The sequence below is a fragment of the Marmota monax genome, unplaced genomic scaffold (assembly GCF_021218885.2).
Source record: "Marmota monax isolate L192 unplaced genomic scaffold, Marmota_monax_Labrador192_F-V1.1 WCK01_AAM20220418_F8-fsc00044, whole genome shotgun sequence".
NCBI classification, from domain to species: domain Eukaryota; kingdom Metazoa; phylum Chordata; class Mammalia; order Rodentia; family Sciuridae; genus Marmota; species Marmota monax.
In genome coordinates, this window is record NW_026695198.1 from 15,520,149 (window position 1) to 15,763,894 (window position 243,746).

Genomic DNA, 243,746 nt, shown 5'->3' on the forward strand with positions numbered 1-243,746 from the left:
GGTATGAAGAGATTTGCGGGTGAGGAGATCATGTTGCAAATATTGAGTTCATGGGCTCAAGCAATCTTTCTGCCTCATCTTCCTGAGCAGCTGGAACTATAGGCTTGAGCCACTGCAATGAATTCTACATTAATAAATAGTATGAGGGGCTGGGATGTGGCTCAAGCGGTAGCGCGCTCGCCTGGCATGCGTGCGGCCCGGGTTCGATCCTCAGCACCACATACAAACAAAGATGTTGTGTCCGCCAAATACTAAAAAATAAATATTAAAAAATTCTCTCTCTCTCTACCTCTATCTCTCTCACTCTCTCTTAAAAAAAAAAAAAGATGTAGGTTCTCTACTCGCCTCATAGATTGTTTCTTTTGCTGAGAAGAAACTTTAAAAAAAAAAAAATAAATAAATAAATAGTATGAATACATCATGATACACTTAGATTATTCTAGTTGTTTCTAGTGCTAACCACATTGCAACAAGTACCCTTAATATGTATCTTCCCACATATGTTCAACTGTATCAGTAGGATAAATTCTTAGAAGTCAAATTGGAGAGCTTGGGAAAGGTTCTAGGCATAAGTGTATTTTTAATTCAATATAATTCCAAATATAGTATTATCTGGAAATACAAAGTACTTGTGAAATGGTTGCTTTCAGGGCAGGAAATTTGGCAAATGGATAATCTATGTAATATTCTTTTAAAAAAATAAGTGTATAAATTTTATTTAAAGAAAGAAGGGATTAAAATGGAAACATATACAGTGTGTAGAATTAAAAACTTGAAACATTAAGTAAAAAAATTTTAAGAAGTTTGTACAATGGGCTGGGGATGCAGCTCAGTGTTTGAGTACTTGACAGCATAAGCAAAGCCCTGGTTTCAATCCCCAGCACACAAACACACACACACAATATGTAAAGTACATAATAGGCAACTATAAATTTAAAACACTGGAATTCCAGGAGAAGGAAGTGTAGCTCACCAGAAGAGCACTTGCTTAGCATGTGCAAAGCCCTGGGTTTGCTCCCCAGCACAGCAAAAACAATCAATCAACAAAAAGCTGGAAGCTCAAGTGAAGAAGTAGACATTTTATTTAATTGAATATAGCCAAAATATTATCATTTTAACATTCAATCTTTATGGAAAAATCATTAATGAGATAGTAGAATTTTTTTTAAAGAAAGTTTTAATGAAAAGACTTTTTTTTTGGCTCATGAAAAAATTTTTACGCTATTTTGAAAACCTGATGTGTGTTTTTCAATGAGAACACATTTCAATTTATACTAGTCATAGTTCAAAAGCTCAACAGCTTTGTACGTCTCTAATGGCTATCATATTGTGGAGTAAAATTCTAGAGATTCTTCAGCCTGCCAAATTTCTCCATTGGCGCCTAGATTTTTGCACTTGACATTCTCAGTGCCAGCATCATTCCCAAAGTCAAGTTAGAGGACTGTATTTCATTGAACCCTCACAATGAGTAGCAATTGCTTATAGAATTGAATGTCTGCCCTGCAAAATGCTGTGTGCTCTATTCGGTATGGAAATCTCCATGTCCTGCACAGTGTTGGGCAGAATACTTGGTGATTTTATCTTGACTAAATAATAGCAACTATTTGTCTATAATTTGTGGGTGAGGGATGCCTACAGACAGACTTCTTTCCTTTTCCCCTTCAGGCTTTCCAACAATATCAGGATTAATGAAGACATACCTACAACATCCTCTAGGGAATCCAGTTGAACTTGAACAAGGTGCTGGCGTTCAGAGGATCTGCTTAACAGAAACTAACTGAACAGGCCCTTGCTCAAGCCATTGTCACTTCCCTGTTGTTCTCTATGCCCGTTGTTCTTTCATTCTTCACTTCTTTGACAAGAACCCATAAATTAAAACACCTAACAAAAGCATCCATGTTAAAAAAAAAAAAAAAAAGTCAAGAAAGGTAGAATTGATGGCAACAATGAGTGACATACCAAAAATAAAAAAGAAGAAGGGTTGGGTGTGACTTTAGGCTTCCTGAGCACACTCAAATTCTGATCTTAGAACTGGGACTGGGGGTGGTGAATAGGTCCCTGAAAAACTGCAGTGGGTACTGCTTGGTCTCCTTCTGAAGTGTTTGCTGGTGATGGCTTCTTGGTCTTGACAAATGTTTGAACTATATAGGAACATTTTTTTTTTTTTGAGAAAAGACAAAACTGGACAAAAATGTTTATGAAATAATGGAAACTTCCATTTTCCAGTTACAAAATAATTTTAATTTTGTACTTTTGTTTGTGAATAATGTTAAACATATGCAGGAGTGGAAAATCTAATACAATGAACTCTTACGCACCCACCACTTAGCTTTAACAATGTGATCAACTCATGGCCAATTTTTTTTCCCACCTTTCCCTCCATCCACTCCCATCTGATTTTAATTTGAAACCAGTGCCAAACATCAAATGGTTTCATCTGCGAATATTTGAGTGCATATCTGAAAAAGTTATTTTTATTTCTTTAACCTAGAATGATTTTTTTGCTTCATTACCTTTTTTTTTTTTTTTGAGGTGATCAGAACTGCAAGGCAGATCTCCAGGCTCAAGGTTATGGTAAACTCCCAGGTATTTAAATGGATAACTTAGGATGACTTGTTAATGACATGAGCAACCAGAGTTGCTATTGGCCTTTGATTTATGAAGCTGCATGTTCAGCTTGTATGATGGATGTCATTAACATCAGGCATGACGGGCTCATTCATCTGTCTCTGCCCAGTGCTCTTCAGTCATGAATGCACTCAACAGATGGGGAATTTCATGGCCGCAAATGGAATTGTTTATCCTCTCATTGTTCCCATGTCAGCAATCAAACTAAATCCATTACCCACCAATAAAAAGATCAGCCTGCTGCCAGTTCAGCTGTGGAAGGAGCTGAAGCTATGTTGAAGGGATTTAGAGTTTTAGAAGGGATAAAAAAGTAATAAGAAGCCACATAAAAATTAAGATCCCAGAGAAGAATTTGAGTCTCATTTGAAGGCTGAAGGTTTTAAGGGATTTGAAAGGGAAGGCCTAGTAATTCAATATTTTCTTTAACATAAAATATACTCTAGAGATGCCTGATTATAAATGTTGCTTAGCTTTTACTGTGTGTTGATGGCTTTATTATTTTATTTGAAAAAGATCACAAGCACTCAAATTGGGCTTTGAAGAAGGAGGAAATGTCAGATTCATAATAGAAAAACTGCCAAGATGTTAATGGTGTTATTTCTGTTAGGACCAGTTTCTTTGGTGTGGATAAATAGTTGTCTATTCTTTATAAAGTTGTTCCTTCTTGGCTTAGCGCACAAGTTCTCTGTACACTGATCTGTAAGGGGAGAAGATCCCCCAGGCTGCCCCCAGCATTCTCTTGGGCCTTGGACCAGGACTTTAAAAAGTGAATTCTTGCTGAGAGCCACAGCCAAGTCGGAATGGCCCCTGGCATTTTGCCAGAAGTAATGGTTGAGAGGTGAGCCATTAAGATGATGATATTAAGTTAAGCTGTCTATAATTGCTGTGACTGGATGATGCTGGATTGAAACAGGCTGTGTAATCAATTGTATATTAGACCTTTACTGTCCGCCTCAGTTGCCCGCTACTTTGGAGTTCCCATTGAGTTCTTGCGAGGTTCCGAGAGTGAGTGTGCACGCAGCCCAGTGGAGGGAGTTCCGGTTGGTATGTGGTGTGTTCCTGGAGGAGCCGCGTGGGGCGTGGGTGGCATTTGGGAGAGTTCCTGGGGAGTGTGTGCGTGGAGTGCTGGTGGAGTTTGTGCAATAACGTTTCCTGTTTGAAGATACAGGTGCTTTGTGGTGACTCGTGATTTGTGCCCAGCCAGACTGTGGCAAATTCTAAAACACTACTTGCTTTTTGCCAGGTTGTTTCGATATCAGGATATTACAGGCAAGAGATGATGGTTCAGCCATTCATTTGTGATTGCTGAGGATCTGGGGAACACGGACTTTATATTTACTCATTCAGAAAGATTGAGACTTTGGTCAATGAAAAGTTATCTGAGTGAGAAAAATTAGACTGGTTGTTTCATTCTTTCTTTTCCATTCTATTCTTCAAACACATATTGATGACTTACTACTGTATAGACCAGTTTTTATGCTAGATTATAAGAATGTGCTGTGATTGAGACAAGGCCTTTTACTCCACGTCAACAGATTAGAAGGGGAGATGAACAAGAAAATAAACGATTGCACATAGGTTAAGTGGGGTCACACTGAGGGTGTTACAGGAGTGCAGAGGAAACCTCCAATTAAAGTTCCTTGGTTTCCCCAGGGAAAAGAAAGGTGAGGATATGATAGGGCTAAGAGAAGAATATTTGCAAAAGAATAAGCTCAGTGTTGGGAGGTCTTATGAGATGGTAGGAGTCTGGGGTACAGAAAGGTCGCAGATACTCAAACAGCAAACCTTGCCCTGGTTGGTAGATGTGGCTGAACCTTAAAATTCCATGGTGCTGTGGGGGAAGATTTGCTCATTCTTATGGATGACTAGCTCTGACATCTTTTTTTTTATATTTATTTTTTAGTTATAGTTGGACACAACACCTTTATTTCACTTGTTTATTTTTGTATGTGGTGCTGAGGATCGAACCCAGGGTCTCGCACGTGCAAGGTGAGTGCTCTACCACTGAGCCACAACCCCAGCCCATCTGACATCTTTTTTTATCTTGGTGTTCCATATGTGATAGTCCCCTCCTGTTATGGTTTGGACAGGACGTGTCCCCCCCAAAGCTCCTGTGTTAATGCAGGAATATTCAGAGGTGAAATGATTAACTTGCGAGAGCTGTAACCTAATCCTGTCACCCTAGTTTGAACAGACTAAGTGGATGGTAACTATAGGCAGGTGTGGTATGGCTGGAGAGACGGGTCACTGAGGCTGTGCTTGTTAGGGTTTCTCTCCCTTGAAGCTCCTTTCTCCATCTTCTCCCTGTTTCCTGGTCACCATGCATACAACAGTGTTCCTCTGCTACACTCTTTAACCATAATGTTCTGCCTCATCTTGGGTCCGAACAGTGAAGTGAGCCAAACATGGACTGAACCTCTGAAACCACAAGCCAAAATAGATTTTTACTTCTCTAAGCTGTACTTGTCAGGTATTTTTGTCAAAGCGACAAAAAAAGTTGACTAATACACTTCCTTTATATTTGGTAGGTGTCAGGCATCATTGCCCAGCATAAGTGTGCCAACTGATCAGGATGTCCCGAGGCAGGTGGATGATTGGTTTAGGGAACTCATGCTACTTTTAGAAAATAGAAAGTACTTTCTATAAGAAGAAACTCACTTCTACATAAGGTAAGACAAACATTAGATTTGTCCCAGGAATCAGGGTAATGGGTTCTTCCCTTCCTATCTCCTTTCCTTCCATTTAACCATCAGCTTATCAACTGAGGCTGCTGCTTCTTCAGAAATCAAATTGGGACTGTGCAGACTGTTTCTTCTGATGGATTGTGAGCTCTTTAAGAGGACAGATTGTGCCTTATTCATCTTCATAGTCCCAGAACCTGCAAGTGGGTTGTCACGGGCAAGATCGAATCAATTGCTACTATTTGCTAGCAGTGTGACCATGGTCAAGTTATATCAACTAAGACTTGGCTTTATATTTCACAAAATGGGGGTAATAGTAATATCTGCCTCATTAGGCTGTTTTGAGAATTAAATAACATAAATGTAAAATACTTATAGTGTCTAGCACATAAGGGCTCACACAGACTATTGACATTAGGTTTATAATAAATGTTATCGAACTAGCATCTTAGGACCTAGTCTGACAAAGCCGATTTTGGGGTAAATTTGAGCAATGGATTTTACCTTTGGGACTCTCTATTTAAAAAGTTTATCGTCAAACATAAATACCTGCATGGGCACCTAAACAGAATTTTAATGGAAATATCCCTTGATTACAAAAATAACCTATCTCTAGTAAATTATCTAAGCATAAGTATCAGAGAGTAATAAAAGCTACTGTGTTTTAACATTTTAAAAAGATGATATAAATTCCTCAACTTGGTAAAAAGCATCTACAAAAGACTTACAGTTAGAATCAGACTTAATGTGAAAGACTGAATACTTTCCCTTAGGATTGGGAACAAAACAAGGATGTCTACTCTTACCCCTCTTACTCAACATTATGCTAGGGCAAAGGCAAAAAAAGGCATATGAACTGGAAATGAGAGAATAAAAGTTGTCCCTATTCATGGGTGATGTGATTATCTGTGTAGACAATCCCAAGGAATCATCAATAAAACTTCTAGAATTAATAATAGAGTGCCTCAAGGTTGTGGGATACAAGATCAACATACAAAAATGAATAACATTTCATAACACTAACATGAACTTGCGGGAACAAAAATTTAAACGACAATACAATTCACTGTTGGTCCTAAGAAAATGAAATACTTAGGTATAAATATAATAAAACATATAGGAACTCTATCTTAAAAATTGAAAGAAGCTGATGAAATCAGTTAAAGTAGACCTAAATGGAGAGATATACTGTGTTGTGAATCAGCAGACTCAACATATTAAAAATGTCAGTTCTTCCCAAATTATCAACAGGTTCAATTTCTATTGAATCCCAGAAAGGCTTTTTTTTTTTTCTCACATAGGTAAGCTTATTCTAAAATTTATATTGAAAGGTGCAGGATCTAGAACAGTTACAACAAGTTTAAAAAATAAGTAGAAGGACTTAATATTAAGGCTTACTATATAGCTATAGTGATCAAAACAGTATAGTTTTGGCAGAGAGACAGACACTTGGATTGATAGAAAAGAACAGAAAATCTGGAAGTAGATCTACACAAACATGCCCAACTGATTTTTTTAAAGTGTCCTTTTTTTTTTTTTTTAGTTATAGATGGACACAATAACTTTATTTTATTCATTTATTTTTATGTGGTGTTGAGGATGGAACCCTGTGCTAGGCTAATGCCACACTCCAGTCCCTGCCCAACTGATTTTTACAAAGTTGAAAAAAAATTCAGTGGGAGGAAAGGTTGTCTTTTCAACAAATGAACAAATGGTGCTGGAATGATCCATAGATGCACTTCCATACAATGACCTTTTGCAAAAATGAACTAAAAATGGATTACATGTGGAACTAAAATAAGAAAAAACTTAAAGAGAATATTTTAGAGATCTACAGCTAAGGAAAATTCTTTGACTTGACACTAAAGGTATGATGCATAAAAAAAAAAAAAGAAATAAAGTGCCTCATCAAATTAAGAACTTTTGCTCTGTGGAAGCCCCTATTAGAGAATCTATGAAGCATCTTTAAAACTTAACAGTTAAAAAACAAACCAATTAGAAAATCAGTGAAAAACATGAACAGATATTTCACTGAAAAGCATATACAAATGGCAAATCATATGAAAAGATGTTCAACGTCACACATTATTACAGAAATATGAATTAAATACACAAAAAAGAGCTCACAAACCTAACAGAATGACTAAAATAAAAAAAAAATAGTGGTTTGCCTTACTAACATTGTTTTCTTATATTCAAGGCATGGTATAAAGCTCTTACTGGTCTCCAGAAAATGTTGTCAGAGCTATCATGAGGCCTATGTGCAAAACTGCAAAGCTACCAGAGGTTTCTGATGAGAGGAGTGACTTATACTGTTGGAAGGTTGGTTTCTTGGTCTTCCTCCCTCTCTCACAATGCAGGCCTAGAGGGTTTATGAGAAAGAACATTTTTTAAAAAGGAGAACATTTATTTGTTGGTCCCCTTTTTTCTTGGCCTGCAAAGTCAAATACTATGAATGTACAGGCCTATAGGCTTAGGGACTCACAGAGGGTTCAAGAACTTATAAAAAAAAAAAAAAAGGCAAACTTAGTGATTTATAATTTGCTTTAAGAGATAATGATATAACACCAAAATAAACTCGCAAGTTTACATAAAAATTTTAATCTGTCCATATGAACTGTTAAGTTACAGAGTTGTCTCTCTGTATCGGTGCATTCTGTATCTGTGAATTCAGCCAGCTGCAGATCAAAAATCTTCAGGAGGGAAAAAAATTGTGTCCAACACATGTGTGCAGCCTGTCTCACCATGTAGTACCCGGTTTCTCCTTGGAACTCTGGCAACAAGAAGGCTATTACCAGATACAGCCCCTAGATTGTGCATCCCCAGAACTCTGCTGCAGCCATCTTTAGCACCAGTGCCACCCCCAGCTCACTGAATGCCAGGCTACCAGCAACGGGGGTGGTAGGGAAGAAATGTTTTATACCATGGCTCATTCCAGGCTGTCTATCTGCAAATCAAACCAGCTTGTGAAGAAACCTTACACAGCTCTGGTAGTGTGACACTCTTTGAAATCAGACATTGTCAGAAGTCCACGGAATTATTAATTTTCAAATGCTTCCTTCACTATCCAGTGTGAGAAATTGTGTAGGACTGTAACACATTTTTTAGATTCCAGAGTGCAGCTATTGGTGATTTGCAGTGTTTTCTGGACATTTTTTTTCTTGTCATCATTTCCTAAACAATATAGTATAACAACTATTTACGTAGTATTTACACTGTCTTGAGTATTACAAGTAATCTAAAGACGATTTAAACTATATGGGAGGATACACATAGGTTATGTGAAAATGATTATGCCATTTTATATAAGGAACTTTAGCATCCTGTTTAACTGCACTACAAAAGGAAAACCATAGTTGACCTTTGTGGGTCAGCACATGTAGTCTAGCCTGGTCTGTTCATGTGAATGAACTTTGTCTCATTTCTTGTCACTCTGCTCTAGTGTTTATATAGAAGATAAATAAGATTGAAAGACAGGAGAAGCAACACTTAAAACAATGGTGAAGTACTGCATAATAATTTGAAAATATGAATCAAGACCCATAAGAATATAAAAATTCAATTCAGGGAGAATTAAACAATTTCAGTTTAAAATATGAAAATGTCACGTATACATTATTCATTTATTCAATGCTATGCTATGGTGGGAGTAAAAATTTGGAAGCAATCTTGATTGTGTATAATAAGAATAAATTATTAAGATCTATTCTATTAATTCTCATGTACCTTTTAAAATAATGATTATGAAGATTATGTGGCAACGTGGAACATGCTTAAAATGTCCTGCCTTTCGAGAAAAAAAGCTAAAGACTATCCCATCCAAATGGAAAAAAACAGAAAGAAAATCTATCAAATGTTAACAGCTGTGTTTGGGTAATGGGATGATGAGTAGTTTTTTTTCTTTCTTTTCTCTCATGATTATTTTAATCATTGTAAATTGAAAAGCAATTTAGAGCACCCAAATTAAAAAGCAAATATGTAAAGCCAGAAAGAATGAAATGGGTTACTTTCAAGTTAACTGTCCTGAATGTAGTTTCACAAGGGAGTTCACACAGTTATTGCAGTAGCAGGGGATGGGATGGGGTGGTGGTGGGGTTGCATTTATGCTGAGAGTGATTGGGGTAGTTGGAAAAACAGTGGAATAATAGCAGGAGAAAGGAGACCCTCCCATCTCCAGCTGCCAGCAATTCAACCTAGGGCCTCAAGAACTGATTTCTGTCCATTCATTGTGGCGTGGCTCTGGAGACTGCCTCCCCCAGGCCATTGTGATGGTGATGGCCTTAGTCCCCCAATAGCTCCCAAGAGGAGCGGGCACTTAATGGTGGAGCCATAGCAGCTGTCTGGCTTGGGGTTGTTGGTCATCAGAGACTGGCAGCCTGTGCAGTGTTGACCCCGGGGGTGAACAGTCCTCTTTCTCATACTCACTCCCAAGAGGCAATAGTGCCTCATTAGGGTACAGTTTCTAATCCAAACAACCATTAATCTTTCTCAGGGTTAAAAGGCCAGAAAAGCAATTTTTTGTGCGCGTGCGCTCTATTTTGATACTGTACTTGTCTGTCTTTTACAAGAGCAGCCTTACTTCATTGACCACTTGAAAATACCCCACAGCTGTGTCCACAGCTACTCAAATAATGCCAAGTCCAACACAGCCCTTTCTATGCAGGGAGAAGAGACAGGAGGGCAAAATAATGTGACAGCTATTTATTGTGACACTTGACAATAAATCATAGAAACATGGCCTACTTGGAACAAATTAGTGTTTTATATCACAAAATAAATCAGGGATGTATGTGTGTATATATTTGGTCTTGCTAAGTCACTGAGTTGCTGAGGCTGGCTTCAAACTTGTGTTCTTCCTGGCTCAGCCTCCTGAGTTGCTGGGATTACAGGCATTGCCACCACATCTGGCTGAATGTGTACACATTTTAAGTGAAAATGCTGCCACGTATGATAGTTCTATGAAAGTAGTATCATAAAACTCTTGAATATAATTTTAAAAATTTTTCTTGCCTTGAATTAATTCATATAAGTGGAGTTGTGGCTTGTTAAGAATGTTTTTTAAAAAGGAAAGGTAGAGTACTTGCCTAGCATGTGTGAGGGGCTGGGTTTGATTCTTAGCATGACATAAAAATAAATAAGTAAAATAAAGGTATTGTGTCCAACTACAACTAAAAAAGAAGTATTTTTTTAAAAAAGGAAATCAGTAGAAAAACGGGATTTGAAACTAGGAAGATGCACTTAATTGTTGTCTGTGCAATATGAAAATGTTTGGTTTACATAAATAGGCCTAGTAGCCTATCTCACCCTAAAAATAAATGGTAAATCACAAAGCACATTTTTCATATTTTTAAATTATAGGCTGAGGATATAGCTCAGTGGTAAAGTGCCTGCCTAGCATGTGCAAAGCTCTGGGTTCAATCTCCAGTACCACACAAAAAGAAAAGAACAAATATTTTCAAACTATAAGGACCAAAATGATGGGTATCAAGAGAAAAAAAAACATTAAGGCCTCTTAAATCTGTTTCTTCATGCTTGACCTTTAAATTCTTCCTCTACAGAGTCATCGTCAATATGAATACCAAACACTCCTTTTGGTGAGTCACATTTAGACATCTGGCAAATGTTAGGAAACGAATCAAACATTCAGTGAGACATAGAATTCATTTCTACATCTCGAATTATTTTACATTAAATTCCCTCAATTCAAAATCTCACCTTTAGGAATAGGTACTCTAGAAGATCTAGTCATAGTATTTTCAAGCTGGGAGAAGCTTTGGTTGAATAAAGTAAGACTCAGATAAGACTGGGGCAAAACTCAAGGCCATTGACCCCTAGTCTAATATTTTCCTAATGATGTCATATCACGTTGCAGAATATACAGTCAGCTCTCTTTTTCTGGGGGTTCCACATCCATAATTCGACCAACTGCAGATTGAAAACATTGAGGGGAAATATTTCAGAAAATTATAAAGAGAAAAACTTGAATTTGCTGCACACTGAACCATACACTGAATTTAGTGAATGGTATGTAGACACACCCTTCTGTAGCCTCCTTCTGGTTCATAGATCCTCAGTCTCTCTCCTGCACTAGTTGTTGGAATTTTTTCTGATTCTTGTTTGTGTACTATGAAGTTAGGCCTATAATGATTGTGCTGAACATCGATACACATAATCCCCTTGTCATTATTCCCTGAACAATACAGTAGATCAAGCACTTACATAGCATTTACATTGTGTTAGGTGTATGGGAGGATGTGCATAGGATATATGCAAGTACTGTGTCATTTTATATAAGGGACTTGAGTATTTACAGAGTTTGCTATCTGTGTGGAGTTCTGGAACCAATCTTTTAAGGATATAGTGGGATAACTGTATTTTAGGAATTCTTTAATTTATCTGGATCCTTTTTTTTTGGCGGGGGAGGGAAAAACATGTAAATATCTATGTATATATAAAGTTATATATGTGTATATGTATATAATATGCACTATACATATACATACATATATTTTTGCTATGCCACATATATTTTGAGACATTCATTAACAACCTTTACTAAAGTTTCCTAAGGATCTCAGATTAGCAAAGAGTTTTCTATTTTCTGCCTCATTCACATACAACTTCTCATATCATACTCAATGATTTTTCTTGAAAAGCTAGAAAGAACTTTAGCTAGATTTATTCTGCAAGGTGTAGATGAAATTTGTTGGTAAAGTCTTATGCTTACCTTGGGCACTACCATCGAGTTACACCTCTATCCCTTCTTTCTCCTTTTTTAAAAATTAGAAAATCTCCTGTTTTAACAAATCCAAGCAATATAGATGCTTATAAAATATAAACATTTTCTCTATACTCCAAATTTTTCCAATGATAACTTTTAATATTTTCATGTGCATCTTTTCTACATGTAGACATGTGTTTACATATAGTTGAAAAAGTACAAATCACATTATACCAAAGTTTAATTTTTCTACAACTTGTTTTTTTCCAACATTCGTTATATAATAGACATATTTCCAACAGATTTATTTCATTCTTATAATAATACCATAATACTCCACTGCTTAAATACATTATGGTTTATTCATCTGTATACTATTAATGATTTATTGGTTGATCATATATATATGATTAATGATTTATTAATCTATATACTATTAATTATCTCTCATTTTCTAAACCAATTTAGTGATTTGCTTGATTTTTTAAAAAATGTTGTGAGTCAAGTCAGCAAAGACAGCCTGCACTTCCTGTGGCTATTTATACTTCCTTAGTGGTCTGTTATCCTTCTGGGGTAGGGGATTAGAAGATGTGATGACTACCATGTAGCTTAATGAATATATAGATTATTTCGGTTTTTGTTACTCAAAAAAAATCTTTCCAGGGGCTGGGGCTGTAGCTCAGTGGTAGAGCGCCTGCCTCACGTGTGAGGAACTAGGTTCGATCCTCAGCACCATGTAAAAATAAATTAATATATTTTAAAAAATCTTTCCAGAAACACCTCATCATATTTCATATTTTTTTAAATACTTGTGCTAGTATTTAAAAAAAATTTTATAGTTGTAAATGGACAGAATGCCTTTATTTTATTTATTTTTATGTGGTGCTAAGGATTGAACCTAGTGCTTCACATATACTAGGCAAGTGCTCTACCACTGAGCTATAGACCCTGCCCCTTGTGCTAGTCTTTCTATAGGATAAACTTCTAGGCATGCAGGTACTGTGCACAGCATAAGTACATTTACATATTTTTAAAATACTGAGTTTTTGCCCATTTGACACATGGAATAGAGGCAGAGTATTCTGTGGAGTTGGCACAAGAACACTAACACCTGAAGTCTGGCCCACGGGTCTGACATAGTGAGCATTTGTCTAGCTTATTTTATGGAAATAGCTTGAACATCAGGGAATCTCCTAGGATAAATTTATATCTATTACATTCAAACTGTAGCAAGTAAGTTATGTGTGGAGATGAAAAGACAATTCTCTAGCCAGGTCAACTTCTGTTCTCAGAACTACAGTGGATGCTGGCAATTCTTTCAATTAAAATGGCAACTAGTACAGTTTCATTGATGCTTCAAACAGAGCAGATAGATCCTCTTCTGACTGGGGACGGGGTGCAAGCTTGGTGACCCTTTCCTGAAACAGTAAATAAAAGGAGTTACTCAGGGCTTGCAAAAGACTGTAAAAGTTACTTGTTATGTACATTAACGTAGTCTTAAGAAAGAATGATTTGATAATAGTCATATCTTTAAAACCATTTCTTTTATGCTGTGTATTAGCTAATTACCAACTCAGAGGCTTATCAAGTCATGCCTCTTTCCCAAGGAGCTTTCAAAAGCTATTGCCCCTTGCCTTCTGCCCTGGACAAATGTATAAAATCAAACCAGTCATACAGAAAACACCTTCTCTAACAACCAAACCGGGTCTGTCAACAACCTCTGCCAATTCTCCAAGGGCAGAGAGTCCTGTCCCAGGCACAGAGAGTGCTGCTAAAGAAAACAAAACTATTTGTCCTTGACTTCTAAGACCATATATTTTGCAACATGGACTTAAGGTATATTCAAAAGAAATTCTGTAGGACATGAGCCATCAGGCTGTGTGCAACAAGCGATTTCTTTATTCCTATAAACTAACGTTTTACCTCTCCTTTCCCAAACTAGTTTAGTGATTTTCCCAGTTTTTCAATGATTATTATGAGTCAAGTCAGCAAACAGCCTGCACATCCTATGGCTATTTTTACTCCTTCAGTGGTATTTATCCCTCTGGGATAGGGGACTAGAAGGTATGATGACTACTATGTGGTCTAAATGAGTAAGGGGCTCCCACTTTCACGGGAGCATACCTGGTAAACAGGGAGGCTCATTATGGGGAGAGCTCAGTTGTGTTCACTGCTCTACACCCTAGTGGTGACCAGAACACTTGACACACAGAAAGTAGATGCTCAAGAGTTACTTGTTGAGTTAATGAAGATGGTGGGGAGGGGAGATATTGACATCTCAAAGGTTATATGTACAAGACCAGAGTCGGCCTACCCCTCCCATTTTTCAACTCAGAAATGACACCCAGTAGCTCAGATGAAAACTTAGGAGCTAGCTGTGAGTTCTCTTTTCCTTGCTCTGCAGGTTCAACCCATCAGCAAATCTGTTTGACCTATGTCCGAAATGAATCCCCAATCTAGAGCACTTCTCACCTCCTGTTGCAGACACCATTATGCGCCTGTGCTGCCTGACAGCCTTTTCCACTTTTGCTCCACTATCGCCCCCTAGAGGTAATTTTCTCCAAAGCGGCCCTAACGATGCCCCCCTCCCCCTTTTAAATCTTATCACACCATCCCAGTGCTTAAAACTCTTGGATAATCTCCTTGTTGTGATTAGAGCAACATTATAATCTCTGATGCTGCCCTAGCCTGGTCTTGCTTCTCACCCCAGCTCTCTCCTCTCCCATTGTCTCATCTCACTTGGTCCCACTGTTCCTTTTAAATGTTTGGCTTTCCCCTCTGCCTGCAGAGCTTCATGTAGCTGCCACCAAGCAGAGGACTTCTCACAAAAGACTTCATTACCTTGCTGGGGTTCCCACCACATCATCCCTGCAAGGTTACTCTCTGTCTCATCATCCAGGTTTTTCCTTCACATCATTAATCACTATCTGAAATTATTTTGTTTATATCTTATTTATAGATGTTCATTGTCTGTCTCCCCCCTCACTAGAACATAAGATCCAGGAAGGAAGAAAGGGACTTTATTTTCCTCTTTGCTGTATCCCAAACAATGCATGATATATGGTAGATATCAAAGAGTATTTTTCAGTTAAAAGAAAGATGAGGGGCTGTGGCTGTGGCTCAGCGGTAGAGCGCTCGCCTAGCATGTGTGAGGTGCTGGGTTCTATCCTCAGCACCACATAAAAATAAATAAATAGAATAAAGGTATTGTGTCCAACTACAACTAAAAAATATTTAAAAAAAGAAAAGAAAGATAAAAAGAAAGAAGGAGGGCTGGGGCTACAGCTCAGTGGTAAAGTACTTGCCTCGAATGTGTGGGACACTGGGTTCCATCCTCAGCTCCACATAAAAATAAATAAAGATATTGTGTGTCCATCTACAACTAAAAAAATTTAAAAAAAAGAAAAAGAAAGAAGGAAACGTTAAAAAATCAACTCAGGGCTGGGGTTGTGACTCAGTGGTAGGATGCTTGCTTAAAGTGTGTGAGGCACTGGGTTTGATCTGAGTATTACCACATAAAAATAAATAAATAAAATAAAGGTATTATGTCCCTCTGCAACTAAAAAAAATTTTTTAAAATATCAACTCCAAATGGGTCTAAACCCCCAGAAATAAGAGCACAAACCTTAAAACTCAAAAAAGAAGAATACAAAGGGGGAGAACTTCATGACCTTGGAATTGGCAAAGATATTTTGGATATGAGATGAAAAACACAGGCAATAAGGGAAAAACCAGATAATCTGGACTAGATAAAAATTTAAAACTTTTGTGCACCAAGATACTAACAAGAGGGATAAAGATAACTCACAAAACAGGAGAAAATATTTGCAATCATATATCTGATCAGGGATAAATGTCCAGAATTTAAAAATGATTTCTACAATTCAACAACAGTAACAACAACAAAACCCTAAACCACTCAATTCAAAAATGAGCAAATAACTTGAATAAATATTTCTCCAAAGAAAATAAATAGCCAGTAAATGCATGACAACATGCTCAGTATTATTAATCATCAGGGAAACACAAATCAAAGCCTTAACTAGATACCACTTCACACCTATTGAGATGAACTATTATAAAATGGAAAATAAGGAGTGTTGATGGAGAGGTGGAGAAATTGGAACTGCATGAATTGTTAATGAAAATATAAAATGATTCAGCCACTATGGAAAACAGTTTATCAATTCCTCAAAAAGTCAAACGTAGAATTACTATATGGTCTAATTCTACTCCTAGGTTTATACTCAAAAGAAAGCAGGGACTCAAATAGACAACTACACATCAATGTTCATAGCATTATTCATAAAGGCCAAAAGATGGACACAACCCATGTCCCATCAACATGTGAATGGATAAACAAAATGGGATGTGCCTATACAATGAAATATTATTCAGACATGAGCAGGAATGAAATTCTGACACATGCTATAACATGCATGAACAGTGAAGACATTATGATAAATGAAATAAGTCAGTCACAAAAGGAAAAATATTGTGAAATTCTACTTAAATGAGGTACCTAGAATAGGCAAATTCAGAGATAGAAGGTAGAATAGAAGTTACCAAAGGCTGGGAGAAGGGGGAATTGTTGTTTAAGGGATGTATGGCTATTTGGGATGATAAAAGAAAGTTCTGGAAATGTTTGGCTGTATAACACTGAATATACTTAATAGCACTGAGTTATATGTGTAAAATTAATTAGAATGGTAAATTTTATGTTTTATGTACATGTGTCCACAATTAAAAATAATTGAAAATAAAAAGGATGGATGAATGGATGGATATTTGGAAAAAGGTGAGGGGCAATATTGATGAATATGAGTGAGGCAAAAGCAAAATTTTACATCCCAGCAGATCCTCCAGAGACCCTAAGGAATTTTGAAAATCCACAGCAAGGCAAAGGCTTGTTCATGGTTCTTCTATCTATCATCTATCTATGTTTACAGCAGGGTTGAGAGCAGAAGTTCAGCATTTTCTATGGCCACATATGATGATCTCCACATTACTCTGTTATAATGAGTCTTATCTGATAAGCTCAAAGTCCCTTTACACAATCTGGGTTTATCTTTAGTCACACAGTTCAGGACTCTCAGAAGGACCTGGGGCCATGCCTAAGCAGAATTGCTCTTTCATATCTCTAGCCCCCAGAGAGTGGTTAAATGCGGGCAAAGACAAAGTTTGTGATGTCTCGCTAGACAAATCAGCTCTGCCATATGAAAGCTAAACTCAGAATGAAGACGTGTTAAGCAACGTGCGGTTATTTATAGACATGTAAGACCAAGAACAACTGATTAACATGGGCACCGAAGTAAATTCAGACTTCTACTTTTAGCACATTCATAAAATAACAACATTTCAGCTGCCCTGTCTACCAGGGAGTGGAAGTGCTCATTCGGGTAGGCAGCTCTCCTCAGTAATGAAATGTTTTGATTTGAAATGTAAATGTTTCTTTCCAGGGGTTTCAGAAATTCATCTTGGAAGATTAATTTATTTTTGCCTGCTCTCCTTGCAGCCTAGCTACGGCAGTTGGAAGCCTCTGTACACAGGGCCACTATTTGCTGCCACCAGTAAGGGCTGTGGTGTTTGGTCAAGAATACAGGCCTGGTTGTTCCTTCCAGAGAAAACTGGTCCCTGGTTGCTGAACATAAAAGAACCTTTATCAAACATCGACTCTATGAAATAAACTCTCTGGCAATGTCCTTTAAGGGACTAGTCTATCCTCCTCCCTGCCTTAAATCCCATAGACACTAAAAAGTGAAGATCGATTTACTAGGCGTGTAAAATTCTGAAGTTGCAATAACCTCTCTGTAAAATGTTCACTGCTGCCAAAATGCAAAATAAAACAAAACCCCACAGTCATTCTTCATCTGCAGAATAGACAAGCTCATTTCTAAGATCCCCTTTAAAGTCCTAGGAGTCTATGAATATGTGCATATATCTATCCCATTGACTCCAAAATGGAACCAGTGCTAGTTAATTAACTTCAACTGTTTCTCCTAATCATGCAAACATGATCAAAGGGGGAAAGGCAGTATACACCTTGGGGCTGCTTTATGAAAACAGATCAAGGGAAATCTGGCTTCCTACTTTGTGACATGACTTACATTCAAAAGACTGCATTTACCTCCCATCTTTTGTGAAACTAAGAAATTCATTTTGTCTAATTAAGGTTTTGCTTCTATGATTTCTCTCTATGACATGTACATGAAGGCATCCAGAATAATACCTAATTAACTTACTATTTTAGTGGATGGTCTCCAATGTTTCCAGACTAAATGTTATAGTCTGGAATAGCTCTTGAAAGTGAAGGTCTGAGCACAGTAGAATTAGAACAGTGAAAACTTGCCAATGTGTGTTGATGGAGGGGAAGTGCACTGTCACCAGCTATTAAATGGCTAAGAATACTATACAGTTTCATCTAAAAATCATAGATACCATTCTTGGAAGCAGACAAACACACATTTTTGAATACTGTCCTGGGTTAAACAAGCATAACTTTATAGAGGGCCCTTGCAGAATAGATAGTGTTACTGAGACTGTGCTATTAAAATCAGGAAGACCACTCAGTCTGTGGTGTCCCTGGACAGGCCTTCATGGTACCCCTGACTTTGGCTGAGTCCTAGTTAGTCAATCTGAGGAAACATCTCAAAAAGTTACTACCACCTAGCCACTTAGCTCATCTGGACAGAGGCTGTAAGAGGAAGGGTCTGCAGGTATGTGTTTATTTAGCATGTTTTTTAGGTTGTGCTAGGAGCTAAAGTCCTGCCCTCATGGAACTTATAGTCTAGTAAGTTTGGATAAAGTAATTGTGATGGCCTCACAAGGTCTTATCTTTTGGCTATTTTGTCTCTTGGACTTATGAGTTAGAACTAAGAATTCGTAGGATGGCTCAGGGCTGCGCTACACTTTTTTTTTTACATTCAATTATATTTTATTTTTATTTTTTTCATTATTTTAAACTATTTTTTAGTTGTTGATGGATATTTATCTTTTTAAATTTATATTCGGTGCTGAGAATCAAACCCAGTGCCCCACACATGTGAGGCAAGCACTCTGCCACTGAGCCACAACCGCAGCCCATCATTTATATTTTTAGATACAACTGGATTCACTGGACTTTAATCTAAATCTGGGAAACTGGTGGCTCATGGTCTATGATTCATTTGTACATAGGGAAACCAGGGCAAACTCAGTAGGAACATCTGGATTGCTTATTTTTCTTGAAATTGGAAGTTCTACCAATAGAAGGACCTGAATTTCTGCTTGGTGATAAGAATTGCAGAATAGCTGTTCACCCAATTAGATGAGTCACATGCTTTCCAGTTTACCAAAGTCCCCACTACTTCCTGTTGTATTAAATGACTTTGTTGATTGCCTACATGGCTCCTGGTGGAAATATGAGCCAGTGAGCCAGATCTATACAAATATCTTACGTGAGTGGTGAGACTGTCAACATTCTACACACTGATACATGGGGATGAAGCAGTTAGTTCAAAGTCTTTACTACCTGGAGTAAGAGGGAAAAGAGCACTGCTACTTATAGTATGCAGGATGCCATGCAGGATATTCCAGATTTAGCTTTGTTTCAAGGTCAGGGAGAGGCCCACAAATGCCTTAACTTTGGACAGAAGAGCCCCACAATATTAAAATGATCCCTGTCTTGCCATATAATTCCAGGCATGGTGAACACCGTGTGGCCCACCAACCAAGCTCTCATGGCTCTGAGCTCTCTACTTGGTGATGAATTGCAATGAACAGAGTCTTGGCCCATTAGCATCTGATGTATCAGCTTGAGAGTTCCAACAAAGGATCAACTCTCTTCATGAGATTCTTGGGAGAGGGAAGTTAATACATCTATATGATTCTGCCAAATAAAGAACTGCAGCTCACTTGATATTCTTTAGCAAAGTTTAAGTAAATGAAATAAGACCCAGAGAAAATAACATTTGTATAAAATATACAATCTTCCAAATTCATTCCAAAGCAATTTCGTAATAGTTTCAACTTAAATGGCGTGCTCATTTGTCACAAAATAGTAGGAATTTGTCACTCTTTATAATGGAAAATAACATCAGCAGTCCTTTTGAACAGCTTTGTGCTATTTTACAGGGGAATCTTAAAAGAACAGAAATAGGGAAATTTTGCCTTCGTTCAGGGTTGATTTGGGTTGTTTTCCCCTCAAATTTCCATAAAGAATCCTTTCAGTTTTACCATAAAATCCTCACCTAAACCACACTTCTATGGAATAACATAAAGGCAAAGGAGCCTGGGCCCCTTCCCAATGGGGAACTGCTGTGGAGGAAACCTGAGACCAGCTGCAGAACCCTATGTCTCTATCTCCCCCTAACCCACCCCAAATGAAACATATTTTTCTGGAAGCTCTGTGCTTCTTAGCAGGAGTGAGGACCATGCTGTGCCTCTTACCTGGGGCAACGTTCCTTTCACTAATGCAGGGATGTCGGCCTTGGAGTAACCAATGGCAGCGAGGCCATCATCAACATTTAAATCAAATAAGAATTTCCGGAGTGCATCTGCCAATACAGGCCCAGCATCTTGGATCTTGGCAGTGCGAATGTCCGCTCCTAGAAGACACAAAATGCACACTGGGGAGAGAGGGTGTAGGCGGAGAGGAAGGCACAAGATCAGTCAGATACAACATGTGTACTCTTATCCATTTCCAAATGCCAAGGATGAGGGCATCACTGTGCCTCCCTCAAGGTGGCTCAATGGTCAATGATCAACCCCACAGAAAACGTGTTGGCAAGGCAAGACTGAGAAGCCCAGGGCCTCTGCAAGAAAAAAAAAAGTCTGCCAGGGCTCTTAAATTGACTCTCACATTTCTAAGGAACTGTCAATTCCTACCTGCTCAGCCTTTGGGTGGTGGGAAAGAGGTACAGAAGCAATAAAGAAAGCTACAGAAAGGAAACCAGAAAAGAAGTCTGGTACTTGGGGAGGAGGAAGGAGCATTTGTAGGTGAAACACAGCTTATGTGATTTTCAAGGCTTGGAATTTGCTGACATCTAGAGGTGTGCATGTTTCATGTCTTTTCTCATGCAACATCTTAAAAAAAGTCAAGACCTGGAACTGGGGATGTGGCTCAATGGTTGAGCACTTGCCTAGCATGTGCAGGGCCCTGGGTTAAATCTCTAGTAACACACACACACACACACACACACACACATACCATGGGGTGGGGGGAGTACAAAGAGGGGGGAAGAGGGAGGAGGAGAAGGAGGAGGAAGGGACCCTTCGTAAAAGCCTTGTGAGACAAGGATATAAAAGTACCAAAACTCCCACATTAATTGCCAAAAAGGAAGAAAATAGTATAACAAAAATGTGTAACAGTGACCAGGGAGGGAAATATTTCCTTTTTATAGCTAGAAACTTTCTTCTTATTTTTGTCTTTGTTGCCAAAGGGCAGGGAAGTTTCCTTTTAATAAATATTACAGTACCAACTGGGCAGAAGCAAGAACATGAAGCCTCTCAGAAAACCCTGCTTCATGTATAGGTATTAATGATAACAGTGAAGAGGTAAGAAGGTTGCCAAGGTTTGGAGATTTGTAAGGACAAAGTTTTTACATAATTAATAATTAATACTTATAATCCTAGAGATGTAAGTCTGGAAGAGCCATGGGGTTCTGTCCACCTGGAGGGTGAAAATTCCCAGAGGAAGCACCTGCCTTGTTCCCCATCTTTTGAATGGACACCTTCACTGCCAAGAAGCAAAGCACTCTGTGAACAGAAGGCAGCACTGCATGAAGTTTATCCAAAGTGCCTCTGAAGGAGACTAGAACGTTCTGTTCACCTACATGTTGGAGCATATTATTAAATCAGTTTAAGCTTTCCTTTCTATGAAGTGAGAACAGTTTTATTAATCTAGGGAATGGGGTAAATTGAACCAGGAGAGCAGCAGCTAAAACATGGATTAGGGAGAGGTGACATTCAATGCAGGGTTTGTGATTTTTTTTAAAAAAATATTTTTAAGTTGTAGATGGACACAATACCTTTATTTTATTTTTTATGTGGTGCTGAGGAACAAACCCAGTGCCTCACATGTGCAAAGCGTACGCTCTACCACTGAGCCACAACCCCAGCCCCATCCCATTTGTGATGTTTTTATGTTCTAGGATGGCTGCCATAAAACACACCATCAAAATCTCTGGGTTTTCCTATGAAGTGTTTTTAGGAAAAAGAGAGAGGCGAGAAAGAGGTGGGGGGGAGGCAAAGGGGGGTAAGAAAGATAATCCATTGTCCTAAACCTAAGAAAATCTGAGATTACATAGAAAATCAAAATATTTAATGGCCAAATATGGGACTAATATGAAAATTTCCTGTGTAAGGAGGAGAAAAACCCATGGGTTCTTCTAGCCTGGATCTTGTCTAACAGAGGAAGGGCTTTCTCAGTAATGTTGGTGGTTGTGTGGAATGTGCACTTTAAGTTCTCTAATATTTTTCCCATTTTTCCATGAATGCAATCTGTGATTTGCTCCCTTATTTCAACCATTTGTACTGTTTGCATATTTACAAAGGCAACTGTGTCCCAGCCTGAGGCTGAAGGACATCTCCCTTCTAAAAGGGAAAGGGGACACAAGATCTTCATAAAGTTGGTGGCATGTTCTCACAGCATATGCTGGAAATCAAGCCTGGGGCTGGCTCTGGGTCCTAGGAGGCAGACATTAATATGCTCAGCACAGCCCCTGGAACTCTGAGCACAAATGGGTAAGTGTGTGAGGGGAGTGAAGGGGAGGCCGAGCTTGCAGAGGATGTCTGCGGTCATTCCCACCTCCTTGGAAACAGTCTCTCTCCAACGGCTGGAGCTCCAGCAGCATAATGAAGTTTTCTTTTTAGCCTTTCCTTCCCCACCCTAAACCTGAGCAGGGGAATAAGGTGGTTTGCAAATTAATCAAATACTCGAGTCTGCTTAAAAGAGTTCTCATGTCAGAAAAACACCAACATTTTCCTTTCTACTACAGCTATCGGAATATAATTTTTATTTCTGGTAAGATTAAGAAGGGACTGTGAATGTCTTATAATAGATCTGATTTATTCTAAAGTATGGCGAACGGTTCATTCGGGATCTTTTTAATAAAGTTTCTCATTCAGATTCACTGTGATTGGGAATTTATTCTTGCTTCCAGATTTAGATTCATTTTACTATCAATTCCACTTGGCAAAAACCAACTATAAATTAATAGTAGGTACAGAGTTAAACTTTCCTTGAGCATGAAAGCAGAGAAAATAATATTACTACAAATTTAAAATAATCAATATTTGGTTCTGTTTCATTCTTATCAGACTCTTAGAAACAAAAAAATTATGGTATTTTAGTGCTTACATAGGGCTTTGAACAAGTCACTGATATTTTTTTAAGCCACTCCAAAGCAACATATTTTGGCATTATTCTTTATGGTTACCTTCAGAAGCAATCCTAGGAAATGCTCCACCTATGTGGGTCACAGATTTATGAGTAATGGTTCATACCCAATATTTCTGCTGTCTCCAGGTGCCGCTCTGGAAACATCTGGGCTGTGAACGTGAACACTGCTGGGGATGTGAGAACCACAGAAAGGCCATGGGGCTGTGGAGAGACAGTAAAACCGTTCTTCCTCCTGCATTCTCCAGGTATTACTTTAACCTATATTCCATGCAGTCAAGAATTGACAAATATGGGTTGGGAGGTATAGCTCAGTGATAGAGATCTCAGGGGTTGCATGCATGATGCTCTGGATTCAACCTCCAGGAAATTGTGAGGAATATAAGATTTAATAAAATAATTTTTATTAATTATTTTTACCACCAGTGGGTGATCCACATTGTAATCTTTTGCTTTATATGTCTTCACTAAACCTGAAATTGGGTAGGACATTCCATGGCTAGAAAAGAAAAAAAAAAAAAGATGCCTAAGTTGACATACAAATATCAGAATTCGTATCAATTACACAAAGACACTCTTATGGGGGGGGCCCTTCACACAGAGATATATATTCTTTTTTTCTTGGATGTAAGGACCACTGTGATTCACTCCAAGTTCAGTGTATTCATTAATAAAACTTGTGAAATGTTCAAATTCGACAATCAAATTCAAATTCTACGATCGTAGAATTGTAGGCCATTCAACAACACGCAAGCTGGACTACCAGGGATTCATCCTTCCAGTAACTGATAGATCCTTTCAATGCCATTCCTTTCCAAGGGCATTGAATCATAATGTGTTAGTCTAGTCTGAGAGGTTGTTAGTTCAACTGATTTGTCTTGCTTACATTCTAACTTAAGGATTTGTTTAGACTTAGTTTGTCATCAAGAAAAACCATCATAGTTTTTGTTTTTACTGAAAATCTTTATATCCTCTTGGATTCTTAGTGAACAAATAGGAAGATGTTATAGTATACTAAATGATTCAGAAGATAAATATTGTGACAAGTTAGTATATTTACAATTAATTTGGTAAAAATGAAATGTTTTCATGAGTAAAATGATCTGTAGTTTTTTTTTTTTAATGGATTATTGGGGGCTGGGTTGTGGCTCAGCGGTAGAATGCTCGCCTCGGATGTATGAGACCCTGGGTTCCATCCTCAGCACCACATAAAAATAAGTGAATAAAATAAAGATATTGTGTCCAACTACAAATAAAAAATAAATATTTTTTAAAAAATGGATTATTGGATGACTTTTCGCTTATTTACATTTCACGGCAAGAATTATTTTGGTGAACTATACGAATATTTATGAAAGGGAAAAGAGTGCTCCTAGCCCATCCTTCATGAAACAAACCGGAAGTTATTGATTATCTGAGTTGTTGGTACTTTGAAATGTGTTTTACCTGTCGTAGGCTTAGAAAATGATTGCCTGGTGTGTTTTTGTGATATAATAGGATTCATGTAGGTCTCAAAGGTAACTTTTTATCAATATACAAAATGTTGCTTTTATTTTAACAGTTGCCTATGTTCTTTGTAGAAGACAAAAACTATTGGTAGTCCTATGTAGTCCTATTTCCTTCTAGTCATTTTATGCATGTTTAATTATAATTTTATTGTGCACATAGTTTTATGCATTGCTTTTGCTACTTAATAGTCTTTTTAAACATTTCCCATATAAATATGTTCAAAAACATTATTTTTAATGGCTTTATTTTTTTCTTTCTTTCTTTCTTTTTTTGGGCCTGATTTTATTCTTAAAGTATTATAGTTTAGTTAACCATTAATTATTGGAATTAGGTTGCACTAAAAATTTTCAATTATAAATAACACAATATCCTTTCTGTATCCATAAGCAATTGTTATGAAATTTATTATACAGCAGATGTGAAATTAAAAAAAATAACACCTAGGTGAACATTCTTACAAAGAAATTTGTGGCTCATATCATGGATATTTCTTTAGGCTAGATTCCTAGTAGTGATTTAGTTGGTTAAGAGGTATAAATATTTTTCTGGCTCTGGGTACAAAAGTTCACTTGATTTTTGAAAAGGTTTGAACCAAGTTATGGTTACACCAAGATTATGTTCTCATTAGCAGCAGAGTTTGATGATGACTATTTCCTTACATTTACCCTAGCAAAGGTCCATTTTTTTGTTCTCAGTGTTCACTGTTTTTCAATTTTAAAGCAACATATCAATAAAGTTCCTATAAAACAGATCATTTCTGGGCTATTGACAAGATTCTGATCTCTCTCTCTCTCTCTCTTTTTTTAAATAAGTGATTAGGGGAAGCATCCTGCATTTGAGATTTTAAGAATCTATGACACATGGCAAGGCTATGGAGAAATCAGAACCCTGATCCACTTTTGGTGGGGATGTAAAACAGTGCAGTCTGGAAGTTTCTCATAAATTGAAACACAGAATTACCATACGATCCCACAATTGCATTCCCATGTATAAAATAAGAGAAATGAAAATATGTATACACAAAAACTGGTACAGGAATGCTCACAGCAACATTATTTATCATAGCCCCAAATCATAACAATCCAAACTCCATCAGCTGGTGAATGGATAAATAAAATGTGGTATATCTGCCAAACGGAATGTTATTTGGCAATAAAAAGAATGAAATGCTGATACACGGCTGAACCTTGGAATATTATGCTAATTAAAACAAGCTGGGATACAAAAGACCATATAAATTAAATCATACAGAATAGAGAAATCTATAGATATAGAAAGTAGAATCATATTGAATAGAGAATAGGTAAATCTCTATATAGAAAAAGTAGATCAGTATCCTCTTAATAGTAGGGAGGTAGGGGGATTGTTGGGTGACAGCTGAGGGGTCTGGGATTTCTTTTGGGACAAGATGTTCTAAAATTGATGGTTGCAGAACTCTGTTTATATACTAAAAATCATTGAATTGTACACTCTAAATGGATGAATTGTATGATGTATCTGTTATATCTTTAAAAACTGTTATTAAAAAAAAACTGTGACCCAATAAAATTGATTTCAAATGAAGAGACTACTTAGGGACTTTAAATTAAATTTTTTCATTCTACAGCATATTTAAATTTTACCAGTAGTCCTAAATTATAAATATTTGTTTTTAGAAGAAATGGTTTGAGTAAAGAAATACAACCTCATATTCACTCACCACAGATGAACACCGGCATTTCCAAAGCCAATGCCAGCAAAAGTGCTTGCCAAGTGCATATTAGACCTTGCTTCAAGATCATCAGGATTTCTGACAGCCCTGTGAATTATATAAATATTGAACAACAACACATCAACATTGGCATTTCCTACTGAATAAAGAGCTGCCTTAGGAAAAGATGGAGGTGGGGGCTAGAAATGCTACTTGGTAGGAAGAAAAATTAGGAAAGTTATTCAAACGACATCTCGTCTTTTAAAGGAAAACCAAAGGGAAACATATTTTCTCATCAATGGTTTTACCAAAAGCATAATAAATATGCTGTCAGCTGCTCATGTGATATAAAAGTGCCAAGGGATATCAAGCCCTGATACTTGGACTGTGAGAGTTGCTCTAGGAAAGTGCCCTAAGACTCATTCTTCTTCTTCATTTGTCAATGACCTTGACAGCAGCCCTGAATGAATTCTCAGAATGCACCTTGAGCCTGTCGCCCTGGGCTGCCTGCAGTCCAACCCCAGCCCACCCAGTCATCCTTCTTCTTGTGACACCGACCCAAGTTGGACCCACTGGGGACCTCTTTTGGTACCTGTGGAAACTGCTCATCAACCCTCATATTGTTATTGTGGATGTGGGATATTATTGTAGGCCAAGCCTTTGCTTGCTCTGGGTATCCCTGGTGCCATTATGGAAAAGCAAATTCTCAAAGACCCGTTGGGATTCAGCTCAGCCTTCCTGCACACATTGCTTGGAAACCCTGCCCGAGGGAGGAAGCCGGAAGACTGGCAAGTGAACCACTTCTACTTGGTGTTTCTCAATTTTGCCTTAAGTGAGGGTTCCTGTTATAACAAAAAAAGTGCCAGTCTTTCTTTTCTCCTTTTATTTGGAATAGTTGGGTACTTGTGCCTCCTTCCCCAAACCCAGTGTAACTTCCTTATTTTCCAAACAACAAGGTGAAGTAGCTGATGATGGGGCTTTCAGCCTTTCCTCTGTCCATCTGTGACCCTGTTGACCCTTCAGTCCCTGTCAAACAAACTGGCTCTCTAGCTATCTACCTAGACCAATGCTGCTGTGCTTCTCTGTAGTTCTCTCATGAGCCTGAAACAGCTCCATGTCCCTCCCTGCATCTGGGGTGGGGGCTCTACTACAAAATGTATTCCAAAGCCTGTAATCCCAGTGACTGAGGAGGATGAGGCAGAAGGACTGCAAGTTCAAAGCTAGCCTCCGCAACTTAGCAAGACCCTGTCTTAAAATAAAAAATAAAAAGGGCTAAGGATGTGGCTTAGTGATTAAGTGACCCTGGGTTCAACTCCTATTACCAAAAAAAAAAAAAAAAAAAGTCGCCATTTTTTCTAAGTGGAGCTTCTAAGATCAAGGCCAGAGGGGCACCACATCTATATCTAGGCCTTACCTGCCTGTTTCCTTACCCACCATTATGTGTTAAGTACAAAAATGAGTGTGACTTTGCATATCTTAATGTCTCAGTTACAATTTTTCATTTTTTAAGTACAGTCAGTCTTCTGTGGGTTCCACATTCATAGATTCAACCAAACATTCATTGAAAATACTGAGAAAAAAAACAACGGCATCTGAACTGAACTCACATGGATTTTTTCCTTGTTACTCCCTAAGCAATACAGTATGATAACTATTTACATAGTATTTACATTATATCAGGTATCTTGAGTAATAGAGAAAGAGTTAAAGTATATTTGGGGTTGTGTGTCAGTTCTATGCAAATACTAAGCCATTTTATAAAAGGAAGTTGACCATCTGAAGATTTTGGTGTTCCAGAAGGTCCTGAAACCAATGCCCCAAGGGCTCAGAGGGATGACCATAGATCTATGCTCTCTCAGGAGCCTTTTGCTATTTGTTCTCTCATAGATTATGACTATAAATGCTTTTGTATTCTTTAAAAAATTTTTTTAATATTTATTTTTTAGTTTTTTTAGGTGGACACAATATCTTTATTCCATTTTTATGTGGTGCTGAGAATTGAACCCAGTGCCTCACGCATGCTAGGCGAGCACGCTACCACTTGAGCCACATCCCCAGCCCTCTTTAAAATTTTTGAATTAATTTTTTTTTTAAGAGATGGGGTGTCTCTGTCTTGCTTAGGCTGGCCTTGAACTCCTGGGCTCAGGTGATCCTTCTGCTTCAGTTTCCACAATAATTGGGCCTACAAGTGTATGCCACTGCACTGGACTATATTTGTATTCTTAAATCTTGCAAAAAATTTTTAGGAATCCTTTTATATTTTTAACCTTTTATATCTCCTGGATCAGCAATCGCTAAATATATATTTCTTAAATTTAGTTTATGAGAGTTTACTCAATGGGTAGTTTCAGCCCTGGATTTGGGCTCAGCCAACATCTACCTGCAGGCTCTCATTTCTGTCTGAAGAGCCAAATTTCAAGAACATCTCCCCTCATTCTAATTTCAGTTTTGAGGCTTTGAAGAATAAACCTCCATTTATTCTATCTGCATCTTCATAAATTAGGGGCTTCCATTCGTCCCCTGGCAACCTTTGCCTTTTCAGATTGAAGCATCCAGTTTTCACCTGCCATCACCTGGATTTCTTCAGAGGTCACTGGTGTCTGTGCTTCTCCACGTCTATAGGCTGAAATGGTGAACAGATAAGCTCTGGATATTTCAATATCTGGTACCCCATGTTTCATGTGAAGGTGGAGTGTATTTTTATGCTCCATCTCTATTCCTTCAGGGTGACATACCTTTTCAGGTACTTAGCAACGATTCTCAGTGCATGGACTGCCCAAATGTCACTGACTGGGTTGCTGCCCTGGTACGCTGGCCGCGTGATGGGATTGGAAGGGCAGGGGCTCCGCATGTGGTAGGGAAGGGCAGTGTATGACTCCAGTGCGTGGCTAAAGAGAAATATTTAAAATACACAAAATGAACACATTATCTTTCTTCCTTCTTTCCCACATTCAATCGCAAACCAGCACTCTCTCCATTGTGGATATGTTCATTAGCACTGAGATCACAACATATTCCACCAGTTAGCCTCCTGTCCATGACAGTCAATGCACAGCACAGAAATTAATATAGACAGATTTGCATTGGCAGCCCTACATGTTTTTGACCAGTACATATAAGGTTGATTGATCAATGGGTACTAAATTGCAGTGAGGAGTAAGAGGGAGTAAGAAGTTTTTGTGTGCTATTGCACAGTAGGGTGACTATAGATAGTAATTGTGTACTATACATCTCAAAAAGCTAGAAGAAAGAATTTTGAACATTTTTTTTTGCCATTAAAAATTGATAAATGCTTGAGGAGCTAGATATGTTTAACCTAATTACACAGTATGTACATGTAACAAAACATGATATGGTACTCCATTAATATGTGCAATTTTTGTGTTTCAATTACAAATAAACTCAGAATGAAATTGACTAAATTATGTTATTTCATATATAAATATGTAACAATGAAACTAATATGTACAAATATAATGCACCAATAAAATATCTAAAAATTATAAATTTAATTTAAAAAAATTACATAACTCTTTTCCAATATAAATATATCTTTATGGTGTTAAATTATTGAATAATTGAGTCATTAAAAAAACACTGAATCTAAAAAATGACTTCTTCATAGAAGATAGTCAGCATCTTATACCTAGCATAGGTCAAGTATCATATTACCAAAGGAGGGTCATAGTTATACAGACTTCATTAGGAGTGCAATGCAGCCAGGTGTGGTGGTGGTGCTCACCTTTAATTCCAGGAACTCAAGAGGCTGAGGCAGGAGGATTGCCTCAGCAGTTTAGTAAGACATGTCTCAAAATAAAAATAAGTAAATAACAAGGGCTGGGGATTAGCTCAGTGGTAAAAGTATTTCTGAGTTCAATCTCTAGTACCAGAAAAAAAATTACAGTATAATACCTGGGTATGGTGGCACACGCCTACAGCTAGCAACTTGGGAGGCTGAGAGGAAGGAGGACTGCAAGTTCAAAGCTAGTCTGGGCAATTTAGCAAGACCCAATGTTGAAATAAAAAATAAGAAGGGCGAGGAATGTAGCTCAACTGGGTTCAATCCCCAGTACACCACCACCATAAAGAGAAAGAGAGAGAGAGAGAGAGAGAGAGAGAGAGAGAGAGAGAGAGAGAGAGAGAGAGAGAATGAGAATAAAGAGTACAGTGTAGTAGGGTTTGGGTCAGCGGTGCAGCTGTAAATCCTGGCACCAGATCTTCCCGCTATAGACCAGGTGTGAGGCACTACCCTTCCTGTGACATGGATAAATAATAGTACCGCTTCACAGGGCAGCTGTGAAAACTAAATGAGTTGACCTTTATAAAGCCCTTAGAATAGGCCTGGAATATTCTGAAACTTATTATTAACTATTATTATTAATTGCTGGTTTGAAAAATCTGATTATTTTTTCTTATGTGTTTCAAACTCAGGATTGGCTATTTTAAGAACTAGACTTCAGAACTACTTTACCTGCTGGCTTGCCCTGAAGTCTAGCTCCTTATTGCAGAAGAGGACACTAGACAAAGCCATCTAGATCAATGATGCTGGGATACCATGTAACATGAACTATGTTTTCCATGAATGATAGTTTCAGTGTTATGAGGGTTTACTCTTTTTTTAATGTGAGAAGCAGAGAACACTTTTGAATAAAGTGCTAGAAATTAAAAAAAAAAATTCAGTGACTAGATGGATGTCATGTGATTCTAAGTAGGGGATGTGTGAGAAATGCAAGAATGACATATACCCATGGGTTAGTGGTGAGTCCACCAGGGCCCGAACTCTAACAGGGACCTCACAGCATGCCTCACTTGCATTTAGATTCTGAATCCAAGAATCTGAATCCCTGTTTCTCAGGAGCAGATTCCCTAACCAAGCCAAACTCCCAGAAACTTTGTGTGAAACCTGGAAGTCACATTACTGATTCACAATGAGAAATGGCACTTCTGAAGGGGACAGACATCTGAGTCTCCTACCCCTTCTTTCCCTTTAGACAAGCCTTGTGATGGTTGATTTATGATCAGAGGCCCCACAAGTCCTCTCAAGGGGTATTATCCTCAAGGTTTAATGCATAGCTGTATCCCCGGGGTCTTAGGGGAAGATTCCTTGGGCCAAATGTTTCTTGTTCAGATGAGCAGCATTATGGTTTGGATCTCTAATGTTCCTCAGTGGCCCGTGTATTGAAGACTTGGTCTCCAGCTTTTGGCCTTATTGAAAGGTGGTAGAATCTTTAAGAGATGGGGCTTATTGGAAGGGAGTTAAATCATTAGGGGCATGCCCTTGAAGGAGATTGGGATCTCATCTACTTCCTCTCTTTGCTTCCTGGCTGCCATTTGGAGAACAAGCCTTCTCTGTTGTGCACTACCACCATCACGTACTGTGTAGCCACAGGCCCAAAGCAACAGGACCAAGTGATTATGGACTAAAATCTTGGAATTGGTAAGCCAAAATAAACCTTATCTCTTTTAAAATTGACTATCTCAAGCACTTTGTTATAGTGACAGATGACTGACTAACACAAGCAACTACCCTCATTCTCCTTCCTTCTATCCTGCTTTCTGCATTGGTTCATAGTGAAGTCTTTGGGCCTGTGAGTTATTCCTTTAAAGCTGACTGCTTTGGGCCATGATGTATTTATTATGCATTTCATAGTTAAGGAAAACAATCTTATTTCCCTTATTCCTAAGTAAATAGGAGACACCTCATCAAAGTTCTGACAATATTGACTAGAATAGAATTGGATACAATTTCTTATAGTCTCTTGGTAGGCAGCAGAATATAGTGGGAAAAGCAGACTAGGGACATGGATAGACCTAGCATGGATCCTAACAATGTTTTGTGTAATTGTCATTTAACAGCAAACAATTTAATACCTGTCATGTAATCATCACTGTGCCCTGGGAATACCTAGAGAAGAGAGTAAGATGGCCCTGTCCTCACCAAACTCACAATACAGTGTGGATACAGGCAAGTGAAGAGATGGTATCTCAGAAGCAATGAACCGGCCACCCAGGGGAGCAGTAAAGGATGAGTGGCCAGTTGTAATTGAGAGAAGAGGAAAGGGCCAGCAAGGGCTCCAAACGGTGCTCATGTGTAATTAAAAAACAAGCTCTCCAAGCAGACAAACAGCTGATAACTGGGGACAGCAGATTTGTAGCTCACACCAGCACACCTAGTGATCACCTTTACCATCAATACTGTCATCTAGGAAAGGGGATAATGATAGCCAATGCAAGAGGCATCTGCAAATGGGCACTTAGGCAATAAAATACTGTCTACAGACCTGGGACTAGGAAAGTCCCCTAGAGGAGGAGAGGGAAAGGAAATGATAATAGCCAAATTATATGGTCATACTGTGTGCATGTATGCATATGGAACAACAAATCCCATCACTGTGTACAACTGTAATACATCAATAAAAGTATGGTGGGAAAAAAAAAATGTCCCTGCAGGTGGCACCAGTACCTACCAGAGCACATCGAAGCCACTGTTGGCGACCACCTGGCTGGGCATGTGGAGGGTGTGCAGAGGGTCAATGAGTCCCAGTGTGGGTTTGATGGCTCGTGAAGCAATGCCTAAAATAGGATTTTTAATTAAGATGAAAGGCTTGGGCACCATTTAAAAAAAAAAAAAACTAAATAACTTTAGGATGATACATTCTCTAAAAACAGTATGAGAAAAGGTTCATTCTCATGTAGGGAGATAGCAAGGAGCAGTAGAAATATTTGGTAGAAATATTTGGAATCAGAAACTTTTTTTTTTTTTTTTCAATAATGGGGTAGCACTGCTCCTACTGTGTTCCAGGAGCCAAGTGCACACACCTCATCCCAGTTCCTGGAAGAGTGACATCACTGGCCGGGCTAGAAATATTTACATCACTGAAATTGGTTAACACTACAAATCATGTTTTATTTGTTTATTGTTAAATTGCAGAGAACTGGTTTACTAGCAGACCAATGATGTTTGCTTTACAACTCTGTGTCTTTGGGCAAGTTACTTAACCTTTCTTAGTTCTCTATACAATGAGACTAAAATAACATAGACCTCTATCCCTCTCAGAGCTCTTGCAGAGATCAAATGGGATAATATAATGTAAATTTCAGAACTAAGTGTTGGCAATTATTGTTATCTTTAACAATGTCAAAGGGTAAGTTACCCTAAGTTTGCAATTGAATGTCAACTTATTTTGCTGCAAAGGCCTGGAAGCAGGATACTGAACCAGATTCAAGGAGAGAGGCACTCCTAACACATTAGCCCAGAGTCAAGGACAAATTAAGAAGATGGGATGAAAATCATTAAGACAAAAACAGAGCAGAGGTGACTTGGAAACAGGGTAGGAGGGACAAGCCACAAAGGACCTGAGGCAACTTTCTGGAGTAATGACAATGTCTAATATCTTGATCAGGGTTGTGGTGGGTAACATGGCATGTATATTTGTCAAAACTCACCAAGCCAGAAACATAAATGTGTGGACTGTATTATATAAAAATTGCATTGCAATAAAATTGATTTAAAATGTAAAAAAAAAAAAAAAAGATAACAGAAAGGGAACACCCACTTATTATTGAAACATAGTCACTAACATGAGCAGATAAAAGGTCAAGTAAGACCCAGGGCATCTCAATATGCTTTTGTAGGTAATTCTCAAAAAACAAATTTATTTTTTATATGTACTTAGAAAAAAAATGTGTATATGCATATATTCTTTCCTTAACTCCACAACTCCTTGGTTTCTAAATAGTGGGATGAAAGAAAAGGAACTGGGGCTTAAAGAGAGAATTCATTAAAAGAATTATGGTCAAAATTCTTACCAGTTTTTACTTTCAAGCATTCATAGTCAAAAATGGCAACCCCAGTAGTTTCACTCCCGGTTCCTGAGGTAGTTGGAACTTGAACAAAATAATATTATTTTTAATAAAGCACCTAAATAAAGATCAGTGGAAATATTTAATTCAGCCTTAGAAATAAAGAAGCAAGTTAGAGAAGGAAGCTTTGCTGACACTGCTGCTTGCTTGATATCTGTATTTATATAACATGTATGTCAGCTTAATATGCATGATGTCTGTGCCTGCATTGACAGGCACGTATGGGGTGTGTATCTGTACTGTATATGTTTAACAAGTATGTTGCTGTCTGTATTACTGCACATACATGTTTAACATGTATCATGTCTGTGCCTGCTGCATGAGTGTGTGTTTAAAGCAAGTGTCTGTGTCTGTATTAACATGCATGTTAATATGCATGTTTTAGAAACATAAACCCTAAAATTACTAACATGTGTATCTAATATGCTTGTGTGACCTCTGTGTTTGTGTGAATATACAGACATGATGTATATTATGCATTTCATGCATTAAAATGCATGTATGGGGGCTAGAGTTGTGGCTCAGCAGTGAAGTGCTTGCCTAGCATGTGCGAGGCTCTGGGTTTGATCGTCAGCACCACATAAAAATAAAATAAAGGTATTATGTTCAACTACAACTAAAAAATAAAAATAAAAAATGCATGTATGGTTAGCCCGCATGAATGTTTAATATGTATCCTGTCTATATCTGTACAAACAGGAGTACTTAATATATATGGTGTCTGCCTGCAGTGACATGCATGAGTGTTTCTGTGTATCTGTGCATGCATGATGATGTCTTTGTCTGCACTAACATGCATGTGTGCTAATCATTTGTGTGTGATGTCTGTCTGTATTAACAGCGATCCGCCCTGGGAACCTTGGGTTCCTCCAGCACCAGTTCCTCAAGCAGCTGCAGCTGGGTATTCAAATGCAGGCTGCACTGTACCTCTGTAAGAACACTCATATTTGCTGTCTCTAAAAGACATCTTTATTCCCTGTTGGCAGCAAGCACAGGAACGCTCTGCCTTTGCTGGGCTTCATGGTTTTGTAGTTCTGTCAAGTTTCTAAACTTTACTAATCACCCCTATGTGTGATGCTGACACAGTTCACTAGAGGGTTCCATTTGCCAGACCCCAATTATGCTGCTCCCTGCTGGTTCCTCATTCCTATCAATGCAGTTCATCTGCCACTGACTCCCTCGTGTCCCATCACAGGGACTGTTCACAATAGGGTCAGGAGAGGGAGAGAACAGAGGACAAAACTTGAACTGAGGACATTTCTCAGTTACCAGTTAGTGCATTTAGCTATAAAACTTTAAATAGTAATATGCCAACAGCCATAAAGATGGGAGGGAAGAAAAGACTGGAAAATCTCAAGGTCTTCTGTGGAACACACACTTTTTTTTTGCTTCAGATTTGTGTGTTTGTGCCCTGAGAAGCCATGGAGCAGATGTCATCCAGAATGATGTGGACATGCTGGCCACATGTCCCTGGGAAGAGACAAAGCCTGAGGTCAGCTGAAGAGCCATTATGTGGAAGAAAGGATTGAGTCACTGAAAAAACATAACAGCAAATGTTCTTCTTAAACTCCACGGTGGCTGGCAAAATGGGACAAAACAGATGGGTTTAGAGGACAAGCCTGCCAACAGAGGGATCTAATCAAATGTCAATGAAGACCTTTCCCCTCCTCCGCATAGTGACTTCATAGCCTAAATCTGCAAACTTCCTCCCACTGACCCAAATTGTCTCTATCTGTGCAATAATGAAGATCAGAATTTTCAAAATGAATGAACTGCCATCTGTTTTTTAATTTTTTGTCCAAATGAAGCATTGATTTGAAAGGAACAGATCAGAAACTTTTAGAAACATAAACCCTAAAATTACTAGCTGGCATCTTTTCTAAGTCCTTTTGCCAATTGTAAAAATGAAGCAAACTAGCCAACATTTTTACCTGCAATCAGAGGCTTAAGAGGCTCAGACACCGGCTTTCCTTTCCCAATAGGGGTGTTGACATAATCAAGGAACTCTGAGTGAGGGCTGGAGGCATATAGATTGGCAGCTTTGCAGGTGTCTATGGTGGAGCCACCACCCACAGCGACATAGGCATCAAATGATCCCTTTCTGGCAAACTCAATTGCATCCTTGAAGCTTGGAGAAGTGGAAACAGAAATCACTGTTATATTTTTTTTTTTTGAAAATCATTCTCATGCCATTAAATAAGGCCTTGGGCAAGTTTTCACCAACAGTGATGGCTTATGTGTAAAGTAAGTAAATAACAACAACTCTACAAATTTACCTTGTATCTGTTGGTTCCACCCTCACATCCTCATAAACCTTAAAGTTGATGCCATTCTTCACTAAGGAATCCATAACTACTTGTACTGGAGGGAGCCGGGAGAGGTTTTTGTCTGTCATCAGGCAAACATTTTTAGCTCCCATGTTCTGCAGATCCTACAGTTAAAAAAAAAAAAAAAAGTTAGGTTTGATTGCACTGTAACTATAATAGGCTCTTTGGGCAAACTTAACATTGTACATCTTTAAACATAAAGGACATGTTTGTCCATTAGCCCTTGTTTTACAAGATATGTAACATTTACCGTAAAAGATTATAGGTATCCCAAATACTTGCCATGCCTACTTCTTTTGTAACTCCTGCTCCGTATCTAATATTGGAAACAGCCATCTAAAACAAAGAAAAAAAGATTTTGGCTGTAGATTATAACAGAGAGTTGGCCACTCTATTTCTGAAAACCTGAAATGTTCCTCCTTACTTATCGAATGAAGTATATATTTCTTAGTATGTACTCCTAGGTCATATGGCCTCACACTTCTTTAAGGGAACCTTGGCTCCAAACAAATTGTAATTATATATTTGAGTTTTCCCAAGATCATCATAAACTCGCAATTTTTCCTTCAGCTTCAAATGTCTGCCTTCCCCAACCTCCACATCTAAATTAACACTCTAATTTCTTACTTTCCCATTTAAATATTAACTCCTGTGTATATTTTTTTGCTCCTTCATCCATCTATCCATTCTTCCATCCACTCTTCTATGCACACATATATCTGTATGTATCCAACTATCTTCCCACTCAACCAGCATTATTGTGTGCTATGTTCCAGGCACTGTGCTAGGTTCATGTAACACAACTATGAGTAAGAGAAACATGGTCTCAAAGTTTACAGGTAATAAAAGAGTGTTCATACTAATGAATAATGGGTCATTTTTGGCCCAAAGATGTTTTATTTGATCCATGTTATATTTAAATTTTTTCTTCTCTTTCTTTTTAAAAATTGGCTAATAATTGTTAAAATCAGTATTAAAAAGATCCAATTTGACCACCTCAGTTTCTATCTCTCTTGAATAATCTGGTAACACTGGAGCTATATCCTCAGGGGGCAGAAAACTTGTTGGGTTGAGTGGAGACCTTTTCATAGGGTTTGTGCTCTGTGAGCATCTGGTGATATTTCAATTTATGACTTCTGCATTAGGAGGAGGGAGGGACTAAACAAAAACTTACAAGTAATTATGTACAATGTGATAAAAATGCACTCAAGTTAATCATTCCTTTATTCTTGCTTCAACAAATTACTTTGACTTCTTTGAGGATTATTATAACTACAAAAGATTTAACAGATAGTATATATGATTCAGAGAATGTGTAGAATGGGGAGTATTTATTTTTTTATTTATGTGGTCTGGGGATCAAACCCAGGGCCTGATGCACTAGGCAAGTGCTCCACCACTGAGCTAATTCCCAACCCTTATTCTATTTTAATGGCTATATAGAAGACAGAATTTCAGACATTACTATGTCTCAGAAGAATTATATTCGGTTATCCTTACAAGGTGCTTTGCTAAATAGGGCTTGATCAAATAGTGATTATGGAACATCAATTAATAAGAGATTTCAAATGAAATGCTAATATGTTAACAAAACACTACAGTTGTATTTTTTCCAGGTCATTCATAAAAGAAAGAATGGGTTGATAAAATCTACCTCAAAGGCATAATCTGTTGTTTTCTCAGAAGATGAAAATCCAGGAGCTGAAAATATAGAAATAGGTATCAGAGTAGGCCTCAAAAATAAAGCATAAATATTTTTTGACAGAATAACCTAGCAGTGAACATTAGCATCTTCCTTGAAGTCTTGCCTACAATATATCAGGTTTCATGTTTGCATATCAAATTAAATTAATATCTATATATTAAGATAGAATTTAATGTTAACTTGATGCTGATTGTGTGAAAATAAAGAGAGTTAAAATTTCCTCACTGAAATTTAAAAAAATATTTGAAAACATAGTATATAAAAAAAATTCTCTGAGAACAACTATAAGTAAGTCTATTACAGTCATTGTAATAATTTGTTTGAATTATAATTTTTTTCACAAATATAACATCAAAGTAATATATGTCTTAAGCTTATTTATATTAAAATTTTCTAGTTTCCTTGATAAAATTTAATTAAAAAATTATAAACTGATATTTATTTGCTAACATCAAGTTTTCATTAAAGCAAATACAAATTTTTCTGTGATATTGGAACAACAGGAGAGTCCCATCAAGCCTCATCATGAGTTTTATCTTTATTTGTTTATATCAGTCCTGGTCAATAAATAAAAGTTTACACAATAATTTTCACTTTTTTTTTTTAAAGACCCCAGAACCAGATAACAATCTTAATATTGCCTCCCTTAGGGCAAAGACACCCTTATCAAAATTTAAATATCTTTGCTCCTTATAGACTTTAAAGAAATTATTATTACTATTATTCCTGTTACTAAAGTTTAGGTAAAACAATAATTTGGGTCCTAGATAACTGTTGAGATTATTTTTCTCTAAGTTATTGATTTTATTCCTAAAATAGCAAATGACTAATTCTTTGTTAAAACCAAGGATTAGAGCAAACAGCTTGAAGCCAAAGTCTGCCTAAGCTCCCAAAGGCCTCATAGACTAGCATGCCTCTGCCTCACAGGGGCCTCATGGTATTAGAAGGCCTGGTGGCTGAAAGGTAAGCCATGCCTCAGGCAGGAAAAAAGGCCTTGGTCTGTCCTAACCTCCCCACCCCACCCTCAGTTGTTTAGATTTGACCTTTTCTTCCAAGAGGCAAAATTAGTTTTTGTGTCAGTAATTCATGTGACACTCTGAGGACAGGCTGAAACTATGGTCAGCTTCCTGCTGCTCTGTGGACATGGAGTTTGGTAAGGATTAAGACATTGGTGGGAACTGAAAACTTTTGTCATTATTTTTAATTTTTAAGAAGTAGAATGTCATTTTTAAATGGATATAAATAAGATTTTTCCTTCTAGGAACCACCTTATTTTTTAGGCTTCTTCTTTTAGAGATGTCTTACAACCTTACCAAGGCTTCATCTTGATTTATTCTGTTTGATGACTCGACGTTCTTTTCAAAATTTTCAGTGCTAGGGATCCAATCCAGGGTCTAGTGTATGCTAGGCAAGCAACTCCACCACCGTGCCTGATCCCCAGCCCAAACCTAGACATTCTTAAAATCCTATCAGTGAATTTTTAGCACTGACAAATATTTTATCTATTTAAATATCATCGAACCTATATTCAGGCCAATATCATCATCAGTAGCATACAATCAGCTCCTCTCCATAGCTGGAGATATATGTTAAATAGAGAAATGGTTTTTTTTATCAGCTTTCTTCTCTCACACACTCCTTGATTTCCTGTCTTTATACGTGGCCCAAATGTACTATAAATGCCAAAACTGTAGAAACTAAAGTTGTGGCTAGTGTAAAAACACAAAATGTATTACCTTGGGAGTAAGTATGAGAATGTGCTGGACACTTGCATCTAGGGAAAAGAAAAACAGTAACTTGAAAACCAACAAATAAGAATACTTAAAGTAATTCTCACATTGCATTATAATCCTAAGAGATAATCAGGCTGGTAATTATTGGCAGGTATTTTACAATAGGAAACAAACAATCCAGTGATCAGGATGCACAGTCAATCCAGAGTCTTTCTAGAGTTGGAAGATTCTCAGCACATATTTTATTTTTACATTATATATATATATGTAAAAGATTTTTTTTTTTAAATTTAGCTATTCTAGCAGCCTACAAGCAGCTGAGATAAGCATTCTGGGAGTATGCGAGGTCTAAAGTGGGGTCCTCAGTTTCCCTTCAAGCTCTCAGCTCATATAAGTTTGGAGCTTTGATAAAATCCATCTAGGGTTCATGTGCTCCTCTTCTTGCTCCCCCCACCACCCACCGGCCACGATGGAACTTTCCTGTCTTCAAGCTGTTTAAAGTTTTTCTTCAAACAGGCCCTGGACCCGTGCCAACTCTTTGCTCTCCCAGGACCCACAGGCGTCCTTGTCACCTCTTGGTGTCCCCACTCTTTGCCCAGTTGCAGCTTCAGGTTCTATGCATTTGTCTGGGTCTTGGGTGCGTTGTGCTCCCCTAAACCCATCATCTCTTCTCACTCTTCAGTCGGCTTCTCTGCAGATTTTCCATGTCCTCCTTTTTGGAAACTTTCCCTCCTTTCCCTGTCTTGCACGGTTCCTTCTCTGGCTTCTTTCTCCTGCTGGGTTTTGTTTATTTTTATAGCCCGTGGGACAGGGTTATAGTGAGCTCCCAGTAGATACCTGGGTGCATGACCTCTTCCTCCTCCTCCCACCCCGCCAAAATTCAAATTTGGAATTAAAACATCCGAGAGGAAAAACGATGGAGGAAGGGAAAGGTTGGATTTCAATGGTCCTCAGGCTCTCAAAACTTCCTGAGAATTGTGAAGTCAGAATAGACACTGGAAGCGAGTTAGACATCTTTAGTCAAGGCTGCCACCTAGCGGGGGATAGGAAAGCAGGCCAGGCCGAGGACCGCTCTGACAGTTGGGTTTTACTTTTCAGAACATGTCATGCGTTAAACCCTTCAAAGACAAGAACAGCAAAAGAAAGGGAAGAAAAATATCCACACCCAGAGCTTTCCAACGCGACAGCTCCCGGGACCACGCGCTTCCTCTCTCCTATCCCCTTTTCTTTCAAGCTCGACAATATCTCGATTTATTGTTTCTACTCCTTACTTGAGGTTCCTGTCCTGTCCCCTCTTTCCTTCTGGGAACTTCCATCTGTTGTGTATTGTATTTCCCGGTGCTCCCAGCCTCACTGGGTTCTTATCATCATACTTAAAGAGTTTCATGCCTGAAACTCTCAGGCTTGCTCACCCTCTGGCTCTCCCCGACTGGCTTACATTTGCTGGCTCCATTTTCTTGGCTCTAGCACATTCCTTGGCTCCAGAAATCAGGCTGCTGCAGGAGCAAGTCCTGGCTTTTAGACTAGATCCTCAGACCTCCTAGCATCTGTGCTAGCATCACTGAATGCTGTGAGCCACCCCAGCTCTCCTTGGGTAGGTGAAACTCTTTCCTTGGCTTCCAGGACCCCCTTCTCACCTGGGTTTCTTCTCATTGTGTTTTCTCTGGCTCCTTCTCCACTCTACCCATTCCTTCAATGCTGGGTTGGATCCTAGGCTGCCTTCAGCCATTCTGACCCTTCCTTCTCCCTTACTCTATCTATATAGACTACCTGTCACACATCAAGGCCTCAAATATCAATATCTCCACCTGAATCCACCCACTTTTCTCAGGGTCCTTACCATTCTGGTTGGGTTGTCATGTCTCATCCATATTTCTACTAACTTCCTAACTGGCTTCTCATAGCTGCATCTTTGTCACCTTTGTTTCCCACGATGTGGTCAGTCAGGGACACATTTTTAATGTCACTCTCTTGTTTAAAGCTACTTCCATGGCAGGTGAAGTTCAGACCTGGTCTACTTGAATGGCCCCATTGACCTCTTCAGCTTAGAACCTCATCTTTCTCTACCTCTGGGTTTTAGCTTCTGGAAAATTAACTTCATTCTTTTCCTTGAATGAACCACATCTCTTTCTCTGTTCCCCTTCCAGAACGTTGCCCTTTTAATTTCCCTGCCTGGAACATAACTTTCCTCTTTCTGGATAACTTTTGTACTTTTTCATCAGTCTCATCTTTCTGTAAGGCTCCAGGTTTCAGGTAAACTCCCTTTCTATGTGAGCTGCAGTACTGAGCCTTCTTCCCTATTAGAGTTCTTGTCAAATCTCAGTACACACCTTGTCTTCCCTTTCCACTGCACACTGCCACCAGAATATGCTGACATGATTCTACTCATGCCACACTCCTTTCTCATGCAACCACTCCAAAAACATATTCTGCATGACACTGGTTCCAAGGGGTATGAATGGTGTGTGATAAAAGAGTTGCATGATGATATAGATTTAGAACAAAGAATTTTAACACAGCTAAACACCACCTCCCTTGCTTCTTACAGGATTTCTCAGAGCCCTTTACATACTAATGTATATTCTGAGTCTCCAAGAGGGCAAACAGCAGTCAGTGGTTTTTCCAGTCTTACTTGGTCATGGAATTCTTTTACCATGGGGCATCTCAAGGTATTAATATTTCAGGGTTAGAAATATTGTTTTAGTGGCTGTTATCTACAGAACACAATTTGTATTCTTTTGCATAGGCCTGAGAATAAGGCCCTATGAAACCATAACATCTGGATTCAAATTAGCTCTGTGACACTGGACAAATTATTAGTCTTCATGCCTTTATTTCTTTGTCTACAGTAGAGGCTAATAATACAGTATGCCATAGGGTTGTTTTAAGGGTTAGAGTTACTGCTATTAATAGTACATGCAAAGTTTGTGGACAGTGCCTTGCCCCAATGGTAAGGGCCCAGTGTCAGCTATTTTTTTTTGGTGGTATTTCACCATCTGTTTTCTTCATTCTCACTTCTTCCTACAAGGGTATGACCAGACTTTACTTCTGGATCCTGGAACTGCATCTCTTGGTCTCTGGTGTTGCCCTTCCATCTGCCTGAAATTCCTCTCTAGTCTGTCTCCTTTCCCCTCCATTTATCTCTACTTGTTAGTTCAAACTTCTCATGTTCTCCCAGGCCCAGAGGTGCACTTGTATGTTCAACACTATTTATCAAGCAACTATTATATACCTGGCATTTCTGGACTGGGAGTCAGACTTGTCATAACATTTATCACCCAGACTCCCTGTATATGCTAGGAAGTGTAACTCCGTGTGGTTTCTTCCCTTGTACACCCTTTCTGCTGTGATCTGTGGTAGGCCAGTTCTCAGTCTGTCCTCTCTCCCAGTATCTGTACCCTTATGGGCCCCACTAGACTTTAAATTGCCCCATTGTCTATTCCTAGAACCTAAATATACATAGATGTAACATACACCCAATTAATAAGTTATCAATTTGGCATATGAATTTATCGTGGTCACTGTGACCCCTGCCACTACGCATTGCCTGCTACAATGTGGGACGAGGCCTTATTTTCCCTGAGCCTCAGTTTTCTTATTGGTAGATAAACTGAGTAAAACCTGCCACATTGCATGGTGCAAGATTGCATGTGCAATGCAGTTGTGCCCCGGAGCACCGCGGTACCTGCTTCCCTACATTCTTGAAAGCAACTGGAAAAACACTGCGAGAGCCCAGGCAGATCTTAGGCCGGAAACTGCACGGCATCCTCAGGCCCCTGCCCGCCCGCTCGGCGGCCTTGCACTCACGCTGCGCGCTGCAGTTGCCTCAGCAAGTGCGCGACCCGGGCCCGGGAAGCGGCGGCCATGGCTGCTAGAACGTCTTCTTGGTTCCCCAGCGCCGCTCCGCCCCAGCTGCCTGCCAATCCGGGTCGTGGTCTTCCTCCCGCCCGCCCACTCGGCCCACCGGCCCTGCAAAGTCACCTGGCCAAGCTTCAGCCTGCAGTGGCCTGGGACCGTTTTCCTGCGGGTTGTCAGAATCTGGACCGTGAAAGCTCCAGCCCTTAGTCTCACCATTCACCTTTGAAACTGCCCAACGCCACAACTGCTAGCCAGGGTCTGGAGTCCCGATTTAAGTTTCTCCTCTCCAAAGGCTTTCTCACATGTTGGGGACTGGGCGAAAGGGAGAGGACTGGGTCTTTTCCCACTCTGAATTCTTTAAAATTATCTGGATTTCAAGTTTGAATCTTGCAAGTAAGCCCGAGGGTCTTTTCCCCCCTTAAATTACAGGGGCCAGTGCCATACCCTACTGCTAAATCAAGAAAGCTTTAAAAACAAATTCCCAAATAAGCAACAAAATCCCATAATTTTAAAGTTAAAACTAAAAAGAGCAATTGTACCTTTTAGCTTTTGCAGCCAAAATGCCCCTGATTCTGGATCTACTGTCATTTTCAGGAGATTTTCAGAGATGAGTTTACTAAGATCAGAATAAAACTGGAGATAATGACCCTGGACAGCTTTAACTATTTCACCTCCCAATCAAACCAGCACAGGCCAACTTCACAAATGAATCAAAAGATAGTAATGTTCCAAATATAGATTTTGTGGGTCATTTTTTTCTCTTTCCTAGACTCTACTTGAATTCAAGCTTAAAAAAAAATTGGAGTTATCAATGTTGAGGAAGGCAAGTATTTTCTGGATTAACAAGGTTAATTATTTGTAGGGTACCCCAAGTTTATCATGTATAGATGTCAATGTGTTCTGGTTGACAAATATCAAGCAATCCTTACAAAGAGACATCCATCAGTTATCATACTTTTGCTACTATATTTTATACCAAAATAAGTTTTGAGTTTTTTGATAAAAGTAGCTTTGCTGAAACTAGTATAATATAACTGCTTTTATGTTTTTATAGAAAGTAAACAATAATCTGTACTGGACATCTAGGTCACTGTCTTCAAGTATATCTTCTACTAATAATCAAAAAGTTTAAAGCAATGCTAGATAGACACATTTATTAAATTACCTTCACAACAGTTTATTTATTTTTATGTGGTGCTGAGGATTGAACCCAGTGCCTCCTGTGTGCTAGGTGAGCGCTCTACCACTGAGCTACAGCCCCAGCCCTACAACAGTTTCTTTAAATCAACTTAGGAAAATGTCATCTTTCCTCTCCCCTCCCAGATCTGATGAGCATAATAGAAGCTTGTTACAAAAATAACAAATGCTGAAATATATAAATTAATCTACCATAAGTCTCTGAAATGTCACCAACTCTCCTTCACCCCAAAACCCAAAAGTAAAATGCCCAAATTATTTTTCTAACCCTTGTGTCCTCAAATATACCCTTCATCACTAGCTAAGGTCTCGTTTGTGGGAAAGACTTTGATCTGTACAGTCGAACACTTACATACTTTCTTGAGGGGAGGACAATTTTGTCCTTTCAACCTCAAACTCAATGAAGACAGTGGTCCCGCCCTGCGACAGTACTAAAAACTTAACATTTAGCATACAGTTCGTTCTTTACAGAACAGGTCCAAGGGTGAATGAAGTGTTACTTCCTCCTCTTTCCTCCTTGGTGCTGTCCACCTTTTCTCTTGCCACCCAAGCCAGGTGGCCCGGAATGCATCTTGCCTCCCAAATTTCCTTTTCTCTTTCCCTTCTGGCTGGGCGGGCCGCCTTTCCTCTTGCCTCCAGGACCCTGCCGGTTCCCTTTTCTCTTGCCCTTCTGGCTCATTTTTCTCCTCTTGGCGGCCTCCTCCTGGTCCTCTTCTCTCATCTGCTTGTTGGTGGCTCTCGTCACATCCAGCTGAGGCTTTTTGCTGTTCATGACTCGAAGGAGCTCCAACTGGTTCTTTTTCTCGGCTGCGAAGTCCCCAAAAAGGGGCTGAAACTTCCTCTTCTTGCCTGAACCCCGAGGAGCCTTCTCCTTGGGGAGGCGCTCCTGGAAGCGCCCCACAGAGGCGGTGGAGATCTTGGCCACTTGCATAGCGCGGCCCAGCTCCTCCTTACTCTGGTGTCCGGTAGGGTGCAAGCCGGCCGCGCTGGGCAGCTGCATCTTGTGCGCACGGGCCAGATTACGCAGCCGGTTCAGCTCGTTCTTGGCCACGCGTTCCTTCTTGGCCTGAATCCGCTTGGCGAACTGGTCTTCTAGGGGGTCGGCGCTACCGGGAACCTCGATCAGCCATTCCTTGGTGTCATCCCGGGCGCGCTTGTAGCCCCAGCGCCGCCGCCACTGGCCGCTCACCTCGTCCCACACTAGATTGGTTTTCTTCTTGGGACGGATGCCCTTAAGGCGCGCGAACTGCTGCCAGCGTGTAAGCGGCCGCGGCCGTGGGAGCGGCTTCTCACGCGGCAGGCGCGTGGTGGGCTCTGGCAGCCGGGCCACCAGCGCCTCTTCCACTCGCTCCGTGGGCAGCTGCCACAGCTGGTTGATGAGCAGCTGCGTATTGTCCCGTGCCAAGGCCCGCAGCTCGGCCTCCGGCGTGGGTCCCGCCTGCCGCAGCACAGTCGGGGGGTTGCGGTCGGAAGCCAGCAGGTTACCCAGGTCAAATTCCAGCTCCAGCTCCTTGTGCACTGTGATGCGTTGCAACTTCTCTGCCTCTTCCTGCTCCGCCTTTGCCAGCAGCGCCTCCACGCTCTGGCCCTCCATGGCTCCGGATCGGTCCCTTAGCTTTGGGGTTAATAGTTGAAGTCACTTCTCAAGACCAGGGCCCGGGGTCCCCGCAACTCAACCACGTGCGGAAGCCCGGAAGCTCAACCCGGAAGACAAAGGTTCGCTTCCGGGTTATGGGCTTGTGATCCCGGCGACCCAAGGCCGGCAGAGGGCGGTGTTGGAGAGCTGATAGGATTAGAAGCGTGACATTTTGGCTCGGACCCAGATGTAGGCGGAACTGGCGCGATCCCGGACTACAAGTTCCGGGAACTGGTTGGGACTGCGACTCCCAGGATGCCGAGGCAGGAGGCGGTCCCCGGGGGCGGTCGGAGTGGGACGCGGGCCGGTCAAATTTCTGGGGCTGCATAAGGTGTGTTACTGGTCCGCTGAGTGTTAAAGTATTTACATTTCAATCAAAGATGTGTAGTTAATCACCCCTTCTTGGGCGGGACAAATCATTGCACCATAGTTATAACCCGTTTTCGGGGTCCTGGATGTGAGCAGAGACACATCCCACAGATATACATAAAGGTTGTTTTGCCAGTGAGCGGGGCTGGTAGTTACGCCGCCCTGAACTGGTGCAGGTGTGCACCGACCCCAGCGGGTAGACCTGTCCGGAGGGGGCAAAATTGCGACTGTATGCAGTGGAGGGGAGAAATAAAGAATGTCCTCCTGCTTCTGCCCCTTTCAATGCTTTATTCACTCAAATTACTCAATACAATTTCACTCTATAGGTTCTTAATCAAGAAAACACAATTCTTAATGCTAGGCATTGCAATAGACATAATTCACAGCAAACAATTCTAGATTAATTAATTCTAAGCGCTGCAAAACACACTTAATCATGACAGGCTAATGACAGACATTCCCTCTGCATGCTAAGTTTAAGTCGTAAGCCTTAGGCTTTCAGTCCAGCAGATGCACACTCACTCAGACCACGGTGATCAGGTCTGGAACCAAGGCAGGCTTTTCCTGGTGAGGAGTGGACAACTGATTGAGGAGAGGGTCTTAGGGAGAAGTTGCGCTCTCACTAAGGTCCAGATGAGATGGTAGAGTTTGAGAGCGGTGAGGATCACGCAGAGGCTCAGGAAACGATGAAAAGTGATGGGATGTCAGGTCCTCATCAGGCTCTCCAGCTCCAGTGCATCCTTGTTTCAGCTGGCCGAATCCCTCTTCATTGGCTCTATTATTTATACTAAAATTTGGGGCTTTTGACCCGTCTTTCAGTCCTTATCAGCTACCACTGGATTTCTCAGTGACATCATTTACTGCGGGATCAGAAACATCTGGGGTCTGGTGGTCTCCACGCTGATCTTATTGCCTTTCCCTCTCATCAGGTGAGGACAGCCTGCCAGGGGCTTCACTCTGTTTATCAGGGCGAGGGGAAATAACTTGTTTGAGGCCATGCTGGAGGGCTCTGTGGGTGTGCCTGGTGAGACTGCAGGTTTCAAACTGGAGTTTTTAAAATGGAGTTGGTTCGGCTCAGGCCTAAGGGCATCCTCATAAGACCCCTGAGTTGACTCAGAGCTCCGAGAGGGTCTGTTGCTTTCCTGGCAAAAGAGCACCCGGCTCTGCAGTTACTCTGCTTGGTTCCAGTTCCTGGCTGTGAGAATGTTTGACCTTGGGCTAGGCTATTTAACTTGGTTAGGCCTTTTAAAAAACCTTTAATATAGGAATATTAGCCACATCAATGTTTATAGCAGCTTACCTCACAATAGCTAAACTATGGACTCAACCTAGGTACACAATAGAATATTACTCAGCCTTTAAGAAGAACAAAATATGGCATTTGCAGGTAAATGGATGGAGCTGGAGAATATCATGTTAAGGGAAATAAGCCAATCCCAAAGATACAAAGGCTGAATGTTTTCTCTGATATGGAGATGCTAATTCACAATAACGGAGGCGAGCTAGGAAAGAATAGAGATACTTTGGCTTAGACAGAGGGAGGAGATGGGTACGGAGGTAGGAAGGATAGTAGAATGAACTGGACATTATTACCCTTTGTGCATATATGACAACATGACTGGTGTAATTCTACATCATGTACAACCAGAAGAATAAGAAGTTATACTTCATTTATGTATGATGTGTCAAATGCTTTCTACTGTCATATATAACTAATTAAAACAACAACAAAAATAGATGGGGCTACTAATGGTAATCACATCCTAGGGCTATTAGGAAGATAAATAGGTAAATACACCCCAAGGGAGGCTTAGACTAGGGTCTGGAATATAAATAATCAATAAAAGTTAGCTAAATATTAATTATTATTTAATCTTCATCATGGCCAGTGAACAATGCAGTGTCATATAGTGTTTAAAAATTAGGTTTCTTGGGTTAATCCAACTCAGTTTACCATTTACTAGTTCTCCTTGGACAGGTTGTTTAACCTAAGCCCTATTCATAAGTATGACATGTTAGTTCTTGGTACATGGTGAGAACTCAATAAACATTAACTATATATTGTTACTAACTCTTGTTATTTCCACTGATGAAAAAGGAAGGCTTAAGGAGTGAGTTGACTTATGTAATACAACTAGGACATGTGGGAGCAGGATCTTCACTCTGGCTTTAAGACTACATACATATCTTCTGCAATGCCATCCAAGCTTTTGATACTAAAAAAGTGTGGTCCACTGACCAGAAAAATAGCATTACCTGGAAGCTTGTTTGAATGTGGAATCTCAAGCCTCCTCCTAACTGTAATTTATCAGAACCTTCATCAATCTAGGTGATTAGTATGTAATTTCAAGTTTTGGAGACACTACAGATTGTGTGGTTTGCAAGGTTCATTTTCCTTTTAAGAGGGGATTATGTTGGAGAACCGTAGCAGTTATTACATTAACTACTTTCAACCTTAAAACTTTGGGAATTTGCCTAGGAGACAGTAAAGATATTGCTACTTTGGGCTTTGATTTGCCTCTGATTTATTATTTCACCCAGTGAACATTTAATTGAATGGAATGGCAATCATGTGCCAGGCACTAGATATAAAAGTAATTGAGACCTTTTGAAACATGGGAAAAAAATATAGGTACAGAGAAATTTACTATATAGTGTGATTGAACTTTTAATAGAAAGTACAGCTGTTAGGATTAGCTCCTCTTTCAGTTTTCTGAATTACGAAAAAAGAGCAGGGTTTGTTTCTTTCTTAATGGATGCAATGCTGTTTGGTCTGGATCATACAGATCACCTCTTAATTGAATTTTAATAGTTTTTTGTTCACTAGTTTTTTAGAGCCCAAATAGATTTTAATTTCCTTGAAGGCTGGAGACTAACTTTCACTTCCATATAGCACTGGGCATATAACAGTATTCAATATATTACTATTGAAAAACTAAATATTATAGGCTTTCTAATTAAAATAATGTTAATGTTCATTCTGTTAGATTTGAGTGGAGTAAAAGTAGTAAGACTGAGATGTGGAAGTCTCAAAAATATCTTACTGAGACAAGTGGGTGGGTGGTGGTCTTTAGCTTGCATTTTTGTCATACTTATTTTAGGCAAGACTATATAGTGTCAAGAAAAAGAAAGCCTACCAGAGATGTATAAATACATGTGAATATATTTTAATAGTATGGAAAATGTTGGTACACATTGTCTTTTCTCTCTATTTCTCTTCTTCATTTAGTCCTATAAATTCAGAGAGACCCCAAGTGTGGTCATCAGATCTTACTTCTTTTCTCTCTATACCTGCTCTCTATGCCATTTCATCCATTCATATGGTCTCAGCTGACACTTTTGTGCATATAGTTTTTTTTTTTGTGTGTGTGTATGTGGGTACATAGTTCTTAAAAGTATATTTTTATTGCTTTCCTTTTCAAAGGTTTAGGCTGAAATTTCCAACACTTGCCAGACTGTTTCACCATACTCTAAACTCAGTATGTATAAAACTATATAACACATAATTTCCCCTCAAATTAACTTCTTCTATCTCCATCCATTCATCGTTCCCTCCCCCCCCCCAACAAATGTTGATAGAAGGCCTTTGATGCTTGAGGAATACAATGAGAATATGATTGTTAGTAAAAACAGTTTCAATTGATATTATCATCATTCTGTTCAACTAATTTGGGCTTGAAATGATGAAGTCAGCCTTGACATCTCCTGTTTCCAAATCCAATCTGTTCAAAGTCCTGTGAGGTTTGTCTCTATATTGTACCCTTTCCAGCCCCACTGCCATGACCAATTGGTTAGCACTTTGTCACTGTCACCAAAATACCTGACATAAACAACTTAAAGGAGGAAAGATTTATTTTGGCTTCATGGTTTAGACATTTTAGTCCATAGTTGGATGCTTCTTTGGCTCTGAGGTGAGGCAGAACATTATGAAAGAAGATCTTGTTAGAGGGCTGGGGATACAGCTCAGTGGTAGACCAATAGAAAGCTTGTCTAGTCTATATGAGGCCCTAGGTTCAATTCCAGTACTGCCAAAAGGGGGAAAAAAAAGGCATGCTAGAAAAATGCTATTCACCTTAAGACACTCAGGAAACAAAGAGAAAGAGAGAGGCTGGGAACAAGATAGATAAGTCCCAAGAGCATACTACCAAGGACCCACTCCTTTCAACTTCCTCTAGTAATTCCAACAGTTATTTGGAATATATAATGATCCTCCTGCATTTCCTGCCACCTTTCAATAATTTATTCAACTAAAATGTCTAAACCATGAATTCCTCAGTGGATTAATTAATTGATCAGTTTAAAGCCCTCATGATCCAATCACTTCCTCAAAGCCTACCTCTGAACATTGCTGCATTGGGGACCAAGTCTTCAACATGAGTCTTTGGGGAACATTTAGTATCCAAGCCATAATAGTGACCTTACCAGTGTCCTATACTGTATCTCTTCCATCTGCTTCTCCAGATCCTCTTTTCACTCTGCTTGCTGCGCTTGGCTTCCAGTTGAGTTTGACCAGCTGGAAGCAGTGACAGATCAGAAGGTGCAAAGAGAGCTAGGTCAGTACACATATGCCCTCAGTCCTCTGCAGATTGCCATCAGAAGGCCATCAAAAAGCTTTTGTGGCATCAATAGGCCGCAGTTCCTATCAGGTAACCTAGGGTTATTTTGGTTCTCTGCCATTGTAGCATCACAGTTCTTTATGGGTTTCCTTACATTGGGTTTGCATCTTTGTAAATATTTCCTTGGTTTGTCTTTCTTGAAATATCTAGCTTGATTTTTACCTGTTTGCTGCCAGGTCCTTGATTGATATCTTGGGAACGATCCTAGGAGCATATTAACAGTTTCCTGCATCTTTTATGGACATTCCTGAAGATTTATCTTTCATTCATCTGTCCAAATCGAACTCTCCTCTCTACTTAACAGAGTAAAATTATTTTTGGCTTTGGATGTTCATGATCTGGCCCCAAATAACTTTTTTTAAAAAAATACATGTCATAATAATCCTTCTTCTGCTTGTTTTCCCAGTATTTCTAATCCCACTCTTATTTTTCATTTTAGCTGTTTCTCCACAGCTTTAAGGTGTTCTCATCAGAAATAAAAACTTGAGATGCAGAGCAAAAAGTCAGCAACTATATTTTGGTAGCAAATATTGTGAAATTTTTCATTAACAAAAGTGAACCTGTAGAGAGAGTTTCCCCTTTCCTCCACAACAAGGGTATGAAAGTTAAAGACATTAAAGTAATATCTTTAATTTTCCTTTAGTATGTAGTTACTTTGGTCAGTGAAACTTCTTCTTCTTCTTTTTCTTAAGCAGTTTGTTCATTCTTTGTTAGCATATTAACTTGGATTTATTATCTAGATGTTTCTTAGTTGTCTCCTTGTGACAATGGAAATTGTTAAGGATGAGTCAGCCATTCTTTAATCCTGCAGGATTTTCTCTTATTTTTTGGAGTATTTTTGTCTAGGAAATTCAATGTGCCAGTAATTTGATAAAATAGCAGAAAAGGGCCCTTAACACTCTTACTGATCTTCACATTGTTCAATTTTACTGATTTGTAATTTTATTTTGGAAGTACTTTAAAGAAAAATTTAATTTAGAAAAATTCTTAATCATGGAGAAAATTTGTGTTCAAGTGCCTCAGTTTTAGTCAGAAATCTATACTAAAAATTCATTATTTGATTTTCAAAAGGAACAAAGAAAATAAAGATTTTGTATAATTAGTGTAGAAGTGGATAAGATAACTACCAAACACTGTACCTTTGCCTATGAAGAACTTTGGAATTTTACGTAGTAAAAATTATGTTACCTTAGTGGCAAGTAGGTGTCACTGTATCCATGTCAGCATCTGAGAATGCACTGCAAATCTTATCCAGCTCATTGAGCTCACTTGGTGATACAGAAGACCTGGTGACTATGGAGTGTGTCCTTTCCCCCAAGACCTGAATAGGACTTTTTATCTGGAATGTATAAATAATGATCTTGGCATTTCTCAATATTTATTTCTCTTGCCTCATTATTTAAGATAGTATAAATTTTCAGCTCCGAAAACTGACTCCTTGTGATAGGTCCTGCCTTTCCTTCTCTGGAGAGCCTGTGGGTTACAATGGAAATATTTTATGTCTCAGACTGTAGCTTATTCATCTGAAAAATGAAGGGTTTTGTTTTCCATAGATAACTTTTAGAATTCCATTTGTTAAAAGCCTATGTTCTTCAAGTACCCCAATATTATTTTTTTAACAGAGTGTGTTCTTTCTGCATTAAAGTTTTTGATGAGTATTCCCTTTTTAATGAACCTCTTCTTAAGTTGTCATACAAACATTTCTCCTGAGGTGTGAGGTGATCTGTGAATCTCCATTTAGAAACCTTGGCTATTTTTCTAGGCTAGAGAGTGCATGTTTGACATGGAAGAACCTGAGGAACTTCACTGAATGTTTCAGACTTTTTCTTATGAGCTTCCTCATTGCCTGTATCCTTCAAATTATTAATGAAGCCTGATACTGTATAAGATTCCTGGTTAATGGAAATTTAATTTGAAAATTAGCTCTTGTGTGTTAACGCACTGTCTGAAGAAGGTACCACCCTCATCACATTATTTTATTGTCTTTATAACATTTATTTATTTTTCATTGTCTGTCCTCTGACACTTTTTTAATTTTATTTATTTTATTTTTTTGTCCTCTGACACTTTTTGAAAGTAAACTCTTTGAGAATACCAACTTTGTCATGTTCATGCAGTCACTGTAGTGCCTAGAACATTTTAGAATAGTGTCAGAATGGTTCTTGACTGATGCTCAATAAATGGCCTTTTAAGTGAATAAGATACAGTCCTTACCCTCAAGGAATTTTTGGTCTAGTATAGAAATCAAACGAAGTACATAGCATTCAGGAAAAAAATATGAGCAACCAACTACCATAAAGCAGTAGAGTAGAGTGGTTATGAGTTTAGGCTCTGAAGTTGCAGACTTTGGTTCAAGTCCTCATTTTGAACTAACTTTTATGGGCTGTATTGTGTCTCCCCATCCTTCCACTCATATGTTGAAGTCCTATTCCCGAGTATATTAGAATGTGACTATTTGTATAGGGTTGTTACGAAGATAATTCCTTTATAGGGTCATTGGTGTGGTCCCTAACCCAATTTGACTGGTGCTGTTGTAAGAGGAACTTTACACATACACGAAGAGGAAAGATGTTATGAAGGCATAGAGAAGACTTCATCTATAAGCCAAGGAGAAAAGCCTGATTCTTCCCTCACAGTCCTCATAAAGAACCAACACTACTGACACCTTGATTTTGGGCATTTAGATTTCAGAATTATGAGAAAATAAATTTTTGTTGTTTAAGCCATCCAGTTTGTGGTACTTTGTTGTGGTAGCCCTAGAAAACTACTTACACTGACTCTATATACTTAAATTATTTTTTTATTTATTAAAATTTTTATTACTTCATTTTAGTTATATAATAATATTAGTGTTCATTATGACATAATTATACAAGCATAGCATATAATTTGCTTAATTCAGTCCCCAGTACTTCTCTTTCCTTCCTTTCTTCTCTCTCCTGTTTTCTTACCTCTACTTTATTGATCTTTTTTCTATTTATGGTTTTGTTTTAAAAGAATTAGTACCTTGTAGATGTATATGAAGGTGAGATTCACTGTGGAACATTCATATGTGTTCCTTGGAAAGTTTGGTCAGATCCCTTCCACTGTTCTTTTCTTTTCCTATCCTTATACTTAACTTCTGTAGACTTTAATTTTCTCACCTGTAAAATGAAGGAAAATTACATCATCTTTCTCATCATTATATGAAGATTAAGTATGATAGTGTATGTACAGTGTCTGCTGACTAGAACATATTTGGTGCATGTTTATTACTAGTATTGAACACAGTATTCATTGTGTTTGCTACATCTTTTAAATAGAAGATTGGTTTATTTTTTACTATTTTGGAAGTGTCTTCAGGCATTCACATTTCCTTTCATTTGAAGATACCAAAATCTGAGCTTAATAGAACTAGAGTTGTTTTTTTTTCTTTCTTATTATGGTTCAAATTATTCTCTAAAAATATATGTAAGTGATTACAACAACGGTGTGGTTTTTAAATATAGTAAAAGTTTATTATCTTAGCTCCATGGAAGTCCACATACAGAAGAAGATCTGAAGTCAAATATGACTTATATTCTAAATATTAAAGAAGGAACTTAAAAGAGGCAAAAGTGGTTGTAAATGATTCACATGTAATACATAAGTAAATTGCAAATATCACGTACTATATTAATTTTAAGGCAAAATATTGAACTTGCTTAGTCATATACCTTTTAGAGATAAAAAGTCATCTCCATTTACTTTGTACAAATCTTTCTTTGAAGTAGTTGATAATGTCATAGACTTTTTAATGTATAAAAGTGTAGCAAAATATAGTAGAAAAACCTAGTGAAAAAGTATTTTAGAATAAATTGTTAAAAGGATCAGTGGGAATAATTAGCTTCTCCAAAAATGAATGCATTTGGAAAGAGTCACATTCTCCTTTCCCCAGTTTATTCTAACTGTGCCAGATATCCTTCAGTAGAGGTCTTATTAGACTTTTTTTTAAATCATGAAAGTTGGAGGTTAGACTAGATGACTCGTTTCTGGTAGTGTTCTGATAGTGTGTTCTTAACACAACAAAATTGGATTCTCTCAGTCTAATTAATTTGTTGATCTCAGGCATTGTCAGAAGAGTGATACAAACCATAAATTTGCTGTAAGGTAACAATACTAATGTGTTGTTTCCCTTTCTAATGTTGTTTATATTAGAGAGCTTTCCTCTTAATCAGGAGCCCTTCCACTCTCTTTTGAGGAAGGGAGGAGAGGTAGAAAGGAGGTGTCAGTGGGGTTGATACATGTGAAATGTTAGAAGATTTGTAATAAATCCTAGATTATGTTTAAGAAACAATCTGATTTTTTCCTTAAAACATTTAATTGCACAAGTGATACATGAATATATGCTTTTGAAAAACTCAAGCAATAAAAAGTGTAGGATCCCTCATCTTCCTCTCCTCTTCCTGAGATTCTTATGTCCCCTTCTCAAGATAAAAATTTACTCTTGATAAATTTACATTCTATATATAAACACACACACATAATTAAAAAAATTTATAGGAGAATACTCTGAAGTTTTGATTTGCCTTTGTTTTCCTATTTCTTTTTTTTTGGGGGGGGCAGGTACTAGGGATTGAACTCAGGGGTACTTGACTACTGAGCCAGATCCCCAGCCCTATTTTGTATTTTATTTAGAGACTGGGTCTCACTGAGTTGCTTAGCACCTTACTTTTTGCTGAGGCTGGCTTTGAACTTGCTTTTGTAAGACAGATGAGCCTAGACACCAAGGAAGTAGCAGAAAGCAGATTTATTGGCTGTAGCCAGGTTCAGAAGGGAAAAGCTTTCATTACAATCAATCAGTCCCCCTGAACGCCAAGTTCTTTATACCAAGTGTATAGGGGGAGGGGCTCAGAAGTTCACAGTCTGCAGAAGTCCATGTAACAGTAGGTTTTCTTCTACTCTTTTCGGCTCCCAACTCAGGCCAGGTTTTACAAAAATAACCTCCAGGGAAGCTCTCTGTAAAAATCAGTGCCTGGGAAAGAGAGTTTTCCTTCCCTTTCCACCAGCTGGCTTTCAAGGGCCTAACTTTGAAATGTAAACGTCTCTGTGAAGACCTTGGGTTAGTCTTTCTTATCACACTCTGCTTCTGCAGACATATCCCCCGCCTGAAAATTCTTTTGCAGAATTTTTGCTGAGAGTCTAAGAACAATTATTGTAGTGGAGAGAGGTGATGTCACTACATTGCAATCCTTCTATCTCAGCCTTCTGAGCCGCTGGGATTATAGGTGTCTACCACTGTGCATGGCTGTTTTCCTATTATGATGATACATATTAATTAGGATTGGCTAGGTTGTACCAGAGTAACAAATTGATGCCATAATTCCAGTGGCTTACATATACAAAAGTGTATTTTTCATACTTATTTCATGTGTTGGTAGAATCTCTTATGCAGGGACTTATGCTATAAATTGTTAAAAGGATCAGTGGGAATAATCAGCTTCTCCAAAAATGAATGCATTTGAAGGTTTCACATCTTACAACTGCACCATCCTTTGTTGTTTTCATAGAAGTGCAAGAAGAGAGAAGAACATGAGCTTTTTGCTCTCCCAGCCCAAACATGACACGTCACTTTCACTTCAAGTCCATTGGCCAGAACTAATCCCATGGCCTCATTTAACTGTAAGGGATATTAGAAATAGGAGTATATATAATATAAGGTGAGTATTACAATCTCTGATAATGTCTTATAGCTAGTTCAGTATAAGTAGATAAAAATCTATCAAGTTTTCAATAACTGCATAGCATTTCATAATGTGAATGCATTCCTATAGATAGACATTAGAATCATTCTCATCCTTACACAGTTGCAATGAGCATATTTACATATATTTCTTTGTACACATGTGGGATAGATTCTGAGTAATAAAACACCTGGATCAAAGGGTACTTGTATATTTAGTTTTGATGCACATTCCAAAATTATTTATCCCAAAGGATTGTACCAATAATATCAATCTTTTTATTTCTTGCCAGTGCTGTGGCCAAAAAACAAAAACAAAAAGAAAAACAAAAACAAAACAAAAAACAAAAAACAAACAAGCAATCTCAAATCTCATTTGTTTTTACTTTTTTTTTGTTCACTAGTGAAATCAATGTCCTTTATCTTTCTATCTATATTGACTCTATGTTTCCTTCTTTTTCCTATTCATTTATAGGAGGTTTTTATGAATATGTAGGTATGTGTGTTTATGTACATATATAGCACATATATGTACATATATGTGTTTGTGCATAATTTTATTTTAAAATTTTTATTTGCCATGTATAAAATGATTTGTAAATAATGTTTTCTTTTTGTTTCTTCCTTTCGAAACTTAATACCTTTTAATTTTCTTATTTTACTGCACTTGTTAGGCCCTGCGTATAATGTTGAATGGATGGGTACTTGTAAGTGTCCTTGTCTTATTTCTGACATTTAGAGGAATCCTTTTTTGGTTTGTTTTGTTTTGTGGTTCTGGGAATTGAATCCAGGGCCTTGATTATACTAGGAAAGTGCTCTATCACTGAATTACATCCCAAGTCCCAGAGGAAATCTTCTATAATGCCTCACCATAGAAAATAATGTTTTCTGTAGGTTTGTGGTAGATGCCCTGTATGAGGTGAGAAAAATTTACTCAAATCCTAATTTTCAGAGATTTTAAAAATAATATGTTAGGGTAAAATACTATTAAATCTGTTTCACATAAATTATAATTATTATATAGTTTTAAAAAATCTGTTGATATGATAAATTATACATTTCATAGAGTATGCATTCTGGGATAAATCCAGCTTGCTCATGAAGTATTTGATTTGGCTTGCTTACATTTTGTTTGTATTTTTGCATTTCCTGTTCATGGGTATGTAGGCTTATAATTTTTCTTTTTTGTACTATCCTTGTGCAGTTTGGATATCAATTCTGCAGTAATATCATTGGGTAAATAGGGGAGTGTTCTTTTTCTTCTGATCTCTGGTGGAGTATTTATAAGATTGGAATATGTGATTGTTTGAAAATTTGGTAAGATTCACCTGTAAAATCTTTTGGGCTTGATATTTACTTTGTGAAGAGATTACAGTTTTGTTCTTATTTTAAAAAATGATGTCTTTGACTTCATTTTGATAATTCAATTTTAATAATTCTCAATAAGATTTTTTTCCTATAAAATCTTACAATTCTGTTTCCTATAATTTCTACAAATTCTATTTCTTCTAATTTTCAAGTTTATTGGCATAAAATTTTTATCCATTCTCCTCTTCAACTGTAGTTATGTCTGTTATTTCAGTGCTAATATTATTAGACATTTCTATTTATTTCTTGATCAGTTTTATCAAAGGATATTCTATCTTATTAGTTTTTGCAAAGATCCATTTTTCTGGGTTAGTTGGTACCCTCTTGAAAATAAATTTCTAACTTATTAATTTATGTTCTTATTAATTTTTCTTTCAACTTAAATTTTTAAATTCTTTTTAAAAGAATGTGTGCGTGCTCAACTTAAGTTCACTAATTTTCTGATTTTGTTTTTTTAATACATAAAAATTCCTTCTCTCTTTCAAGACTTCTCAAATATTTTAATATGGTATTTTGATTTTCACTCAGTTCTCTGTATTTTCTTGGAAAAAATATTCACACATACATATACGTGTGTGTGTGTATGTGTATATATACATATATATATATATATATGTATATATATATATATATATATATATATATATTTTTTTTTTTTTTTTTTTTGCCTTTAAAGTCAACTCTCAATATCCTCCTGCCTCAGCCTCCTGAGTCATTGGGATTACAGGCATGCACCATTGTGCCTGACCCATGGTATTTTATAAATTCTGAATTTTTATTGTTTCCTGAACACATGATATATTATTTCATTTCTGTATTTTCTATCAGAAAGTGGAAGAAATCAGAACAAGAGTATTAGAAGAGTAGACCCAGGTTAACACCTTAGAATCTGTCCACCAACTATAATTTTTAAAGGAAACTTAGTTTTATTTACTATCAGTTAGTTATAATTATCATTAGCATGTGATGTAATATAAATCTTAAACAGAAAGAAAGAGACTAGAATTGTGGGAATGGGGAATTCATTCCAGTGAGATGTAGGAATAGAGAAAGTACTTCAGGAGAATTGTTAGTTCATTTGTTCATTTATCATTCATTCTTTTTTTGGGTATAGGGATTGAATTTGCGGACCCTTGACCACTGAGTCATAACACTAGCCCTATTTTATTTAGAGACAGAGTCTCACTGAGTTGCTTAGGGCATCACTTTTTGCTGAGGCTGGCTTTGAACTCACAATCCTCCTGCCTCAGCCTTCTGAGCATGCGCCACCATACCCAGCCATCATTCATTCTTGAAATGTGTATGAGTCTGAACTTCACAAGATGATTTGGGAGGTGACAGAATAAAAATTGATGAGGAATATTTTAATTTATTATTATTTTTTTTTGCAGTGCTAGGAATCAAGCCTGGACCTTGTGCATGCTTAGACAAGAACTACCACTGGGCCACATCCCTATCCCTTTCATCATGGGTGAGGAGTATTTATTTTTTTTAATTTTTGTTGTTGTTGTAGATGGATACAATATCTATCTTATTTATTTACCTTTATGTGGTGCTGAGGATCCTACCCAGGGCCTCACGCATGCTAGGCAAGCACTCTACCACTGAGCTACAACCCCTGCCCAGGTGAAGAGTATTTTAAACAGAAAGTATCCTCATCAAAGATCAGAAATGTGAAAGTGTGTCATGTGTTTGGAACTCACAGTAATTCAGAACTTCTGAATCATTTGAAGGGACAGCAGGAAATGAGGCTACAAAAAGTAGGTGGGGCCAGATTGTGAAAGGGTGTGCATGCCATGCTTTGCTCTATATTTATTCTACAACATTTATTGAGAATCTATTGTGTGCTAGTACTCTGTGCTGGGCACTGGGGATGCAGGAATGAGAAAGGCAGTGTTCCTGATCTCCTGGAGCTACAGGCTTTGATAATAGAATGAGGTAATTTAAGCGTATAAATTGTTGAAAAGTTTACTCTTGTAGCAGTCAGTAGGATGTCCAGATAGGAGACAGCTGCCTTAGTTAAGGGAGTAATGATGCAAGCCTGGACTATGGAGAGGGATGGCAGCTGGCAGAGCAGATATAATAGACATGTGTGGGATGGGAGAAGATTGAGGTGACTGGACCTAGAGAGGAAGGAGAGCCAGTCACCTCTAGTTGCATTCTTCATAGTCTGGCCTAAAGACAAAGGTTATAATGTTGCACTGCAGCTCTTATTTGTGCTTCTTGTGGGTTCTTGGAGACACACATACGCGCACACACACACATATACACACACACAGTGCCAACTTGTTTCCCATGGCTTGCAGCGTCACATCAATATTTCCTGAAATCAGGTGTGGCAGGAGGCTGTTGTCCTCTGTTCAGCCAGGTTATGATTTATCATAATTGACTAACTGGAAATGCTCTTGTAGAAGAGTTAAATTATTTTCTAGGTTTTTATTAAAACAGATCATTTGAGGCAATACAGTAAATTATCTCATATAGCTGTTGTAAAAAATTACTGAATAAGATAATATTGTATCCTTGAATTAAAAAAATGTAGCTTGAAATAGTTAGAGACTATTTGTTTTTGTTGCCGTCATTGTATTTCAATAGCTATAGAAATAAAAGGGAAATGGCAACTACAGTTTTAACAAAGATATTTTAACAAATAACTTTTCTTATGTCTTGATAACATGTTTAAAGCTATTTTCTTACAATATTCAACAAAAGGATCTATTCCCTTGATAATATATTTAATAACAGACAATTTAGCAGATACTACCAATACCTTCCAAATCTCAATTTCTCCATTTTTCTAAGCAAATAACTGTTAAGAACATTTTTTACATTTCATAATTTTTCTCCCTGTTTATAGCTCCCAGATTAGCCATATATGTAAACTTCATGGTACAGCTTTTCTACTAAGCCTCTCCATGACAGCATCTTGTGCTATTTGCAGTCTTGAAAATGGACATATAATAGGTTATCTTTGTTTTTTTTTCTTGTATCAGTCACGAGCCAACAAATACTTGGTGAATGTCTTATGCAACAGAATATCACGTTCGGGGCCCTTACCTTCACATGCCAAGAGAAATAAGACACCTGCATTGTAGGGACTGTTAATATAATTGAAAATAAAATGCCACCACGGGAAGGCATCTATTATGAAAAGTTTGGCAGAGCATCACAGACACTGTAATATACTTTGGCGTATTTAATCCCTACCCATCATACCCCAACATACCCCAATGATTGTTATTGTCAATGTATGGCCCACACATCATGTGTAAAACAAGAAGGGCAATCATCATAAAGAGATTTATGTAGTTCACAGTTTTGGAGGTTCAAGAGCATTGTTCTGACATCTTCTTGGCTCTTATAAAGATCCCCTAGCTGTGTCACATCATGGCAGGTGGCATCATGGCAGTAGCATGTATAAGAAGAGATCGAATGGTGAGACAGGCGGTGTCCCACTGACCCAATCACTAGGCTTCACCTATTCAAGGTCCAATATACTTTCAACATTGCCACTTTAGGGACCATACTTCTAACACCTGAACTCTTTGGGGTCACCCTCAAAGCACATCCAAATCATAGCAATTTACAAATTTGTTGCTTACCAAGAAAGAGTCTTAAGCTTAAGAGTTTAGCAGATGTTAATGTCTCCTCATTTGATGATGCTGTGGCCTTCTTTTTTGCATACAGTAGAATTGATGGGCCTCTTTTTGGAAATTATGCCTTCCAATTACAGTGGCTGGCTGGGACCTGGACTGTATTCTCTTTCTACCAATACCAGAGACAAGGCCAGAATGGGGCCTGGAATGTTCCCAGAAAGGGGTCAGAGTTGGCACTTTATAACTCCACAATCTGCCCTTCCTCCACATGGGTTCTTTTCTCTTTAGGTTATGAAAGTCAAGTCTGAGCCCATTTTGATGATGCTCTGAGCCAGTGATTGCAGATTCCCTTAAAACCACTTAATCACAGTTCCTTATGATCTCTTATTTCTGTTTTGGACTCTGAGTCCTTGTGCACTCTTGCTGAATTTAGGTGCAACCTATAAATCAAACATACTAATGTTTTGTATGACTAAATTATAAAAATGTAATGTATTATTTTAGGATTTGAGACAAATGAAAAGTGACCACTATAATTAAAAATGTAAATCTGTTCAGTAGAGCTAAAGTCAGAAATACTTAGTATTTTGGAAAACAGCCCTAGAGATTCCAGAAGTTTAGGCTTTATGATTTAAAAATTATAGAGATTTTTTTCTAAGTGTCCTTTAACACTAGATTCTCCCTGGCATAGCATACCCGGTCAGGTGACTTTTCTTTTGTGATCTAGTAAATTGAAAGTGTTGTTTCACAGTATTAGATCAGTGAAATGTTTAATTTCTGTAAGAATGATAACTCCAATATCAAAAGGGCCAGGCAGGAAATGTGCATGAACAAAGTCTGATGAGCCACAGCCAACAGGAATGTTCAGGAGACTCCACTCAGCACAATTGGTTCCTGCCACACTGGAATGCCAACTCTTAGGTACCTCAAGTTTTGTTTGTAGTAGTCTTTGGGTTTATGGCTTCCCTGGTCTGGAAAATTTGGAAACTCTAGTTAGTAACTATTGTTTAACCTGGGCCTTAAATATTTATCGGAGGAAATTGTTAATATGTTTGCACACAACCTCCTGGAACTAGCTGCAAGGGAACTTGAGAATCCTTCCAAGTATCTGGTGTTTTTTTTTTTTTTTAAGTAACCAAAATAATGTACTGAGCAACCAAAAAAATAGTAAAAGAAAAAAAATCAAGGTTATACAGAACTAGAAAGCTTTTTTTTTTGTTTCTAAATGTTGACAGCAGAGAATTAAATATGACTACAGAAGAACTGCAGTGTATTTCTGAAACATCATGCTCATCCAAACCAAACTTGTTACAATTCAGAGCAAGAGAGATCCATTTTAAAGACAAATAATAAGGGTTGTTAAGGAGCTAATGCAGGATATGGATCAAAAGGTTGCCCAGAAATTATTTCTTTGAATATTAATAAATTCCATTCACATGTATCAGTCTGTGGATATTATTAGATAACTTGGTTATCAGGGATTCCTAGTGATCTTGTCCTTAGCGTGTGCTCATCATTTTTGATCCACACTTAATTGCCATGATAGGTATAAACATTGGAACTTCCAAACACTATTCTATGCCCTAGAGTTCTACACACAGAGTGTGTGGTTTTCAGATCTGCATATGCATGAAATTACCTCAGGTGCTTGTTACAAAAGGTAGCCTTAATTCTGATTCAGAGGGTCTGTAGGCCACATTTGAAGAGACATTACTTTAAAAACAAAATAATGGGAAGCATCAGAGAGTAAGGTTTTGACTTGTTACCTTGAAAAATGACTTTGTTCACACTCTTTGGAAGCCATTCCTTCAGCTACAAAATGTTAGGATTACTTGAAGAAAAGAAAACATGTTTTATCATTGCTTAGAGTCTATATTCATCTTTTCATAATTCTAAAGTTTGTACTTTTAACCTAAAACTTCTTTTTGGGCTCCAAGTGTGTATGTCCAGGTGCCTGCTGGACACTTTTGTTGGAATGTCTAATAGATGTCTCCTACTTCACATAGCCACACTGAAATCCTCCCTTTGAGCCTGCAGTTTTCTCTATTTCAGTTAATGGCATGACTGTTACTCCAGCTGCTTAGGCCAAAACACTTGGTGTCATCCTTGATTCTTTCTTTTTCTTGCCTAATATCCAAATGACCAGTAAATTCCTTTGCTTCTAGAATCTGATCATTTCCCCCCACCTTTTGCTACATCCTGATCCTAGCTTTAATTCTCTCTTACCAAGATTATTGCAGTTATTCTAGTGTGTCTCTCTATTTCCATTCTTGTCCCTTTATAATATGTTACCAACACAGCAGCTAGAGTGTCTTTCTAAAGTTAAAACCACAATCTGACCCTCTCTGCTCCAAGTCCTGCAGTGATTCTTCATATCACTCAGAGTCATAGCTAAAGATGTACAAGGTTCAAGATTTCTCTGACCTCTTCTTATATCTTTCTCCCACCTGCTCACTCTCTCTAGGCCTAGTGTCCTTCTCTCTATTCCTTGAAGTCACAGAGCCTTTATAGTAGCTGCTCCCTTCTTGTACTGGCTGCCTGGAGTGCTCTTTCCAGGGATTTCTGAATAGCTCCCTCCCTTACCACCTTTGAGTCTTTCTTAAACATTGCTTTCTCTAAGGGAAGCCTTTACTCCTTTTTATAAATATGACCCCCTTCCCTTCCTACCCTTCTCTACTGTGATTCCCAATTCTTTTTTCCTCACTCTTATTTTCTGTAGCATCTTTCCTCTGTTAACATATTGAATTATTTATTCAATTTTTTCATAATGAATAGATCAATTAGTGTTTATTGTTTTTCTACCACAGTAGAATGTGAGCACCACAGGGAAGTCATTTTTATCTATTTTTTCACCCATATGTCTCTAGTATTTATAAAGGTACTTGGCACATACTAGATGCTCAACAAATATTTGCTGAGTGCATAAAATATTTGTGAAATAGTTACTAAAAGTCAGGTGCTATTATAAGTTCTAGAAATATTTGCTATAAATTAAACCATTCCTGTCTTAGAGTTGACAGTCCTGGTGGGAACTAACTATAATACAGCAGAATGGTGTGGTGAGAAACATTTTGTGATAAAGCAACCATAGCAGCCAAAGATGGAGCGGGCACCTAGTAAGTAAAAGGCAAGAGAGGCTTGCAGAGGCCGGGGATGTGGCTCAAGCGGTAGCGCGCTCGCCTGGCATGTGAGCGGCCTGGCTTCGATCCTCAGCACCACATACAAAGAAAGATGTTGTGTCCGCTGAAAACTAAAAAATAAATATTAAAATTCTCTCTCTCTCTCTAAAAAAAAAGAGGCTTGCAGACACCAGTCTAGCCTGACTGGTATTCTTATACTTAGGCTTGAAATAGAAATAGAAAAGGACTTGAAAAACTTGTAGCAATACCTAAATCTGGTCCTCTGATTGATGGGAAATAAATATTGGTGTGTTGAGGGGTGATTAGCAGGGAAGCAAATTTCTTAGTTACAAAATTGATGTCTCCAGAAGGGTGGGTAGAGTCTTAAATTGAAAAAGTGCTTTTTTTAGTTATCTGATGAATAATTCTGATATAGAACATTGTCTTTATGTCTTTTTAAATAAAATTGTCTTTAAATAAGGAAACTGAGATAATATTGATCTATTTTTCAGACTGAATTTTGGAAATTTTTGTGAAAAAGATCAGAAGTCATTTACTTTAAAATTATTTTCATGGTTGTACTTTAGAAAAAAAAAGAAATTAATGTACAATGAAAAGCAAGTTCTTTCTTATCCAAGCTATCAGATCCCTAAACCTCTAGATTTCTAATGCCTCTATCCAGAGTAATCTGTCTTATTAACTTCTTGTATAAGTAGTCATTTGAAGCTGTTGAGCCATAAGAAAATGAATGCTTGCTTATTGTTAACAATGAAAATTTAGTTTGTAGGCAAATTTCATTGGAAGAATAAGCTCTAATAAGACTACTTCTAGGAGCTCCTTCTTTAGTATCTGAGGCAGATATTCTTTCTGTCTTCCAAACTCTTTTGTGGCTTTGAAAAATAAATTGCCATTTTAACCGTTTTTAAGTGTATGGTTCAGTGGGATTAAGTACAGTCATGTTTACAACCATTATCATTGTCCTTTTCTAGAACTTTTCAATTACCTTAAATTGAGTCTCTGTATTCATTAAACAAAAAAGTCCCTATTTCTTTCTTCTTTCAACTCTTGGAAACTGCCATTCTGTTTTCTGTCTCTGGTTTCAATCCTCAGCACCACATAAAAATAAATAAGAAAAGAGGTATTGTGTCCATCTACAGTGAAAAAATATTAAAAGAAAAACAAGTGGAACATACAGTATTTGTTCTTTTATGTCTGATTTATTTCACTTAGTATAATGTCCTCAAGGTTCATCAGTGTTGTAGCATGTCTCAAAATTTCCTTCCTTTTAAAGGTTGGTTATCCATTTATCCATTGACGGCCATGCGGATTATTTCCGTATTTTGGATATTGTGAAGAATGCTTTTGTGAATACAAGTATCTGTTTTAATTCTTGCTTCAAATTCTTCTGTGTCCTTCTCATCTTTTTATGACATATTGTCATTTATTAGGTACCTAGATGGCTTAATTTAGTATTAGATTCTAACCTCTTGAGAGCAGGGCCTGTGATTATGCATTTTTCACACACATTCTCATACATTTGATCATTCAACAAGTGTATGCTGCACACGGCTGAGTGCTGAGACTATGCTAGGCTTTGGGGAGACAAGGTGCAATGATGAACATGACATCTACCTTCTTGCTGCATGTGTCTAGTGAGGAACATTTTTGTTATTTTATATAGTATAATGTCTTATACATTGTAAATACTCAACAAATATTTGTTGATATGTTGGTTGTCTTTGTGACTTAATGTATCCTCAGTTGTTCCTGAAAGTGTCATATCAATGATCAATTATTGGATAGCAGTAAACACACTTTGAACAAATATAAAGGTTGCCAGATTATGAATTATGCCTTTCTTGTTCACTATTGTATTTGTTGCAAACAGGATGATGCCTAGCACATACATATGGGCTCAGTAATTTTTAAATGAGGAATGATGACATAAGAAATCTGACAACAGCCACGCATTAATACCTATATATTATGAATGGAAAAACTGAGGCATTGAAGAAAAGCCAGAAAAGTAGTGACCTAGTCAGGAATAGAACCTGGGCCTCTTGATCTGCAATCTGATGCTTTGTGTCCTTGATCACACTAGTGCATAAAATTAGAACTGATGTCTCACCTTTCTGCGAAAGATGTGAACTTTAATTAGGTGTAATCACACATGGTATGGAGAAGGTTTAGGGCCATTAAATTTCCTAAAAATGATAATGAATCAGATTCTAAAATAAGCTTGTTAAATGCTATTCTTAAATTAAAAAGATAGTAGCCTATGATGATAAGTTGCTTTTTTTGCTGTGAGAGATGGGGTGTAACTGAGCTGCTGCTTGAGAGGGCTTCACCAGTCTGTGTTTCACTTCAGAGACTCTTTTAGTGCTCCTTCAGCTCAACCCCATTCTTGGGATTTGGAAACAATTCCCAAATGTTGATTGTCAATAAATTATTTAGTCCTTGTGTGTGTGTGTGTGTGTGTGTGTGTGTGCACACGTGCACGAGTATATGTTTAATTTTGCAGTGCTGGGGATACAGCCCAGGGCCTTACTCATGCCAGGCAAATATTCCTCTACTGAGCCATACCCCTAGCCTCTGTTTGTATATTTTTGAGCAACTTGGATTGTAAACATTTAATCCTGTGCTATATAAGTTGAAGTTTAATCACTTTATTTCATTAGAAATTCTGGCTAAATTTTTTATGAGGGAGAAGTTGAGACCTTTAATTATTAAAAAGTTTTTGGATTATTTGTGTATCTTAAAGGTAAACTATTTTTAAAAATTTCACATATTTCAGTTTCAAGAACACCTTCAGTATTTTAATTGTGTAAATTCATTTTATAATAAAACTGAGTATAACACAGATTGGAATTCCCAGGAGAGCATAGACTAAATTCATGCCTAATCTTAGCTGATCAAGTCCTGAAACTATCAACAGTCCACTAATGGTACAAAGAGTAGATGACCTTAGTTCAAAAGGCAGATGATTTTGTGTATAGATATAAGGTATTTGACATTGTTAGAAGAGGAAATTGAGCAGAAATTCTCCAGAAGAGCATAAAGAAATCAGGGTGAACTCTTCCCAGTTCTCCTAGTATGGATCCCAGAGTTATAAAAGATTTGGAGACTGTTGAAAATAAAATAAGATTGAAAGTCAGACTTGTTGCTCCTGTTGATGCTTAGGCTTTCTTGATAATATTTTTGGCTCTATGAAATGCTCAGAAGCCTTCACACTTACTGTATTTGTCAAAAGAATGTAGATATTTTATCAATTTTGTTGTTTTTGTTCATTTTCCATTATACTCTTTTCCAGAGTCATGAGTAAAAAGTTGAAATGGCCAACTGGTAGCCTGTAATGTTACTTCTTCACTACCCAACCTTATATGATTTTGATGAAATATTAATAGGTATGTGTTGTGGTAGGAAGGATCAGAGCAATAAGCAGGGGTCATATGGTAAAATCAAAGACATTGATATGGAATTTGGTCAAAATTGTCTTGGTGATTGACTCAGTCTTGATTTGTTGTTTCTCCTGTGTTTTAGAGAATGATTGGGTCTCTTCCTGCAGCCTACCATTCTGCCTCTGTACTCAACTACAGGTAATGAGTGAGCAAGAGACCCTTCCTTGTAGTAAGCTCCTCCCTTGAATCTGCCATGCAACTATCAGATCCTGTGAGAGGACAGCTCAGCAATTCCCCAACAGTATCCTTCAAAAGAGAGCTGGCCATTTTGAATTTTACATGGAGAATCCATGTAAAATGTGGGAGGGAGAACTGAAGCTGGAGGTGGGAGGAGAATATGGGAAGTCAAAGCTAAAATATTTTCCCCATTAACTAAGACACTGAACAGAAATCAAGCTTCTTTGGTAATTCTAGTCTGTAATAAATGACTTTTTGGCTCATGTACTATGTTAAGTGCTTTGCATTAAATTCATTACAACACTTATGTAACCAAGATCCATAGAGAGTAAATGACTTTTCTAGGATGTCATAGCAAGAAAGGGCAGAAACCAGAATTTAAACCCAGGTGTGGTCTGACTCAAAACCACTCTGCCATTCTTCTTTTTAAATTTTTTTCCCCAACCACTCTGTCATTCTGTTTTTCAAAAATAAAGTATACCCCTTTCTCAACCCCAGGACTTTCTGGAGAAAGCCCCCACCTCTAGAAAACCTCTCTTAGATTAGACAGATGGCTAGAGTACCGGACTACTCTCATGCCTCCAAAGGAGTTTGGCAAAAATGACTAGCTATGGAAGATTCTGAGTGTCTGGATTTTTTTCATGTCATGGGAATTCCTTGCAGAAATTTGGACTTCGGTTGTCCAGCATGGGTTGGGCTACTGTTAGAAGAAAGAAGTTTGCTAGACCTTTAGTTTTCTAGCTCTAGCTAGCTATTCCTATGCAGTTGTCAAGAAATTGTTACTTTAATACCACAGTCAATCATATATAATGTTACAGCAAAACACACCTGACACGCTCGTTAAAACAAATATCACATTTGCATAATCACCATCAATAGAAAGATAAACATGTAGTGGCAGCTGGAAAGCTAATGAGGTTTGTTCAGGCAGCAGCACCCTCTTTGTGGCACATGTATATCAGGCACTTTCACTGGATGTTATAGCTTCTTCTTGCCTTCCTCACTTCACTTCCCATAAAAGAAGACTTTAGTCTTTTTAACTGGAAGCTCGTAGAGGAGGATAGAAGGAGCAATCTGATGAAAACTGAAGCTAATTGTGAGAGAATGTGCCATTGCTGGAAAGAAGGATGCTTATTTAAGAGGTGGTATTACTAAATAGGAGTGAGCCAAAGGAGCGCCTTGAGGAAGGGCCATCATCTGATGTGATGGCTGGTTTCATGTATTTGAAGAAAGAGATGATGTATTTAGTACTGCTCATGAGGACAGAGTAGAGCCTGCAGTGTAGATGTTATCACAGTGGAAGAGGGGCTAAAATGTCCATGGCCCATGGTGTGACTGACTCTGGGGACAGGGGATGAGGGAAATCTAGTATATACTTTGTGTTCCATGATTTTCAACATGTTCTCCATTTATCATCTCATTTGATAATCCTGACCCCACCATGAAATAGATCGGTGTTATCACCTGAAATGGTTAATTTGATTGTCAACTTGATTAGATTAATAGATACCTAGGATTAAGAGGCTTATGGGTATGTCAATGAGGGAGAGTTGGCATGTGGCATAGCCAACTGAAATGGAGATCTTCCCTAAGTGTGGGCAGCACTGTCCAATAGGATGATGGCTTGGATGGAGTAAAAGCTGGAAGAACAAGGAAGCAGCAGCAGATGCAAGCTCGATTATTCTTGAACCGGTTCTTGATTGCTCCTGCTGTTATGAGGATATCAGACTCTCACTTCTTCACTCCTCCAAAGCAGACTCTGACAATGATTCTCCAGAAGCCTTCCGTCTCAGATTAGGGTAGCACTGTTGATCCCTTTTATTCTGGGGCTTCATACTCTTGAACTGCACAGCTACTGGTTCTTCCAGCTCTGCAACCTGCAGATGGCCATTGTGGGCTATCCAGCTTCTGGTTGCAAAAGCCAACCTAATAAGTCCCCCTTTTTATAATTATACCTAATGATACTGTTACTCTAGAGAACCCTAATACAGCACCCACTTTTTGTGGTTGAGGACTCCTAGGCTGTAGTTAGCAATATGTGAGACTGTGCTCACATAGCTGGAAAATGTCAAAATGGAGACTGGAACTCAAGACTCCCAATTCTTAAGACTAAACAGGTGCTGGAACTTGTTGGTAGATGTTATGTTTAGAAGGACCTCTAGTGGCAAATAATTATCCCAGGACCTCATAAAGCAGAAGAACCTGGGGCCAAGTTAGGAAGAATGGGAATCTAGAAGCAGACTGATAAAAGCACCATGCTGAGTACTTTTTAACAATCCAGTGAAGGCAAGATTATGACCTCTGTTTAAAAAAATATTAGTTCAGGACTACGGCAGAGTTGGGTCTATTGTGGGTTGTAGTGAATTGCTCTTGCCACAGGGGAAGGAGTATAAGCAGATGGTCCAGGACCAAGCAGAGGGGTAGGATAAAGTCTAAATGTCATAGCACCACTGTTCAGTGTGAAAACAGTTGTTTTGAAAAACAGGATGAATGCAGGAGCTACAGCAAAGATGGGGCTAGAGCCCTAGATGGGGAGGAAAAGGAGATGACATGTCATCATAGGTCCCTTCCAAATTGCAACATCTATAATTCTAAAAGTAAAGTGCTGCTGGTATAATTTCATTTCTTTATCAGCGGGTTTATTTGGTACCTGCAAGGTACCTCGTCATATCCCTCAACATTCCCTTCCTATCTCACCCACCTCATGGTTCCCATAATGGCCACAGATGGACTGATCCTAAACACAGCAGTCTGTGAAGGGTTGGCTGATTGGACCGCTCTGACAATCAAAGCTTCTGATCTCTTAACTTTGTGCAAGCAAATATGTCCTGAACTGTTGGAACAGATAACCTCCCATTGGTAATTTTCTAAAGGTCAAGGACCATGTCTGTCCTGCTCACCATTGAATTCCCAGAGCCTGGTATATAGTTGAAAGACTAGAGATTGATAGAAAAACGAATGAAAGAAAAAGTAGGTGAATAAGTAATAAGCAAAATTGTGAAAGAAGACTTGGGAGAGGAAGGAGGTGTTTGTTGTCTCCAAGATTATTTCATCCAATTAAGGAGGTGCTTGAACCAGCTCCAGTGCCTCCATAAACCAGTTATCTCCCATTTGGCCCAGGTTATGAACTGGAAGAGAGTAAGTATGGTGTCACATCTAGGCAGGGCCCTCCAGGCTCCTCCATTGGTTGAACCAATTACATATCTTTTCTTCCTGCTCTAGCACCTAACATCGTTTCAGTTATGGAATGTGCTCTTCAGATGTCTGTGATGTCTAAGTATCCAAATTTCATTTGGTAAGTCAATTTCATGTATTCATGATTATCTGTCATATATCCTGCCAACATGATATGATAAAACCCTAAGATTTGTTGAGATTGTGAATCATGAAGACTATCCTATACTTGATTGGAGTTTAAATTCTCTAACAAGCGGTACTGCCTATGAGGATGTAAAAATCCACTGTAGTTTTTGTTTTTGGGTCTTTAAAAGAACACTGCTCAGAATCCAATCATTAAAAAAAATTTTTTTAAAGACATAATTTCATTTGAGGTTCTTTTTGTAACTTCCCTTTATCTAAGATCCTTTTAGGGTAAATTACTATGTGCAAATTTGTGGAATTTTAAAATAATCAAACAACTAATTCTAATCTTGCTTATAAACTCATCCCTTCACTGAAAAAGTCAAGATCATAAGTGACCTTTAGACACTTATTTCACTGTTGAATTCTCCATCCAAGAAAATACTTTCCCTTTTAGTTTCTATACCAGTGTATTCTGGTTTTCCTCTTGCTTATGTGGCTTTTCCTTTCTCAGTTCCTTTAGTGGTTAAATGTCAGAGTTCCTAAGAGCTTGACTCCAGGGCTTCTTTTTTTGTTCTCTACTTGCTCCATACTCAGGGCTTCAATTGTCTTCCTATAACAATGAAAAAAAAAATCTTTTTTTGGTAACAGATTAGGCAGTAGGCCAAGGGATTGAACTCATAGGTGCTTAACCACTGAGCCACATCCCAGCCCTTTCAATTTTTTTAAATTTTGAGACAGGATTGCACTAGGTTGCTTACAACCTCACTAAGTTACTGAGGCTGGTTTCAAATCTGCAATCCTCCTGCCTTAGCCTCCCAAGCCACTGGGATTACAGGCGTGCAGCACCACACCTGACTACAATGAATTTTTAAAAAGAATCAATAGATTCAGTTGATTACTAGTAACAAAAGTTCACTTTCACATCATTTTTATAGCAGTTTCTACTGTAACATGGAAGAATATACCCCCAAACTAAATCTTTTTTCCCATGTTTTTTATTGGTGAAGTGTAATTATACATTATATGGGATTTGTTGTGACATTTGTACATGCACACAATGTAACACTATAATTTGGTCAATATCATTCCCCAGAATATCCCATTTTCCTTCCCAGTCCCCCTTCCCTCCCCTTCTTCTACTTTCCTGGTCTTCCTCCTACACCAATGAATTTTTAATTACGACTCTAGCTCAGTTCCCTTCTCTAAGTTCCAGACTCATCTACTGCCTTGGCATCCCCATTTGGATATTTTAGAAACTCCTGACTAATTTGTCCAAAGTTGAACTTGTAACCTTTCTCCTAGACCTATCCCAAACTGATTCTCTTCCAAATAATGAGTTTTCCAAAACATCTCTGATCATATCATCTACTTGCTTAAATCCTTCAGTGGACTAAATTCTGGTTCTCTTAGGATAAATATCAGTATCTAGTCTAGTCAATGGCATTACCAACCAGTCCTCAACTTTGGAGATGCTCTTGATAAGTCATTTTTTCTACCTTCTATCACCAAGTTCTGTTGTTTTTACCATCATCTGTGAATGGCATGAATGATGGTCTCCCCTCCAAGATTCATGTTGAAATTATTCTCAATGCAATAGTATTAAGAGGTGTGGTGTTAGGAAGAGATTTATATATGGGGTTTCTACCCTCATAAATGGAATTAGGCGCTCTTATAAGAGGACTTTACAGAGTGAGTTTACTGCTGTCTTGTTCTTCCACCCCTTCCACTATGTGAGGACAGAGCTATCCTCCCTTCTGGAGAATAGGGCAATAAGATGCTATTTTGGACATACACCAGGCCATTACCAGACACCAAACCTGATAGGTACCTCTATCTTGGACTCAGCCTCCAGAATTTGAGAAATAAATTTTTTGTTCTTTATAAATGACTCAGCTTCAGGTATTATGTTGTAACAACAAAAATGGACTAAAGCATTACGTAAATACCTCTTAAATTTATCCTTTTATTTTCATCTTCATTGCCATGACTCTAGCACTTACAGTATGTCATTTGGGCTACGGTAGTGGTCTACTGACGGTTCTCATGTCTCTGTTCTGATTGCCAATCCAAACTCCAAATAATGAGTTTTCCAAAACATTTCTGATCATATCATCCACTTGCTTAAATCCTTCAGTGGATTAAATTCTGGTTCTCTTTGGGTAAATATCAGAATCTTTAAGGCATCATGTGACCTGTGCTTACTTGGCCAAGTCTCATCTTCCCTTGTCTTTCACTTCTCCTCTGTTCCAGCTATACTAACTGGAGCCACATACTTTTCTTTTTAGTTCTATTCTCTTATATTACAGATTAGGCAACAGACCAAAGGATATGAAATGGATGAAATGAAATAGTCTGTTGAAGGTCAGAGAAGTCTCTTGTCTTCCAGGTCAGTGCTTTTTATACCACATAGCCTTGGCTGATTTAACTCATGTTAGGCTTTTCTAATATGGCTAACAGAGCTCTTTAGAAAAGAAGGAAACACATAGTGTGTGACTGATTATTTAATTCCAGTGAAACCATTGATTTTAATTAATTAAGTTCTTTTTAAAAATCCAGGGTAGAGTCACCCAAATCTGGTAAAGCTAATAATAATGCTTTCTTCAGAAGAAAAGTCTTTAGAATATCTTTGGGCCATGAAGTCATATTTGAAAAATTGCTCATGTATTATCCTTGGCTAATGATAGGATGATAATGTGAAATAAAGATTAAAGGTCAGTTGTCAAATGTAGCTATTAGCCAAAAAGTCTTCCCAACAGTGTTTTCTGAAACCTTGTGAGTCCTGACATGGTTGATGAACAGAGTGAGGTAGAGCTGTGAATCATTAGAGCCTCCTGTTGAACATTAGCTTCCTTGGGTAGCAGCCTGAATGTGTTCACATCCTGAGTTGTAGGCTGTTCCTTTGTTAAACTGCCTCAGAGTGTACTTTGTCTCTCTATTATTGATGGTAGGTCAAAATGACAATGTTCATTGTGAAAAGCTTTGTGGGCTATTATAGGAAAGTGCTTATTTCATGAATTAATTTCCTTCTCTGCCATGGAGACCCAAGTTAGTGCTTTTACTCAGTTGGGAAGACATGGATAGCTATAAGAATGATCTTGAGGTGGGATATAATGAAGTGATCATTGTCAGAAGTGTAATGGATATCATATTGTGAAGAACTGTGCTATATTCGCTGAGTCTGTGGTTAGGTATTGAAGAGGAAAGCATTTTTAAGTCTCTTTGTCCTCCAGGACTTTTTAAAGTTCTAGAATTTTAGAAATAAGCATTAGAAATGACCCATTCAAAGTATTTTTCAAGTTTGCCAAAGATTACCATGGCAACTAAATTACTGTGTGACTAAAGAAAGTGCATTTAATGACTTTTTCAGCTTATGTGTGAGTTGCTGTTTGTTAAAGAAGAAATGCCAGGGGTTGAGACTATCATGCTCTTTGTAAAGGAAGAGAATGAACATTCTCTGAGGAGTGGGTGTGTACTCTTAAAAATATGAAGCAAGTGTGTTAAAAGTCGCCATGTGCATCTTTATATAAGTGCTTGGTGACACTGACAGAGATGCATTGCTCTTTGTACAAGAAAGTCAGAAAGGCAAAGTTTTACGATGAGTATAGTTTTGGGATGATCTGGCAATAAGCTTGTTTTTAATATACATTCTGGTGTCCACATATGCTCTATGCATTGAATTTCATGTCCTACTGGGTAATTTTTTTTCATGGTCTGAAAGTGGAAGCAGCGATCAAAGTCAAGTTTGTCACAGTTTTTTGGAGGATGTTATATAATTCACATTCTAGGATTTCACTTGAAGCTTAAACAAAGACTTTTTCTTTGCCATCTATTTGTGTATTCTTAGAAAACTCCTCTTTCCTTTTAATGTGCTAAAAGAAGTTATCATTAAAATACACTAATACTTGGTGGAGAAAATTGCAACATTACTTGAAACTGAAGTTTTGTTTGTATTTTCTAAATTAAAGTGTTTGTAAAGTGTTCAGATGAGTATCATTTCAATGTGGATTCATTTATTTATACATTCAAGTAAGGTTTCCCCCTTGATTCCATGGAAAGCTACTATACACTTAGAAGGATAGATTTATTTTGTTTGGAAGAGACTTTAAAAGTAATAAGTATGAACCTTCCACATCCACCCAGCCTCAATTTTAATACTTGCACTGGCAATGCCATTACTCTCCCTGATGCAGCCTATTCCACTGGATAACATTAAAGGCTAAAAAGTTCTTTCTTTTGAAGCTGGGCTATAGCTCAGTGGTTGAGCACCTGTGTTTAATCCCTAACACCATAAATAAATAAATAAATAAATAAGTTTTTTCTTTTAAAAAAGGAACTAAAAGCTGCTATAACCGAATTTCTGTAGATAGATTCTTTTTTTACCGTCTAGATTAACAAAAGTATAGTGTTCCAACAGCAGCAAAAATGGTAGACTTTCGATTGACTGTTTAAATGCCACTGAGCCTGAAGTTAAAAGTCTGTACTGAGTGGGGTGAGACTAATCTGAAAGAGAACTGGGCTTAGTTTGGGCTATACACACTGAAGGAGGTGATAATCTTGTTTTAGGTTCCTAACATCTTCCCAATTTTTGTCCAAATGAATGTATGATTTTTGGTGAATTTAGTTTGTAAAAGCAAATACTATGATCCAAGGGAACAATGGAAAGGGTTTAGGACTTGCAGATACAGAATTTTGGTCTTTAGACTTCTGTAGTCTTGAAATGACTGCTAAATTGATTGATACATTCACAGAGATATTTGTACTAGAGGAGTATTAGGGGATCTCAGGTAATTGTGGAATTTCTCTTTACTGTGAAAAACACTACTTCCTATGGCAGCAGCTTAGATTTTGAACTCATCATTGAATAGTTTTTCCTAGGTTGAGTTTTAAAAAGGCTCCCTGTGACTTTGAATTGTTAATCCTACTTCTTTCATCTTTGTAACAATCTTCAAATATTTGAATGTAGCAATCCTCTGTTCTTTTCAAGATAACTCTTCTCACAGCTATTTCTTCCAAGTTCTATTAATACTTATGTGAAACAAATTCAAAGAAAATTCATTGTCCTGGGTTCTTCCTTGTACTTAAAAATGTTTCAACTATTTTTTGAGACTTTTGCTAGGCAGTGTGTTTATTAGCACTTTACCTTCAGATTTTAGTAAATATTACCAGGTATTTTTTATTTCTTACAACAATCTCATGAGATGTGTTATTAATATCTTCATTTGGCAGATAAACTAAAGCTCAGAGTAGTGGGCCAATATGCCTGTGTTGCTGGAACTGATAATTTCAATTTCAATTTTTTTTATTTTAAATTCCATGATTTTAATGATCAAAATACATTCATTCCAAGTTGTCTAGGAGCCCATTTAAAGGGCCTTATCTGGAGGCAAATAGATGACTTTAGGTATGATCACAACCATGTGGAGCAGAGTAGAACTCCCTTTGTGTTGAAGATTTTGCTTTTGATATTGTGTCTGAGTTCTTACTTCTTCTCTGGCAAGTGCATTACACTATTGCTCATCAAACAATCCCTTGATTCTATTTTTTTTCCCTATTAGGGTTTAAACCCAAGGGTGCTTTTACCACTGAGATATATCTTCAGCCCTTTTTCTTTTTCTTTCTTTCTTTCTTTTTTTTTGAGACAGGATCTCACTAAGTTATTTAGACCTTGCTAAATTACTGAGGCTGGCCTTAAATTGTGATCCTTATACCTCAGCCTCCTGAGTCACTGAGATTATAGGTGTGCAACACCATGCCTGCCTGACTCCTTGGTTCTTAATATATGTGTGTACTCTTATCAGGATATTTCTTTCTAATTGTACTTGTATGATTTATTTTTTGGATATGAGTATAGGAGTTTGCAGTTATATTTATTAAGTTTAATCTTATAATAGCTGGTTATTCAATTAATATCTAAATCTGGGCACTCAGCACCACTAGATTTCTTCCTAGCGGACAAACACAGGCTAGTGTTTCTCAGAAGTTTTGCTGGTAGGTTCTTGATTATGTTTTCATTTTGATGACATTTAATAAATCTGATATAAGCATTTTTCTGCCTTATCTGTATGACCATCTTATTTCCAATATAAATGCACAATTTTAGAGCCTACCTTTGTGATGCTACCTTGTTATAAGCTGATAAGAATAGAATAGAGAAATACAATGCACAAATGATGTATTTCACTCTAGAAATGTCATATGCCATTATGGGGCACTCAGCAAATGCACTTTTCCCAGTAGTAGGAATATAGTGGATAAACTGAATCATCATATAGGTGGTTTGTTCATGAGTTTGGGACTTAAAGAACCCTATGTCATATCTCAGTATCATATTCATGTTGGTTATTTGGTTTCAGCAAAATATCAAGTGTTATATTACACCAATTCAATGTGCATTTCATTTGGTTTTATAGTAATACAAGTAATGTTACTGCATGACTAACATTAACTGACTACTCAGTATTTTATATAGATTATTTAAATTAATCCTGAAGTGATTGATATAATAAGGATTAATATCATCTTTGTTTTACAGATTAGGAAACTAAACTTTGGAGAGTTTAAGTAGAATTCAGAAAGACACAGTTTAATAAATGGTAGAACTAGAGTTTGAACTCAGGCATTTTGATTTTAGAGACCAATTTCTTAGCTCTTCTATTTTATTTATTTTGTAAATTTATTTTGTTTTTATTGTTTCAAAAGTTTTTATTTGTTGGTATCTAAGTAATATATGATAAAAATTTTATTTTCACTTAGGCATTAAAAATACCTTTATTTTTTCAAAAGAAGTAATTACATATATTTGATAAACTTTGTCGAAGTATATTTTATTAAAATCTCTCTATGATAAGCAGAGCTCAGTGTGTGATTTGGGTGGAAGTTAGTAATGGGGGTCACCACTGGGGAGAAGGGGACCGGATAAGGCTGCATTTTACTCACCAGGCTCTAAGCTGCCTGAGACTAGCATATTCGGTCATGCATTGCATAACAACATTTGGTTAACGACACACTGCATTTGCAGCAGTGGTCCCATATGATTATAATAGAGCTGAAAAACTCTTATTGCCTAATTATGTCATAGCCATTGTAATTTTCTTTTTCTTTTTAACATGAAAGAATGTATTAATAACCTGCAAATACAGAATAATTGATTTTTAAACAAACATAATATTCACAGGTAGTTTGAGGTGTGGGAAACATGTTTTTTAAAAATTTTTGATTTGTTATATATGACAAAAGAATGCATTACAATTCATATTACACATATAGAGCACAATTTTTCATATCTCTGGTTGTACACAAAGTAGAGTCACATCCTTTGTGTCTTCTTAATGATGACCATCGAATTCCACCAACTTTTCTATTCCATTCCCTTTTCTCTCTTGCCTTATCTAGAGTTCATTTATTTCTCCCATCCCACCCCCAGCATATTATGGATCAGCATCCTTAAATCAGAGAAATCATTTGGTATTTGTTTTTTGGGATTAGCTAATTCCACTTAACATTATATTCTCCATCTTTATCCATTTACCTGCAAATGTCATGATTTTATTCTTTTAATGCTAAATAATATTCCATTGTGTGTGTGTGTGTGTGTGTGTGTATATATATATATATATATATATATATATATATATATATATATCACATTTTCTTTATCCATTCACCTACTGAAGGGCATCTAGTTTGCTTCCACAGTTTAGCTATTGTGAATTGTGCTGATAGAAACATTGATGTGGCTGTTTTCCTGTAGTACGCTGTTTTTAAGTCCTTAGGGTACAGACCGAGAAGTGGGATAGCCGGATCAAATGGTGTTCCATTCCCAGTTTTCCAAGGATTCTCCATACTGCTTTCCATATTGGCTGCACCAATTTGCAGTCCTTCCAGCAATGTGTGAGGGTGCTTTCCCCCCCACATCCTTGCCAATACTTGTTGTTGTTTGTATTCTTAATAGCTGCCATTCTGACTGGAGTGAGATGAAATCTTAGAGTAGTGGGATTTTGCATTTCTCTAATTGCTAGAGATGTTGAACATTTTTTCATATATTTGTTGATTGATTGTATATCATCTTCTGAGAAGTATCTGTTCAGTTATTTGGACCATTTATTGATTAGGTTATTTGTTTTTTTGTGTTAAGATTTTTGAGTTTTTTATACTTCAAGAAATAGATAGAGACTGAAAAAAAAAACCAGTCAGAAATCCTTGAAATGAAAAAAAAACAATAAACCAAATAAAAAACTCAATAGAAAGCATAACCAACAGACTAGATCACTTGGAAGAAAGTATATCAGATAATGAAGACAAAGTATACAATCTGGAAAATAAAGTTGACCACACAGTGAAGATAGTAAGAAACCATAAACAGAACATCCAAGGATTATGGGACAGCCTCTAAAGACCAAATATAAGAGTTATTTGGATAGGGAAAGGCAGAGTTTCAAACCAAAGGAATGCACAGTGTCTTCAATGAGATAATATCAGAAAATTTCCCAAGCATGGAGAATGAATTGGAAAACCAAATACAAGAAGCTTACAGGACACCAAATGTACAAATTACAAAAGATCTACACCAAGGCACATTATAATGAAAATGCCTAGCATACAGAATAAGGATAGAATCTTAAGAGCCACAAGAGAGAGGAATCAGATCACGTATAGGGGGAGATCAATTCTTATCTCAGCAGATTATTCAACCCAGACGCTCAAAGCCAGGAGATTGTGGAACAACATATACCACACTCTGAAAGAAAATGGATGACAATCAAGAATCTTATATTCAGCAAAATTAAACTTTAGGTTTGATGATGAAATAAAAATCTTCCATGATAAACAAAAGTTAAAAGAATTTACAACTAGAAAGACTGCACCACAGAACATCCTCGGCAAAATATCCCATGAAGAGGAAATGAAAAACAATGATGAAAATCAGCAGAGTGAGGTATTACACTAAAGGAAAAAATAATCAAAGCAAAACCAAGTCAAGTTAAATACCAAAAATAAACAAAAATGGCTGGGAATACAAATCAAGTTTCAATAATAACCCTGAATGTTAATGGCTTAAACTCACCATTGTAATTTTCTAGTGTTGTGTGTTCCTCTGGTGTTTGTGGTGATGCTGGGGTAAGTAAACTTCCTGCACTGTCAGCTGGATAAAGTATAGCATATATAATTATTGATGGTATCTAATACTTGATCATGGTAAAAATGACCATGTTATTGATTTATGTATTTACTGTACTATATATCTATTGTTATTTTAGAGTGTACTCCTACTTATAAAAATAGTTTAGTATAAAACTGGGTGCTATATTATGCTGGCAGCAGCTTATATTTTTTCTAAGATCTTCAACGTATCAGACAGTATATGTTAGTTCCATTTTTCCCTGACTCAAGGCCTCTCCCACAGTCCTCTCTCTGTCTTCTTGCTGTGCTGTATAGAGGAAGGAAGCTGGAAATGAGCCCATCGGTCCAGGTTTTTTAAGGTGTCTGCCTGTTTTTAGCCTCATCCCCACTGAGCTTCTCAGTGACTGTGCAGAGCTTTGGTCTGTCCTGAATTCACTTTCTGAAAGTAAGAAGTTAGAATTTTGTCCACTCTTTTAAGACAGTTAGCTTTTGCCTGATTTCCATCTTCTAAAAATGTGTTGGGATATTTCATCTGCTATTGTCTTCTCTCCCAGTCTCTTTCCTTCTGATTATGTACTCTTTTAATTGTTTAAAAAAATTTTAAGTTATTTATGTTCTTTATCTTGGTGCATTATCTCTAGTGTTAATAATTTGATTTTTGACCCATGAGGTTGAGAAATATTGGCTTGTTTCTCATCAAAAAATGCCCACCTTCTGTGGGCATTGACTAATTCTTTCCTGAGAGTGAACAGAGCTGTCTGTGGGTCCTCAGCAGTGAAGAAACAGAAATCAGAAATGACTTAGGTGAACTCTCCTGGTGAACCATAAAGAATAGGTACTAGCACTTTTAGCAATTTCTTCTCTATTTGCATTATTATAAACATTATAAATATGAAATCCAAAAAATGAATGTGTATTAAAGGGTGAGTATTTTGGGGGTTTTCAACAATATACTTCACCTTAAACATGAATCACTGCCTATCTGACCATTCCACGAGAATTGGGGAGGTATATTTGTGTTCTACCCAGGAGCTTGTGATATTAGCAAAATTCTCCAGGAACTTCTAGGCTCTGTTTGTTCTTTTACCTTTTGTTTCTAAGATGTCCCATTAATATTTAGGAGAAAAGCAGGTAAATTCACTGTAGTTTCCTTTGCATATTAGAATTTTCCTACAAAAAGTTGAAAAGTTTAAAGTTACTTGAATAAGGACAGTGAGTGTACAGTCAGCATTTAGAGTGCGTGGAAACCTTACAGTTTGTCAGCATGGCTACCTTTAGTCCACATTTAAATAATGGGTAGTATACAGTGAAGAGAAGGAGAGAGCAGGACACAGATTGGGGAGATGACTATGGAATTAAGAATAATAAATAGGTCTATATCAGGGTTTTAAAAATGCATAAAACTATATTTTGGAATCTGATATTGTCTTAGAGAATAGCAAATATTTCAAGTTTTTTTTTCCCCCCTCCTACTTCTAGAATTTGGGCCAAAGTGTGGCACTATGTGACTTATGCTTAACAGTTCTAAAAAATATTTGGTATAAATAGAGATAGATATGATTAGCTAAGATCGAGGCTTTAGAATGATGTATGGATTTCTTCTGTCTGTCGTTTGATCTGGGAAGGCTATAGAGAGTTAAGAGTGAGGGCTGTGGGGTCAGACAACTTGGTTTCAATCCTGATGTCATGGGCTGAGGTTCTGGACAGTTTGACATGCAAAAAAACACAAAACAAAACAAAACAAAACAAAAAAACTCAATAGGGAACAACCCCTGTGGAGAGGAGAAGAACGAAGCAGACTTGGGCCCAGGGAGGAGTGGAATTATAGGGGAGGTCCAGCAAAGCCTTGGCCAACCCCATGGGGGACTCTGGAGTATATGTTATGCATTACAGTTGTTCCTGAGAACAAAAAAGGGCAGATTCTTCTAGCTCTATTGTTAGTCATTTGTTCAGGCTGCCCTGTGAAAGGTGTACTCTTAGGCAAGTCTCCCTCTGCAGCTGAGGCTGAGCCTGAAGGAACTGACAGCGCTCTTAAGGGCTGACACAAATCCTTTCTCAATGGGAACCTGGGTGGTGTATTTCCATATCCACCACAGCTGGGTTGTCTTTTAGAAGCTATGCAACCTCAGACATGTTACCTAACCTCAATGGGAATTCAGAGTCTCCTTGTGTGTAAAATAAGCTTTTCTCATATGGATTTTGTGAATTATTATAAAGCATTTAGAACTGTGCCTGGCACATAGTAAGCATAAAGTAAATGTTAGCTATTAATTCTATTTAGATAATCTCCCCTTTCCCCCGTGGTAGCCCCTTTAATGGAAAAAGGTGGTAGCATTTTTAGACTTAAGAAGTTCATATTCCGGGGAGAAGGTCATGACAACCCTTTTTAAAAGAAATCATAATTGGGATACTTCATGTTCTTCCCTTGTCACTTGATATTATGTGATCCATACTGCTAGCTGAATATGCTAATGACCCCTGAGTAATAGGATAATAACAACCCCTAATAAGCTAAAATCATAGAGAGCTATTTCAAAATGATTTGTAAATTACATGGTTCCATTCCTAATGCATATGCATTTTCCTCATGAAATAATATTTAAAGATTGATAATTAAGGGACTAGTGATTCAGAAATGCTCATCTCTACTGTTTATAAGAGTCTCAATGGAAGGTTAAGGCCCACTGGAATGTTTTTTAGTTTCTATAGCCTTGAATTTTTCAAGTTTTCTTTGAAAACCACTGAATATATAAAAATCAAACCCTTTAAATTCCATTCATAAATGAATTTGAAAGGATTATGCTCTCATCTGAGAAGTAGCAAATTATCAATGCTGCTGCTGCTGCTGCTACTGCTGCTGCTATTGAATGATCAACTAGGGAGGAATATTAAAGAAAATGGGTGGGAGATGATGAGATTGGAAAAGGTAAACCTGTTAGAAATAAGACTAAATACTTCTGTTTATTCACTGAAAAGGTATTGATCCAGCACTCACTGTGTGTGAGGCTGGATGCTGGGTGCTTAGATTAAAAGAACATGGATCTTTCATTTGAGGTTATGTTCTATAAGGGGTCAAGGGGGTGGGATAGGGTGGGGATAGAGTTTGGTGGCACACAAGTGTACATAGAACAGTGTTATAGGTAACGTAATAAAGATCAAGGTAACACTGAGGTAGAAAATCTGCATTTAGGATCTGGCCTTGGGAATGGCAAAGAAGGAAGTCATGTAAGACACTGTGGATAAAGAACAGAATATTTGACCGTCAATTTGCCAAGGTAGCCAGACAGAGGAATTCTTGACAGGGATGAGAATTTCAAGCCTGGCTGGTGGGGAAAATGAGAACATCCTTAGAAGACATAATATTTTGGACGATGATAGATTTGGCTTTAGACATGTTAGTTTTCAATCCATTGGAACATCCAGGTGAAAATGCCTATCAGGCAGTTGTACCAGCTCATGAGGGAATTATAGAAAATAAAACTAAGGTTGTGTTGGTAAGGTTGAGCACTTAGTATATATTTATTAAGTTAAATGATTTGAGATCAAATGGGTAGTGTGAATTCCAGAGTAGTGTTTTCATAGTTCTATTACTACATTAAATTTTATTCTTTTGAAAGGGCTGAAATGATAGGTATAATTATATGTTTAAAACTTTGTCAGTGTGTCTGTATCTGATTTGCTTAATTTTTCTCAAAAGAAAAATTTGTAGTTTATAAATATCACTTGCTTGTCAAAATTCTATGAAATAGAACTGTGTGGAGTAAAGAGTGATGGACTATTTTTTTCCAGCTCCAACCCCATCCTACTTCCCTGAGTTAACTGCGAGCTGTTTGGTGTGTATCATTCTGTTTTTTTAAGTGAAAATATATTCATATGTCTATAAATTTTATATATTTAAATGGGGTCATCCTGTATATATTGCCTTGCATCCAACTTTTTTGCACAAAAGTATTTGTGGCCCCTTCTCCTTGTTAAGACACAAGTATCCTATTCTTTTCACTCACTGAATAATTGGTACCATTGTATAGATGAACTATAATTTATTTAACTATTCCTCTATCGATGCACACTTACTTTGCCATTTTTCAAGTTACAAAGTGTGTCCACAAATACCTTTGCTTATACGTCTGTACACTTGTTCTGATAAGTGCCTTATATGAGAAACTGCTAGATTAAAAAGGAATCCATATTTTAAATTTTGATGCATTTCACAAACTGTATGCAAAGAGATTATACCAACTTATATACCATTACAGGCTTCTTTTAAATAAGATTTTCATTTCTATGTGTTTGTTGGTCTCCAGGGCATCTTGTTTTGTGGGTTGTTTGAGAGAAGCCAGTTAAAGACCCTTTTCTAAAGAAACAAGTTTCTGTCGCAGGCAAGAGCTCAGGTCATCCTAGGCTGCACTTTTGTGACTGGATTCAGCATTTGCTGATGTGGCACAGCCTGTGGTCATTATACTGATATGACAGGGTTTTGGACAAGGCAGACAGCTGAGAAGCACTGGGCAAAGACCGATGGCTCTCCTTGTGAATATTTAAAAGCCATTTAAATAGATTTCTTTTTATCCCCTAATTTTCTATTGATGACAACCCTGAAACTACTTTTCTTATTTTCAGATCAAAGCTTCTTCCTAAAGCAAAATGGCTTGGAGACTGAACAGTCCTTGAAACTCTGTTAATCAAAGAATGGGGGTGGGAGCCCAATATGCTGTTCAGGGAGTGAAAAATTACTTTAGACATAACCACCTGTCCTTTTGGCCAACTCTTTAAAGAGGATATGACTCTGGGAAGGCATTAGGACACACACTGAGAGCCATTGTCAACTTTAGCTTCAGGAACCCTGCATCAGCTATTGTTGGTGATATTAGGTCAGCAACTTGTCTCTGCTGTTTGTAAAGATGTTGGTGTCCCTATTGGGATAATAGTACCTGTTTACAAAGGTTGTTTTTAGAATGAATGATAATTCAGTCTTTGTGGTTGGCTTTGGCAAATCATGTTCCAGTTCCACTCTTTATTTATTGCAGTGGCTACCTTATCTGGGGTGATCATTTCTACAGAGCAGTGGCTGAGGTGACTGTATGGTGATGTGTTGGTTTGATAGGTGTTAGGACTCTGAAACTGTGTGCCAGGACTCTTTACACAAGACTAAGAAATCATCAATTAGCCATTTCAAAGCTTGGGGTGGGGGTGGTTAGAGATTATATGAGATGGGGGATCTGAAGCCTCTAAGGGACCCCTGGGTAATCCAAAGTTCATCTCTTTAGTTCCATAAAATCTGAGCAAGTTACTTTAACCTGTGCTTCCTTATTTCTTGTTTCTAAAATGTGATAATAATCTGTGCTGCATACAGTTGCTGTGAGAATTAGTGAGAATATCCTATCCCCTTTCCTGCTTTATTTTTCTTTTTTTGTTTGTGACTTTTACAGTCTCAGTTGCTTTATACTTGCCTTCTTTATCTTCAAATTGTGTGCCTTCTTCAGTGGAAGCTCCATGAAGCCAGTGAGTTGGCCTGTTTTTCTCACTGCTCTGTTGCCTAGCACTGCACCTGGCTTTTAGCAGATACTAAATAAATTTGTAGAACAGTGCCTGAAACTTAATAAGCTCTCCACAAATATGACCCACTTTAAAAAATAACAATAATAACAGTTATCTATGTTTGAGGAGTCATATTATTTGTGGAGATACATTATTTTGTTTAATTTCCTATAATAAACATAGCTGGCATAGGTGTAGAGGCTATATACCTAAAGGATAATTCTCCCTTAACCCTCCCTCCCTACTACTTTAGTGATATGTAATTTTGAACAGAAAATGTAGATAGCCATCTTATATATGTGAGACTTTATTAGAAAGAGAAGTGGTATAACAAAAAATTATTAACCACTATGTATAAATTGGTGATAACAAAGTATTCCTCACAGAATAGGATATGTTCTTGACATAGCATATATTAGGTTCGTTGTAAATGGTAACTGGATTATATATGAGTGATTATTATTACTTTTTATCTAAAGTATTTTTTTATATTGTGGTGCTGGGGATCAAACCCAGGGCCACATATGTGATAGGCAAGTGCTCTACCACTAAGCTACACCTCTTTTTTTATTTGTTCTTTTTAGATATACATGACTGTAGAGTATATTTTGACATATTATACATACACGGAGTATAACTTATTCTAATTAGGCTCCCATTCTTGTGGTTATACATGATGTAGAGTTTTACTGTTTGTGTGTTGCCGCAGTCTGGCTGGGCACAATCAGGAGCCACTTGTCAAAAGAAACTAACTTTATTTTTAGAACCACACACGCCAAACAAAACAGCCTCTCAGGAAAAACCCTCAGAGCCTCAACTGCCACCACCGGCTTTCCACAAGCCTCTCTCTCCCACCCAGCTTCTCCCCACCTCCCACAATCCTCCTGCTCTTGAGGCCGATTGGCTGAGTCACGTGGGCGGAGCCAAAAAAGTCCCCCAATGAGCAGCTCCGTGGTCTGAAAGGGCAGGGAAACAGCCCAATGAGCATCACTGCAGAGGAGCCAATCAGCTAGATGTTGCTGGGGCCGCTGTGAGCCAATCATCAGCCGGCAGCTGGAAGTTTGCTGGGGCCCCTTCGGCTGTGGCTCTCAACATCTCCCCCTCTCTGTTTAAACAACAAGCATGTGGCTTAGGGACCGTGCCAGCCTTAGGTTGTCCAATAGTACATATGGTCCTTAGGTTGGTACCATTGCAATTGGATCTTACCCGTCACTGACTACCGGTCCAGTATACAGCCACACCTGTGGAGAGGTCTTTGTACCAGCGGGGGGGTGAGGTTCTTTGCCTCACCTCTGTTGGCCCCCAAATTTTAGCTGGACAATCATGACAAGCAGAAGGGAGGAAGATACACCAAGCCAATTGACGGCTCCTTTTGGAAAAATTGTACCACCAATGACATCATCAGCAAAAATACCCCAACACTACCACAAGTCGCTGCACCAACAGATAGTTCACAATGCATACAGGTGAGCTCACAATGTGTCCAGGCAAGTTCTGCAAGCAGTTCAGTGATGGCTATTGTAGAAGCTGTAGATTGGTTTTATCTTTGACTTCACCAGCACTGGGATGAAGATAGGAATTCTGGCAATAATGGCTAAAGAAAAAATTATGTAACATTACAGAAGGCACTAAAACAAAACAATTTTCTTAAGAATTTACATTGTCTTCACTGGCACTGGGATGAAGATAGGAATTATGGCAATAATGGCTAAAGAAAAAAATATGTAACATTACAGATGGCATGAAAAGAAATCAATTTTCTTAACAATTGACATTGTCTTTAAGAGAATTATTAAATATAATGAAAAGGAAAGGTGAAAGTAAACAAACAGATCTGTTAACCTCCTTTTTTGTTCACATTTTAAAACAATCCTCAACAGTTGTTTACCCAATTTAAATTAAACCATATAAATCACGTGAAAAAAAATATTTGGATGCATTTTATCATGAGCGCTCATCATATATGATATATGGACATACGTACATTCAAACATATAACACAAAACACAAGTGTGCACACATAATATAATACATACGACACATAACATAATAGTAAAGGCCTTATAACTGTTCACAGGTGAAATTTCCATTGAAAGTTTTAAAAACTCTATAGTCAAAAAAATACAACTGATAAGTAAAACATTAACCTAGATCTGTATGAGCTCAAAAAACAAAATAGAACTTCATGATATGGCAAAGGGCAATAATAAAATAGATATTGAAAAAAGCATCCTGGTTCTGTCACAGATGTAAGAATAGCCAAACTGGAGTTTTGGATATCAGTTGTTATGGATTTGAGCCAAATCATCTTCTTTTTGGTCTGTAGAAATTGCTATAGTTAATCTTTCTGGAATCCAAATCGGCTGCTGTTCTCCCTGTGGAAACACATAAACAGACCCCTGACTCCAGACAATCACTGGGTCAGGACCTTGGTTAATCTTTCTGGAATCCAAATCGGCTGCTGTTCTCCCTGTGGAAACACATAAACAGACCCCTGACTCCAGACAATCACTGGGTCAGGACCTTTCCATTGTCCTGTTAGAATATCCTTCCAAAGTACCTTGGGCTTATGCACATTTTTTGGACACATATGCCTTTCCGAGCACTAAGTCCTGATGAATCCAAATTTAAAAAGTTTAGAGTGAAAAGGGTTATTTTATCTTTGGGGAATATATACCCCTTCCCAATTCCTTCTTTTTGCTTTAATAAGTACATTGTAATAGTTTGATGAGCTCTTTCAACTATGCCTTGTCCCTGTGGATTGTATGGGATTCCTGTTATATGAGTAATGCCAAATGTTGAGCAAAATTGTTTAAAAGAGGTAGAAGTATAACCAGGGGCATTATCTGTTTTTAACTGTTTTGGAACACCCACAGTGGCAAAATTTTGTAAGCAATGAGTTATAACATCTTTAGTTTTTTCTCCGGCATGAAGGGAGCCCATCAAAAATCCAGAAGAAGTATCAACTGTAACATGCAAATATTTTAATTTTCCAAATTCTGGCAAGTGTGTGATGTCCATCTGCCAAATATGGTTAGGTATCAATCCTCTAGGATTGACTCCAAGATTAACTTGTGGTAAAAAGGTCACACAATTTTGACATTGTTTCATTATTTGTCTAGCTTGTTCCTTAGTTATTTTAAAACGCTTTTGTAAAGTATTAGCATTGACATGGAACTTTTTATGAAAATTTATAGCTTCTTCTAGTGTAGAGAAAATATGTATGTCATGTGTAGTTTTATCTGCTAAATCATTGCCCAAACTAAGGGCTCCAGACAATCCTGTATGTGCCCTGATATGTCCTATAAAGAATGGATCTTTTCTGTCCCAGATTAGACTTTGTATAGTGGAAAGCAAAGAGAAAACAGTAGAGGAAGGGGAAATCCTACCAGCATCTTCAAGAGATACTATAGCATTAACTACATACTGACTATCAGAAAATAAATTAAATACAGAATCTTTAAACATCACAAAAGCTTGTAAAACTGCATTAAGCTCTACCTTTTGAGCTGATTGTTTGGGTACTAAAAATGTAAAAGTTTGATCAGGGGTAACTACTGCTGCTGTACCATTGTTTGACCCATCAGTGAATATATTTGGAGCATTCATGATAGGTGTTTTTCTTGTCATTTTTGGAAAAATTACAGGATGCAATGACCAAAAAGACAATAAAGGATTATATGGTAAGTGGTTATCAAATGAAACATTAGATTTGCACATGATTATTGCCCAAGTATTTAACTCATTAGCTAACTCATCAATTTGATTCATAGTATATGGAGTAATAATTTTATTGGGAGAAATTCCAAACACTCCCTTTGCTGCTTTTATTCCTTTGAGTATTAATTGTCCTACAGCCTCAGGATACCTAGTAAGAATAGTGTTAGGAGAATAAGATAAATGTATCCATAATAATGGACCTTCTTGCCAAAATACTCCTGTAGGAATATTTTTTGTTGGTAGTACAATAAATAATAAAGGCAAACTTATATCAATTCTATCCAAATGCATATTTTCCATATATGTTTCAATGATTTTTAATGCCTTTCTTGCTTCAGGCATTAACATTCGGGGTGAATTTGGATCTGATGGACCTTTTAGGATATCAAATAAAGGTCCCAACTCTCCTTTGGTATACCTAAATAAGGCCTTATCCAATTTATGTCTCCTAATAACTTTTGAAAGTCATTAAGTGATTTGAGTTGATCTACTCGTATTTGAATTTTTGGTGGACGGACCATGGTTGAGGATAATAGAACTCCTAAATAATTAATTGGAAAATTTAATTGTACTTTATCTATTGCTATCTCTAGATTATAATTTTTTAATAAGTTTGTAAGTGTGGCATAACATTCTAGCAATGTGTTTTTATCTTTGTGTGCTAATAATACATCATCCATATAGTGAAATATTTGTAGTTCAGGATTTTGATTTCTAAGTGGCTGGATTACTTTGTTAACATAAATTTGACACATAGTTGGGCTGTTAGCCATCCCTTGAGGGAGTACTTTCCATTCATATCTCTGATCAGGACCTTCATGATTCAGTGCAGGGATAGTAAATGCAAAACGTGGACTATCCTCAGGATGAATTGGAATTGAAAAAAAACAATCTTTAATATCTATAACTAAAACATACCAGGTTTTTGGCAAAGCAGACAACTGAGGAATCCCTGATTGAGCAGGTCCCATAATAACCATCTCATTATTAATGGCTCTTAAATCTTGCAATAATCTCCATTTACCAGATTTCTTTTTGATGACAAAAATGGGAGTATTATGGGGAGATACAGAAGGTTGTATATGTCCTTCCGCTAATTGTTGTTTGACCAGGTCATGGGCTGCTTGTATCTTTTCTTTAGTCAGGGGCCACTGAGGAACCCATACTGGTCTTTCTGATTTCCAAGTAATTTTTATTGTCTCAGTGGCCCTTTCTGAAAATCCAACCCATGTCTGTCTCTTCCTTGATCTATTTGTATTGGTGCTGCTATACCTTGTTCTTGTTTTTCTAATCTTTTTCCTTTCCTAAAACCTTGTCTAGTCATAATAGTGGGTGCATTTTGGTTGATGTTATTTGTTAATGTCAAACCTAATTGATCTAGGACATCTCGTCCCCATAAATTTACGGGAAGATGATCCAATACATATGGCTGTATAGTTCCTTCACATCCTTCAGGATCCTTCCAATCTAATACCATTGCACTTCTATGGGGATTAGTCGCCACTCCTAGGCCTCGAAGCGTTTGAGTGGCTTGTTGTAATGGCCAATGTTTTGGCCATTCTTGACGAGAGATGATGCTAAGGTCTGCACCTGTATCCAGTAGCCCATTAAATTCATGTCCTTGAATGTTTAGTTTTAGCATGGGGCGAGAATCTAAATTTAAAGAAAGCATAGCCCAATCTACACCTGTGGAGCCTAATCCCTTGGAACCTCTTTCTACAGTACGACTGGAAAATTTATCATGTAGGCTGGGTATTATTAGTAACTGTGCTATTCTATCTCCTGGTGAAATGACTGATATACCCTTTGGAGAACTGGCTATAATTTTTATTTCACCTTCATAATCGGGATCAATTACCCCAGGACTTATCATAAGTCCTTTTAGAGTAGAAGAGCTGCGTCCCAATAATAAGCCTACTGTTCCTTTGGGAAGAGGTCCTTTCACCCCTGTGGGAATGATTTGAACTCCCATCTCTGGAGTTAGTACTGCTCTGGCGGAGGCGCAGATGTCCAACCCTGCGCTCCCTCTGGTTTGTCTGATGAGGGATCTGATGGACAATGTGTCCTGGGCACTACCCTGATGGGGTTGCTGGGTTCCTCCAGTGCTCCGTATATTTGTGGTTTTGGGCCCCGGAGCATTGGGCCCCCCTGTCCATTTTTTGGCAATGGAGCCCGATGCCTTTCTCCACGATATCGTGGATAAACACCTGGTCCTTGTTCGTTTTTTGATGATGGAGTACCCTCTATGGTGGTTTGAGAACGGCATTCATTAGCCCAATGTCTCCCTCTACGGCATCGTGGGCAAATACCTGGTATTCTACTCCTTTGATACCTAGTTTTGTTAAACCCTCCTCCAATGGGGCAATTCCTTTTAAAATGTCCTGTTTGTTCACAATTGTAGCATGTTCTTGGCCTGGCATCTAAAGCCTGTTTTACTGCAGCTGCCACAATTTGCCCTTGTTCATTAATGTCTCTGGCATCTAAAGCCTGTTTTACTGCAGCTGCCACGACTTGCTCTTGTTCATTAATGTCTCTACATAATTTAATATATGTGTTTAAATCTTCATGTTTCCATGGTCTAATGATATCTCTGCACCAACGATTCGCTTGCTCATAAGCCAGGTGTTTTAGTAATGGCATTGCTTGTTCTGTATTCCCAAAAACTCTGGTAGCTGTTTGAATAAGCCTATCTACAAATTCAGCAAAAGGTTCATTAGCTCCTTGTATTACCTTAGATAATTGACCTTGTAAACCTCCATGTCCTTGTAAAGTCTTCCATGCCTTAATTGCATCTGCAGCAATTTGTGCGTATACGCCAGGATCATATGCAATTTGTTGCTGCTGATCCTCATAAGGTCCCTTTCCTAACAACATATCTAGATTTCTCTGAGGATAACCAGCTGCTGCATTTCGCCTAGCCGTCTCCTTGCAAAATTCTTCACTGGCAACCTTCCATAACAGGTATTGTCCTCCATTTAGCACAGCTTTACACATATTAGCCCAATCTGCTGGCGTCATGTTCAAGTTGTTAATGGATTCGACCATGCTTACAGTGAAGGGTGCTTGAGGACCATAGGTTGTTACAGCCTCTTTTAGCTGCTTCACTGTTTTGAAATTTAAAACTTGGTAAAATCGCTGCCCTCCTGCCTCAAATACAAGGCATGTTAATATTTGAGATCTTGTCTCAGGATCCCAACTATCAACTGCGGGGGTTGGGGACCTCCCAGCATATGGAGGTGGCCTTGTTAGTTGGACACTTACGTCCTCTGGTGATAGAAAGGTGTTAGTAGCAGTCTCCTGTTGTAACTTTCCCCCTGATGGCTTTTTCTGTTTTACACTTTCTTTCTCTGTCTGACTAGCTTGAGAGGCCTTCTCTTTTACTTGAATCTTTTCCTCTGTCTGACTAACTTGAGAGACCTTCTCTTTTACTTGAATCATTATGTCTTCTTCTTCCTCTACCATTGTCTGAACTGAAGGCTTTGGACTAAGCAAACAAGACATGAACATCCACAATGGCAATGTGCCAACTGGCAGAGTCCCTGGGCTTTTCTTTTCTATTCTTTTTAAATCTTCACCATGATGGTTCCATTGTGATATATTTAACAACTCCTCCTTAAAAAGCCATGGGCTACATTTTTGTATTGTATCAACGTATGCCCTGATTGTTCTTGATTTTACTGAGATGCCTCCTTCCTCTAACAATTTACTTAACACTCTTTCAGTTTGTTTTTTACTAATTTCTGATCCCGTATTTCTACTATAATACAACCCAACAAGATAACGCCTAACAAAACTGAAACTGAGTGAAACAAAATTGGAACAACACAAAATCATTATAATAGCCTCCTGAAATGTCCATCCGTCCTTTCTCCCTATCTGTTCCTCAGATGTGAGCGGTTTTTCTTCCATCTTACACATCTCCAGGGACAGGCAACTTAAAACAAAAGTGAAACAAAATAACAAAAGAAGAATCTTAAAATGGCTACCCATCCTCTCGCCCTGCCCTCAGGGGCGAGCAGTTCACTTACCCTCAGTCGCTCCCCGTGCGAGCCACCAAATGCCGCAGTCTGGCTGGGCACAATCAGGAGCCACTTGTCAAAAGAAACTAACTTTATTTTTAGAACCACACACGCCAAACAAAACAGCCTCTCAGGAAAAACCCTCAGAGCCTCAACTGCCACCACCGGCTTTCCACAAGCCTCTCTCTCCCACACAAGCTTCTCCCCACCTCCCACAATCCTCCTGCTCTTGAGGCCGATTGGCTGAGTCACTTGGGCGGAGCCAAAAAAGTCCCCCAATGAGCAGCTCCGTGGTCTGAAAGGGCAGGGAAACAGCCCAATGAGCATCACCGCAGAGGAGCCAATCAGCTAGATGTTGCTGGGGCCGAGGAGCCAATCAGCTAGATGTTGCTGGGGCCGCTGTGAGCCAATCATCAGCCGGCAGCTGGAAGTTTGCTGGCAGCTGGAAGTTTGCTGGGGCCCCTTCGGCTGTGGCTCTCAACAGTGTGTTCATATATGTACATAAAAATTTGGTTTCATTCATAGGTAGGTAGTAAGGAAAAGTACATAGGGAGACATTTGAATAAGATATCGGCGTTAGGAATTTGGTTCATGCATCAAAAAGTATTTGGTCAATTCTTAATTATAGTCCTAACGCCGTAGTGGGCATTAAGGTCAGGAAATAAGCAGATATTAAAAATTGAGAGAGCCGCCACCTCCCCCTGCGCCGGCAAGGTAGACGGAACTGTGACCACCCACAGAGCAGGCCCAGCGGCCTGCTGAGGGGCAGAGCCGCCCCCCACGCCCCGCGCCTGCCAGGTAGGCGGAACTGTGACCACCGACAGAAAAGGCCCAGTGGCCCGCGGAGGGACAGAGCTTCCAATCACTCCTGCAAGGTAGGCGGGCCTGCGACCCACCGGCAGAAGAGGAGCAGCGGCCTGCTGAGAGGCAGAGCTGCCCCCTCCCCCCGCGCCTGCAAGGTAGACGGAACTGTGACCACCAACAGAACAGGCCAGACCTGCAACCGACAGACAGAACAGGCCCAGTGGCCTGAGGAAGGGTAGAGCCGCCCCCCCCCCGCGCCTACAAGGTAGGTGGACCTGCGACCCACTGGCAGAACAGCCCCAGAGGCCTGCAGAGGGACAGAGCCGCCGCCCGCGCCTGCAAGGTAGGTGGACCTGCTACCGACCGGCAGAGCAGGCCCAGCGGCCTGCCGGCGTGGTAGGCACATTTCCCCAATTGGAGGAGGGGCAGAGCCGCCGCCCGCGCCTGCGAGGGAGACTTTGCAACTATACAAGACCAATATAAATATATAGGGGGAAAATTCAATAGCACAACAGTTTCATCAAGTAGAAAGGAACGCGAACAGTATGAAGAGACAAGGAAAGAAAGGACCACAAGCAATGCAGGTCAACTCAACGTTAGAAGAGGTAATAGCTGCAGCAGATGGAATGTCAGATAAAGAATTCAGGATATACATGCTTCAGATGATCTGGAGTCTCAAGGAAGACATCAGACAGCAAAATCAGACAATGAAAGATCACTTCAACAATGAATTACATAAACAAATCCAAGAAGCAAAAGATCAACTATACAGGGAGATAGAGGTTATAAAAAACAAACAAACAGAAATCCTAGAAATGCAGGAAGCAATAAACCAACTTAAAAACTCAATTGAGAATACTACCAGCAGAGTAGAACACTTAGAAGATAGAACATCAGACAATGAAGATAAAGTATTTCAACTTGAAAAGAACATAGACAGCTCAGCAAGACTGTTAAGAAACCATGAGCAGAACATCCAAGAAATATGGGATAACATCAAGAGACCAAATTTAAGAGTCATTGGGATACAGGAAGGGACAGAGTTTCAAACCAAAGGAATGAGCAATCTATTCAATGAAATAATACGAGAAAACTTCCCAGACTTGAAGAATGAGACAGAATCCCAAATCCTAGAAGCCTACAGGACGCCGAATGTGCAAAATCATAAGAGACCCACACCTAGACACATTATAATGAAGATGCCCAACATACAGAATAAGGAGAGAATTTTAAAAGCTACAAGAGAAAGGAAGCAGATCACATTTAGGGGTAAGCCAATCAGGATAACAGCTGATCTTTCAACACAGACTCTGAAAGCTAGAAGATCCTGGAATAACATATTTCAAACACTGAAAGAAAATGGGTTCCAACCAAGAATTGTGTTTCCAGCGAAATTAAGCTTCAGGATGGAAGATGAAATTAAAACCTTCCACGATAAACAAAAGTTAAAAGAATTTGCAGCTAGAAAACCATCTCTTCTAAACATCCTTGGCAAAACATTACAGGAAGAGGAAATGGAAAATAACAGTGAAAACCAACAGTGGGAGGTAGGACAGTAAAGGGGGGAAAATAATCAAAGAGGAAAACAAACCATGTTTAGTAACATAAATAAACAAATATGGCTGGAAGAATAACCCATATCTCAATAATAACCCTAAATGTTAATGGCTTAAACTCACCAATCAAGAGACACAGGCTAGTAGAATGGATCACAAAACAAGACCCAACAATATGCTGCCTACAGGAGATGCATTTGATAGGAAAAGACATACATAGGCTGAAGGTGAAAGGTTGGGAAAAATCATATCACTGATATGGACTTCGGAAACAAGCAGGAGTGTCCATACTCATATCAAATAAAATAGATTTCAAGCCAAAGTTAATCAAAAGGGATAAAGAGGGACACTACATACTGCTCAAGGGAACCATACACCAACAAGACATAACAATCATATCTATATATGCCCCAAACAATGGTGCAGCTATGTTCGTCAAACAAACTCTTCTCAAGTTCAAGAGTCTAATAGACCCCCATACCATAATCATGGGAGACTTCAACACACCTCTCTCGCCACTGGACAGATCTTCCAAACAAAAGTTGAATAAGGAAACTATAGAACTCAATAACACAATTAATAACCTAGACTTAATTGACATATACAGAATATACCACCCAACATCAAGCAGTTACACTTTTTTCTCAGCAGCACATGGATCCTTCTCAAAAATAGATCATATATTATGTCACAGGGCAACTCTTAGACAATATAAAGGAGTAGAGATAATACCATGCATCCTATCTGATCATAATGGAATGGAACTGAAAATCAACGATAAAAGAAGGAAGGAAAAAGCATACATCACTTGGAGAATGAACAATAGGTTACTGAATGATCAATGGGTTATAGAAGACATCAAGGAGGAAATTAAAAAATTCTTAGAGATTAATGAAAACACAGACACAACATATTGGAATCTATGGGACACATTGAAAGCAGTTCTAAGAGGAAAATTCATTGCTTGGAGTTCATTCCTTAAAAAAAGAGAAAACCAACAAATAAATGATCTCATACTTCATCTCAAAATCCTAGAAAAAGAAGAGCAAAACAACAGCAAAAGAAGTAGAAGGCAAGAAATAATTAAAATCAGAGCTGAAATTAATGAAATCGAAACAAAAGAAACAATTGAAAAAATTGACAAAACTAAAAGTTGGTTCTTTGAAAAAATAAACAAAATCGACATACCCTTAGCCATGCTAGTGAAGAGAAGAAGAGAGAGAACTCAAATTACTAGCATACGGGATGAAAAAGGCAATATCACAACAGACACTTCAGATATACAGAAGATAATCAAAAATTATTTTGAATCCTTATACTCCAATAAATTAGAAGATAGTGAAGGCATAGATAAATTTCTTAAGTCATATGATCTGCCCAGATTGAGTCAGGAGGATATAGACAACCTAAACAGACCAATTTCAATTGAGGAAATAGAAGAAACCATCAAAAGACTACCAACTAAGAAAAGCCCAGGACCGGATGGGTATACAGCAGAGTTTTACAAAACCTTTAAAGAGGAACTAATACCAATACTTTTCAAGCTACTTCAGGAAATAGAAAAAGAGGGAGAACTTCCAAATTCATTCTATGAGGCCAACATCACCCTGATACCTAAACCAGACAAAGACACTTCAAAGAAAGAAAACTACAGACCAATATCTCTAATGAACCTAGATGCAAAAATCCTCAATAAAATTCTGGCGAATCGGATACAAAAACATATCAAAAAAATTATGCACCATGATCAAGTAGGATTCATCCCTGGGATGCAAGGCTGGTTCAATATACGGAAATCAATAAATGTTATTCACCACATCAATAGACTTAAAAATAAGAACCATATGATCATCTCGATAGATGCGGAAAAAGCATTCGACAAAGTACAGCATCCCTTTATGTTCAAAACTCTAGAAAAACTAGGGATAACAGGAACATACCTCAATATTGTAAAAGCAATCTATGCTAAGCCTCAGGCTAGCATCATTCTGAATGGAGAAAAATTGAAGGCATTCCCTCTAAAATCTGGAACAAGACAGGGATGCCCTCTCTCACCACTTCTGTTCAACATAGTTCTCGAAACACTGGCCAGAGCAATTAGACAGACGAAAGAAATTAAAGGCATAAAAATAGGAAAAGAAGAACTTAAATTATCACTATTTGCAGATGACATGATTCTATACCTAGCAGACCCAAAAGGGTCTACAAAGAAACTATTAGAGCTAATAAATGAATTCAGCAAAGTGGCAGGATATAAAATCCACACGCATAAATCAATGGCATTCCTGTATATCAGCGACAAATCCTCTGAAATGGAAATGAGGACAACCACTCCATTCACAATATCTTCAAAAAAAATAAAATACTTGGGAATCAACCTAACAAAAGAGGTGAAAGACTTATACAATGAAAACTACAGAACCCTAAAGAGAGAAATAGAAGAAGATCTTAGAAGATGGAAAAATATATCCTGTTCATGGATAGGTAGAACTAACATCATCAAAATGGCGATATTACCAAAAGTTCTCTATAGGTTTAATGCAATGCCAATCAAAATCCCAACGGCATTTCTTGTAGAAATAGAGAAAGCAATCATGAAATTCATATGGAAAAATAAACGACTCAGAATTGCAAAAACAATGCTAAGCAGGAAGTGTGAATCAGGCGGTATAGCGATACCAGACTTCAAACTATACTACAGAGCAATAGTAACAAAAACAGCATGGTACTGGTACCAAAACAGGCGGGTGGACCAATGGTACAGAATAGAGGACACAGAAACCAATCCACAAAACTACAACTATCTTATATTTGATAAAGGGGCTAAAAGCCTGCAATGGAGGAAGGATAGCATCTTCAACAAATGGTGCTGGGAAAACTGGAAATCCATATGCAACAAAATGAAACTGAATCCCTTTCTCTCGCCATGCACAAAAGTGAATTCAAAATGGATCAAGGAGCTTGATATCAAATCAGAGACACGCCGTCTGATAGAAGAAAAAGTTGGCTACGATCTACATACTGTGGGGTCGGGCTCCAAATTCCTCAATAGGACACCCATAGCACAAAAGTTAATAACTAGAATCAACAAATGGGACTTACTCAAACTGAAAAGTTTTTTCTCAGCAAAAGAAACAATAAGAGAGGTAAATAGAGAGCCTACATCCTGGGAACAAATCTTTACTCCTCACACTTCAGATAGAGCCCTAATATCCAGAGTATACAAAGAACTCAAAAAATTAGACAATAAGAGAACAAACAACCCAATCAACAAATGGGCCAAGGACCTGAACAGACACTTCTCAGAGGAGGACATACAATCAATCAACAAGTACATGAAAAATTGCTCACCATCTCTAGCAGTCAGAGAAATGCAAATCAAAACCACCCTAAGATACCATCTCACTCCAGTTAGATTGACAGCCATTTGCTGGCGAGGATGTGGGGAAAAGGGTACACTTGTACATTGCTGGTGGGACTGCAAATTGGTGCAGCCAATTTGGAAAGCAGTATGGAGATTTCTTGGAAAGCTGGGAATGGAGCCACCATTTGACCCAGCTATTCCCCTTCTCGGTCTATTCCCTAAAGACCTAAAAAGAGCATGCTACAGGGACACTGCTACATCGATGTTCATAGCAGCACAATTCACAATAGCAAGACTGTGGAACCAACCTAGATGCCCTTCAATAGATGAATGGATAAAAAAAATGTGGCATTTATACACAATGGAGTATTACTCTGCATTAAAAAATGACAAAATCATAGAATTTACAGGGAAATGGATGGCATTAGAGCAGATTATGCTAAGTGAAGCTAGCCAATCCCTAAAAAACAAATGCCAAATGTCTTCTTTGATATAAGGAGAGTAACTAAGAACAGAGTAGGGTCGAAGAGCATGAGAAGAAGATTAACATTAAACAGGGATGAGAGGTGGGAGGGAAAGGGAGAGAGAAGGGAAATTGCATGGAAATGGAAGGAGACCCTCAGAGTTATACAAAAGTACATACAAGAGGAAGTGAGGGGAAAGGGAAAAATAATACAAGGGGGAGAAATGAATGTCAGTAGAGGGGGCAGAGAGAAAAGAGGGGAGGGGAGGGGAGGGGAGGGGGGATAGTAGAGGATAGGAAAGGCAGCAGAACACAACAGACACTAGTATGGCAATATGTAAATCAATGGATGTGTAATTGATGTGATTCTGCAATCTGTATATGGGGTAAAAATGGGAGCTCATAACCCACTTGAATCAAAGTGTGAAATATGATATATCAAGAACTATGTAATGTTTTGAACAGCCAACAATAAAAAATTTAAAAAAAAAATTGAGACGTCAGTTCTCATGGGCTGCTGTTAGGGGTGCCCTTTTTGGAAGTATTGAAATAGCCTAGTAATTTTTATGTAGGAAGTTGTAAAAATCTAGGCATCATTAGTGATACATACATAGAAACATATACACATGTGCGCGCGCGCGTGCATACACACGTCATGGTCTTTAAAAAATTTAAGCCGATTGCTATCATTTGATTATGATTTGTCCCCCTGAAACTCACGTTAAATATTAATCTCATTATAAGATATTAAGAGGTTGGACTAGATGGAATCTGTAAGAGGGGATTAGAACCCTGCCTTTATGAATGGACTAATCATTCTTTTGATTACTTGATTAATAATGAATGGATTAAGGGTTATTGCAAGAGTGGGTCTGCCTTAAAATCTAGTTTGGCTACGTCTCTTTCACGTTCCCTGTCTCTTACCATGTGATGTCTGTGCCACCTTGGGATTGTGCCGACAAGAAGACCATCACCAATGTGGCCCTTTGACCTTGGACAAGAACTGTGAGTCAAAATAAAGCTATTTTCCTTATAACTTACCTAGTCTTTAGCATTGTATTACTAGCAACAGAAAATGGGCCAAGAAACCAATCAAAATATCCTAGAAGGAGAAGTTATTTAATGTTGCATTCAAATAATAAAATACTATTTTATAATTAAAGATATTATGTGACAGTATCTTTGTTAATACAGAAACATACTCAAAACATATTTTTTAGAGAAAAGAATTTAGATATAGATTTTTTTTTGGGGGGTGCTGGAGATTGATCCCAGGGCTTTGTGCCTGTTAAGCATGTGCTCTACCACTGAGCTCACACTCCTATCCCCTTACAGATCTCAATTTTGAAAGAAGATATTTGTAAATGAGACTGATAAAGACAGATATTAACTTAAGTGTATAGAAATCTGAAATGACACATACCCAAAGATTAGCAGTATCACAATGATTTCTTTTTAGTGGTTATTTGCATTTTCTAAAATTTTAAAAGTTTACACAACTTGTCTGACAATGGAACATAGGTCTGACAACCTATCAGCAGGAAGCCAAAAGAGCACTGTCATAAGAAGAAACACTGGTCTCTGGTCTTAAGAGATCAGCAATGGAGATGAATGAAAAAAGGAGAAACAGATATGAGGATTATCCTAGAGAAACCATCAACAGGAATTGAAAACTGCTGGGAAGGGACTGGAGACAAGGAACCAAATGCAGATTTGAGCTTGTGTGACTCTAAAAATGGCAGTATAATTAATAGAAAATCATAAAAAGAGGATGTTTTTGAGGGTTATATGAATTTGGTTTGTAACCTATTGAGTTTAAAGTCCCAAAATGGAATTTCCAGTTTCTAATAGAATTTGGGACTAGGAAGGATTAGAGGTACAGTTTTCACTCTTTCATCCATTCTTCTAGTGACTATTTATCATATGCTAGGCATTGAATCATGTATTGGAAATACAAAGATTAAAAGCATAAACCATGCCCTTAAGAATTCCCTTTTTTTCTATTTAGCTCTTTGCCTTAGGAAGAGGTACCTTTGTTGATGTATAATTCCATATGATCAAGATCAACAGTATGCCTATTTTAGTGTGCATGGATATTTGTATTTTTCAGCTCTACTATGATGATTATTATGTTTGTATTAGAGTTAGTCTTATTATACATATATAATTGCTTTAAATTTATAATTTAAATCTGACTTAATCATCAGAAGAAATAGAGGATGTTTATGTCTTTGACTTTTGACCCATAAATAGGTCATCTCATTTACATTTTTAACACAGTAAAATTGCACTGAAGAAAAGCCAAAAATACCAGATCCAATGTTCTGGAATTTGGAAGCCTTGTGTTTCCTACTGGAATTTATGAAAGCAAGTGGATAGTTTTAGCTAGATTGTCAATCTGAAGCCATCTTCAAAAGGGAAATAATACTGCCGCTACTCAGTCTTGGAAGAAGTAGGATAAATACTTAATTAGATTCTTTTATTTTTCTATTGGAAGAAGATGGGTTATTGAATGCAAAGTAAGGGAAACTGGGGGAAGAAATCAGGCAGGGATGCAGGGCAAATATGGAGAACAGTCTTGAAAAAAGGGTTTGTGAGTTTAACTACAATTATGCCCAATATGCACAATGGCAAGTGAGTTAGAACACTAATTATCTTACCCATTTTACAGAAGGAAACTGAAGCTCAGAGAAGTGAAGGAAGGTTGCTGAGTGTGGTGGCATATGGCTGTAATCTCAGCAACTTGGAAACTGAGACAGGAGGATTGTAAATTAGAGGCCAGCCTTAGCAACTTAGTGAGGCCCTAAGAAACTTAGTGAGAACCCATCTCAGATAAAATAAAATAAGGGCTGGGGATATAGTTCTGTAGAGTGCTTGGTCAGCATATGTGAGGCCCCAGGTTCTTTCCCCAGCACTGGAAACAAAAAAGCAACTAAGGTTATAGGTCCAAAAGCTAGAAAAGCTAGGGCATGACCCATGGCATTGATTCTAAGTCCATGATTCTTGTTGCTTTCTAAACCCTCAGGAGATGATATATACTCTGGTGCCTTGTCTCAACACTGAGCCTTTGGTAGGGCCACAGCTCAGCTTCAGTGCCCTTCCTTCACCAACACCCAAACCCTACTTATCCACAAATCCATCTTCTCTATGAAGCTTTGTCAGATCCATCAGCTAGCACTCAAGAACTGTTTGTCTTCACTCTCTATGGAGGTTTTCATTTTCAATGGATTGTATCCCATTCTCTCCTGATATTATAGTAGTTTTTAAGATGTAGGTTTTGGGGCTGGGGTTGTGGCTCAGTGGTAGAGTGCTCACCTAGCACATTTGAGGCACTAGGTTCAATCCTCAGCACCACATTAAAAAATTAGTAAAATAAAGGTATTGTGTCCAACTACAACTAAAAAAAAAGATGTAGGTTTTATCTCTACCAGTAGGCAGTCAACCCTTACTTCTGAGCCCCTTCAGAGTAGGATAAATCTTGATTCTGAATCATCTCTGTTGTCCCACACTATTAAATGTCTGACACTTTGTAATGAATGAATGAGTGAGTGAGTGAGTGAATGAGTCTTCAGGTCTCCTAGTCTGAATCAGATGGATAGCTGTCAGAATCTTCTCTGCCTCTTTAACTCGGGGCAGGGCTGATGGCATCAGGGCATTATGGAAGAGATACCCCAATGAAAAAAAGACAAGGCTGTTTTACTTTATGCAGTTAGGGATAGGAAGATGTCAGTGTGAGTGGATGAGTTTAGAGCTAAAACAATATCTGTGATCATCTGAGGGTCTTAGTGATAAAGCTCATGTAAATTGGAACGATTAACTCTCTGGGCTGACTAGTTGTATTATTTGGCACAAAGAGAATACAAATGTATTGAGTCAAGTGTTATAAGGACGTCATAAAAGGCCAAGGATAAATTGAGACTGGCCTTTTCCGGTCATTTTCCCTTTGGGGACACACCACAATGGACTGATGTTCTAAATTATCCATTTTGTGGTCACGTGGTTCTGTCAGCTGCCAGACTGCCAGTGTGCTTGGAGCAATGACAATTAATTCAGCAGCTCTGACTCTTGAATGTATGCTAAAGTTTGGCATAGCACTGAGAGAGAATTGAAGATTAAGATGAAGAAGCAAAGGAAACTGCTCCCATATCCTAGATGAAATTACCCCTGTGCCAAAGGTATTAACCACTCTCAGTCATTAGGGGAGTAACTCAGACTGGGTCTCTATTGAACTGTCTTGAAGAGGAATTAGACTGTTCAGCTTGAAAGCTTGGAACCAAGTGATATGGGTATAATGTATGAGAACAGAAGGCTATGCTCTTAAGAAATCTGTATGTGTGTTGTACAATATCTTTTCTGGCATTCTCTTTCACTGAAAATTTTCTAAATAACTAATAATTAGTTTTCTTTTGGCAATGAAGGCAAAAAGTAGAAATGAGGAAATTCTAATTAATATGCATCAATACTATTTTGAGCCAAGTAAATGAAAATCAGTAGGGCTTTAGAATTAAAAAGCTGGCTTTTGAAGGCAGTTGTCATTTTTTTTGCAGCAAAGCATTCTTGTAAATTGTTTTATAGACAGATAATTGTCAATCACATAATATTTTTCCAATAGGAACAATATTATATCTGGGGGTTTCTATGGTAATACCATAAAAATAAAGGTAATATTAAATTTGATTATAATAGTTGAATATAGAAAAATTGTGGTCTAGGTTAGAGTTGATTACTTAGAATGATCTACAGAGCTTATACATTTGAAAATATTTTTAAAAAACATAGCATATGATATAAGTACTAGCTATTATTATTTTTAAAAATGGAAATAGAGATATATTGATTTATATTCAAGAGGTTTACTTCAAATTGTCCCTAAAGCCTACATAAAATAGACCTTTATTATGCCAAACATTTTACTTATGTTTAATATGTTACTTCAAAGAAGCAATTATTAACCATCCAGTTAGTAACAACTTTCTTTGATTTCTTAAATATTCTAAGCTTGCTTTTTTTTTTCCCAAAAGGGAGAATAAATAATTTGAAAGATTTAGGTTGCCCAAAATTAGAATTGCTGTTTTCTTTCTACCATAGTTTGAATCTTGAATGTCTTCCAAAAGCCCATGTGTTGAAGGTGTGGTTGCCACAGGTCCAAAAGCAGCTCAGCCAGCTAACCATGGACTGAAACTTCTGAGACCATGAGCCAAAATAAACCTTTCTCTTTTTTAAGTTGATTATCTCAGGTATTTTGTCACAGCAACAGAAAGTTGATGAATACTTTATTTCTTATTATATTTCCAATGAGAAATCAATAACTAAAATAATTCTGGTACAGCTGTGATTCAAGTAATGTGTTAAGTTTATATGGCTACTTCTAATGATGGTCCCCTGCCCTTTTCAAAGAAATAAAAGTCTGACTCACTTTGTATTCACTACAGTTTATTTAAATGTAGATTAGGCTAGTATGTCAGGAGGTGTTCATTCATCTATTAAGCAAATGCTTATTGAACATTTACTACATACCAGACACTGTTGTAGGCAATGAGGATTACAAGAGTAAACAGAAGGGACAAAGTCCCTGACTCAATAAAGCTTAAATACAAGAAGGAAAAAAAATGCTTATGAGATAGTGCCTGGGTCAGGGAGACATTTGTATAGGGAACCTGTAAATTTGGTGACTAGGGAATGCTCTTCTGAGGAGGTGATGTTTGATTTGTGGTTGGAATGACAAAGAAAAGTCATTTCTATGAGCTGGGAGTAGAGAGCTCCAGAAAAGGGAATAGCAACAAGTACAAAGAAACTAGGACAGAGAAAGCCTTGCCTGGTAAAGTACGGGATGCCCAGATGAATTTCAGATAAAAATTGATATTCTTTTTTGGTATAAGTATGCCCCAAATATTGCATACCTCATAGTAGAAAAATCCTTTAAAATATGAAGTTGAACTGGCCATTCTACGTTTTTATTTGCAAAATCTGACAGCATATCTTGGGGTGATCAGGTCACAGAAATGAAATCAGTTTTGCTGAACACAGTTAAGTAAGGGGAGGATAGTGTGTGGGGGGGTAAGATTGCAGAGATTTGTAGGGATGGGTTGTTTAGAGGCTTATGAACTAAAATAAAATGTTTGAATTTGTCCTTAGTACAATGAGGAGACGATGGAAAATTTTAAGCAGGAGAGTAACAGTCTGATCCCCATTTAAACACATTATTTTTGCTTCTGTGTGAAGAATTGTAGGGATCCAGAGTGGAAGCAGTCAGATAGGTGGATGGTTCTTGCAGAAACATAGGAGAGGGATAATAGTGGCTTGAACTGAGATGGTAGCAATGGACACAGAGATAAGTACATGAATTTGGAGAGAAGTAGAGCTGTCGGGACTTGATGTTGGAGATATGAAGAGGTGACAGAGAAGAATTAAGGATGACTTTGTTTTGGCTTGAGCAAGTAGGTAAAAGAAGTTGGCATTTACAGATTTAGGGAAGACTGGGGGGAAACACTTTTGTGGGAAGGACAAAAATCAAGATTCTGTTTTGAGCCTACATTGAGACCCAGACACTTGTTACATATCTTAGTAAAGATATTAAAAGGCAGTTTGCTTAATTGAGTTTGATCCTCAGGTGATTTGTCCAGCTGAAGATAAAACTTTGGGAATATTTAGCTTATATATGATTTTTAAATCCATGGGAAGGGATAAGATAGGTTATTCTTGTTATTTTGGTAGTAAATATTCTAGAATGCACTGCAAACACTGAATTATAAAATATTGAATTATTGCTCCTACAAGAAAGACAGGTTTCTGTAAGGCTCTGTTCTCAATATTTGCATTAAGTGATTAATACAAAACTGTGTTCCTTGGCTTTCTACCACTATAGCAACAGACTGAGATAATCAACTTAAAAGAGAAAAGGTTTATTTTGGCTCACAGTTTTACAGGTTCAGTTGGCCCTGTTGCTTTGGGCCAGTAACAAGGCAACACATCATGGTGGGGATCCTGTGGTAGAACAAAACTGCTCACCTTACGGTCAGAGAAGAAGGAGTCAGGGTCTCATTATCCCCTTCAAGGGCACACCCCCAATGACTTAAGGACCTCTCATCAGACCTTACCTCCTAAAAGTTTCACTACCTCCCAGTAGCACTGCTCTGGGGATCAAGCCTTTAACACATAGGCCTTCTTTTGGGGGACATTCAACACCCAAATTATAGCAATAACCTTGTCTTATTTGTGATTCTGCTAAAGGTATTTTGTTTGATAGACATTGTTGACTCGTTAACATTGTACTCATAGACAGCCTCACCTGTAACTCATACCTGAGTGAAGCTTATCTAATGCACATATTTTTGCCCTAAGGTACATCATAACCTTCTTGCACTTAAGAATGTAAAAAGCACTTCAGAATTAGGCTTGGAAGCCATTTTAGGCAGTGAAATCACTAACAAAGAAAGAAAAATATAAAAATCATACTAGTAAATAGACCACAAAAAGAACACTTATTTACAGTATGAGAGCTGAAATGAGGAGGCAGTGTTGCTTTGTTCTGCCTCAACTGGAGTCATATGCATCAAGGAAATATATTTTTTTTTTCGTGCTCTGCGTAGCTCTTGAATGACTAGGAAAGTTCTACATTTATTTGGGAATTACAAATAATTTTAACCAGTGGGTGGTTTTACAAATATGGAACCTGTGAATAGTGATATTGTCTCCACATGGAGAGAACATGGGGCTCGGGCTTCCATTTGTTTTATTTATCTTTCTATCTATTTCATTAACATTGTGTACCCAAAGAAAACAAAACAAACAGATACTTGTTGACCATCTCAACTCCCATTACCTGTAATATTTGCTCTTATATGATACACCTAATAAATAGGTTAACTTTTAGCACATAAACAATATCATTCAATATTTTAGTAATTCATTCCTTCCTTCAGTGAACATTTACTGTATACCCCTCTGTATTAGACTTAAGGTATACCCACTGTAGACATGATCCCTGCCATTAAAGGGAACCCAGTATAGTAGAAGAGTCAGACATATAAAAAATAAAGGAAGAGTCCCAGTAAATACAGTGGAATCAAATACTATTTATTCCCATGCTCTCCTTAAAATCTATCATATTAGCATGTTTGAGGCCCTGGTCCCCAGCATATATCTCTCTCTCTCTCTCACACACCCTCCTGCTCTTCCTCCTTCTCCTCCTCCTCCTCCTCCTCCTCCTCCTCTTCTTCTTCTTCTTTTTAAACTATCATATTGGACACAAATACTAGTATAAGGTCCTTGCTTAGCATCTGGACAGCCATCTTAAGTGACAGCCTCCATTTTAAGGAAAAAATTTTGCTTTCCTGCCCAAGGGCGTTTCTGAGAAAGGCTCAGCACTCCCTCATACTAACCTAACCCCTAACCACCTGCATCAGGACCCACCTGGCTCTGATTTCTGAGCCTGCCCCATAAAAGTCCCAGAACCCAATCCTGTTTTGCCTCTCTCCGCTGTAGAGAGATGGCCTTTATTTGTCATCTCTGACAAATAAACTCTCGGGTGTATCTCTGCCTGGTCTCTGTCTTTCACTGCTCACTTGCCCATCTCTTGTTCCTCACTTTCCCTTCAACTAGAAAAAAGAATATTCATCTATAATGAAGCTAAGGAAAAATGCCAAATAAGTTATGGAGGGTTTCTATTAAATATAGAGAAACTTCTAACTAATGGAAGAAGATTCTGGAAGGTGAATATATTGCTCTTTAGATTTTCTAACCTGGGGAAACTACCTGGATAAAGACAAGGGAAGCTACAATCAGCTTTGCAGTTCTTGCCAGAGTCCATGAGCTGTCAGTCACCAACCAAAAGAGCAGAAGGTATGTGTACTGTTAGGCTTCCTCATCTTGATCCAGGGAAATGTGTCTACACTGAGGGAACAAGTCTTAAAATTGAAAGGAAATCTTCCCCTAAAAGACTTGATTGGAAATGATAAGACAAAATGTACTAAAACTAAACTTGCCAGCTGCCCAAGATTGCTTTTCAACATACTGTTTTTACTAAAGACCATTCATTTTGATTAGAATTATACTAAACATTGAATAATAAGCAGAAAAGATTCATCAAGAGAACTATTTTCAGACACCTTTAAAAAAAAGAGAAGAAAATGATAAAACAGATAAAGATTATAATTCAGCTGAATTATCCCAATGAAGAGATTTCAGGTAAATACCTTCTTCTTCATGTTTTTAGAGAAATTAATGGGAAAATTGTCTCTGGAAAAGAAGAGGGAGTTCAAGAAAGAAATAATTAGTGAGAGGCATAATGAATGAGCTAGCAGAGCTCTGGAAAAAATTCTTTTTAACAAATTAAGAAATAGGATATTGTTGGGAAAGAAAAGTCAAGGACATATAGAACAGTCTTGAGAAAAATCTCACAAACGGAAAGAAAAAAAGTGTCAACAAATCAACTAGATCATAAACTAAAGAGATGATAGCCATGTAAGACAGAAAGAAAATCCAACAGAAGCAGACCATAATTTATTTAAATAAGTAGAAGAAATGGAGAAAGGAAAACATATAAAGGAATAACAGAAGAAAAATGTCCTGAAATTTAGAAATCATCTACTCTATAGGAAAAAAGGAATATGCAATGAGTAACATGGGATATCCTGGTAAAATTATTACATTTTAATGTCAAGAAAAATCTTTCATAGTCAACGAAGCAAAGAAAGAAGTCAACTAACAAGGAGAAAATATCAGTTTGGCTTCAGGCTTATTCATAGCAGCATTAAATGCCAGAAAAGTGAAGTAATTTTTACAAAGAGTTCAGAGGAAGGAATTTTAATACCCATTCTTTCCCCCATATTAGTATAACAGAAAGACATTTCCGGTATGCATAATCCTAGGGTATTGATGAATCCTGCTTGGAAAAATAATTGATGATAGGATATAGACAACTAAATGATGTTATACTTTAAAAAATTAGTAATAGAACAGACATGATATAAAATGACTAATGATGACCACTAAATACATTTAAATTGGTTACTAAGGCTTTAAAAAGTAACCCTTTGGAAGTGAAATGAGGATAACAGTTATAATTTGACTTTCATAAGGGAATTAGGCAGTGCTTATAATTATTTAAGTAAGGAGAGATGAGATCAGTCAGTGAAATATGAGGGACTTCATTTACATTTATAACAGATTCACAAGCATTGCTAAAAGATAAAAGGACAGTCATATTACATCTTGTGTTTTTAATTACTTACTATTAATAAAACTCTGGTTCTGTTCTGAGCTTCATATACTAATTAAAAAAAATTTTTTTTCACTATTTGGAAGGAAAATAGGGGTTGAACATCACTAATCCTGCAGCCCAAAATCTGAAATGCTCCAAAATGAAACTATTGAGCACCAATATGATGCCACAGTGGAAAATTTCATACTTTACCTCACATGACATGTTGCCATGAAAACAGCAGGTCCACTAGAAATATCATATAAGATTACTTTCATGTTATGTGCATAACCTGTATATAAAACACAAAAGAATTTGTGTTTATACTTGGATCCCATTCCTAGGATATCACATTATATATGCATATCTTCCAAAATTTAAAAATCCCAAATCCAATAAACTTATGGTCCCAAACACTTCAGATAAGGAATAGTTAACCTGTGTAATAAAAAGAAAAAAGAAAAAGAAAGAAAAAGGAAAAAATGGAGAGTTTAATGAAAGTTTCTACTTGCCAAAAATTTCTGGATGAATGATTTTGAGCCTGTCTTTAATGTTGAAGCTGACTCAGAAGTTTACAATGTAACTCAAAGTTTACAATGTATGTTTTCTTACTGCTGCTTTCCTCAATCTTTCCCCTGTAGTGACACAAGCTCTGTTAAAGTTTACACAGAGCAGATACCCATGATTAAGATATAGAACATGTCTATCACCCCACAAAGTTCCTTGATGTATCTAGCTAGTCAACTCTCAACCCTCCTATGTAAACAGGGTTGTAATTTCTGCCACCATAAATTATTTTGCCTGTGTTTTAACTTTATATACAGGGAATTATTCGGTCTGTATTTTGGTATATTTTGCTTCATTTGCTCAACCTAGTTTTTCAGATTCATTCAATTGTTGTGTGTTATCATAGCTTATCACTTTTTATTGCTGTGTAGTATTTTATTATATTACTAAAACATAATTTACATATATACTCCTCTTGTTGATGGGCTTTTGGATTGTTTCCAGTTTATTACCTATTGTGAATAATATTGCTTTAAACACTTATGTACTAGTCTTTGTGTGTGTGTGTGTGTGTGTATGTGTGTGTGTGTATATACGTACAAATGTTTCACTTATTTCCAGGTAGATATTTAGGAGAGAAATGGCTGAATCAGAGTAGATGTATGTCTAACTTTATAAGAAACTGTAATTTTCCAAAATGTTTTCATCATTTTACCATATTTCCAGCAACATGAAATCTCCTCTTATTCCATTTCCTCATTAACATTTGCCACTGTCATTTTAATTTTAGTCATCTTAGTAGATATGAAATGGTAACTCCTTGTGGTTTTAATTTGCATTTCCCTCATGACTAAAGGGATAGAGAAAGCTTTTATGGCTTATTGACCATTTGTATGTATTTCTTTGTGTAGTGTCTGTTCTTTTATTTTCCAATAACTTTTTTTGCCTTTTTGTTATTAATTTATAGGAGTTATTTTTATATTCTGGATATCAATCCTTTGTTGGCTACATGCATTGTAAATATTTTATCCTAGTGTCCTCATTTTTAATGATGGCTTTTAATGAACAGAAGTTCTAAATTTTTATGAAGTATAATTTTTCAATTTTTCTTTTAATACTTAGTGATTTCTGTGTGTCTTGAAAAATTTATGCCTTGATAATAACAAATGCTGTCAAGGATGTGGAGCAACAGGAACTCTCATTAATTGCTGATTGGAGTGCAAAATGGTACAGCCACTTAGGAAGATAGTGTAACAGTTTCTTGGAAAACTGTGTTCTAATCATATGATCTAGCAGTCATGCTTCTTGGAATTTATTGAAAGGAGTTAAAAACTCACATATATACAAAAAATCTGCCCATGTGTATTTGTAACAGCTCTACTTATAACTGCCCAAATTTGAAAGCAACCAAGATGTTTTTTGGTAGGCAAACAGATAAATTGTGATATATATCCAGACAATGAAATATCATTCAGGTCTAAAAGAAATGAACTATCAAGCCACAAAAAGACATGCAGGAACATGAAGTGCATTTTACTAAATTAAGGAGCCAAACTGAAAAGGCTGCATATTGTATGATTCCATCTGTATGAAATTTTGAAAAGGGAAAATTATGGGGACAGTAAAAAGATCTGTTATTCTATTCAGAGATGAATAGGCTGAACTCAGAATATTTTAAGGGCAGTCAAATAATTATGTACCACATTATAATGATGAATATATGTCATTATACATTTGTTGAAACCCATAGGCTATACAACACTGACAGTGAACTCTAATGTAAGTTGTGGACTTTGGGTAATAGTGATGTGGTTCTAAATTCATGCAATAGTCAGAGCTTGCACGACTAGAGCAGATATCCAATGAATTGGAAAGCTTTTCTATATACTACACTTTTCGGTTTTCTCTTTATAAATTTCCCATTCATAACCTTTGCACATTTATCCTATTTGGCTTGTTTTCTTTATCTTATTGATTTGCAGGATTTATATAGGTATATATTAATCACTTGTCAGCTTAAATAAAATATTTTACTCTCTTACTTCGTTTTGGGTATCTTTTGTTTAAAATAATAATTAAGTTTGAGATAATAAAAACCATCATTTTGTTTCTTAGATAACAAAGACATTTTCTCTGTTTTCTTCTATTAACATTTTAATATTTCACCTCTCACATGTACATGTATAATCAGTTTGGAATCTACCTTTGATTAAGGTGTTACAGAGGAATCTTCTTTTATTTTTCTCCACTTGATTAGCTGTTTTCTTTAAAAAGCAACTGAATAATTTATCTTTTCTTAATCATTTATGGTGCCATCTTTAGTGTATGTTAGGTTCCTGACTTTGACTTTCCTGTTCTTTTTAATTAGTTTTATGTTTTTCTTGTGACAGAACTACCATATTTTTATGGCTATGGTTTTATAGTATGTCTTACTATTTGGTAAACTCTCCTATTTATCCCTCTGTTTTTCAATTGTCTTAGCTATTTTTGGACTTTTACACCCCCATATAAACTTGGAGTAAATTTAAATTTCTTAAAAACAACACACACACACACACACACAAAAACAAACAAAAACCAAAACAGCTTGACGGGATGTGGTGGTGTATGCCTAAAATTCCAGGGACTTGGAAGGCTGATGCCAGAGGATTCAATTTCCTTTATGCTTATTGTATATTCAAATTTATTATTTATTCTTGTGCCAAATTTGGCAGTTTGCATTTTTCTAAGTATTTTATCTAGGTTTTTAATTTTGTCAGTATATAGCTCTCTTAATTCTCTCTTTTTTAAAATATTTTTTTTAGATGTTGATGGACCTTTATTTTATTCATTTATTTATATGTGGTGCTGAGAATCGAACCCAGGGCCTCACACATGCTAGGCAAGTGCTCTACCACCAAGCCACAACTCCAGCCCCTCTTAATTCTCTTTTAACAAGCCTGTGTTGGGTCTTCATTTATTTTCTTTCCTTTTGTATTTCTTTCTGTAGTTTTTTATTTTTAAATTATACTTTCTCTTCTCTTGGTTCAGTATTGCCAAAACTATTTTATTATTCTTACAAAAATTAATTTTAGGTTTTGTTAATCTTTTAATTTTTTCTAAAATTATCTTTTTCCTCCTTTGCATTTATATTTGCTTCTTTCTTGGTGTTACTCTGTGACTCTCACCTTTTAAATTGAATCCTTAACTTACCTATTTATTTATGTGTGTGTGTATGTGTGTATGTGTGTGGGTAGGTCGGTAGTGGTGCTGGTACTGAATCCAGGGCTTCATGCATACTACACCATTGTTCTACCAATTGACCTACATTTCCAGCCCAATGAATCAATTTATTAGTATTTCTTAGTATCAATTTCTTGTAAATAATTTAAAGCTATAAATTTTCCTCAAGTATAGCTCTAGCTATATATCACAAAGTTTTGACTTGTAGTATCTTTATTATTATTCCTTTTGAAATATTTTTAAATTTCTGCTTTAACCAAAGAGTTATTTAGAAATATAGTAATCTCTAGGCATTTTAAAAATCCTTCTGTTTTTTATTTAAAAATTGCATCATGATCAGAGAGCCAAATCTTGAAGACACTGATTATTTGAAAGTTATTGTTCTTTTTATGTCCTATTACATATTCAATTTTTGTTAATATTCTAACTATGAAAGAAAATAATAGTCAGTGAAAACAACATATACATTTAGATATCTCTTTACTGTCATAGAAACAGTGTATTGTTTTTTTCAGTTTTCCTAAGGAGATTGGTCTTTGAAAAGCTTAAAACTGACAATCCTGAGACCTCTCAGTAATAAGTATGAGACATAATTTATGGATCCATCTTTTTGGCCTTCCATAATTTATGGATCCATCTTTTTGGCCTTTACCCCTGCCTCATTCTATGCTCTGCCTGTCACCTTTCTCACCAAATCCATAGCAGAAATTGGGCTATATCCAGGTGATTTCTCTTATTTTAACCTGAAGAACTTTTGTAGATAATAAAAATGGCAAGTCACTACTTTTAGGGGATCGGTGAGTTCTGTTAACTGGAAGAACCTTTGTTCCACAGAACCTGAGATAAATTGGAGTATGCAGATTTGATTGTAGAAACTGGAGTTCAGTTGAACTATTTTCACAATTGTGGAGGAAGGCACTAAGATCACCAGAGATAGTTGTCTGAGAAGAGGCATTGAAAAAACTGGACTATCAAGTGGAACATTTAAAAAAAATTGTTTTGACTTTATTTTTATTAATATTTTAATTGACAAATCATAACCATACATTTATGGGGTACACCATGGTATTAATGTGAAAATTTGATATACATATAAACAGTGTAGAATGATTAAATCAAGTTTTAATATCCATCACCTTGATCACTTACCACTGTTTGTGGTAAGACATTGAACATTTATGCCCTTAGTTATTTTGAAATATATAACACATTGTTGTTTGGCTATAATCACCCTGCTGTACATGCAGTTGATCTCAAAGCATATTCCTCCTGTCTGTATATCTGTACCCTTTGACCAATGACTCTCCATGTCCTCCTTTTCTCTCTTTCAGCCTTGAGCCCCTGGTAACCATTATTTTAATCTCTACTTCTATGAGTTCAACTTTTAAAAATTCTTCATATAAATGAGATCATGCAAAAGGAGAGTTATTGACCTAGTTATCCAGTTATTTTTTTTAATTTTTTTTATTGTTGGTTGTTCAAAACATTACATATTTCTTGATATATCATATTTCACACTTTGATTCAAGTGGGTTATGAACTCCCATTTTTACCCCATATAAATATTGCAGAATCACATCAGTTACACATCCATTGATTTACATATTGCCATACTAGTGTCTGTTGTGTTCTGCTGCCTTTCCTATCCTCTACTATCCCCCCTCCCCTCCCCTCCCCTCCCCTCTTTTCTCTCTACCCCCTCTACTGTCATTCATTTCTCCCCCTTGTATTATTTTTCCCTTTCCCCTCACTTCCTCTTGTATGTACTTTTGTATAACCCTGAGGGTCTCCTTCCAATTCCATGCAATTTCCCTTCTCTCTCCCTTTCCCTCCCACCTCTCATCCCTGTTAAATGTTAATCTTCTTCTCTTGCTCTTCGTCCCTACTCTGTTCTTAGTTACTCTCCTTATATCAAAGAAGACATTTGGCATTTGTTTTTTAGGGATTGGCTAGCTTCACTTAGCATAATCTGCTCTAATGCCATCCATTTCCCTGCAAATTCTATGATTTTGTCATTTTTTAATGCAGAGTAATACTCCATTGTGTATAAATGCCACATTTTTTTTATCCATTTGTCTATTGAAGGGCATCTAGGTTGGTTCCACAGTCTTGCTATTGTGAATTGTGCTGCTATGAACATCGATGTAGCAGTGTCCCTGTAGCATGCTCTTTTTAGGTCTTTAGGGAATAGACCAAGAAGGGGAATAGCTGGGTCAAATGGTGGCTCCATTCCCGCTTTCCAAGAAATCTCCATACTGCTTTCCAAATTGGCTGCACCAATTTGCAGTCCCACCAGCAATGTACAAGTGTACCCTTTTCCCTACATCCTCGCCAGCACTTGTTGTTGTTTGACTTCCTAATGGCTGCCAATCTTACTGGAGTGAGATGGTATCTTAGGGTGGTTTTGATTTGCATTTCTCTGACTGCTAGAGATGGTGAGCATTTTTTCATGTACTTGTTGATTGACTGTATGTCCTCCTCTGAGAAGTGTCTGTTCAGGTCCTTGGCCCATTTGTTGATTGGGTTGTTTGTTCTCTTATTGTCTAATTTTTTGAGTTCTTTGTATACTCTGGATATTAGGGCTCTATCTGAAGTGAGAGGAGTAAAGATTTGTTCCCAGGATGTAGGCTCCCTATTTACCTCTCTTATTGTTTCTTTTGCTGAGAAAAAACTTTTTAGTTTGAGTAAGCCCATTTGTTGATTCTAGTTATTAACTTTTGTGCTATGGGTGTCCTATTGAGGAATTTGGAGCCCGACCCCACAGTATGTAGATCGTAGCCAACTTTTTCTTCTACCAGACGGCGTGTCTCTGATTTGATATCAAGTTCCTTGATCCATTTTGAATTCACTTTTGTGCATGGCGAGAGAAAGGGATTCAGTTTCATTTTGTTGCATATGGATTTCCAGTTTTCCCAGCACCATTTGTTGAAGATGCTATCCTTCCTCCATTGCATGCTTTTAGCCCCTTTATCAAATATAAGATAGTTGTAGTTTTGTGGATTGGTTTCTGTGTCCTCTATTCTGTACCATTGGTCCACCCGCCTGTTTTGGTACCAGTACCATGCTGTTTTTGTTACTATTGCTCTGTAGTATAGTTTGAAGTCTGGTATCTCTATACCGCCTGATTCACACTTCCTGCTTAGCATTGTTTTTGCTATTCTGGGTCTTTTATTTTTCCATATGAATTTCATGATTGCTTTCTCTATTTCTACAAGAAATGCCGTTGGGATTTTGATTGGCATTGCATTAAACCTATAGAGAACTTTTGGTAATATCGCCATTTTGATGATGTTAGTTCTGCCTATCCATGAACAGGGTATATTTTTCCATCTTCTAAGATCTTCTTCTATTTCTCTCTTTAGGGTTCTGTAGTTTTCATTGTATAAGTCTTTCACCTCTTTTGTTAGGTTGATTCCCAAGTATTTTATTTTTCTTTTGAAGATATTGTGAATGGAGTGGTTGTCCTCATTTCCATTTCAGAGGATTTGTCGCTGATATACAGGAATGCCTTTGATTTATGCGTGTTGATTTTATATCCTGCCACTTTGCTGAATTCATTTATTAGCTCTAATAGTTTCTTTGCAGACCCTTTTGGGTCTGCTAGGTATAGAATCATGTCATCTGCAAATAGTGATAATTTAAGTTCTTCTTTTCCTATTTTTATGCCTTTAATTTCTTTCGTCTGTCTAATTGCTCTGGCCAGTGTTTCGAGAACTATGTTGAACAGAAGTGGAGAGAGAGGGCATCCCTGTCTTGTTTCAGATTTTAGAGGGAATGCCTTCAATTTTTCTCCATTCAGAATGATGCTAGCCTGAGGCTTAGCATAGATTGCTTTTACAATATTGAGGTATGTTCCTGTTATCCCTAGTTTTTCTAGAGTTTTGAACATAAAGGGATGCTGTACTTTGCCAAATGCTTTTTCCGCATCTATCGAGATGATCATATGGTTCTTATTTTTAAGTCTATTGATGTGGTGAATAACATTTATTGATTTCCGTATATTGAACCAGCCTTGCATCCCAGGGATGAATCCTACTTGATCATGGTGCATAATTTTTTTGATATGTTTTTGTATCCGATTCGCCAGAATTTTATTGAGGATTTTTGCATCTAGGTTCATTAGAGATATTGGTCTGTAGTTTTCTTTCTTTGAAGTGTCTTTGTCTGGTTTAGGAATCAGGGTGAGGTTGGCCTCGTAGAATGAATTTGGAAGTTCTCCCTCTTTTTCTATTTCCTGAAGTAGCTTGAAAAGTATTGGTATTAGTTCCTCTTTAAAGGTTTTGTAAAACTCTGCTGTATACCCATCCGGTCCTGGGCTTTTCTTAGTTGGTAGTCTTTTGATGGTTTCTTCTATTTCCTCAATTGATATTGGTCTGTTTAGGTTGTCTATATCCTCCTGACTCAATCTGGGCAGATCATATGACTTAAGAAATTTATCTATGCCTTCACTATCTTCTAATTTATTGGAGTATAAGGATTCAAAATAATTTTTGATTATCTTCTGTATTTCTGAAGTGTCTGTTGTGATATTGCCTTTTTCATCCCGTATGCTAGTAATTTGAGTTCTCTCTCTTCTTCACTTCGCTAGCATGGCTAAGGGTCTGTCGATTTTGTTTATTTTTTCAAAGAACCAACTTTTAGTTTTGCCAATTTTTTCAATTGTTTCTTTTGTTTCGATTTCATTAATTTCAGCTCTGATTTTAATTATTTCTTGCCTTCTACTTCTTTTGCTGTTGTTTTGCTCTTCTTTTTCTAGGATTTTGAGATGAAGTATGAGATCATTTATTTGTTGGTTTTCTCTTTTTTTAAGGAATGAACTCCAAGCAATGAATTTTCCTCTTAGAACTGCTTTCAATGTGTCCCATAGATTCCGATATGTTGTGTCTGTGTTTTCATTTATCTCTAAGAATTTTTTAATTTCCTCCTTGATGTCTTCTATAACCCATTGATCATTCAGTAACCTATTGTTCATTCTCCAATTGATGTATGCTTTTTCCTTCCTTCTTTTATCGTTGATTTTCAGTTTCATTCCATTATGATCAGATAAGATGCATGGTATTATCTCTACTCCTTTATATTGTCTAAGAGTTGCCCTGTGACATAATATATGATCTATTTTTGAGAAGGATCCATGTGCTGCTGAGAAAAAAGTGTAACTGCTTGATGTTGGGTGGTATATTCTATATATGTCAATTAAGTCTAGGTTATTAATTGTGTTATTGAGTTCTATAGTATCCTTATTCAACTTTTGTTTGGAAGATCTGTCCAGTGGCGAGAGAGGTGTGTTGAAGTCTCCCATGATTATGGTATGGGGGTCTATTAGACTCTTGAACTTGAGAAGAGTTTGTTTGACGAACATAGCTGCACCAGTGTTTGGGGCATATATAGTTATGATTGTTATGTCTTGTTGGTGTATGGTTCCCTTGAGCAGTATGTAGTGTCCCTCTTTATCCCTTTTGATTAACTTTGGCTTGAAATCTATTTTATTTGATATGAGTATGGACACTCCTGCTTGTTTCCGAAGTCCATATCAGTGATATGATTTTTCCCAACCTTTCACCTTCAGCCTATGTATGTCTTTTCCTACCAAATGCGTCTCCTGCAGGCAGCATATTGTTGGGTCTTGTTTTGTGATCCATTCTACTAGCCTGTGTCTCTTAATTGGTGAGTTTAAGCCATTAACATTTAGGGTTATTATTGAGATATGGGTTGTTCTTCCAGCCATATTTGTTTATTTCTGTTACTAAACATGGTTTGTTTTCCTCTTTGATTATTTTCCCCCCCTTTACTGTCCTACCTCCCACTGTTGGTTTTCATTGTTATTTTCCATTTCCTCTTCCTGTAATGTTTTGCCGAGGATGTTTTGAAGAGATGGTTTTCTATCTGCAAATTCTTTTAACTTTTGTTTATCGTGGAAGGTTTTAATTTCATCTTCCATCCTGTAGCTTAATTTCACTGGATATACAATTCTTGGTTGGAACCCATTTTCTTTCAGTGTTTGAAATATGTTATTCCAGGATCTTCTAGCTTTCAGAGTCTGTGTTGAAAGATCAGCTGTTATCCTGATTGGCTTACCCCTAAATGTAATCTGCTTCCTTTCTCTTGTAGCTTTTAAAATTCTCTCCTTATTCTGTATGTTGGGCATCTTCATTATAATGTGTCTAGGTGTGGATCTCTTATGATTTTGCACATTCGGCGTCCTGTAGGCTTCTAGGATTTGGGATTCTGTCTCATTCTTCAAGTCTGGGAAGTTTTCTCGTATTATTTCATTGAATAGATTGCTCATTCCTTTGGTTTGGAGTTCTATACCTTCCTGTATCCCAATGACTCTTAAGTTTGGTCTCTTAATGTTATCCCATATTTCTTGGATGTTCTGCTCATGGTTTCTTAACAGTCTTGCTGAGCTGTCTATGTTCTTTTCAAGGTGAAATACTTTGTCTTCATTGTCTGATGTTCTATCTTCTAAGTGTTCTACTCTGCTGGTAGTATTCTCCATTGAGTTTTTAAGTTGGTTTATTGCTTCCTGCATTTCTAGGATTTCTGTTTGTTTGTTTTTTATAACCTCTATCTCCCTGTATAGTTGATCCTTTGCTTCCTGGATTTGTTTGTGTAATTCATTGTCGAAGTGATCTTTCATTGTCTGATTTTGCTGTCTAATGTCTTCCTTGATACTCCAGATCATCTGAAGCATGTATATCCTGAATTCTTTATCTGACATTCCATCTGCTGCAGCTGTTACCTCTTCTAAAGTTGAGTTGACCTGCATTGCTTGTGGTCCTTTCTTTCCTTGTCTTTTCATACTGCTTGCGTTTCTTTCTGCTTGGTGAAACTGTTGTGTTTTTGAAATGTTTTTTCCCCCTATATATTTATATTGCTCTTGTATAGTTGAAAAGTCTCCTTTGCAGGGTCGGGCGGCGGTCTGCCTACCTTGTAGGCGCGGGCGGCGGCTCTGCTCTGCCCTTACTCCAATTGGGGTGACGTGTCTACCACGCTGGTGGGTTGCTGGGCTTATTCTGGGTGTGGGAGGCTGCTCTTCTCTGCTCTTACTCCAATTGGGGTGTTGTGACTACCACGGTGGCAGGTCACTGGGCCTGTTCTGGGCGTGGGCGGCGGCTCTGCTCTGCCCCTACTCCAATTGGGGTGACGAGTGTACCACGCCGGCAGGCCACCGGGCCTGATCCGCCTGTCGGTTGCAGGTCTGCCTACCCTGCAGGCGCGGGTGGCGGCTTTGCTCTGCCCCCCCTCCAATTGGTGTGACTTGTCTACCACACCTGCGGACCGCTGGCCCTGTTCCGGGCGCAGGCGAAGGCTCTGCTCTTCTCCTACTCCAATTGGGGTGACGTGCCTACCACCCCGGCTGGCCGCTGGGCCTGTTCCACCGGTTGGTCGCAGGTCTGCCTACCTTGCGGGCACTGGTGGCGGCTCCGCTCCGCCCCCTCTCCAATTGGGGTCACACAACCACCACGCCAGCGAGCCGCTGGGCCTGCTCCGGGCGTGTGCTGCGGCCCGGCTCCTCCCCTCTGGCTCGACGACTAAGCGAGAGAGACTCGGGTGTCTGTGACTCACCCTCCCTACCAGGAGACCAACTGTTTCTGTCGCCGCTGGTATTGATGAAGTTCTCTCCTCCGCCGCTTTCTGATGACATCAGATCTCTGCCATGTTGGTATCCTATGCGAATGGCAGCATTTCGTTCCCTTTGCTGGGTGACCAAAGCAACGGGTGAGTCCTGATCAGCCCTCACAGGCCCCGTCTCAGTCCTGTTGCCACTGCCCACGAAGGCTCGGTTGGTATTTACCTCCACAGTACTCAGCAGGACCCGGTCCGAGAAGCAGTTTCCGCTGGCTCCTTAGCCCTGGGCCAGAGCAGTTACGGGAGCCAGAACTCGGCTGCTCCGTGCTCGGTGTATGCTCTGATAAGAGCAGGCTCCAAGAAGCAGTTTCCGCGGGTTATTTAGCACTGAGCCTGAGTAATCTGTCTGCAAGCCGCAGGCAAATGGCAGCCTGAAATTACCTGTTCTATGGCTGAATGAGCTGCGGTCAGTCGAAAAGAGGGATGGTGACGTCAGCTCTCCAAGATGGTGGCCGCTGGGCTCCTCTTTGGTCTGACCGGTATGGAGAACCGAATTGGACCGCTTCCTTCCCCCGTCTCGAACCCAGAATTCAGCACTGAGTACGGTGTTTGCACGGCTGGCAGAAACTGCAGCGCTGTATCCCTGCGTCGCTATCTCCTCGTTTCCCATCGCGCGCTGCAGACTCTAGCCGCGGGGCAATTTGCTGAATAAGCAGTGTTATCCTCCGTGCGACAAATCTCTCGCGTTTGAGTCCCCGTAGCCGATCCTCGTGCGATGGAAATCCTTCCTCCAGGTTCCGGAGCACCCCACTATTGCTGGAAATTCCTAACAAGATAGCCTTTATCCGTCCTGACTCATCATTCTCCCACACAGTGACGCGGCACACGGGGGCAATGCACTCCCCTCGCCGCCATCTTCCAATTGTTGGTTATCCAGTTATTGACCTAGTCAACTCCATTTTATCCCTTTCTGACTCCATTTGCCTTTTAAACTTTTTTTTCTTCTGAGCTACTTTCTTCTGTAGTTACCTTAGATTCCAGGAACAGCAGGCCTGGTTGATAAGCATCTTTATTACAAGGGACCTAAACTACACGCAGGTAATGTTGAGCCTTGTAAACCAGATTACTCCATCATGAGATTGCCCCCCACATCAAGCAGGAAAAATTGGCCCATGACAGTATCCCTAAGGAGGCACAGTCACCTCAAGATGGGAACCAGTTGCACCCTCAAGTGATGATGACCTCCTCAGAGCTTCACAGAACAATCATGAGATAATGATCAACCAGACCATGGCGAGATCAGAATGATTTATTCTGCCAGCCACACAAACCCCCCATGCAAGGCCCCAACCTTTGCCTTTTCTCTACTTTTCTATAAAACCTCAAAGTTTCTGTCTGTCCCTTGAGGACACATCTTTGGTCATTGTACCTATGTGTTCTCCTGGGCATGACATGCTGATTAAAAGGTTTCTTTCCTGCCATTTACCATTGCTTATCTCTTTGATTGGCATATTTGATATATATAAACAGTGTAGAATGATTAAATTAAACAGACAGGCAGCTGAACCTAGTCTGTTGGCACTACTGGAGCTGAGACTTTCAACCAAGGACTCTGGTAACAATGAAATATTGCCTCTCTATGTCTGACTTATTTCACTTAGCATTATGTCCTTCAGGTTTATCCATGTTGTCACAAATGACAGAATCCCTCCCCTAGTCCCTCCTTTTAAAGGCCGAATAGTATTCAATTGTGCATCTGTACCACATTTTCTGTATCTCCAGTGGAGCATTTTAAAATTGGACCCCATAAGGTATAAGATGCAAACTTAAATCTTAAGTAAACTACATCAAAGAATGTACAAGACACATTTTCTAGTCTTTCCAACCATTGATATATTTTACAATCAATAAGTCCTGGTGGATCTGACAGTGTTCTCTTGGCAAGAGTGCCTTGAGGTTTTGGACACTTGCCTTTTTAAGTTCAAGGCAATCTGTTGCTTGAGGCTGTCCCAATCCTTCACTCTTTCTCTACTTTTCACCAATTCTCATAAGAAGTCAATATTAAAAGCAAAATAATAAAGTTATCAGAAAGAATTTCACTAGTATGGGGAAACTAATCATATAACTTCAATCTGCCTTTTTTGAAAGCTACTGAATTACCTTAAAAGATAAAAAAAAATTATTGTCAAAACCAAAGTCGTGTTCACTGCCTAGCATCCCTCTCTTCCCTTCCAACTGCTTCCCCATTTGATTAGATTTCATCACAGCCACTGAGTCATAACACCATCAGTGGTTTTTTACTCCTACTGAACATTCGAAATGATTGACTACACTGGAAAACCCATGGTTCCCTGTGACCTCAAAAGTATTGAGTCACCAAGTTCTTGTATCAACTAATTATCAGCAAAGGATGTGAAGAAGGAAACCCAATTCATTGGCTCACACACCTCAAGGTCTGTGAGGCTGATGGGGAAGCTTGGACCAAAGGCTAGGGTGCTAGGAAGCCTTTCTGTCAGTTATGGGCTGGCCTGTAATCACAATGGGGCCTGAGGCTTCTCAGTGCTGGGCTGAGCTCCTGTCCTTAGTTTGGGAGAGGCTTCATGGCCTCCCACTGTGTATGAAGAAGGCAGAGTCCAAAAACCACATATCTACTTCCTTTCTGTCCTTAAAACTCAGGTTCAGTCTTTTTTGTGCTGTACATCACTTTTCCTGCCAGCTGTGAGGGCAGGAGGAAAAGCAATTAAGGGCATTATTAATCACCAAGTTCCTGCTGAGAAGGGTCAAACTGCAGCAAGATTTCATAAAGCAACAACAATTCTATCACCAACAGAGTTACAAAAGTAGGTAGCTCAACATCTTAGAGCTATATTTGGACTTATTCTTTTTTAGTCTTACATATCCTTACTGAAAGTGAGCATCCCAGAGGTGATTAAAAACTAGTCTTCCTTGGAGTTTTAAAATTGTTTGAGTTCTAACAATATTTGAGTTTGGCAAGCTTTGAGTTCCCCTTTGGAGGCTACAGCAAAAAAATGAATTGGAAAATGTATCTGTGCCTTTACAGAAGAGAAGAGAAAGTATTTCATTGCTTTGTACTATTACATCTATACTAGAATTTCCTGAATTTCATTGAAACTCATGGAAAATTGGAAAACCTTCACATAATTAATTATGGAATGCATTGAAAATATCTATTGAGGACTGGGATTATGGCTCAGTGGCAGAGCACTTACCTCACATATATGAGGCACTGGGTTAGATTCTCAGCACCACATAAAAATATATAAATAAAATGAAGGTATTGTGTCCTGAACCTAGTCTACAAATAGAAAAAATTTAAAAAAAATTATTGAAATGTGTTCATTTGATAGGATTTGTAGTATTCAAAATATTGGAGTGAACACTGATTCTTCTGTTGAATATGTCTTTGTCCCAAACACACACTCATGCAGAGGCCCCTCAGTGATCTGAATCCCTTTATACTTCACTTTTCTCTTCATAAGTTTTCACTACTAATTTACTCATTCTATCAATCAAAAAGTATTTATTGAGCATCTATTATGGGCTAGGAATACAGTGGAGAATACAATAGACACATTCTTTTTTTTCTTTTTTCTGATTTAGCTTTATTTTTTAATTTTTAATTTGTTTTCATTAGTTATATATGACAGTAGGATGCATTTATGTACTTTGATATATCATACATAGATGGGATATAATTTCTCATTTTTCTGAGTATACATGTTACAGAATCATATTGGTCATGAAGTCACATATATACATACAGTAATAATGTCTGTTTTATTTTACTCTCTTTCCTATCCCTACATCCTCCCCGTCCCATCACTTCCCTCTGCCTAATCTAAGATAACATGCTTCCAGCCCCTGCCCCCCTGTTAATTAGCATCCATGAATGGTTGGAGTTGGGGAATGTCATGCTAAGTGAAATAAGCCAATCCAACAAAACCAAAGGCCAAATGGTTTCTCTAAAGTAGACACATTCTTTACCCTTGTGAAATTTATAGTCTAGGAGGAAAGATTGAATAATTAAAATATTGAATGGTGCATGGTGCTATCAGAATGCTTAATGATGGGTCTCAGAAAATGATACCTAAATTAAAGTTTTGAGAAGTAGCTTCAGAAACAAAGTTTCTCTCTGACCTTTTACTACCTCCTGTCTCTCATTCTTCTTTCTCCCCTAAGGAAAAGTCTTCTTTCTCCCCTAAGGAAACCAGAACCCCTCTCTCCAAAGCCTAAAAATATTACTTGATTCTCCCAACCCCATCTTTCTGTGTAAAAAATAGTAACAAAGAAATTCTCTGTCCTCTTTTTTTGATTATTGTCACACCACCCACTTCAGAAACTGTCTTGCCTCAGACCTGGAAAGAAGGAATGCTGCACAGGAAGACCAATCTAAACAGATAGACCTTACTCCCTGTCCCTATCACCCCAACCACTGCTTGGTCTATTCCTAATTAGGTCATAGTCTTTTTGTCCAATCATATTTGTACACAGCTGTCCATGCTTCATTGAGTCTAAATAATAAGAATGGATAGATCATCCTGAATTTTGGGGGTTAAAATATGAAGTCTTGTCATGTGAAACTATGATCAAATAAATTTATTATGCTTTCCTTTTGTTATCCTGTCATGACCTTTTATGATGGACAGGAAACAGATCACCCACTTTTCCACCCTATAGTAACTAGTCATCCCATCAAAACTCCTGTACTTTATTCCTTTACTAGATCACTAGCTTGTCTTTATCATCACTGGATGATCATGATGATGTTAAAAACTATCATTGACATCTGTTGAGAGTTTTCAATGTGTTAGACCTTGTTTTAAGTAACTCTAGGAAACTTGTTAGTAAGTGGAGGAGTCAAGATCTCAAGTTAGACATTTAGAGCCAATGCTTAATTTACTATGTTGTTACATCTCCTAAATTTTGTTTCTATTAGTATGTTCTACATTTAGTGGGTTCTCAGTAAGCATTTTTTTATTTGTTCTAATTTGTTATATACATGACAGTGGAATGCATTTTGACACATCGGAGTAAAACTTCTCATTCTTCTGATTATACATGATATAGGATCACACTGCTTGTGTAGTCATATACGCACATGGGGTATTAATGTCTGGTTCATTCTACTATCATTCCCACCCGCACACCTCCTGCCCTCCCTTCACTCCCTTCTGCCTAACTCAAAGTACCTCTATTCTTCCCTAGTGCTTCCCCCACCCCTTATGGTGAAGTAGCATCCATATATCAGAGAAAACATTCCACCTTTAGTTCTTTGGGATTGACTTATTTCGCTTAGCATGATATTCTTCAGCTCCATCCATTTACCTGCAAGTGCCATAATTTCATTCTTCTTTAAGGCTAGATAATATTCCATTGTGTATTTATACCACATTTTCTTTATCCACTCATCTGTTGAAGGGCACCTAGGATGGTTCCATAGATTAGCTATTGTGAGTTGAGCTGCTATAAACATTGATGTGGCCGCTCAGTAAACATTCATTGAATGGATGTGAATGGATGAATGAGTACATAAGTGAATAAAATGGTGACACAAGGAAGTAGTTACATTATTGATTTGCTGTGGTACTAGTGGCTGATAATGGTTTAAGATTTCATTTTTCCAAATTGCTCTTGCATTTTCACAAAGTGAATCATCGAGCAGATGCTTTAATCCTCTTGGCATTTTTCATTTCTATTTGTTATCTGCTGTCACGAACTACTGGTATCCTACAGACTGAGTCAGGGGTGGCAAATAATATGATATTGCACTATAGGGCTGAAGTGAACTTCCCTTTGCCCTCTGAAGGCAAATTGAGTTTTCTGAAATAAATTGGCCAAAGACAGATAAACAGGAGAAAAAAGATGCACCTGTTTATTACGTGCTTGGAAACATCTCAGCAAAGTACTTAATACGCCAGTGAGATCTAGAAGTTTATATACCCTTCCTCCTAGGGGAGAGAGAAGTGGGAGCTGTAAGCACCTTCAGAAAGGTAGTGAATGATATTAAGGGGAGATAAAGGGACCCAAGAAAAAAACAATAGCCTGGGGAAGAGTTCCCCTAGGCTCTGGGTTATGTGTCAATTCCAGTCTGCCTTTCTGGGAATCAATATTCTGCAGGATCCAACTTTTACATAAATAGAGGAACTCAAGAGAAAGCCTCTTCCTGTACTTTGAGGGGAAAAGAGGCGTAAGAGGCAGGAGGCAAGAGAGTCAAAGAGACCTTGGTTTTCCTCTCATGCCAAACATTCAACATGTTAAAGTGGCATAATTTGGGGGTATCATTTTCTGACCTCCAACATGGCACTTTTCTCCATCTCTGTTTTCATGGACAATATCACTAGCCAGTTATGTTACTCTTTTCCAAATCTTGAAGGAGGGGATGGTTCAGATCACCCTCCACCTTGAGCCCCTGACTATACTGACATGGTAAAGTTCCATTATGATGTCAGTCTTACCTTGCCCACCAAGTACCTATATAGCTTACCTTTGGATGAAGGTCCAAAGGCTCTTCAGCTGGCTGTTAACAGTTAGATTTGGGAAATCCAACCTTAGTTATTCCAGTGTGGGGGTGGGCAATGACAGCTGCTGCTTTATCCAGAAGAGAACAAACTTGGCTGAAGTGTGGAAACAAGGGCGGATAAGTGTAGTCATAGATTTATTAAAAACTAAAGTATATCAATTTGGTTGAATGTAGAAAGACAGGGTTTGGAAAATGAGAAAAGGATGGAGGATATCCAGGGTCAGGGAACAGCTTGAGCACAGGAAGATATTGAGAATAAACATGAACAGTGTGAAGAATGGCCTGGCAGGGTTGCCTTTGCTGGGTATCATGGAATACTTGCAGTTGTGGTTGTCTGATCCTACCTGGCCTTGGTAGGTCAGTGTATAGTTGAGAGGCTCAGAATACACAGTTGTTTGTACCTTGAAGTCTCGCTCAAATACCCTGACAACCTTAGATGAGTGTGAGAAACCCAAGGAGGAAGAGAAGGAAAAATCACCGGGGGGGGGGGCTAAACAAACACTATAGAGGCAACTACAAGACACAGTCTAGGCAGGGAGCAGGGGCCTCAAATTTCACCATTTTCATGATATTTTCTTTCATTTACACCCAAAACTCTACTCTGATCTCAGAACAGGGTCTGCTTCTCAGGGTGTTATAGGAGAGCAGGGGGTGTTTTTGGCTTAAATGATAAAAGTGAATTTTGGCATGGGCCAGTCAGAGGCATGGACACAGGTTTATTTAGGAAAGTAGGCACATATTCAAGAAAGAATGTAACTGTTTATAACAATAGGTTACATTAGGTCATTAGTACCATAACCACATTATTATTTAGATTATCAGTAAGATTGCTTATTCTGCAGATGCATTTTGAGGAAAACCTCAAGAGAGAGATGCCTTGAGGGTAAAGCAAGAAATACACATTCAAGCAAGAATGTGGACCATCTTGAGAGAGAGAGATGTGTTCACTGGGTTCCTGGCTCCTTTTTTATAGAAAACTGGCAAGGAGTAGGAATGGAAAGGAATGGAAATCTCAGGGATGGAAAGCTGCTTCAGTACAGTGATCTCAAGATGGGTTCTGGTGATCTGGTCAATCTTAGGAGATTGAGGCTCATGAGATCTTTATTATCTGATCAATAGAGAATGCCAGAAAGTCTCCTAAATTATAGGTTTCTCAGAATATTCTCTCTTTGCTTAATTGACATATTGGTGTATTAATTAACAATGTACAGGTAAATTACAGATTTCCTAGGATTTTGGGAGTAACAGGTCTGGAATGGAGATGGGTTTAGTGGGTAACAGGTCTGGAAATATTTGTGAACTTCTGAATTAAAATTGTAAGGAATAATAATAAAGAGTAGACAGACAAGGTTCAGAGGCAGGGAAGGTGGCAGAGTGGCCCTTTTTCCAAGTGGCCATGTTTATTTATAACAATAGGTTACATTAGGTCATGAGTACCATAACCACATTATTGTTTAGAGTATCAGTAAGATTGTTTATTCTGCAGTTACATTTCGTAGTTACAATATGCAATGTTAGGAGCTTTGTGCAGTTCTCGGGAAGGTCTATTGTCTGAAGTTACTGTTAGGTGGGCAGCTCCAGGAGCACCAGAGCTCGGTGAAACATCGTAGTTATCAAGCAAGCAAGTTCCTTTATTCCCAGGAGTTATGTGTCTAAGATTAAGGTCGAAGCTGACAAGACTCTGGCAGGGAGGACATTTCCTTAGCAACTGGGCATCCTATGCCTTTGCACAGAAATTTATAAAATCTTTTTTGCTTGTCCTTCTTTTATGTCTCCTTTCTACCTGTTTCTTATTTCTCCTATCTTATTCCATGGGGACTATGAGAAGTAATGTGTGTTTAAGTAACTTCTTGAGATCCATCTAGGGAAAGTGCCAAGTAATATCTTAGGAATGAGGTCATCCAACAACATAGATGAGTTCACTGGGACAATCACTGAAAAACAAAATAACCAACTACTCAGCAAGGAAAAAGTGTTAGCAGAATGCCCAGGGGAAACTCAAAAAACAAAGAATTAAATCGATATGTCCAATGCCTATACCTATGCCTGGATTCCTTTTCATAGCTTCCTTCTTGCTTGATGCCCTGACCACAGAGGGCCAAGAAGAATAACTCATCTGAAAAGTACTTCTCATGGTTCTCCTGAAATAATTTAAAAAGGTAACAGAAGGGAGGAAAATGTCTTTTCCTTTATTCATCCTAGGTTCATGGCTGAGGTCCCTAACAATGAAAGATATATTAACAAGAGAAAAGTCCACAAATTTGTTTAGTATGAGTTTCTGGACATGGAGCCTTCCCTCTGAAAAGGGAGCTTTTATAAGGAAATGAAGACCCCAAGAAACTATTAAACTTGAATGTTTTTTAAATAGTAGGTTAGATAAAGAGTGGTCAGTCATGGAGAAATGTGGTAGGGTAAAGAGTGTGAGGTAAGTGTGATAAACTGGGGAAACTTAGCCAGGCCCATTTGTAAATTTTCTTTCAGGTCTTTGGGGATAAGGATAATTGACATCTCAATTAATTATTTTAACAGTGTGAATAATCAGCACTTCCTCATGAAGATTTAGCAACTGGGCATCCTATGCCTTTGCACAGAAATTTATAAAATCTTTTTAAAGATTTTTATAAAATCTGAGTGTAGGGAGGGCATCTCTCACAGGAGGATTTTATAACCTGTTTGTTCAGAAAATCCTCCTAGGTCTTATGATTTGCTTTTTGGAAGAGGGTGGGGGATGGTCAGAGAGACCTTCTGCACATGTTACCTCTGAAATTTCTTCAGCTTAAAATATTCAGTATGCCCAGGTGCCATATTTTGGGATAGCAAGTCCTGAACCTTATCAGTATATTATTTTGTTCAAAAATCTCAAACATCATTAACTGAAGTGCTTAAATAAGAGCAGTTAAATCTGACTTATACCATGATATTGAAGAGTTACCAGGAAACCTTTTCTCTTTGAGAAGGTAAGCTTCTTTAAATTATTAATAATCAATCAATACTTACCTGTTTCTTGGTTAGCAATCAGTACTTATGAGATGGGATTTATCTTATATTTCATGGTGTGGCTTGATTTAGAGACAGAACGTTGTAGTGAGTGGACATGGGCCTCCCAGCAGACTGCCTTGGTTTGTGCCTTGACTCTGCTACTTTCCAGCTATGTGATCTTGGGAAAATTATTTCTCTGTTCCTCATCTACTCGTCTGTAAGATGGGAGTAGTTACAGTCCTCTAGGATAGGATTTTTTTTGAAGATTAAATGGATATTTACATATGACTTAGAACAGTGCCTGGCACATGGCCAATCAGGATAACTTTTCTGCTCTCAAGAACCATTGTGGTCCAACTTTAATTTGCAGGTAGGTGCTGACTTGCCTTTGTCAGTTGCACTGATGGGAGAGGCTTGAACATGTGGAAAAATCTTTCTTTAAAGACTGTTTGTAGCGAAGTCAATGTAACCCTTGGTTCCCTAGGCTACATCATAATAAGAACACTTTTTGTGGTGATGCTCCGGGTGCTTTTTATAAGTCATTTAATTAAATCTTCATGAGGAAGTGCTGATTATTCACACTGTTAAAATAATTAATTGAGATGTCATTAGATTGAGATCCTTGTGTTCCCTCATGAGCAAACTAAAACCCAACTTATATGGTCATATCTTAGGAAAATGAAAGTTAAGCCTCACCAGGCAAGGACTAGATGATTCTTCAGATAATTTAAAAAATTAATGAAGGGCTGGGGATGTGGCTCAAGCGGTAGCGCGCTCGCCTGGCATGCGTGCGGCCCGGGTTCGATCCTCAGCACCACGTACAAACAAAGATGTTGTGTCCGCTAAAAACTGAAAAATAAATATTGAAATTCTCTCTCTCTCTCTCTCTTTAAAAAAAAAAAATTAATGAAGACCCGAGAGAGTATACAACAACTATGGTTTGATTGTGTCCCTCAAAAGCTCATGTGTTGGACTCCAGCATATAGGTACAGGCAATGACTTTCTCAATAGTACCTCTGAAGCTCAGGAAATAATGTGAGGAGTTAATAAACAGGATGGCATTGAATTAAAAAGCTTCTGCACAGCAAAGAAAACAATTAGGAATGTGAAGAGAGAACCTACAAAATGAGAGAAAAATCTTTGCTAGCTACTCTTCTGACAGAGGATTAATATATAGACTATATAAAGCTCTAAAAAAACCTTAACACCAAAAAACCAAATAACCCAGTTAATAAATGGGCAAGTAAATTAAACAGATACTTCCAAAAAGAAGTACAAATGACCAACAAATATATGAAAAAAGTTCAACATGGTTAGTAATTAGGGAAATGCAAATCAAAACGACACTGGGATTTTATCTCACACCCATCAAGAATGAAAATAATAATAACTGTTGGAGAGAGTATGGAGAAAAAGGAACATTTCTACACTGTTAATGGGATTGTAAATTAGTACAACCACTATGGAAATCAGTATGGAGTTTCCTCAAAAGACTGGGCATGGAACCATCATATGACCCAGCTATACTGCTTGTTGGTATTTATCTGAAAGAATTAAAGTCATCATACTACAGTGATACATGCACACTCATGTTTATAGCAGCACAATTCACAAGAGCTAAACTATGGAGCCAGCCTAGGTGTCTATTGACAGGTAAATGGATAAAGAATATGTAGTATATATATACACAATGAAGTTTTATTTAGTCATAAAGAAGAATGAAATTATGTCAATTGCAGGAAAATGGATGGAACTAGAGATCATTATATTAAGTAAAATAAGCAGAACTCAGAAGGTCAAGGGTATGTTTTTTCTCCTATGTGGAACTCAGAAGGTCAAGGGTATGTTTTCTCTCCTATATGGAAGCTAGAGAGAAAAAAGGAGAAGAAAGGTGTGTGTGGGGAATCTTATGAAAACCAAAAGAAGATAAGTAGAGAGAGTGGGTAGGTAGGAGGGAGGGAGGAAGTGCTGGGGAGTGATATTGGCCAAATTGTATTATATTATGTGCATGTATGAATATGTAACAACAAATCCCATCATTATGTACAACTATAAAAAATGTGGGAAAAAAATATCACCACCAAAAAAAGTTTCCTTGTTGGCAACTTAATTCTTCAATATGGTAGTGCTGGGAAGTGGGGCATAGTGGAAGGTGTTTTGGTCACAAGAATATAACCCTCATGAATAGGTTAATTCTTGTGGTAGTGAGAAAGTTCTTGCTCTCAAGCTGGATTAATTATCTTAAGAATGTGCTATTATAAAGCAAGTCTTTCCCTATTGTTTTTCCTCTTTTGCACATGTTTACTTGCCCTTCTGCTTTCTACCATGTGTTAAAGCAGCATGAGGCCCTCACCAGCACCATACTTGGGGGCTTCCCAGTCTCCAGAACCATGAAACAAAATAATCTTCTTTTCTTATAAATTACTCAATTTCTAGTATTTTTGTTATAGTAACAGAAAACAGATGAAGACAGCAACTGATTTCAGTAATCCAGTCCTTCCAATATTCTTCAACATTGTTTGCTCTTCAGCTTGGGGGTAGCTGACCACAGGGCTTTCAGCCAGGTTTTCTGCAATATCTCCTTCCACTTGGAGTTTCATGTTCAGTTTGGAGGTGTTCATCCATTCTGTGTTCAAATGGTTCATTCTAGTGATTCTACATAAAAATTTCAAACTTTGTTTTATGAAAGAGTTTAGACATTCCTTTTGAGGCACTAATTATTATGTGCATTGGTTTTCTATTGTTGCCATGACAAATTAACACAAACTCAGCAGTTTAACACAAATTTATGTTGCAGTTTTGGAGATTAGAAGTTCCAGTGTGAGTCTTATTGGGCTGAAATTAAGATGTTTGTATAACTGTGTTGTTCTAAAGGCTCTTGGAAAGAAGCGGTTTCCTTCTCTTTTCCATTGTCCTTGGCCCATGGCCTCCTTCCTCTTTCTTCAAAACTAGTAGTGTCTGACTCTCCCTCATAACTCATTTCTCTGTGCTTTCTTCTGTCACCCCCCCTCTCTTTGACCACAGTGGAAAAAGGTCTCTACTTTTAAGGGGCTGCCTGAAAATCCAGGAGAATCTCCTTAGATCAAGAGCCTTAACTGTAGTTATAGCAAAGTCTCTTTGCCATGTAAGCCAAAATACAGTTTCCAAAGATTAGGATGTGAATATGTGGGGGTATATATATAGACATTATTCTATATACCACAGTAATGAAACTGAGAATAGGGTGTCTGGTGCCATCAATAGAGTGCCATCAATAAAGTATAAATAGTGTCACCCCTCAGAGACCCTGGAATCAGTTGACCTGAGCCTCCACCTGCTTTATAGGAGATAATTTAAGTCTGAGGTAAGGGTGGGAGGTGGATCTTCCTGTGTTCAACCCAAGATCTCTAGGGATTTAATCCAGGCTGTCAAACTTAGTTAGTGCTTCCTTGAAGAGAAGAAAGTGGTCAGTACTCTGAACATGAGGTCCCTACCCTGACCTGTGCATCTAGTGGGATCATTCAAGGGTTTTCTGCCACAGGAAGCAAGAGGGTATGGAGGTTGTCAGATACCAAACTTGCTTCCATTTCCTCCTGGCTTTAGCAGTAGTGACTTGGGACAGGCTGGGAAAGAGTAATGTCTCCTTCACCCATAGATGCCCCAAGTCCAAACAGCACCAAGTTCTCTACAAAAACTTTCTTTAACAACATGGCCTTTAAAAGGTTTGTTCATGAATCAGTAGGCTCTTCTTTAGAGTTAATTGCCCCCATGGTCTGGAGAGAACCCTTTTGACATTTGATCCTTGACCTCAGGGTGACTCTGAGGGCCATGATTGAGCTTACCTGTTCCCAACAGTGGTCAGGTGATAGTTATGGTAACTTTGAAGCAGATAGGAGTTGGGGTTCTCAGTTCTTTTTTTGTAAAACCTCTGAGCTTTTTACCCACCCCTTTGGTCAATCTCTAAGCTTATTCTGTTAATGGAATATGGGTGGGGTGAGAGACTTGGGCCCTGATCCCAGCACAATGTCTGTTGAGTGACTCAAGGGGCATTTTAGTGACTGTCCAGGAAAAGCAGACTTCAAGGCAACTCAATGTCACTACAGTTAGCAACCAGACAATGCACAATGATTTCCAAATGGCAAGTCTTTCAATACAAAATATTCAAAATTCCATTTTGCCTAGCATTGTGCTAGGATAGTAGTCTTCAATTTGTCTGAAGACCCCTCTACAGTCTTAAAAAGTATTGACTCTCCTTGCTATTATTGATGCAGTTCATATCTATTAATATTTATCATATTGAAATTGAAGATGAGGAATTTAAAAATTATACATTAATTCAACATAGTAATTAATTATGTATTAAAACACTTTTATGAAAGCTAACTATTTTTTAAAACACAAAAGTCAATTTGTTTTACATTTTAACCAATTTCTTGATATTTGGCTAAGTAGAAGACAGTTGGATTTTTTTACATCTGCTCTCCCTTAATCTGTTCTGATATCATGCTTTTGGAATACCTACTCTGGGGTATTTTCACATCCTGTATGTAAAAGTGTTTTGGAGATGGTACAACACTATCAAGACACTGGATGTTAGCTGTTTCTATACAAGGCTGCTGAAACAGGAAGTAGCAGGACATTCCTCCTTTGGGGCTCATCACCCCTTTCTGACTCAGACACACCCAAATCTCAGCCCACCCAGAGAGAAAGTGTTTTCTCACTCAGAGTTTCAAAAATAACTTCATCACAAACTTATATGAAAAGGGTTCATAATTTCACCAAATACCAAAACAAATATGACTCCAGACTAGACAAGTTTTAGTCATATAAAAAATTCTGAGTGGTAGGTAATCTATATTACATTATAAAAGAGTTTTCACCTACACTCATTTTAATCTGTGTGTCTTTGAGAAGTAGGTATTCTCATGTTCATAGAGATTAATGGACAAATGATTGTCAAATGCTACACAGTTCTGATAAGTGGTGAAACTGGGGATTCGGTCTAGGTTTTCTGATCCTAAATGTAATAGCTTTGTTCATTACATTATTGTGCCTCTGGGTGTTTTCTCTCACACTCATGGGGCTCTCAAAAAGAGGGTGATAGGAAAGATATCATTCCTATAGGGTAGAAGGAGGAAAGAATATTGGGGAAAGTTTTAATTTGGCTGCCAGACTACATAGCTGTGGAAACTATTGCCTGTGTGAACTGTGGTGTTCGGGGAAATGGAATGGGAAAATGTAGGACACTAGAGTACTGGCAGGGGTGGAAGATTAGGATGCTTAAGTCAGATTTTCTCCTTCACAATTTTATTCAATTTTGTCCATGTCTGTAATGTGGTTTCTTCAGAATTTTCTGACAACACAAAGATAGAAAATTAGTTCAGCATTAGCTACTGAGAATGCCCACAAATAAAGTTGAAGGTTTGTTTTTTAATAATGCAAGTATTACCCCAAGGTCATGCATTACCAACCACATTTAGAATAGTGAAGAATACAAATGATTGATTATTGGGTTTTCCATTTGTTTTTAGATAGCTCTATGTTATTTCCCCCCAAAACTCTCAGAAACAAGCATTTTGCTTCTTCAGTGTGGCTGTAGTTAAATGATATCTCAGTCATTGTCTTAATCGAACTTTTTGGAGCACAAAATAGTCTGAAAATCCTTTCTTTGTCTTACCTTGGGTTTCACTTGCCTGGGATCCTTCTTTCCTCTCTCAACGATCATCCACAATCTGCATTGTAGGCTGCTGTTGTTGGTTAGCCCTTAAATTGTGATGTTTCCTGAGACTCTCTTCCTTAATTCACTCTTTCTAGCCAATATGTCCATTCTCTTGGCTTCCATGTCTACCTATTTGCTGGTAATTCTAAAAACTATCTCAGGTCTAGATTTCTGTCTGCCTCTGATCTATCATTTTTTCTTTTAGAGGCCCTATAGGTTCTTGAAACCAAATATGTTCAAAATGAAACACATTTTTACTGCTATCGCCAGTTTGTTTCTCTTCTGATGTTCCCTACTGAAATGGCACTATTATTTATCTAATTTTCTAAATCAGAAACTTAAGAGTCCCACTGGACACTTTTCCTCTCTTCCTCCCCCTATAGACAGTCAGTCACTGTCTAATTCTGGGCACCACCATATTCTGCTCAGTTTACTGTGGCTCCAAGGAGGAGAGAAGTATTTCTTTATCACTATTTAATGTGATAAATGGTAGCAGGTGAAGGGAACAATCCACACTCTAGAGCCTTGTCTTTCTGAAACATACACCTACCCCAGTTACTCTGTCTCCTAAAACTCATCTTTGCTCTCAGATATAATGGTTATTTTCCCATCTCACTTATCATTCCCTTTCCTTGCATCCCACACACTGAACCATACTAAATGTCTTTCAATTCCTGGAATGAACCATTTTATTTGTTTTGCTTCTTGATTTTACAAGAGTAGTTTCTTCCCTTGGAATATCCTCCCACCTTTAAAAAAACTCTAAGCTTCTTAATTCAATCTTAATATTTAAGCCAAAATGTCAGATCTTAAGGAAATCATTTTAAGATCCGAAGGGAGAACAATACTGCCTCCATGTGCTCGAGTGTTACACAAGGCTTTACCTTGGCCCTTACCACAGTGTTGCAATTGCCTGTTTAGTCATCTGTGTCCCCATATGTGGTATAAGCTCATTTAGGGCAGGAACCATAGTTACCTTGTTTGCTAAACCTTGTTTACCATGGTTGTATTTCCAACACCCAGCACTATTTTGAGGATACATTATAAATGACCTTGGACAACTTATTTAATCTCCTTGTGTCTTTCAATTTATCAAATTGTAAAATGGAAATATATTCAGAATTTAGGGTTGAACACTCAGGGATTGCGTTAGTAATCACATCTAAACAGATTGTGTTGTGTGATTTTGGAAATCTCCTACCATGACTTTTTCTCCTCAAAGTCCATGGAGAGGCCACAGAGCTTGATGGCTAACATAAATTTTGAAACTAGGATGCCTGGTTCAAATATAAGCTTTTCCACTATTGGCTGTATGACCTTGGGCAAGGTATTAAACTGAAGAGCCTTCTGATTTGTTCATCTGTAAAGTGGAAATAGATGTATCATCTTGTAGAGCTGTTGTGTCCCTGACACATATTAAGGACATTATAAATGTTTCTTAAATATAGTAAAAAATTCAGAGAGGAGGAGTGACTCATGATAATTATGTGAAGACATTTGACATCACATAATTATCAGTGACAGTCGATATGGAATGACTTCTTCCTTTATTATGACTCCAGTCAAATTGCAGAGCATATTGACTTCAGTATCCCATTTATCAGCTGTCCATACCTACCACCTAATAAGTCTTAAGACCCCAAGTTCTTAATGGTTTGTACTTTAGGGAAGTTCAATGTCTGTGAAGAGGGTTGCATCAATATGAAAACTTCCAGGTCAGGATCCACATGATCGCTACTATTTGTAATGCCATTTAATGTGATAAGTGGTAGCAGGAGAAAGGGATGGGATAGATTTGAAGGGACCAACACAGGTGAGCTCTCAGCAGATGTGAACTTTGTGTCTGAGACCTGACAGATTTTTGGATTGTTTCTGACAGTAGGAAGAACAACTGCCCTTTGCCTAAACTATCACAATGAGTCTGAAAGTAATGTTGACATGTTTGTGATAGCTCAGTTTATTTCCCCTGGAAAACACAAATGCCTATAATTAGTCTCCAAATATTCAAAATGCAGCTTCTCTTCCTTTCTCCCTCCTACTGTCCATCTTTTGATAACTTCCGTACTAAGTAGCTAAAATCAAGTAAGTCCATCTCATTACTCAATAACAGCCCTGGAGAAAAGACTTTAGGTCAGGAAACTATATCCATTGAAAAAAAACAAAGAATTTGGACTAGCCTGTGTTGTAGTTGAATTGTATCCCCTGTTAAGGAAAAATATTATTCAATGGTATTTGTTAAAGCAGAGTAAGAAAGACTGTTCTGGTCCATCATGATAGGCAGAGGGACCTCTGCAATGGGATTTATTAGTAGGGATAAGAATACTGCAAGGGCAGCTGAGGATTGATAGCCCCAGAACAAGGTGGGGATCAATGAATGGAAAATTATCAAAAGAAACATCTAGCATATGGGGAGATGACTAACAGGAGTCTTGCTGAAGATGGGCCAGAGTGATCGCCTGGCATATGGAAGAGGATGAGGGGCCTGATCAGCTATCTAGACTGACCAGAAATTAAGAGTAGGGATTTTTTATTTTTTTTGTTGTTAAGCTGAGTTAGCAGAATATTTTGCTAAAACTAGATTTTAGAAGGATGTTCATAGATGGACCTAGGAGAAAGTTTGGTCAATAAGTGGATCTTTGTTACCTACATACCCCCACCAAGAAAAAGATATGTTAAGAGTACGGGGATTTAGATCCCTAGTACCTTGAAATGTGACCTTACTTGAAGTTAGGATCTTTTCAATACAACTAAAATGAGATTATTAGGGTAAATTCTCATCCAATCTGATTAGTGTCCTCAACAAAAAGTACTTTCTGGGTTGAGTGCTTGTTGTATCAGGATCCTGTGCCTCTTTAACTCCCTGGTATCTTTCAGAGAGGGTTCTTAGGCCCGGGGGGAAGGAAGGTTTCTTCCCAAGCCACTTATTTTTAGCAAGGTTCTAGAATAGATTCTTCTTGCTGGTTCTATGGGGATTACTCAACCCAGAAATTTTATATTCCAATACTCTGCTGATTATTTTCCTCAAACTAGTATCTGAAATGATATTTATTGTTTTTATTTTTCATTGTCTGTTTCCCACCTGGGATATAGCTCTGTGGGGACAGAGATTATCATTAGTATTTTAAAAAAATTACTGCTGTATCTTAGCACTTTGATAAAGTAAGTTCTTAATAAATATTTGTAGAAGAAAAGAAGAAAAGTTGAGAGATAGAAAAGATGGTGGCAACTATAAGAAGGATATGAAAGCAGACTAGCTTTTAAAATGTTTTGTACATTTTGGCAAGAGGACCAAGATTTATTTACTACTTTATTTTCTACACATTTATTGAGTTTCTCTTCGGAGCCAGATACCATGTTACAGCTTGTGAATTTAAAGTAAAATGCAGCTTTTATCCCCAAAGGGTCTGTGGTCTCATTGAGACCAAACTGATGATCTGTGTATTCTTGTATAATCTCAAACCCTGGCCAAGAACAAGAGGTTGCTACATGGAACATTGAAAAAATTACCTGATCCAGGGCAATGTGTCCCACCTCCTCAACTTTGTATTCATCCATAGAGATCAAAATGAAATAAGGGTAGCTAGTTCTTAACAATTTTAAGCAATAATTCCGTTTGCATGACTACCTATAAAGGTGTTCTAAAAACCTTGAATTTTTTTACTTAAGTGGAAGGCACAATGACTACTTTAATAATGTCCATCAGGAAGAAAAGGTGAATGGATTCCTTCTTCCTTGCCATATTTGCACAAATACATGGTGGGTAGTGACCACATGCCTAGGCAACAAAATGAGACAAGACAAATTCCTTTCCTGGAATCTATTATGAAGAAATATTTAAAAACTATTGTAAAACAATAGTAAGATGGTTGCTTCAAGGAACAGAGGGAGAAGGTGCTGGGGGTCATGGGGAGGTAACTCTCATCTGTAGTAGAGTCAGGGAAGGCTTTCTAGAGCAGCTGGGATTTGAGCTGGGCTCAGTTGGCCAACCAGGAGGAGGGCAGCCCTGTTAAAAAGATGAGCTGGTATAAATGGGTGTTGTGGCATGACATGTTTGAGGATCTACAAGAAGTTTAATTTTGTTGACTTCCCAAGGGAAGTATTGAAATATACAAAATAAATAAACAACTTTTACCTTGTGATACTAAGATCATTTATTTCAGTTGCAACATGGATCTCTGCTTGTAGATCTTTATAGATTTGAATGACCTCTATGAAAATAAAGAAGGAAAAAAATCTTAAATAAAAAAAGTAAATTGTGGCCAGGCGCAGTGGCACATACCTGTAATCCCAATGGCTTGGGAGTCTGAGGCAAGAGGATTGTGAATTCAAAGCCAGTCTCAGCAACTTAGCGAGACCTAGTCTCTAATAAATATTTATGAGACCTTAGTGACTCAGCAAGACCCAGTCTCTAATAAAGTATGTAAAAAAAAAAAAAAAAAAGGTCTGGGGATTTGGCTCAGCAGTTAAGCATCCCTGGGCTCAATCCCCAGCACCAAAAAAGAAAAAGTAAATAGTGAATTCTAGGACCAGACTGTGAAGACTCTGCTGTGTAAGTGTGTTGGTTTTTTATTGCCTTGAGTTGTGATTTTCTACCTCTGACAAGTATTATCAGGAGAATTTTTGTAGAAAACCATACATATCTCTATCCCAGAGATTCTGGTTCAATGGGCATGCACTGAGGTTTGATCATTAAAAGTATTTTTATTTTTTGCAATGGGAGGGAATGAACCCAGCACCTTGACATGCTAGGCAAGTGCTCTACTACTGAGATACACTCCCAGCCCCATATCAAATTATTTTTAAATTCTTTATTGGAATATGTAATGCATTCATGTTCAACTTCTACTCCAGTCATACCCAGCTACTGGATGGTCTCCAATTTTTTAAAAACAATTTTGCCTATATCTCTTCTTTTGTGCATGCTGTTCCTAGAATGTCTTCATTTTTTACCTTGTTTCTCTAACTCTGAATTGGGTATAAGTCAAATCTAGCATTGTTTTCTCTAGGAAGCTTCCCTGACATTTTATGGCAAAGTTGAGTTCTTTACCAAGATTTCCATAGTACCTTGTACATTACTCACAATAATTGGGGTCCACTTGACTTAGTTTTGGTTTTGAGCAGAATCCCCCAGTCACTTATGCCACCTAGACTGAATCCAATGAGTGTGGAAAAATTGGGCTCTTTGTCAGAAGAGTGAAGGCATAGTGGGACCAAAACAACACAAGTACTTTTTAAATTGTGTATAAACTATTTTGTTCCCAGAGATATTTAAGGTGATTGTCTTTGTACTAGACTGTGAGTTCCTTAATAGTAAATATTGTGTGGTATTAATCTTTGAATACTGTTCCAAATTGAGCACTGGCATTTGCTTGAGTGGAGAGTTTCTCTCCTCAGACTTAAAGATATGGGTTTAATTCTGAGATCTGTTCTAAGTAGCATTCATTTTTCCTATAGTGTTTCTGCTTTATTCTGTCAAGTTCCCAGGACTTCAAGGATGAAAGATTTTTTTTTTTTTTTAACAATAGCTTTTGAAATTGTCACCAACCAGAGAAAGTCTTTGAGAATCTTTAAATCAGGTCCTCTCCATTTGACCTCCTGAGGAAGGGATGGTAGAATGTAAAGGTCAGTGCTGGGAGGGCAGCAGACCATGCAGCTGGAATCCAAACTCAATGACCCTGAGGACAAGCACCCTCTGTGCTTGCTAGAATTCAGGTAGGCAATCAGGAGGAAAGTAGAGGTTCTTGGACTCAGGATGAGGTGCTCAAAACATTTTGAATGCATTGGGTTGACTGACCACTGTGGAGGCAGGAAATTCTTTAATTCTGCTGAAGTGCTTTAATTCTGCTAGTTTCCTGGACTTCCTCTGAGGATTGCTTTTAACTTATATTTAAAAGTTGGAGGGAAAAAATAGCTGACAGTCAAGGAGGTTTACATTTAAGTGTCAGTTTATAAGCAAGATTTTTAAGTCTTAGGTCATTTCATAGTTGCCATTAAATGGATACCCTAGTGTTTCCCTAGAGAGTGGAATGTTTTCCATCAAACTTATATTCCTTCAAGGGTAAACTTGGATTTAGTTTTTGAACAGCAATGATTTTTTTTCATAAAGTACACGTTGCTTCCACAGGATAGTATGATTAATAAAATAAAGTTTTTATGTTCTATCATTTCCAAGAATAAACTCTCTTCACTGTAGCTATCATTCCTATTGTAAGCCAGCTAGGTCCTTGTGCATAACACTATGCAATTGATTGTTATTTTTGTCTAGCCATATTAAATGGCACAAAATGCTTTACCCTGAGGGATGAAAGAGGAGAAAGAGAAGTAGAGAAGAGAAGGTAGAGAGACACTTGCTGGGGCTCCCTGAAGAGACTGTCTTTAATAGTCACATATCCATTGGTGCACTGGGAAGGAAGATGGAGTAGAGGGCTAAGATTTTTTCATTGAAATGGTCATTTCTGTAGGAGTTTTCTCTGCATGATCAAAACACTCTTTCCAGTTGTTATGGTTAGGATATGAGGTGTTATGTGTTTCCCCACCACAACCCCAAGCTCTTGTGTTAATGCAGGGATATTCAGAGGTGAAACGATTGGATTGTGAGAACTGTAACCTAATTAGTCCATTCTAGTTTGAATAAACTGGGTGGTAACTGTAGGCAGGTGGGGCAGGACTGAAGGAGCTGGGGGCAATAGGGGCACATCCTGGAAGGGTTCTTCTTCCCTATGGCCCCTCCATATCCTCTCCTTCCTAGCTGCCATGAATGGAGCAGATTCTTTCCACTATGTCCTTCTGCTGTGAAGTGCTACCTCACCTTGGGTCCAGAGTAGTGGACTCAGTGAAGCATGGACTGAACCTCTGGAACTGTGAGCCAAAATAAACTTCTCTTCCGTGTTGTTCTTGTCAGGTATTTTGGTCACAGTGACAAAAAGCTGACTCATACACCAGTGCTTACCTCAGTCCTCTTCTCTCTTTATCTCTTGCACTAAAACTCATCTGGGCAGTTTGGACTACTAGATTTCTTACTTACTTCAGTGAAAATAGTGAGTGCTATAGTGGCCTGATTTTTATTCACCACTCCACCACCCTGGGTAGCACCATTGTGGCATTTTCCTTTGGAGTAAAGGGGCAGGTGACGAATCCTGCTTACCTCCATCTCACCCTTCTGAGACCTGAGGCTGACTTATAGGAAAGAGTCCAAATTCTTGAGCGTGGGATACAAATAGGCAGCATTAATGCAAGTGATATTTTGGGAATAATAATCTGGCAGCAGAGACTAATGGAATAGAGTAAATTAGCAACTGATTAGAGCAGTTTGGTACTATATTGGCCTCTACTGGGAAGGCACTGTGCCAGGACTATTATTGAGAGAGAATTTGAACAAAGAATATATACTCAGAGCCTAATTAGGAGCCAAGTCCTGTGCCAAGTGCTTTACACACACAATCAGCTCCATACTTTTCTGCTGTAGCACTTTTTACAACTGGCACTATATATTTGTGAGGGTACATGTTTTGATGTCTGCTTTTACCTACTAAGTTTTTTATTATATTGCTAGCACATAGAAGATTTTCAAAAAGGTTGTTGAATGACTAATAATGATCCAGTTAGGACACTTATGGAACCTGGACTAATGAAGAGAAAACTCATGGAATTCTAGAAAAACCAGAATAATGAGGATACAAAAAGAGGCTAAGCAGGGAACTTTGGGAACTCCATTGTCACTGGAGAAGCTGGCATTTAATGAGAATCAGTTCACAATGATTCTGTGCTGTGGCTCTCCATTTAGATTGTTGAAAGAGATTCCCACTTGAAGTTGGCCCACTTGCTGAAGGTGGCCCCATAATCCAGTCAACTAGGCTGGGTGCAGTGGCACATGCCTTTGATCCCAGCAGTTTAGGAGGCTGAGACAGGAGGATTGCAAATTCAAAGAAGCCTCAGCAACTTTGCGAGGCCCTAAGCAACTTAGTGAGACCATGTCTCAAAATAAAAAATGGGCTGGGGATGTGGCTCAGTGGTTAGTTGCACCTGGGTTCAATCCCCATTACTCCCCCCAATAATAATAATAAATAAATTAAATAAAGAATTCCATTGAGACCCTCTTAGGATAGTTAACTTCTGAGAGAGAGCAAATAAGGATTAGTATAATGAAGAATTTGAAATTTGGGGAGAAATGATTTTGATAAGTTCAAAGTGTTCATAAAGGCCAGGTGTGGTGGCTCATGTCTATAATCCCAGGGCTCTGGAGGCTGATGCAGGAGGATCAAAAGTTCAAAGCCAGCCTCAGCAAAAGTGAGGTGCTAAGCAGCTCAGTGAGACTCTGTCTCTAAATAAAATACAAAATAGGGCTGGAGATGTGACTCAGTGGTTGATTACACCTGAGTTCAATCCCCAATCCCTGCCCCCCTCCAAAAAAAAAAGGGTTTATAAAATCATTTGATCCTCAATTTTAACAGTTTATTCATATAGCCAAGCAGATTTGGCACTTACCTCCATATAGGCTTTTTTTTTTTTTAATAAAAAACAAAAAACAAAACAATGACTTCTATACTTGTTAGTTCCACTGGTAGTGAAGGACAGAGATTCCATTTTAAGGTCAGTATCTCTTTACTTATACCCAGTGTTGAAGCCTGGAACCCACAGGCCTGAGTAATAAGGAAGTGATGAGTTAAACCATTTAGCTGTTCACGGCTCTGGACCTAACCACTCTGCTAGTGCTTTTGAAGGGATAAGGTGAAATGTGTAATCATTAGCTGCTGTAGCAGGCAGACCATGCAATTTGTGTGTTTATGGATCTATTTAAATCAAAGGTCATTGATTTTATTTTTTCCCATATTCAGCAATGCATTCTAACCTGAAACACATATTAAAAATTGGTACTGATAGTAATCCCCAAACACACAACCCTGAATTCCATAGATATTTTCCTATGCTTTACTTTTCATATTTAGATCAACAATTCATCTGGAGTTGATTTTTATGTTAGGTATAAGATAGTGGTGAAGATTCCTCCCCCCCCACCCCCCCGAATATGGATAGTCAATTGACTCAGCACCATTTATGGAAAAGGTCATTCCTCTCACTGTTGTATTCTGTTGGCCTATTTTTCTATCCTTTTTAAAAATCTTTATTTTATTTATTTATTTTTATGTGGTGCTGAGGATCGAACCCAGGGCCTCATACTTGCTAGGCGAGCGCTCTACCGCTGAGCTATAATCCCAGCCCTCTATCTGTTTTTTTAAGTATTTATTTTTTAGTTGTAATTGGACACAATACCTTTATTTCACTTATTTATTTTTATGTGGTGCTGAGGATCGAACCCAGGATCTCACATGTGCGAGGTGAGTGCTCTACCACTGAGCCCCAGCCCCAGCCTTATCCTTATGTTAATACCACATGGCCTTAATTACTGTAGCTTTATAATAAATATTGTATGTAAGATTTTTGACTTTATTCTTTTTTCTCTTAAAACAAAAGGAAGGTACTATAGGTTATTAATCATTTACAGAGCTTTTGAGAAGGTTGAAGAAACAGACTCCATACTGAATTTCTAGAAATGGTTCATAAAGCTGCACCAAAGGATTGGATCACCAAGAAAGCTTTCTTTTTTCCCTTCAAGGGGAAGCTATGTTTTGAAATGCAAAGCTGCCAGTGTAGTTCTGGCTCTAAAATCACATTGCCTAAGGTACAATTAGGAAGCTAGTTCAGCTAAATCAGGAAGCCATGGTTAGAATTTCTGGCCCCAGAACCAAGCCCATGCTTTATAATTGGGAAGCCACCATTATAATCCCTGCCAGCAAAATGAATACCCTCCATCCTGCCATTCTTCCCTACTTACCTTGGTTCACATATCACTGAGAACACTGGATGAATCAAACTTTAATCATCTCTCTCTCCTTCATCATCTGTGTGTGTGTGTGTGTGTGTGTGTTTGTATGTATGTATGTACACACACATAAATATATATATATTTACCTGGATAATAATTAATAAATTACTACCTCATTTAATGCTATAATGCCGTCTTTATTACAAAATTCAACTAATGTTTATTGAATATCTACTAACATTCCCCATCACTGGACCATAAAAGTTTTAAGCATTCATAAAAAAGGAAAAAGTTTTATTTTATTTTACAGGATATTAGTACACCTATTAACCTGATTCCCATTTAATATTTCAAAATTGCTTTAGTACATAACTATACATTTGTCCATCTCTCTCCATTTATCAATCCATCACTATTTTTTTTTGGGGGGTGGGTGGGATAGCAGGATTGAATTCAAGGGCACTGGACCACTGAGCCACAGCCTTACTCCTATTTGTATTTTATTTAGAGACAGGGTCTCACTGAGTTGCTTAGCACCTCACTTTTGCTGAGGCTGGCTTTGAACTCATGATCCTCCTATCCACCTGAGCTGCTGGGATTACAAGGAGTGCTCCACCATGCCCGGCCAATCAGTCACTATTTTTTTGATGCAGACATTAGTACACTTTACCTCTAAATATTTCACTCTGTAGGAGTATCATTAACTAGAGTTCAGTATCTATTTAGTTATTTCTTGAGGTAAAGTTAATATTCAGTGATATTCACAAATCTTAAATGTAACAATGAGTTTTGATTAATACATATGCCCAAATAGGTATCAAGATAATGGCATTATGAGGGGCTGAGTTGATAGAGTGCTTGCCTTGCATGTATAAGGTCCTGGGTTCAATCCCCAGGGTGTACACACACACACACACACACACACACACACACACAAAGATAACAGCATTACCATCACCTTAGAAAGTTCCCCTAGATCCCTTCTTAGTCATTTTGTGACACCTCACTATTTTGATTTGTCCCCATGGATTATTTTTGCCCTTTCAAGAATCTTACACATGTACTCATACTCTATGCATTCCTTTTAAAAACTTATTATTTTAGAATAATTTATTTTAGGGCTGGGGATGTGGCTCAAGCGGAAATGCGCTCGCCTGGCATGCGTGCGGCCCGGGTTCGATCCTCAGCACCACATACAAACGAAGATGTTGTGTCCGCCGAAAACTAAAAAATAAATATTAAAATTCTCTCTCTCTCTCTTTAAAAAATAATATTTTATTTTATTTTACAACAATTATAAATTGATCCTAAGTTGTAAGAAATAATACTGAGATTCAGCATAAAGATGTTTCTTGGCTTACGATGAAGTTACATCCTGATAAACCCACTGTAAAGTAAAAAAAAAAATCACAAGTTGAACTATGGTAAGTCAGGGACCCTCTGTATTCTTCATTGAGTTGCTGTCAGTGCTATCAATTTGCATAACTCTCATAACTATGTTATGGTTTGGATGTGAGGTGTCCACCAAAAGCTCACACATGAGACAATGCAAGAAGGTTCAGAGGAGAAATGATTAGGTTGTGAGAGCCTTAACCCAACCAGTGAATTAATCCCCTGATAGGGATAAACTGGTAACTGAGGCTGGTAGGGTGTGGCTGGAGGAGGAGGTGGGACATTGGGGGCATAGCTTTTGGGTGTATACATTTGTATCTGGCAAGTGAGACCTCACTCTCTGCTTCCTGATCATCATATACTGTTTCCCTCTGCCACATTCTTCTGCCATGTTGTGCTGCCTCACCTTGAGCTCCTTTACCTCTTGATTATTTCAAACCTAAGATGTAGGGTACTTGAGCAAGTTTCTCATACAAGGATATGAGAAACATACGAGGGTAGGAGGCCATACAAGGGTAATCTCTTCTGGGCAAAACTTTTGACAGGAAAGAAATTCAGGTTGACCTTATTGAGTGGCCTCATCAGCCTGTCAATAAAGCACTTGTAATTAATTAAGCAAGTTATAATTATTAACATATTAATTGTACAAATGCATGAGTTTCACTATGATATTTTCAGACATGCATATATGCTGCATTGGACATGTCCATCCATACTTCTTATAGTCTTCCTGTCTCCCCTTGTTACTCCCTGCTCTGGCCCCATTCCCAGTCCCCGATGTACCCTCTTCTAATTTCTGGTTGCCTGCCTCCCTAACTTTTCTAATTTCCGGTTGCCTGTTTCCCTAACTTCCTTCCTTCCTTCCTTCCTTCCTTCCTTCCTTCCTTCCTTCTTCTTTCTTTTCTTCCTCTATTCCTCCCTCTCTCCTTCCCTCCCTCCCTTCATTAGGCTGTAAGGTAAAGATGAGTAGGGGGATGAATCCATTTCTGTGGATTGTCTCCTTCCTCCCTTCTTTCCTTACTTCCTGCATGCCTGACTTGTCTTCCTGACTGCCCACATTTATTGAGCCCCTATTCTATGGTAGATCCTGTTCTATGTGCTGAAGAGAACAAGCCAAAGTCCTGCTCTCATGGAGCTTTTGTTCTTTCTTTTTTTTCTAATATTTATTTTTTAGTTGTAGTTGGACACAATATTTTCATTTATTTATTTTTATAAATAAATGCTGGGGATTGAACCCAGGGCCTCGCCCCTGCTAGGCGAGCACTCTACCACTGAGCCACAACCCCATCCCCTCATGGAGCTTTTGTTCTAATGAGGGCGACACAAAAGTACAAGGATAAGGACAGGCAGGAAGGAAGCAAGGAAAGAGAAGGAGGAATGTCATTAAATCCAGAGGGTAAGGCATGCTATGAGGAAAATAATTAAGAGAAGGAGAACTCAGGGTGGGAGTTAGGTAGCCAGTGGTGACTTAGAGAGCCAACACTGTATTCAACCCACCTCCAGTTGAGTCCTGCCCCTGTGCACAGCAGTGGTCACTGACCACCCAATGGTCTTTCTTCTCTCTTAACTCAGCACATTCTGATTTTGTGGCATCTCTCTTTCCTTGTGCCTTCTATGTTCGTTTTTTTTTTAAAATTTCTCCCATTCAATTGCAAGCTCCTGATAACAGGAGCTGAGTTCTTTTCTGCTTGGATTCCATGCTGGAGCACAGTGCTGTGAAGCATATAACCCCTATTTTTTTTTTTTTTTTTTAAAGAATGCTATTTTTGAAAACTTAGCAAGTCATTTTTTGTTTTTTCTTTCTCCTTGTTTCTCAGAGCATTTGCATGAAACATGATCTCTGCTAAGGAATTCTTTTCTCCTGCTGAGCAGTTCCTGCTGCCTGTATCTTCAATCCTATGTAGGTGACAGCCACCTCCTTCTGTTCAGGATAAGATGAAGGGCCTCTAATATTGTACTCCTGACCGCATAACGAGAATTACCAGTAGGCTTGAATGCATTCCTAAGAAATGTTAGCCCACTCTGCTGAAAATATCTTTAATAATTGATGATGAGAAAGGCAGAAAGTTATGATACATTTATTTCTTTATTGTGGAAAAACCTCTGTAGATTTTCAGTGCCCAAATGTAAACTAAAAAAGAAAAGAAAGTTATTATATTGTGCCTTTGAGTGCATAGTATGGAACAATTTCAGTTTGGAGACAGATAATGACTTCTTTGGGATCAGAGGGATTTGTAGAGATTGTGGATGTATATTGTTTTTTTGTTTAATTGTAGATAGTTTCAATAAAGATAATTGTATTAGTAATGTTTTTTTTTCAGAGAACCCAAAATAATTTATCTGATTGTTTGTCTATCTATCTATCTATTCATCTCTATTAAAAAAATTGAATTATGCAGTTATGGAGACTACGTCCCAAAAGTTGGCAAGCTGCAGACCAAGAGTCCTAGAGATATAATCTCAGCATCTGAAGGTCTGAGAACCAGGGGAACCTGTATAAGTTTCAGTCCAAGTCTGAGTCCCAAGGTAGGGAAATACCAGTGTCTAAACTGGAAGGATAGAGAGGCAGAGAGAGTAAACTCTCCCTAACTCAAGAATTTTTTTATCCCATTCAGGCTGTTAATGAATTGAATGAAATTGAATGAAGTCCACCACCCACACTGGGAAGGGCAATCTGCTTTTTTTTTTTTTTTTTAATCTGCTTTTAATCTACTTGTCCAAATGTTACTCCTTATTTATTTATTTTGTGGTTTTGGGGATTGAATCCAGGAGTACTTTACCACTGATCTGCATCCTCCATCATTTTGTTTTTTATTTTGAGACAGGGTCCTGCTATGTTGTCCACACTGGCCTTGAACTTGTGGTCTTCCTTCCTCAGCCTCCTGAGTAGCTGGGTAAATTTCTTTATCAATTCATCTACTGAAGGGCACTTAGGTTGGTTCCATAGGTTAGCTATTATGAATTGAGCTACTATAAACATTGATGTGGCTACATCACTGTAGTATGCTGATTTTAAGTCCTTTGGATATAAACCCAGGAGTGGGATGACTGGGTCAAATGGTGGTTTCATAAACCCAGGAGTGGGATGACTGGGTCAAATGGTGGTTTCATTCTAAGTTTTCTGAAGGTATCTCTATACTGCTTTCCAGAGTGATTGCACCAATTTGCAGTCCCACCGGCAGTGTATGAGTGTGCCTTTTCACCTACATCCTCATCAACATTTATTTATTGTTGCTTGTATTTTGAAAATTGCCACTCTGACTGGACAATGTAGTTTTGATTTGCATTTCTCTAATTGCTAGAGGTGTTGAAATCTTTTCACATATTTGTTGATTGATTGCATTTCTTCTTCTGTAAAGTGTCTTTTCAGTTCCTTAGTCCATTTATTGGGTTATTTGTTCTTTTGGTGTTAAGTTTTTTGAGTTTTTTAATATACCCTGAAGATTAATGCTCTATCTGAGATGCGAGTAGTAAAGATTTTCTCCTATTCTATAGGTTCTCTCTTCACGTTACTGATTGTTTCTTTTACTGTGAAGAAGCTTTTTAATTTGATTTCATCCTATTTATTGATTCTTGATTTTACTTCTTGTGTACTAGGGGTCTTGCTAAGGAAGTCAGTTCCTAAGCTGATATGGTGGAATTTGTCTCCTTAGGCCTTAGCTTAGTTGTCTATAAAATACATGGGATTAGTTGATATTGAATTTCTCTTCTATTTTTAAAACTCTATTCTTCCAAGGCTTAAAAAAAAAGACAACAGAGAAAGTGGGTGTAAAGATAGAATTCACCAAGAACCTCTTGCCTTTTGCCTGCATTGATTCTTCTTCAGTGTCATCTCTTGCCTCTTTCTAAGCATCTGGTTGGGGTTCTCTAGAGGAACAGAGTCAATAAAATACATATATAATTATAAAAGGTGATTTATTGTATTGGCTTCTACAATCAGAGGCTAAGCAGTCCCACAGTGGCCATCTGCAGGCTGAAAAGCCAGAGAAAACAGTAGCTTTCAGTCTAAAAGGGACCAGTGATGCAGCCTTTATGACCAAGGACAGCATAAAGCAAGCCACCTGTACCTGACTGTACCAGAATATTCCAAACCATTTTAAAGGAGGGAGCCCCAGAAAAATATGTTGCCAGCTCCAAAGAAACCTGGCTCCTTATGAATTTATAGGATCTAGTGTACACAGGAAGCCTCTTTAGAGTATTGGGGAATAGGCATGAGATTGTTTTCTGCAACTGCAGTATGGGAACAGGTGAACCATTAGATTTTCCCCATCTGAGTTTTCTGAGTGTTTCTAACATGTGTTAACTCAGGCTGTTGCTAACTGTTGCTGATTGCTGGTAAATTGCCCGCAGTAGCAAATAGTGGTCCCGGAAGCAACAAAGGCATAGAAGGAGTACGGATAAGTGGTCTCAATGGCACAGGGTACTAGACTAAAAGCCCAGATTATCTAGGTAAAAAGGAAAAACTCTCTTGGGAGCCCAAGGCAACAAAGGAATACAGAAACAGGGAACAGGTTTCCATCAGAAACTGAGACTCTGCATACATTAATTTTCTTGCTAAAAGATAAATGGATACTGGCCACCAATATTGGGAAAAATTGCTTCTCAAATCTCAGTGTGTCAGAATTCTGATTGAATCCAAGATAAAATAGGAGAAGTAATGCCACATGCAAATAAGGAAGTTCAAGATTTTCATAACTTGATCAAAGCTAATGGAAGGTATATACACTGAAATGTAACAGAAAATTATTGTGGACTATTTGGGTTACCTATTGATTGCTGACCTCCTTCTCCTCTCTCCATCACAGTTGTAGGGAGGCTTTTCCTTTCCACTTCTGCTTTTCTTCCTTTCCTGGGCTTGGATGGGGATGTGAACAGAGGGGTTTCTTACTATGTTCAGTTCATTTATTGAGGAAATATTTATTGTGTTAAATGACTGAATGTCCTAGGTTTTAGGAATATAACAAGATGGAATTAAAGTTGTTTTAGTTCTTCCCACTTTCCCATTATTCTTCTGAAAGTTTGATGTATCTATTGACCCTCCCTGGATGCTTTTTTCTTTTCATTGATGGGATAGAAGGGAGTGGAACAGATAGGAACAGAGTGACCCTGTTTCAGCAGGGAGACCAAAGCACTTGTTTGGTGTCTTGGGTGTCAACTGCAGATATAAAGGAAAGGGAATGGCCTGGCTCAGAAGCCTTTGATTCAAAGGTTGCCTTAGAGGTCTGTTTGGAGTAGTTACTCTATTAGAGCAAAGTCACTACAGTCAAGGATATCTGTTCAGTAACTGCATCAGTTGGAGTTTTATCAGGAAATAGATGGCATGCTGAAGTGGTCAGTTGAAGATAATTTAATGAATGGAATTTTCCAGGAGGTGTGGGCAGGGATAAGGAAATCAGCAAGAGATGGAGAAGAACCCAGAGTGTTAGTGATGGAGGAGAGTGCCTTCTGATTAAAATGTGTCAATCTCATGGAGTTGTCACTTGGAGTCTGTAACACCACAATGGTAGTTACATTTAAACATGAATTTTGGAGGGGACAGTCAAACTATAGCAGCCGGGAAGGTAGGTGTTTGGATTTTAGATTCCATATAGTAGAAACTGACAAAAGAATAAAGAGTTGGGAATGACTCTTGGTCCAACCAATTGTTGGATAGTTTCTTTATACTATAGTTTTTGTGGCACATTCTTTCATTAGAATGTTCAACTAATTTAAGAAACCTTATTCTATGGGTTTTGAAGGTGACAGTGTATTTTGGTCTATTTTATATTGATTTAACGGTGTAACTCTGAATGCTTTTTAATTTTCTTGTCCCTGAATTTATGAAGAACACTGCATCAGATATCCCATGCATAATAATAATAATACCTGTGATGGCAAGATCAGAGATCAAGAATGAATAAACCTGAGCTCACTCCCTGTCACATAGCAGGCATTCAGCAAATAGTGACTATGTTAGTCATCTTTTCATTGCTGTGAAAAAAAAATATCTGACAAGAACAATTTAGAGGAAGTAAAGTTTATTTTGGGCTCTTGGTTTCAGAGGTTCAGTACATAGTTGGCCAACTCCATTGCTCTGGGCTGGAGATAAAGTAGAACATCTTGAGAGGAGAATGAGAGGAGTGCTGTTCAACTCATGGCAGCAGAGAAGGGGAGAGAGAGAGAGAGAGAGAGAGAGAGAGAGAGAGAGAGAGAGAGAGAGAGAGAGAGAGAGCAGGGACAAAATATAAACCTCAAAGGCATGTTCCCAGTGACCCATTTTACCCAGCCACACCCCCACCTGCCTAAAGGTACCACCCGGTTAGTCCTTTCAAATTATTAATCTATCAAATTGATTAATCCACTAATTAGGTTATAGCTCCCATAAACTAATAATTTTACTTCTAAACCTTCCTGCGTTGTCTCATGCATGAGTTTTTTGGGGACACCTCATATCTAAACCATAACAGTGACTTCCATGGTTTGAATGGCTATCCCCTTCTAAAGTCATGTTGAAACTTAATTGCTATTGTAACAATATTAAAAGATGAAATTAAGAGGTGATAGGTCATGAGGGCTCTACGTTCATAAATTAATCAATACCAATTGTAAAAGGGCTTGATGTTATTTGATCTTTTGCTCTCTCTTGCCCTCTCTTGGCTTTTCCATGATAGGATGGCTTCTGCCATAGGATGCCTTCTGCCATATTATGATGCACCAAGAAGGTCTTTGTCAGATGCTGATGTTACTGCATGGTGGGTTCTTGTGCCTTCCATCAGAAGGATCAAAGGTGCACCTGCAATGGGAACACGACTCTATTGGGACTTATAGCTTGAGAGACACAGCATTGACCAAGACAGTGTCAAAGCTGGCTCTCATGACAAAGGGAGAGAGCTCATTTTATTTATGTGGAAGTGTTGTTTCCAAAAGGGGGTTAGGGTTTAGGAATGTTAATTGGTTTTATGTGCATTTCAAAGCTGCTTTTATTTTCCTTTGAGGACACTTTTAATTCTGAGGGGCATGCAAGACAAATCTATAATCCTAGCACCAAATGTTAGTTTCTGATATTGATGTTGCATCTTGTATAAATATCTCTGCCCTGTGATAGGGATAGCTGTAGCTGTGAAGAGCACACCAGATGGGAAATGGAAGAGAACACAAATCATGGCAGGTAACCACTTGAGGGCCATGGGATTTAGACACTTTGGTGTCTCCTTAGTAACTTAATGCTTTAGGTTTTTTATCATCATGGTGAGAGCATCCTAGCCCTAATGAGGCACCTTGGCACGTACCAAACTTTTGGTGACTGGTAAACTGTGAGTTAAGGTGGAAGAGCAGGGAAAATATATACCAGGCTTATAATAGTTAACAAGCTATGACTTGAGGTCCCTGGAGTATATTTGCCCCTTTTTTTTGGAGGGATGGAAGGCTGTCTTACTGGTACTTTGATATTAAACTTCCCAGCAACCAGAACCATGACAAAATGAATTTCTATTGTTTATAAATTACCCAGTTTGTGATATTCCATTATAATAACACAAAATGGACAGTGCTTCTTATTATTATTCATCATTCCTACCTTCAGATGTGGATGATAGAGGAATCTTGGAGGGAAGCAGCTGGCTACGCAGATGGTGTTGACAAGTGGGGTTTGGATGTGTGAGCCCTGGTTTAAAACATCAGGATGATGTGTTCTTGGCTAAGGCTGGAGGCTGGATGGAGAGGCAGAGTGCATTTGCTCAGAAGCTAGCTAACAAATACAGAGTGCTTAAAGCTGGATAGGGAGGGAGGAAAGAAAACTAAAATTAAAAAAATCAGTAAAATCAGTTCTGTAGAGAAAAAGACTTGTGAATTAAAAGAAGAGTAAAATTGTGATGAGTCACAGGTCGGACAATTGAGGAGGGAGCTGGAGATGATAACACTGCACATTGTCCTCTCATTGGGCTGACCTCGTTGTGTTGCAATCATGCCATATTTACATTTACTTTCCTGATGAACACAATGTGAGATAAGACAAGCACCAGTCTAATTTTCCCAGAAATAGATTCTAGACCTAGAGATGCCATCAAATCTAGATGGCTTAGATGAAGAGATGTTCTCAGGTGCCTGTATGAGGGCTCTGTGGAAAACAGGACAGCATCATTTAAAGAACTTTTATTGTGTTCTGGGCACTATTTTAAGTACTTCACTTAGATTATTTCATGTGATCTTCACAACAGCTTGATGTGGTAGACATGATTATCCTCCTTGCTTTAAATAACAGAGGAAATGGAAACACAGAGTGGTTAAGTAACTTAAATAAAGTCACACAGCTCATAGAAGTTTAAACAAAAATATGGTACAATATGGATGTCAGGCTGATTCCCTGTGTCTATATAGATAAATTATGTTGGTTTGAACTGATTTCTTTTTTAAAAAATAGGTTTACTAGACTGGCAAGAGTAATGTGGTTGCAATATGCATTTGCTTTTGAGAATATTTCATTTTATTATAGAAGATAGGTTTGTAAACTACAGGTGAAAACATTTTGAGTATGTTAGGTGTAGATAGCCAATAAGTAAATAGTTCATGTGTAGGAGAAATACAGGAAGGGATAAAAGGTCCCAAAATGCCTAATATTCATGAGGCCCCAAGTACTAAATATTCTTAACACTAAATAAACTAGGAAGTACTAAATATAAAAACAGCTCAACATATTCAGGTTACATTCGCTGAGCAAATGCTATTCATGAGGCCCCAGTTCTTAGCACCAATTCTGGCAACATGTTCCCTCTGTCCAAGATACACATATAAACCCAAGGTTGTTCATCAGGTCACTGGTGAGCTGTAAGTGAATCTCTACAGTGGAACCAGTGTGTGTCAGTGGACCCAGGGCACCGTCTGTCCTTGGATCGTCTCACTCACATGTGAATTCTGGTCCTCATAACCTTACCATCAGAAGGAAAGGGGTGTGTGTGTGTGTGTGTGTGTGTGTGTGTAAGTAAGACAGGGGGGTGAGGAGAGAAAGAAGAGGGAAGGTGAAGAATGGATTGCTAATCCATTCAAACTCTGGAATATTGTGATATGAACATTTAGATGGAAACTTTTGTTATTGTTGTTGTTTAAACACAAAAGGAATTTATCGGCTCTTTTATCTGGGAAGTTCAAGGAATGGTGCTAGTTTAAGGCTTCTGGATGGAAACTTTGTAACCTGGATTTCTCTAAAAAAAATAGTTTTCAAAAATTTTTGTTCTTGATCCATAGTAAGAAATACATGTACTCTATATCTTGACCCAGTTTACATATACCAATATATACTTATATATGCATATGTATGAAACCAAAGCAAGAGATCTGTGAAATTTACCTTTACCACATTTGGTAACTCTAATAGAGTCCATTCTGTTTCACTTAAAAGAAATCCTGAACACAGTGCACTAAATTGATGTACACCCCACTATTGAGTCGTGACCTGTAGTTGGAAAAAAGTGTTAAAGGATTTGTGATTGACTTTTGTCCTTTTTGTTGTCAAGGCTCTGTGCTCTCTTGGGTAGCAGCCCTTGTCCAAACTGAGCCCATGAAACACAATGTTTGTTATGACCCGAATGCCTTAAATACTTCTTCACAGATGGAGCAGAGAAGAATGAGAAGAATGGTGAATCCAAAGACTTATGACCCAATAATTTGCATATATTTCTTCATGTAATTCTCATAGTCATTCTATTCATATTGGATATTTTAATTCTCCTCTTGCAAATAAAGTAGGTTTAAAGGAGTTGTGTGATTGATCAATGACTATAGGGGTAGTAAGTGAGATAATTTGTATTTTAACCCAGGAATGTTTGAGTACAGCTTTAAGACAGGTTGTATCTTCTGTCCCAACAAAATTTCCATTCCTACACCTCCTGTATTGTATTTCTGGAGCCCAAATTCTCTTCCATTTCCACCCCCCCCCCTGAATCCCAAACTCTCTCTTTACTCTGTATGCCACTGGAATAACTTGAGGGTAAAGATTTTATGTCTTATACAGATGTGTCTGGTGATGATCCTTAGCCCCAGGGTAATGGTATATATAACCTCATCTTATCCTCACAAGTGTTTTCTAGGCTACATTTTGGATGAAGCAAGAGCTGACATTATAGAAGCAACTGTCTGTTATGTGGTCTTCAATGACATATGACAATCTCCCTCCTTAATTAGGAACAGGATATATGTATGATTAATATCCCCAAGCAATGCCTCTCCAACAGGTGAAGTCTCAGTAGATGGTATTTAAAATATTCCTCTGTGAAACCTAAAATTAGTACAATAGAATGCAAATGCAAAAAGGCAGATACACCAGTACATGGAAAAAATTCTTATTTTTGTACATCTTTATGTATGATATATATATATATATATATATATATATATATATATATATATATATATATTTCTAGAATCAGAATTTTTTTTTCCTTTTGGCAACACTGAGGATCAAACACAGGACTTTGTGCATGCTAGGCAAGAAATCTACCACTGCCTTATGTTCCAGCCATTAGAATCATGGAACATTAAGTAAACTTCAATTATCATTGTTTTGGGGGTCAATGTCTTTATGCTTGAAGGAAATTTTGAAATGGATTAGGATTAGTTTTGTTGCTGAACAGGACATGAGATCATGCAAGTAGAAAGGATCTTAGAATTATTTCAAGGGAATGGAAGCTTAGTCACTTTAAAAGTTCATTTTTTCCCAACAATAAAATGAATACACATTTATTGTAGATCATTTTAAAAATAAACAAACTGTATAAAAACAAAAACACTCGTGGGCTGGAGATATAGCTCAGTTGGTAGAGTGCTTGTCTTGCAAGTACAAGGCCCTGGGTTCAATCTCCAGCACCACAAATAAACAGAAACTACTCTTAAACCCCGAGTTAAGTATTATTTACATTTTTGGTATATTTTCCTCCATTTAAAAAAAATTCTCTCTTAATTTGCTCATGTTTACAAAATTGTTGAACTCATTATACTGCAATTAAAAATATAGTTTCATACCCTTGTTAAAAACTTAACATTCTGTCAAGAACTTTTTTTTTTTTTTTTGTACTGGGGATTGAACTCAGGGGTGCTAGATCACTGAGCCACATCCCAGGCCTATTTTGTATTTTATTTAGAGACAGTGTCTCATTGAATTACTTAGTGCCTTGCTGTTGCTGAGGCTGGCTTTGAACTCACAATCCTCTTGCCTCAGCCTCCCTAGCCGCTGGGATTACAGGTGTGCACCACTGTGCCTGGCTGTCAAGAACTTTTCACCATGATATTAAATATCGTTTGGAAATATGTATTTTAAAATTTATTACTTTCTTGGACATTGTGTTTGTTTTAAGAATATTAAAAGCATGGCCAAATATTGCTGTTTTTATGTGCCCCAAAGTGAAATTCCTACATACAGGAAAAGCAATTCAAGGAGGAGGAAAATCTATTGAAAATGTAACCAACCAGTTCATGTTAAGGCAGTTTTTAATATTAACATTTCCTGCTTACAATATTTTAGCTTATGAAGGCTCATCAGGTACACTTGTTTTGTTTTAAAGACAAAGGTATTGTTTACATATAATTGACTTTACACAGCACACATCTTCCAAACACCCTCCTTTCTGTGCTCTGATTGGAATGCTACCTAAGTCTCAGCAGTGATCAATGTTAGCTGATGGTTCTGATCAATTAAATAATTGGTGTCAACTTCAGAACACCTTTTATTAATGACATTCCTTGACTAATAGATTTCTCTTTAAATGCCAGGTTTCCATAGTAAGATGTTTCAGTAAGTCCTTGAATTTACTCTATAAGGAAATAAGGTTATTTTATAAAGAAAGGAGTTTGAAAGGAAAAATATCACACCATATATTATTTTACTATCCACTTCTTAATTCAGTGAAACAAAAGCTATAAGAAGTACCCCTGACCTTGTTTGTGTGTGTGTGTGTGTGTGTGTGTGTGTGTGTACATTCCTGTTCTGGACTCCAGGGGTATGCCCAGTGGTGGCTGCCCTTAGATTATTATTTAACACAACTGGGCTTTTGGCTCTTTTATTTTTACTTAATATTTCTCAAAAATATCTGAATTTTTTTGTGTTATGTAAATTGTTAGTTTACTATGTTACACAATGGTTTTCAAACTGTTCTCTAAGGCCTGAAGACAGAGTTCTCTCAAATTTTCTAGGTGATTGTTAAATATACTGCTTCTAGGGCTTAAATCCAAATTTTGATTCAATAAGCTGGGACATCCACTTTTTGTGTGTGTGTGTGTGTGATACTGGGGATTGAACTCAGGGCCTTGTGCATGTGAGGCAAATACTCTACCAACTGAGCTTGGACATCCACATTTTGAGGACCACACTCCAGTGTCTTTGTCTGTTTGGGCTTCTATAACAAAATACCATAAACTGGGTGGGTTGTGAACAACAGAAATTGATTGCTCACAGTTTTGAAAGCTGAGAAGTCCCAGATCAAAGGCACCAACAGATTTGGTGTCTTCTCACTGTACTTCATATGTCTGAAGGGGTGAGGCAGCTCTTTGCAGTGTCATTTATAAGGGCACTAATCTCATTGATGAGGGCTCATGACCTAATCGCTTCCCCAAAGCCCCAATTCTAATATCATTAGGTTTCAACACATGGAATTAGGTACACTTGTTTTGTTTTAAAGACAAAGGTGTGGTTTTACATATATCTGGTGATTAGGTTTTAGGTTTCAACACGTGGAATTTTGGGGACACAAATGTTCACTCTGCAGCCCCCGGGGAGGGGCTGTGGTAGTGGTAGGCTGAGGGGTGAGTTTTAACACCTTCTTCCTCTATTCTACTATAATAAAGTTTAAAAAAATCTGAAAATAGCCTTTCTAAAGAATGTTGTTTATTCTACTCTAATATAAACTTTAAAAAAGCAATCACTTTCAGGAGTCTAAAACCAGGGGTTTACAAGACCAGACTCTATAACACAGAGTGGTTACCAGTTAGTTGCTCCACTTCTGGAGGAAGGGCAAAAGGCTTTGTTTACTTCTGCCTTCCTCCTCTTCTTCTTGTCTTTAACCCCCAGAGACTGAATCAGTAGTCTCTATGATGTGTGGGGTGACGCAAGTGGATGTTTTCATGAAAATGAGAAAAGAAGAAGAAACATCATCTTAGTTTTTTCAGTATAAAAATATAATAGTAATGTGCTTCACAATTTTTGGTGTGTGTGTGGAGATGTATGGTTCATCCTCATGTGAATAAGCTGTAACTTCCAAGTAGGTTACTGAAAACAGGGATAATTTATCTAACACAAGGAAAGCTTTTTGTAGTCTATAGTGTATTTTAAATACTTCCACATAGATGGTGCAATGTAATGTGTGTGTATGAATTACTTGGACTCCATACAAACTTGGGTAGTCATTTCACTAACTTGAATGCGTGTTTCTAAGGGATCATTAGTTTATGATTAACCAAAAGACAGGCTCTATAGGCAGCCAGTCATCTTTATCTTATCATAATGAGACTAGACATGTTAACATTATTATTATTAAAATATAGAACACTTCAAAAATTTGTGTGTTATTCTTACTCAGGGTTCATGATAATTTTCCATGTATCATTGCAATTAGTATATGTGCTGCCAAAGTGACATTATTTTTTATTTTTTAAATTCACAAATAAAAATTATATGTTTGTGGTATACAACATGAAGCTTTTGTAGATGTAGACATTGTGAAATGGCTAAATTAAGCAAATTAACATAAGTATTACATCACATACTACTTTTTGTAGTGACACTTAAAATATGCTCTTTTAGAAATTTTTTTGTATACAGCATATTATATTAACTATTGTAACCATGATGTACAATACATTTCTTGAAGTTATTTCTGGAACTAGATATTTTGTTAATGTTATAAGTGGGATGAAATTAATGGTTTGATATTTCATACAATGGCTTTTAGAAATAGTTTCATTCCTGAAGTTACTGGTGTCTAAGATATATTGATTAAGAAAACTCAGAAATATTTTGAAATACTCTCCCACCCTGTATGAAAGGGTAGAAGCAGCTAGGGAGCCCATCTCCCTTCACACACAATATTACTTTTCAGGTTTGAATATTATATGGTCTTGCATTCCCACAGAAGATTCTGGTCAACTCATACTGACTGAGAAGCCAAATGAATTTTATCTCTAGACTTCATGTTTTTTTTCTTGAACAATTTAATGCAAACTGTAGACACAACACTTAAAAAGGCAGAGCCTGGGACTATGTCCAAGAAATCAGTTTTCTTTTGTGTTAGCTGCTAGTAAATGCTTATATCTGTAGAAGAATTTAAACTGAGAACTGCTTTATAACCTGCCGCAAATATAAGCATTTATTAGTAAGCTGATACCAATGTACTCTTATGTAACAACATTCATGATACCAAAATTAGAATTCAACAAGTTTTTGAATTATTAAAGGAAACCATTGTGCATTACAAGAAAACTCCTCTTTGCCTTAAACATAAAACCAATTTATTTTCTTTTTTGGCATCAATGGCTCCTTTTCTAAAATTTATTTATTTAGATGTGGTGCTGAGAATCGAACCCAGTGCCTCACACATGCCAGGCAAGTGCTCTACCACTGAGGCACAACCCCAGACCCCCCAAAACTAATTTCTTGATGCCAGCTATTAGAATAATAGAGATTCAATTTTAATTTTGTAATTACTTGTATATTATATACCTGACAATATATTGGCTGGCTGGTGCTTTGCCTTCTCAAAACACCCGTGCCAATGGTTTATTTCTTTATAAGAAGCACTTTTGCTTATTGGAAGCTGGAGTAGATATGGTTTCCCTAATTCCTTCTTGCAAGTACAACAAAAAGCTGTAGATAATTATATAAGATGACATAAGAAGATTTATGAAAGATAGAATGAAGAAGTCAGATATACTAGAAACCTCAGGACCCAAGGAACATCAAAATGCCAAGTTCTTTGGGTTTTCTTTTTGTCTCGAATATCCTGGAGTTGGAGCTTAATAAGCCAAAAATCTAGAAACACCAATAAGTACAGAGCAAAAAACAAACAAAGAAAACCCCCCAAACCACTGTTTTCTCTAGTCAAAGTTCTAAGAAATGGAAAGGGGCAACCTAGCAAGACAGAAACCTTTTAGAAACTACTCTGCTTCAAGCAAACAGCATAGAAAAACTGTGATCTCACTTCTACCTATGCCAGCAGACTACCACTCTCACCAGTCTTTAACAAGGAATTTCTCACCTGTGTCTCAGAGGAAACCTAGAGTCAGGACTTTCCTCTCCACTCAGTGGAATGAGAGCACCTCTTATCCCATGGTGTCAGCAGAAGCATGCGTTTTGTTTATATGAAATAATACCTGGAACAGCAAATAAAAAACTACACTAAGAGATTCATTGAAAATCAATATACAAAAAATATAGATCATGTATAGAAGCTAGAGTAAAGAGAAGGGGGAGGGAAGGATAAGATTACATAAAGAATTGATCAAATACAAATTAATAGATGAGAGAAAGGAAGTCTAGTAGAGGAAGGAGAAGAGGGGTAGGACAAGAGGGGGAAAAAGGAAGGGAAAAGTTGTGATCATGAACTGAAATCAATTTCCATGCATGTCTGAGTTTGTTGGAAAAACCCAACTACTATGTATAACCATAGAGATCTAATTAAATAAAAAAAGAAAAAAACCCAAGATATATAAACCTAATGGAACTCAAAAAATGTTCAAGTAACCTCTAGGAAGAGAGCACAAAGAAAACAAATGATAAACTGGGAGAACAAACATAAAACAAAAACAAAAAATAAAATGACAGGCTTAAGCCATAATATATCAATACTTACATTAAATGCGAGTGGTAACCAAGAGAGATTGGCAGATTGTATTATAAAACATGATCCAACTATATGCTGTCATTAAGAAACTCACCTGAGCCAGGCACTGTGGTGCACAACTGAAATCCCAGCAGCTTGGGAGGCAGAGTCAGGAAGATTTCAAATTCAAAGCCAGCCTCAGCAACTTAGTTAGGTTCTAGGCAACTTAGTGAGACTCTGTTTCAAAATAAAAAATAAAAAGAGCTGGGGATGCGGTTTACTGGTTAAGCACCCTGGATCAATCCTTGGTACCAAACAAACAAGCAAACCAACAAACCCCCAAATATCAGTATGGAAATGTTGGAGGTAAATAGAAGCAAAAACAGCAGATTATGCTAAGTGAAGCTAGCCAATCCGTAAAAAACAAATGCCAAATGTCTTCTTTGATATAAGGAGAGTAACTAAGAACAGAGCAAGGAGGAAGAGCATGAGAAGATTAACATTAAACAGGGACGAGAGGTGGGAGGGAAAGGGAGAGAGAAGGGAAATTACATGGAAATGGAAGGAGACCCTCATCGTTATACAAAATTACATATAAGAGGAAGTGAGGGGAAAGGGAAAAAAAACAAGTAGATGGGGTAGAGAGAGAAGATGGGAGGGGAGGGGAGGGAAGGGGGGATAGTAGAGGATAGGAAAGGTAGCAGAATACAACAGACACTAGTATGGCAGTATGTAAAAACGTGGATGTGTAACTGATGTGATTCTGCAATCTGTATAGGGGGGGAAATGGGAGTTCATAACCCACTTGAATCAAATGTATGAAATATGATATGTCAAGAGCTATGTAATGTTTTGAACAACCAATAATAAAAAAACATATACTATGCAAATACTAATTAAAATAAGGAGTGGCTATGTTGGAAGCATATTAAAGTAGACTTCAGACTCAGAAAATTATAGACACAGAAAGGGACATTATATCATGACATAAGGTCGATCTACCAATATAGTAACCCTAAAGATATATGCACCAAACAATAGAGCTGCAAAATATGTGAAGAAACTTGATAGAACTGAAAGAATAGACAAATCAACAAGTATGGTTAGAGATTTCAGTACACCTCTATGTTAATAGAACAAGTATACAGAAAATGAGCAAGAATATAGAAGAACTTGTCAACTTCATTAGCCAGCAGGATGATGATTTTATAAATTAACATTTATAAAAATGTTCCACCCAACTATGGCAAAATACACTTTCTTTCAAGTACCTCTGGAACATACACTAATACAGCCTGTATGCTAGGCCGTGAAATAAACCTCAACAAATCTAAAGGAATAGAAATCATATAGCATGTGTTCTCTGAACACAGTGGCATTAGACTAGAAATCACAGAAAGATAACAACAAGATCTTCAAGCACTTGAAAACTGGACAACAAGTGTTGTCTAAATATTCCAAACAGAGATTATACTGAAGTAAAAAAAAAATGAGTGGAATGAAAACAATTGTACAACACTTCAAAATTTGTGGGACACAGCTAAAGCAGTGCTGAGAGGGAAGTTTATAGTACTGAGTGCATATGTTAAAAAAGAAAAAAATCTTATGGGCTGGGGTCGTGGCTCAGTGGTAGAGTGCTTGCCTCACATGTATGAGGCACTGGGTTAAATTCTCAGCAACTCATATAAATAAATGAATAAAATAAAGGTCCATCAACTAAAAAATATTTAAAAAATAAAAGAAAAAGTCTTAAATCAATAATCTAAGCTCCCACTTCAGGAACCTATAAAAAAGAAGAGCAAAATAAATCCAAAGCAAACACAAAGGAAAAATATTATGTTACATAATATGTTAAAGCAAAAACCCTATACAGGAGTATTCATAGCAACTTATATGCATATTGGAAATAATCAAACATGTGCTTACAATATTCCATTTCCAGATGCCTGTGATGTCTATCTATGCAAATACTAAGTTATTTTTTGTAGATATAAATATCTACTAGTGTAAGCCTTTCTAGAATTGACCAGTTTTTCTTCTGATTGACATGAACTTTTGAACATGAACTAATTTAGTCAGTAATTACTTTCAATCAAATTGTGGTCAAACCTGTGAACCTGAGAACCATCTTGTCTCAAATGTTTTTGTGTATTTTTCACTCTTGTATATTGATGTTAAGCCATGCTGTTGCCATGATTTCTACATTCTTGGATGAATATCATTATTACTACCAAATTTTGAAAACATCTTTAATAGTTGTAATAGTTAACAATTTCCTTCAGGGCATTGACTAAAGCCATTTGAGACTACTGGTGAGGTTTTTGTAGCTGATCCTGAAAACTGGGAAAAAGCAAAATTGTTTCTTAGTTTCTCACTGCCACCTGTGCATGTGATGCTCCAGCCACCAAGTCAAAGAAAATGCATTGTGAAGGCAGATGAACACTTGTATCACAATGTGTCTTTGGCATCCTGTGGGTCCTTAGTCCCCAGCTGGGTAACTTGAGCTATCCTTGTTGCTCCATGTTGTCAGACAAATAGAGTATAGAGCAGAGAAAACTAAAATTCCTCTGAGGAGTTTTATAGTGTTTGGGTCAAGAGGATCCTTCAGGCTCTGCTTATTTTTCTGACCTCCAAACCCAATAGAGGTTCCAGGAGTTTCTTTGCTTGTTGAAATTATACCCAAAGTACTTCTTCCAGAGGATCCAGTGTCAACTTAATGGGGACAAATCTCCTTTAGATTTAACCAGACTTTGGTGTAGATCAAGCCTGTAGCAATCAAAACCCAAACCGAGGTTGCTCTATCCATGAAAATACATGTATAACAGGAGAAAGGTGCTGGGTTTTGGAGGCAATAGAGTATTTAGCATGTACTTTCTGCCTGAAGGCTTTTCAAACCTCAGGATCTGGGCTCATGTTATTTTGCCTGGCTATCCTAGTGTCTTAATTTCGAGGAGTGAGAAGTACTATGCCCTAGGTTGGAAAGGTCAACCTTAATAGAAAGAGATTCTATTCTTGTTAACATCTCAGTTCAGTTAATCTCTGCTGTTTCTTTTTTCCTGCAATTTTGGCTCACTGAATCTTAGCTTCATCAATTCTTTTATTTACTGAAATCTGAAAAGTGGAGGCAGAAGAAGAGAAAATTTTAAACTGCATTTCCACTGCTTGGGGTCTAGCACATGATTTCCCCGCCCCTCCCCATTTGAAGTATTTGGATAAGGCTAAAATTTTATTTTCTCTGTAGTAGATTATCCTTCATATTTTTCTTATTCTACCATTGTTCAAATCTGCTAAAAGTTTTCATGTATCAAATTGTTTTGTTATTATAGAATTCTTCAGGCCAGACTGGAACTTTTTAAACACATGGTATTTAGCATTCATACTGCATAATTTAGTCATTTTTGATGATAAAAGCTTCTTAGGATGTTGGGTGACAAGGCTGTTTCTAACAGAAAGTTCTGGTTGGTGGAAAATTAACTTCACTTTTGAGACAAATAAAACTTCAAAGCCAGTAACTAATCAATGTTTATAAACTACGATCTGTTGAGGATTCTGTATTTAAATAATAAGAACAATGATTAGAATGGTAAAATTAAAAACAGAAATGATGACCTTCCCTTACTCAGAGTTTACTTTTTTCCATTCTTCATTCTCAGGCTGGAAGCCTCTATTTTTTAATCATTAGGTTTAGAAGAGCATCATTTTGCATTTCCTGGACAATCTATCACCCAGTGACTCACAGAGCTGGGGTGTGTGGGGAAGGCACATAGGGTTGCTCTAACAGAGAACAAGACAACACGATGTCACAGAGGCAGTCACATGCGTCATCCACACACCAAGGAGCTCTTGCCTGGATTCTGAATTTCAGAAGATGCTGCAAGATGCTGGAGGAAAAATCTGTCTTATGGGATTGCCTTCCACAGGCATAAAATGAAAACCATTTTGATTCTTTAGAGGTACCTTTACTCCCAAAGGATCCCCATGTACTCAGCTCCTACCCCAGGAGTATTAGTCATACATCCTTGAACGTTGCCTCCTCTATGCTAGAAAAGGCAGGCTTCTCTTGAGGCAGCCCCCACTGCAGCAGGCTTTGAGTGAGGTAGTAAATAGTATTTCTAATTAAAATGGCAGAAGAAAGTGTGGGGAGGAAAAATGTAATATCCCACACTGGAATTTGACAAAGACACAGTGGTTAATAATCCTCAGTTTTTAGAGGACTATATGATTTAAGGGGGGAAACCTCTTTCATATTGCAGAGGATTCAGTGTGAATTCACAGGGAGTTGGACAGGATGAAAGGGTCAGAACCTCAGTTGGAAGATGAGTACATAGTAGCCAATACAAGGAGGGGAAATCAGTCAGTAAATTTAAATGGGTGATAAAGCTGTAGGTCATATCTTATTTATTTGAGACAAATAAAATGATGCTCAATGATTAAAAATAATGATTAAAAAATAGAAGCTTCTGGCCTGGGAATGAAGAGTAAAAAAGTAAACTCTGAGGAGGGAGAGTTCATCATTTCTGTTTTTCATTTTACCACTCTAATCATCATTCTTATTATTTAAATACATCATTCTTATTATTTAAATGTCTGTCTATATAGGATCTTCACATATTGTAGTTTATAAACATTGAATAGTTACTGGTTTGAAGTTGTATTTGTCTCAAGTAAATAAGATATGTCTGAGGATATGTGTCTGGTGTTTTAGAAGTGTTTGATAGAATTGGATTGGTTATCAAAGGACAATGTACAATTTCCTCTTGAAGCTCTCAAATGTCTGCCATCTCAAAAATGGAAGGTCCTTAAAGATCATCTGTCCCATCTTCAACATCCAGGATAAATTGTTTAAAAGCATCTCAGAAGGATGGGAATCTACTTAACAGAATTCCAGGGAAGGAGCATCACAGAACCAGACTACATATTATCCAAGTTAAATCTAAGTTAAATCCCAGAAGTTTCAACTAAAACCAGACTCTTTTTGTTCCTTAGAGGAGATGAGAAGTAGTTTTTCATTGTGTGAAAGCCTTTTCCACACTTGAAAGATATTGTTACGAGGATCTTTTTGCTAAACTTAACAATCCATTTCCTTCAAAGTTTTTCTAAGTTTCATTTCCCATTTATGACCCTGTGAAAGTTAATGTGAAGCTCTGATATTGAATAGGAGAGTCCTTGAAACTTGCCAGGACTTTACTTACTTAAAGCATTTTTACTATTATATTCATTCTAGGAAAAGAGTCCTTCATTGATAAGATGGCAGAGAGCTTAAGAGCTGACAGTATGGGAAGCAAAATCTTTGAATTTGTCTGTCTGTACAGGACAAGAATCAGTGACACGTTGCAAACTGATGACAGGAAATGTAGCACAAAAGCAATTTTGATTGAATTGGGCTTCCTGGTGGTGCCTATCAGCCTCAGGGCACAGCATTGTGGGAGATGCTGGCTAGCACCTGTTTTCTGGGTCCAGCCATAGGCTCTGAGGCTTCAACATGGCTGCTCCTGTTTTCCTTTCAGCCCTGGTAGTCCCACAGACATACTTCCTAGGAGTGATTAGGATTAATGGAACAAATGTCTTTGCTTCATAGGTTTGGTTTGTTCCAAAGGCTGTTAATTTCCTCCTTTGCAGTCTGTTCATGATCCATGTAAGTTTCACTAGGTGGACAGAGCTGCTTGCCTTTGGCTTCTTTCTCCCACAGGTGAATAACTGTGTTGAAGGTAACACCATGTGCTATTAATTTGATCAATTTTTAAACTGTTTTAAAACAGTAAAATTATTTGCTTAAATAACATATAGCCATAGCAAATTTTGAAACCAAATACTTAGATAAGATAAAATATAATTTTTACAAACCTTGAACTTATTTTAGTTTCTGTTTGGGCTAACCCTGATTCTAACAAATGTGCCCTGAGACATCCTTTGGTACCACATGAGATACTGAGCATCCTTTGGTAGATGCCAGGCACTGTATTTGTGATAATAAATAACACAAAGTTGATTTTTGTCCTCTGAAAGCTTACATCTGTGGGAACAGAACCTTCTAATGGCTTGCATACCTCTTCTGAAATTGCTGTTGTTTCAGAATATACACAGTACATGGGATCTGGCTGAAGTTCCTGGGAATTTCAGAGCAGGAAGAGTGCTTCAGCCCTTGTAAGTAGCAGGGGAATCAAAATTTTAAATGTACCAGGTGAAGGACAGACATTTAATTACCTGCTTCCAATTCTTGAAAGAAAACCACACTTTGCCACCCTTTTTCCCCCTTACGGTAAAACAGAAGAGAATTATGTCTGTAGCATAAGTGTCATATTTTTCCAGAAAGCAATTGCCCTGGTGGTTTCTGGGTCCTTTCAGCTTTCCCTCCCTTTACATCAGATAACTAGTTTAATTTAGTAGAGTGTTCCCTTACCTATGTCTCTTGATTCCCTGTTTTTTTTTTTAATAGTGTGGCCATCAATAGTGTTGTTTATAGTTTAAAATAATTATTCATTAAAATATATTTATTAAAATGTGTGCTCATTAAATATTCAAAATATAGATATGGAGAAAGAAGGGAAAAAGTCTATAATCTCATGTCCATGTCCTAAGCATATCCACCATTTGAATTTTGGTGAACTATGCCAGGTTATATGTTTTCTTTATGTAAATTTTATTTAAAAATGTGAAATCATAACATACTTTGGAACAGTTTGGTTTCCTCCACCTTTGACTTATCATTATATCTCAAACGTTTTCCATAGTAAAATACTCTCCAGAATATTTTAATCACATCATAATATTCCATTGAATGGAATCACCTTGTTTTATTTAACTACATTCTGTCATATGTAAACTTCCAGTTTTTCACTATTGTAAACAAGATGACTATCACTGGGCAAAGTATTTTAATCTAAAGCTAAGTATTATAAATGTCTATCAAAATGAATTAATTAAATACTCAACAAGACCTAGGACCTTAAAATACAACTTTAAACCACCTTTGCATCCCAGGAATAAATCTCACTTGGTCACCATGGGCTATCTTTTAATGTGCTGTTGAATTTGGTTTCCTAGTATTTTGGTGAGGATTTTTGCATCTATGTCCTTGGAGAGGTGTTGGACAAAGAGTACAGTTTCAGCTAGATAGAGGAATAAGTTTTTGAGATTTATTGCACAACATGATGACTGTAGTTAATAATAATGTATTATATATCTCAAAATTACTGACAGCAAATTTTAAATTGGTAAAATCAGTAAATTTTCACCATAAAAATTGATAAGGATATGACATGATGGGGATTACATTGCTTTAATCACTCCACATTGCATATGTATAACAGAACATCACTGCATCTAGTAAATATATTATAATTGTAATTTATATTATAATTATGATTGTAATTAAAAATAAAAATAAACAAAACCTCATAGCTCTAAAGGGGCTGACATTCCTGAAAATTTCTAATCACTGACTATGTGCCTCTTTCTGATCTGCTGCTTTACTCTATGAGGGGGCTTTTGCTGTTCCTCTAAGTTTCTCCTTCATCCCATTGACTGTGTCATTTCTTCTATCCAACCCTCCTCAGTTAGGTTTTTGAATGACTAGATAATCTTTCTGGAAATGGTTTAATTACTCCATATGTTCCTGTCTTTAAGAGGAGCACAGACTTTGGCAACTGTCTGATAAGCTTGCCTCAAGCTTCCTATGAAACAATTTAAGTTGGTGCTATCTAGTTTGGTTGACATCAGGAATGTTGTGATTTGGTGGCAAGTGGGTACATTTTATTGGGCGAGGAGTCATTTGCCCTCTGCTCACCAGGCTGGGTGGGCATGGGAAGCCTCTTCCCTGCAGCTACTGCTATTGGCAGGGATCCCACCACTGATCTGCTTTTTGATTCTGAAGGAAGAAGCTCTCTGGTGCTAATCATTTTCCATGTTTATAGCTCTTACATTATATAGGAATCAAGAAATGAAAGTGATTTGAACAGAAGTGAGGTAGCGATCTATATATAAGATTTTCTTTGCTATACTTCTTCCTTTGGGTTTAAATGCATGAAGGTAATTAGTTCAATAGAGGTAACCAAAGCCTTATAAAAGGAGACTAGATCAATTTACCAACACATCCGTCATCATTCACATTTTTACCCTGGCTCTGTAGAGTGTACTGTCCTGTTTTGGTGCTGATGGAATTGGGGGTATTTTTTATGACGTTAAATAAGTATTTGGCTAAAGAAGTAATGTTAACCTAAAACCTGTAATGTCTACTGGGTTTAATTTTAGTGATAACTAGGTATGCAGGTCAAGCACTTATTATTAAGGGAGAAGAGACTTTTCTCTTTTTAGTTACTTACATAAGCCAAACTCAACTCTCCTTTTCTTTGACATAGCTAATCCCAATCACATAGTTACCTTGAGACCAGGCATATTATCTCTCACTAAGGCATTCCTAAGTGTTGTCCTGAAATGAATTATTTGAAACCCTGAGGGGGAATTGCTGGTGAATAGAATCATACCACAGGCTGATGAGCATCCATATTAGAATAGGAAGAACTTGAGTTGAGGTCAGGAGTTGAGATGAGTAGGTAACTATAATAGCACAAGTCTCAGAGAGTAGTTGTTGGTTTCTTGTTTGTATTTTTTGTTTTTATAAAACAGGAGTGAGGTCTAGAAGCAGCAGCAGTGGGAGTTAGGAAGAATGTCCACCATTTTCCTGGTGTGTGGGAAGCAAGCAAATGAACAATCTTCACTGAAGATGCCTTCAAGGAAGGTGCTATTCATACACATTCAATTAATACTTACTGAGAACCTCTGATATGCCAAATCCTGAGCCTACTGTTAGGAAAGTAATGTTTCCATGAAGTTATAATTCTGGAAGATAAAGATGGTACAGAACCAATGTCAGTGTTCTTGTGAGCCACCTGTCAATCAAGTCAAGGAGGGTCACTCAGGTGGAGGCAGAACTGTTTGGGGTATAAGGGTATAGAGTAATTCCTTTACAATGGACAGGGGTTCAGGGTCAGAGGGGAAGTCATTGGCAGGAAGGGAGCAGTGCAGGTCAAGGTGAAGGCAGCTAGGAAGGCTTCCTGTCCCTTGCCTTTTCTGTTACTTCTGCAGCAGCTTCCTGCTTCTTTCTACCATACTAACTTTCTTACTTCTTGGTCCACAAAGTCTTTTAATTTCTTTTCTTTAAAGGATTAGCCCACATTGAGACCAGATACTCATAACCCTTGTTATGGTTTGGACTTCATGTGTGGAAGGCTTGGTCCCCAAAGCAGCAATGTTGATAAGAAGGGCTTTTGGGAAGTTATTGGATCTTGAGAGCTCTAAGATTATTAGTGGATTAATGTATGGGTGAATTCAGAGCTGAATGAACTACTGGGAGGTGGTGGAAGCTGTAGGGTGTTGGGATGTGGCTAAGGGAGTCAGTCCCTGAGGTGTGTCCTCAGGGACTCTAACTTGTCCCCAGTGCACTCTTTCTTTTCTGCTTCCTGGCTGCCATGAGGTGAGCAGCTTTCTTGTGCTATGCTCTTTTACTAGGATGCTCTCTGACTTGCCTCAGGCCCAAAGTGAAGGAGCCAGGTGACCATAGAGAAACCTCTGAAACTGTGAGCCCAAATAAACCTATCCTCCCTCAAGTTGAATTTTTCTTGGTTATTTTGTTACAGGGATAGAAAGCTGACTAATATAGCCCTGATTCCAAATTTTCAACTCTAGCTCAATTTCAGTTGTCCATGGTCAGAAGGGTGGGTCACAGAGGTCAAATATGTCTGGAATGCTTAGCCTGACAAAAGATGTTTTCCAGGTGGATGAAAATTGAGAAATGGGTGACAAGCCCAAAAGTGCTTTTTTATGCTCCATTTAAGGGGTCTGGGGTTTGGGAAGATGTCAAGGGTGTGACTCCTTCTATGTGGAGTTTGTCTAAGAACAGATACTGGAGTTAGGATTCATTGGCACTTAAACATTTCCTTTAGATAACTTCAAGGGCATAAAAATGCCAAATATCCTCTGGCATTGTCATATTAACTTTGACAGCCTTACCCTGGTACTCTGATTTTTAAAAGAACCGATGCTAGACCCCTTCCTAAGCAGGTCAATGCTAATTGACAACATGTTTTAATTCATAAAGAAAATTTAGTATGTATTTAATCCAAATGAAAAATTAATGTACATCTGAGTGACAAAGTAACATTTTTATTTTATTCTCTCAACCTGCTAATCTTTATATCTGCAAAATTCTTGACTGGTTACATTCTAGTCCTCTTTATTTCTCATATACTATTTGAGTATCCAAAGGCAGTTGTCAAAGCTCATGTATTTGCTGTTGTTCCTGAGCTGCTGGCCCTGCATCATTCCTAATTTGCTGATAGCCTTGTTATTGATGATGGCAAGTTTGGCCTTTGGTATCTGATGGATGGAGCCTCTGGCTGGGTTTATGAATTATAATTTCAGTGGGATACTGTAGAAACTAAGTACCTGTGTGTATTTTTGGCTTGACCCTCTGGTTTGGGCAGACAAAACAACAAAATGAGAGCAAGTGGAAGAGTCTTCACAGAGGCAGAGGGAATAAATTAAACTTTATCCCTCTACTCACTCTATTAAATATTTACCAGTTCTCATTTTCAACAAAATATTAAAACAATATTATTCATAGTAACAATATGGTAGTCTAGATTTTTGTCCATTAAAAGCAATGGCCACCATCATGATTAGTGCTTTGGTAGAGAAGCGGAAGTGTTAGTTAAGAACCTAGGAAATATACTGATCTGGACCTCTCAAGAACTCAGAGAGTGCCCAGGAGGAGAAATGCAAATGATAAGCATGTGACAACTGGTGAAGGCATGAAATCTTGTTCTAGATACAGTGCATGGCTATTTTGGAGGGAGGGGATCAAGATATTTTGGAAGATCTGTGGAAGCCCAGGAGCACAGGAGTGGCAGTAGCCAAGGATGAAGCAGGAGACATGCTGTGGAAGCCTCATAACCAACCAAGGAGGCTGGACCTCCTCCCAAAGGCAATGGGAACCACTGAGATTTTAGGCATCCTCCTCTTTAGCAGCTCTGGCTCCTCCTGAGGGTCATGGAGGCTTTATAATAAATTCACAAGCCTTTTTTTATAAACATTCCCAGGCCCATGCTCATTTTACTTGTATGCATGAATTAGAAGTAGATTAAAATAAAAAAAATGTGTGTGTATGTCTATTCCTATCTCTGGGATCAGCAGAGGTCATTTCCCAATTTCCTCTCTCCATACAGAGTTCCTATAAACCCTTGAGATAAGCCCTGGACTCTCCTCTAGCTCAGTCTCTTGCCTTAGCACAGGATTTACTTTTGTAGAATTATTTGATATATTTTTGCCTCTGTTTACCTGTAAGGGCCTGTGCCGCAGTCTGGCTGGGCACACAATCACGAGCCACCACACAGCTTGTAGATTCAAACAGCAACTCTTTATTCCCGAACTCACACCAGCCGTCTACAAACACGTTCTGGGGAAATCCACGTTCTCTGCCCAAATCCACGTTCTCTGGGCTTCTATCTCCCAAAATATACTGTCTGAATCCTGTGAGAACTCAAGGGGAACTCAGGCATCAGGATACGCCCTATTCCCAGCAGGAATAATCTTAAACCTTAAACCTGGAACCTAAACTGGGAACGCCCTAAACCCGATTATCTTAAACCAGGAACACCCTAATCCGCCCTGGTCCTTGAGCAAGGTCACTTACATTCAATGTCACTGCAAAATGTCAGCAACATGGGGTACGCTGGCAAGGAAATTGTCATACCTACTTGGCTAATGGCTCCCAGCATCTCCCCCTTCTGATTAATTAAACAACAAGCAATGTGGCTTAAGGACCGTGCCTGGTAGGTTGTCCAATTCAACATATGGTTCTTACCCGTCATCGGAAAACTGACCTTTAGGCGTCAGCCTCCTGTCTTAGGTTGATACCACTGCAATTGGATCATACCCGTCACTGACTACCGGTCCAGCATACAGCCATTGGCCCCCAAATTTTAGACCATCACTAGCAGAAGGGAGGAGGATACAGAAATGCCACAACACCAAGCCAACTGACGGCTCCTTGGGAAAAATTGCATCACTGGTGACACCATCAGCAAAGATATGCCAGCACTACCACAATTAACATGGGGTGCGCTGGCAAGGAAATAAAAATTGCATCACTGGTGACACCATCAGCAAAGATATGCCAGCATTACCACAATTCGCTGCACCAAACGATAGTTACATAGTCCAGGCAAGTTCTGCAAGCAGTTCAAAGCGGAGGAATCTATCAATATGTCCATTTCCTCCCAAAATCCGTTTCCTCCCAAAGTAAGTTGACTCCTTGATTGAGCATTACTTGTTGAGTTATACTCATTGATGCATCAGTTTATACAGCTTACTGTGATAGCTATCATAGAAGCTGTAGTTTGGTTTTATCTTTGTCTTCACCGGCACTGGGATGAAGATAGGAATTCTGGCAATGATGCTAAAAAGACATTATCCTGAAAAGAATTATTAAATATAATGAAAAGGAAAGGTGAAAGTAAACAAACAGATCTGTTAACCTACTTTAAAAACAATCCTTAACAGCTGTTTACCTAATTTAAATTAGTAAACAAACAGATCTGTTAACCACCTTTAAAAACAATCCTTAACAGCTGTTTACCTAATTTAAATTAAACCATTTAAATCACGTGAATAAAAAAAATAATAATAATTCGGATCCATTTTTTCATGAGCGCTCCTCATATAAGAAATATGGACATACGCACATACAGACATACAACACAAAACACAAGAGTGTACACAAACGTACAACACATAAGAAAATAGTAAAGGCCTTGTAGCTTTACCTGGGTGAAATCTCCATTGCAATGTTTAAAAACTCCAGTCAAAAAATAAAACTGATCAGAAAAACATTAACCTAGGTTTGTATGAGCTCAAAAAATAAAAATAGAACCTTATGATGTGGAAAAATGCAATAATAAAATAGATATTGAAAAAAGCATCCTGGTTAATCACTGTCGCAGATGTAAGAATGGCCAAGCTGGAGTTCTGGATATCAGCTGTTATGGATTTGAGTCAAATCATCTTCTTTTCGATCTGTAGAAATTGTTTTAGTTAATCTCTCTGGAATCCAAATCGGCTGCTGTTCTCCCTGTGGAAAAACACAAACAGACCCCCGACTCCAGACAATCACTGGGTCAGGACCTTTCCATTGTCCTGTTAGAATATCTTTCCAAAGTACTTTAGGCTTATGTACATTTTTTGGATACATATGCCTTTCCGCAGCACTAAGTCCTGATGAATCCAAATTTAAAAATTTTAGAGTAAAAAGCGTTATTTTAAGTTTATCTTTGGGGGATATATACCCCCTTCCAATTCCCTCTTTTTGCTTTAATAAGTATGTTTTAATAGTTTGATGAGCTCTTTCAACTATGCCTTGACCCTGTGGATTGTATGGGATTCCTGTTATATGAGTAATACCAAATGATGAGCAAAATTGTTTAAAAGAGGTAGAGGTATAGCCAGGACCATTATCGGTTTTTAACTGTTTAGGAACGCCCACAGTGGCAAAATTTTGTAAGCAATGAGCTATAACATCTTTAGTTTTTTCTCCGGCATGAAGGGAGCCCATCAAAAATCCAGAAAAAGTATCGACTGTAACATGTAAATATTTTAATTTTCCAAATTCTGGCAAGTGTGTGACGTCCATCTGCCAAATATGGTTAGGTATCAGTCCTCTAGGATTGACTCCAAGATTAACTTGTGGTAAAAATGTCACACAATTTTGACATTGTTTTATTATATGTCTGGCTTGTTCCTTAGTTATTTTAAAATGCTTTTGTAAAGTATTAGCATTAACATGAAACCTTTTATGAAAATTTGTAGCTTCTTCAAATGTAGAGAAAATATGTATGTCATGTGTAGTTTTATCTGCTAAATCATTGCCTAAACTAAGGGCTCCAGGCAATCCTGTATGTGCCCTAATATGTCCTATAAAGAATGGATCTTTTCTGTCCCAGATTAGACTTTGTATAGTGGAAAACAAAGAGAAAACAGTAGAAGAAGGGGAAATCCTACCAGCATCTTCAAGAGATACTATAGCATTAACTACATACTGACTATCAGAAAATAAATTAAATACAGAATCTTTAAACATCACAAAAGCTTGTAAAACTGCATTAAGCTCTACCTTTTGAGCTGATTGTTTGGGTACTAAAAATGTAAAAGTTTGATCTGGGGTAACTACTGCTGCTGTACCATTATTAGACCCATCAGTGAATATATTTGGAGCACTCATGATAGGTGTTTTTCTTGTCATTTTAGGAAAAACTACAGGATGCTTAGACCAAAAAGACAACAAAGGATTAGATGGTAAATGATTATCAAATGAAACATTAGATTTACACATGATTATTGCCCAAGTATTTAACTCATAAGCTAACTCATCAATTTGATCCATAGTATATGGAGTAATAATTTTATTGGGAGAAATTCCAAACACTCCCTTCGCTGCTTTTATTCCTTTGAGTATTAATTGTCCTACAGCCTCAGGATACCTAGTAAGAATAGTGTTAGGAGAATAAGATAAATGTATCCACAATAATGGACCTTCTTGCCAAAATACTCCTGTAGGAATATTTTTTGTTGGTAGTACAATAAATAATAAAGGCAAACTTATATCAATTCTATCCAAATATATGTTTTCCATATATGTTTCAATAATTTTTAATGCCTTTCTTGCTTTAGGAGTTAACATGCGGGGTGAATTTGGATCTGATGGACCTTTTAGAATATCAAATAAAGGTCCCAACTCTCCTGTTGGTATACCTAGATAAGGCCTTATCCAATTTATGTCTCCCAATAACTTTTGAAAGTCGTTAAGTGATTTGAGTTGATCTACTCGTATTTGAATTTTTGGTGGACGGACCATGGTTGAGGATAATAGAACTCCTAAATAATTAATTGGAAAATTTAATTGTACTTTATCTATTGCTATCTCTAGATTATAATTTTTTAATAAGTTTGTAAGTGTGGCATAACATTCCAGCAATATGTTTTTATCTTTATGTGCCAATAATACATCATCCATATAGTGAAATATTTGTAGTTCAGGATTTTGATTTCTAAGTGGCTGGATTGCTTTGTTAACATATATTTGACACATAGTTGGACTGTTAGCCATCCCTTGAGGGAGTACTTTCCATTCATATCTCTGATCAGGACCTTCATGATTTAATGCAGGGATAGTAAATGCAAAACGTGGACTATCCTCGGGATGAATTGGAATTGAAAAAAAACAATCTTTAATATCTATAGCTAAAACATGCCAGGTTTTTGGCAAAGCAGACAACTGAGGAATCCCTGATTGAGCAGGTCCCATAATAACCATCTCATTATTAATGGCTCTTAAATCTTGCAATAATCTCCATTTACCAGATTTCTTTTTGATGACAAAAATGGGAGTATTATGGGGAGATATGGAAGGTTGTATATGTCCTTCCGCTAATTGTTGTTTGACCAGATCATGGGCTACTTGTATCTTTTCTTTAGTCAGGGGCCACTGAGGAACCCACACTGGTCTTTCTGATTTCCAAGTAATTTTGATTGTCTCAGTGGCCCTTTCTGAAAATCCAACCCATGTCTGTCTGTTCCTTGATCTATTTGTACTGGTGCTACTATACCTTGCCCTTGTTTTCCTAATCTTTTTTCTTTCCTAAAGCCTTGTCTAGCCCTAATAGTGGGCGTATTAGGATTGATGTTATTTGTTAACGTCAAACCTAATTGATCTAGAACATCTCGTCCCCATAAATTTATAGGAAGATGATCCAATACATATGGCTGTATAGTTCCTTCACATCCTTCAGGATCCTTCCAATCTAATATCATAGAACTTCTATGGGGATTAGTCGCCACTCCTAGGCCTCGAAGCGTTTGAGTGGCTTGTTGTAATGGCCAATGTTTTGGCCATTCTTGACGAGATATGATGCTAAGGTCAGCTCCTGTGTCCAGTAGTCCATTAAACTCATGACCTTGAATATTTAGTTTTAGCATTGGGCAAGAATCTAAATTTAAAGACAACATAGCCCAATCTACACCTGTGGAGCCTAATCCCCTGGAACCTCTTTCTATACTATGACTAGGAAATTTATTATGTAGGCTGGGTATTATTAACAACTGTGCTATTCTATCTCCAGGTGAAATTACTGATATACCTCTTGGAGAACTAGCTATAATTTTTATTTCACCTACATAATCGGGATCAATTACCCCAGGACTTATCATAAGTCCTTTTAATGTAGATGAACTACGTCCCAATAATAAGCCTACTGTTCCTTGGGGAAGAGGTCCTTTTACTCCTGTGGGAATGATTTGAACTCCCATCTCTGGAGTTAATACTGCTCTGGCAGAGGCGCAGATGTCCAAACCGGCGCTCCCTCGGGTTTGTCTGATGAGGGATTTAATGGACAATGTGTCCTGGGCACTACCCTGATGGTGTTGCTGGGTTCCTCCACTGCCCCATAGATTTGTGGTTGTGGGCCCCGGAGCATTGGGCCCCCCTGTCCGTTTTTTGGCAATGGAGCCTGATGCCTTTCTCCACGATATCGTGGATAAATACCTGGTCTTTGTCCGTTTTTTGATAAGGGAGTACCCTCTATGGTGGTTTGAGAACGGCATTCATTAGCCCAATGTCTCCCTCTACGGCATCGTGGGCAAATACCCGGTATTCTATTCCTTTGATACCTACTTTTGTTAAACCCTCCTCCTATGGGGCAATTCCTTTTAAAATGTCCTGTTTGTTCACAATCATAGCATGTTTTTGGCCTGGCATCTAAAGCCTGTTGTACTGCAGCTGCCAAGACTTGCCCTTGTTCATTAATATCTCTACATAATTTAATATATGTGTTTAAATCTTCATGTCTCCATGGTCTAATAACCTCTCTGCAGCAACGATTTGCTTGGTCATAAGCCAGTTGTTTTATTAATGGCATTGCTTGTTCTGTATCCCCCAAAATTTTGGCAGCCGTTTGAATTAGCCTATCTACAAAGTCAGCGTAAGGTTCATTAGCTCTCTGTATTACCTTAGATAGCTGACCTTGTAAATCTCCATGTCCTTGTAAAGTCTTCCATGCCCTAACTGCGTCTGCAGCAATTTGTGCATATATAGCAGGATCATATTCAATTTGTTGCTGTTGACCCTCATAAGGTCCTTTTCCTAACAATATATCTAGATTTCTTTGAGGGTAACCGGCTGCTGCATTTCGCCTAGCTGTCTCCGCGCAAAATTCCTCATTGGCAACCTTCCATAACAAATATTGTCCTCCATTTAGTACAGATTTACACATGCTAGCCCAATCTGCTGGCGTCATGTCCAAGTTAGTAATGGACTCGACCATGCTTACCGTGAAGGGAGCTTGGGGACCATAGGTTGTTACAGCCTCCTTTAACTGCTTCACTGTTTTAAAATCTAAAGCACGGTGAATTCGCTGCCCTCCTGCCTGTTCAAGTACAGGGCATGCTAATCTTTGAGGTCCTGTCTCAGGATCCCATTTATCAACTACGGGGTTTGAGGGCCACTCAGCTGTCTCCATCGGTGGGGCTGTTGGTTGAATTATGCCCTCTTGTGATAAAATGGAGTTAGTAACAGCCTCCTGTTGTGGCCTTTTTCCTAACAACCCCTTTTCCTTTAAATTTTCTTCCTCTGTCTGACTAGCTCGAGAGACCTTCTCTTTTGCTTGATCTAAAATGTCTTTCTCCATGGTCTGAACCTCTAACAATTTACTTAACATCTTTTCGGTTTGTTTTTTACTAATTTCTAATCTACTATAAAGATAATGCAACCCAATAAGATAACACAAAACAAAACCGAAACTGAATAAAACAAAAACGGAATAAAAAATCGTTGTATCAATTTTCTCTTCCTCAGGGCCGACAAACTTCAAACCTTTAGTCAACCATTTTTTCCAGTTTGCCTGAGAAATTTCTAGGGATAGGCAGCTTGAAACAAAAACAAGATAAATCAAAACAAGAACGCACTGTTTTTTTTTTGAAATGGTCACCCATTCTTTCGCTCTTCCTCAGGGGCGAGCAATTTCACTTACCTCCAAGCTTCAGAAGTTCCCCGTACGGGCCACCAAATGCCGCAGTCTGGCTGGGCACAAATGCCGCAGTCTGGCTGGGCACACAATCACGAGCCACCACACAGCTTGTAGATTCAAACAGCAACTCTTTATTCCCGAACTCACACCAGCCGTCTACAAACACGTTCTGGGGAAATCCACGTTCTCTGCCCAAATCCACGTTCTCTGGGCTTCTATCTCCCAAAATATACTGTCTGAATCCCGTGAGAACGCAAGGGGAACTCAGGCATCAGGATACGCCCTATTCCCAGCAGGAATAATCTTAAACCTTAAACCTGGAACCTAAACTGGGAACGCCCTAAACCCGATTATCTTAAACCAGGAACACCCTAATCTGCCCTGGTCCTTGAGCAAGGTCACCTACATTCAATGTCACTGCAAAATGTCAGCAACATGGGGTACGCTGGCAAGGAAATTGTCATACCTACTTGGCTAATGGCTCCCAGCAGGCCTGAGTTACTTTTATTGTGAGGTATGCATGAACTATTTCTGCATAGTCTATAGATAGTCCAGAGACAGGCACCCAAGGCACAGCTGTTGCAGTGAGGCTGTGCAAAGATCCCCACAGGGCCTCATCTGCTGGAGGTTTACTTGGGTACAAGGAGGTTATTTTCTTCTCTCTTGTGTTGCTTCACTCTGTACCTCCACTTAAGTGTCCTTCTTGCCTTATCTTCCCATTTGCATCAATAACTGGGGGATGATGGAGGATGAGGCAATAGTTGAGGAACACTCCAGTTTTGTGAGCAAGATTACTTTATGTGCTGTATGCTGGATGTGCAGAAGACAAGGTTAAGTACCATTCATTTCCAAGTTTTTTTTCTGAATTTGTTTTCTTAAGACCTGAAGATAATGATGGTGATTTAGTAAAAAATATGGGCCCTGTAATTGAGCCAACCTAAGTTGAAATCCAGCCAACCTGAGCTGGAATCCTAGATCTCTCACTTACAGATCACATGAATGTTTGGCAAATAACCCCTTGGCTTCTTCTCCAATAGAGTGGGTATGTAGTTCAGAGGGCTGCTGTGAAGATGCTCAATACATGATCACTGTGTAATTTTATTGATAAGTTACACATAATTAAAAGTAAGCCATTATTAGTATAATGACCAGTGATGGAAAGCAGAGGCTGTAAGGATGTGGAACTCACACCTCCTAGGATATTCAAGAGTCTCTGTAGGATGTAAGGGACAGGATTCTTACATTCTCCTCACATCCTTATCACCAGCTTTGTTTTCACTTGAAGAACCTTAGCACATCAACAGGACATGTGTAAGACAAATGTAAGTTACCCCTCAAACCTACCAAAGCACACTAGAACAGGGTGGATCAAAACATGGCATTCATCACTGTGGTCTTGTTGAGTGAGCAGCCTGCTCAGAGAAGAGAACCTCATGCCACAATTTGTTTTGCTGAAGATTGCTAAATGTTTATGCTGGAGATCTGAATGCTTGTATCTTCCTAAAATTCATATGTTGAAACCTCATCTGAATGCAATAGTATTAGGAATTGAGGCCTTTTGGAAGTGATTAAGTCATGAGGGTGGAGCCTTCATGAATGGGATTAGCGCCCTTTAAAAGGGGCCTGAGGGAGTTTGTTCACCCTTTTTTTCCATGTTAGGACACTCAGAAAGTGCCACCCTTTCTCATCTGACACCAAATTTGCTGGATTATTGATCCTGGGCTTCCCAACCTCCAGAACTATGAGCAATAAATTTCTCTTCTTTATACATTATTCAGTCTAAGGTATTTTGTTGTAGCGGTAAGAACAGACTAAGACAAAGATAAAAGATTATCATAAATGAGAAGAAAGTGGTTTTAACTTCAAAATTTGCTTAGAGCAGGTCAGACAAATACAAGCCCATCACCAACCTATGTTCTTACTGGTCCAGCCAGAATAGGGAACTTGGTCACCCCTGAGTGGCCTTTGACTTACAGGGGATATGAATATGAAGAATCTGTTGATGCTACTGCTTCCTGTGTTCTGGAAGAGAATCAAGCTGCACCTTTTAGCAGTATCTCTGAGTCTTCTGCAGTTGTCCACATCAGGGATCCTCATCTAGAAGAATGGACCCAAGGGCACCCAGAGTGATCAGAGAGGAAAACAACTAGAAAAAAATTCCTTCTTCATTTTGGCAACCATCCATGCACAGGGCTTAAATGATGACATTCTAGAAAATGTTTTGGAACTTTTGAAGTTTCAACCTATAGGCTCTTGTATTTGCTGAAGTTTCTAGTTGTCAGGATCAGGCTGGCCTGAGACAAATGGACTGAATCTGCTAGCTCACCTCATCCTTGTGTCCAGAGTCTGTACAGAGGTCACTCAAGTCTGTTTACTTATAATCCTGTGGTGAAGGCAGGTAACAGAGCCAGAGCTACAGCTGCAAAGATCCATCTCCATCTGCATCCATTCATCAACAGATGCTTGATACCCACATTGTACCCAGCACTGAGTTGAGTAGGGGCCACAGATAGGAAAACTATGGCTCCTTCTCTCAGAGTCATAGTCAGGGAGGGAATAGACAAACAGATTTTATAGTATGGTGTAATGAGGACCAGGTAGGACACCAAACAAGCAAGGGCAGAAAGCCTAGCTCAGCCAAGAGATGATGCTTACATTGCAACTTTAAGAAGATTCATAGGTTATCATCCCCACCTCCAAATTATATGGGAGTCCTAACCCCTGAGATCTCAGAATGTGACCTTGTTTGGAGGTGAGTCTTTACAGAGATAATCAAATTAAAATAATATAGTTAGAGTACACTTTAACCCAATGTGACTGGTGTTCTTATAAAAAGGAAGAGATTGAGGCACAGAGACCACCAGATGCAGAGGGCAAATGCCATGTGAAGAAAGGAGCTGTGCTGCACAAATCAAGAAACTACCAGAATCTAGGAGTGGGGCCAAGAACAGCTCCTTCTCCAGCACCTTCAGAGGGAACATAGCCCTGCTGATACCTTGACTTCAGTTCAATCCCCAGCACCACCAAAACAAAACAAAACAAAACAAAAAACTCTGATACATGACTTCAGGTTTTTGGTTCCTAGAACTGTAAAACAATAAAAAAAATTGGGTGTTTTAATATTCCCAGTTTAGGAATATGCTGGTTCAACAGGAACTCAAAAATGAATTTAAGAACTCGGGGGCCATCCAGAGTGGAAGGCAGGGGAGGGAGAATGGATTAGTGCCTCATCAAAGGCTTGAGGAGGCAAGTTCACCCCTTCAGTTCCTCCTGACACTTGAAGATTACAGTGTTTATCCTTTCTAGAGGCTGCAGCAGCAACAAGGGCCAACTTGGAAGTAGAGAGCAGCCCTCTCCAGACATGGAAGCTGCCAGCACCTTCATCTTAGACTTTCCAGCCTCCACAACCATACTTCTGTTCTTTATAAGTTAGTGGATCTCAGTTATTTTGTTATAACATCAGGAAAGGACTTTTTCTCCACCTGGGTAACCCCTGAGTCCTGTATTAGTATCATTTCCTGCTGTAACAGAGACTGCAGACATGGATATTGCTTACATGAAAAACTTGGCCTGATGCTATACTGAGGAATATGAGTTTTATCCTAAAAGAGATGAGAGTTACCAAGGAACTGCACGCAGTCAACCTGTGCCTTGGGCAGTGTTACAGATACTGGGCTAAAAGGGGTGGTTCTTAGGAAGGGAGGCATTGATGTTCCTTATAGAGGTCACTTTGTGACCCAGCTAGGGAGTGAGGAGACCTAGAACAAGGGATCCTGTGGATAAGGGAATAGGAAAACGGCCAGGTGGAGCTGCTGTTGTGGAAATGGTGACAAGGATGAGCAGGAGGAGAGAAAGGGCCTGGGGGACTAAGTGGATGCTGAAAGTATTCATTGACCAGGAAGGAGGGAAGATGTGTGGTGCTGGGGAAGGCTGCTATTTGAGGAGCTAGTAAAACCTGTCAGTGGAAGTGTCCTGCAGGGGCCTGCGTCATGGGAGGAACTTAAGAGCCTTGTCCCAACTCTTTCCTGGTATAGTCCAAATCTATGAAAGGGGAGAGGAAGACAGGGCTGAGGGTGACTTCAAAAGTTCCTTTTGAAACACTCTCCACCCTCTACTCTGTTTAAAGGGGTCATGTTAAGAGGCTCCTCCCTCCTTTTCCATGGCCAGGGTCCTGACTAGAATGCTGGAGTCACATCTGATGGACCACAGCTGGCCACTCAAATGTACTATCCCAGGGCTGAGCTGAGAAGTACAAGTTTGTTCATGGGGCAACTTTTTTTTAATTGGTTCTTTTTAGTTACACATTACAGTAGAATCCATTCTGATGTAATTTTACAAGCATGTAATATATCTTATTATATTTAGGATCCCATTTAAGTGGATGTACATGATGGTGAGATTCACTGTGATGTTTTCATATATGTACATAGGAAAATTATGTCAGATTCATTCCACTGTCTAACCTTTTCCTATTCCCCTCCCTTCCCTCTATTCCCCATTGTCTAATCTGCTGAACTTCTATTCACCCCTCTTATTGTGGGTTAACTTCTACATATTAGAGAAAACATTTTGACCTTTGGATTTTTGAGACTAGCTTATTCACTTAGCATGATAGTCTCCAGATCCATCCATTTAATGGCAAATGTCATAAAGTCATTCTTCTTTATGGCTGAGTAATAGTCCATTGTGTATATATATATCACATTTTCTTTATCCATTCATCTGTTGAAAAGCACCTAATTTTTTAAAGGAATCTCCATACTGCTTCCCAAAGTGGTTGAACCAATTTGCAGTCCCAACAGCAATGTATGAGGATACCTTTCCCCCCGCATCCTTGCCAGAATACAAATAACGGTAAATGTTGTCTCAAAAAAAAAGTGGATGGGGATATGGGCTCTGTGGTCAAGCAGCACCCAAGAGTTCAATCTCCAGTACCAAAAAAAAAAAACAAAAACAAAAACAAAAAAACTAGTTGGCATAGGACAACTTTTGAAGAACCCATTTTAGAGATCCAAGTTAGTTTGCCTGTCTGAGCATAACAACTTCTAATCCAAATGCCCCATTTTTCTCATTTTATGGATTTTCTCTATACTTCATCATTGTAATTCTGAGATGACGGCTGAGTCAGGGGCAAGACCCCTGGGCCTGGAATGAGGAGTGCTCACCACAGGCAGATGTGTAGGTTGGTTCACTTCACTAAGCTGCCCTGTGCCTTAGTGCCCTCACCCTTGTCCCAGCTCAAGCCACCATCAAGCAGATCACAGAGGGGTTAAAGCAGAAGCATCTTACAACTGTATGTTATATTATATTATTAGTGTTATTAAAATCTTCCCTGCTGAAGATCACTGTATTATTTTCAATTCTCTGCTGGGAGGTCATTCTCAGTATTTGATCTCTCTCCATTCATATCTCACCTTTTCCCAAACTGACTTTCTTTTAAGACTCACTTTCAGGCTCAGATTACCGTAAGACCCCTTTTCCATTAGTGCTTTTCTGTCACCTTTTTTTTCAAGTGACTCTTGTAGCATTCATTATGCTTCTATTGAAGAACACTCACTTTTCCGCTAGCCTGAGCTGGGTACCTGGCATCTCCCAGCAGCTGCTGGCTGCATTCAGGAAGGGTACAGTCATTTCTCTGTCCTATAACTATGTAAATTATCTTATGTTCTGCTCAAGTCCTGCTGCCATTCACAGTGAGAGGGAAGAACTGAATTTCTCATCAGAGAATGCTCAGAAAGATAAAGGGGAAAGTTTATTACTGTTGATATCAATTAATATTTAACAAGTGCTCAATACAGCTTAGAGAGTGGCATAACCTCACTGCAATCCAGAAAAAAAGTAAGGGGAAGAATAATCATGCAGTTTCTAATCATCATTAAATCCTTGATTTCGGATGCCACGATTCCCAAACCTGTCTGTATATCAGTTTCCTAATCCTAAGAGTACCAAATATGCAGGATGAGATCCAAAAATCTGCACCCACTGTTCTCTTTTTTAATTTCAATATTGGGGATTAAATCCAGGAATGCTCTACCATTGATCTACATCTCCAGTGCAGACCTTTTTATTTTTTTATTTTGAGAGATAGGGTTTTGCTAAATTGCCCAGGATGTCCTCAAACTTGCATTGCCCCTGCCTCAGCCTCCTGATTCACTGAGCTTACAGCCATGTGCCACTGTTCCCAGTTAGAGGAATCTGCATTTTTAACAAGCTTACTCAGGAGATTCAAGTGTGTGTTTAAGTTTTGGGACTGCTCTTGTGCTCCTGAGCAGACTTGTTATGGATGGGAATGAAGGTTCTTGATCACTCTCACCTGTTCTTCTCCAGACTTTTTCTTATTCATTTGATCAGCATTTTATTGAGGGATGACTTTAGACTAGAAGTTGTGCCATGTGCCCATGAGCTTTGGCAACAAGATAGAAGAAGGAAGGACACAGGCCAACTCCCCAGGACCCAGCATCCTCTCTCATTCTTGGCTCAATGAGAGAAGTCTTGGGGTTTCTTTCCTTCAGAAGGGATAGAATCTGTATGGCTGAACTGCTGTGGAAATAGAGGGCAACTGTGCAACTTCTCCCTTCTATTGTTATTGCTTTTTGCTTTTCTGTCATAGATATTTATGGATCCAACACTTTATGAAGATTAAATGTGTGCTGTGGAGCCAGATTGCTCCAGGTCCAAATGCCACACATGGGCAGTGTGGTGCTAGGCCAAGTTTCCCTGTAACATGGGGCCTCCTAGTGCAGAGAAGGTAACATGAATACATTATATGCCATGTGGTGAAATTAAGGCCCAGGCACAGGCACAGGCAGAGTAGGATGAGGCAAAGGGACAAGACTTCAGTCTCACAGAGCTTGTGTTCTGGTCAGTGAAGACAAAATAAGGTTGGTTGATGATGCTGCCATAAAAATAATAGAACCATGTAATGAGATGAACATTGACCTCAGGGAATGTGTTAGGAGGGAAAAAAGACTCCCTCTACCCTCCTAAATCCCACAACTGCATTTGTGAGATAGGACAACAGGCAGATTAGAAGGAGAAAAGGTATATTAATTGTTTATTTTAATATTTATTCCATTAATGGGAATGCTCAAAAAACGATTGAGATTTGAGGACTTATATAATATCTTAATAGGGTAAGGAGGAAGATGTAGGATACTTACGGGGGAGGGGGATGCAGTAAAGGATTTTTAGAAAAGATGAACAAATCCTTGAAAGAACAGATGGAAGATATATTAAGTTGTGGAAAAGCATGTCTGGGTGTGGTATCAGACTTCCAGTATCCTCTCCTGTGATAGGACTCAATCTTCCCTGGTTGATGAAACTCCCAGGGAAGGGACTAAGGATAATGGAGCTCCTTCTGGAGGATCTATCTTTAGGCAGATAGGGGAGTTCAGAGAAAGATCCTGCCTATATTTACTGTTTTTCAAGTGCCTTTGGCTCAAAATGATCAATATACAAAAGAGGCAGAGTTTGGGGTATCATACCCTCCTTCATGGCAAATCCACTGAGGAGGGGTACAGGCTCAGTGGAGGCTGCATGGCCAGCCTTGCAAAGATCTGGGGGCAGGGATGAAAGGGTGCATCCCAGACTGAAGGAAGAGTGAGATGAGCTGGATGGTCCAACAGCTGTGAGTAAGGGGAGATGGTGGCTATTGACCCGAATAAACAGGATCAGGAGGCTATAATGGGGACTTAGGGTTTTTGTGAGATGGCAACCATTGGAAGCTTTTAGGTATGGGAGATTAATTATTTAATTTACATGTTTAAAATATCCCTCTTGTGCAATTAAAATATCACCTGCACCTACCCAAACCTGAAGCTTAGGTGAGTTTCAGACGAAATTTCAGATTTTTCCATGCATTGATGATACAGGGCCTGGGAACATCAGCAATGTATAAGGTTGCCTCTTCTTCCTTATCATGTGGAAACATTGTCTAAATCTCACCTTTTGAGACAGGGCACTTAGATACAAGTTGCTTCTGCCCCTGCCCTTCTGTTGCCAGGAAGCATGCTGGTAGATGTCAGGCAGGTGGGGGCCTTCTGAACAGCCCCTACCAGGAGGACCTTCCTTCTAGACTCCACTCAGCCCTGTGTAACTGATTTTTTCTTTCTGTCCCAGTTGTGTTTTACGAGGTTGGGCTTCTGAACTGTGTTTAGTCATCTCCAGTTTGCCTGCAGGCTCAATGTCCAGGACAGCCATCAGCTCATTCAGTTTCTTGGGCTTATTGAGGCAATTTAGTATGTGAGACTTTACTCTGTGACTCACCTGCCATGAGCAAGGACATGCTAGGATCTGTGAGAAAGTAGAGTGGCTTCTCCTCTAGTCTGCTTTGATTTTTCCTGGGGCACTCAAATAAATTCCCTGTGGAGTGAGTTTGTCTGCTTATTCATGCTGTCCCAATCTGATTTAAGATATGTAACAAATACACATAACATACAGATTGGAAAAAGTTGCGAAAGAAAAACTAAGAGTAGAGACAAAATAGTATAGAAATAAGATCAATTCAAAATGAAGATCCTGAGATCTTTATACTAACTATGGGTGGCTGACAAATTTGTCTCTCTCACATGTAACCTAAGGAGTATCCCTTCCTCTGCCTGCTGTGTGGTCATTATGGCTTGGATATGAGGTGTTCTCCAAAAGCTCCTGTGTTAATGAAGGAATGTTTGGAGGTCAATGATTCGATTATGAGACTATTATTAATCAGTCTGACCTAGCTTGAATGGGCTAACTGGTTGGTAACTATAAGTAGGCATGGCTGGAGGAGGTGGGTCACTGGGAATGTGTCCTGGAAGGGTGCATCTTCCCTGTGCTGCCCCCATTCTCTTTGCTCCTTGGATGCCAAGTCCTGAGCAATTTTCCTCTGTTGAGCCCTTTGGCCATGATGTCCTGCCTCACCTTGGGCCCAGAGCAATGGATTCAGCCAACCATAGACTATCCTCTGAAATTGTGAACCAAAATAAACATTTCCTTCTCTAAGTTGTTGTTGTCAAGTATTTTGGTCAAACCAATGCAAAGAGGACTAACACAGGAATTAATGTCAGTCTCTTTGTCTGATAGATTCATGTGAGACAGTGGTTCTCTGGGTCCCAGCCATTGGGGTTTCTGCTCATTCAATCCTACTGGGGACATTGTGGATGGGGCTAGTCAGGTGTTCCTTCCAGAAGTGGGAGGACTGAGGCACACAAAAGATTTTGTGCTTTGGAGTGAGATACAGCCCAGTTTTAATCCTACTACTCCACCTAGTAACTGTGTGATATCAAGCAAGTTTGTTAATCTTTCTGACCTTTCATTTATTCATCATTAATGGGATTAATAAGGCTTATCTTGTGAGGATGAAATGATTTATGTAGACTTGGACATCATAGAGTGCTTCATAAATGCAGCCTTCAGCATTGCCACTATCTAGAAAAGCATGTCAATTGGCAATCAAAAACTAATATTTATTGAAAGCCAACTACATTAATATCTGTGTTAGGATTCTTCAGAGAAAGAGAACTGATATAATATATATAGAGAGAGATGTAAGAGGAGGTTTTATTACAGAGATTGGTTCATATGATAATGAAAGCTGAGAGGCCCAAGAATATGCTGTCTGCAACCTGGAGCACCAGAAATGCTGGTGGTGTACTTCAGTCCAAGATCAAAGGGAGTTAAGGGATAGTATAAGTCCTGGAAGCTGAGCCATGAGCCCTGATGTCCAAGGTCAGGAGAAGATGGACACCTCAGTGCAAGCAGAGACTTTGCCCTTCCTCTTCCTCTGCCTTTGTGTTCTATTTGGGCCCTTAACAGATTGGTTGATGCTTGCTCATGCTGATTAGGGAATCTTATTTACTCACCCACTGATTCAAATGTTGATTTCTGCTGAAAACACCTCTCAGACACACCCAGAAATAACTTTTTTCCTTCCCACAACTATCTGGATATTCCTTAGTTCCATCAGATTGACAGATATAATTAACCACCACATTATGCTGTCTTGCTTATCCTCATAACACTTCTGAAGTCAAGGAACTATAGACACAAGGAAGTTAAGGAATTTGCCTTAGCATACTCAACCTCCATCTACTTTGGTTTTTGGATGTTAAAAACAAAAAACAAAAAACAGTGCTTTAAGGAGGAATTTAAATCCTGTCTAGGGAGTACTAATAGTAATATTAATCATAAAAATAAATAACACTTCTTATATGCCTTTTTAATGTAAGACATTGTGTTTAAGCACTTATGTGAATTATTTAACTTATGCCTTTAAAAACTCCTGGCTTAAACATTACTCTTATGCTTGTTTGCTGGCAAAGACACTGAAGCTTAGATTATCTTAGCAAGTACAGAATCCAGAATTTCTAAGAGAAGAATAGGAAACTTTGCTTATTTGTGTATTCAGTAGCTGGTTATTGAATACTTACCATCTCCCAGGCACTGCATTAGGCTCTAAGGATCCCATGGTGTGCAAAACAGATAGGGTCACTGCCTTCATGGAGCCTGGGAAACTTGTGGGGAAGGTAGTCACATCCAATGGGAGGTCATCCAGGCCCAGATCCTGGTCTCCCATATCTAATTCTGGGGTTCCTTCTTTTATACTGTACTAAGGAAGCTATAGGTTGCCTGCCAGCCTAATGGGCCACTGTCTGATGTCCCTTTATTTCTGTAAAAGCCAATTGGAATTTTATCAGAGCCAATGGCCTAATTTTCTGAACTGCTATTTTTGTTTGTTTTTATTTGTTTTAACTATAGAACTCTGTCTTCAAACAGAATCTTTCATATAAGCCTGTCTTTGAAACAGAAGAAGCTGGCACGTTCTGTTTAAAGGCTGGGGATGGGTAACCTGTGTCATCCCCAGTGCTGTTGGGAGGCACCTCCTAGACTCAGGAAAACCTATGTTGAAATGACTGCACTAGATTATCAGCATGATCTATGGATCAGGAGCAGAAAACAGAGGCCAGGAATTTTCAGTGGAGAAATTGGCCCAGTGTGGGAAAACCTTGTCCTTTTGATTCTTTCTTCCTTTGCTTTCACCCCCCCCCCCCATTCACATTATAATTTCTCATTAGCATCTTCATATGAAGGTTGACAGGGAAGGTCAGTGTTGTTAGTAAATAGCCAGAAAAGGCTTCTTTGGGGGAGGAGTCTGGAAATTGAAATGGGAGATTTTCCACTAATTAAGTTTATCTCTCCCAGCCCAATATCATAGAGAATCAGGAACTGTGGCAAGGTTGAGGTCATTTTTTTTTGTTCTGTTATTCTTCACATTTGTTTTACTCTTTTTAGTATACATATGTATGTATATATACCCACATATATATAAAATTAGTATATATGTCTAACATACATACATGTAGAAATATATATACATAGATTTATATGTGTCTATATACACATGTGTATATAGCTACACACACATACATGATATGGATATATACCTAAGCTATATGTGATCCATGCCCATGTCCCATGAGGCACAGTCATAATTGGTAAGAGAGGCTCAGTATTATTGCCAACCTTCTTTTGTTGGTCAGGGATTTAGACCTACTCTAAATAGAAGCCATCCATCTCCATGAATGTGGGATTCACATGCCTCCACATGCTTGGGAGAGCTAGAAAATTTTTACTTCTTAAATTTATATCACCACCTTCTGTTCATTCAACAAAGATTTCTTGATACTTATTAGAGACCAGTATGGTCTGGGAATACAAGAATTAATAACAAAATCGACATAAGGAGCTGAAGTCTACTAGGGACACAGCTGTGTAAACATATAATTAAGTGTCGTGAGATACAATTTGTCCCTTTATATCCATGGGAGATTGGTTCCAGGACCCTGAGTGAATAGTAAAATCTATGAATGCTCAAGTTATTATATAAAATGGTATAGTATTTGCATATAATTTATGTATGTTATCCTGTATATATTAACTCTATATTACTTATAATACCTAGTAGAATGTAAATTCTTTGAAATACTTGCTATACTGTTGCTTAGGGAATAATGAGAAGAAAAATGTCTATACACATTCAGAATAAATACCAATTTTTTCCCTGAGTAATTTAAACCTGTAATTGGTTGCGCATGTAGAACCCAGGGATGCCGAGCCCATAGAAGTGGAGGGTATGGCTGTGTGAGGGTAGAGAAGGGCCTGTGGTGTCATGGGAAACAGAGGGGAGAATTCTCAACTCTGTTGGGGCTGGGAGAGCAATCAGAGAAGACTTTCCAGGCAACAGGGATTTTGAACTGCGTTTAGAAGGTTGGATGGGAGATGGCCAGGGGTACAAGGACATTGCAGGCAGGACTATGAGTGAAAGGCCAGGAGGCACATAACACACACCATGGTCTGTTTGGGAATTGCTAGTGATGCCATGAGTAGCATAGGTATGTTAGTAGGTTATATTAGGAGGAATACACATGATGAATCTGTATGGGCAGGGCATGGAGGGCTCTAGAGCACCCTTGAAAGAGAGTAGAGGGGGTTTAGCGGGAAAGAGGACTATAGGCAAAGGCCCAGCAGTGGAGTGTAAACTGAGTTGAGGGAACAGATGAAGAGTAATCCTGTGGGCAGCCTTCATGTGTTTAGAGGCACTTTTACTATCCACCTGGCCCAGCCCAGTGGAGTTGGACACATTCTGCAATATCTTCTGTAGCCTGTAGCTTTGATTATTATTATAGTCCATGCATGACCAGGAAGGAATTATACATATGCATTTCCCAGTGGTTTCTGCTAAGCCAAAGAGAAAAGAATATTTGCATTTCTTAAAGAATTGATTGAGATTCTAAAGCCACACTGGAAAGTTAATAGCAAAACACACAGCTTGAAAGACTTTGCTTTGGGGCATGAAGTACAGACCAGATTGACTCTAACTGTGATGCAGTTTTTAATTGTTTATAATGAGACATTTATAGCCACTTGAGGAGCCTTTTGGGTCCTTTGGGGAGGAGAGATGGAGAAGATATCTGTGATTCTAGCTGAAATTAATATATAAACAGACCTCATATGATTTAGAAAGACTCAGATAAGAGAACACACTTTGTGAGATGAAACTTGTCACATAAATTAAAACTGAATGCAGTGGGGGAAAACTTGGGGAATATACATAGGTTAAGAGTTTTTCACTCCAAATCACTTGCTACAGGAAGTGATTAATAATCATTAATATTGATTAGGAAATTAGATAACCCTTTTAGGACAATTAATTCATATTTGATTTTGATTTAATAAGCATCATGTTAAGTAAATAGCAACTGTTTCCTTGAAGCTATAGAGCTGGAGATCAACTGCCATGGAATGGTTGGATCTGGATGTCTTATGGAGTCATTAAACTCAATCAATGGGTTGCTACTAAAATCACAATGACAGCACAGGCCAGTTTGACAAGGATTTGGCCAATACTAGACTCAATTATGTTATTCAACACAGAGGAGACTTTTAAAATAGCTAAATTTCCTCCTTGTCGATTCATTCCTCTAAGCACGTGGTTCTGAGATCAACTATGCTATGATTTCTATATATATCTCCCTTAGGCTGGGATTGGTATCTAATATTTGTGCTTCCTTTTGTACTTGGCATTTGTATTTAGCTACTAGGTATCTGTTCTTTCTAGCTGCTATCTGGCTAAAGAAGCCAGATAAAGATCTAAGGTTAAAAACAAAAACAAAAAGAAAGTCATTGTTAAGAGAAGCTGTTTTTTAAAATTTATTTTTTAACTACTAAACAAATATTATATGTATTTATAGACTACAACATGTTTTGATACATGTATACATTGTAGAATGACTACAAATCAAGCTATTGATTGAACATGTGTATTACCTTACTGTGTTAGTCAGTTTTTTGTCACTGTGACAAAAAGACCTGACATAATCAACTTATAAAGAAGAAAGATTTATTTTGATTCACAGTTTCAGAGGTTTTAATTCATGATCCTTTGACCCAATTTCTTTGGGGCTGGTGGCAAGGCAGTATCATGGTGGAAATATGTGGCAGAAATCTGTTCACCTCATGGTAGCCAGTAAGCACAGAGAGAGACAGGAAGGGGCCAAGGTCCTAGTGTTCCCTCCAAGGGCATGCCTCCAGTGACCTAACTTCCTCCTATTAGGCCTCACTCTTAAAGGTTCCACCACCTCCCAATAGCACCACAGGCTGGAGACTAAGACTTTAACACATGTTCTTTTAGGGGATACTCTAGTTCCAAACTATAGTGCTCATGTACTTATTTTGAGGGGTGATAACACTTAAAACCTACTCTCTTATCAATTTTCAAGTATATAGATATTATTATTTGCTATAGTAATCATGATGTACAATAGATCTCTCTCTCTCTCTCTCTCTCTCTCTTTGCCAGGGGGCCCTAGGGATTGAACTCAATTGCATCCAACCACTGAGCCACATCCCCAGACATATTTTGTATTTTATTTAGAGACAGGGTCTCACTGAGTTGCTTAGCGCCTTGCCATTGCTGAGGTTGGCTTTGAACTCACAAACCTCCTGTCTCAGCCTCCCAAACGGCTGGGATTACAGGCGAGCCGCTGGGATTATAGGTGTGTGCCACCATGCCCAGCTAGATCTCCTGAATTTATTCTTTGTATCTGGAATTTTGTATCATTTGACTAATATCACCCCAACTCCCCTGCAAGCCTTGAGTAATTGCCATTTTACTATTTGTTTTTAAGAGTTTGACTTTTTTATATTCCACCTATAAGTGACATTGTATGGTATTTGTCTTTCTGTGCCTGGTTTATTTCACTTAATATTATGTTCTTCAGGTTCATTTATATTGTCACAAATGACAAGATTTCCTTGTTTATAAAGGATGAATAATATCCTATAATGTATATGTCTTCATTTTCTTTATCCATTCATCTGTTGATTGACACTTAAGCCAGTTTTATTTCTTGGCTATTGTGAACAGTGCTACAATGATTATAGGAGTGCAGATGTCTCTTTGACACTGATTTTATGTATTTTGGATATATATCCAGTAGTGGGATTGCTGTGTTATGTGATAGTTATATTTTTAATTTTCTGAGGAACCTCAATACTTTTTTCCATGTGATTGTACCAATTTACAGTTCCACTAATAGTAAAAAGAAAAAGTAGAAAAGGCTTCCCTTTTCTCTACATTATTGGCAACATTTGTTATCTTTCATCTTTTTAATAAAAGCTATGTAGGTGATGGTGCGTGCTTTCAATTTTGCATTTCCCTGATGACTAGTGATGTTGAGCGTTTTTTTTTCTAAGCCTCCTGGCCATGTATATATCTTCTTTTAAAATGTCTTTCCAGGTCCTTTTCCAATTTTATATTCATTTTTATTTTCTTGCCATTCAATAGTGTGAATTCCTTTCATACTTTAGAATTAACCACTTATCAGATGCACGATTTGTGAATATTTTCTCCCATTCTATAGATTGCCTTTCATTCTGATGATTATTTCCTTTCCTGTGCAGAAGCCTTTTAGTTTGATGTAGTCCCATTTGTCTATTTCTGCTTATTGCCTATACTTTTGGGGTCAGGTCCAAAAAAACACGTTTGTCCAGATCAATGTCAAAAACCTTTCTCCTTATGTTTTCTTCTAATAGTTTTATAATTTCAAGTCTTTCTTTTAAGTCATTTGTCCATTTTGAGTTATTTTTGTATATGTGGTGAGATAGGGGTCCAGTTTTATTCTGAAGTAAATATTCAGTTTTTCCAGTACCATTTATTGAAGAGATTGTCTTTACCCCATTTTATATTATTGACAGTTTTGTCAAAAACATAAATAATGTGTGGATTTACTTCTGGGCTATCTCATCTGTGCCATTGTCTATGTGTCTTTTTTTTTTTTTTTGCCAGTCCCATGCTATTTGGTTATTACATCTTTATAATAGATTTTGAAAGCAGGTAGTGTGATGCCTCTAGTTTTTTTTTATTAATATTGCTTTTTAATTGATTTTTTAAAAAAATAAATGACATTACAATTCTTTTTTTAAAACTTTTTATATGTATGTACCTTTATTTTATTTGTTTATTTATATGTGGTGTGAGAATCGAACCCAGTGCCTCACATATGCTAGGCAAGCAAGCATTCTATCACTGAGCCACAGCCTCAGCCCCTGCAATTCTTATTACATGTATAAGCAAAAATTTTCATATTTCTGGTTATATATAAGGTACATTGACACCCAATTCATGTCTTCATACATGTACTTTGGACAATGATGTCCATCACATTCCACCATCCTTGCTAATCCCCTACCCCCTCCCTTTCCCTCCCACCCCTCTGCCCTATCTAGGATTCATCTATTCTTCCCATGCTCCCCCTCCCTACCCCACTATGAGTCAGTCTTCTTATATCAGAGAAAACATTTGGCATTTGTTTTTGGGGGATTGGCTAACTTCACTTAGCATTATCTTCTCCAATGCCATCCGTTTACCTGCAAATGCCATGATTTTATTCTCTTTTATTGCTGAGTAAAATTCCATTGTGTATATATGCCACATTTTTTTTATCCATCCATCCACTAAAGGGCATCTAGGTTGGCTCCACAGTTTAGCTACTGTGAATTGTGCTGCTATAAACATTGATGTGGCTGTGTCCCTGTAGTATGCTGTTTTTAAGTTCTTTGGGTATAAACTGAGGAGAAAGATAGCTGGGTCAAATGGTGGCTCCATTCCCAGATTTCCAAAGAATCTCCATACTGCTTTCCATATTGGCTGCACCAATTTGCAGTCCCTCCAGCAGTGTATGAGTGTACATTTTCCCCCAAATCCTCACCAACATTTATTGTTGTTTGTCTTCATAATAGCTGCCATTCTAACTGGAGTGAGATGATATCTTAGAGTAGTTTTGATTTGCACTTCTCTAATTGCTAGAGATGATGAGCATTTTTTCATATATTTGTGATTGATTGTATATCCTCTTCTAAGAAGTGTCTGTTCAGGTCCTTGGCCCATTTGTTGATTGGGTTATTTTTATTTATTATTATTATTTTTTGGTGCTTAGCTTTTTGAGTTCTTTATGTACCCTAGAGATTAGTGCTCTATCTGATATGTGAGGGGTAAAAATTTGCTCCCAGGATGTAGGCTCTCTGTTCACCTCACATATTATTTCTTTTGCTGAGAAGAAACTTTTTAGTTTGATTCCATCCCGTTTATTGATTCTTGGTTTTAATTGTTGCGCTATAGGAGTCTTATTAAGGAAGTTGGGGCCTAATCCCACATGATGAAGATTAGGGCCTATTTTTTCTTCTATTAGACACAGAAGTCTCTTAATTCCTAGGTCCTTGATCCACTTTGAGTTGAGTTTTGTGCATGGTGAGAGATAGGGGTTTAATTTTATTTTGTTGCATATGGATTTCCAGTTTTCCCAGCATCATTTGTGAAGAGGCTATCTTTTCTCCAATGCATGTTCTTGGCACCTTTGTCTAATATAAGATAATTGTAATTTTGTGGGTTAGTCTCTGTGTCCTCTGTTCTCTACCATTGGTCTACCAGTCTGTTTTTGTGCTGATTAGGCATGCTGTTTTTGTTAGTATTACTCTGTAATATAGTTTAAGGTCTGGTATAGTGATGCGACCTGCTTCATTCTTCCTGCTTAGGATTGCTTTAGCTATTCTGGGTCTCTTATTTTTCCAGATGAATTTCATGATTACCTTTTCTATTTCTATGAGGAATGCCATTGGGATTTTGATCATAATTGTATTAAATCTGTATAGTGCTTTTGGTAGTGGGGTCATTTTGATAATATCAATTCTGCCTATCCAAGAGCAAGATAGATCTTTCCATCTTCTAAGGTCTTCTTTGATTTCTTTTTTTAGGGTTCTGTAGTTTTCATTGTAGAGGTCTTTCACCTCATTCGTTAAGCTGATTCCCAAGTATCTTTTTTTTTTTTTTTTGAGGTTATTGTAAATGGGGTAGTTTTCCTCATTTTCTTCTTAGAGGATTTGTCACTGATATACAGAAATGCTTTTGATTTATGGGTGTTGATTTTATATCCTGCTACTTTGCTGAATTCATTTACTAGAAGTTTTCTGGTGGAGCTTTTTGGGTCTTCTAGGTATAAATCATATCATCATCAAATAGTGCCAATTTAAGTTCTTCTTTTCCTATCTGTATCCCTTTAATTTCTTTCGTCTAATTGCTCTGGCCAGTGTTTCAAGAACTATGTTGAATAGAAGTGGTGAAAGAGGGCATCCTTGTCTTGTTCCAGTTTTTAGAGGGAATGCCTTTAATTTTTCTTAATTTAGAATTATGTTGGCCTGGGGCTTAGTGTAGATAGCCTTTATGATGTTGAGATATGTTCCTGTTACCTCTGTTTTTTCTAGTGTTTTGAACATGAAAGGGTGCTGTATTTTGTCAAATGCTTTTTCTGCATCTATTGAGATGATCATATGAGTCTTATATTTGAGTCTATTGATGTGATGAATTACATTTATTGATTTCCGTATGTTGAACCACCCTTGCATCCCTGGTATGAATCCCTCTTGATCATGGTGCACCATCATTTTGATATGTTTTTGTATTCAATTTGCCAGAATTTTATTGAGAATTTTTGCATCTATGTTCATTAGAGATATTGGCCTGCAGTTTTCTTTTTTTTTTTTTGATGTGTCTTTGCCTGGTTTGGGGATCAGGGTGACATTGGCCTCACAGAATGAGTTTGGAAGTGCTGTCTCTTTCTCTGTTTGCTGAAATAAATTGTAGAGTATTGGTATTAGTTCTTCTTTAAAGGTGCAGAACTCAGCTGTGTATCCATCCGGTTCTGGGCTTTTCTTGGTTGGTAAGCTTCTGATGGCATCTTCTATTTCGTCACTTGATATTGGTCTGTTTAAATTGTCTATATCTTCCTGATTCAATCTGGGCAAATCATATGACTTAAGAAATTTGTGGATGCCTTCAATGTCTTCTATTTTATTGGAGTATAAGTTTCCAAAATAATTTCTTTTCAAAAAATATTTTCTTTGTTGTTGATAGACCTTAATTTATTTACTTATATGTGGTGCTGAGAATTGAATGCAGTGCCTCACACATGTCAGGCAAGTGTGCTACCACTGAACCCCAACCGGAGCCCTTAAGATTGCTTTGATTATTCAGAATCCTTTGTGATTCTATATGAATTTATGGATTTCTTTTTCTATTTCTGTAAAAATGTCATAGAATTTTGATAGAGATTACACTGAATCTGTAGATTTCTTTGGACAGTATAAATATTTTAATGATGTGAATTCTTCCAACATGTGAAAATGGGATATTATTCCACTTATTTGTGTCTTCTTCAATTTCTTTTATCAATGTGCTACAGTTTTCAGTGTACAGCTACTTCATCTTCTCCGTGAAATTTATTCCTAATATTTTACTTTGTTCGAAGCTGTCCTAAATAGAATTATCTTCTTGATTTCTTTTTCAGGTGGTTCATTATAAATGTACAAACTTGCTACTGATTTTTGTATGTTGATTTTATATTCTATATCTTTACTGAATTTGTTTATTAGTTCTAATAATTTTGTAGTTGGCATCTTTAGGGTTTTCTTTATATAAGATCATACCATCTGTGAACAGGGACAATTTAACTTCCTTCATTCCAATTTGGAGGCCTTTTATTTTAGAGTAATTTAAGATGGTCATAATTTTTTGCAAGTAATTTATTAATCTTGTGAATTATACTAAAAACTTCCTAATAATGAATCCTTGCAATTCTGGGGTAAAGCTTGCTTTTTAAATGTTGTATATTCAAGAACTATATTGCTGATTTCATTTTCCCCTATTTCACATAAGAATGTTTATAATTATGTTCCTTACTGGGAACCTTACTGAGAATGACTTATAGTTGTGAATGAGCATATATATATGTATATGTACATGTGCAATTTTTATCTAATTATGGTGTCAATCATAGGCTAGATTAGCAGGATGGTTGAGAGGTTTCTTGTTTATGCTCTAAAATGATATGAATATCATAAATTAGTCTATTTCTCAAAGAATTTGTAGAACTCATCTCCAATCTATTGGCCTTAAAGCCTTTTTAATTAGGGCATTTTCATTTTACTCAATAGTTACTTATTTGTGTGGGTTTCTACCGTTTTTGAATTAATTTTTATAATTTTTTTACTTAAAAATTATCTCCTTAAGATTTTCAGATTTGTTTCTACAAAATTTTACATAGTAATTTCTTATAATTCTAACATCTTCCTACATATCTCCGTTTGTTATTGTTATGGTTAGGTACAAAGTGTCCCCTAAAATCTCATGTTTGAGATAATGTAAGAACTTTTATAGGTAAAAATATTAGATCATGAGAGTTATAAACTAATCAATGGATTAATCCCCTGATAGGGATCACCTGAGTGATAAAATTGTCAGTTAGGATATGGCTGGAGGAGGTGGGCCATTGAGGGTATGCCTTTGGGGTTTATATTTTGTCCCTGGGGAGTGGAGCTCACTCTCTGCTTCCTGGTGATAATGTCCTCAGCTGCTTTTCTTCTTCACCCCCTTCTACCATGATATTCTGCTTTGCTTTGGGCTCAATTGGACTTGACTGTCTATGGGCTGAGAACTTTAAAACTGTGAGCACCAAATAAACTTTTCCTCCTCTAAAATTGGTCTTGTAAGAATTTTTGGTCACAACGGTAAAAAAGCTGACTGATAGTTATTATATTCTATTTTAAATTTTAATATTTTAATTTACCACTTTTCTTTTTTTGACATTGAAACTGACAAAAGTTTATGTATTTCATTTGCCTTTTGAAAGAACAGGCTTTTGGTTTTCTTGATCATGTTTATTCTTCTGTTTTTCATTCCATTATTTTTCCCTGTTATGCTTCTTTATTCCTTCTTTATACTTCTATTGATATTCATCTTGTTGTGTTCCTAGTTAGTGAGTTTTATTTTCTAATATATAATAGTTTTAAAAAGCAAAATGTATTCTCTTTTGTGATGCATAAGGTGATTTTTATTCTTATGTTGATCTTGTTAGTTGTGTTATTCAAGTAGTCTTCAATCATACTTTTGTATGCATGGTTTTACAACTTATGAAAGAGCATTTTAGTTCTCTATGAAAGCCCTTTTGTTTTTTGTTTTCTCAAGTATTTCCGTAAATATTTAAGTGTAAAGTTGGCAAGAGTTGTGAGAGAATCTATTTATTAGCCAGATGTTATTAAAAAGTCCATTTGGTAAGATACTTTAAAATATTTTAATTAGTACATTATTGTTACACATAATAATGGGGTTCGTTTTGACATACTTGTATGGAATATAATTTGTTCCATTTCAATCCCCATCACTTCCACTTTCTCTTTTCTCTCTCAGTCCTCTCCTTTACTAGCTTCTATTTATTTGCTGCTTTTTAAAAAAATTGGTGCTTTATGGACATACATAAAGGTAGAATTCACTGTGGTATATTCTTGGTTTTATTTCTTGAGCTTTAGGGGTCTTTTTAAGGAACTTGGTGCCTGTGCCACTATGTTGGAGTGTTGACCTTATGTTTTTTCTAGTAACTTGCAAAGTTTCTGGTCTAATTCCTAGGTCTTCGATATGCTTCAAGTTTACTTTTATGCAGGGTAAGAGATAAGGATCTAGTTTCATTCTCCTATATCTGGATATCCAATTTTTCCAGCACTATTTTATTAAAAAATTGATCTTTTCTTGAACATATGCTTTTGGTTGAGTATCAGATGACTATATCTCTGTGAGTTTTTCTCTGTGTCTTCTTTTCTATTTCATTGATCTTCATGTATGTTTCAATGTCAATACCGTAGTGCTTTTGTTACTGTAGCTCTGTAGTATAACTCAATATCAGTATAATTTTGATTCCTCTAGTATTGCTCTTCTTGCTCAGGCTTGCCTTGGCTATTTGGGGTCTTTTATCCTTCCATATGTATTTTAGGACTGTTTTTTTTTTTTTAGTTCCGTGAAGAATGTCACTGGTATTTTAAAGAGAATTGGATTAGATCTGTATATTACTTTTGATAACATGGACATAAACAAGACTGATAAACCCCTTGTTAAACTAGCCAAAAGAAAGTGAGAGAAGACCTAAGTCAACAAAATTAGAGATGAAAAAGGAGATATTATCATAGACATTTCTGAAATACAGAGGATCACTAGGAACTGTTTTGGAAATTCATACTCCAATAAACTGGAAAAATTTAGAAGATATTGACAGATTTCTAGGCACATATAACCTACCCAAATTGAACCAAGAGGATATAGAAAACAGACAGATTAGTATCAAGGAATAAGATTGAAGCAGCCATTAAAAGTCTTCCAACATAAAAAGCCCAGGACCAGCTATATTGTCAGCTGAGTTCTATCAGACGAGTAAAGAAGGACTAATGTCTATCCTCCGATTATTCCACGAGACAGAAAGGGAGGGAATGCTGTCAAATTTGTTCTATGAAGCCAGTACCAGACTTGGTACCAAATCCAGACAAAGACACATCAAAGAAAGAAAACTACAGACCGATATCCTTAATAAAATGTTAGTTTTTAAAATAAACTATAAATTAATATTAAATAATAAAATATTAATTAATAAATACTAGAAAGCCACATTTAAAAACACAAGAATATTGTACAAGTATATTTCATCCTAGGGATGCAAGTTTGATTCAATGTATGCAAACCAATAAGTATAATTAATACTTAAATAGAATTAAAAACAAGAATTACACCATCATCTCAATAGGTGCAGAAAAAGCCTTTGACCAAATCCGGTACTCTTCCATATTAAAAATGCTGGAGGCACTAACGAACCTACCTCAGCATTATAAAGGCTATATACAACAATCCCAAAGCCAGCATCATACTGAACAGAGAAAAACCCCAAAGCATATTCTCAAAAATCAGGAAGTAGATAAAGGATATCCATTGTTATCACTCCTATTCAATATAGTTATTGAAACTCTAGCTAAAGCATGCAAAAGAAGAAAATTAAAGGATACAAATAGAAAAAGAAGAAGTCAAATATTTGTTTGCTGATGACATGATCCTATATGTAGAAGATCCAAAATACTATATCAGAAGACTTCTAGAGCTAATAAACAAATAGAGCAAATAGCTGGGTACAAGATCAACACACAAAAATCAATAGCTTTCCTATACTCCAATAATTAATATACTGAGAAAGAAATCAGGAAAAACATTCCATTCATAATAATCTAAACAAATAAACAACAACAAAAATAAATCTAACCAAGGAAGTGAAAGACCTCTATAAAACCAGAACACCAGAGAAAGAAATTAAGATTTCTGAAGATGAAAATACCTCCTTGTATAGGCAGAATTAATATTGTCAAATGGCCATACTACCACATGCAAGATACCATTTTAGTAAATCTATAGACATTGCTATTTTACCTAGGAGTGGTTTCTGCTAAACCTTGCCAATTCTTTCGTTTTAATGAATCACATCAGTGTCGTATTAATAACTTTATCTCTACCTTGGCATCGCACCATGCAGTTATGACAACTTGTAATTTTTGTCTTTTTACCTTTCCTTAATTACATATTTTTGAGGTACAACTTTTTTTATTCTTTTAATTATCTGAATCTAAAGACCCAGAGCATTGTGCTAAAAAATATTCTTTTTATTTTCTCTTTACTCTGTCTTATGACCACACCTGAGAGCACTGATGAAAGGTGATTTTCTTTTTCTCCTCTCTCTCTTCCCTTTTCTTCCCTTCATATTTATTTGTTTGTTTTAGTATTATGGGAGCTTAATTATTAAACAATAGTTGCTTTTTCCAATCTTGCAAGATAGATGGTGAAAAGGCTGAGAAGCTGGACACTAAGGAGAAGAAACCTGGAGCCAGGAAGGCTAATGCTGTTGGCATGGTTAGAAAGGGTGACCCTAAGGCTAAGAAACCCCAAGTGGGAAGCCCCACTGCAACCAAAATCCTTTCCTGGTTAGAGAAATTGGCAGATACTCCTGATCCTCTATGTATTCCCCAAAGCCCAAGTATAAGGGGAAAGTAATCAGCTGCTAAATCCAAGGTTGGAAAGAAGAAAAATGAGAAGGTTCTTGCTGCTGTCATAAAACTAACTGGTAGTGACAAGAATGGTGGTACCCGATCAAACTAAAAAGTTTCTTCAAAGCAAAAGAAATAATCTGTGAAGTGAACAGAGAGCCTACATCCTGGGAGCAAACTTTTACCCCTCACACATCAGATAGAGCACTAATCTCTAGGGTATGTAAAGAACTCAAAAAGCTAAGCACCAAAAAACAAAACAAAACAAAACAAAACAAAAACAAAAACAACAACAACAACAAAAAAACCCCACAAATAACACAATCAACAAATGGGCCAAAGATCTGAATAGACACTTCTCAGAAGGGGATATACAATCAGTCAACAAATATATGAAAAAAGGCTCAGCATCTCTAGCAATTAGAGAAGTGCAAATCAAAACTACTCTAAGATATCATATCACTCCAGTCAGAATGGCAGCTATTATAAAGACAAACAACAATAAGTGTTGGTGAGGATTTGGGGGAAAAGGTACACTCTTACTCTGCTGATGGGACTGCCAATTGGTGCAGCCAATATGGAAAGCAGTATGGAGATTCCTTGGAAATCTGGGAATGGAACCACCATTTGACCCAACTATCCTTCTCTTCGGTTTATACCCAAAGGACTTAAAAACAGCATACTACAGGGACACAGCCATATCAATGTTTATAGCAGCACAATTCACGATAGCTAAACTGTGGAGCCAACCTAGATGCCCTTCAATAGATGAATGGATTAAAGGAATGTGGCATATATACACAATGGAATTTTACTCAGCAATAAAAGAGAATAAAATCATGGCATTTGCAGGTAAATGGATGGCGTTGGAGAAGATAATGCTAAGTGAAGTTAGCCAATCCCAAAAAACAAATGCCAGATGTTTACTCTGATATAAGGAGGCTGACTCACAGTGGGGTAGGGATGGGGAGCATGCGAAGAATAGATGAATTCTAGATAGGGCAGAGGGGTGGGAGGGAAAGGGAGGGGCCAGGGGATTAGCAAGGATGGTGGAATGTGATGGACATCATTATCCAAAGTACATGTATGAAGACACAAATTAGGTGTCAACATACTTTATATACAGAGTTATGAAAAATTGTGGTATACATGTGTAATAAGAATCATAATGCATTCTGCTGTCATTTTTAAAAATCAATAAAAAAAAAAAGAATGGTGGTACCCAGTGAGTAAACTTTGCAAAATGCCTAGATGCTATCCTATTGAAGATGTGCCATGGAAGCTATTGAACCATGGCAAAAACCCCCTCGGTCTGCATGTGAGAAAACTGAGAGCCAGCATCACTGCTGGGACTAGCATCACTTCTGGGATCATCCTCAGTGGGCCCACAGAGGCAAGAGGGTAGTTTTCCTGAAGCAGTCTTGCAGGGACTTGCTACTTGTGGCTGGACCTCTTTCCCTCAATCAAGTTCCTCTGTGTAGAACACGAAATTTGTTATCATCACTTCCACAAAGATTGATAACAGCAATGTGAGAATCCCAAACCACCTTACAAATGTTTACTTCACGAAGGAGCTGCAGAAGCCAGACATGAGGAAGGTGAGATCTTTGACCCAGAGAAAGAAATATGAGATTACAGGGCAGTGCAAGGTTGGTCAGAAAGCAGTGGACTCACAAATTTTACCCCAAATCAAGAGCTACTCCTCAGCTCTGGGGCAACATGTGATTGATTTTCTCTAACAAATGGAATTTATTCTCACAAATTCGTGCTCTACATTTCTTACCAAGAACTTAATTAAATAACTAATACATTTAGGTCAACATATCTTATTAACTTTTATTGACTTGAGTGCTATATTTTGAGGCTTTCAGTTTTGTTAATTTTTATGTTTTATTGTTTCCACATAAGAATTCATGATACAATCATAATAGTTCAAATAAAGTATACATACTCATTATTATTTTTAGATAATGAGGAACTACAGTTTGCTACAGCATGTATTATCAGCATTTCCCTAATTAATATTTGGTGACTATTTTATTGAAATTAGTGTGTGACAGGCTCTCCTATTTTATGAAGTTTTTGCATAAAAATTGCTTCATATTTCTCAAATTAATGTAAATTCATATTCTCATGGATATAAAATGAATATTGACTATGAAATAGAAACATGGATAGGGTTTTAACCTGAAGTTTAACCTGCTTTCCTTACATTCTCTTCTACTTGAAAATTTACAGTCAGGGTAGAACTCAGTTTTGAAGGACCAAAATCTTACAATTTTGATATTTATTGTTAAGAAAAAGAATATTAAATGAAAAATACAAAATTAGATACTGAATTATTTAAGAAACCATAGCAAAATATAGATTTTTTTAAAAAAAGGCTGCTAACCCCAACAAATATTGCAAAATTAAATGCCTAATCTTTGTTTTTGTATTTTTCCCCTCTATATTTTGGCTATAAATATGCTACCATCTCTTCCTATGTCAATTTTGTAGTATTTTCTGCCATAATAATAAAAAGATTAATTCAGCCCTCTCTTTATCATGGTTGATCAAAACGTTAATATTACTAATAGTTTAGAAAAGCTTCTTTCAGCTTCCTGAAAGAATCATTATTGTGATACAATCATGAGCTGTCACAGATGTGCTCTTTCTTCATAGCTCAGCTTTGTGCAATGCACTGTAAACTCAGGCATTTTGTGTGGTTTTAAGGAAATTGGATATGCCTGGGAGAGGGGAATATGTTGTTTGAATCCAGAATTACTACTTACTAGATGTTCTTAACTTTGGGTATTTAACCTGTGTCAGATAAATATTAGACTGTCAAATGCTTCCAAGCCAGTATTTTTTAAATTAACTTAAAGAAAGTTTAAATTTCATAATAGTCTGATCTATAGTTTCAAGAGTTATCTTTTTAATACCCTTAATATTATGAGATGAGAATTTTGAGATTTAAAGGCATATGAGAGCTTACCTAAAGTGACACTGCATGTGGACTGTGGGCTGTGTGCTGAATGGACATCTGTGTTAACAGTATTTATATCATGAACGTTACTGGAGGCAGTAGCAATAGTTATAAGATCATTATGTAACTCACTGTGGTATTGGGAATTGAACCCAGGACCTTGTGCTTCAATCCCTAGGGACTTGTGCATACCAGGCTAGTGCTCTATCACTAAGCTACATTCCCAACCCCCTGCCTACATTTTTTAAAATTTTATTTTGAAACAGGGCCTAGGCTGGCCTCAAACTCCCAATCCTGCCTCAGTCTTCTGAATATTTAGAGTTATAGGCATGTGCCATCATCCAGCAAAAGCAAATATCTTTTTAAAAACAACCCCCGCCCATTTTGTCAATCCTTTATACTTGGCCCAACTTCTTTTTATGAGTTTAACCAGTTTCCTTGAAAAGTTATTTCTCTGTTTAGACTTTAAAATCCCTAATAAGACCCTCACAGGACAACTATTCCTAGTTCTCTTAGATTGACTCTCTTTGTGCACAACAGAGCACTCAGGGGCTGAGCTGACCTCTCAAAGACCAGTTCCATTAAGGCTACTGAGCACAAGAAAGTACCTTTGTGACTGATCATGATGCAACTGTCTTTTAATATAGCAGCATCCTCATAATAGACCTTCCATAACCAATTGTGAAGGAAAATAAGTTTGAAAGTAGGAATACAGTAGAATAAATTATACCCCAAAGCAATGATGAGTGTTCTGTTACCTAAAATAATATTAAATACTAACAGAATAAAAAGTGAGAGGGAAGAAAGAAATAGAAAAGTTGGCAGAACAATATATATATATATATATATATATATATATATATATATATATATATATTTGGTACCAGGGTGCTTAACCACTGAGTCACATCCTCGGTCCTTTATATTTTTTGAGACAGAGTCTCACTAAGTCACTTAGGGCCTTGCTAAGTTGCTGAAGCTGGCTTTGAACTTGTGACCCTCCTACCTCAGCCTTCCGAGTTGCTTGGGTTATAGGTGTGTGCCACCATGCCCCACTGTTCCAACTTTTTAAAGTTTTCTATCATTTTTCAAAAAATAAGCACACTAAAATATCTTTGCTGTCAGTTGTATATTACAGTAGAATGAGCCAAGACTTTGGAGTAAGATAGAACCGGTTCTGTTCCAACTCACTGTGATATTGGACAAGGTATTATAACTATGAGAAGTCTTAGTTTTCTCATCAGTAAAGAGGGGATAATTTTAAGCTTGGAGGGTTGTTGCTATTATCATGGAAAATCTGCAAAATGCTGAGTATGCTCTTTGGTACCCTCCTTGTACTCAATGTTAACTATGTTATCATTCACACTAATTGGGAAGGCTTCATTTTTATTAAAAAAATAAACTACAAGACACATACACACACACACACACTCACACACACACAGACCTATTAGTGCATTATTGTAGTTGCAATGTAGAAAGAGAACAAAGAAATCCATTGGTATTTCTGGTAGAATAAAAAGCATATGGGGCTGAGAAGGCAAAGATACAATTAAAATTGTATTGAGCAGGTATTTATGTATAACCTGGTGTGATGGTTAATTTTATATATCAACTTGGCTAGGCCCACAGTTGATTTGGTCAAACATCAATCTGGATATTACTGTGAAAGTACTTTTTGGGTGAAATTAACATTTAAATCGGTAGAATTTAAGTTAAGCAGATCACCCTCCATAATGTGGGTGAGTCTTGTTCAATTAGTTGAAGAATTGAACAATGAAATCCCTAAAGGAAGAGGAGTCCCAGCCTCCAGACTGCCTGTGAACTCTGGCTGCAATATCAGCTCTTCCTTGGATCTGCAGTCTGCTTCCCTGCCTTGCAGATTTTAGACTTGCCAGTCCCCACAATTCTGTGAACCATTCCATAAATAAATGCTTGCCTCTTCTTTCTATCTCTCCATCCTATTGATTCTGTTTCTCAGAAGAACCCTGAATAATAATATTGATTAATACCAGTGAATGATAAATATTAATTTCTAGTGATCCTTCAAGTTTATGTAGGACATCCAATTGATTGGGGCCCTGCCTGATTTTGGCTTACTTCTCTTCTTTTTAAGATTTTCAGGGTTTCTTTTTTTTTTTTTGCAGGGGGCGGGCAGATTCTTAATATCTTTGTTCAACATTTGCTCTTTACATTATGGATGATCGACAAAAGCCAGAAAATATCAAAGACTGGGCAATTTATAATCATTTAAAAATGTTTATATATTTTATTATACAAACCATCTGGGATGGTTAAAAGAGTGATAATAAAACAGCACCAAGAGTTTATTGATTTTGTTCTGGGCTAATCGTGTCACAGAGGTTATCTCAGGTAAGCCTCACAGTGACCCATGACATGGGTACTCTAATTACACCTAGTGTACAGAGGTGCACATGAGCAACACACTCAGCAAGTGCTAGGTTAGAACTTGAACCTGGTCAACTAATTCCAAAGAAGGCTGTGTTGGTTTCCTCCCGTAGAGATGTGTCTTTTTCATTTTTTTCCCCAAGGTGGGCAAGACACATCTCAGAGCCATTTATGGCATGAGTCTCTGTGCTGGTGTCATTTTTCTGGAACTGAGCTAGAATTCTGGAACTCAATTAGAACAGAGATCAAATGACTTGGCTGCAGAACCAGTCCCTTGCACCTCCTGAGTTAAAAATTCTCATTTATGACTATTAATATTGAAAGGGTTGAAATGTATCTTTATATCAGTCATCAATTTTCCCTTGCCTTCATGGAGTTGCTGCAGAACAACTCTGGGGAAACTTCAAGGCAACTGAAGCAGTCAGGAGAAGAAGCAGAGGATCAGGGAACTTAGGAAATGTAGGACTCCTAGAGAGCTTCTTATCCTTTGCCTCGTTTCACAGATAAGGAAACTGAGGCATGATGTTAAATCACCCAAACACAGGACCATACACTGGAACATGTAAAATTTAATGTGCACATAGAATCATTTGGAATCTTGTTAAAGCAGATTCTGATTTTGTGGGATTTGATTTGGGCCCAGAAGTCTAAATGTCTAATAAGCTCCCAAGTAAAGATGCTGCTGCTGATCCAGGGGCTACACTGTGAGTAGGAAGGAGAGAGATGTATTGTGACAGGGAAGCTAATAGAAGAGGAAGGAGCAAATTGCATTTTACTAGGTCCCATAATAAGTGGAAATGACATTTACAGTGTTTATTAATACACAGATGATCTCTTAAAGTACTAATTTATTGATGATGACATGATTTGTTAGTGTTTGAAATCATATCATCATCATTTAAAACTGAGAATGACATTGAAATTTTTTCATGGGGATTAAGAATTTTACAGGCTAAACAATATACTGATTTTTAATGTGTGTAAAGTTAAGCAGAATGAATATGATTCAATGAATATGATTATACTGGTACATAATTGGAAAGCTACAATTTAATAGTTGCCTGTGTGGAAAAGACCTAGAGGCATTAGTTACTAGTAAGTTTATTGAGTCAATAACATAAAATACAGTTTCATTAACAGAAGTATAGGGTATGGGGAAAAGAAAGTTTTAGTTTCCTTCCACATTGCCCAAGTTGTGACATATCTGGAAGCTATGCTCAGTGCAGGGTATGTCACAAAAAGGATATTAGAGACGTGGAATGCCTTGGGTACTTGGTGACAGACATGATAGGATCATGAATTTGAGGAATGGTTAAAAAAATTGTGCATTTAACCTGAAGATTAAAGTGACATACAGAACAATGAAAGGACTGACCCAGATATTTGAAGGTATATCATATGTGTGATAAGATCAGGCTCATTCTATGAGACCCTTGAGTATGATTAGGGTCAGTAGAAGTGGACACCAGAGACAAATTCCTGCATACCCTAAAGGCATTTGTGGAGAGATGAAAGAAGAGAACTGGGAGTTGAATTCCAGCTATATGACCTTGGGTACTCTTAGTCTCAGGCCCCCTCCCCATTTGGAAAATGGAAAAAAAGAATTTTTTCTTTCTGATCATTATACAAAGTTTAAGAGATGAAATGTGAAAACACATAGCCAAGTGTGATAGTGCTGATTCAATCACTTTTTAAAATATCATTAACCAGAGAAGTCTAGCCACAGGTAACCCAGAAAGAAGTAAGTTACCCCTCTCTGGAGGCATACAAGTCAAAAACAATTGACCACTTGGGAATTAGGGATGAGAACCTTGCACAGATTTTTCTGCCAGCCAGGAAGTGTTATGCACCTTGAATATGATTGATGGGTTCCTTTCCAATTTTAAGAGTCTGGGGAGACTGGTATCACCACTCTCTTTTCCTGGCTATTAAATATGCAAGTGGAAAAATTGCTTCATTCAATTGTAATGTTATTCACCTCTCAGTCCAAGATAGGGAGGCAGAAATGGACTTTAAGCTTGTCATTGCTGGCTGCCACATAGAACGATCTTCCTTTGAATTATAAAATGGTACCATTTCCATTTTATGATGATATTAAGGACATATTTTCTTCAAAAATGGTGCCATACAGAGTAGTCTCCTATTTAGTATGATTTGAAAAGAGCAAAGGAAGATTTAATTTTTACCTAATCATTTTTCCCATTGGTCCTGATACACATCTTTTAGTTCCTCTATTATTGCCATTTCTTTGTATAGAGCTATCAAAATGTGAATGTGATCTAGGATGACTAACCTCAAGCCATTATCTGTCATTAATATCTTGGCCAGACTTAGTCTGGGCATTGTGTCTTATTGTGATGCTCATGAAAATGCACTTTTCCGTTCTCCTGCTGTAAGAGTGTATTGTTGGCTGACACCCCAGCTGCTAGCCTTCTGGATTCTCTACCAACTGTGTATTCAATTCCATTTTTGTGTGCCATTCTAATCAATGATTAACCATAGTGGACTAATGTAGGTGAATTCATAAATGATGTGGGATTCCTCCAACAGGTGATTTTATTGAGGACTCTCCAATCCGCCTGACCCTTCCTAGACACTTGCAGTAGTTCTGGACTCTTCCTCCCCAATACTCTCTTCCTCCCAAGCATTCCACCTGCACTGTGATCTGAAGGCTCTGCCTGCCTCGTCCTGCTCCCTCCTCTTTATTTTTCACAGGCATTTTCCCCAACCAGTCTCTGTACATCTAACTTTTGGGGGACCCAAATTAACATGAGTGGTGCCAGAAGTGGACTGAGAAAGCAAGTGGTAACTTGAGGTTGTGATGTGGGCTTACTCACAGCTCTAAAGCCAAAGGGGAAACCATCCTGAGTGATATTTAGGGATAGGAGGTCCGTGGCACAGGATGAAGACCCAAATGCTAAACTTTTCACCTATGGAGACCTGAAAAAGTGTTCCTGTGAGGCAGCTCCACTTAAAGGAGCAATGATTAGGTGTTTTATAATTATGGGGCAAGAGAGAGGTATTGATAAGGGCAATAGGGTTGACTGGTTATACTTATTTGTAATAATGTCTCTTGCAGATAATGAGATGGGGGCTTTCTGATAAGAAACTGAGGACCTTGACAAGCAGTTAAATGCTAAATGTAAAATGTAAGTGAGACACAGCTGAGCAGAATCTAACTATTAGTTAGATAATTATTTAGAAATGCAGAGCATGTCTGTTATGCTAAGGTCAGAACACTGGTGGGAAAACATGGAACCCTGGAATATGGGTGAGAGCCATCTGAATGAATGTCTCTGAAGATGCTCCAAACCCTCTCAGTCTGGCAAGGAGGCCCACTCTTTCTGAGTATGAGCCAGTGGTTAGCCTGATAGAAGATGTTGCTGAAGTCTTGTTCCCACTGCCTCACCTGGCTGCCAGGTGGGTGGATACTAGGTTAAATTCCAGCATTATCTGACTGGGGACCTACTGGGTCTGATTAGGGAGAAGGGATATTGTACACTGAAGGATTTTCAGAATTCACTAGAATGTACCTGCCAATTGAAAGAGTATCCCCCGGAAGTAGATTTTTGAGGGTGCTTCATCAATGGAACTTGAATGTATGATTAGAATTACAAGAATTCGTTTTTATTGGGGACATTTCCTGGGATATGAGGTTAAAAAACCTGGCAAACCCTCCACAGGTTGAGGTGAATTTATTGCTAAGGTAGCACATAGAAACCTGGAAAAAGTGATGGCCCTTGCTGAGGAAAGTAGAGATGTTGTGTTTCTTTGGCAGACAATAGAGGAAGGAATAGAAAGGTGCAGGCAAGTGGGTGTGCCAGAGGGGATATATTATGTGAAGATTGACCAGAGGATTCTGTTAGATGAGAGGAACACAGCATTTACCTCTCTGCAAGAGAAACAACAGCATCATTAAGACATTTGTTGGTAGTGCTCCTCTGCAGGTCAGGGATGATGGTAGAGGAGATAATTAAAGAACTAGATCTCACATCTCCTGCACAAGGAATATAGGCTGATAACACCAGATGCTCTCCCTCAGAATTTACCACCACATTCACCATGAGGTCACCTTCCCCCATGAATGGCATGGACAGCCATTCATAGGTACGAAGGGAAAATACTGGCAGATTGAAGACAAGGAGGTCTTGGATGGAGTATTGTGAATGATGTGCAGTAAGGCCTCTGTGTCCTTGTGTTCTGCATCCAGGAGTTCAACTAACTGTGGGTTGAAAATATTCAGAAAAAAATTTGCATCTGTGATGAATATGTACAGACATTTTTCTTGTTATTATTCCCTAAATAATACAGTATAAAACCCTTTTATGAGGTTTTCACATTGTGTTAGATATTATAAGAAATCTAGAGAGAATTTAAAGTACATGAGAGAAAATGTGTAAATTATATGCAAATACCATACTATTTTATATAAGGGATTTTATCATCTGCAGATTTGATATTTGTAAGGGTTCCTGGAATCAGTTCTCCTTGGATACTCAGAAATAATAGTACTTATGTGGGAAGATCTTTGTATCACATATTAGCTCCTACTAGAAAGCATTCACCACAGAAGAGGAACTGAATAACCAAGCAGACAAGATGGTGCAGCCAGTTGAAGTTAGTGGTCTTTGTCATCAGCTTCCAGACCTGGCAGAAAGAGACATGAATGGAGGGGCCAAGGTGGCAGTGAGGGAGGTTTAGTTTGGGGAGTTACTCCTGCCTGAGTATCCGAACTGCTAGCAACATAGACCAGAACTGAACTGATGGTATGTTAATATTCTTTGAGGGGACTTCATTGCTCTTATGATAGGTTAACCACATTGAGCCTGATCTACCTTGAAGGGCCAGCAGTTTATCACAGGAATGAGCACCTATTTTGGACAAGGGTTTGTCTTTTCCTCGGCAGACCTCTAGCCAACACCATTGCTGAGGGCTCACAGAATGCTTGATCCATAGGCAAAAGATCCCACACAGTACAATGCCTGATCAGAGAGCCACTTGGGTGAGGGGTTTGCCATGATCATGGATCATTCAAATCCAGAAGTCAGCCTCATAAAACACTGGAATGACCTCCTAAAGGCATAGCTGAAACAGCTCAGGTGACATTCAGAAAGAAGTGCCATCCTCCAGGCTGTAGCAGTGTACACATTAAATCAGAGACATATATATGCTGCTGTGTCCCATAAAGGAAGAATACAGGGTCTGGGAACCCCCAGAGAGGAGTGCTTCTACTTATCATCACTCCCAGTGACACCCAAGGGATTCTGTGATTCCCATTATCACAATTCAAAGTGCTAGTCTTCAGTGCAGATGCACTCTTACAAGACGGTCCCAGCAGGTCCCATTGAACTATAAACTGTGATCATCACCAAGACACTTTGGATTCCTCATGTACAAAGATTAGCCATGGGAAAGAGGGGTCCTTATTGTGGTGGAAGTAATTTCCCCTGAGCCACAGGAGGAGGAAGGGCTGCTCTTACATGATGGGGGCAAGGTGGAATACATACAGAATCTGGAACCCTGGAGATCCATTTGGAAGCTTCCTGATACTCCGTTGTCCCATTTTGACTTTGACTGTAATACTACTCTAAGAAGAATATAATCACCAATGCCTCAGATGCTTCAGGAATGAAGGTTTGCATGAAATTGTTGAAGTTGAGGGGACCAGTGCATGGATGGAGAAAGAGGAGGAAGAGGATGAGAACCAGACAGGATCCCAAGACTACTATCTGCAGCACTGGCAATGATGACTCCTATTCCTAACCTTTCTCATCCCAATTTCCCCTCAGGAAGAGACCTATGAGATCCATAAAGGACCTGCTTCCTGAATCTGTGTAGAGAAGTAGATTGTGCTATGTGATGGGGTGACCATGGGGGCCAAGAAAATGCAAAACTCAGATCTCACATCTCCTGCACAAGGAATATAGGCTGATAACGTTACTTGTCCTTTCACTCCCTCCTCGAAGTTGCTCAGTCCATACCAAACTCAGATCTCACATCTCCTGCACAAGGAATATAGGCTGATAACGTTACTTGTCCTTTCACTCCTTCCTCGAAGTTGCTCAGTCTATACCAAATTCAGATCTCACATCTCCTGCACAAGGAATATAGGCTGATAACACCAGATGCTCCCCCTCTGAATTTACCACCACATTCACCATGAGGTCACCTTCCCCCACCTGAGATCTAAGCATGTCCTCCTGAGAGATGTGAAACTCCAAAAACAGTAGACTTTGGTTCAGGATTACCCATCAGTCATCAGCAAGCTGAACTTTTCTAGGACCAAGGCTCTTCCTCCCTTTTCCCTCTCCTTCACTGGATTCAGCTGCATGTTCATCGGAAGTCTCTTCCTACTTGTTCCTTTTCTCTCTCCTCTCTGTGAGTTTCCTTGCTAAATTTATCTTGAGTGTGTAATCCTGTCTCAGTATCTGCTTCACAGAGGATCCACACTCAACTCATACCATATGAAATGATTGACTTTTGACTCAGTCCTGGATTCAAATCTTATTTCTTCCCTTTATTAACTATAAGACCTTCTGTCATACAACTTTCTCTTATTTTCCCCACCAAGGAAAATATTTCTTACTCTTAAAATTACAGTGAATATTGAATGAATTCACACTTGAGGAACACCTATCACATGCTTCCTATATCAGCAGGTTCACAATACATCCCCATCTAGCTAGAGTTGGGTCAGAGGCAGCTACAGTGGGTACTGTATCTCTATGTGAGCTCCAGATGCCTTCTATTAATTGACTGAAATCCAAAATCCATCTTCATCATTGTTCTTTAGCAGGGCAGCAAGGTAGTGGGACACTGTACTATTGAATTTTGGTAAGAGATTGCAAGGAAGTAAAAGAGGAAGAAATCCTAGCCTTTCTTATATGACAAGCTTGTCTCCCTTGCTGAGCCTCCCCTTAAAGACTTGATAACCTGGAAATTAAGATGCTAGGAATCAAGGAAGGGAAGGGTGGGGCACAGAAGTGAGAACAAACTTGATAGTTTTCTTTTCTTTTTTTTTTTTAATTTTTTATTGTGGGTTGTTCAAAATATTACAAATTTCTTGACATATCATATTCCACACTTTGATTCAAGTGGGTTATGAACTCCCACCTTCACCCCATACACAGATTGCAGAATCACATCAGTTACACATCCATTAATTTACATACTGCCATACTAGTGTCTGTTGTGTTCTGCTGCCTTTCCCATCCTCCACCATCCCCCCTCCCCACCTCTCCCCTCCCCTCCCCTCCTCTCTCTCTACCCCCTCCACTGTATAACCCTGAGGGTCTCCTTCCATTACCATGCAATTTCCCTTCTCTCTCCCTTTCCCTCCCACCTCTCATCCCTGTTAAATGTTAATCTTCTTCTCCTGCTCTTTGTCCCTACTCTGATCTTAGTTACTCTCCTTATATCAAAGAAGACATTTGGCATTTGTTTTTTAGGGATTGGCTAGCTTCACTTAGCATAATCTGCTCTAATGCCATCCATTTCCCTGCAAATTCTATGATTTTGTCATTTTTTAATGCAGAGTAATACTCCATTGTGTATAAATGCCACATTTTTTTTTATCCATTCGTCTATTGAAGGGCATCTAGGTTGGTTCCACAGTCTTGCTATTGTGAACTGTGCTGCTATGAACATCGATGTAGCAGTGTCCCTGTAGCATGCTCTTTTTAGGTCTTTAGGGAATAGACCGAGAAGGGGAATAGCTGGGTCAAATGGTGGCTCCATTCCCAGCTTTCCAAGAAATCTCCATACTGCTTTCCAAATTGGCTGCACCAATTTGCAGTCCCACCAGCAATGTACAAGTGTACCCTTTTCCCCACATCCTCGCCAGCAAATGGCTGTCAATCTAACTGGAGTGAGATGGTATCTTAGGGTGGTTTTGATTTGCATTTCTCTGACTGCTAGAGATGGTGAGCATTTTTTCATGTACTTGTTGATTGACTGTATGTCCTCCTCTGAGAAGTGTCTGTTCAGGTCCTTGGCCCATTTGTTGATTGGGTTGTTTGTTCTCTTATTGTCTAATTTTTTGAGTTCTTTGTATACTCTGGATATTAGGGCTCTATCTGAAGTGTGAGGAGTAAAGATTTGTTCCCAGGGTGTAGGCTCCCTATTTACCTCTCTTATTGTTTCTTTTGCTGAGAAAAAACTTTTTAGTTTGAGTAAGTCCCATTTGTTGATTCTAGTTATTAACTTTTGTGCTATGGGTGTCCTATAGACTTCAAACTATACTACAGAGAAATAGTAACAAATATAAATATTTTCTTTATAAACTATCCAGTCTTATACTACAGAGCAATAGTAACAAAAACAGCATGGTACTGGTACCAAAACAGGCGGGTGGACCAATGGTACAGAATAGAGGACACAGAGACCAATCCACAAAACTACAACTATCTTATATTTGATAAAGGGGCTAAAAGCATGCAATGGAGGAAGGATAGCATCTTCAACAAATGGTGCTGGGAAAACTGGAAATTCATATGCAACAAAATGAAACTGAATCCCTTTCTCTCACCATGCACAAAAGTGAATTCAAAATGGATCAAGGAGCTTGATATCAAATCAGAGACATGCCGTCTGATAGAAGAAAAAGTTGGCTACGATCTACATTCGGTGGGGTCGGGCTCCAAATTTGATAGTTTTCTTAAGGACAGTCCCCTGTTCTGTGTAATTTTTAGTGTAAAGTTTTTTTTTCTTTCTTTCTTTTTTTTAAAGAACCTTAAAGGCAACAACAAGATAGAAAAGAAGCCCCCACCCATGGTGTGGAAAAGTGGTCCTGTCTGTCTGAGCAGCACTGGCTATGTCTGATTCTTCTCCTCAGCATCCGCTTTTGTCTGAGGGCTCTTGAGTGTCTCACAAAGGAGCTGCACATCTGATTCATGCTCTGAAGAGTATGAATGGCCATGACTAATGGCTGGGGAACTTTCTGAAGAGCCTTGAACGTTTAATCATCAGGAACAATTTAGTCAACTTCAACTGAAGTTTTCTTAAGCTTCACATACATCAAAATTTGCTTGAGAATATGAAATAAAAGTTTTCTATGCTGCTCACATGGTGACTGACTCCTTGTTGATGTGGGGTCACTATTAGTACCATCTGGGCCAGTCTGCAGAAGAGTCAGTCTTTGTGAACTTTCTTTGTGTGGTTGGGGACAGGGGACAGAGGAGGGAAGGAATTGAATTAGAACTTTAGTTGTTCTCTATGACCTGGGGCCTTTAAAGTTAAGTCCATATGGGGCTTTGAGTCCCTACTCTCACTAGGTCATGTGAGGAATAAACTAAACGTGAGAACATACTTGCAGAGCAGAGAAAGTGCCTGGCATTTAAGTGCTCAATAAATGCTTACTTCATTGATAATAAGAGCAACATCATTTTTTCATATTGCCCCTCCTCCTCCCTGTAACATACTCCCTTCTTCTACCCATCAACTTAACGTTACTTGTCCTTTCACTCTCTCCTCGAAGTTGCTCAGTCCATACCACACTGAGTTGTTCTTTGTTTAGTGCTGTCGGAACTTATCTCTTCACCTTCACTGGGCACAGACAATATTTTGCTTTGTGTTATGCTTTAGGCATCTATCTTATCTTGATTTAGGAGAAAGTTTAAGATAGGGGTAGTGGCTAGATTATAGGATGAGGAGCTATAATGATTGGATTTCATTATTTATTAGCTATGTGAGCAAGTAATTTAGCCTTTGTAAGCCTCAGTTTCCTCATCTGTAAAGTGGGAAACGGCAACTTAACCTTTAATGTTTGCTGAGGAGTTAGAGATGAATATTGTATTAGTTTGTTTTCCATTATACCAAAGTAGCTAAGACTGGATAGTTTATAAAGAAAATGGGTTTATTTAGCTCATAATTTGGGGGGTTGAAATTAAAGATTGGGTATCCCTATTGATTTGGCTTCTGCTGAGAACCTAATGACAGATGGTGTCAGGGTGGAAGTGCATGCAAGAGGGAGAGATGACACTAGATCACACTGTGGGATAGAAAAACCAGAGAGAGTGGGATGGGGAAATTGTTGCTGTTATATAATAAGCCCTCCCGTGGGAACACCTGGGGTCTGCTGAGAACTATGTTAATCCCTTTTGAGGGCAATTTTCCCAATGACCTAATGGCTTCCCCCTGGGCCCCACATCTTAAAAGTCCCACTACCTCTTAACATAGCCACAGTGGGGATAGAGTATCCCCTTGGGATACACACTCAAACCATATCCCAATTATAGCAAATATACAAAACATCTGTACATAGGAAGGAAATTATTCCATTATTAATCTAATGTTTGATTTCCCTTTAAATCTGTCAGAAAATGCAGCAGAAACACACAGTATTCACTTCATACATATTTGAAATAAAATTTAATTGTTTTTGCAACCATTTTAAAAGTATGTTATGAAACTGGTATTTATCATACTTCCCTGGGCATAAGAATCCCTCGGGAAATCTGATTTGGCAGGTGTGGAGTAGGGCATTTTAACATGCACCTCAGGGAATTCTGATATTCACACCATTTGGGAAAACAGTTATAAAATAAACTTAAATGATGCTTTAAACCCTCAACAATTCTGTGTAAGTATCTGTTTCATAAGAAGAATGAACTTATAGTGGTCTTTAATAATTGGCACACAGCTGCCCAATCAATTTTGATGAAGGGATCACTATGGAGAGGTGGGTGTGATGGATAACTTGCATCCCCCTCTAGCTACAGTTGGGTCAGAGGCAGCTACAGTGGGTACTGTGTCTCTGTGTGAGCTCCAGATGCCTTCTCTTAATTGACTGAAATCCAAAATTTCAATTTATTTCAAAGATGCCTAATGTGGTAATTAAAAGCCTAGTTACATCTTATACCCTGAATCAAGATCCCAGGGTTGTATCACAACAGGCAAGAGGTTCAAGGAAATCATTATGTTGCTCTGATAATTGCCAACTTCAACAAAGGAGAGAATGCCCATAGACTCCAGGGCCTTGAAAAGCTAAAACATGGCCCCAATGTCAGACAGTGTTATTGATGAAGAGTTTGTCTTTTATGATCCTGGGATCCTCAGAATGGAGGTTCTTTCATTTGGCATTGATTTCCTTTTAATTTATCAGTCCATCGTGAAATGGTTTTAATGAGGCATGGGACTGGGCTGAGACCAAGATGAAAAGTAGATCAAGGCCAACAGAGGAAGAACTCAGGAGCAGTTTCCATTCTGCAAGGATGACCTTGAAGGATATTTCCAAGTGGAAGCATTTGCAGTTTTAATAGCAGACTCAATCTATTTAGGCTCAATCTATTTCTGAGCAAAAGAAATTATCTTTAATGACATCCAGTATACCTAAATTTTCACATAGATTCAAAACTAGTAGGCAATGCCTGGATTATTTCACAGAGTATAACTCAAGAGAAGTTCAGAAAAGCAAGTAGTACTCTATCTGCTCAACACTTAAAATCAAGTTCAGAAATCTAACAGGTCAGTTGTCTGACTCTTCGATTAGGAACTGAAAGAAAACCCAGAAGAGAAAAAATCTGTGTTTTTGAGTTGCATATATAACCTCATAGTACGCACTACTTGACATCAGTCATTAATGAAAATATTGCCTCATCTCAAGGCTGGGGAGGTAGCTCAGTGGCAGAGTGCTTGCCTAGCATGTGTGAGGCCTGGGTTTGATCCCCATTACTAAAGGGAAAAAACAAAAAGCAGTGACAAAAATATTCCTTCATCTCTAAGTCTTAGAATAATTGGTGTTTTCTCCAACAGATGCCTTTATGTTACCCGGAAAAACAACGAGTCTTCCCCCATCCCAGTGAACAAACATTTGAGAACCAAAAAACAACCTCAAATTTGTTCATGGTTTTACTTTTTAAGAAGTGTTTTGAAATATTGATGGCATTGATGTCATTCTTTAGTGGGTGTACATATGAGATTTGATTGTTACTGAAGTGTATGCTAAGAAAGGTCATACAAGTGTGAATGGAGGTGAGTTGAGACATAATGTGGAAGTTAAGACTTTGTGTTGTGGGGACTCAAGTTGGGAGCAAGTTCTATGATGTGTCATATTTCCAGACTGGTATAGAGATTGAGACTCTTGGATAATGAGTTCAACTTGCAGACTGCCCAGTCCTTCACATTTCATGGTAGCATTCATAAAGTAAAAGAAATTGATTTTTCTGTAAAAAAATTTTGAAAAGAAATGTAATCCAGTGATACCAATAGAAGTAATGAGAAAGTTGAGGACAAAGAGAGTTATAGTTCTTAATAGAAAATACAAGTTTGGGGTAAATCAAGCAGCAAAATGTGAAATTCGGCAGTGACCTGGTTCTCTGAACATAAACAATTCACCATATACTCTCCACAGAAAGAAGAAAAAAAGGACTTAAAAAGTTTCAGCTGTTGTCTCAGCTAGCATGAAAATTGCTCATCAAGTGAGAGATAAAATTTTAGTGGGAACTGAAAAGACAATTTGTAGTGTAATGATATGCACAAGAAGCCTATGCCTGTACAGAAAATTGATTTGGGTAAAATGCAGAAATTTCCATAATTAAGATCTTGGGGATTTGTGGAAAACTAGATACTTATCTTTCAAATGGATTAGGTTTCTGAAGAAATTTATATCAATTTATCTCTATCATATATGTATGTTCTGTCACGTACGTATCTATGTAACTAGCTACATATCTAGATATCTATTATCTGACTGTTATCCATCTATCATATATATGTATGTATATTTGTATGTATCTATCATCTATTCATCAATTTAATCATTCTTTAAAAAATAAAGGTGATGTGTGTTAGACATTGTTCCAGGAGGAGGGATAGAAATGCCATGGGCTATAGACTCTAATAGAGAAGGTCTAAGATGCATCATCATGCAAAACACTCATGGAATAAGGACAGACCTGGTTCAGAATTGGAAAGAACATAATCCTATTGTTTACCTCTTCGTATCCACTTCCCACTCACTCTGTTTTTCCTCAGTAAGCAATTTGACAGGTAGGCCCATTCATCCACTAAATCTTATCTACTCCTTGATTTATTTTCTGCCCCAGTGTTTTTCAAATAATCCATGATTATTGTTCCTACAAATTACACATCACAGGAAAGCTGGTCAATATATGGGAGTAAAAATGATAGTATTTTTCTGTGCCTTCCTATGTGTGACTGGTGATTCGAGAATAAGTACTAACAAACAACTGTTTCCAGTTGCTGAATGTTTTTCATGTAAATGGGAGAACCAATAATGCATGTTGGCAGCTAAGTGGCTTCGGAAGGAGGACTTGGAATCTGGGACTGGATTAGCTTTTTATCTTACAGTCTGAAAATAAACTTATTGCCCTACCTTCTTTAGCTCCTTTTCCTACACTAGTAATGATAGCAAACACTAATTATGGCACAATTATTAAAGGGCCTTTCCTATATTAATGTATTTATTAGTTTCAACTACCACAGGAGGTAAATGCTATTATTATTCCGACTTCATAGATGAGGAAAGGTGACCCCAAAAGATTAAGTAATTGTTCACAGTCACATATCTAGTAAACTGTAGAACCTGAATTCCAAACCACAAGATCTCCACATTTTCCCCAGTTACTGACCACACTGCCTCTCATACCAAAGGCATCCAGATGAGAGAAATGTCTCTTGGCTGTCAAATTCTTAGTTGCATGGGATAGGAGACTCAGGCCATCTTCCTTCATCAGACTTCCTATTGACTGTCCTTCTTGTTACTTGAATGACTGTTGGGAGAAAGGGAAAATAGTATTAAGCTTTAGAGCACATTTCAGTGGAAAGTTGGAGAATTCTGAAAAACATTTCCAAGATGCTCTAATTATAGACCTGGCTCCATGTCCGTTGGATGCAGTAAAGATAACAGAGTTAATAAAAGGTCCTTAAAGGAAGGCATATGTGTTCTATTTAGGAATCTGTCTCCCTCATTCTGCAACCAGTAGGTAATGAATTGCTGCCTGGTGAGTTTGGCTGTTAGGGGTTTCAGTCTCTCCATTCCTCACAGATGGGTACTAGGTACAGAGTATGATGGAGGGGCCAAGAAAGTCCAGGACTGATGCCAGGCCACTCCTTCCCTGACTTGGCATCTTTTTTTTTTTTTAAGAAGGCATGATTTTTTAAAATTTATTTTTCGGTTGTAGTTGGACACAATACCTTTATTCATTTATTTATTTTTATGTGGTGTTGAGGAGCGAACCCAGGGCCTCACACGTGCCAGGCGAGCAGTCTACCACTGAGCCACAACCCCAGCCCCTGACTGGGCATCTTGAAGTGCTGTTCACTCTCTCCTTTTGAAGCAGTAATAAAGTATATCAGAAACAAAAAGCAAAGTCCTCATCTTAGCTCACAGAAAGGGTGAGCCAGCTCTGTGTAGTCTTGACCTTTTCTCCTTTGTGCAAAACATTTTTTGAAACTATTTTAAGTTGTTGAAGGAAGAGTCTACATGAAGAAAAGGTTAAAGCAGTCATGAATGGGCTGGGGGCACAAAAGTCAAGGTGAATGAACTAAGGTTCCAGGGGTGTTTCTGACCTATTTCTGCCCATTTTTGCAATGCAACACCCTCACCCTTGTAGTGGATGGATGGCAGTTAGAGACATCCATGAGAGGTGTCCCTTTGAGTCTGGAATTTGTTTCTCTGACATCTGCACAGGTGGCCACACTGGGGAGAGGAGAAAAGGAGAATGCCCTGACATACCATATATGTCTGCTTTGTCATCCTCTTTCTTTTCCTCAGGGACCTCAAATGGTACATTTTCACCGGGGAGAAATTTTAATCCAAAATGTGGTTGTGTTTTTGTCTCAGCTAGGCTGCATCTAGGTGTGTATATAACCACTGAGATTCATAAGGCAGGGTCAATACTGAATTTCACATTCCATTGCTTGACTTACCCCAAACTTCTGCTTTCTAGTTAAGAACAGTAACTGTCTCTGGCTTTATCTTTTTTTCTTTGTTTCTATCAATCAGCAAGGGAGCCTAATTTCTCCTTTTATCTTTGTTTTAATTGCCCTCATTTTTCTAATTAGGAAAGTTTCTTTGGGGATATCTTAATATTGGGCTGAACTAAAATGAAAAAGACATTTGTTTACATGCCTTAATCCTCCATTAGATTCTGCTGTCCCCAAGAGTTCAGTGACACAGATTAGTGCTCAAGAAATGTCCACTAAGTAAGTGAATGAACATTTAGGACACTTTCCTCCACTGAAAACCACACCCATCACATCCATTCTTCTCAATAACTGCAGTAAACTTCTTAATTCTTGGTGCCATCTCCCTAAGCCTGAAGCCCATGTTTTACCACACACAAACTCTGACACTCAGAGCAGGTTTCCTAACCTCTTCATGCCTTAGTGTACTCATTTTTACAAGTGGTCTTAATGAGAGAACATAATGTGGCTGTTGGAAAAGTTAAATGGGACAATCCATGTGAAATCCTTACAGCATTACTTAGCTTATTATAAATGTTCAATACCTGTTATCTTTTGTTTCTGGCTGAATGCTCATGATTTCTATGGATAACCAACTGAGTTTTTCTTTTCTGTTGAAGGACACTCTGATGCTCAGCATACTTTTAGAGCAGAGGTGACTCCTCTGTCACTTGTGTATGTAGACTGAGTCACTTGGTCTTCAGGCTGCTGTGTTTGAAACTGATAGCTCTTGTTCCACTTACTATTGAGGAAATGACAAACCACTCCAAACTCAGAAGCATGAAATCATAACCACTGTATTATGCTCCCACATTCTATGGGACAGGAATTGAGGCGGGGAAAAGCAAGGATGTATTGTCTGTTGTACAATGCCTGGGTCCTCATTGGGGAGACTTGGTTGGCTGGGACTGGAATTGTACTTTTATTTGGTCCCTGGACTGATGTACACATGTTCCTTAAATTATAATAGAGTTATGTGCCCAATAAACCTATTGTAAGTTGAAAAATACCATAAGTAAAAAATTCATTTAATACATCTAACCTACAAACATCCTAGCTTAGCAAGACAGTATGCTGTGGAATACCATTATTTCCCTCGTGATTGCAGACTGACTGGAATCTGTGACTGGCTGCTACTGTCTGGCATCTCCAGAGGGTACTGTACTACATATCACTACCTTGGGAAAAGATCCAAATTCAAAATTTAAAGCACAGTCTTTACTAATGCATATCACTTTCATACCGTCAGGAAGTTGAAGCCTTGTAAGCTGAACCATTGCAATTTGGCAACCATCTGGGTCAGCTTTTTTAGGGCTACTATAACAATGTACTACAGACTGAATGGCTTATACACTAGAGATGTATTCTCTCACAGTTCTAGAGGCCAAATATCCAAAATCAAAGTGTCTGCAGGTCCATGGCCCTCCAAAGCCTCTAAGATAGAAGACTTTCTTGCCTCTTCTAGTTCTTGGTAGACCCAGGCATTCCTTGGTTGGTGGATACTGTCTGTGTCTTCATTTAATATGTTTTTTTTTATAAGGACAATTAAAGATCCACTTACAGCAATATGACCACATCTTAACTAATTACATTGGCAATGACTATTTCCAAATGAGACTGGAAAAAGATATTTTTGAGGAGAAAAGAATTTTATATGAGCTGAAAATAGACAACATGACTGGAATGATTACAAGTTGCCAGGAGGCAGGAAGCTGCTGTCAGGTGAGAATGCTGGAATCCCACAGCTATGAGAATCAGAGCCATGGCATAAGCTGAGTTGTTGCTGTTTGATTTTAGGGAACAAACTGCCAAAATATTGTGGAGAGATGATGTGAATGTCAAATCATCTCCTCCTCCTCCTCCTCCTCCTCCTCCTCCTCCTTCTTTTTGGTATAGATTCCTATATATACTAAGCATACACTTTCTTACTGAGCTTTTTACAGTGCAACCTGGAATATAGTTAAATATTTGGCCATCCGTCTGTAGGTGAGATATTATTAAAAAAAATAAGACTTGTTTCATGTTTATCAAAACCATGTATCAAGATGTTCATAGCAGCACTTTTTGAAATAGCCCCCAACTGAAAGTTACCAAGATGCCTATTGACAGCAAAATGGATACATGGTGCTTTCTGCACAGTGGGGAGAAAGATCTGTGGCTACATGTAACAATATAATGAATCTTAGAAATAATGCTGAGGGAAATAATACAAACAAAAAAGAACATACTGTACAGATTTCATTTATATAAAGTACAAATGGGAAAACTTATCTGAGCTTGTTTTAAGGCCAGAAAATAGTTACTCTCCGGGGGAAGAGAGACTGGAGGAGGCAAGGGGAAAGGACTTCTGGTTACTTTCTGTTTTTGGACCTGGGTGCTGTTTGCATGGGTGTTTTCAGTGTGTAAATCTATACACTTATGACATGTATACTTTCTCTCTGTATATTTTGCTTTATTTAAAAGATTAAAAATAACACTCAAATAACCACCAGGCTATTGCAGAAGAGAGTATGTTACAGAGAAAACAATAAGAACTTGTATCGTTGAGACTTATAGTGTCTATGCCCAAATGACCAATTCTTCTGGCCTTTTTAGTTTTAGTCCAGCAAATTCTTTTCTTTTTTTTTCTTTTCTTTTTGCAGTGCTGGCGATTGAACCCAGACCTTGCACATGCTTGTTTTTTTCTTTTTTTAAAAACAGTGAAATGGGTAAAATCACCTAAATCTTCAAGGATCATTTAACTATGATCCTTGCTTGAGAGGAGGAAAGGGGAATGAAAAGCTGTTTGAAGGCAGAACATTCCTTCATCTTTTTGAAGTGACCCAGGACTGCAGAGAAGGAGAGCCGTGTATAATAACCTGAGAACAGAGAAGATGAGGAAAGAAGCATTGTGATGCCTACAAAAAGGGGGAGCTCTGCAGGAACCCCACTGTCTCATTCGCCTCCTTCAATATAAAAAGATTCATATTCAGGTTTCTCTTTGATTGAGATCATTCAAGATTCCGGAAGTTTTTCTTCCACCTTCCATTGCTCATTCACTCATTCTATTGCACTTCACTCATTTCCTACTTCACAGGATAGCTACTTGGAATTCTGTAGAAAGTCTTTCCCTCTTTGGTGTCCCCCCTGTTTTACTTCCTCCACTGGGACTAATGGCTATCTGGCTTGGGCCTTGTTAGTCTTTTGTGACAAATCACCCTCAGAATGTTTCATTGAGGCCATTTGCTCAAGGGCCTTAGAGTTTTGGGGGATGCAGACCAAGCTTCCAGACAGCTTCCCATGCCCCGCAGTAAGCAAGAGTTGAAGATGAGTATGATACGGTACATGGCATGCTTCCTATGCAATGGCAGGGAAGGAATGGGGTCCATTGGTTATTTTGTTAAGGTAGGAGTATTCTGCAAGGGGAGAATACTATATTAATTCAAAAGAGTGCCTAAAGCAACCATAATCTAAGGCTTGATCTGAGTGTTTCCTTGAATGCATCCATAGAAAACATATGGGCATTGTGTGTACATCACTGAGCAAGATCAACAATTTTAATTTGGTTTGAGCAGCATTCACTTCCCCAGTTTTGATGAGGTGAGTAGCACATAATACCAGCACCTGAGGCCTTCTGCAAATCCCAGCTCTACTCCACTCCTCAACAGAAAGCAGCACTTTCACTTGATACAAGCTGTGAGGCACAGTCAGAGCAAGCAGACTGGTTACTAACAAGGAAACAGACCCTGACAGCTTTTTAGGTTCTGATGGGAGAAAAGAGATGGCTTCACACCGGAATGGTTTACTGCTCAATGTAGAAAATGAGAGAGAAGCGCAGGGTAGGGGGAGATTTTTAGATGTCAGGCTCTGGTGCACAGTGCCAAAGTTTCTTAAATTATGAGAAATAAATCTTTTCAACAGTGTAAAGGCCACAGGTCTCATCTCCTACCCTACTCCTGCCCCAGCATGGGCAGCTCAGATAGGATCCAGAAACTCCAGCTTATAACTCAGTTCTATCAAACACTAAGCAGAGGAAATAAGAAGTATTTAACTGTAGTATGATATCCTCCATTTTGGACACAATTTTAATTGTTCAGCTAATTCCTTTAGGTTTACAGAAACATCAGAGATATGTAGAATTAGAGGGTCCAGAGAGAAACCAATTCCATGTACAAATAATGCAATCCCATGTTCTCATTAAAATTAAAAAAATAATCAATAAACAACAAACAAATCAGGGCACAGAGAGTAATTTGCCTGATGTATTCCTTCAGCAACAGTGCCAGGACTGTTATAGCCTTCAGCCTATTACAAACCCTATTCATAGAACCACCTTGATGACCCACTTTCTGTAGGAGTCTTTAGAGCCAGAATGGCTTCTTTCCTGAGAGGTATGTGCCTCTAGGATAAGGATGATTTGGAAAATAATCAGGAAATAAATGAGTCAAATATCTTTTGCCCCATGCCCTCCTTTCTTCATGTATTCAGGATGTTGAATCATTTCCAAAATTCATTGTATGACCAGGACTTGAACACCAAGCACTTCTATCCTTATATCCTGTTTCAGTGTCAATGGCTTTGGAGGAATTGGCCATGCCTGGAGTCATTCCTGCTATGTAGGGCCCTAGGAAGCTTAGAGAGCACCTGTGGATGTGGGCTTCTCTGATTTACCCATTCTTTTCTTCAAACCATCCCCTAATGCCACTCCAAGACTGTACCATGATTCCTAAATGCCTGAGAAAGTAAAAATGTCAGTCTTCCCCCCCCCCCCCCAATTCCTTCTGACATTGAAAGAAGTAGCATGGAGTCAAACCATTCAGAGACTTTCTGGTGTGTTTATGCCTAACAGACTTTGGCCATTAGGAGACTATAGCATTTACCTAGGTAAATTCTCTTTCCTGGTATTGTTTATTCTCAGAAGATGCCTTCAGTGAGTCAAAGAGAAGACTTTCATATATTCTGAACTATAGATACTCAGAGTTTTGCCAGACAGGATTTACATTTGACAGTGATGGAGATGCATAAAGTCATAGATAATGCTGTGTGCCACTCACAGCACCACAGATTGGGGCACAATTAAATGAGTTGGCAATTCTGAGTTTCCAGTTTTACCCTCATGACCAATACAGTTGTGAGAGGGGCCAACCCTGGGAATCCTGCTTTAGAAAGATGTTAGATTTCAGAAAAACAAGATTTTCTATTTGCTTATACATATATTCTCACATATGTCTTCTATTACATAGTTTATTCAATAAATATTTCTTAAATACTTGCTGGAGACTCTTGGATAAAGCTGATAAATGAGATTTTTTTTAAAGCTCCTCTTCTATGCTAAGCAATTAATATTATCTCAACTGCACTCAAAATATTGTTGTAGGGTTTTTATTTTCTTTTTTGTGATAATGGTAATTGAACTCAAGGTACTCTACCACTGAGCTACATCCCCAACCCTTTTTATTTTTTATTTTATTTATAACTTAGGGTCTTCCTAAGTTGCCGAGGTGGGCTTAGAACTTGAGATTTTCCTGTTTCTGCCTTCCACATAGCTAGGATTACAGGCATGCACAACTGAGCCTGGCATTAAGTTTCTTTCTTACAGACTGTGAAATCATGGCTTAGAGAAGTTGTTGAGTTGTCCTGCATACACAGTAGATACAGAACTGTGACTCGACCCAGGATCATCTGACTTGGGATTCTGTATAGTTTTGATTTTATCTGCTTACTCTGATAGTTTCCCGTTAAAGATTGAAATTGTTGACAAGAAAAAAATGTGTGGTTATTTTAGTAAAAATAACCCACCAAACCCCAAATCTTTGACATGGTCATGATTCTAATTTAACTGTACTCAATATATAAATAGTGGTAGTTTGATATAATGAATGATAGATTCAAGGCTAAAGTCCACCTAGAAATGCATTACACATCATTTTGACAACAGATTTACCTTAACTGTTGAGTCCAGAATAATTTTCATATTATTTGTTGTTTACTGGGCTCATAGCAATTTAAACAAGTAGTAGTCTGGATAGCAGAGAAAAGTCTGCCTGGGACCACTGGTGGTCATTACCCTAAGGATTCAAATGTAGGAATGAGAAAACAAGCATAACTGTTGTGGAAAAAAGCAGAAAGCACATACCAATTATCCCACAGAAAAATTAAGTTCTTTGAGAGTCACATAGTCTTAAGAATGAGATGGAATCATTACCCTAGATAGATGTATGATTGCATGAATGGGGGTCTCTACACCGTGTACAACCAGACAATTGAAATGTCATACTCCATTTGTGTGTGATGAATTGAAATTCATTCTGCTGTCATGTACAACTAAGGAGAGGGGGAAAAAAAGAAAAAAAAAATCACAGCTTGAAGGATAAACTTTGGAATCTGAGAAGTTGGTCCAGAACTAGGCTCTGCCTGTCATATACAAACTATATGCTACTGGGAAGTGAGTTAAACCTGAGCTAAACTTAGTTTGCTTCTCTGACAAATAGGAACGTAATAATACTTCCCTCATAGGATCATTGGGCAGGATAAATGCCCCCAGCACAGTATGAGGCACATGGAAAACATATAATAAGTGACAGCTATTGTTATAATTACTAAATGTAATGTATGATGATATGCAAAACAATAACATAGACTCACAACATTTTCACCCAGCAAATTTAATTTATATCTATCAGGCTAAGAACTTTTCTGAATTAAACATCTGATTCAATATATACTGGTTGACTTCTACAGTTCATTTTAATTCTAAGCTCTTTTAGGGGTTGAGTGCTAATTCTAACCAAGATTCAGGTGTCATGTTATTCTCAATTAGGTGGAGCATTTGTGAATAGATTAAAACATAACTAAGAAAGAAGACCATAGATTTAACACACTTAATCTCTGCTCCTGCTCAAAATCTCCAACTAAAGGAATTTAAAATATATGAAGTTATAGAACAAGAGGAAAGGAGAGTTGATGGAAGAGAAAAACAAAATTTTGAAAGCTAGAGGGGTAACAGCATACTTATCAGATGGGGGTCAGTTGAAAGCAGAATTTCTGCATTATAGAAAAACCAATAATAAGGATTGAAAGAAAAGCAAGTTAATTTTGACATGGAACCTTGGAAATACTTACAATAGGAAATGGACACATGAGTCATGACATTGGTTAAAATGTCTGCTTAGCCTTTGCAGTGTTTCTATGGTTTTGATATGGTTAGAGTACATCCCCCAGTGATTTAAGAATATCCCATTTAAGGACTTCTTATGGGGAGCCAAGTGTCTAACAGTTGAATCTTAAGTAGCTCCTGTGGGATCCCTATATTCTTTTTAAAAATATTTAGTTAGTTAGTTAGTTATTTTTAGGTGTAGATGGACACAACACAATGCCTTTATTTTTATGTGGTGCTGAGGATTGAACCTGGGTCCTGCCCATGCTAGGCGAGCACTCATACTGCTGAGCCACAATCCCAGTCCCGGGATCCCTAAATTCTTAGAAGAGGCTTATTATAAAAAGTGCAAGCCTGGCTCTACCATTCTTTCTGGGTTCCTATTCTGCAATGTTATCTTTTCTTCACACATATGCTCCTGCCATGATGTAATGAAGCCAAGAGGGCCCACACCAGAGCCTAGCCAATGTCAGTGTCATGTCCTTGAACCTCCAAAACTGTGAGCTAAATAAGCTACTTTTCTTAGAAGGTTAGCCTGCTTTGGATATTTTCCTATAGTAACAAAAAAAATGAAAAAATATAGATGTATACTTTTTCCCCTAAAGATCTTTACTCATAATGGATGTAGCTGGAGAATATCATGCTAAGTGAAATAAGCCAAACCCAAAAAACCAAAGGCCAAATGTTTTCCCTGATAAGCAGATGCTGATTCATAATGTGAGGGGAGGGGTAGGGAAGGATGAAAGAACTTTGGATTGGGCAGAGGGGAGTGAGAGGAGGGGAGGGGGCTTGGGAATGGGAAGGACAGTAGAATGAGACAGACATTATTATCCTATATACATGTACGATTATACTACTGTTGTGACTCTGCACCACCATGTATAGCCAGAGGAATGAGAAGTTGTGCTCCATTTGTGTACAATGTGTCAAAATTCATTCTACTGTCACATATAACAAACTAGAACAAATTAATTTTTCTGTTGTGTTCACAGCCCTTTTTACTTCTCTTTATCTTTACTCCAAGGCATGGACATAGTACCTTCTTTTTTCTCTAATGCTTACTAACACAACATGAGGTGATGGTATTTAACAAATTTTACTCTTGAGAAAAGCAAAACCTAAAATAAGACATCACATATTACTATCCCTAGATTCTGTCATCCTGTTCCTTTGAAGGTGACCTCTCCTAGTTCTTTCTCCTCTAGCCCTTGCCTCCTGCCACTGAAACAAGGGCCTGCTGTCCTCCCTGTTTGGAAATCTCTTTTATCTTGTCCTCCCCAAATTAACAGTCAAAATAAGTAAAAACCTGTTGACAACATAAAAATTAACAACAACATTGATGCACCTTGCCCACTATGAAGACAGAACTTGTCCTTGTTGGAGTAATGAACATTCCCCATGGGAAGCATCTACAGTTGGAACACTCCTTCTATTCAGGGCTTCTGCAAGGCGAGTAAGTAGGTGTTTCTAGATATGCATTACTGAAAAAGACTCACCAAAACCAACAGTCAAGAATAAATGTTGAAGGACCTACCCACAAGGATATATATTCTAAATTCTACCCAAAGAGCAGATGCTTCTAAAAACTCCCTAAAATAGGTTTCCTTTTCAACTTCAGATATATAAAAAGAATGATACACAATCTCTGAGCAACAGAAATTTTGGAGCTTTATCTCTGAAATATCATTTGGTTTCCCTTTTACACTTCCTTTCTGATTTCCCTAGACAGTATTTGTTGCTCCCTTTTTGGTGTTCCTATTCTTGTATGTTTAAACAAACAGCAATAAGATTATAGCCCTTATCACAGTGTTCTATTGTTGTTCCTTAATGGTATTGTCGATCCGGATGGGCTGTGTGCTATCTGAGGGCAAATAGTATTGTATTCATCTTTATATTCCTGGCACATAGTAGGCATGCAGTAATGCTGCTGTTGAATTGAATCAGCTGTGGCAAAAGAACAAAATGCTTCTCCTCAGCCAGCATTTGTTTTCCAGGATCTAATCCAGCACACTTCCAATTCAAAAATATGATTTAAAAGATAAACAGAGAGTGAATATTCACCACAACACCTTGTCTTTAAAGGTGGAAGCAAAATCAACTCACCTTCCCAAGAAGGATACTTTGTTCTGTATCTTCTTGAAGCAATGAAATGTGTGCTATGATTAGAAGAGACCCTAAGAAAATAAATAAAAATTCAACTCTACTAATTCAGCCACAAGCAAGGAAGGGAATGACGAAAGATATCATTATCATCTGATATTTTTAGAAGTTCTTTGGTGACAGGTCAGGTTTTTGAGAATCGGAAAATGATAAAAATAATCTTGTTATTCCACAAAGGAGGCTCTATATATATCAGGGCGATTTTGAGCACTGGCTGAGAATGTTGAGAAAGTATTTTTAAGTGTTAGTGAAAATGATAGGCTTTGGGGGCAGCCTTACTTTATAAAAGATTTAACTTTGTGGCTGTGGAGAGATTTTAGTGAGGTGGGTGTCATAGAGAAGCAGCAATAAATGGATGTAGGTTTTTGTTTCCCATTTTTCAAAATAAAGGTCCACATGGAAGAATTCTTGTGAGAGAGGTAGAAAACTGAAAGTTACTTTTGAAGCCTTCAGAGGTGCCTAGAGAATCCTCCTTGTCCCTATCAAATGACCATGCCATCCGGATCTTACAGGATCATGGGCTTTTCTTACCCTTAGAATGCAGAATTCTATAGAACTCTTTTGCATCTTCCATTAGTAGGCATGGTTAGGTGGTCCCTACAGCTATGCGGGGGGCTTTAGATTTCAGTCAAAAATGACCCTCTGTTTATTTGACATGTTTGCTTCTTTATATACTCGGCTGTCTGACTCTCTTAATTGTTTAGGATTAGTCACAAGTTAAATAGGACAGGGAAAATGTTATAAATAGTTTCTTACATATCCATTCAAGAAATTTAGGCTAAATTTATATATCCAATCCACTAAAAGGAGGAAGCCCATGTATTTATTTAAAATATTGCAGTTTCTTTCTCACTTAAAATAGGAGTCTAATCTGAAAATTGATTATAAAAGATCTGTATGAAAGTTGCTATTTTTTAATACTTATTTTGTTATCCTTTTATTTCTTGCTGTAAGTCTGAATTTGAGCCTTTAAAAGTATTCCCTTTATGTCTATGTTTAGTATTTTTTTAAAAACATGAGTTAAAAATATGAGTCTACACATCAAAGAAACTATGCACCTCTGGGTCTTTGGAGTAAGGAGGTGATTTCTGTCAATATTGAGTTTATTTTACTGGATAGTATAATTTTGAACAGGTGGACTTTACTGCAACCAGGGAGTCTTGATTATAAAACTGAAGTGATATTAAAATGTAAAACTGAGAAATATGTAGGTATGTAGGAAGGATTTTTCCACACTTCAACAGAAGAGCACCATTAATCGTAGGACTTCTAGGTGGCCTACATTTCTTGCAGCATGCCATACAGGTCTGGCACTGAATATGAATAGCCTTGGGTGTTTACTTGACTGCCTTCTTGAGGAGATTTGAGGATTTCTGGGTCATTTGCTCCAAAGTGGCCACCACATCAGTCTACCTGCCACAGGGCCCACATGTTCTTCCATCTGCCAAGTGCTTAGATTTTAGCATTGAAGATTTCCTGTAAAATGGAAATGTGTTATTGGGTGAGATAGTACAACAATACATACCAGCTGGTGTTATTTATCATCGAGTTATCTCCTAAGTGTGACTTGGAGAGGAGGAGAAAAGAAGAAGAAACCTGAAGAGGCAATGTCATTCTGGCCCAGCTGGGGGAAGGGCCATGGAGTCTACCATGTCTGAACAGCTAGCACTGGGGAGTGAAAGGATGACACTTAGAAAAAGAAGGATGGAGAACCAGATGGAACCAGAGGGACCAACCAAGGTTTCCATGAGCCTGCAATTTCTAATCTGACAGAGCCACTTTTAATAACTAATATTTTCAAACAGAAATTTATATAACTTTGTCCAGTTTCTCAAGGAGTTTCTGCAAGTTAAGAACTCATTTTATTAATAGGAAACACCTTTAGAAATTCTACAGCCCCCTATAGTACCAAACATGAGTTTGATGTAGGTAACTTGCATAAGCCAGCAATCCCAGGGAGGATTTGGGAAATTTTCTTTGGCAGGCATGAATGGCATCCCATCTAGAATGTTTCCTGAGTTTCCCGCTCCTGATGACCACTTATGCTGGAAACATCTTCTCACTGCAGTATGAATGATAAATGCAGGAGTAAACCATGACTTGGGACTTGCAAAAGATATCAAGAGTGAAGATGGATTCAACATGAGGAAAAGTGTCGCAGCTGGGGGGCCAAATGGTTACACTCTTTGGATGCTGTACACTACATTGGTACCAATCACATTGAGTCTTTTTAGGTCTTTTGATGAGCTCTCAAAACCTTGGTGAGTGCACTGTCTGACCATTGATATTTGGGAGCCCACATGGAGGAGCCCACAATTTGCCAGCCTGCATCAAATTAAAAGGAGCTAGGCTGTAACCTCAGGGCAATGCATTTACATAGACATCTCACTTGAGGCTTAACTCTTGGGAATGTCATTTTTCTTACTTTTCCCTTTCTTCCCTAAAAGTGGTATAATATGGCAGCAGAGAAAGGACTGATGCACCCATGTGTTCAATCACATTGTGGCAATTTAAAGCTCGTGCCATTCAGGACATTAATTTAGTCTCATTGAATCTCATCTTGGAAATGCAGATGATTACATTAATTGCTTCATAGAGCTGTTGAGAAGATAAAATAAGGTCAGGAGTGAAATTTGACATTTATTAAAATAATGTTTGTGAGGTTCCTAGTGACATGGACAGGCTTCTGATCAGATAGCTTGGATATATACCAGACTTTCTGAAGGGAAAAATTACAGGGTTCCTCCAGAGTGGACTAAGCTTCAGGAGCACTTTCTATGGATTTTAGATATGAAGGAAGCCTTAAAAATCATCTTCTCCAGTCACCATATTTTAGAGTGTTTTTTTGTTTGCTTGTGTGTATTCAGAATTTAATTTTTATCAAAGAAATGCTACTATTGGTTGTAGTTTTAAAGTCAAATGTTTATAATGAAAAGCAACTGTCTCTTACCTCATAGCACCTCAAATTTCACTCCCTAGAAGACAGCATCTTGATGAATTCAATTTTATGTATTATGTAGTAATTTCTACTCTGAGTACTTAATTCATTACATCTTCCATTCTTTCTACCCATCTTTCCAGTATAGTCACCACTACTTTTAGTTTCTTCATGGGATAATTTTGTAACTTAAAAAAACTATGATCTTATTTTAAAATTTATCATTAGGTCATAATCCTGATTCCATGCTTTGATAGATAGACCACTACCACTTACCTTTCCCTCCACTCCTCCTCAGCTTCTATCATTTGGATTTTTCTCTCTATGTTGTTAAAGTTGATGACATTTACATTCTATTTTATGATCATAATTGTCTCATGACATATTTGTAGGTTATATGTGAAAGCTTAAAATCAATAATCAGTGTTTACCTAAGAGTTGTTAAGTAAATACAGTTTACTGAGAGCCGAATGAAGGACGATGACTAACTACATTGCCTCTCTTGTACAGCATTTTTTTTCTTCCATGAATTTCTAATTGCTTTTTCTTATTCGTCATAACTTTATCATTTTCTCATTTCAAAACTTTAAAATTGTAATAGGAATTCATCTGTGTTTCTTTTTTTCCAAGAACTATCCATTATTCTCTTTTGATCTATATTAATTAACTGATATATTTGTGTTTATTTGTTTGTTCTCCTGGTACTTATTTCTTTTGCTTTTCTCTATCAAATATCATGTTTCCTGGATCATAAGGCTTCTGGTTTTTTTAAAAATTTTTTTCCTCTTTTTTTGATGAGCTGGAGCACATCCTCCAATAATTTCCTGAAAACGGGGTTGCCCCTAGGTATGTGGGGCCTCAGGTAAATAATTTTATAAGGCCTCTTTCTACATAAATAATTTGATTAAAAAAGTATACAAGGGGCTGGGGATGTAGCTCAATGGTAGAGTGCCTGCCTAGCATGGATGAGGCCTTGGGTTTGGTTCCCAATACTGAAAAAAAATTACAAAACTCATAGGTCCATGTTGGGGTATGGTGCTCAGAGTACTGAAAAGAGATGAAGTAATAATATTTATTATTCAGGGAGTGTGTGTGTAGATTCTTCATAATGTCCAAGCACCATCTCTTTGTTCTTTTATTATTCAGGGTACCTTTCTTGACTAATTTCATATATTCTATCATGAGAAAAAAGTAATGTATTTTTCCTGTGTGTGATGTGTTTGAGAGTGCTATGGCTTAGGTGTGGTTTGAATGTCCCCAAAGGTCCACTTTGATTAAAAGTTTGGTCCCCAGTGTGTGCTGTTGGGAAGTGGTCATAAGTTTGGGAGGTGGGCCTAGTGAGAGGTCCTTAGGCCACTAGAGATGTGAAGTATTTCTTGTATGACCCCTTTGGAAGTTCTAGTGATAGGTTTGTTATAAAAGGAGAAATCCTGGCTTTGCTCATTCTCTTTTGGAGATATGACTGCTTGTTCCTACACACACTCCTGCTATGATGTTCCCAATCTCAAACTTTAAATCTCCAAAACTGTGAGCCAAATAAATATTTTCTCTTTATAAGTTAGTTTCATTACTATAAAAAACTGACTAATATAGAGAGCCACATAATATCTCCATGTCAATGCCAATGTGACAGCTCAATCTCACATGATCCTGTGAAAGACATTCAGAATTGGGTAGCAGGAGGAATCCACTTGTTATAAACCCTCCTGGAACCAGGACCTGGTCAAAGACCTAAAGACAACCATGTGGCATGAACTCCTGGGGACATTTGATCAACCTCATGTACAGGGTTGGTCTTCTCCAGCCTAATGGGGCTAATGATGAGGGATCTAATGCTGATTGAAGTTCTTAGCTTTTACAAGTATCTTTCTGATTTCTCTCTTTCTTGCTAAAGCTTCTGAGTATTTTCTCTTTATTTCTGATGTACTAAAATTTTACAATGATGGTCTAGAGGTGTATGCCTACACACGTTGATACACATTTGTAAATTTGTTAACTCATTGCCTTGGTTGCTTAGTTGTCTTCTTAATGGAGAGTCATGTCCTTTGACATGTACTTTGTTGATAATAATAACATTTTACTACTTTTTATAGAAATATTTGTGAATTTTTAAAAGTTAAATTGTGTCCCTAAGTTATTTCTGTTCCTTCCAGCGTTACATATTTATCTTGGGTTCTCTCTTTTGCGTTGTAGATTCTCCTCAAAATCTGGGGTCTTTGATTGTTCCAGTATACATAAGGACCAGACAATTAGCTGATCTAAAGGTACGTGTATGGGTATGTGTTTGTGCATGGGGTTGGGTATGAGGGATTGGGAATGGTGGTGCTTGTAGCCTGGCATTTCCTTTTAATGTGACATAGGAGAGTGGGCAACAATTCTGGGGAACCATATTTGCCAGACTTGAAGTTTTTTCCTGCAGTCACTCTATTTCTTTGGAAAATATCCTCTTATTAACTTGTATTGTGGGTGTATATATTAGTTTACTTGACTGTCAAAATAAAATATTACAGACTTGGTGGCTTAAATAACAGAAAATTATTTTCTCACATTTCTGGAGGTTGAAAGTCAAAGATCAAGTTAACAGCAGGGTTTGTTTCTTCTGGGCCTCTCTCCTTGGCTTAGAGATGGCCATCCCATACCCTTGCTATGTCCTCAAATGGTCTTTTCTTAGTATACATGTATCTCTTGTGTCTTTGTACATCCTACTCTCTACTTGTGGTAAAGATACATGGAATATTGGACTAAAGCCAATTATAATGGCTTCATTTTAACTTAATAACCTCTTTAAAGGCCTTTTATCTCTGAGTAGAGTCTCATTCTGAGGTGCTGGGCTTAAGCCTTCAGCATATGGATTTTAAGAAGACAAATTCAGCCCATAACAGATATATGGATATCTTTCAGTCTGCAAATAGGAGAGGGTCTGAAAGTGGGAGATCACTGATAAAGCTAGAATGAGATCTTTACTTTGATATTATTGACATTTTGAGCTTCATAATGCTTGAAGGGTAGTCCTGTGCATTGTAGGAAGTTTGCAGCAGCCCTGGCTTCTAACCTTCATGTTTTAAGTACATCTTCCCAGCTGTGATAGCCAAAGATATATCCCCTGAGGGTGTAGCAAAATTGCTCCCAGTGGAGAGTCAGTCCGTGGCTTTCTTCAATCCTTTATTATAACTGGTATTCTAGAATCTCAAGTCTTTCCAGGGTTTAATATGCCTGTATTTCTTTCCTTGTTACTAAAGCCGATGGTTTCTTAAAACCTGTTTGATTAGTTACCACCACATCCTGTGTCTTCCATTGCCTAGAAATTTATTGATGTCTTGCATCCACAATGGGTTTTCATGGTTACTTTAACCTTTTTTTTCTTTTGTCTGTGCATTTCTGTGTGGTTGATATACACACGCGTGTGTACTGGATGCACTAAAATTTAGTTTTCTCAAAAAAGGAATAAAGAGAAATATACTGGAATAATCTACGAAGTGTTTCCTCTAAGTACAGCGCACATGCATCCACTTTTTCTGATTTCCATCCTTTGTGCCCACAGAGCACTCTGAGGTTTCTTGTAACACCTTGACAATGGGGATTTGACCCCAACCACTCTCATCCCATTTGGGCTGACAGCACTGGCAGCCTGCTGCCTGGAGGACTCCTGCTGCCCATCAAAGATAGCTCTGAGGATGTTTCAAAATCTATATGCATGTCAAGTTAGTAGGAGAGAGTTGCATTTTTTGAAAAATGCAACTCCCATTTCAAACTGTTCTCCTGTTCACTGGTCCCTGTTCACTGTCTCCATTTCTATTCTCAACCCAATGCTAGATGGCATTCCTCAAATCCATTAAATCTAGACTGGCAAGGGTCACTGTGCTGATTATAAAGCTAGTCGGTCAATCTCAAACCACCTTTCTAGCCTGTGCTGCGGGATCCTGGGACCAGGAGTTTCCATGCTGTTTCTCCATTATCACCTGGTTTCCACTGGGTTTTGCTATTAGAAGACACTTCAGAGAAACTGGAAAGAAGCAGGAGGTGAGAAGGGGTTTCTGTGTCTTGTTGGCTTCCCGTTCCTGTTAGCATGACTAACATCAATTCTTACTTCACCGCCAATCCTATGCTTCTACCAGTACCCCAGAACTACCCTCATGCCCCCTTTCTCAGAGCTCCTACTCAGCTGGGCACACCTTCCAAGCTTGAGAGGCATCAGCTCCAGTGGAGAAAGTTTCCATCCCCTGAGCCCCAACTCCTTGAGGCCTCTTCTTTGAGCTCAAAGAATCCTCTTGGAAGCATC

At 38.1% G+C, this 243,746-nt stretch overlaps 2 protein-coding genes, 1 non-coding gene and 1 pseudogene across 4 annotated transcripts; 1 reads left to right on the forward strand and 3 right to left on the reverse strand.

Annotated features, from left to right (window-relative positions):
• Positions 1–12,168: 12,168 nt before the first annotated feature.
• On the reverse strand, positions 12,169–44,162 carry Adhfe1 (alcohol dehydrogenase iron containing 1). 2 transcript variants are annotated; one of them, XM_046428548.2, is made up of 14 exons: positions 44,042–44,162; positions 40,238–40,275; positions 38,451–38,497; positions 37,079–37,132; positions 36,746–36,900; positions 36,401–36,597; positions 34,416–34,493; positions 33,074–33,179; positions 29,342–29,494; positions 26,616–26,714; positions 23,828–23,906; positions 23,515–23,611; positions 20,458–20,636; positions 12,169–13,448 (listed from the first exon to the last, which is right to left on the reverse strand). In XM_046428548.2, exons 1-14 carry the CDS (start codon positions 44,098–44,100, stop codon positions 13,365–13,367), a joined length of 1,425 nt encoding a protein of 474 aa, XP_046284504.1. In that variant the 5' UTR covers positions 44,101–44,162; the 3' UTR covers positions 12,169–13,364. The 2 variants fall into 2 exon arrangements, with proteins under 2 accessions (XP_046284504.1, XP_046284505.1); XM_046428549.2 differs by having other exon boundaries at positions 20,458–20,615; positions 44,042–44,159.
• Positions 44,163–45,229: 1,067 nt separating this feature from the next.
• On the reverse strand, positions 45,230–47,005 carry Rrs1 (ribosome biogenesis regulator 1 homolog). Its single transcript, XM_046428550.2, has one exon. It carries the CDS (start codon positions 46,881–46,883, stop codon positions 45,786–45,788), a length of 1,098 nt encoding a protein of 365 aa, XP_046284506.1. The 5' UTR covers positions 46,884–47,005; the 3' UTR covers positions 45,230–45,785.
• Positions 47,006–85,123: 38,118 nt separating this feature from the next.
• On the forward strand, positions 85,124–208,671 carry LOC124082097 (large ribosomal subunit protein eL6-like; annotated as a pseudogene).
• LOC124082176 (U6 spliceosomal RNA) lies at positions 162,645–162,746 on the reverse strand. Its single transcript, XR_006848289.1, has one exon. It is a non-coding gene; the product is annotated as a U6 spliceosomal RNA (small nuclear RNA).
• Positions 208,672–243,746: the final 35,075 nt, after the last annotated feature.

What these genes read in the sequence shown, in the direction of transcription:
- Adhfe1 (XM_046428548.2), bottom strand. Translation starts at nt 44,100, where the DNA reads ATGGCCGCCGCTTCCCGGGCCCGGGTCGCGCACTTGCTGAGGCAACTG. An exon ending in CAACAGATTATGCCTTTGAG is followed by an intron (nt 37,133 to 38,450) that starts GTAGATTTTATC and finishes TCTTTGTTTTAG; the next exon opens with ATGGCTGTTTCCAATATTAG. An exon ending in GTTGCTAAGTACCTGAAAAG is followed by an intron (nt 26,715 to 29,341) that starts GTATGTCACCCT and finishes TATAATTCACAG; the next exon opens with GGCTGTCAGAAATCCTGATG.
- Rrs1 (XM_046428550.2), bottom strand. Translation starts at nt 46,883, where the DNA reads ATGGAGGGCCAGAGCGTGGAGGCGCTGCTGGCAAAGGCGGAGCAGGAA.